The sequence below is a fragment of the Micropterus salmoides genome, unplaced genomic scaffold (assembly GCF_014851395.1).
Source record: "Micropterus salmoides isolate LMB-PRFRI ecotype aquatic unplaced genomic scaffold, ASM1485139v1 Ms_hic_scaffold_10, whole genome shotgun sequence".
Classification (NCBI taxonomy): Eukaryota; Metazoa; Chordata; class Actinopteri; order Centrarchiformes; family Centrarchidae; genus Micropterus; species Micropterus salmoides.
In genome coordinates, this window is record NW_024040041.1 from 1,956,381 (window position 1) to 2,223,436 (window position 267,056).

At 41.4% G+C, this 267,056-nt stretch overlaps 6 protein-coding genes and 1 long non-coding RNA gene across 17 annotated transcripts; 5 read left to right on the top strand and 2 right to left on the bottom strand.

Moving 5' to 3' along the window:
• Positions 1 to 11,577: 11,577 nt before the first annotated feature.
• Positions 11,578 to 49,649, top strand: pdxdc1 (pyridoxal-dependent decarboxylase domain containing 1). Its single transcript, XM_038739227.1, has 23 exons — positions 11,578 to 11,804; positions 17,036 to 17,149; positions 17,418 to 17,486; positions 19,311 to 19,394; positions 20,170 to 20,319; positions 21,445 to 21,634; positions 21,855 to 21,923; positions 22,014 to 22,092; positions 22,237 to 22,321; positions 22,764 to 22,812; positions 23,817 to 23,918; positions 24,142 to 24,267; positions 24,971 to 25,021; positions 33,300 to 33,360; positions 35,111 to 35,181; positions 38,478 to 38,583; positions 38,714 to 38,888; positions 40,475 to 40,593; positions 40,703 to 40,818; positions 41,512 to 41,604; positions 41,929 to 42,025; positions 42,410 to 42,508; positions 44,368 to 49,649. The coding sequence occupies exons 2-23, from the start codon at positions 17,073 to 17,075 to the stop codon at positions 44,652 to 44,654; spliced, it is 2,355 nt and encodes a 784-aa protein (XP_038595155.1). The 5' UTR covers positions 11,578 to 11,804; positions 17,036 to 17,072; the 3' UTR covers positions 44,655 to 49,649.
• Positions 49,650 to 50,286: 637 nt separating this feature from the next.
• Positions 50,287 to 63,967, top strand: gspt1l (G1 to S phase transition 1, like). Its single transcript, XM_038739239.1, has 14 exons — positions 50,287 to 50,715; positions 51,756 to 51,800; positions 54,778 to 55,020; positions 55,753 to 55,786; positions 55,900 to 55,977; positions 56,227 to 56,407; positions 57,407 to 57,561; positions 58,835 to 58,975; positions 59,096 to 59,189; positions 59,885 to 59,965; positions 61,252 to 61,425; positions 62,074 to 62,163; positions 62,371 to 62,539; positions 63,302 to 63,967. The coding sequence occupies exons 1-14, from the start codon at positions 50,523 to 50,525 to the stop codon at positions 63,352 to 63,354; spliced, it is 1,731 nt and encodes a 576-aa protein (XP_038595167.1). The 5' UTR covers positions 50,287 to 50,522; the 3' UTR covers positions 63,355 to 63,967.
• A 12,572-nt stretch (positions 63,968 to 76,539) lies between these two features.
• LOC119917781 (phosphoinositide-interacting protein-like) lies at positions 76,540 to 76,878 on the top strand. Its single transcript, XM_038738204.1, has one exon. It carries the CDS (start codon positions 76,550 to 76,552, stop codon positions 76,853 to 76,855), a length of 306 nt encoding a protein of 101 aa, XP_038594132.1. The 5' UTR covers positions 76,540 to 76,549; the 3' UTR covers positions 76,856 to 76,878.
• A 5,544-nt stretch (positions 76,879 to 82,422) lies between these two features.
• Positions 82,423 to 85,834, top strand: si:dkeyp-72e1.6 (transmembrane protein 238-like). Its single transcript, XM_038739250.1, has 2 exons — positions 82,423 to 83,618; positions 84,866 to 85,834. Exons 1-2 carry the CDS (start codon positions 83,072 to 83,074, stop codon positions 84,871 to 84,873), a joined length of 555 nt encoding a protein of 184 aa, XP_038595178.1. The 5' UTR covers positions 82,423 to 83,071; the 3' UTR covers positions 84,874 to 85,834.
• Positions 85,835 to 109,417: 23,583 nt separating this feature from the next.
• Positions 109,418 to 124,012, top strand: rrn3 (RRN3 homolog, RNA polymerase I transcription factor). Of its 2 annotated transcripts, XM_038739343.1 has the most exons (18): positions 109,418 to 109,554; positions 109,724 to 109,897; positions 110,072 to 110,128; positions 110,226 to 110,315; positions 111,104 to 111,233; positions 112,069 to 112,128; positions 112,332 to 112,395; positions 113,319 to 113,388; positions 113,844 to 113,942; positions 114,329 to 114,412; positions 115,711 to 115,834; positions 116,025 to 116,155; positions 116,656 to 116,786; positions 116,875 to 117,062; positions 117,433 to 117,541; positions 119,013 to 119,165; positions 119,660 to 119,744; positions 122,621 to 124,012. In XM_038739343.1, exons 2-18 carry the CDS (start codon positions 109,802 to 109,804, stop codon positions 122,768 to 122,770), a joined length of 1,821 nt encoding a protein of 606 aa, XP_038595271.1. In that variant the 5' UTR covers positions 109,418 to 109,554; positions 109,724 to 109,801; the 3' UTR covers positions 122,771 to 124,012. The 2 variants fall into 2 exon arrangements, with proteins under 2 accessions (XP_038595271.1, XP_038595264.1); XM_038739336.1 differs by lacking the exon at positions 109,418 to 109,554 and having other exon boundaries at positions 109,561 to 109,897.
• Positions 124,013 to 124,019: 7 nt separating this feature from the next.
• si:dkeyp-72e1.9 (syntaxin-binding protein 4) lies at positions 124,020 to 236,240 on the bottom strand. Of its 10 annotated transcripts, XR_005447455.1 has the most exons (23): positions 235,849 to 236,229; positions 193,014 to 193,087; positions 184,975 to 185,070; positions 181,484 to 181,553; positions 181,291 to 181,365; positions 173,839 to 173,918; positions 172,952 to 173,044; positions 170,247 to 170,370; positions 168,188 to 168,329; positions 150,827 to 150,933; positions 147,889 to 148,030; positions 145,610 to 145,682; positions 142,456 to 142,544; positions 139,478 to 139,574; positions 138,016 to 138,143; positions 137,823 to 137,915; positions 136,593 to 136,658; positions 136,294 to 136,500; positions 127,570 to 127,686; positions 126,505 to 126,554; positions 126,274 to 126,404; positions 124,971 to 125,607; positions 124,020 to 124,675 (listed from the first exon to the last, which is right to left on the bottom strand). XR_005447455.1 is itself a non-coding variant. In XM_038739301.1 (22 exons), exons 1-22 carry the CDS (start codon positions 235,911 to 235,913, stop codon positions 125,073 to 125,075), a joined length of 2,124 nt encoding a protein of 707 aa, XP_038595229.1. In that variant the 5' UTR covers positions 235,914 to 236,240; the 3' UTR covers positions 124,020 to 125,072. The 10 variants fall into 10 exon arrangements, 9 of the variants coding, with proteins under 9 accessions (XP_038595229.1, XP_038595211.1, XP_038595204.1 ...); XM_038739301.1 differs by having other exon boundaries at positions 124,020 to 125,077; positions 235,849 to 236,240; XM_038739283.1 differs by having other exon boundaries at positions 124,020 to 125,607; positions 136,593 to 136,646; positions 235,849 to 236,238.
• Positions 228,305 to 229,052, bottom strand: LOC119918554. The gene is made up of 2 exons (XR_005447467.1): positions 228,971 to 229,052; positions 228,305 to 228,833 (listed from the first exon to the last, which is right to left on the bottom strand). It is a non-coding gene; the product is annotated as an uncharacterized LOC119918554 (long non-coding RNA).
• Positions 236,241 to 267,056: the final 30,816 nt, after the last annotated feature.

The window sequence follows — 267,056 nt, forward strand, 5'->3', positions numbered from 1 at the left end:
TTTAACTTTAGATTGTTCATACAGATCAACAAGTGTAGCAGCCATTGATACGGTCTGTTTCTTGAAGTCACACTTGTAAAGTCATTGGCGGATCCCTTTGGTGACTGGCCTTCAGGAAAAAACAGATCCTTCGCAGTGTCCATGATCCGTGCAACTGTAGTGTTTTTGTCCAGTGTCAGATGCCTAGTTCCTCCTCCATTCTTGGACCTCACTTGATGAAAATCATTTTGGAAATGCAGCCATCCAACCTCTATCCTCCGTGTGCTTTTTAGCATTAGAATTTTTATGTCTTGCCATTACGCCAACATTCTGCACAGCGGAAGTTCGACTTGGTTCTCCAAGAGACCCTGCCTTTTTCATCCGTCTTGTGGCAATCTAAAACTGCTTCTTGGTCAGTTTTTCCTTCCCTCTGTCTACAAAATGAAAGAACAGCCAAGCGGTTGCCATATGAAGAGATATATTTTGCCCTTTCTTCATCTGTCATAATACAAAAGACAGCTTGGTCAATCTGCAATTAGAAATTAAAACCCAAAATTACTTACATTTCTTTTAACTGAGTAAAACTCAAATGGGTGCAGACAACATTAATCTGAAAAATGTTTAGGCTACAGTATATCGGAAATATATTCAATAGAGAGTGAATAAGTTATTAATTTGAAAGATCATTTTCAAGGGTAGTTATATCATTCATTACCTTGTCCATTTTCATTCGGTTTATATCTTCTTCTGCAACATTCCTTGACTTAAGGAAGTCCTCAAGGTCCTCCATGTCTACATACAACAGTTGATTAGTTCAGTCATTTTGACCTCTCTTTACATTCTTTACTTTATGCCAGACAAAGCTGACATCTCATATTACATATACTGTACACAAGACAAAACTTAAAAAAACAGACACAATCTTATTAAATAAAAATGTGTCACATGTAAGTGAATCTTTAAAGAACATCAGAGGAATTAGTGTCTCTGCAAGTCTTTCCCAGTTGGTGAGAAAAGGTTGGTGCCAGAAACTTTCAAAGCTAACCAAATCTGAGACAGGACATGTATGACGTTCAGAGCAGAGGTGTTTAAACTCTCATTATGGAAAGAAAATCCTTTGCATGGTAAACGTCACATAATTATCAGCATGTTAGCAAAAAGTGTCCACATTAGGCCCTCACTGTTACGGTGGGTGGGGTGGAGGCAGGTTGGAGGACCCAAACGCAGGACGCAAGGCAGAGGAGGTACAGTTGAATGGGGTTTAATACAAACTAAAGGCGAGCACACTTACAAGCAGAGTGGCTGATCAACAGAGTCCAAAAACAGGTTATCCAAACAGGTGAAAATCCAAAATCCGACATGAGCAGGGAAACGACGAGGAAGACAGGCAACAAGACTTAACACTGGGGAATCCACACACAGAAGGTAATACGAACAATGACCGGACAAGGGCTGAACAGAAAGACCACACATATATACCAGGGATAACGAGCAGGGCGGGAGCAACACAGGTGACAGACATGACACAGGTTACTGAACACATAACAGATCAGAGGAATAAATATAAATGAATCAAGACACAAGCAGACACATCCCCACTGAACTAACACCAACAAGGAACACAGACCGAAGCGAAGTAAAACACTGAACTGGAAACTAAGGCATCAAGAAGACAGACATGAGTGACAGACAGAGACGGACATGAGTGAACCCCAAAACACAACAGACTATATAACTGATACTGGATACAAGACATAAACGGAGACACAGAACGAGGAGCTAAGACACAGAATACAGAGCAGACTAAACTAAAATAATGCAGAAGAGGAACAAGAAGTAAATACTAACATAACCGAGGTACAGGACTGGGAACAAAGACAAAGAACTAAAACACAGGACCAAGAGCTAAGATAAAAGACGAGACATAAACTACTAAGGACAAGGAACGAGAGAAACAGGCAAATAGACATATGAAACAATGGCAAAAACTCAGACTCACAGGTAAAAACTACAACTTATAACATTCACGGATAAGAGCCACTTAACCACTGCTAACGTTACTGCTATAGCATTATGTTATTACTGTAAACTACAAAGTTATAATAAACAATGGCTAATTCCAAAGTCCATTAATTGACACTGCATGTTGTCGTTTATATGTTACAGATGCAGCAATAACGACATTAAAGTTAGCTTACTCACTCAAGTGAACATTGTAAAACTAACGTTCATTGGAGGACCTGAAGTTTATAAACGTATTAAAAGGCCTACTGCTGTAATGAAAGACAATCACGCAGCGCTGCAGAAACCGTAACGTTAAATGCACTGACAACACCACTGTTGTGCAAACATTACAGTCTAAAGGAGTTGGCTATCAATCACTGCGTTTTTCCCCTTTGCCCACAGCGAAATGCTGACATTCGATGTTACATTGTGTCATTTAAAACACACAACTTTACCTGAAATGGACCACCTGTCCATACACAGCTCATGTAACTTCACGTGAGGGCACCTAAAAGGAGCTGGGAGCAGCTGCCTGAGCCAAGATGAGCGGAAAGACAACTACGGCTCGGAAGTAACGGAAGAAGACAGGCATTGCGAGGTAACGCAAAAGTATTGCGAGGGAATGCAAAACATATTGCGAGGTAACGCAAAATAGTCCTCAAAAAAAAATTCATAGTCCTCAAAAAAATATTCCTCACTGAGCCCTGGGAGCCACCGTAATTGTCCATTATAATCTTCAACTTTATTTATTAATTACTTCTTTTTTAAATGTATTTATTTATGTGTGTTTTAATATTTTTGTCTGTTTTATTCTTCTGTTGCATTTTCTACCCTATTTATTTTCACCCATGGTATTTATTTCTGCCTGTCCTTTTTACATTTCTGTATGCATTTCTGCCTCATTATGCAAATGAGGAGGGGCTGTGTCTCAAGGGGTGAACTTCTCTCCTATTGGTGGACCAGTCAGACAGGAGAGCTCTAGGCCTTCTCTGCCTGCAGACATCAACAAGCTGCTCCTCACACAGTCAGATGGCTTCCTTCAGTGCGCTGAGGTGTTTAGCAAGTCTATCTGAAGACAATACTACCAGCCATGTCTTCCTTCTCTTTTCATGTGGACACTCTGACAGACAGTGTTTTCAGTTTGCTGCATGCATGGACACAGAACTGCGGTATAGGGAGAAGCACATGATCAGCTAGCTGCAGCTAAATCTGGAGTGCACTCGTATTCAACTCTGTATGGTAAATTCAGTTTTAACAGAGCAGGGCGAGCTGACAGGCAGAGTTAGAGACTTTTTTGTGAATTTGTCAGGATCAGTCCTCAGTGGGGTTTTCACTGAAAACAGCTGGGTAACAAGGCTGATGAAAGCAGGGTTTGTTGGTCTGAAAATTGAAACAAAGAGCTAAAAGAGGCTAAAAAGCCCCATAGAGCTGAGGGGAAGTGGCAGAATTGGGGATAATTCTCTGTTTGTCACTAAAAGTGATGCCTTTCACATTATGTTGAATAAATGTAAGTGTAAGTTCATTTTCTCCTAACAAAAATTATTTACAGTATGTACAGCCTGCAAATATAATTTGTATTTCTTAGTCCTTGCTGATTACAAAATGAATTGTAATGTTTTATTTCTCAGTTCACACTAGTGATCTTAAATCAATACTCTACTCAAAATGTCTTGATTTTTAATTAATTTTGTATGATTTGTACTGATATTAAGTTTCCCCATATATCCCGTCCTGGGGTGGTGGTAGTGCATAGATAAGATGCTTGCCTTTGGTATGGGAGACCTGGGTTCGATTCCCACTGTGAGACATCCACCATTGTGTCCCTGAGCAAGACGCTTAACCCCTCGTTGCTCCAGAGGCGTGCGAACTCTGACATGTATAGCAATTCTAAGTCGCTTTAGATAAAAGCGTCAGCTAAATGAATAAATGTAAATCCCGCAGGGACAAGTTTGTATTGCTTGTTCAATTCAATTTTATTTATATAGCGCCAAATCACAACAACAGTTATCTCACAGCGCTTTTCATAAAAGAGCAGGTCTAGATCGTACTCTATGATGCTATTTACAGAAGCCCAACAGTTCCCACCAAGAGCAGCACTAGGCGACAGAGGCAAGGAAAAACTTCCTTTTAAGAGGCAGAAACCTCGAGCAGAACCATGGCTCAGGGTGGGCGGCCATCTACCTCCACCGGTTGGGGTGAAGGAGAGAGAGAGAGAGAGAGAGAGAGAGAGAGAGGGCAGGAGAGGAACAGGGAGAAAAAGAGAGGGATGGAAGGAGAGAGAGAGAGAGAGGGATGGAAGGAGAGAGAGAGAGAGAGGGAGAGGGCAGGAGAGGAACAGGGAGAAAAAGAGAGGGATGGAAGGAGAGAGAGAGGGGAGGGAGGCAGCCTACACAATATACACACAGAGGTACAGACAGTAAAGGGGATGTTGCTATAGACGAAATGAAAAATGGTACAGATATTTATAGTAGTGTTAATGATAACAATCATAATGTTAATGATTATAATAACAATAATAACAATAGGACTAGTAACAATAATTGTAGTAGAGGGTGTCAAGCAGGAACACGGGGGCAGCAGGTGACCCGCAACCACAGATCCAGACTCCACAGCTCCAGAGCCAGAAAACCTGCAGGAAGTGATAGGAGAGAGGAGAGGGACGAGAAAGCACAAGACTACCAGAAAGGGGAGAAGTTGAGTTAGTAACATGCAATAATAGGATGAGGTTGCATACAGAGGGATAGAAAGTAGAGGAGAGAGGAGCTCAGTGCATCATGGGAAATCCCCCGGCAGTCTAGGCCTATAGCAGCATAACTAAGGGATGGTTCAGGACTCACCTGAGCCAGCCCTAACTATAAGCTTTATCAAAGAGGAAAGTCTTAAGCCTACTCTTAAATGTGGAGATGGTGTCTGCCTCCTGAACCCAAACTGGAACCTGGTTCCACAGGAGAGGAGCTTGTGAAGGTGTTAGCACCTTTTTCACATATAGTTCAATGCTCCAGACTTTCCTGGGGAATATTTGCCCTGCCAGTGGAAACACCAGTGGTGGTTGCTGTAGACAGTCATGATCCCCAGAGGATGAATCCTAATGCTTGCGGCGACTCCCTGACCTTTCCTCTAGCGCTACCATGAGTGCAGATTGCTACATATATCCTTTTCATTTTGAACACTTCATGACCTGTCCTCTAGTGCTACTCTCAGGTCAAAATGTCACCATCACTTCATAATGTCACATAGATGATAATTTGCACATTCCTTCATTCCTTGAAGGACTACTTAATTCATTTGAAGATTAAGAACTGTTTCCCACCAAAAAAAAAAAGAGATTATTCTGGAATATGTCATTTTTTAGCCCTCCGACCATCTGGACTAGTCAGGATTTTCATCACAGGAACATGAGCACTGTGATTCTGATTTAAAATGTTTTTCACCAAGATAAACATGGTCATAGCACCAGTCTGAACAGGAATTCCCTGATGCTGTTTGAAAACCCCCAGGACAGTTACATTAATTCAACAAAGTTTTCCCTGGACAAAACTTTTTCTTAGAAAGTCCTGACAACACTACCAAAGATTCTTTTGGTTATTTAATCATCAACCTAACCCCTACCTGCCCAGAACTGTACAGACTAAGATCGGGAGTAATATCCAATAAGTGGCCAGTTGTCTATCAACCTAAAATGAGATTAGGCAGCAGCAGCAGCAGCATGTATGTGATCTTTAAAAAGAGGTTTGTGTCACACCTGGGCTCGGAACATATAGAAACATATTCTCAATCATTGCTCTTTGGACTTGGTCTCTGTGTGAGCTTGCATTAAATCTTTTAAAAGGAAACACTCCTCTGATCACTACTCAGTATAAAAAATTCAAAAAGCAGAGGACTGGATCAAACAGGGAACAAGGTAATACAAATCCTATGTGCGCTACCGTAACATAGTACATCATGAAGATGCTAGCCAAGAGCCAGGGTGGCTGGACCCCAAATGGTGAATTTGTTTGTAATGGAGAGATTGTAAAAGGCTGGCACATTATTAACTTTAAAACTCTAACAATATATTACAAAAAACACCTGCTACCTAAATGTTGAATGCAACTCAACATTTCTTTTTCCTTGAGTATGACTAACTCTTGAGCTTGTCGACCCCAAAATGAAAGGATGACATGAAGGAGAACAAGAAGAAGGATACGAGGAGGGTTTGGTCCTCGGCTGTTACAACAGCCAGGAGTACTAATGAACAAAGCAGTAACCATCACCTTGATAACGACCACACAGAGGTTAAATACCCAGGACTCCCTGCCATTCAGTTAGAACTGAAGAAGCCTCTTGGATGAGAGGTAAATTGTCTTTGAGTATTTTTGTATGACAGACGTTGCCTTTTGGGTTTAACACTCTCCAACGCCCCACTGTGCATTCAAAGCTGTGGCTCAGGAGGAAGAACAGGGCCCCGTTTCAGAAAGCTTAACAAACTCTGAGTTAGCCCTGAGTTCTGACTTGATTGAGTTCCAGAACAACTGATGAAAATTAATCAAATCAACTCTCAGTATGTTGGAAGCACGTGCGTGGGGATGAACAAAAGCCATCATCAATGGAGCTCCGATTCTACGGTTCACCATGGCAACAGATAAATAAAGGCAAAGCCTCCATTTTAATCGAGTGGAGCTAGAAATATGAATGTGTGCCAACGCAGACCATGATAGGCTCTAGAAGTGGTGGAAGGATCAATACGTTAGCAATAGTAGCCTACTATACAGCGTTGCTCATTCATCATTTACCAGCATTTCCTTAATGAATGATAAAGTTCTGGAATTCTCCTACAGCCCATTACATTCATTTTAAATCGGAAGGCTATATTTAATAAGCTGTAACCAGACAGGACAAAATGCTGCTGGCGACGGGCTACCTGAAAATATAGATCAAATATAATACACAGTTTACTCATGAACCTGTGATTGTAAAGTCACAGTCACATCCAGTAGCCTATTAATAATTTTTTTACAGTGGAAAATGTGTCTATAGGTTCAAACTGACTGTAAAGTTTTAGACGTCTATTTTAAATTAATAATTGCTGTCAAAACACATTCAGACTGTCAGCAGCCTGTTATAATGAAAAACTCACTTTTAAACTACATTTAGGCCTGTTTGTTTCAGCGGCGCCACAGTCACATCTCCAACATGATAACTATGATAGGAATGTTCCAATCAGTGCGGCTACAATATGAAAGATTACTGTTCATTGATCAGTTTTGGTTTAAACAGTGATTACTGCAGTAATGTAGCCCACAGTAAGTGTTTTCAGTGCAACTGTTCACAGAGTCACAGCGTTATACCTAAAGACGGACATGTGCGGAGATAACTCTCTGTCCATACATCGATGACAGATTGATCATAAAGCGGTCATGTTCAAGATCATGTTTGGGTAACAAACTAATAGCCTAGCTAACCGGGATTTTAAAGTTTTTTAAGATGTAAATGCATCAGATATGTGCTTTGATATCGACAGCATGAATGAGGAAATGAACAGACAGCCGCCTCAGGCTCCGCAGGAGGGAACTTATCCTGTGATCCTAACCGAGGAGGTTAGGTTGGTGGTTCAGTCTCCGGCTCCTCCAGTCTCCATGTTCTCTGTTGTATTCGGTTACATTCGTCCTTGTGTCTTGTCGGTAGCTTTGCTTCTTATTAGGGGAACAAGCCCGAGTGGGCTGGAAACCCGTGAATGCAAGGCATCGGATTTCCCAGTACCAGCGAAGCGGCTGGGAACCCTATTGTAATCGTTCTCGTTTTTATTAGTTTTTTTTAATTCTTCCGCCGCTAATTCCACTACTGCAGCCTAGACAGTAACTGCTAGGGACGCGAAACTCATAGGGTAGGTACAAACCCCTGCAAGTAACTCAGGCGCAAAAATCTGAATACTTCTACCTCTAGGAGGCGCTATAATCAAGGTCAATGCGTTTGGGCTTGGAACTCTTGCCTACGAAGACGGATATCAAAAACCTTATATCCACGTGTTCGGGGGATCGAGCTGATTCTCGTCGTATAGGCCCCGCCCATTCCCGCCTAAACTTTTTTTCAGCAAAATCACGAAAACTGCTAAACCTATTTTAATTAACTCCTCCAAAGCCATAAGTCCCATCAGCACCAGACTTAGCACGGACCATCTCTGGTTTTGATCTGCCAAAAACGGACGAATTATAGGCTAACAAATGTTTGCGCAAACGGTAAAAACAGGATGTCATGTCAGATCTTATGTTTGCAATGGCCGATCTACACCAAACTCGGGGACCTTATCTGTCACGCCCTCCCGAGAGGCTGTGTGAAATTTGCCGTCAATCAGCCTCTAGGTAGCACTATCAATTGGAAATCGAATAACACTCCCTAGTTAACACTCTCTAGTTTTATTTTGTAATCATGGTGTCGCATTCAACTGTGGATTTTTAAATATTTTGCCTGTTTTGGATTGTTTGATTGTTTTGGACCTTGGTTTGGATATTACCTGAACCATTTTTGGTACACCCTGAGTTGTTCCATAGGTATGAAATAAATATCACAAACTGTACTCTCTGGTGTTTGGGTCATAAGCGTTTCTGTCACTTGGCCGAACCTGACATTTAGACATGACCACTGGCAGATGGTAGGCATATGTCCTCTGGGACATGTACTTTCCTACCTGTCCAACAGTGCCAAGAGTTTGATAAGGCACTGGCAGCTAATCTCCGGTCAACTAGCCTGCTGACTAGTACCCCAGTTAGCTACCAGTCTGCTAGCTGCCAACTAGCAAGCCCCCAGCCTAAAACCCAGCCTGCCAACATAATAATTAACCAGTCTGCACCTTGACCCGGACTTCCAGCGTGACTTTGAGGGGGCTAGCCTGGCCATCTTCACTGGAACCAGTGGAGACCATAAAAAGAGACGTGGTCGTCATGGCTCTCAACGTTCCTGGAACCCCTGAGCAGCTGCAAACCCTGGATGCTTGTGATGCAGTATCCTGACCCTAAAAAACTGTTGTTGCCACCTGCTCTTACTGAGCTACAGGCCACTAGCTCCCTCTGAAATACTGCAGCAACCCCAGACTACGTTCAACTGCATTCCCAGGACTTTGTGCAGCAGAGCCAACCTTGCAGCACCTCTTTTCCCCGAGCTGCAACAAATACAGTTCCCCAAACTTGATGAACAACTGCAGTCCCCTGCTTCTGTTGAGCAACAGTCACCTTTGGTTACCCATGAAGGGCATTAGTCCGTATGGCTGCTGCAACCCTCAGACTCTGTTATGCAGCACCAGCCCCTGGATCTAATGGCCCCTTCTGCTCACTTGGCTGGCTTCCAGTACACGCCAGCCTCCAGTCCAGCTGTTCCGTTGCGGTCTTTAGTCCTGTTGCCCTGTTGCCCTGTCACTGGCCTTCAGCCATGCTGTCCAGCCACCATTCATTGGCACTGTAAATGCAAATGTAAATGCTCCGTATTTGTATAGCGCAGCTGGCCACTTTATTAGGTACAGTGAACTCATTGTCATGTTCAAGAAACCAGTTTGAGATGATTTGAGCTTTGTGACATGGTGCATTATCCTACTGGAAGGAGCCATCAGAAGATGGTACACTGTGGTCATAAAGGGACGGACATGGTCAACAACAAAAACCCTACCCTCTGAATGTTGCAGCTTATATCGAGACTCATCAGACCAGGCAACATTTTTAAATCTTCTATTGTCTAGTTTTGGTGAGCCTGTGTGAATTGTAGCCTCAGCTTCCTGTTCTTAGCTGACAGGAGGGGCCCCCGGTGTGGTCCTCTGCTGCTGTAGCCTATCTGCTTCAAGGTTGGACGTGTTGTGCGTTCAGAGATGGTGTTCTGCATACCTTGGTTGTAACGAGTGGTTATTTGAGTTAATGTTGCCTTTTTGTCACCTGGAACCATTCTGCCCATTCTCCTCTGACCTCTGACATCAACAAGGTGTTTTCGTCCACACAACTGCCGCTCACTGGATATTTTCTCTTTTTCGGACATTTCTCTGTAAACCCTAGAGATGGCTGTGTGTGAAAATCCCAGTAGATCAGCAGTTTCTGAAATACTCAGAGCAGCCCGTCTGGCACCAACAACCATGCCATGCTCAAAGTCACTAAAATCCCCTTTCTTCCCCATTCTGATGCTCAGTTTGAACTTCAGCAAGTTGTCTTGACCACGTCTACATGCCTAAATGCATTGAGTTGCTGCCATGTGATTGGCTGATTAGCTATTTGTGTTAAAAAGCAGCTGAACAGGTGTACCTAATAAAGTCACCGGTGAGGTCTTAAGATCACCTTATGTTTTGTATGTAAAATCTAAATCTTTAAAGAGCTAGTAACTTTAATATGTCATGTAGTTGCATATGAAGTATAAATATTTCCCTCTAAATTGTAGTGAAGTGGTCACCTAAAGGTTAGAGACTTGTTGTCAATTTAATTCCCAGACCCGCAGGATAAAATCTGGGTGTGGAAAGTGAACAAGCAGTGCTTCCCCTCCCTCATTATCACCACTGAGACGCCCCATAATCCCAACCGCTCAGGTGGAGCTGCTCAGTGGCCAGCAGACCAGACTGGGGTTGTACTGGGCAGCTTCCAGGTGTGAATGTGTAACTGTGTGAATGTGATCAGGGCGTTGCTGAGACGCATCCTCTCAGTGAAACTTCCCAGAATAAATAAAGGGTAAAAAAAAAAGTACCTCAAAACTGTATGTATACAGTACTTCAGTAAATATATTCAGTACTTGAGTAAATTGTACTTAGTTACATTCCACCACAGTGAAATAGTCAAAAGGGGTGACCAGTTGTTACCTATATCTTGAAACCTATGGCCAATATCAAGCACCAGAGAACCCCAGTTCAGAACGGTTGTGCCTCAGTATGTCCAGCCAGCTTTCCAGTCTGCTAGCAACCAACCTGCACTCCAGTAGATTAGGTTTGGGTTGGTGAGCCTGCAGCCTGCAATCATACTCGGTAGGCCATTTTAATAGGAGGCCACTAAAGAAGGTGTGGTCGCCATGGCTTCCTACACACCGTCAGTGCTGCTCAGCGCCACAGAGACTCAGTTGCCCAGCACCTCGGCCTCTTCGCTGCCGAGCTACAGAGCTGCCACCGGCTCTGGGTTGCCCCTATTGGCAGCCAGGTCAACACCTGTTCCTGAGCTGCAGCAATCTGCTGAGCTTGAGCTTAAGCAGCCTCCTGTTTCCCTGGCTGCAAGTACTGAATTGCCCCTTGCAATCATTTTAATCCAAAAATTAAAATATAACCAGTTGTTTGTCAGTGTCAAGTCAGTGTTTGACTTGTTGATTTGGTACACAAACGGTTAACAGCTCTCTGCTCTGTGCTGTGTTGTACTGAGGCTGTAGGCTGAGTAAAGGTAACACAAATGCAAAATTAAATTTTGTTATTCTATTATTACCTATTCTATTCTACAAGCAAAGAAGCCATGCTACCTACATGAATCCAAATTTCCCAATGTCAGCCTCCATTTTTACATTAGGCTCTAATGATTTTTCACATGTCCATAATAAGTTAATAACTTTAATACGCTGTCGTCATCAGTTATCACCTGACTGGCCAGTGACAAGGCAGCGCGTGACGTCGGCGCTGCCAGCGTGGAACGGACGTCGCGCGTCAAGTCAGGAAGTAAAGTGTCCGGTTCAGCCTGCGGAAATCGGAAAGAAGTCAGAGCTGGAAATACGTGTCAGATTCAACATTTCAGCTCGCTTTCCCGAACAGTTGTGAAGGGACGCCGCGACGTTTCCCGGCCACAGATTGTCTGCGTCCCATTCCGCAGCAGACCCGCTCAGGCTGTCAGCGGTGGGCAGTGAAGGTAAGCAGAGCTCCGGCAGCGGCCAGTCCGCTGCTAGCTGGCCCCCTGTGTGAGCTCTGAGCTCTTCCTCCATGAACATGACAGCAGCAGTGCACCTGTCAGACGCGTGCCACGTACATGGAGATACGTAACCTATACAGTGAAAAAAGACCGTTACAGTGTGTAACTTCTCTGTAACTTAATGCACGCTGTTGTTGGTGTACCAGGTAGTTCATCTTAATGTGTGGAATAGCACTTTCTCAAAACAGTCAGATTAAAAGGAATGCTATTAGCTAGGTAGAAAGTAAAAACATTACAAAACTAATAGAACAATGATGGAATAAAAGTGCTATTATATAGCCTACACAGATATTATTATATATTATTTGTATTACATCTCTTAGCCTAATTACGTTCTAATTACAAAACAGATATTAATTTAACTGTAATAAGTGAATATTGTAATAATAGCTATAATAAAACAGAAACATACTAAAGTATAAATACAATGTCCACATTGTGATTTCTTAAAATTGCTAATTTTGGTGTCAGTTTTTAAATAACACACTGTGATCCATATATTGAGATATTGTGTCATATTTGATTTTAAAAGTAACTTTTGTTTATCAGTGTATAATGTGATAATTAATGTGTAATGTTAGTATTTTTTAAGGGTTATAATTGTAGTATATTATATAATTGCATAGTATTCACTTCAGATCAAAGTTGTATTTCCTTGTTTTAGAGACTTCATTACAATTAAATGTCACAAGTTTCTGAACTTAAAGATAAATAACATTTTTAACACTTAAATTGTATGACAGCAGCTTACTAACATACTTATCTCTAAAAGGACATCACTGTAATCATTACAGTTACACTGCCCCCAAATCCCCACATTTTCTCTCTTTGAGTTAAAAAATAGCAACAAGAACTGGAACGACATTTTGTAATTATTGGGTACTTACATAAAATATGATTAAGTTAAGTTAGTTAAACCATTTTCATGTCAAGGACTGTTAAGCTGCTCAACCAGTCACATTTTAAATAGTACTTAGGCAATGCTTTTATCAGACTTTGTGTCGTTGGTCTCTGTCCAAAGTAAACACTGATAAACACTGAATGTGCTAATGAAGTGTCCACACCCATTTGTATGCTCTTCTGTATGTTACAGTTGAAGCCTGAAATTACAGCCTATTGACTATATAGACTTGTTTACTTTTAATGTGGGCTAGATTGGAAGAGTTAAGGTAGAATTAAATAGCTTAAAACTGTGACTCTGGTGAAATAGAGAAAATTAAGACAGAGTCTACGGCCACACTACGAAGGCTGCTCTGTGATGGCGTATTTAGGCACAGCGGTGCTTTGAGCTAAATGCTAAGGTCAGCATGCTAACATGTTCACAGTGCCAAAACATGCTGATGCTAAGCAAGTGCAATGCTTTCTATGTTAGCATGCTAACATTTGCTAATCAGGACTAAACACAAACAAAGTGCAGGTATTTGGTCATAACGTAAAGTGTTGGACACATTAACATGTTGACCTGAAGATGGAGCAAGATGAAAAGTCAGAGGATCCCCAAAGTTATTAAAGTTTATCCTGAGGGGAATTGTCCTTGATTTTTGTGCTTATAGTATGGTTAAGTAGTTGTCTGTTTTAACTGTGTTTATTGTTGATATACAATCGGGAGTCTGCAAAGGGTGTTTTATTTTGAAAATCTACCAGATTCTCTATGCTGTTCTGTGTCTGACTTCCTGCCCGGTTAATCTGCTCTGTGCTGCTTGACGCGGCTTCCATCAAAAATAGACTGGCAGTGAATAAAACTAAACTTCAGTTGAAAATAAATCGCAAATCAAATTGTAATTGCAAAATCTGGCAGCAGATTAGATTTTTTCCCCCAAATCGCTCAGCCCTAGTGGCGCTAGAGGAAACGTTAGGGATGACCATCATTAGGATTCATCTTCAAATGTGCCAGTCAATTCAGTTGCTGTGGAGATATTTCAGGGGATAAATGAAAACTTGCCATGCTGAGAGTGCTAGTAAAGGGTTCAGTGAAATGCATTTTCATTTTTTACAGATTATGTTTTTATTTTTTCCCAAATTCCGTGTTTTCTGTTTTAACCCTGCAACCCTAACCCATCTGTTTGTAAAAGAAAGGAAATTGTATATTGCTGGTGAGGGATTAAGCAAATAATTGAGTTACAACAAACCATTGTCTTTGAAGAATGTATTTATAAAAGACAATAAACAGTAAAGTACTATACAGCTGCTCCAACACATACAGCTGCTCCAACACATACAGCTGGTCCAGAGACCTGCCGCCTAGGGCGGCTTCGGGCGTCTGGCCCCGAGCAAAGGGATGAATAATCATTTACACAGTCTAGGCTTCTATGCTTTGAGGAACAGAGATCCTCTCCTGGCCTTAAATGAACATTCAAGGCCAGGAGAGGAACAACAAGAGGGAGAAAACACTAAATAAACTCACAGTTCTGACCTAAACCCTACATATATGAGCAGACTAATAAAGAGTATAATAATAAGAAAAGGTAATTGGTATTAAAAGGTTATGGTATAAAAAACACAAACACATATATATATATATATATATATATATATATATATATCTTTAAAAAAAAGTAACAAGCTGTTGTTGCAATATGTACCAAAACGTATGGAACTGCTTGATGAGCTAGGACTGTCTGTCCACTTTAAGTCTTTCTTCTGTCACTGACCTCTCCGTTGAAGTACTTGATTGTCAGCCTCTTTGTGTTTAGCTCAGTGAGTGCCTCCCGCTCCACTGGAGCCTTGTATTGGCAGAATCTCCTCTCACAGTCAACTGGGCTGACTGGGAAGTACATGTAAGGCACTGCTATCCGTGCAACCCTCAGAAATCTCACGCTCAGACCCCTCCAAGATTCAGCAAGATCCAAACCAGGTGTGAAGGGATCCCTTGACACACAGTGCTGGCAATCCATTCTTCACTAAGCTCTCAGAGCAGTTGTGTGTAGGCATCAGTCTGCTTTTCCATGGCTGGAGCCTCCTGTGATCAAACACCCTAACCACCCTGTAGATCTCTGGATGTGTGTTCCAGTGCTTTGACAACTTTGTGAATGCCAGCTAGAGTTCATCATGGAGACGGCTGAGCACCTCTCTCCTCTCCTGAATCCCTGTCTTTGTCATTGGCTCATCTGCTTTGGCACCATTCCCATATGGATTTGGACATCTCCATAAAGAAACTGAAAATTGCGTGTTGCTCCCGGTACAGGGTACGGACATGGTACTTCCGTAAAGCAGTGTAAAACTGTTTTGCAAATTATAGTCTGTGCAAATTCTTGTGGGCCACATAAAATGAGGTGCTGGGCCAGATTGGCCCATGGGCCTTGAGTTTGACATCTGACCCAACAATGTGGTGCTCTGTAAGCTTTGTATCACAGCAGTAAAACTATCATGCATAAACACTGTGACAAGCGAAAAGTCCCTGAGCACTTTGTCAACAAGGCAGCGGCAGCAGGACAGCGCCGCAAATCCTGTTTAGCTTTTTGTCCCCACCCTAACATGATCTATTAGGATTATCAAAACGAGTAACATCTTGCTGTTCATATCACAAATGTGCTAACTAGGTAGCGGGAACACAAGGGACTGAACCTAAATGCAGATACTGGAGGCAGAGCAGGTGCCGTTCAGAGATTCAATTACAAAGTCAAAGTACAGAAAGCTTACAGGATGGTAAGGCGGGCACAGGTCTAACCCACTGAAGGCAGTCCAGGCAAACAAATCCATCAGGGAGCAGGAGAAATCCAAAATCCAAAAACAGGCAAGGTCCAAGAGAACAAAGCAAAGATCCAGAAAGGACACTTTACACAAAGGACAAAGACGAGCTGGCACTGAGACAAAGGAACACACAGTAAACACTCTAGGGAGTAAAGGAACACGACGCACAGGTGAAACAGGGGCCTTGCTGCTCTCATGGTAACATAATGTAACGTTGTTCTTAGGCAGTAACGGCGTGTTTGAGTGAGAAAATGAAATGACTGTTGTTACAGTCTGTAAATCATCTCAGTTAGTTCCTAAAAATCCATTAGCCAGTGCCTATCTTGCTTATCATGTTACTCAGTGATGAAATAAATCCATGTCAGAACCTGAAGCTTTAAGTCAAGTACTTCTGTAAAAATACTGATTCTCCAGTTCAGAGAAGGGTTGACATACAGCAGTGACTCATTTTAAAATACACTGCTACTACATTTTAATGTGCTTTATGTCTCTCTTTCAGGATGATGGTTGAATAAAATACTGAAATATTAATGGAATGGAATAAATTGTTAGATGAATCGACTAATCGAAAAGAAATAGTTCCACCACTAATGCAAATATGCATATAGAGATATACAATGGATAATGTGCAACTATTTATGGGGAGTCTTCACAATAAATGTTTTATAGTACTGTAATACTGTTTAGGGGACAATTCACAATAATGCATTTCAACAGTAGGTTATTATAATACTATTGCATTTATTGTAGTAAGTATTGTAGCAAGTAACGACTATTTTGATAATCGATTATTGAAACGAATAATCGGCTATTCGGATTATAAAATTGCAAAATTACACAATGGTTCTCATTTTTAAATTAAACTTGAGCAGTACAGTCAAGACAATAAAATTAATACTGCTTTCAAAAATACATCTGTTAATGAACGTTTCTGCTGCAGCAACATAAAATTCCACAGATATCAAGTCCTGTCATAGACCAAACAGGTACGCAGTAAGCAACAACAGTGTGTGTGCAGCGCTGTGCGAGCCCTCATCTGAGCAGCTGATCTGCTGTCTAGTGACGGAGCAGTTTACACGCCGGCACTGCAACACACTGGGACAAACTGACACTATATTTATATACAAAGAAAAGAATAACATCATGCATTACATTTGTTGAAAAGCGGGCAGAGCCTTTAATGGGTGTGTTTCACAGGTATAATATGTTTACTGTAAGTGAGGATCAGGCAGCCTGTTCAGACAGAGCAGATGCCGGGGCTGGGTACAGCTATATTTTGGTGTTTTCATGGCTTACTCTCCTCTCTCACTGCATATACACGCTAACATGGAACAAACAATGGAGACTGTATTGTTACTTGCTGTGAGCACAATATCAGTGTGTCTAAATGTGTGTAGACTTGTACACACTCGATTAAATGTGTTGCACTACATAATGATTTTGAAACGTTTGTCTTTATTTTCTCTTTAACTCTTTCCCAGCACACTCACACACCAAACACACCCAGAAACACCTTTGATGATGGTGGACTCCACGCTTACTCAAGTGGGCATGAATCTGAGTGAAGCCATGAGAATCTTGGGAGACAGACAGAGGTAAGATTAGAGACTTATTCCTTTCATTTAGAAAACAAGCATCTGATGATCCTGTGACGTCAGTGAAGATGAGAGGGAACCCTTCTGCCTCTTTTAGCCCAGCGTCGCACATTAACACTCTGCACAATCATAGCACATACAACTTTTTCACAAGTACCACCGGAACACTAGCAAAACATAAAGCATCTCTATGTCCATTTTACAGTACAGTGAATTTCCCAACAAGGAGCACATGAATGCAACCTTTTTGTGCTGTGCGTCTGTTTAGAGAACAGGAGGCTGGAGCAGAGAGGCGGCCCTTCAGCAGAACCAGCATCCCTGGACCCCTGCAGGCAGAGTAAGACACACATGCACGTTTGTTCCTCTATCCCTGTGGGAACATCTCATTGATATAATGCATTCCCTAGCCCCTCACACTAACCTTAACCATCACAACTACATGCCTAAGCCTTACCCTAACCCCATCGGTTAGTGTGCATTCAGGTTAAAGTCCCCACCGGGATAAAAAAACATGAAACACACACACAAAGCGCTAATATTTTCAGCCCAACTGAAGCCTGGTTTAATCAGTAAAGATAACTAGTTTAATTATTTATACAAAAGGTGGGTTGAATCAATGGCAACAGGACTTGATTGAAGAAAAGTCTTCAACTATCTTGAACCAAGTCCAGGGGCCCTTGATTTGAACCAGCCTTGGATAACATCTTTACAGATAGCTTAATTGTAACTTGTTTGCTTAAGACCTCCTTAATGACCTCTATATGGTGGAAATGGTGTACTGTTTAATTTCTCTGCTGATGTTATGTCTTTAGTGAAGTGTTAAATTTGGTATCTTCATCTTTCATTTTAGTTTTTTATGACATTTAAATACAATTTAGTATTGCACTTGCATGAATCTGGAGAACTTAAATAATGATTGGTCAAAATCAAAGCTTCAGGAAAACGCTGGATCCCTTAATTTCCAAATTCCAACAATATAGATTCCTTTATCATACTTTTCCTCTGTCAATCAGTGGGATAGCACAAACTTTTTTGCAGGTATGTGTATTAAATTGTACGTGTGTGTATCATAGACTGTATATAAAGATGGACGCCACATCTCCACTTCTTCCCTCTGTACAAAAATGACGCCTAAATATCCCAGACACGGGCGCTGCCATCTTGCGCTGGTGAAGTCTTTTGTCTGCACAGTAGTGATCAGGGTCAGAGCCGTGGTATCGAGGTCCAGTCCATACACCCAGCCTATCTAACCACAAGTAGGGTCAGCTGTCAATCATGATGTGGAAGCCCATTTTTGTAGGAAATTACTAATTTAAACCAGACTTATTGGACATATGAACACTTTAACAAATATCAGTGTGACAAGAATTAGCTAAAATGACAGAAACCATCTCTGGGAAAAATGTATTTGACGTGTATTTTGTTTTTATTGGCCCTTTTGCTAACATGAAGTGTGTGCACGTGTCCAAAGCAAACGGGGACCTGCTCATGAGAACATTGCTCCATAGTGCTACGAGAGGTCAAAAACACCTTTAAAGTCTTCTCTAGTCAGCCAATAAATGTATTTTTCTAGTGTATTTTAAGTAGAGTGCTTTAAGTAGGAACTAACCAAACTAAATCAAAATGTATAATCATTAATTAATTATACTCTGACTGCTGGCGCAAAGCAGTACATCATTTATTAATAATAAGGACACGTATATAGAAAACAATGAATTATTATTTGATAAAACACTATCGACTTTCAACTGTATTTCAACCACAAATTGTTGCCCATAGAGTGTGTGTGTGTGTGTGTGTGTGTGTGCGTGGCAGTTAACTGAGTCTCTTCTAGGTCAGTAATGTTAACAGAATAACAGTAATGTCAAAAGATTAACATTAGACACAACACTCTTATCACTGTTATGAAACATGTGTTTGCAGTAGTAAAATGTGGAAAATGCAGCAAATGTAAATTTACTTTGACTTTTGGAGCAGTTAACACTGGAGACGGTGGGCACTGGGTGGCTCTCTTGTCAGTTTGAAGCTCATTCAGCAATGTGTGTAAGCCTGGTTACGTGGATAGGTACATTTAGTACAGGTTTGTTACCGACTTGAGGCTTACAAGTGTGTATATATTGTGCTAAAGCTAATGATTTGTTTATTTGCGTCTCCTGTGCAGTGGTCAGGATGTTGCCTCTATACTGCACCTAGTTCACAACCTCATACATGAAGAGGAGGAGGAAGAGGACAAGCCCAGCCAACAGTAAGTAGAACTGTAGACTGTTACAAGTGAACCATTTCATTTCTGGACACTTTATTAAATCATGTTGAATCCAAATCCATTACTATGTATATGTATATGTATATGTGTGTGTGTGTATATATATATATATATATATATATATATATATATATATATATATATATATATATATATATATATATATATATATATATAGTAACTATGATTAAGATGATGTCAGATTTAGTGTAATTTTAGTAGTATTTAGTATGGGATGTAAAGTCTTGAGAGTTAAAAAGCTGAGTCATGGCAGGCATCACATTTACCCACATCAAAACACATTCTTTTACATGCATGGTTAGTGTCTGCCTTCTATGTGAAACACCCAAAATGGTCTGCTTGCTAGAAGGAAGGAAAGAAACACTGGGAGGAGAACTGTTGTATTTGTATAGCACCTTTCTAGTCTTTTCGACTATTTATACTACTTCTGCATTCACACACTGAGCCACTGAGCCTTCTCAAACAGAAACTAACATTCACACACTGGCAGAACAACCACCAGGGGTTCAATTCAGGGTTCAGTATGTTGCCCAAGAACACTTCGACATGTGGCCTCAGGGAGCCGGGGAGCTCAGGAGGTAGAGCGGGTTGCAAACACAGCCGTTCCAATGCAAGCCAATGTAGTTTTACTGAAATCAGAGAACAAAGACTTTTTCATGGAATTAAGTAAGGAATGAGGGGAACAGACAGCCCTCAGTTTAAAGCATATGATAACTCTGCTGTTTGATTTCTCCAGTAGGATGCAGAATGTGGGTGAACAGGGTCACATAGCCTTGTTGGGTCATAGCCTGGCAGCCTACATCTCGGTGTTGGACAGAGAGCGACTGCGGAAGCTGACCACTCGGATCCTGTCTGACACCACACTGTGGCTCTGCAGACTGTTCAGGTAGGCCTGTGGCTACAGCCCTGTAGTACAGCTTCAGATGGGAGAAGGACATGATGGTTACGCAGTAAAAACCAGCATCACCAGGAGCACTTATTATAGAGATTGCATTGTGGGACAGAATAACAGGTTACATCATAGCAGTTTCCCCTGCCATTATATACTGTAAATGTAATCATATGACAGTAAAAACAATGTGACAGGTATCAGATGGTCTATCTGAACTGTATCAAATATTCAGAATCCATATGTATACAAAAATCAATATTTTTGATAATACTACTCCCTGGTACTTGTAGTTTCCTAAACCTTTCTGATACATCCTACTATAGCAGAGTCATCAGAGAAGTTGAAGATAAAGTTTGTACCAGAATAGGTTTAAATGTTTTTTTCATGAAACACCTTATTTTTGTCCTACTGCACATTGCTGCAGCTCCTCTTTTCACCCCGTGTGTTGAACTTCTATCCGATCTTTGTTGGGAGTTGCGCGTGCACAGTACCTAATTAAGGGCTACTAGCCAATCAGAAGCAGAGTAGGGTGGGTCCTGACAAGTAATGTAGTTTGATCCAAAACAAAGGCAATTCAGCCGGTAACCACGGCTTCAGTTAAACTGTAGTCTGATCCAGAAACACAGACTGACCGACCCGAACCAGTTTCACAGCCTGAACAGGAGCTAGACGTTTGAGACTGTTTAGTTGTTAATTTGTAAAAATGTATGTTTCAAACGTAACGTTTTAACTGTGCACTGTCTCTACACAACAGTACCAGCTTGACTGCGTGGAGAGTATTTAACATTTTTTATTTTTTATATTCAATTAGCTTGGTTTGTGGGCGTGCCACACTAGCCGATAGGTGAGCATTATGACACGTGTTACAAAGTGACGCCGATAGGTTACAGAATCCAGCTGTTCAGGCAGTTCGGGAGCAGTGTTTTCTGTGGGAAATGGGAACGCCCTTTGCGGTGGACAGTAATATAAAATGCTGTGTGTGAGTGAAAGTATTTTGATTCTGTGTCGTTTGTTGTCTTTGTAATAACTTTGAGCCAAAATACACTGGTGGAGCCTGGTTAATGTTACTTTCTGCTTTCAGTACTCTGTCTTTATAAACCAATCTAATCCGTCCCTCAGATACGAGAGCGGTACAGCCTACTTCCATGAGGATGACAGGGATGGCCTTGTCAAAGTGTGTCGGCTGGTCATTAATGCCCGTTATGAAGAATATGCCTCTGACGGCTATGCAGTCCTCAGCTCCAAACAGCCAGTCATCTACCAGAGCGCCTCCGGCAGGCCTGGCCTGGGACAGCATCTGTGCAGCCAGGTAGGAAGGGCGGAGCACACAAACTCACGCACCACATAAATTATGAGGGTTTTTTTTTTGTAGAAACATATATAGATGTTGGTGGGCCAAATCTGTAACTTAGATACATGCATATGTATATGATATTAGCATTCAGTATTACAAAGTCAGATTTTACTGTATTTTATTTATTTGCAAACATGATAGAAAGTGATTTTAATGTCAGTCTCTGTGTCATTAGCTCGGACTGCCTCTTTCTAGTTTGTGCACAGTGCCATGCAATACCATCTTTGGATCCCAACACCAAATGGTAGGAGAATTCAAATGAACACTTTCAAACCACACTTTCAGATTGTTAAAAAGAATTAGTTTTGACTCTCATCCTGTTTGTCACTGGCAGGACGTTGCACTGTTGGACAAACTAATCAAAGAGGACATAGAAGCTAAGAAGCTTCCTTTGCTGTTGATCGCCAATGCAGGTGAAGGAAACTCACAGTTCAACACCATCCTTTCCACTATCTACACATGTGGAACATCACAGGAGTTGGAAATAGTAAATCAGTTGCATATGAGACTTTCTTCTGCTGTTGAAATGTTTGTCATTTGTATGTGTTTTTTCCCAGGTACCCCTGGGGCAGGACATACAGACAAGTTGGGTCGTCTGAAGGACCTGTGTGATCAGTACAACATGTGGCTCCATGTGGAGGGGTGAGTCAATTCTGTGTCTTAAATAGATGATCTTTGTGTTTGCACCTCATTATCAGCATTCAATCATCAAATGAATTTAAATCTCTCATAATGTTCATGCAACTGGAAATAAAATCACACCAGTGTCAGTGCAGCTTAAGCACATACAGTGTATGCCCACCTGCTACTTGATGCCATTAGGTGTTGCCTGAGTTTGTGGCTTAAAGCAGTCCAAAGGCATGGCACACAGTAGAACATTTAATAGAGACGTTGTAATTCATCATTCATTAAAGACACTAATGTCATACAAAGAATATAATACTTTCTAATTTGTTTAATGTTGTTAATTATGCAGCATAACCTTTAATAATAAGAATGTGGAATAAATAGAAATGATTTACCTCTGGCATGAAGTGCCTGTTCTCACTGCTGTAATGTGGCATTGTGTTTTCTTCTTCTTCAGGGTCAACCTGGCAACCCTAGCATTGGGTCAGGCCACCTCTACTATCACGGTAAACTAATGTTAAAACACACTCTTCTTGTTAATGAAAGTGCCATCAAACCTTTGCAGGAGGATTTTGTCCTCCATTGCTTGCTTGCTTTGAAATAGACCTGAATGATTAATAGTTTTCAAACTGCCATATTTAAAGAACGCGATTAGCTAATTGTGAAGACGACAATTCAAATGTAGGTTAATTATACAGTGCATCTGACCCGTTTTAAACAGTGAAGCAGTTACAAATTCCTTCGGTTCCTATCCTTGTGTCACAGACCTGCTCGCCAATCACAAGCGCCATGCTTCTCCTATGGGTCCTACTCACCAATCAGAGCGGTCACAGGGCGTGTACAATTTACAACAACAAACAAAACTAGAGGAAAACTTGGGATAATTGCATCAGCCAAACAGACTCTGTGCCGCAGTTTTGTCCGCCGTCAACTCACACTGAAGTGTGAAGTGTTTCAGCAGCGAAGCGTTTAGCCAGCCCTACGCTGTGGACGTGTTGTTAATTTATCCTTTCTTCTGCTTCAACTACGGATAACAGCTCTCTGTGAGCTGCGCCCGTGCTTCTCTCCGTGGGCTACATTTCCCACATGGAGCATTTCATAATAAGAGCGTTTTGCCTGCCTGATTTTGTCAATTTGTTCGGTTGTCCTTGATTTCTGTGTTTCTGCCATGGTTAAGTAGGCTATGTAGTTAAAATGTTTATTATGTTTTAACTGTGTTTATTGTTGATACACGATCGTGAGTCTGCACAGGGTGTTATTTTGAAAATCGACCGGGTTCTCTATGCCGTTCTGTGGCTAACTAACTGCCTGAACTGCCTTAGCTAAACATTAAAAAAACGCAAATCAAATCAAACGCTAATCTGGCAGAAAAATCGCAATTAGATTTTTCCCCCGAATCGTTCAGCTCTACTTTGAAATCCCTTCAGGAAAGGGATTTCCAGCTTCTGATGAAGCCACACACCCAGGAAATGCCAACACATGTTGACTTTCTGTGTTCTGTCCCCTCCAGGCAGCCACCAGAAGTGACAGTATGACACTGACACCAGGTCAGTGGCTGGGACTGCCGGCTGTAACTGCTGTCACTCTCTACAGACATGAAGACCCAGCACTGGTAGGCTCATTCACGTTCATAGAATTATTGATTCAACACAGCAGTACATGTTTTTGGTAGTTTTTGTGGCATTTTGTGGTTGTTTCCTTCAATAGCCATTAGTTGCTCTACCAATGTTGATATTTGTTAATTTCATTAAGGTTAGTTGTATTCTGTTCAGCACTCCAAGGCCAGTGTTTTTGTCGTTCTCTAAATGGCTCACTGCTCTGCGCTTGTGTCTCAGTCTCTGGCAGCAGGTTTGACCTCCAGCCAGCCGGTGGCGAAGCTGCGAGCGCTGCCTCTCTGGCTGTCCCTGCAGTACCTTGGTCACAATGGAATTGTTCAAAAGATCAGACACGCCACCGCTCTGGTGAGCATCACTTAAGTCCCCCTAAACCTCAAACATGTAGACATGAAGGCTGAAGCGTGTTCATTAGGAGGATCTATGTGTGGGAGGTGTTTCTCGGTACAGGGACTGTGTTCATCTTCCTAGAGTGTTGTTGTTACAGTAAGGTTGTTAGGTTTGGTACCACCCAACTTGTACAGAGACCAAAACCAAACCTGTGCTCATCGACCATAATCTGGTAATTTAGGCTGTTCCCAGAGACGCTGTACTGGCTGTGTACCATTTAAAGACATAGATAAAAGTGTTAATTAGTGAGCTTTAGATGTTTCGGTTTGTACAGAGCACTGTTACCTGTTCCCCCCCTGCTTCCAGTCTTTATTTTTAAGATAAATTTGTGGGCTTTTTAGCCTTTATTTGGATAGGACAGAGAGAAGTTTGAAATGATGGAGAGAGGGAAAGACATGCTGCAAAGGGCCCTAGGCTGGAATCAAACCTGAGTCCATGGCTATAAGGACTAATCCTTGCACCTAGGGCGGCCACTTCTAGTCTTTATGCTAAGCTAGGCTAACCACATGCAGTCACCAGTTTACACACACAATCGGCAATGATCTTCCATTCACTTAAAATGTTTAAATAATTCAACTATTTGTTAGGCAATAAAATCATATTCTTTGCTTTGTTAGATGTGGAATATCAGTCATCTCACCTGATTGTCTCTCCCCTCTAGAGCCAGCAGCTCCTGCAGAAGCTGAAAACTCTGGCCTCCATCAAAACATCGGTAGGTGTTCTCTTAATGCTCTGCTATAAATGATAACATAATGTCTACAATGCTAAAATATGAGCAGACTGTGTGGTGAGTCTTCAGATATTTTGGGAGTTTTTGGGAGAACATACACAAACAATGAGCCGGATAACAGCACCAAGTCAGAGATACTCACTGTGGGTGAAGTTGATGACAAATCAGAATCTGTGCAGTTCCTGTTTTATAACTCACAAAATGTCCAAAACTCTGTCATCATGCCTCCTACACAAGGGTACTGCGTACTTTAAACTTTGCATTGATCAGTAAAATAGAACCCTGTTGTTGATGTCATAGTGCTGGAGTCACGCGGGACTGGTTTTAATTACTGACAGACATACTTCATACCTCAGATTTGAAATTTGGTATGATGATCACAGTATATCCAGTTTGTGTTGGATATGTTTTAACAGCCATCATAACAAATCATTCTCAGATTTGTGCTGCGATCGGACTTTGGACTCCAGTTTCATTGTGGTAAACTGGTGGTAATGGTCTATAATGCTGGGTGTGTCGATCGAATATTGGCATATGATATAAAACTAAGGTTAAAGTTGGATTAATTCATGAAATACAATACTGGAAAGAGATTAACATACATTACTTAAGGGATATTTTTAAATATTATATTGATGTTATAGAATGCAAAAAGGTGTGTTAAGTATGTTCAGCTAGTGGAAGCTAGAGATATTAAACATACCCCAACAGGAGTATAATAGGAATATTAGGCCATGAAGTAATATAGTGAACTGGTGTTCCAGATGTGTTTAATGTTTTAGTATTTGTTGATAGAGGCCTCCCACCTGCATACTGTTTTCTCTTTTCATGCAGTATTGCTAAATATTACACATTTCCTGCTACCTTTATCAATTACTGTATAGTTGGCATATCAGTAACCCATTTCACATTTAGCCTTGTTGTCTTCATGCAAACAAAACTGGAATCATTTCAAGGATAAGTCTAGTGTCATGTTTTTGTTATTGAAACGAAAAGAACAAACATCAATATCTCAGTCGGTCTCTCAAGGCTTTCTGACATCCCTACCCTGTCTGGGGCTCCACGTCCATTGGTTCCCACTGAAGATTTAAAACTTTAAAAATGTCTCACAAAAGTGTAGTTTGGTTCTAAACAAAACCCTCAGTAATTTCCTAAAACATCTGCTCACTGTAGTTTTTTGCAAACATTCCTGAAACAGAAGGAAATGGTGCATTTGTTGGGGACTACTTTCATTGGTGGATTAATCAGTGTTTGGTGCGCTAGTGAGTATTTGAGACAGCAGGACGGTGTATGTGGGATTGAGTCAAAGTAAACTACAGCAGCATGTCACCCAGTGCAACAGTGTGGCTCAGTGGTGTGTTATTTTAATCCTGTCTGGGCAACAATGGAGCTCTTTGGCTCAGAGATAGAAGAGATGTCAAGCGTTACATACGCGAACAGTACCTGTTAGTCAGGCCAGGCAACTTTATTTGTATAGCACATTTCATCAACAAGGCTACAAAGTGCTTTACATATAAGGTCTGGATGGTTCATAACGTAGCGGAAGATCAGAAATGTATTTTGTCCCTAAACCATTCAGTGCTTTATAAACCAACAGCAGTACTTTGACAGACAGGAAGCCAGTGTGAAGACCTCAGAACTGGAGCGATATGATCCACTTTGTTGGTTTTAGTGAGGAATTGAGCAGCAGCGTTCTGAATCAGCTGCAACTGGAGACCTGTAAAGACTGTTTTGGTTGTCCAGGTCTTTCCAGGTCCTGCTGAAATACAAGTCCTTTAATCCTTGATATATTCTTCAGGTGATTGCAGGCGGACTTTGTAATCGTCGAAATGTGGCCATGACTACACCAAGATTTCTGGCTTGGTGTGTGGGTTTTAACATTCCTGATTGAAGTTGATCACTTTCTTCCTCAGTTCCAAAAAGCAATGACTTTGTTTAATTGAAGAAATTTCCTTCCTGGATGCCTATGGGGTCATGATTATATTATTTGATCCTATAGACACTCAACAACTGAGCCAAGATGCCATTACATAAACACTATACACTACATAACACATTACCTAAACACACTAGACACTACCTAAAAAAAGCTCTGTCTTTTAGCAAACCACCCACGTTTAGGCTCTTGTATGTGATCTTCTTTTGATAACGAATGTAATATTCTTTCGCTTTCATTCACTGAGCCTCCCTTGAAACTGTTTAAAGTCTCCTGTTTTTCACAATTCTCCCGATTTGTGGCAAATGTTTACATCTCTGTGTCCTTTTCTTTGCATTTATTACGGTTTCTGACACTTTACAGCGCATATAAGGATGCTTGTGACGCAGAGTCACATGAATTCCGATCTGACTGTCCAGACTGTCATAGCTAATAATGCACTTGAATGTGTCTCTCATGTCCCACATCCCACAGTTAGTTACAGGGAAAAGGGACAACAATTAGTGTCAAATTGTATTCAGACGTTGTTCAACTAAAGTATGTAGAAACACTTCAGACATGACATTCAGACATTTGCGATGGCATCACCCAAATGTGTTTTATTTCTTTTTTCTTATTGACAGTTATCCAGTATTTGGGTGCGTTAACTGTTATAGGAAGAATTACGGCCAATGAGCTACTCTCAAATCTTTACTTTTTTAAAAGTAAATGACATTTTGTTATTTTCAGCATTTTTTAAATTTTCACTGCTTTACCAAAAGCATACGGAACCGTGACGCATAACTGAGATAAATATCAAATCGTGAATTTTGAGTACCGTTACACCCCAAGCATCCTTACAGTCGCTGAGATGTAATGTAATGTACATTCATTCTAGCAGAGTGGCTTTACACATTAACACTAGTGTAATCCAGATGCAGTGAACGGTCACAGTCATCACACAGTGGTACTCAAACTCAACAGTAGCTTGGTAAAAGAAGGATGAATATCAGTCAGCCACACTGACTGTGAAGATGCTGCAGTATGAGTCTCACTGTGTTAGTAAGATGCGAAAGTGTATGAGCTTGCAGGTCCAGTCTTTCTGTATGTGTGTGTGTATAATTGTAGTTATAGTCAGTGTGGGTTGGCTTGGTTCCAGGGCGTGGTGTCTCCGATCCCACCCATCTCCGGGGCTTCACTGCGGGACGTTCTGGGCTCTCTCATGCTCTCTATTGTAGGTGGGACCAAACATCTGCCTGTCCCCAACCCCCCAACCCTCAGTCCCCCTTCCATTTTCTTTCTTTCTTTCTTTCTTTCACTCCTGACCATTTTCCTTCATGCACATCAGCTCAGTTGTATTTGGGTCTCCATTGGCTGATGGGCTGTTCATTTCTTCCTAATTGTTGAGGATGTGGACCACTCAGGCATGTTCTTTGAGGTACTTAAGGGAATGGCTCTCCACACTCATTATGTTTTGTTGTCTTTAAAAAAAAAACAAGGGTCATGAATAATTAATGAATGTGTCATGTTCTGTGCATCTCATTAGTTTCTTTTGTTTAAAATCCAAATACCATTTGGTTAAAATCCAAATACCATCAGGATGCTTTCCACAGCAGCAGAGCAGACGGACATGATGTGGTAAATACATTGCTCTGTCATGTCGGATTCTAACCGATTCTCATGGTGGTGTAGTTCCTCTGATGCGTCCTCCCAAAAATCCACAGCCAGCTCCTTTCAATAAATCAAGTACATCAACTTCACAGCAAGTGCTACATTTAGAAACAATGAGACATAGAGAGAGTGTTTTGTTTGTTTGTTTGTTTGTTTTCTTGATGGGTCAAGGTGCACTCTAAACATACAGGTTTTCAGTTGTCATGCTTGACTTCCTTTTTCAGCCTTTAATAACTTAAAATAAATAACCACTTTCCAGATTGTAGTATGGAAGCCTATAGAGGACAATACTAAAATGACAATGTAAACTGGAAAATAAAAATGTTATTTGAGCAAAAATATAAATAAAAAATGTCATTTTCGCACACATGTAAATGGGGGTTCTGACCATATTAAAATGAAAATACAAAGGCTGTTTGACACTGAAGTTTGAAAGTTGGACCCCTCTGTAAAGTGGACAATATTTAAATGTTAATTCAGATTTGAAAATTAAAATTCAATATAAACAATGTAATCTGTTTTTTTTTCAGGATTTCATGTGACTTCAAATGATTTTAATGCAGCTGTAATTCCCTCCATAATAACATTTTGTTTTTTATAGCTAGTCCTTAGCAGTGAATGTTGTGTGTATTTATTTGGTATCCAGTCGACCAGGTCCATTGACAATCTTCTATTGTATACTAGTTATTAATTGTTCACCAATATCTATTCTTAGACAAACGTTAATTGTGATGGAACTGTCTTGAATCTGGTGTGGTTAATAGTCTTTTAAAAATAGGTAGTGCATAATATTTGTTTAGCATGAGTGCTACATTTAGGCCCCCAAAACCGCCTGGAGGATTTTTATCAGAACTTCCTGAATTTTTATCTACTCTGGTTTTAAATTATGACAGAATTGTTCTTTGTGGCGATTTTAATATTCATGTTGATGACCCCAACAATGTTAATGCAACTGACTTTTTAAATATGGCCACTTCTTTTAACTTCAAACAACATGTCAAAGGGCAAACACATAACCGTGGTCATACACTGGACTTGGTTTTTACCCTGGGTGTCAGCGTCTCCTCTGTGGAATTAGTGGACATGACCATATCTGACCACAGATGTATTGTTTTTAGCTGTGATTCGCCTGTTACTCATGCCGCCTCACCAAGCTCCGTGTGCTTCTTTAATGAACAAAGTGTTTCAAAGTTTTGCGCATTTTTTCAGAGCCAAAGCCAACACCTGTCTGATTCCAACACCAACAATCTGGTCGATCACTTCAATCATATCTGCTTGTCGTCACTAAATATTACTGCTCCTCTAAAGGTTAGGCCTACGTCTAAAGCTAGTAAGCAACCCTGGATAAATGACAGCATTCGCAGCCTAAAAAGGGAATGCAGGAAAGCAGAGCGCAGATGGAAAAAATCCAGTCTCCAAGTCCATTACCTCAGTCTGAAGGATTTATCAATTAAATACAATAACATGGTTAAGGATGCGAGAACACACTATTTTTCTGAACTCATTACTACACATAAACACAATCCCAGGTTTCTGTTTAAGACTGTGGATCAGCTGGTAAACCCAACCCCTCCTTGTGCCTCAGCTGGTTCAGTAATGATGACTGAATTGTTTTTATCTTATTTTACCAATAAGGTGGTGTCAGTCAGAGCCTCTATTACCCCCGTGGCCTCTTACTCAGAGGTTCCTCACCAGCAACAAGAGAGTTTTAACCAGTTTTATCCCATCGACTTGTCTGAGCTTTTAAAAACAGTATCACAAATGAGAGTGTTCTCCAGCCCACTTGATGTAATACCTACAAAGTTTTTACTGAAAGTAATAGATTCTGTTGGGCCCCATTTGATCTCTATTTTCAACAGCTCCCTATCTACTGGTTGTGTCCCTGATTATTTTAAAACGGCTTGCGTGAACCCACTTTTAAAGAAACCTGGTTTAGATCCCTCCCTCCCACATAATTGTAGACTAATTTCAAAACTACCTTTTATTGCAAAGATTCTAGAAAGAATTGTGTCCAAACAGCTGCTCACTGTACTGGAAAATAACAAAATATTTGATCGGGTTTCAGGAAGTACCACAGCACTGAGACTGCCCTGCTTAAAGTCACCAATGACCTTTTAATGTCTGCTGATGAAGGCATGTGCTCAGTCCTGGTACTCCTGGACCTTAGTGCTGCTTTTGACACCACTGATCATAACATCATGTTAGACAGACTGAGGCACTGGGTGGAGATCTCTGGTACTGCCCTAGTATTGTTTTCATCCTACCTGTCAAATAGGAAGTTTTGCATGTCTGTAAACAACTATGTCTCCTCGTTCTGTCCAGTTAAATATGGTGTGCCTCAGGGGTCGGTCTTAGGACCAATTTTGTTTTCCTTGTATCTGCTTCCTCTTGGACATATCCATAAACATGGCATTTCTTTTCATATTTATGCTGATGACACACAAATGTACTTGCGCGTCAGATCCACAGACCCTGGAATGCTGAGTTCACTTAACAACTGCCTTTGTGAAGTTAGAAATTCCTCCAGCTGAACTCAGACAAAACAGAAATCCTGGTCATTGGGTCCCAGCAGATGACAAATACTGCCATCTGCTGGTTCCCTAGTAAATCACATTAAGCCTGTGGCAAAGAACCTTGGTGTCTGGTTTGATAGTAATTTAAATTTCGAGCAGCACACCACAAAGCTTGTTCAATCATGTTTTTATCAACTTAGAAATATAGCAAAAATTCGGTCAATGTTAACTTTAAGGACACCGAGACCATTTTACACGCCTTCATCTCATCACGCCTGGATTATTGCAACAGCCTTTTCACCTGTTTAACCCAAAAATATATTGATCGACTCCAGACTGTCCAGAACTCAGCTGCCAGGCTTTTAACCAGAACAAAGAAATATGACCACATTACTCCTATTTTAGCTTCATTACACTGGCTCCCAGTATGTTTTAGAATTGACTTTAAAATTCTATTGATCACTTTTAAAGCTCTTCATGGCCTCTCGCCTTGTTATATTTCTGATCTTTTAGTCCCATACACACTGGCACGTACCTTGAGATCCTCGGGCAGAGGTCTGTTGTCTGTTCCAGAGTCTCGACTGAAAACTAAAGGGGACAGAGCGTTTGCTGTCAGGGCCCCGAGGCTCTGGAACAGCCTGCCCGAGGAAATCAGGTCAGCTGAGTCAGTGAACTCTTTTAAGTCCCTTCATAAAACATACATAGGACAGCCTTTCCCGATCTTATTTGACTTTATTTTATTCTATTTTACTTATTTTATATTTATCTTAAACGTGTATTTTAGTCTTTTCAATGTTTTCTTGCTTTTATCTTGTATTGTTTTTGTATTATTGTCTCTTGGGTATTATTGTCTTTACACTTGTTAAAGCACTTTGTAACTTGTTTTTGAAAAGTGCTCCACAAATAAAGATTATTATTATTATTATTATTATTATTATTATTATTATTACATTTAGAGGCATCTCATCTGGTTACCTTTTGTTTGCTCTTTTCCTGCTTAGCACAGCTTTGTCTGATTTGCTTCTTCCTGCTTGTTTGAACACATTTTGCTGGTTGTGTGTTTTAGCATGGGTCCCGTCTGAGTCTGTTGCTTTATCTAATGCTCCACCTGTGGTTATATAATTCTGATTCCAGTCATGAACTTATTCTCCACCCCCTCCACTGGCCTCTGCCCTCTGGTCTGGAGAGGAGAGAACCCTGGAGCGGGTGCAATGGGCCCACCAACAGTCTGCCTAAAACAGATACATTTCAACCCTTAAGGTCTCAGTACGCTTCAAACAAACTAGGTAGCACAATGTGTTGTATGTCCATGTCTAGTTTTTTAACCTGGCCATACTAAAAGGTGGGGCAACAGTCATTTATCATAGAGAGGGGCAGTGCTGACCTTCACATAAAAAGTGACAGAAATAGTTCTGGGAAGAATGAAAAAGAGAGCCTGAGAGAGAACACACCTGGCAAATCGTTGATTGTGTGCGATTCTGCCATTGAAAAGGGGGTTTCAGACATTGACAAGCACTTAGCGTAAAGTATATTGAGGCCTTGGGACCTGTCCTGGGAGCAGTTACTATTTGTCTGTTCTTATGGATGAAACATATTTCAGTTATTTTTCTGGTTTTCTAACTTGAGAACACAACACATGCTTGTGAATTATTCATGACCTTCACATCAACAGCCACAGAAACACTAGCCTTCATCTCAGCCCCACCTAGGCATGATGCTTGCCTTAACCTTTCACCTGGATGTCATCACTAACGGGCTTCACCATGGGTATTATTTCCTGTGTTAATGGTTCAGTAAATGAAGAAATGTAACTTCATGGAGATCAGTTGTTTGCTGAATTTGATTCTGGTTAAATGGAATAGCACAATTTGACACAAAACTAAGAAAATGCCAGGAGACGGCAACCCTGGGTGATACTCAGGGTTTCAGTGATAAGGGAGTAACAGGAACTGTATGTGACATGCAGTTATAGCTAATGCAAACATATATCTTATCTTAAATAAGTATGGACTCGGAACAAAATCTTAAATCCATGTTTACATTGCACCCTTTCAACTGATGACAATTGTTTTGCATGTCAAACAGCACATCACTTGTTAAGTAGGATCAGCATAATCCCTGAGTCTCAGATGGCTGATCTGTGTCTTTGTGTGTCCAACAGGTGGAGGATGAACACAGCTCTCCTGTGGTGCTGTTCAAGTTTTCCCAGGAAATGAGTTCTGGTAAGGGTCGCACTTAGCCTGGGTACCAGACAAATCTGCCGAGCTCAGGTTTCATTTGCTCTGGCAGATACGCCTGGCCCCCCTCCCAATCAGATAGACTTCCACCCATCCTTAATCCGATTGGGCTGATTACAACCATTTATGATATGGGCGGGTTTTAAACAATGACTGATGGAGGTGCATCACCATTCCAGATTTGAAAAGTCACATGTCACATGTTTCTGCAGGTCCATTCAGCACAACACACCAGGCTCAAATATGAATCAAGATTCTGTTAACTGCATTGCCCATTTCCTGCCTCAAACTTTTTCGTCTTTTTCGTTCATCACGCTGGGGTCCACCCATCAAAAGAATCAAAACAGCTTTTCAGATAGATTTATCCAAGTTGTGAATCCTGTCATGTGAAGTCCATCGCTCTCTGTCTGCCACAGTTCTCTCATCCTGCATCATGTTGTTGTTGTCGTGAGGTTGCGGCCTTCAAAATAAAAGTGCATAAGACGTCTGTCGGAGCTAGATTAAATGAATGAATGTATTTGATATTATTTGATCATTTTTACATAAGTATTATTCTGTTTGAAATAAATAAACTGTTTCATAGTAGTTTTAGTTTTGTGCAAAAAGAATTAAAGGCCTGTCTCATATGAAGGCAGGGTCAATTCAGTGATTTAGTTTTACAGTATTATATATAGACTGCGCTGTTAAAGTCTAATACCATTAGTTTTTGAGGTGAAATAAGATCTGGACACTGAATTTTGGAATTCGGTCCCTGCGAACATGCAAATTTGATACAGTGGCGAGTGACGCAACTTCAGTTCCCCAGCTCCGGTTGAGGACTTAATTCGAAGGAATTCCTCACACAAAACGATGCATAGCCTGAGCCTGGGATCTCAGTTAGCTGAAGCACACAGGAACAGCAGGCAGCGGAGCTTTGGGTTTGTGTAGCAAAATAATATTTAACTGTAGGTGTAAATAGCATAATTTCAATTCAGTTTTATTTGTACAGTCAGTCTCTTAGACTTAGATTTCTTTCATCTATATCATTCCTCCATTAATTTATCAATTGAAAATATGTATATATTATGTATATGTATACATGTATATGTATAAATATGATAAAAATGTATCTTTGCTTATTTTTATCTTCTTGTGGTTCCCAGTACTGCATCCTCTCCCAATAGGTGTGCTGTCAATATTAGGGCTATAACCAATGTAATTTTTGTACATTCAAAGCTTCTATTGTATATTATATCATTGCATATTGTATGACATCATCACCCTTGAAAAACAGAAAAAATCCTCAAACAAAATTCTCAATTTGAATAAAGTGATTTATCGAGTTAAAGGAATGAGTCTTTTGTTAAGTACAGGCGTAAGAGAGAGCAATAAGCTGATTGGAGAAATTAACACGGCCCCGTCTCCAAACTCCTCCGCGCACCCCTGGGGGAAGGAGCCACATTGCCAGATTTTGTGTGAATGCTGCTAAAGCGCTTCATCCTGTCTTCTGTCGGTAGCTCAGCCCCGCCCAGTCAGACAGGCCTGCAGAGACTGAGACAGAAATGTTACCTGATTGCTATGACCTGCAGAATTGTCTATTCAGACATGCAAAATTTTTAAAAAAGCTGCGCATCATTCAAATGTTGATTTCGATGAAGCTTCAAACCATTCGGTAGAGCCATAGTCACTATACACAAAAAATAATAAATACAAGTTTATTGTTGAATTCTTATGTTTCCCTTTTTCCTGTTGTTAGCATCTAGTCGGGGTTCTGTGGAAGGATACTGTACCGGGGAGAAAGAGGGGCTCGATGCTTTCAACAGATGGGTGAGTGTTTTCCCTACTGTACTACTTTTTATGTGCCTGTGCTAGTTAAAGCTGCAACAATGAACATTTTTCACATGGATGAAATGACTAGGTTTAATGGGAAAGGAGTCGCTTGAAGTGATGAAGCCAGATTATTATCACCAACTCTGCAGTTCCTCTCAGCTCTACGGAGCTTTTTAGCCTCTTGTAGCTCATTGTTTTGGTCTTACAGCCTGTAAACTCTGATCTCATCTGTCTCATTTCCAACTTGTGAATGGATGATTATGTCCACACGTTCCAATGAGAGAGACAAGTCTTATGTTAGGCCTGGAACAGCTCACAGTGTTGTCCAACAATGGTAAACATTCTAACATTAGCTAGCATGCTACTGTTCACAAATATCAAAGGGGCTATATGTAATTTTTTTAATAAAGTGAATCACTTTTTTATTGGCTGTCTGTGAAGGGGTTGTATCATCACATTTCTGTTAACCAGTAACCAGCATGGATGAGTTCAAACACAAGCTGTCAAGTTTCTCTCTCCTGTAGTCTGAGCCTGGCTTAAGAGACCAACTGGTGAACATAATGGAGCATTTAGCAACTAAAGAGCCAGATAATTTTCTCAGGAGATGGTGGAGAGCAACAGGGGAGCTAAAAGAGAGGAAATATAGGACTGTATTCATCAGGAGAACACAAACACGACTCTGTTTGTGTAAATAGGCAACTGTTGTTTTTACAGCTCGTCCTACTGTCCCAACTTCAAGAAAGTTCACCAATGAGTTGATTTAGCTTCAAATATGTACTAACTGCTATAACACCCAGAGTCACAATCTGTGGGTCAAATACACTGATTTATATCAATTTATACAGTTATATTTATAACTGTCAGTCAAACAGTGTCAGCATCAACAGGATGAAATAACAATTTATGCCATATGTAATTCAGTTTATTTAATTTATATAGTGTAGTGTACTATATAGTGATTGCACTTCATAAAGAGCAGATCTAGACTTTACTTTTTGTAGTATTATTACAGAGACCCAAAAATAATGTTATGATCATTTCCATTTCTCTCTGGATATGTAATTGATTATGTGTTTATATACTGTATGTCTAGGGGGGCTCCAAACAGTTTCAGGGGAAGCTCAGTGAATGGAAGTGAAACAATATTACATTAGTTATCAACAGGAGATGTCATAGAATAGCCTACATGTGTGAGAGTTCAGAGATACAGTAGTTTTCCCAGTTTGTATGATCTCATAGGCATCCAGGAATTTAGCGAAACTTAGTAAGTAAACTAAAGATGTGGTGGGGAGGGGATGCCGATTCCCAAGCTTTGTCTGAGCGGAGGCCCACAGTCTCAGACTTTAAAACCCCTGCTGTATGTCAAAATGACTTGTAGTTATTTGTGTTATCTAAAGGCTGTCTGGCTTTAAAAATCTGTTAAATGTTTTATGTTGTCTAATACAAAACTGATGCACATAGGGTATTCATGTTCTAAAATATGTCTTTACAGTCCCCTCTAAGAGTATTGCAACAGTAAGGCAAATTCCTTTGTTTCTGTTGTTCACTGAAGACATTTGGGTTTAAGATCAAAAGATGAGACAGGAGTTCAGAATTTCAGCTTTCAGTTCTTGGTATTCACATCTAGGTGTGTTAAACAACTCAGGACATACCTCCCTTTGTTTGAACCCACCCATTTTTCAAGTGAGCAAAACTATTGGAACATGTGACTGCCAGATGTTTCTTGTTGCCCAGGTGTTGCCTTTTAGGTTGATTGTCCAAACATTAAATAGCTCTGCATGACTAGTCTAAGTTTTCATCCTTGGTTCAAACCTACAAAGACTGCATTTCCTGTTAAAGAGGATAAACCAACATGAAGACCAGAGAGCTGTCTGTGGGAGAAAAGCAAGCCACTGTCAAGCTGAGAAAAGAAGGAAAATCGAGCAGAGCCATTGGACAAACATTGGGCATAGCAAGCACAACAATTTGGAATGTCCTGAAAAAGAAAGAAACTACTGGTGTACTGAGCAACAGACGTCCAACAGGTCGGCCAAGGAAAACAACAGTAGTTGATGACAGAAATATGGTGAGAGCTGTGAAGAAAACCCCCAAAACATCAGTAAGTGACATCAGCAACGACCTCCACAGTGCAGGGTGAAGGTATCACAATCCACTGTTGGAAGAAGACTCAGAGAGCAGAAATATAGAGGCCACACCACAAGATGCAAACCACTCATCAGCAGCAAGAATCAGAAGGCCAGATTGAAATTTGCAAAGAAGTACAGAGATGAGCCGCAAAAGTTCTGGAACACAATCTGATGGACTGATGAGACCAAGATTAATCTCTAGCAAAGTGATGGAAAGGCCAAAGTGTGGAGAAAGAAAGGAATTGCTTATGATCCGAAGCATCCAAGCTCATCTGTGAAGCATGGTGGAGGTGATGTCATGGCTTGGGCGTGCATGGCTGCTTTTGGAACAGGCTCATTAATATTGATGGAACTGATGATGGTAGCAGCAGAATTCAGAAGTGGACAGAAACATTTGGTCTGCCAATTTACGGAGAAATGCATTGAAACTAATGGGGAGGAAGTTTATCATGCAGCAGGACAATGAGCCAAAGCACACTGCCAACAAAACAAAGGACTGTGGAAGGTTTTAGACTGGCCAAGTCAATCACCTGACCTTAACCCAATAGAGCAGCATTTCACCTCCTGAAGAGGAGACTGAAGGGAGAAACACCCCGAAACAAACAAGAACTGAAAGAAGCTGCAGTAAAATCCTGGAATAGCATCACAAATGAAGAATGCAACAGTTTGGTGATGTCGATGGGTCGCAGGCTTGAGGCAGTTATTGCAAGAGAGGGTTATGCCACCAAATATTAAATGTTATTTACTTTAAGATTATTTATTCCATTACTTTTGCTCACCTAAGAATTCTGTGATCTAATACAAACGGTGACATGTCCTGAGTTGTTTAACACATCTAGATGTGAATACCAGTAAATAAAAGCTGAAATTCTGAACTCTTGTCTCATACTCATCTTTTGATCTTAAACCCAAATATCTTCAGTGAACAACAAAAACAAAGGAATTCGTTACCGTTCCAATACCTTTGGAGGGGACTGTAAATTCCAGTCAGAAATAGCATGCATACTGTACATGAGCTGATTTAGAATACTACCATGGAAACTAAATACAGTACACCTTTAAGCTCTCACTCTTCTACTGTATTGTGTGCTATAAGCCTAAAGAGTGAGAACTGAATCTCTTTCCACAAAACAAAACATTTTTGTTTTAAATTTTTCCTGGGTGTAGCTGGGTGAACAGCTGGTCCAGCTGGTTCCCAACAGTGGGATAGATGTGGTGGAGCTTGAAGACGAGGGTATATGTGTTCGCTTCAGTCCCCTCCTGACTGCTGCAGGTAACATGAACACACACACAGAAACACAAACACCACATCCTGCTTGATACGTTTAATATACATTAAATACTGCCAGGAAACAGTCATGACTCTCTTCCTCCCTCCCTCCCTCTTCCTCCCTACCGTCAAGTTCTGGGGACCCAGCAGGAGCACGTTGAGGACCTGGTGGAAAAGCTGTCAGACCTGGTGCCTGTGATGAGCTCCACATTGTGCCTCAGACAGGGCTTCAGAGAGGAAACCCACCGACACTCACCCTCGCTCACTTACATAGAGGAGCCCAGCTGGCCCGGCCTGGGTGCTGTCCGGTGAGAATGGATAGGCTTTAAAGTAGCTGCTGTTGTATGGAGGGGCTGGACTGGACTACTATTAATTGTATTTGGTTACAGGTTCTTTAAAGAGATCATATTATGCTTTTTATTGAGTTATATTCCCACAGACAGAAAACATTGCTCCGAACCTCCAGAAAACAGCTGGTTTGTAGTCCATCCTTTTCCTTTTGTTCTCTGTGACGTCACAGCAAAATGCGCGTCATAATGCTCGCCTGGCGGCTAGTCTGAACGCCCTCAAAAACACAGGTTGAAAAACACACTGAGCTTCCAAACACTAGCTACCCTCCAGCAGTCAGTGGACATAAAGTTGCTCCTGTGATGTAGAGACAGAGCTCAGTTAAAACTTTAAGGATGAAAGATACTTTTGTTACAGATGAATAACTCACCACTCTGAAACTCTTGCTCCAGTCCATGTTAATAAGCTGGTCGGTACAGCTGTACAGCTGTGTGTGTACAGCTGTGTTTACCGGCTTCTCACAATTGGCTACTCCCAACAAAGATCCTATATAGGCAAGATGTATCACTCCATAGCTAAAACGAAGCGTTCAACACAGGGTGAAAAGAGGAGCTGCAGCAATGTGCAGTATGACAAAAATATGGTGGTTTTTTGAAAATGAAACCATGTAAACCTGTTCTGGTACCCCTAAATAGGATTTTGAACCTGAAAATGAGCATAATACCACCTCTTTAATATTCTCAGTGCAGCAACCACAATATGCTGCTTTACGTTGAACAAGTTGCCTCGCTTGAGAAAACTCTTAAGAGCCACAGAAAGAGTGACATGTCCACGTTACTTCTCTGTAAAAGCCATGACGGCAAATTAAAATGAGTAAATCTCAAATGGAATGTACTTGGATAGCACCTTTTTTTAGTCTTCCAACCACTCAAAGCTCACATGTCACATTCACCCTCTCACACACATTCATACACTGATGGCAGAGGCTGCCATGCAATGTGCCAGCTGCTCATCAGAAACCGAAAGTAATCATTCACACACCGATGGCACAGTTAATTGGAGGTATTTGGGATTCAGTATCTTGCCCAAAGATACTTCGACATGCAGACTGGAAAAGCCGGGGATCACAACGCTCTTAAGCCACGCCCCCTAAGTGGATTCACTGTGAGACTGTGAGTAAGCCCTCCTCGCTCTCTCAATGTTCATTAAGGCTTCAACAGCAGAATACATTCTGTCACTGATGCAGCCTGAGAGAGAACTGAGAACACTCTTCCAGTCTTCCTTCTTATCGTAACTCACCACTGTTCTCCAGCAGTGACACCTCTCCCTCTGTGCACCAGAAGCCAAATATCCTGCGTGCGTTATGGATCATTCTGTAGCAGTCCTGTTGTGTCTGCATGAAGACTTGATGAACATTTATGGAGCAGACATCTCTGTCTGAATGACAAAAAGTCATCACTTTAATAAACAGAGGAACCCAGAAGTGTTCCTAATTAAATTTATACTTGCCATCCTTTTTAACAATGTTGGGATTTGTCGTGAACATTTTTTCATGGTGCTCAGTAGGATTCAGACATGGGTCTGTGACAGATATGTTGATGTTCAGGTACGAGCCTCAGGCTGAAGGAGTGGATGAGAGCAGGAGGAAGCAGGAGCTGGAGAAAATCAACACCGAGCTGCTGAAAAAACTTCAAGACCTCGACACTGACATCATCTTCTCAACCGGTTAGTGCTTCTTCACATCTTAGAGGCCCGTGAAAATTGTAACACAGTATTCATCTTACGACATGTTTTTGTTGTTTCTCTCTCCTTTTCCATCTCCTCCGCTCCCCAGGCCGTGAGTTTGAGGGGGACTGTATCTTTGTCGGTATGGTCACTGACGACATTGATGTTTCAGAGCTGGTGGATACAATAGCTGCTCTCGGGAGGGACATAGAGGAGAGCGGAAGGGTAACTAGCTATATTCATTTTATAGGATCCTCAAAGGTTGTTACAGTCAGAAAAATCAAAGACTAAATGAACAGTTTCTCACCTCAGCTCCTAACATATTAGGACTCCTCTGGAGGGTTCCTATAGAGATAGCAGAGATAGATCGGAGTCATTTCCTGAGTTAAGGAAGTTGATGAAATGCTCTAATTGCAAATATGTGCCATTTTGAGAATGTGTGGCCAGTTAGGACCTATTTCCTACTCTGAGACTCCCACCAGTCTCTTCATACACACACCCTGATCGATCAGACTAAAAGGCTTATCTTAACATGACACCATGATAATTCCAGCAGAGTTACAAAGGAGTTTGAAAGCAGGAAATATCAAAGGCTTCTAATGTTAAATGTCAGATTTTCGTGTTAACTGTCTCAGAAATGAATGATGGAGGGTTGTGTTCAAGATAACCGCACAGGAAGAAATCCATCACAACGACCTAGAAAGTATTCATGATCATAGATATCGTAGAGAAAATACCTCTTTTAAGTTGTGTCCCAGGTTGTTTAAGTGGAATGAGCATTCAGCTTTGGTTGGTATGCAATTATTTTTGATATAGAAAATGTATATGAGGATCTCCTGTTCATTGTAACACACAGTATGCCTACTGTGTTGTCATGGATATTACATTTCTGAATTGTAGTGCTTCTCTCTTGTGTAGCTGTTGGAGAACATGACGGAGGTGGTGAGGAAAGGCATCCTGGAGGCAGAGCTGCAGCTGCAAAAGGCCAATGAGGAGAAACTCATGGAAGAGGTGTGCATGTGGATTTGCTGCTATTGTGTTTTATTATACATTTTGAATTTTATACTTTGAAAACGACGAAGCTCATCTTCACTACTTAAATGAGTCAGAGGTTGGGGTTAGGATTTGGGATTTAGAATTAGAGGAGGGGTCGAGTTAGGTTTAAGTAAGGGGTCAGAGAACAGATTATCCCCAGTATAGTTAGACTAACATGATTTTTGCTCCCTCGCTTCATTGGTTGTTAATGTTCTTGTGGGGTTGTGTAAAGGTCTACATGTGAGTATTCAAATCCAATCCATTAAAATGTTTGACCTCCTGTGTCTCTGTGTGGTATAGGGGATGATTAGGCAGATTCCTCTGGTTGGCTCTGTGTTAAACTGGTTCTCTCCAGTTCAAAGCTCCATAAAGGGCAGGACCTTCAACCTGGCTGCAGGTACTGTGTGTCACTGTGAGACTGTAGTCTCCCGGGACAGTTGTAGATAACACACAGCAACTTTAACATTTGAACAGTGTCACATGAATATGATTGTAGTTTTTTCAAACTTCATCCAACAGCTTTGTCATTGTCGTTTTTGGAAATGTTCCAAGAATGAGTGGACAGTTGTAAAGATCTCATGTTCAAATATGTCTAAAATATGCATATGAATTGAAAGACACCACTTTTAAAACATACTGAATGTACTGTCAGACAGGACTGGGACCAGAGCACTGTGTGTATTATGCTGATTAGCTGTTAGAAAAGTATCAGGGTATGTACCTGTATGTGTGTCAATATTTGTGTAACATACATATGCATGGTGATGGTGTGTGTCCATAGGTTCACTAGACTCCACTGAGGTGACATACTCCACCAAGGCCCAGACAGGCAGGCCGTCCCTGCAAGACACTCCAACCTCTGCATCAAAGAGACTGCCAGGTAGGATTGTCTCTGTCTGTCACAGACTCCTGACGACAATAATAATAATAATAATAATAATAATAATAATAGCAGACCATGGACTTACCTGTACTCTAATAGCTCACATGGTAAATTCCACAGCATTAATCCCATCAGTGCAACAACAGTTTTGCTTACCACTCTGATGCTCTCGCTTCCTGTCTTTTTTTAATTAACTCACAAGATACAAACAGAAAAATGAGATAGATACATCGTTCTGATAATGAATACACCATTCTAACCCATATGCTAATGCACCCCTCAAACAATATCAGTCATAAACATTATTACTATCCTTCAATTTTCACTGTACTTTGATAGAAATAAGTCAGAAATAAGAATTATAGATTTTAAGATTTTTTAAAAAATGGTGGTCTTTGTTTTTTTTTTTTCAGTGACAGTAAAAATGTTTTTCTTTTATTTTGCAGTCTGAAAGCTACCCTTTCCAACTTAATTTCTATTGCTTCAGTGATCCCGTTGGTATATTTAAAGCCACCCAGTTATTCATTCTTTGTGAGCATACATAAGGGGCAGCTGTGGCTCATGAGGTAGAGCGGGTTGCCCGTCAGCGGTTCAATCGGCTCCTCCAGGCTGCATGTGGAATTGTCCTTGGGCCAGATACTGAACCCCGAATTGCCCCTGGTGGCTGTTCCGCCAGTGTATGAATGTGTGTGACTGGTGAATGCAGATGTAGTGTAAAAGCGCTTTGAGTGGTCGAAAAGACTAGAAAGGTGCTATACAAATACAGAGCAAGAGAAAGATACTTTTACTGTTTGCAAAGTTGAAGCTAAGGTTTTACAGACTAAATCTGTTAGTGTTTCACAGTAGCTTAACAATGATAAAAAAGAACTGCAAAGCCTGCTCACACCAGACAGTGGCACAGAGGAACATGAGCGTTGTGACTACTCGCAGGACTATCTGGTAATCTGTAGCTGGTAAGCTAATGGCTAACATACTAGCCAGTCAGGACCATGCTGGTGCTAATGAGTTGTGATAGCTCTCTGAGCTTCTTTTTATCTTCTCTGTGCTGAGTTATTTACTCCCTTCTGACATTTACTGAAATGAATGAATTCATTCGGTAAAGAGTGATGAAAGTGGGAAGAAAGCTCTTTTTAACTGTCAAGAAGCAGGCAAGGTACGCGTCAGTTAATAAGCTCTTCAGTGCAGTCGCTAACAGGACAATAAATCCACACACTGTAATTGTACGTGGACTCCTATCTCAAAGCTGTCTGCAGACCATTCCTCCTCTGGTCTGGACAGTTATATCAGTGAATGGTCCAACACAGCTAATGAGCTACAGTATTTTTTTCCCAAGTCTATATTTATGTTTTCTATATTATGTCTTGTGTACTGTTAAGCACCAATATATACCAAGGCAAATTCCTTGTATGTGAAAATGTACCTGGCATTAAACCCGATTCTGATTCTATTGGTCAGTGAAAAGTGATCACAGATGTACTCTACTCCTCTGACTGAATGCAGCGATTGTTGCAATTCCATTGGAATTCAGTGTGTTTGCCCTGACATGTTGATATTGTCATGGCAAAATGTAAAGTGATGTGACCAGGCCTTTAGTGTCAAAGTCAGATTTTCATCATGTCATGCATTGATCGCATCTGAAGTTAGCACCTGCTTCCAGCTAATGTGTTCCGTGGTGTTTGTGGCAGGATAACATCACCTCCAACTTTGACACAGGTGCTGTGGACACCGCATGTTTTAATATGCACCTAAAGATTCTCAAAATGTAGAACCACTGGCCTTCCTGTTACCAGTGACACTCTGGGTATCTGTTTGAAATGACATCACACTCACCTTGGGAACTTTCTGCCTCCTGACAGGTCAGAGGTTATTCCGCCGCTCAGCTGCAGGCTCCGACTCCTTTAGTGAGTCCAGCTCCATTGGACAAGCTGAGGAGACAACCGGGGAAGGGAATACCAGTCTGAATAGTAGCATCCATCCACCCACCTTTCCACCTGACCCTGAGGAGGACTCACACACTGCAAGTGATGTCACACCAAAGAACATCCAGGAGGCTTCTGCACAAGGACACACACAAGTGGAGGCTGACGTGGCCTCAGAGGAGAGGCAGCCTGAAGGCCAGGAGGTGGAGCAGAGTGGAAGATAGGATGACTCCTTCTGCACGCGTCCTCCAACTGTACTCTAAAGGGTAACAGGCTAACAGATGGTAAAAAGAAGGGTGTTCTTACATTTTGAATCTAACTCTTCCTGTTTTGAAGGGAAAACAGATGGAGCTGTTCTGTTTCAGGACAGCAAGGATGTCACAGTTATTGGGAAAATCCGCCCCTGCTTAATCTTTTGCTGTGATGCTTAGTTTAGGGCATTCTGGTTATTTAGGGATATAGTGTTCTAATATGATATTTTTACTCTGCTTGTTGCTGCAGCATTCTGAGAAATGTGTTTTCACACAATTGTTCAAAGGCCTCCTAACCACTCCCAGAATTAGGCAAGAAAGTGTTGCTTTCATTCCAAAGTGTGTTGGCATACATAACACTGTATTATTATACATGTTAGTGAAATGAGCAGTTATGGGCAATGAAATATACGTGCCTCCTCTGTTGTCAGACTGCTTTGTAGCTGCACTATAAATTATCTTGACAGATCATGTCACCTCTGATTAGGCATGTATTCACAGGGAGAACAAGAATGCACTAAACAGCAGAGAGAAGTGTGGCGGATTTTTCCTTTATTGGTAGAAAGTTTTTTTTTTATCTGTTGATGACTTTGGGGTGTCATGTTGGATTCCAGAGCAGAGGAGCGCCATATTGCACACAGTCTCTTTAGCTTTAAAGAGAAATATGATTGGTTGTGGACCAGAGTCTCCATTTGATACTCCGTTCTCTTTAACACTCAACTGGAACTAAAGCAGCTCAATATTGAAACGGTGAGTGTCACTGCAATTAAAATGTTTAGATTCAACACTGTAAATAGTCTGCATAGATTATATATATCTGACCCACCCAATTATTCAATATAATTATTTATAATAAAATAAATCATAATCAAAATAAACAAAGCATCATAATAAAAAATGCCTGCTGATAATAGCAGTCACCTGCTGACGAGCTTTAAACACTCCATTCATGTGGGCACTGCCCAACAATCACTGCTGGAGAAAAATAAAGATTTTGAGAAAAAAAACACAATGTTATGAGAAAAAAAGAGTTGTGATTTCATTAGTAAAAGTCACAAAAATAGTTTAATTAATTTAAAGTTAGGTCATAAAAGAATGAAGTTGTAATTTTACATGATACAAAAGTGTAGAAAAAGTCATATTACAAGATGAAAAAAGTATATAAGGTGTTTAAGAGTCTGGGTTGTTATATTTAGAGACATGCACACATTCTTGATTATACACATAAACAAAAAAAACATTCTTCCAGTTGAATACAGCTCCGGCGTGTGTGTTCCACTGTGACACAGAGTCCTGTCAGACTGAGCTCAGCAAGATACCAGAGGATTCACTCATATGCGTAGCTGCTATCATTTAATGTCAGTGCAAGGTGCTTACTGATGAAACTTAAAAGCTTGAGATCCTTCACTCATAACTCATAAATATCCCATAATTTTACACATGTATTCTCCAAAAGTTACAAATCTCTCTCGTTAAATTAAGACTTTGTTCCCATAATATCATGACCTATTCTGTTTCATTGTTATCACTTTTTTTCTTGAAATTAGAAATTTTCTTGAAACAGTGGTTCCAAATATTGTGACTTCTTTCTCAAAATCTCAAAGTTCTGTTATATCAGTGGCCCTGCTACTCCATTGTACAGTATAAAGTGTAGCCACAGCTCCGGGAATCAGATTCCCTCTTTAATTGCACATGCCGCTGGGGTCAGAGCAGCAGAGTAGCCTGAGCAGAACGTGGCCTTCTGTCGCAGAGCAGCGTTGGTATAGCTTCAGGGGGATTTACTGTATTTGGAATTATTCTTTTCTTTGCCAAAAACATCCTGCCAGACCTGGGTCAAAGTACTTCCTAACCCTTTAAACACTATCCAGGTGCCATATTAGTGGGTCAAATGGATGCTTCTTTCTTTGTTTGTTTTGTTTTGGTTTTTGTTTGCTTATTTGTTCTTTTGTTTGTTTGTCTTTCTTGTTTGATGAACGTCCCATCTTCTGCTCTTTGGTAGGAACGATCACAGATTGCACAGACTGATGATCGTGAACGTGTGTGCATTTTATTTCTGTTTCTTTAAACAAATTGCTCAGAGCAGCTTTTAAGAACAGTTCATCATGGTTTGAGCTGTTCCAGTCTGGTTTAGATATCTGTAGATTATTTTCCAGTGTGTGTGCGCCACACCGGGACAATGTCACACAATTTGTTCCATGGGTGGCTTTGGCCGTCCTTAATGAAAGTCAGTGGATCGGGAGAGAAATGTGGTGAAATCTGTGGTCGTCAGTCCAAAGTGAGGTCTTAGATCCCACTAACAACTGATTTAGAACTTTGGAGACCAACTTCACAATTGTACAGAGTCAGAAATTGAGCATCGAATTCTCACAATGTGACTGCTGTCATGACCCACATGTACAAATCAGCCAATCAGAACACAACATAAAATGACATAAAACATTGTAGCTGCCCTCAACATGCCATCAAAAATGATATCCCACAGTCTGACACAGATTGTGACCAAGGACAACATGGGAACAGCAGGAAGTTGAAGTGTTTCATGATTTATGAATGCACACTTATTATGAATGTGAACCCGTCCCACCTGTGATGGGAACTTCTTTGAACATGCAAACATCTGTCAGCTGATATTTAGCATTTTGATGCAACTTTACACACTTTACAGTGAGGGATTATCATTGTTTTATAAGCCTTTTGCAGTTGAATGGGAATGAATGAGCCTCAGAGGGTTAGGCAGAATGGTTTAGAATTTGCTCACATGGAAGTGCCTGAATATAACAACGTAACACGAATTCAACAGAAGGTCTCTTAAGATTGAAAGCCCAAAACACACATTTGGCTGGAGTTGTCCTTTTGTACTCTGAGCCAGGTAATGGTGAAACATCTACTGTAAAGAGTTGTAAAATGTGGATTAAAAACGGTGGTCTGATAAGGGATTAACACAGTGAGAATGAAGATTCTAAAATAATCTCTTTCGGTTTTATTGCACTTGTTCTGTAGATAATGTCTTAACTACTGTTTATTTAATTTCTTAAATATATAAATGAAGCTAAATCTTCTTAATGATTATTTCTGTTATGTGATTATAATGCAAAGCTAAATGAGTAACTTTACATGTTTGATGAAGAACTTTTGATTTGATATAATGAGATATCCTGGGCCGTCCTGCCTCTGTCACTGTCTGAATGATTGATTGTATTTAATAGGCAGAATCTTTTCTCTGGAATGTTTTCTACCATTAGTTTACAGTACAGAAACACTTTGACATATTTTGTCTAAATTCTTTCTCAACAGATTAAATTCCAGGTTTTCTAGCCTTGATGTCAGGCCACAGCTTTCTGTGTTTAGTTATAATCCTAAATCCTATGATCTTTAGTCTTCCTCTGTACTGTTGGGAGTAGGCCATTCAATGCAACAGGCATGTTTGTGGTTCAGTTAGTCAGTATACATTATTAAAAACATGTGTAATTGTACCCCACATGTCTGAAAACAGAGCAATAAATGAAACCAACAAGAAAACAAAAACAGTGTCAGGCATTAATAACAAAAAGCACATTTACGGACAAAATGGAAAATCAAGTGTGTATAAATAAACAGAATTTTACAAGTGAAGGTAAAGTGGTTTTACTATAGTCATAAAACTAAAAGAGGCCGCAGTTGTAAAATAAAACCGCAATGCTGGACTTAAAGTAAATTTACATATGTCAGAAACCTGCTTTCAGAATTCCTGAACAAAAGAAGATTAAAAAAAAGGAGTCAAACTGATAAATTAAAATGACTGAAAAATAATACTGATGATAACCAGAGTTGTGGATTTGAGGCAGACTTCAGTGTTGTACCTCATGACTTTGTTTGGATTTCTTTCCGCTCCAGAGTTGCAACAGAGTTGGCTGTTTACTTTCCTGGCAACAGATATACTGCGAACTGCACCAGCAGGAGGGACAATCAGCTCAGAATTAACAAGTGATAGTACTTACAGTAGTTACAGGAATAACACACCAAGACACAAGTGATCAGTTTGCTTTGAAATATCTCCATGTTCATTTGACAGTAATTCATTCTTAGGAAGTTTTAGTTAATATGTAGGTAAATTTATCTTACTAACTGAAAATTTGAAATTGGCAATGACTTGTTGATGGACTTGAAGCCCAAGGGACTTGTGACTTGCAAAACTGTGACTTGCCCATTTAAATTCTGCACTGGTAGTAATAATTTAATTTTCAGATACGCTACCGACACCGCAGCCTAATTGAAAATCCTACTGTTGTGAAGCCCCGAGGTGTTACTTCAACTAATTTTTGGGTCTGGAGTTAGAGGTCTGTGTGTGTGTGTTTTTTTTAATGGACTAGATTACATTGTAAGGCGTTGCTGTTGTTTGTCCACATCTTTTCCGGGTAGTAAGTCTTGTATTGCATTACACTGTAATAGTGATGAGTAACTAACCATGATCATATAATAAATTGTTATAACAATTAATAATAACATCATTCTTCATATACTGCCAACAAGAGTTGGCTAGTTGTGTCTTTTGGATTTGAAGTTTATATCTCCCCCTGTGAATGGGCCACTTCCTCTGGTTGAACTGGTATTTAAAGGTTGGACTGCTTTAATGCCAGAAGGCATATTCAAAACCACAAAATATTCTGAGATTCTTGTTGTTATATATACAAGTATTAATTTCAACAGACATGATTATCCCAGAGGAGCATTATAGACAAATGTGTCTTATTTGTGTTGGACTGAGAGCAATAAACCAATAAACTGTGGATTTATTTAATTTCCTCAGTGGAAGTAGTTGACATTACTTGTTACAAAACTGTGATACACCTCTTGTGCCCAAAGCTGGTGGAAATGCATTAATGGCTAACATGAAAATGAATGGAAAGGGAATGACTTTTGATAATTAACAGTAATTGAGATTGATGTGTTGCAAAACCAAACGTTTTTATTAAATCATGGATTCAGGAAGCTGCTGTTGTTTTGCCATCATTTTCCTTATTAGTTTGAAACAGGGCAAATGTTTTCAATTATTGTTGTTACAGTTAGTGAAAAAAACTTTCTCAACAAATGCCCATGAGGAATTTTGCAAATCCCCAAATATGTAGGAAGCTTAATTTTGGGATAGGCAACGCTAGAGAACCAGCAAGTATCCAACTGCAAAATCCCACCTCCTCCCGTAAGGCATCCCCCCAAAACAGATGCGCATGCGGAGTGAGCGCACGGGCAGAGTCAGCATGATTGGCCTGCTTATTCTTATTACGGTCCTGACATCCACAGATACCGGATTATTTTCATTTTTGTGTCAGAGCATTTGATTTATTGATTTCTGTTAATGTCTGGAAAAAAAATCAGCAAATTTTTTTTTTAATGAGTGAATTAAGTTGTGTTGCTTATCATATAAAAGTAATTCTCTATCTGCTACATCAAAACCGAATTGAATCTGCGGTTCCGTAAAAGGTCAGAAACTACTGACGTATACTGTTAGTAGTAGGGGGATGTAGTATTCTTTCTCTCATGAATCATTCAAAGCAAATGTTTTCCGCTTTTGACCAAGACTTCATATCCCAGAGGTAACCGCGTGTTGCACGTCGGCTGACGGGACGCGTTAGCTCACGCGGACTGTCTGTAGGAGTGCTGAGTCGAATATCTTCTCTGGCGTCTCACCGAGAGAAACCGGCTGCTTTATTTCAACTGAATCGGAGACAAACCATTACACTTGAAGTTGGGACGTTCTCAATAACTCCAAGGGGTGACCTTAACATCGGGTTTTGGGCGGACACTTACTGTAGACCAAGAACTGCGTAGCTCAAATCTCACAGTAGTGAAAATCCAAGACCCACGATGGACCCGACAGACACTGCCCCTGATTCTTGGGAACAAGAGGACGATGTGGAGGCCACACTCGACGGACAACTTGAATCAGCATTCACAAGCCTAAATGTGAACGCTAAACCGTTTGTGCCCAATATAAACGCCGCTGAATTTGTTCCGACTTTTGCCGTGAAAGTACACTCGGAAAATGTCGGTTCTGTTGGTAAGTTCGCAGTCACGTTGGGGAGCTACATTAGCTAGCTAGTTGCTAACTGGAGCCTGGGCTGGGTAGGCTAGTTGCTAACTCACTAGCCACCTTACAGAAACATCCACGACAGACACGCGTTCCTTGAAGCGCGACAGACTAGCTAGCTGCTAGTTCTGTGTGGTGTAACAGTACTTAAAATCGTTTATCTGACGCCGTGTAACTACATTAACTTCAACATCTCTGTCATGTTGTTGTTACTTAGGCATTCGGTTATAGAGTGGTGTTAGTACAGCACTGCCATTAAGTCTCTCACCACTGTTACAACCCCAGCCGGCATTAGCTTGTTACAACTAACCGCTGGGAGCTAGCTAGCTAGCATTCTGGCTAGCTGGGGTGGTTTCACAATTGTAAAACGTTTCGTTCAACCAAGTATCTGCAGTAAATGGAACAAAACAAGAGGTGCTGCTGGCAAACATGCCTGTTGTCACTTTGTAAAGACCGACGTGATGATAAAGGCTACGTTCGTCATTATAAAGAAATTAGTGGGAACATGTGTGACGTGGATGCTCTGACGCCTGCTGGTCAACAGTAGAGCAAAATGTGTCATTAGAAACCGCGTGAATGCAGACCAGAGACCTGGACCATGCTGAATGTAAAAACACGGCAGTGTTGCATTTGCATGTCGATATATATCCAAATATATCCACACAACTCCAAATAATAGTTTGACAGGCGCGATGTTGCTAATAGTCAGCATGTTGTCTACATATACACTAACCATGGACAATATTACGAAACTGAGGTTTGTGCTCCAATGTATTAAGGTGCACGTGTCCTCCCTGTGTAACGGGTTCTTATGTCTTTCTTTGGCCTTTACTTAAGGTGGCCTTCAAAGCATAGTGACACCTCTTTATAGAACATAGAGGAAATGCGCTTGTTTTCCATGTTACCCCCACTCAGTTTTGAAAAGTCCCACCTTTAACTCAATTTTGCCTGTAGCTAGTGGAACAGGTCAGCCGTCTTTCACTTCGTCTTAACTTTTGTTTCTTTTTCAGTTGCTGATGAAAAGATATCCACCATGGAAGTGTCAGAAACTGCTGGTATGTAGTCTGTGTTTATGCGGGATTCCCTCTGTGCCTTGTGTCACATTAATCTTGTTATTGCTTGCCTCATTTTCCTGACATGTGCAAGCCCATCGTGAACAGATAGCAGTGAACAAAGCCTATAGTGACTCTTGCATCGTGAGTTACTGAGACCCAACAGAACCTCAGTTTGCCTGAAAGCTCCATTCACCCTGTTCCTCTGTGGTAAATGGGCGGCATCTATGTAGTGTTTTTGTAGTCTACTGACCACTTTACAGCACATGACAGCATTCACACATACACTGATGGCAGAGGTTGCCATGCAAGGTGCCAACCTGCTCATCAGGAGCGGTTTAGGGGTTAGGGTTACTAGATGGCTGCTCTACACAGAGCCATGTAGTCTTATAGCATTATAAGCTTTGTATTGGCCACAGGATGCCTTTTTGCAGAATAACATTTGAGTTGAGTGTTTGACCACAAACTGAATAGTGAGCCGGCTGTCTTGATCTTGTGTCCTTGCTTCAGTGGGAGATAACGCCACAAAAAGTACAGGAACATTTTAGAGAAGCTTGAAGTGAGCCCACCATTCAAAGCAGATTAAATGTAATTTTTATGAAATATGTGTGTGCTTCTTGCTCTAAGATATCTAATATGTAGTAGTGTGCAGTTACACATGGTGTTTTTCCCCTTTCATAATGTTTACTAGTTGGAAATGGTAAAATACTAAATTATAACATTGAATCGAAATTCGGCATCAGGACCAATGATCCACACTGCCTCTGCTACCATTGTTATCAGCTCATTAATTTCTGCAGTCGTTCAAATGAATGGACCAGGACGTTTTAAATGGCTGTAGTATTTGTTTAACACTGCAGTGGAAACAATGTCACACAAGAAAAGGAAGCTCAGAAATGTGGTTGGATGTTGACAGCTGACGACCCTGACAGTTGAGGCAGAGCCACCATGTCAGGGTCGTAAAGCACACATTGTGTAATAGACATCGTAGATTAATAGTTCAGATCAAATACATAACTATTTAAAGGTAGTAAAAACATTTTACATTCATGGCACAGCACCCCAACAGTTGTGGGCCTCACCACCTAAGCATTAAATGGCAATGGTACTCATGTTCACCTTTTGTCTTAATGGACTCAGTTTACAGCTTTTGACATATCTGTAGAAATATTATAAAAACAATATGAACCTGCGTAATAATTCACTCCCTTCTGCAGAATTACCAAGCATTTTCTTTGAACATTAAATCAAAAAGAAATCTCTTCATTAGCTTAAAGGTACTAGTGTTTGCATCCCTAATTTTCTTCACAAACCTCAGCTCCTCCACAGACACCATTGTGCTTTCGACATGTGCTGCTCCTGAATGAATAATACTCTACTAGACTTTTCAAAATTTATTAGACCAAATCAATTAAATTCAATAAAAAGCAAAGATTTTTACATTATACCACCCTGTGAAAGCAGGTTTCAACCCCCCCCCCGAACATTATCATTATTTTAATAAATCTGCTTTGCGCTTGCCTCAGACTTTTCTTCTCCCAACACTCACACCTACTCCTGTGGTCTCTCACTGCAAACATACTGGCTAGCCTCGCCTCGGTCTCTCTTACCCAGTCTGCTCCACAGAACTTGTCTTTTTTCCACTTTATTCCACCCGCGATCTGTTATCACGGCAGCAGGTGCACAGCATGCCGGCTTGTTAATGACGTATGCTATGAAACCACCGAAACCCACATCTGTGATGCACTGAAAACACTGTGTTTTCAGAGTTGTGTTCATAGGACACGTAGGTCAGTGCATGCACCTGATCCGTGACTTGTAATGTAATAGGGTACCAAGTTTTTTACCGAGTGAACTCTGTGCAAGTGAACATAAGACAACCGCGCGCCCACACCCCGCCCATTTCATTGTAGACATCGTCCGATGGAAATTTTGTAGATATCGCCTAACCCTAGTGAACTTTACTGGCCTCAGACGTTCAGAAGCCAGGACTATATTCAAATCAAACTGTTCAGTACAGAAGCACACCTAAAACCAAATCATCTTTGTAGAAAAGTCACATAGTGCTACATTTACTGTTGTGCGTGTAAACGCTTTAAATCAGATAAACTTGTTTTGTAAGCAACCAGAAGTGTTAAAACACATTGAACCAGCCTTATCTTCAGGGCTGCTGAACTGTGTAGGAGGCTTTATATTGGAGTACTGTCATTGTTTCCTATTTTGTGATCTTCTTTGGTGCTCACTTGGTGTTCCTTGCTGTGCTGTAGCATTGCACTTCATAGTGAGAATGTAAACCAAACCAAATAACCTGTTGATGTTCATGTTTAACTGGTATTTATTTTACGTTGACTGGGTTACTGTGTATCAAGCTGTTGTCAACCAGAAGTAAGGAGCCAAACATAATTCAGAAATCAAAACCTGATTGGATAAAGATTGCATAAAAGGACATTTGGACAGCCTCACTGGCAGCCTTTGCAGCTACAGTACAATGTGTGTTTTGCAGACAGTTGTGTGCAAATGAATGTTAATGTAAACTGTGAAATCGAGTCAAACATCACGTTTCACCAACAATAACAAACCGACAGACTAGCTTGAACATGGTGCAGGTTCTGCCAATGCTAGCTGACAGTGGTAGAAAATTACTGCTTTTTTAACGACGGGTGATGGTAAGATAGTTTTTTTTTTTTTGTTTAGTTTTTTTAAGAATGTCGGGTATTTCTTAAAAAGTAGTTGTTTTTTTAAGGGTGAACAGGCTGAGGCTTGGTGGGTACTGTCTTTTACACAAGGTCTTTGTGACAGTTGGCTCAGAAAATATTTTCAGTAACAAAGTAAAGATGCTGCTGATGATTGATACTAACCTGTATTTGTACACTCAGAATAAAAACCGATAACTGACTTCTTTGGCAAATGAAATGCTAAACTCTTGAGTTGTTTTATGCAGCTTGAGCCTGAATGATGTGGGCTGTTTGTGGCTGTTTAGCTCCAGTGGAGAACGGTGACACAGAGATGAGCATAGAGGAGCCGTGGGACCGGAAAGAGGCGGAGCCAAGTGAGGAGGAGCCAGGAGGTGGGGACCGGGGACCAGCGGTGGCAGCAACAACGGAGGAGGCGGCTCCAGAAATGATGGAGGAAGAAGAGGAAGTGCCAGTGCCCAAGGTCCCACCTACACAGCCAGATGCCCCGAAGAGGGAACATATCAATGTTGTGTTCATCGGACACGTAGGTCAGTGCATGTACCTGTCTATGTAGGTCATTTAGTGGCTGATACTTCTTTTTTACAGCTGGCATTGAAATAAATAAATACATGGCTCTGAAGTCAAATTTGACTTGATAGCATTGCAGTTAAGCAAACCGGAGCACAAACACCAATTTGAGCCTTTTGTGGCTCTCTGATTTGCTCACTCGTGCAAATCATAGCAAATAACAAGGTGTGTAAAAACAACCTAGTGATACATCAGTCAGGCCCAAGTCTGCTTCCAGCTCTCGCATTGTTCAATCTCCACTGTTTGCTGTTTACTTGGCTGTCCAGCTTGCGGTCACCTGTAGGAGCAGGCCTGGACTGCTGCGTTTGTCCAGTCATGTATACACAACGGCACAGCCCGTCACAGTACAGACAGAGTGGTGACGAGGAGACCACTTACTGAAATAAAAGCAAAGTTTATTCTGTTCTTCTTTTTTCTGGAGTCCCAGATATTGTTATGAAAGGAGCTCAGATCTCCCACTGAATTAGAGAAAAGTAAAGGATCTAAGAGCATACCAGAGGGAGATTGTTATAAAGCTTTAATATGACATATGTGTATATAGTATGACTGAAGTTTAGTAGTTGGGACTGTTTTTTTTTTTGTTTGTTTTTTTTTAAATTTTGGCTGGCAACCTGAAGTTTAGTAACTCAGAATAAAACGTGACATAGGGTCACTGTTTTCCTAATCTAAACCCACTCTTGTTTCTTCTTCAGATGCTGGCAAGTCCACTATTGGCGGACAGATCATGTGAGTAGCAGTCTCCCTTTTAGGTTCACCACCTTTCCTTATGAGTAAAATGACATTCAACACAACAGGAATTGATATGTTGGACATCTGTCTGTTGCCCTGCACTCGAACAGGTATCTAACAGGCATGGTAGACAAGAGAACCCTAGAGAAGTACGAGAGGGAAGCCAAGGAAAAGAACCGAGAAACCTGGTGAGTGGGCACGCTGCTCTGTTAGAAGTCACAGCTCTCTGGTTAAAAGTAGAACAAGGAAAGATGCTCTGTGCTGTTTCAATTAAAACAGTATTTAACATGATTAATATATTTTTATTTTGTTAGAACCAAGTGTGGCTGTGCATCCAGCTGGACAAATATTAACTTAGAACACGTGTAGATATTGTACATATATCCATATTGGTCAAGTGAATACATCAGCAATAGATTATAACTTCTGTCTCCCAGGTATCTGTCTTGGGCTTTAGACACCAACCAAGAGGAGAGGGACAAAGGCAAGACTGTGGAAGTGGGCCGAGCATACTTTGAGACAGAGAAAAAGCACTTTACCATCCTTGACGCTCCGGGCCACAAAAGCTTTGTGCCCAACATGATCGGCGGCGCATCACAAGCAGACTTGGCTGTTCTGGTGAGTCCAGAAATTGACCAGTATTAAACTGTTCTGACCTGATGTTCCAATGTAACTGAAATAGTGCTCAGTAGTCTTAGGAACCAACAACATCCAGGAAATCCCTTAAGACAACCATGTTTCCATCTACATAGCATTTCAAGAACCATGAAGACAAAGGCATTTATTTTCAATAATTAAAACGAATAATTTCAGTTTTATTGTCAGGAGGTCAGCTTACATCACTGTTTAAACATCATAACATAAAAATCAATCCCCTGCTTAAGTCCTGATATTGATACTAGCAACAAACAGTTGTTGCTTACAGTTGGAATGAATGATGTGCATCTTGAGGCTTGTGTTGACCAGTCAGCCACGTTCAGTACAGCAAATTCCGTCCGCTTTTTTCGGGGAAAGATACTACAGCCCAAGAACCACACAATCAAAATGCAGATAGAGGATCCGACTGCAGAACCTCACACCATGAGACCCCAGCTCTGTAAGCCAGTGAGAAGAGATTAGGGTCCACTGAAGTGAGATCACTTCCTTTTCTCCCACATAAGTATAAAGCAAATGGGTTACAACTTTTACGGGTAGTGTAACTCAGTTTGACTCCGAGTGAGAGGGTGACGGAACTCTGCTTCTCCAACAGTCACCTGCACTTCAGGCTCTTTAACCAGGTTGTCATTTTTTTCTAGTTTTGTGCCTGACAAAAACATTACGCTCACGCCACTTTAAAAGTCTTTAGCGAGGAAATGTGAGTGAACAGATGGGATGCACCTCATATATGGGGACCCTCCTCTTTGCCCAAGAGTACCTGCAATGAGAGAGGTTGAAAATCACTTGATTGATGGGCCTCTGTTAGTATTAAATCAAATGGCAAACAGCTTTCTTTCTTTAACCTGTAACATCTTTCTAGGTTAAGACAGTTTTATTCAGATATCACGGAGTCGCCTTTTTAAACTTTGTTTTTGTAGCACATGTAGTGCAAAACCACTGACTGAATGTGTTGACCCTCAGGTGATCTCTGCCAGGAAAGGCGAGTTTGAGACTGGTTTTGAGAAGGGTGGACAGACGCGGGAGCACGCAATGTTGGCCAAAACAGCGGGTGTCAAGCACCTGATAGTTTTGGTGAATAAAATGGATGATCCTACAGTCAGCTGGAGCCTGGAGAGGTGGGTGGATGGATAATGATTAGCAAACAGCAGTGGAACAGCACACATGTCACCTTTTTTTTGTTTAATATCAATGAGTAATAAAGTAATAAAAATAGGCAGAAATGCCACTATGCCCCAACTTAATTACAAAACCATTTGCTGTCGGCTTTCTGCAGTAATCGGATTTCTTAAACATGTATACAAGTAACACAGTTTCCATTATTTGGGAAGTTTATTAGAGAAAATAAAATTCCCCTGGCTAGATTTCTCCTGAAGATGCCATTTTAGTGTTTCCAGTGGGCTTTTTACACAACCCTAAAAGCTCTTGAGACAGGGAAAGTATCACTAGGACTGCGCTGCAGCTGGATGAAAGGAAAGGCCATTATGTGTAGTGATGCGTCTTTGTACTTAATAAGTCAAGGCATCAGTTTCCACAGCTGAATATTTGATGGTAATATTCAAACACATTTGGGCTGAAGGGGAAAATCTGCTCTCAGCACAGAGCCTGTCTTCTGTTTAGACAGAAAGCAAGGCAAAAACTGACTGCTGTTTATGCAAACTGTACGTAAGCTGTAGCAGCAGATGCACCGACCAGGTGTGTGTGAGAGAGCGAGAAACCAGAGGTTCTAAACTGAAGAAACCAGAAACTCAGTCTCTTTTGGGCATTTTTGCTCGTTTCCACCACATCCAAAGACCTGTGAAGATTAGATACATTAGTCCAGTTATGTATTGTAAAGTAGTCATTCTGTTCTGTGTATCTACCACTGTGTGGCTCTGATGTGCAGAGGTTGAAAAGGAGACTTAAAAAGCTGGCATGGGGTGCATGTATACACCCATTTTACAGTAAGGTCACTGCAGCGCAAGTAAACGTGTTGTCTTAGTTCCTTAGTAACCTGCTTTCAGTAAACAGTGTTGGTGGTTGCTTTGTCCCACCTTTAAAGCACCAAACTGAAAGTCAGGTCAAACGTGTTTTTTTTTTTTTTTCCTACGAGTAGGTCCCTATTTTGTTTCTCATAGGCATTCACACGAGGTACACATTCCTGCCAGTCCTCTCAGTACACCATAATGACTTCTTTGCAAATTTATCAAAAAAAATAAAACGGAAATCACATAAGTACCAGCCATTGGCAGGTCAACCAAAAGGTTAATTTTGGACATATCTTTACCTAGGCTCTGTTTATTCAGTTCCCTACCTAGTTTGCCCTGCATATACATAGGAAATGTCTGCTGCCATGTTTGTATTCATTCTTCTTTGAAGATGTTGATGTCGCTCTTGTTGTTGAACCATCAGGTATGAAGAGTGTAAGGAGAAACTAGTGCCATTTTTGAAGAAGGTGGGCTTCAACCCGAAGAAAGACATTCACTTCATGCCGTGCTCCGGTCTGACAGGAGCCAACCTGAAGGAGCCCACTGACATGTGCTCCTGGTATACGTAAGTGCTTTAGCTTCTTTCCATCAGCTCTCTAAGGTCCGTTTGTACAGATGCAAAACATTGATTCTTTCTTGTTCATCTGTCTCTACTAACTGCTGTCCATATTTGGTGTCCTTTCAGAGGTTTACCTTTCATTCCACACTTGGACAGTTTGCCAAATTTCAACAGATCAAGTGACGGCCCAGTTAGATTGCCCATCGTAGATAAATACAAGGTAAGAATCTGTTTTTTACCCCATGCTTGAGTCCTATATTAACAATAAAGCCCATACAGAGTGTTCGTTCAGCTGCCTGCCACCTAGCACTTCCAAACACATTTCAGCTTTCTTGAAGTGTGGTATTGTCCAAATGGAAGTCTGTTTTCTAAAAGTGCAGGTTAATGGTGAAAAGGGCTGAAAGCACCCACAGGGGCTCAGTCATTGTTGGAAACTGCAGAGAAACATATTACTTTTATTAGTACACAGATTTAGCTTCTAAAATGAGCACTGCCCTGTTTGTTAAAGAGTGGCTCCCTGAGCTGGCCCACTGCTGCTGTTTGGATACTAGACTGAACCGTGTCCAGAGTTGAGGGAGTGTATGCTTAATGTGCAGATGGACAGGGAAATGACTACTATCAAAATAACACCACATCTCAGTTTGTACAAAGTCTTTAAATGGTCTTCTCTCTCCAAACGGACACACTTAACTTCGTGTTTACACTGTGCACAGCTTGGTTTGTGTCACATGCTGAGGTCATCTCTTGCCATGTTGTACTTGTCAGACTCTTATATGAAGCTAAATCACTTTGTACACGCTCAACATCAGTTGGGTTTCCCTGCATGCTGTTCACAGGAAACAAGACATTATTCCTGTCATTGATTAATGCAAACACTTCTTCTCTCACCTGCTCTTCATCCATCTGTCTCATCAGGACATGGGCACTGTGATTCTGGGCAAACTGGAGTCAGGCTCCATCAGTAAAGCACAGCAGCTGGTGATGATGCCAAACAGGGTAAGAGATACCACAAGCCTTTTCTTCCATCAGCTGGAAAGAAGAGAGATGAGAAATGAAGGAGCGGGAATATAACTGAAACTTAACTATATAGCTTTTTTAGGGGTTGGTAAAATTGATACTGTAGCCTATGCCGTAGAAGTTATAGAAGTGAAATCAGCCACTAGGTGGCGCTGATGAATATGCTAAAAATATTTTTTATTTTATTGAACCTTCTGTTTTCAAATCTCTGTGCTGCAGACTAGTCCAAACAATTCAAAGCGCGACAGGTTAAGGCTCGTGCAGGCTACACGACTTTGGCCGATGGCCGTGCTATTCGCACTACACAACTTGCTGTCTTGTGACGAACTCCTCCTAGAGATTTACTCCGACTGACTTCAGATTTGTGCTTTGCAGTCTAAACCCATTGACGAATAGAAGTTGTGCAAACAGTGAGTTTTCGTGGAATGGTGTGCCTGTGGCGTCCAAAATCGATGATTCGCCATCAAACAGGAAGTTATTGTTACTTCAGTCTAAATGCTCACATCTGCACCAAAATTCGAATACATTGTAAGCTGCTCCAAACTTTACATGTTTGATAAGAGTCCTGCCCTGAACATACAGGCCAGTATTCACCCGTAGTCACAGCGCCACCTGCTGGCAACATGAAGTGACTACGTTTATGCTGTGATGAACCGCTTCTTGCTGGTTGGCTATATCTATTTCCAAACTATCACAGAAAACTCTTAACACACTGATGTCATGTTGATGATGTCAAGCGCGCCCTATCCTAGGCGGGGTGGCGAAGTTCCATGTTACTGTAACTGTACATGCTCAAATTCTGCACCAAACTTATTGTTCTTGATCATTGTTCCGCCCTGAACATATCAACACGCCAATATCCACTTGTAGTCGTAGCGCCACAAAGGGGACTCCTTCGTGCAGTGTCCGAAGTGCGTAGCAAATTCTCGGCCTCACCGGCAAAGCACCAGAATCTACAATGGGGCCAGTTCACACCTCGACCAGCTACAAGTGCGCGGGCCCCCAGAATGCTGCTTGCAGCTTTGATTGCAATTTAGAATAGGTTTCATGCATCATTTGCATCATTAAGTCAGTCTAAGAAATACTTCATGTTCCTCCTGGCTGAAGTATCGATGTAATATGCTATCTTGAGCTGGTCATTGCTAGGAATCATAGGAACTCTAATTTAACCACTGCTGTCTTCAGTGGCTTTGTTTCAATTTTACACCTTCACTTTGCAACTACACACATTTTATCATTCCCTCTCCTTGTCAATCCTCATGCAGCATGTGGTGGAGGTGTTGAGTCTCCTGTCAGATGATGTGGAGACAGACGATGCCGGGCCGGGTGAAAATCTCAAGTTGCGGCTGAAGGGCATAGAAGAGGAGGAGATCCTGCCTGGCTTTATCCTGTGTAATGCTGAGAACCTCTGTCACTCAGGGCGCACCTTCGATGCCCAGGTCAGTATCACGCAGCAGCTCAGTGCTACAATCCCCTCGCCACAGTTTACATGAATATTTATATGAACTGGATTTCCCTGTGGGTCCTAACCATTGTACACTGCTACACTGCCAGTAATCAGGATGCAGGTTAACTGCTCACACACAAATTCAGAGCGTAGAATTAAAGTTCACACATCTCAGCCTCTACATGGTGAACACATAATCCAGTTCCAGTGAGTGAATACGAAAACAAATGTGACAATAATATGAACTGATTTTAATAACCTGCATATATGGAAACAAAGTCAACTCACTCATTGCTGCTTGCCGCTTAAATTTTGAGCTGCATCCTTCAGTTGAGCGCAAAAAGGCTTGTGGCTATAGTTACATGAGTTTATTTTTCCAAAAAGAAAGTTTAATAAATTCAGATAGTGTAATTAATTATGTGTAATTTAAATGTGGCCCATATCAGACACCAGTGTGAACTGTCCTGTAGATCCAATATCCCCCCCATTACTGCTGTTTTTGAGTGAACTGTACCAGTGAAGCTCTCAGCGGCAGCGCAGCAGTCAGAGAAATCAGATGGTGCATTGAGACTGCGGAATAAAGTGAGAAAAGGTGTGTTTTTGGATGTGCATTCTCATAATCACTAACTTTTCCACACAGATTGTCATCATTGAACACAAATCCATCATCTGTCCAGGTTACAACGCAGTCCTTCACATTCACACCTGCATTGAAGAAGTGCAAATTACGGTAAGGCCTAAACCAGACTGTTAACATGAGGCCACCACCACAGCTTCATGTTGGAGATTGAAACTGAAGAGTGGTAATGGTGTTAGAAGACATTTGAACAAATGTAGTGTGAGGCTCTTTGTTGTAATGCTTTTGACCTAACAGATGTAGCAGTTGGACGTTTCGGGTGATTTATTACAACTCTGCTACTCTTTGCTCCATCTGCAGGCCTTAATCTGTCTGGTAGACAAGAAGACAGGAGAAAAGAGTAAGACGCGACCGCGATTCGTCAAACAGGACCAGGTCTGCATCGCCCGTCTGCGCACGGCAGGAACCATTTGCCTCGAGACCTTTAAAGACTTTCCTCAGATGGGAAGGTTTACCTTGCGGGATGAAGGTAGAGCTTCTACAGACTGCACACAAACAAAATACTTGTTCAACTTCTTTTTTTCAAATAACAAACATCACTGGTGTAGAGTAGCTTATTAACTTCACTGTAAGAGGCTCCGGCCGTTAACTGAATGCGTCAGATGCAATTCATTTATTGTACCTAATCAACAATTCATATATTAGAGTTTAAATCAACAATTCTTGTGTCATACTGCTCGTCTCATTTTCAGGTTGTGAACTGTCACTAAAACAGTCTCAGCCAGCAAAGGGTGGTTTTCTTCTTTTGAGTTGGAATTAGTGTAACTTTTAGGTAATGTTGAAAGGTAAACGTTAAAAATAAGAGTCAATAAAAGAATTCAAAAGGATTTGGATTTGATACTGGATGACGCTGGTGAGACACGGGAGGAAGAAGCGCAGCCCGCTTCCTTCAGCGGCCATGTTAACTTCTATATTCTGTTTTGTCCACGAGTGAATCTGGCAAGAAAACACAAAGATAATCTATTATAAACGTAAGAATTATGAATGATATAAATGATCTGATTCTTTAATAAAATATTCATCACATGCTTGCCAGCCCTGATTGTCCTGCCGCTCTTCCTGCTGTTCTCCTGGAGTTCAGAGAATCAACGTATCGTGACGAAGAGGCTTCTGTGTCTCCTCGGTTTAGAATTCAGTAAAAATGCTGTAGAACTGTGTCACCAGTTGAGCATCAGTTGTGATGAGAATGAGACATAAGTACGATGGTTGTTTCTGTTTGCTTGTGTCTCAGGTAAGACCATCGCCATCGGTAAGGTGCTGAAGCTGGTTGCTGAGCGGGACTGAAGAGGGCAGAACTGCTTGAGAGCCCTGGAGAGAAGGAACGGGCGGAGCTCTGTCATAACCCGCCCATGCTGTTGTCAGCGGCGACGGCACCTCCCTGTCACGCCCCCCTTCTGCGTGCAGAAGATCAGCTTCAGAAAAAAACTCATGTGAAAATGAACCTGTTTTTAAGCAAATGACAAACCAAGATGATGAAGTCCACACGAGTCAGCTTTCTCATATTGAGAGCTCAGCTATGCCGTTTCTGGGTTAGCCCTCCCTCCACCTCTCCCCACCTCCTACTCTGGTCTACACATCATTACATGATTTTCTTTTTTTTTTTTTCTCTTCCAGATTTTTTTTTTCCCTTTGCTTTCATAAATGACCAATGGCATCTGTAAACAGATGTGGACCAGTGTTTTGCTCGGAATATAGAAAATGATTTTCAGAATTGCAAAAGAAATTGTTTGAAAGAACCTAACCAGTTGAAACCAAAATGTTTATCTTGGGTGTACATGTCTCCCTTTGCTTTTACCCAGTTTTTGGTTTCTCATGTGGCGTTCGGGCTGTGTGCTTGAGCGTGTTCAAATGTTATTAAAGCAAACAACTATGACAATAAAATAATCAATTGGGAAAATAAAGCATTTTCATTTTCAGAGAACTAACAAGTTTAATTTTACACTGTTAAAATGTTCTTCCCACTACATATGGTTTAACCATATTTCAGGTTCCTTAACGGGGGATGGATGTTTGTTCTTAACTTTCAGTATAAAGTCCAGTATTTGGTGTGGCTATACTTTCAGCATGTGCTGTTACTTGCACATTAGGCTGACCAACATTTGAGCTAATTGCAGATGTTTAAATAAGTAACTGTACTGATGTTAGAAGTGCAGCCAGCAGCTTCAAAAGGAGGAACTTGTTAAGATTATATTTCTTACTATAATAATGACTCATTTAGGCCTGATGGATTACAATGACAAATACACCGGCATTTGGTATCTCTGCACTGGTTTGCTCATTCACTAAAATCATTATCGGATGCCCTTCCTCTATTTTTGAGTGCCTAAATTAACTCGTATTCCCAGATCACTGATGTTTTTAAACTCAGCCAAGTTTGACCTGACCCTGCAGTGCTCACATGTATCCTGTCACTGTGCAGAACTGTAGGGTTGTAAAGGCTTTTGTAGTCTGTCAGATAATTTCCCCACAAAAATAGAAACAGTTTGAATTGTGCATTAGGATTTTAAGATTTAACCCATTGAAACCTTTTTAAAATCTCATAAAATGTATAATGGGTAGAAAACAGCTGAATCGACAAATAATGTCCTCAGTGCTGAACATTTTGATTTTTAAAAAGTTTCTGTAGCTAAATGGCTGCAAAACTAGCACAACATCAAAATGGAGTTTGTTAAAGAGGGGAGAGACCGATAAAGAGCAACCGAGAGCAAGAACCCACAACAGCTCAGCCCCTGCCCACCAACCGTCTTTACAGCTTGAGCAGCAGAGATATGCAGCAGTAGCTGCCCCGTGTCCCCCTCCCCACCCACAGCAGCAGTAGCTGCCAACCCAACTCCTTCCACCTTTTTCACAGTAGATTCAAACATCAAAATATTCATTATTGTCATTGTTTCTATTCAGATTTGTTCATTTTCATACTTTCCAAAATGTTCCACGGGATGTTAAACATTTCCATATTTACCCGCTTTTCAACTCTTATCTAATCTTCAAAACGTCAACGTTCAACATCTTTGTTACATTCTTGGCATTATTAAACTTTCCAAACCCATTAAAACTTTTCAAAATATTCAACTTTGTTTGAAACTTTGTTATAATAGGAGTCAATTAGGAAAAACCTTCAAACTCCCTCACCTTCTACCTCTTCCCATCAATTCATATGTTCATGTAGAAATGTTCTTCATATCTCATACTTCAGCTAGCTCAAGCTTCATTCAATTTTCAGTGCTTTTCTGAGTTTATAATAAGTGTGTATTGGGCGGAATGTTGACCACAGTGAAAATGAACTTTCAAATCTATAAACTTTGTCCTCTTTCTCACAATTTTCACTCTTCATACTTTATTTTACACCAATTGTAGGACCATTTGTGCTGTGTAACTATGGAATGAAACTACTGAAATCCTGGACCTTTTAGCAGTCTCAGATTCGTTAGGAACCATCATAGAACTTGTAATGAGAGCTGAACAGTGGTCACGTCAGCAGGTTGGGAGGCTACATTCAATTTCCGATAGCTGACTTTTGCATCTAAGAATTGATTTTTCCCCCACCTCTGACAGATTGGTCATTTTGAAAAAACACACACCTTTTTAAGGTATTTTCCAGTAATATAACTGAAAATATGCTTTTAAATTTTTAAAAAGTGCCAAAAGGGGACTTCTTTGAGTGATGTCTACCTATTAAAGAGGGGACCTTCACAGTGGAGCAGTCTGTACCCATTCTTTCACCTACTGGGTGTTTGTTTACCGCAAAGACATTCTTTGTTTCTTTCAAAAATGGATAATTTAATTTAAATGTTATCAATTTTTAAACATTTATTTTTCATACAGATAATGTGCAAGTAATCATAGCCACTTTAACTGAAAATAAATAATGTTTTACTTGAAAATCAGGAGTAACTTGGCTGCATGCACTAATATCAAAGACTGCAGAATTAGCAACGACATTTACTTGATCTAGGCTTCAATTATATAAAATATATTCTTAAAGTTATATTTTAAAGAGTGATTACACCAGTGCACTAATTAATTTTCCATATATATTATATCTTATATTCGTCTGTGTCACCTCTGTGGAATGGTGTATGCATAAAAACGAGGGCTTCATTTGCTGTGCGTGATACAAGATCAGTTTTTGGACAGTGTTGTTGATGTGGTCGAGGAATGGACTCCAAGGTTTTCAGGAACAAGTCTTGGCATTCTGAGTGTCTTGATATGACTCTTTCATAACCTGCTATGTTGGACATAAGTTTGATCCAATGATGAGGTTGTTACTGCTTTCCATTGTCTCACAATTATTCTACATCCTGTTAACATAGCCAATTGGCACCATAGTTTAATGAGACCATACATCTGCAGTTTTTAGGGATAATAACGTACGTACACAGGTCTGGACTCTTGCTCAAAAAGATACTGAACAATTCATTTATAACATTATCATAGTTTTCCCCCATAGGTCTCTAACCATGTCAGAGTTCTATAGCATGTGTACCATTGTTCCAATTTCACGACAACGCCAACATAAATCATCACCTCTGAGTCTAGACATTCTGCCTGAGGTCCAGTAGCATCGATTGAATAAGTTATTCTTTGACAGTTATGGAAGTGAGAACAACTAGTGATGCTAATCTAACCTTGGAAGGGATAGCCATTGGGGTAAGTGTATCACTAAATGTTTTATAATAATCTGATGGGTAGAAGTCAGTGTCCGTTTTTCCCCGATAACAAGCTGAAATATGGAGTCATCTGACCACAGCACGTGGTTCCACTGTCTTTCGGTCCATCTGGGATGACCTCGGGCCAGGTTGCATTTCTGGATGCAGCAGCGAACTGTGTTAAGTGATTATGGTTTTTCCTTTCCCGAGCCTATTTGCCCACAGGCAGTGCCTGAGGGCTCAAAGGTCACACAAACAGTGGTTTCCGACCTTGCCATTTACGCACTGATACGTCTCCAAATTCCCTGAATCTTTTCACAGTATTATATACTGGTGATTTGAAAGATCTAAATTCCCTGCAATTTTATGTTGAGAAATGTTCCTTTTGAACTGACAAAATGTTTTCTCACGAATTTTGAAAACTGTTCAGCTTTAAGCGTGACACTAGGCCTGCACGATAGAAGGAAAAACAAATATTTAAGTGTGCATATTAGCTGCCTGGTTGCCTTTAAATTACAGTTTTTTTGGATCGCTTAAGCAAGTGTTGTAAGGGCCCATATGGGCATGGCGGTGGAGGACCCCATTCTGTGTAATGGCTGCACAGAGTGTTATATTAACCCCACGTTGCCCTGTGGCCAATGATGTTTCTTCCCCTCCTTCGTGTTCTCGTCAGGTTGAACCCAGCCTCATCTACGTAAATGAACTCATGCTGGATCTCCTCTCCATCCATTTGTAAAACTCTCTGAAGAACAGTGTCAGGCAAAATTGTGTAGTTCAGTGTAGATCTAGTATACATATACTATATATATATACAGTACTAAATATGGGCTGATGTTTTGCTTCTTGAGTGTAAGGTTTTGCCAATAGTGTACTACTTTAATTTTAGTGTGTAAGCAATCCAAAAAAACTGTAAGAACAGAATTAATATTTAACATCTCTAACTTCTAACATCTAACATGCACTTCCTGTGCTCTTCTTCTTCTATCCCCTTACAATTATCTTGTATTAATTGCACTTTTTGTTAACTCTTACTTCCTTCCCTCGGTATTTACCCCATTGATGTGATATATGTGCCATTAGCACTTACTAGTATTTATTGCTGCTCTTACTAGTATCTATTGTCAGTTGTAGATCTCGAGCTGTAGTTGATGCTCTGTTGATGCTTGTATGTTGTTCCTTGTAAGACGCTTTGGATAAAAGGGTCTGCCAAATGAGTAAATGTAAATGTAATATTTATCAGCTTGAGGCTACGACACCACTTATAACCTACTTACAATGCTGTCCTTTCATCTCTTCCCAGGAAACAACCACAACCGTTCCCATTTAGCCCCAGGTGAGAGTGGTCGCTCAGATTTGGCCTCTGGTGTCTCCAACGACCATAATGAATCAGACAAAACTACTATATATTGACTTTTAGTTTGAAGTTTGATGACTGAAACTGGACCGAGATGAAACCATTGTGTCCAATGATGTGACTTCCTTGTTCATGTATCCCCACCATGGAGGCAGTACAAACCGTAAGGCCAACAAAGAAAAGACAACACCCTTGTTACGACCCCTGGGCCATATGTTCTGTGTGTAATATCGGAGCTCCATTGATGATGGCTTTTTTCATCCGGTTCAACATACTCAGAGTTGACTGAACTTACTATGATCAGCTGTTCTGGAACCAGAAACGCAGAGTTTCACACCTCAGGCTCAGTCAACTCAGAGCTCAGGGTTAAGCTCAGAGTTTGTTAAAATTGCTTTTATGAAACAGGGCAAATATCTATAAATTACCTCTGCCAAAACACTAGCTATTGCCAGTACATCTGAGGTTTCTACAGACAGAAGCATGGCTGTGCTATGGGCTCACCGGTATTCCCTATTGTGGCCAACATTTACATGGAAGAAGTGGAGAGCAAAGCCCAGAACTCAGCCCAGAGGAACAGCACCGAGCCACTGGTCCAGGTATGTGGATCAAAATTAAAACCCAGAAAGTACAAGTCTTCACAGACCACATCAACTCCACTGACAGTAACATCAAGTTCACATGAGAAGATGTCAACAACAACTGTTTGACTTTGCTGGACTGTGCCGTTTGACGAGGACAGGAGCCTGCACATTTGAGTAGGAAAAGAAGAGTTAATGCAACAACATTGTGATCCCATATGTGTCTGGAGTATCAGAGAACTCAGGAGGTTTTCCAACAAACACCATATCTTGGTGTTTTATAAACCCAAGAACACGCTAAGACAGATACTGGTCCACCCTAAAGAACGCACACCCAAACACAAGAAAAGCAATCTAGTGTATCAGGGTTTTAATGCTTGATCATCTTTTATATGTTATGTTATAGATCTATTTCTTGGTAAAAGTTAATATCCAATAAATATATAGACCATACATACATAACTGTTCTAATATCATGCTAAATATAACAGTAAGGCAAGTACAGCAGTAGAGAAGAAGCTACCGGAAGATCTGCTGGGGCTTTAATTAAAACACATTTTGAGTTTGAAAGTTGAATGTCATTCAACATCTTAAAAAATCATTTGTTAGATTGTGGGCTTTCATGTTAAATTACTTTAACAAGGTTCCCCCCAAGTATCTAGTTAAAATCATTATTTTGGGCTTTCATCAGGATTAAGAGTATAGTCTAGTGTGCCGCCTGCTGGTCATAGCCCTAAATTATATTAAAATGTTTTTTAAAAATTCACGTCGTTTCCCAAAGACAGCTTACATTGGTCTCTATCCTAAACCCGCATTGAGGAGTACCACTTCCCATAACACAAGTGTAAATGTAATGATAAAAACTAAAGTTTAATGAATGCTGTCAAAGTTGAAGAATGTCCGTTAATGTGTTTCTTTATCAAAAAAGTTAGAAGTGGAGCAAATGTAAATGCTTCGTATAGTGCCTTTCTAGTCTTTTACCCTACATCCACACACTGAGCCTAAGTGCTCAAACAGAAACTAACATTCACACACTCTGGGAACAGCCACCAGGGGCAATTCAGGGTTCAGTATCTTGCCCAAAGACACTTCAACACGCAGCCTGGAGGAGCCAGGGATTGAACCAAAGTAGGAGCTTATATCTTGATGAAGCAGCCAATGGGAACTTATGACACTCTGACAAATCTGTTCAAACTGGACAAGTGGCCAAATCGCTCAGAATTATGATGTCTAGTTCAGCGAAATCACTCTGAGAATATGTACGTATGTTCATGAATTGTTCAGGTTTCAAGTTTATTGTCATGTACAATGTAAAATAAAATGAAATGTGTTATGCCTTAGCTCTCTCAGCCCATAATAACTCAGTTAAACCCTGAGCCCTGATGCTCTGTAAGCGCATCCCTGGACGGCCTTCATGATACAGAGTGCTTTCCTCCTGCAGTGGCTCGATTAAATGTCATGTGGTAACGGTGATCCCATAATTTTAGAAGCTGTTTTCAGTGTCCTCATAAGGGCTTTGTGATCATATGCTCTGATGTTGCCAAACCAAACCAGCATGCATCCGGTTTAAGCTGTTCTCTATTGTGGAATGGTAAATGATGTTGATGAGGGTTCTAGTGGACATACCAAACTTCTCCAAACATTTCAGAAAATACAGTTCCTGTTTTGCCTTTTTTGCGACTGAAACAGGAGGAGGAGTCAGAAATGATGAAGGTATTATTTATAATAATAATAAGAGATCAGTTGTGGACAGTAATTAAGTCAATTTACTCAAGTACTGTACTTAAGCACAAATTTGAGGTAATTACTTGAGTATTTTCTTTTCATGCCACTTTCTATCTAACAGCTTTATTAGTTATGAAAAAATCAAAAGATCAAAAACAAGCCTCCGCACACTGAAATGACTTTACTATTATTATTATTACTATTTGTTATGAACAACGCGTTTAGCCTATAGCTTCTGCAGGTTCACACAGTGAAATTGCGAAAACAGGTGTGTTAAATCTGCACTGTGTAGGTCACATGACCAGTAATCCCAATTTATATCTTTTTCTCTTATTTTTTGTGTTTTTTAATTTTAATAAAATGACCATCTTACAAAAATAATATAATACCAACATCATAAATATGATTGATAATAAATATATCAAAAAACATAAAACATCATCCATCTACAGGTTATCTATCCTAAGGAATGTAATAGTTCCTTGTCATTTAGCTTCATATTAGTCTGTTTATGGACTTATGTGAGAGGATATTTTTCTTGTGACTCATACATTATGTTACGACCCCTCCCTTTCTGCCTGCTGTAGCTTCATTAGTTGCTTCCTGCAGGAGCTGGCAGTTTCGGAGGGCTCGTTCAGTAATGGACTGACACCTGTGTAGGCCTCAGCCTAGGCTACAGTATATCACCCTGTCTCATTGTCTGTCTCTCTCTCCTAGGCTCCACATCTCCTGGTTTGGGTTTGTTTCCTGAGTTGCTGTCAACCTTTGTTCATACATTTTCACTCATCCATGCATTCCATTCACCCCTGATGCCACTGATAATCACATTTTCTCTGTTGTAAATAGTTATATTGTTTAGTTTATTTAATAAAACATTCTTTTTGGCACTTTAACCTGCTTGGTCTCCCCCTTATTGTCACATTCAATGAGCCGGGATGTGACATTTATGTTAGCACTTTATAAACACTGATTTTAAGGCTACAGGTCTAAAATCATTTAGACAAGACACAGGAGATTATATATATTTACATTACATTTACATTTACATTTACTCATTTGGCAGACGCTTTTATCCAAAGCGACTTACATTTGAGGAACAACATACAAGCATCAACAGAGCATCAACTACAGATCTACAACTGACAATACATACTAGTAGGAGCAGCAATAAATACTAGTAAGAGCTCACAGTACATATCACATCAATGGGGTAGATACCTAGGGAAGGAAGTAAGAGTTAACAAAAAGTGCAATCAAAACAAAAGAGTGCAATCAACACAAGATCATTGTAGGGGATAGAAGAAGAAGAGCACAGGAAGTGCATGTTAGATGTTAGGAGTTAGAGGTGTTATAAGAGGAAGTGTTCTCGGAAGAGATGAGTTTTCAAGAGCTTCTTGAAGTTAGAGAGGGACGCCCCTGCTCTGACGGCGTGTGGTAGCTCGTTCCACCATCGTGGTGTCACAGATGAGAATAGCCGGGACTGGGATTGCTTTGTGTGAAGGGATGGCAGAGCCAGGCGGCGTTCATTGGAGGAGCGTAGCGGCCGAGAAGGAACGTAAGTTTGTATTATGGAGTTTACGTAGATGGGTGCAGACCCAGTGGTCACTCTGTATGCAAGCATTAGTGACTTGAATTTGATTCTGGAGGCCACGGGGTACCAGTGGAGGTCACTGAGTAATGGAGTGACATGAGTCCTTTTGGGCTGATCAAAAACCAGACGCGCTGCTGCGCTGTCGATGCGAGAGATAACCATGGCCTGTACCAGAAGCTGGGTGGCGTACTGAGTGAGGTAGGGCCTGATTTTCCTTATGTTGTATAGAGAAAAGCGGCATGACCGAGAGACAGTAGCAACATGGTCTGAAAAGGACAGCTGGTCATCAATCACGACACCCAAGTTTCTCACCACCTTGGTTGGAGTGATGGTTGAGGAGTCAATTTGTAGTGTGATGTTATGGTGGACAGATTGCTTGGCTGGAATGACCAAGAGTTCAGTCTTAGAGAGGTTTAGTTGAAGGTGGCAAGCCTTCATCCATGCAGATATGTCCGCGCCGAGACAGTTGGATCGCCTGGCGGGAAGGATAGGTAGAGTTGCGTGTCGTCTGCGTAGCAGTGGTAAGAGAAGCCGTGCGAGCGAATGATCAGCCCCAGTGAGGTGGTGTAAACTGAGAAGAGAAGGGGCCCAAGCACTGAGCCTTGGGGCACCCCTGTGGAGAGGCAGTGGGAGGAGGATAATTGTCCTTGCCACAAAACATTGTAGGAACGCCCCGAGAGGTAGGATTCGAACCACAGGAGTGCTTTACTCGAGATGCCCATTGCTGAGAGAGCGGATAGCATGATCCTGTGGTTGACTGTGTCAAAGGCCGCTGATAGGTCAAGCAGGATAAGAACTGAGGATTGGGCTGCAGCTTTAGCTGACCTTAGGGCTTCTGTTACAGACAGAAGAGCCATTTCAGTAGAGTGGGCACTCTTAAAACCAGACTGATATGGATCTAGGAGGTCATTCCCTGAGAGGAATTCTGAGAATTCTGTTTGAATACTGCCCGTTCAATAGTTTTGGATAAAAAAGGTAGAAGAGACACTGGTCGATAGTTCTCAACTTGAGTTGGGTCAAGTGAGGGCTTTTTGAGCAAGGGTGTAAACCGAGCCCTTTTGAAAGTGGTCGGGAAGGTTCCTGAAGCCAGAGAAGTATTTATCACATGAGTGATTGTCGGGAGCACAGTAGGAGATATGGCTTGAAGGAGATTCGTAGGAATCGGGTCCAGTGGGCATGTAGTTGGACGGCTACAGGTCAAGAGTTCTGATACTTCGCTCTCTGTGAGAGGAGTAAACGAGGAGAGTGAACAACCACTGACCTGGAAGGGCAGAGGAAAAGATGTAGTAGGACTGCTACAATGGTTGAGTTTGAGTGTTTCAGAGAATTGGCTAGTTATAGCCTCCACTTTGCCTGTGAAGAAGGCAGCAAAGGTATCAGCAGACAAGTTTGTGGGTGGTGGAGGTGGAGGAGGATTTAGTAGTGCTTTAAAAGTGGAAAATAATTTCCTTGAGTCAGTGGCACTGCTTATTCTGTCATTATAGAACGCAGTTTTGGCAGCACTGATGCTTGTTGAGAAGGAGGATAGAGGCAATTGGTAGCCCTTAAGGTCGGCGAGGTCTTTGGTTTTTCGCCATTTTCTTTCAGCCGCTCTGAGATCAGTATGGAGCCCACAGACGGTATCAGTTAGCCACAGGTGGGGCTGGTTTGGGCGAGCAGGCTTGGTGGATAGAGGACACAGTCTATCCAGGCACGAGCTTAGTGTAGAGCACAGAGATTGTGTGGCATCATTGACCTCAAGTGAGGAAAATGTGTTGAGGGAGGGTAGAGCGGAAGCTACCACTGAGGCAAAGTGAGTGGGAGACAGGTTGCGGAGGTTGCGGCGGTGTGAAACCAATGGTGTTGGAAGAATGGGCTTTTCCTGTAGGCATACTGTGAACTGAATGAAATAGTGGTCAGACACATGTAGAGGTGTGACTGTTAGGCACTCTGTGGCACAGTTTCGGACAAGAACGAGGTCAAGCACCTTGCCAGCTTTGTGGGTCGGGGGGGTGAGAACCCGTGTTAGATCAAAGGACTGAATCAGAGACAGGAAGTCTGCTGAGTTTGAATTGTCTAAGTGAATGTTCATGTCACCGAGGATAAGTAGGGGACAGTCATGCTCTGGGATTGAAGACAGCAGTGTGTCTAGCTCCTCCACAAAGCTACCCATTTGTCCTGGTGGACGGTATATGACAATCACAGAGACCTTTACCGGAGCGGACACAAAGACAGCAGGGTATTCGAAGGAGGCATATTGATTCGGGGGTAGCAGCTGTGTGAATTTCCATTTGTTGGAAATTAAGAACCCAGTCTCACCCCCCCTCCCAGACGGCCGGGTGTCGGCTGTGTGGGTGAAAGAGTAATTAGTTTTCTGGTTTGATCCAGGTCTCAGTGAGCGCCAGAAGTCCAAGAGATAATGTGTTAGCATAAGCAGTGATGAAGTCAGCTTTGTTGACTGCCGACTGGCAGTTCCATGACCCAACAGACAAGTAAACAGATGTGGGTGGTGCCTGTTTTAAAGGCTTGAGGAGTGCCTGGTTTATGTGCCTGATGGCATGATACCTCTTGCGTGGACCGGAGACAATAGGAATAGTGTGGTAGCACATGGCCTGAGTGTTGTTGTAGCTGGCAGCTTTAGGTGAGTAGGTGTGCCTCAGAAAGGGAAAAAGCTTCTCATGTAGGCAGCCTTGCTCAGTGGACTCGCGCAGGTAGACTTGCAAGTCCTGTGTTTAAGAGTACAACAGGAGTACAAGTACTCTGTTAAATGCTTTGGATCGCCTTCCGGATTAACAAGACAAAAGCTTGGTTTCAGTGGGTGGGACACACACCCAGTTGTTTGATCTCGCTCAGCCGGCCTTCAGATTCTAGTGGATTGCTCAGTAAAAGTGCAAAGAAATAGCACATCAAGAGTAGGAAAGATAAAGTATTACCTCACTGCTGCAAACTCTTATTTGCCCCACGATTCTTGTCCTGTGTTTAATGAAAATGATAATGAAACAATATTACCTGTATTGCCAATGTATCATTAACTGCAACAGTATTGCTTCAGTATTAACAATCTAATAAAGACATGCTATAATGTATCAATCACAGGGGGTATTTTCTATCAGAATGAGTACTTTTATTTTTACTGTTCCGTAAGTATTTTAAGTAGGATTTTAATGCAGGAAATATGTATTGTTATTTTGGTACTTTGAGTAAGTAAAGGGTCTGTGATCTTCTTCCACCAATGGTTTAAATCTCTAACATTATGATTTTTGTTTCTTAAATTAGTTAAAATGTATCTTTATCTACTTTTTAGTCACATATATCATATGACTAATCCAGCTGTAGGATGGATAAGTGTGGTGCTGTGAGTCTGGATGGTGGGTGAGCTCGGTTGGGTGGGTATGGCTTTCATACTAGTCAGTCAGTGGTCAGCGTCGGTCCAACTGGAGGGTTTAGGAAAGATGGAAATTATTTAGCATTTAACACTTATGTTTATTTTATGTATCTGATAAAACAACACTGATTTAGACCATCCATACAAAAATCTGTTTTCTTGCTGCAGACTGAGGAGATGCTGTAGTACATAGTGAATTTGATGTTGTGCAAAGTGTTAGTTTATACGGTTGTGCTGAGGCTTCTTGCACATGCTCTGTTTTATTTTGCAGATTTGTTCTCTTTTGATTTGCAGAAATGTTAAGTAAATTAAATAGAAAACAAATCCCTTGAAAAGCCTGAAACCAACAATGAATATATCCTGCTATCAAGTATTGTGTGTGTCTTCAAAGCCTGATATGTTTGATATGTATGACATTTTTCACAGTAGACATTTTGACTTGTCATAGTAGGGAAAGTACAGGTGTTGCTAATATGATTAACAATGTCCCAGGAAGTCATGACACTGTGACAGTGAGCGAGCATGAACAATACCAGGACCTTGAAACGGATGCAGCTAAATGGAATTCAGACAGCATTCAGTTAATTATTTACACCTGAACTTTTTCTACTGGCACATGTCAAAGTGTCTGCAGTGAGCCTCGCTGCTGCACTGGGTGACACGTTACTTCATCACCATCAACACACACGCTGTAGTTTATTCTGACTCAGTCCCACATATACCGTCCTGCTGCCCCATATATTCACTATCACCACAAGTGGATTCATCCACTGCTGAAAATAGTCCCCAACAAATGCACTACTATTTCATCCTGCTTGATTTACTTACTGAGCTTTTTTAGCCTTTTTTAAACCAGACTGAGTTTCAGCCATAGACTGTGTGTAAAAAGGTTCTGTGTGGCTGTAGACACAGCAGTGCTTTGAGCTGAACAATGTTAACATGCTGATGTTTGACAGGTATATTTACTATGATAACCGCGTGTGTGTTAGCATGCTAACATTTAGCTAATAAGTAAACACAGCGTAGGCTGACAGCTGAGCCTGTCTGAGGTGGACTAACTGACCAACTTTTAGCATGAAACTACATAAGTGTTCAGATGTACATCTTCAGTAGGAACTAATGGGACTGTGAGTCACAAACAGGGTCGGTATGTCAGAAAATATTGAGAGATGCACTAACACATTGTTGGTTTTGGTCTCCACGACAGTCACCATATCAACCATGGATCCTCCCTTCCACAATGGTGTAGACACTGAAGCCTCCACACCACTTAACCCTCTCCAAGACTTGGAGTCACCTCACTGGCAGGGCGGTCTGGCTCTACCCTGCTGGCTCCTTTACTTTGAGCCCATCATGGCCATCAGTGTTGGCACACTGCTGTTTGGATCAGGCAAAGCCCTGTCCCCGCTCTACTTCACCCAGGTGGGTAATGTTCCCTACATGCTGGGGTCGTTGTTCGTCTCTGTGGGTCTGATTTTCCTGGTCATTGGCCTGGTCTGGATCCCTGTGCTCAAACAGAGCCTGTAGCACAAGGTCGTCCCCAAGGTCAACCATGGCAAGGAGTTCCAAGTGGAGTGCAAACATCCCTGATGGGGAACTCAGACTGAAACCACTGGGACAAATGAACCACCTGCTTTGAAAGCATAAAGCGCTACATACAAAAGTGTATGATAATCACACCTTGGGACTTATTTTTGATATAAATGGTCATACAGGTTAGACACGACAGTGAATTTTGGATCCTGTGTTTATGGAGCTTGACCAGCAACTAGAAGTCAGGACATCTTGGCCTGTGATGAGCATTTTTAATTTGTATCTGTATAGCTTGATCATCACACTGAATTAGCGTTTTGTTTCACCTCATTATGCAGTCTGTTATCGTGTTTATATTAGGCCGTTTTCTGTTGCTGGGATGGATTTTAGCAATGATGATGTCATCAAGTCCCCCCTCCCCTAGAGAAATGTGATCTGCCACCAAAAGTAAAGTATGAAAATGTTTTTTATAAATTGGATTTTTTGCTCTTTATGTTGCTGACAGTTCAGTGACAGTACATTGTGTGGGAATACACTAATCTCTGTGTAATCACAGAACATGAAGGTCTGTGTACTGTGTCTCCTAAATGTCAGTATGAGCAACCAGTTTTCTTGTGATTTATGGGGAGACCAGTGTGCCAAGACTTCCTTTTTTCTATTTAATATCATATCCCTGAATTACTGTTTCCTTCTCTATTCAAACTTGAATCAATAACTTCCTTACCAATTCATACAACTACTATTGTTCTTTTTATTATTATAGGGGTTAATTAGATCGGCAGGGAAGTATATTACCTACCACTTAAGTGCATAATGTTGAAGTACATACTGAATTGTACTAGCTGCAGATTCATCAGACATGGACAAATCACAGCAGGATGGCCAGCTGGGTAATAGTCATGTGTGGGGCCATCCATTAGAGTAGGCTGCAGTCTGGAGAGATACAGAAGCCATGTAAAAGGTCATATAGGCACAAATGATAACAGTCTAGGCATTTAAAGAGGGTGGGCCTCAAAGTGTCAACCAGTGATATGGAAGCATCAGACACCACGTCGGAATCCAAAGGCAAGATTCATAAATTTCACATGTCTTTTTTTTTTTTTTTAACATTTTAGGAGTACAACCCCACAAGAGTACAACCTGTTAAGATGTTAAAACTTGGCTGGTAATTGCAAAGATCTTACATGATAAATGAACCACATGTTTGTGGCCAGAATAACTAGGGGCAGTTAGTTAAATGTTTGCAATGCCGATTTAACAGTTTAAAAGTGAATACGTGTTGTGTGACCTTCTGGGGGAAATATCTCCAGTGTTCATTTTCTGGGTTGTATTTGATGAATATGTCAAATGTAGTAAAACATTTACTGGAATTTGTGTTTGTCTCTGACAGGCTGTCAAGCTGTCCATCTGTCTCATTGTGTCCTTGTTGGTTATTGCTCTCTATTATTTATGATTATTTATGATTACTGAGGCAGAGAAATGCTACTGGACATATCTACCTCTGATTGTTCCGAGGTCAACATGGCCGCTGGTTCCATGCACGCACACACACACACACACACACCAGCTTTTTAATCTGCAGCATGTCCATCTGTCTGTATGCACTATGCAAATATATTTGAAAGTGTTCAGTGAGATAACAGTAGCATACACTCACCGGCCACTTTATTAGGTACACCTGTTAACACACCTGCTTGTTAACACAAATAGCTAATCAGCCAATCACATGGCAGCAACTCAATGGTCAAGACAACTTGCTGAAGTTCAAACTGAGCATCAGAATGGGGAAGAAAGGGGATTTAAGTGACTTTGAACGTGACATGGTTGTTTGTGCCAGACGGGCTGCTCTGAGTATTTCAGGACCTGCTGATCTACTGGGATTTTCACGCACAGCCATCTGTAGGGTTTACAGAGAATGGTCTGAAGAAGAGGAAATATCCAGTGAGCGGCAGTTGTGTGGACAAAAATGCCTTGTTGATGTCAGAGGTCAGAGGAGAATGGGCAGAATGGTTCCAGGTGACAGAAAGGCAACACTAACTCAAATAATCACTCGTCACAACCAAGGTATGCAGAACACCATCTCTGAACGCACAACACGTCCAACCTTGAAGCAGATGGGCTATAGCAGCAGCTCCTGTCAGCTAAGAACAGGAAACTGAGGCTACCGTTCACACAGGCTCACCAAAACTAGACAATAGAAGATTTAAAAATGTTGGTCGCCTGGTCTGATGAGTCTGGATTTCAGCTGCGACATTCAGAGGGTAGGGTCAGAGTTTGGCGTAAACAACATGAAAGCATGGATCCATCCTGCCTTGTATCAACGGTTCAGGCTGCTGGTGGTGGTGTAATGGTGTGGGGGACTTTGGGACAATTGAGCAGCGCATTTAAAAACGACCTGATTATTGTTGCTGACCATGTCCATTCCTCTATGGCTACTTCCAGCAGGATAATGCACCATGTCACAAAGCACAAATCATTTCCTGGACTCCACAGTTACCAGATCTCAATCCAATAGAGCACCTTCACACACATCATGGATGTGCAGCTGACAAATCTGCAGCAACAGAGTGATGCTATCAAGTCAATATGGACCAAAGTCTCTGAGGAACGTTTCCAACACCTTGTTGAAAGTATGCCAGGAAGTATTAAGGCAGTTCTGAAGGCAAAAGTGGGTCCAACCTGGTACTAGCAAGGTGTATCTAATAGTGGACAGTGAGTGTACATATATATGTCTGTAAATGTAGCCTGTTTTTCTTAAGTTGATTCAACACATTTCCCTTTAAGTCTAGGCTTTGAATCACTTCAAACTTTAATACCAACATCCGTCAACCAGCAACATTAATGCTGAGACGGAGATTATGACACTGAACGCATAGAATAATCTCTTCCACAATAAAAGAGGATTTATAAGATCTTTATTTTCATCAGGCAGCCCACTGGTAACCAGACCGGCGGAGCAGGTGGCCATGGCAATGATGACCCTGCAGGACCAGCCGTAAAAAACAGCTGTATGGAAAAAGGTTTTATATGTTGTTTTGGTACACCTCCCGAAGGTCGTAGCTAAAGCAAGAAGCAAGCTAACGTTAGAAGGCCAACGCGGAGCTAAACATGTTTACTAACCTCAGGTTACTAACATTTTTTGGGATGAACACTCACAAACATCTTAACCTATTTTGCGTTCAGCGCTTCTTTGTTTGGGTCTTGTTGTATGAAGTTTTAAAGCCAAAGTTTATGATGAATGGCTCAGCAGCTGCCGAGGGAATAACAGTGAGCTCATCAAACATTTCCTGAAATAAACATTGTTCACGAGTCCTGCAACTCGAGTCTGAGTTGAGTCTGAAGTCTTTTGAGGGCGAGTCTCAAGTCGAATCTGAAGTCACTGTGTGTGCGACTTAAGTCGGACTCGAGTCCGAGTCTCAAACTTGAGTCCCCATCTCTTGGGGTGTGTAGTCAATAGGTGAGGCCTTACTCACAGAATAACACAAAATGAAAAATATAAAGTGGGAATTGTGGAAAGTGATTCTTATTTTTGCTTTATATTTAAAGCAAGTTTGTATGATTTGTTTTTTTTGTGTGATTTGGCCTCTACTGTTTCAGAGTGTAATTCACCGCTGTGGTAATTAAGGACAGCTGTACACATGCATTTGTTATGATTACATTGCGATCAAAAACTACAAAGTTGCCAACTTTGCTAACACAGCTAGTTCAACAGAAAGGATGCCAGCTTGGTGCGTGTCCTGCAGCCTTTTATTTCACAAAGTTCTCTCCTACGTCCAGCAGCCTCTTGCTTCATCTCCCTCTTTTTCTCTTTTTAGCTTCCTCTGTGTCCATAGAGGCTGCTGAGCCTGGTTATGTTGCCCACTCATTTGACTCTTGCATGACACCAGCGCCACTCTCCACTAGCAGCAGCATAATGTTGCTTGAACTTGGGTGGTAGGCTAGCCAACAAAGATAGGCAGCTACAGCACCTACTGTAACATTACCAGTGTCCAAGTGTGTTATCTAGTAAGTTTGCTAACATCAATTCCAGATTTATAGCTAGCAGCTAAACCTCTGTATGTGTAACAGATTTATTGATTTGGCCATTTATTGATTTATTTCTAGTTGACATCTTTCCTAACAAAGGCAAACATCAAGCAAATGCTTGATTTACTTTCCACACCCAATAAAGGAAAACAAATGAATGCACCAGAAACCTGTGAATGCACACTGATGTACAGACCGGTCCTACATGGTTTTCAATGAAAATGACACTAATGATGTAAAAACGATCATAGTATATAGTATTGCAAATCATAGCGCAATTGCATCAGTCAAAATAATTGCAATTAGATATGTTTTGAAAATCATTCAGCCCTAATACAACCTGATTGTCTACTGTTTCATTAGAATAACCACTTAGGTTAATCTAACACAGCAGCATAGTTAACTCCTGTCTGGGTTCTTTTCTAACTCACTCTTCTACATGTACTTGTCTCTGTTGGTGTCCCTAGGGAACATGGAGTGCCAGTTTGATAGTAAGAAGCTACTATGCCTCCTCTGATAGACGTGGATTCACCTTGTTTTCATCGCCCCCCCCGGTGGAGTTCTCCATTGCAGGCCTGATAACTTCATTGTACAACACACAAAAGCTGGTGGAGATAGCCTGAGAGAAAGGACATGGAGCATGGTGATGCGGAGGAATTTTGTTTGTGTGACACATTAAATGTAGTTTAAAAAGTAACTAAAAGTAAAATGTCGTGAACATCAGCAGCATCTCCTAGAATCTTGTATTTACAGTAGAAAATCAGAATGTAATCCTTAATGAGGACGTTTCAACAAAACTGATCACAGTTCCAAATTTATAGTTTAGTATATTTTTTTAGGCTAAATGAATTAACTGGCTATCAGTTTCCTTTTCTGCAGGGTGGTGCCCCAAGGTGAATTTAACACAAGTTAAATTATACTATTAATTATGAATAATTGTAATAATAATTATTATATTATTTAATATAAATATTGATATTTAAACCTTATTTCCCAACAGTGATGATCGAAAGCCTGTTTTATATTCCTCCGTCACACTGCCGCATAGCATTCTTATTCGGGTATAAAAGGACAAAACCATTTTAATGTTGTTTTTTTTCATTTTCATTTGATCCTAAACACGGTCAAATGTAAATATGATGCAGTCTACAGCTACCTGCTACCCTGCTGAAAGGGTCTGTGCTTCAGAATGGGTACTTTTACTGTGACACATGTAATACTGTTGAAACTACTTCCTGTTTCATGTTGGAACAGTCTGTTATTACAGAACACCAAGTACCTGCCTGACCAGCTGTTTGTGCTTGTTTCCTTTTTCATTCATGTGATAAGTGAATAACCAACAACACTTTAACACTTTAATGATCATGGAGTTTAATCAACAGCAACATTTGACATTATGATATTACATTATTTACTGCAGTGCATGGCACTGTGTGACCATGACTCTGCCAGGGCTTGTGAGTATTGTGTTGTTGCTGTTTGTGTGTGTGTGTGTGTGTGTGTTGCAGATTCATTCAAGAACCCTCCCCTGGCACCACCTTGTGTTATGCTGTAATTTAGATCGTATAGTTTACTTATTCATCATTATCTTTTTCTAGCAGTAGGTGTTCCCTGCTTGGTTTTACATTTGTCAAAACAAATGAATCTCAGTTAAAGAAAAGGTCTTTCTTTTAGTTAATCACTCAGTGTGCTTCCCTTGCATCAGATGCTCTTGTTAGGCTACTTTTATCCACCACTGTATATTAGACTCGGAAAGACCCAGTTCACACTTTTAACACATTTAATTATTTTACTGGCTTAATTTATATTTATTTATAGCATTACTGAAAGTGGAACGGAAGGTGACTCCAGGTTTGTTCTTCAGATAGGCAGTCAAGTGAATATCTCAGTGTCACATTGTGGCAGACACGCGGGGTCACACTGACTGCAGCTGAATCAAATAGGCTTGTCGATTTCCGGGCAGGTAGGCTGGTGCTTTCAGCCCCTCCTCAGGTGAGCACCACGCCCCTCCTCTGTGAGTCTAAAAGGCAGCCGACCTGAGCAGGACTGGGCGCCTCACCTGGCTCACCTTACAGCCGCTCAGAAACTCAATACACCGCACAGAGGCTCCGGGAAATAAGAAGCTGTTGTCAGAGACCTCAGCGTCTCTTCGGAGGCCTATAGCCTAGCCTACTGTATGCTGACATGGAACCAGCCTACCGGGGTCTGGGTCGCTGTGTGTGCTGTTTCTGGCTCGCGGTAGCCTTTGACATTGCGGGACTGGGTGTACTTCTGGTCGGGGTGTTTGTGAACGTGTTTTTCTATGACCTGCTCATCTACGCGGGCGCCATCGTCATCTTCCTCAGCCTCATCTGGTGGGTTTTCTGGTACTCTGGGAACATCGAGGTGCCACTGGCGGAGCTGGAGGACGATGTCGGGTTACTGAAGAAGGATAAGGGCGGTCTGAGCGGCATCAGCGGTGCGGTGAGGCGCCTCTCCAGTCGCCTGTCCAGCGGCATCAGGAACTCGTTCCGCAGGAACGGAGGACCGTCCAGCACCCGCACGGCCCGCGCGCCCAGGTCAGCCGGCGGGCAAACGGCGGCCCCGCAGGCTGAGCAGGTGGCCGTTGCCATGGGAACGATGACCCCGCAGGAGGATACCCCACACACTGCTATTGAATCCTCTGTGGCGCGTGAGGTAGAGATGCCACACACAACAACAGAGACGTCACCGAGGCAATATAATGTCACAGGTGAGGAAGAACACGCACTTTAAAGAAATGATAGAATATATGACTAAAACGAGGATTGTGGGAAGCTATGACGTTTCAACAAAGAATTCTCATTGTTTGGCCCACAGGCCTATAGCCTGTTTAAACATTTGGAAATTCAACTTCCAGTATCTACAGTGTAACAGTAGCTTTATACTAGTAACATCCCCCAATGTGACCCCATCCAACTGAGAAAACCTTTAGGCTACCAGCCGCCCAAAACAGGGAGGCATTTTCTCATATAGGCTATATATTTATATACATTTCTTTATTTAGAACAGTGCAATTAGTTTTTCTGTAAATCTGATGTCCTTTAGTGATGACCAAAAGGCGGTTATGAAGGCATCTTCACAGTGCCACTCTTACTGTAGTGAAAAAATACAAAACCTTTTTAATTTCATTCCATTTCTCTTGTTTTTCCTTGACCCTACTGTCAAATGTAGAAAAAAAGAGCTCAAACATGACCAATATGCTGTAAACACAACCAGGTGTCATTTGTGGGTAATTGTAGAATGTGAAATCCTCCTCAGGCCTTTAAACTCCAAATTCACAGAAATAACACAACATCCTCAGTAGCAGCTATGGCCTCCATACCTTCCGCTTTCAAAGGCAAAAGTTTGATTTTAAGGGAATAAAGCTAAATTTGATACAAATGATCTTTTTTAAGAGTGGAAGTGAATATCCAAATATCAACCAAGTGAACTGTATTGTATGGTATTTATATGTTGTGAGATTATATTAGATTAATATAAAACATGTAAACAAGTCTCAAATGTATTGGAGCTCTGTACACACAATAATTTTAGTCTGTTCTATGTTAAATGTATTCATTTTAAGAAGGTTTATATTGCATAGATGATCTTTATTTAATACTATATTCTACAACACTAGGACTATGAAAAATATCTGTTATTATGAGGGCATCCGCTTAGTAGTACAACTTTATTTTCTTTCAGTTTCATAGTTTAAATGTGGAAAAGTACCTGTGGCTATGCCAGTAAAATTCTTATCACTGGATAAATCATTAACCACAGTTGACCGTTCACTGAAAGACAAGCCTTTAATCTAAACAATAGCAGGCTTACCTGAACTTCCTGAAAACCTCGGCATCCACCGATTCATTTAAAGGTCTGTGAGAAAACCCAGAAAGGACTTTCTGATCACCACCTGTCAACTCAGACACTAAACTCACCTGCACGTGCTTTAATAACGATGTTTCTACTCCACAGTGACTTGATGAGAGCCTGCCCTACAGTGTCTTCACTTGACTCCAGTCGATGCTCAGCTTTTCTACTGTTTGTGTGTTTAATGAGATATCATCATTTGATGATGATATCTGTAAGAAGTGTTAGCAGTTGCTGAGTCGTTATTAAATCACTTAGTAAAATGTAAATTCCACAATGAATGTTATGTTTTTAATCAGTATGGCAGCATGGATGCAGTCTGTTTGAGATAAGTGGACTGAATGTTGTCCCCATTAATCACTCAGACCCAAAAATTGGGAAAATTGCTGGAAACCATATTTGCTTTCTGGTACCACGTGACTCACAAACGAACTGCAAAACAACTGCATTTGGAGACACCCATTTCTCTGACAGACTTTGTTCTACTCATATTTTAGATTTTTTTGTTTTTTATTTTATTTGTGACTGTTTAAATTGTGTATATGTGATGACTGCTTTGTGTGACTGTCTTGTTGTGATGATATATCTAATATATCTCTCTTGTAGAAGAGGTTTTGAGACTTCCTTATTTAAAAAAAAACATCACTACATCATGACTAAGAAAAGTTTGAGTAAAATAGGCTACCTTTATAACATAACATTATGTGAACAGCTATTACGGTATTTCAGTGTCCAAGAATGTCTTACATGAGTGGGGTTTCATTCTTTAAGTTGAAAGACAAGATATAGATTTACTGAGAGACAAATAAAAAAAAGAAAGATTACGTTTGAAATACATTTTGATACATTTTTGCAATGCACATACACATGGTTTGTGTTGTGCCTCTATCATTATTCTCCATCCAGTGTAGTGTGGGGTTCCTCAAGGGTCCATCCTCGGTCCGTAACTGTTTTCTAATTATATCTACCATTTTTATTTAGACGATATGCAGTGAATCCTATTGATCTGTATTGATTCTTCATGACCCCCGAATAAACCGTTTCAGTTTTGTAACCTCCTGGTTGCAATACTTAGCACACTTCTCCCTTGCTTGTGTTTAAAGCAAATTTTTAAAACTAACAAGGTATTTAATGACAATGTGAAAACAATGTGACAGTGTAAAATGGGTTGCTCGTAGTGATGAACCTAAAGAGAATTACCACCTGAATCTGGAGTTCCACTGAGTTTCAGCTCACTGTTGTACATGTATCAGGTGTTTTTTGTTACTTACCTACCTAATGTCATTTTTTTCTGAATGTATAAGTTGTTAAGAAGATTGTCCATCTATTGAGTTAATATGTTCGACATTATTTTATAGCAAATGAATGAGTTTCTGAATGACGGAAATGTCTGGGTTGTAGACGGTGGCCATCCAGGACTGGATCAGGTCTATGTATATTATAACATGAATTACATCACTTCTTACTGAAAAGCAACCCATTTACGGCAATACAGTCTAATGAATTGGGCCTGTCTATGGCTCACACGCAGATTTTCATTTAACTGAATTATTGCGGTAAATTTGTTAAATTGAGGAAATCATTGATGCACTGGAGGTTATGTAACATCACAGGTGTGAGCTCTCATTCTATATCAGTTCTAGATATAACAACTACACATGCTACAACGCAATGGATACCAAAAGTCTATGCCACTTTATAAACCATGTAGATTTATTTTTGTGGCGTTACTAGACACCCTTCAGGTAGTCATAAAGCAGGAGCAGCTTCTGCTGCGATAACAGCAGTACATTAATCATGGATCAGGCTACCAGCTCAAGTGGATTCAGGTTGTGCTGTGACTCTTACCTTACTAAAGACTTTGATCAGAAATTTCTGCTAAGATATTATGTCACTGTTACTCTAGTCTTACTGATCTTTTTGGACACTTAACATTGTTGCAGCCACCAACATGTTACAGCAGGGGAAACACAACATAAAAGTATGCAATCAATAAATTTGAGCTGATGACTTGCTGTGGAGAAAGAGTCGTAGCTGGCAGCAGGCTTCCTTGTTCCCACCCATGTTGATAACAAGCTTCAGTTTTTAACCTTTGGAACCAGTCAGCTTTATTATACTGTTGTTTCTGACTATAGTCGTGTGCTACTTCAATACTTTGTGCCTGCATAATCAATTCTACAGCCAGTTACACTGCAAAGAAGTCAATTCAGGCACTTTCAGTGTTGAAGGGGGGTTAACACATTTACAAAGGTGTAACAAAGGTATTTACTTTAGTGACATCATGCTACATGGGGAAATTTGAATTTTTCAGGATGAAGCATACTGAATTTCATAGGAATATAGTTTAATTATTTGTTGCTGAATCAATCACAAAACTCTGCGTTTTAGAACATTCAGTACTTCAGTAAATGTTTTCCCACAATGCCTGGTTCTCAGTAATTGTGTGGTAAGTGTTCACTGGTTTCTACTTTTTAAGATTAATGAACTGTTTTGGCTAAAGAAAGTCATATTAAGTCCAAGGTGATCAGGATCAGCCTTAAAACCCAGCATGAGTAATTCATATAGTCAGAGGATGCTAATTCCCCCCAGTGTCATCAAACCCCCCAAATTCCCAGAAAAATTACCAAGCCCATGACCATGCCATACTGCCATATAGATATGTCATCAGTAAATTTCCATCTCAGGTCAGGAGGGCTCACTGAATGACGTTTTTGATGATTATGGAAATTATGTAAATCATATGCTATGGCCTTAACAGTCACCAGATCTCAACCCAACACCTACATAGATAGCGCTCTCCAACATCGAAACACTAAATGTGGTGAAATCTTTTGGAAGAATGCTGTTCAGAAGAGTTCCATACACTTAGAGAGCAGTGAAGCTGTCCTGGAGGCTTGTGGTGGAACAGCACCTTACTGACAGCCAAGGTGCAAACAATGCAATGACGGGGAAGGGGTTCCAGGTCATAAAGGAAACCCAGAACAGCGCAGGTGTGTTCAGTGAACCAAAGTCTTACAATGCTTAAAATATCCTTGCTTGTTTAACTGTCTGTCTGGATGCAGTCTGTAGATGATGATAATTTACTCTTTCTTTCTCTTTCTGCAAATATCTCCTATCTCTTGCTCATACTGACTGTGAATGAATAGCATTCAATAAAGCAGTAGTCATACATTTGAAATAACACACCTGGATTTTAACATGTTTCAGTTACCTACCCAGGTAAAACTCCTGATTTCCAAAGTGAAAACAATTGGCATGCTTATTGTAGAAAAACTTACAAAAGACTTAAAATGAAATAATGAACTCTATATTGATGTCAAAATGTATCTCTATAAAAACTAATTCTCAATTTCACTGGTCATGCTTAAGCACCAGTGTTAGCTAACTGTTAGGTTAAATATAACATTTTATAAAGGTAATAAAATGTCAAGCCAACATCGGAAATGGTAAGGTCCATTTTAGGGCTGTCTGAAATCGTAGTTCAAGATTCTTGAGGGATGCATATGTGAAATATATTATTCCTCAAGTCTTCATTAAGGGCGTCAGACCCCCCAACCCCCCCTGTAATTTGAACTACTGTTAATGTTTACAGTTTTTCTTCATTGCTTAAACACTATAAGCAGGCTATTGAACTAAAATTCCAAAGCCATAAATAAATTTTTCAAAAAGCACACCCATTTCTCTAAACACACAAATCCCTTCATTTTTCATTGCCTACACCATGTGGTCATGAGAAAACACTCAACATTCAATATTGTTCACTCAAGTCAGCATAGGGTGGAAACACAAGGAGTCAGAATTCATAACACACCAATCAGAACCTTCAACAGATGGATAAAAGGGCCAGAGTCAGTTTATTCAGTTTTGGAACAATGGATCCATATAGATATGAATGAAGATGTAAAGGACACCAGAGAGGAGAAGGAGGAAGATGAGGGTGAGGAGGAAGAGCAGTATGTAGAGAGGAGTAGGAAGGAGCAGGAGGAGAATCTCTGGGGCAGAGTAATTAGTGGTTTGGTGTGTTGTACTGTACAGTACAATAAGAAATAAAAAATGTCTTTTGTTTTATTCATCACGTGAAAAGGTTTTTCAGGGGGAGAACCACAAGCAACATAACCAGTAACCAGGTTTTGTAGTGTTGTTTTGAATTTATCTCACCAGGGTGAGATGTGGTGCAGGGGTTCTTAACCTTTCTGGCAGTTCAACCCCTTTTTGAGGATGAAAATAATAGAAAAAAGAGCCTTAATTTCAAGAAATGTGTTTAAGTAATTGAGTAAAACTGTAATTTGTCACCCTTCTATAGCTAGAAAATTCACTACTTCCCAACAATGCACTCATTGGCTCATACTCTCTCTCTCTCTCTCTCTCTCTCTCTCTCTCTTTCTATATATATATATATATATATATTAAAATAAAGGCAGCTGCATGGCATGCATGGAGCATTGCACTTAAGCTTTAGAGGTGTACCCAAGCAAGATATATGATCAGCAGACGCAGGGGTCTCAAGTTGAGGGTGCCCATAAAACCTCCACAGGTGCCAAAGAGGCGTTCTGATCATATGGACCAACCACCTCTGTAGAAGAAAATAATTTTATCGACTTGCTGTTTTCTGTATCATTTACATGAACCCCTGATATATTGTTAATTTTCCTCTTTGTTTCCTTTTTTTTTGCAAAAGAAATCACAAAAAGCATAAAATAACACAAAAGAAACAAAAATACATAGCCTCCAACATAGTTCAGCTGCAGCCGCAGTATAAACATGAAGGTAGTTGAATGTCCAAATCTGGTTCACAGGCTGCTTGGGTTAGGCTACAGAAGAAGCTGCTCCCAAAACGTGATGTCATTTATCTTGGCTGGAGTTTGTGCAAAAAATTCAAAGATGGCACAGAAAGTGAGAATGCTAAACTTCAATAATGTGGTAAATGGACATCATATATAATAATAATAATCTTTATTTATAGAGCACAACATTACAAAGTGCTTTCACAAGAGCTAAGAAAATAAAACACAGCAAACAAAATAAGATACACAGTAAAAGCAGAAAGTTATGAAATTAAAATACAGTTAACAGAAAAATAGATAATTAAAATCAACTAAAATCAGGAACAGCCTGACCTGATTTCCTCGGGCAGGCTGTTCCAGAGCCTCGGGGCCCTGACTGCAAATGCTCTGTCCCCTTTAGTTTTCAGTCGAGACTCTGGAACATGTTGAGAATATTTCTTAAGCGGCTTTGTTGATGTAACAAGGAAAGGTAAGACAGTTCTAGCTTAGAGTTATTTAGCTGATCCCATAAGTGTTTTCTGACCTTCTAGCGCTAGGTATTTCCCACATGTAACAGTTAGACTGATTAGTTAGAGACAGTAGCTCAGACGTCATGCTAGCAGAGATCAGTGTTCTCTGTGAATCTTACAAGGTTGGGTCCCACAAGAATGTGGCTCCACAGATTAGAGTACTCATGTATAGTGATAGATTCCAATATGATGAAGCACTGGAGTCTAAACATCAGATAGATTAGTTGTTCTAGGTGAAAGATGACCTAATGGAGAAACCTACAGGCACTAGAACAACATAAAAGGGACCAAAAGATGTTCTCCTTCAGATTTGGTGTTGGCATTTGACGTGTTCACATGTTGTGCTGGCACTGTATCTCCTCGGCCGGGCTCAATAAACCACGCTATGTTAAGTCTTCATCAGTCTCTGAAACTTCTTCACACCTGAACATGGCTCACAATATTTCTTCAACAGATCAGACAAAAGACCTCTGCCCGAGGATCTAAAGGTACGTGCTGGTGCGTATGGGACTAAAAGGTCAACGATATAACAAGGAGAGAGGCCATGAAGAGCTTTAAAAGTAATCAATAAAATTTTAAAGAGGTAGTATTATGCTTTTTAGCTTTTTCCCCCTCCTTTATTAAGTTATATACCCAGAGTGTGAAGTATACCATGGCTTTCGGTGGGAGCTCACATTTTTTTTCACTCTCACAGACCGATTCTTACTGCTGAATCATTAATAGCTGCAAACATGTAGGCCTGGGCTGACTGTGAAAGTAGGCATGTTTGTCTTTATTATGACATCATTTATTATTATGATAATAAGAAAAATATAATTATTATTATTATTAGTAGCTATTTTGTTACAATTAGGCTTCACACAACAGCTGTTTGAGGCCTGTCCTTTCTTTTGTTCCGTGAGACCATCGACGTCGCCAGGTCGTTTTCCCTGGGCCCCGGATGTTTTGTCTGCACTTTATCAAAAGTGAACATTTGTGTGGAATTGTGGTGATATTTCTGTCTGATCACAAGTGTTTTCAATTTCGGTTTTCTTCCTCTGATGAAGATCAGTGCGCTCGTCTCATTGAGTAGGCTACAGTCCCAGACAGGCTCTGTGTCTGTCAGACGGTCTAAAGGGGGTAGGCCTCAGGGGTGAACTGGTAATCTGGCATAGGCTACCGGCCGACGAACCTTTAGGGCTGTTTTGTACCGGAGCTGCAGTAGCTTCAACATCAACCATAGCCTACCCTGCATAGAGCAGGCACTTGTAGGAGTAAAGCAGAGCCGGGCCACTGAAAAATAGCTTGTACCAAGAAATGTTAATTAACAAATAAAATGCTATGAGAAAAGTTTATTTGCACAATAAGAAAACCTGCTATGCAATATAAATATATTGATTATAAATATATTTTAATAAAGTAACTTAAGGTAAAAAAAACAAGAATAAGCTACTGATTACTGCATTACATTCTATTATATTTTTATATTCTATAATTGTCACCTGCCACCTAACTTTTGTCCTTCCCTTTATAAAAATAAAGACATTTCCACCATAAATCGGTGCAGAAAATGTCTTCAGAATGCAGGAAGTGTTTATTGCTCAAAATCTTCTGGGGGGAGATTGACCATTTTCATCAATATTTCTTTTTAAACTAAATTCAAATTAATTAAGCTAATTTATCATTAAGGTGAAAAGGTGCCACATGCAGACTTTAGGCTACTTCAGGCATGCCTGCATGTATGTAGACTCGGGATTAAACTAAATGAGAAAAGTTGATCTACAGGAGAAACATATCTGACATCAATACAGAATGCCTTCATTATATGGTATTACACTAAATTATTTTATTTTGAATTGTCACCTCAGACATTTCCTCAATAAATTGGTGCCAAAAAAATCCCCAGAATGCAGGAAATTAAGTGTTTGAAGCCCAAATTTTTCAGGGGGAGGACCCCCAGACCCCCCATAGTTAATTAATTAATAATTATTATCAGAAAATGAGACAGATGTTAGACTTACTGTGTAGAAGTCATTTACTGTTGCTTTACAGACATACTTTGGGTAGGCGGCAATGGGGTGGGGGGTGGAAACAGGTGAAAACAGGTGAAAACATGAAATATTTCTGGGCTGGGCTAAGCCCCCAACGTTTCAGGAGCCTGCAAACTCCCCTGCGTGAGATGGAAGAATTTTGAAGTTTGAAGCTGCGTGGCGCTGCGGAGAGCCCCCAGCTGCACTACTGCATGGGTCATGCGTAATATCCAGCCAGACGGAACGATCATTAAACGTACAGCGCGTGGCAGTACTAGCGACACAACCCGTACCGGAGAGGCAGTGGGGCGGTGGAGCGCAGTGGGCCAGGAGATCGCGGAGCGACCTGCCCTCTGCGGACGGTCAGTAATCGTTCCCTCTGGCTGGATGAAGTCTGACGCTCCCGAATTTACGCATGGATCCATGATGATAGAGAAATATGTAGAAATTAATGTCAATAAAGCATGCTGTCAATATTTTAGAGACCCCCCAAAAAATCACAAATCGTACTTTTAGGGGAGCTGATGTCTTATTTGGGGAGCTAAGCTCCCCCCACTTTTACACTACATCGCATTCAGCCTTCACACACATTCATACACTGGTGGAACAGCCACCAGAGGCAATTCAGGGTTCAGTAACAGTGAGCTGCAGCACAGCTCTCCTCTCCCTTCCAAACGCTATCCTCCAGGCAGTCAGTGGACAGAAAGTTGTTACTGTGATGTGTTATGGCAGAAAATTGTGTCCTCTTACATTTAATCTTTTATGTATGTTCTTTTACCATTATTACTATTATTATGTATTGTGTTTTATCCTTAACCTTTCCTTTCCTATACTCCTTATGTTAGTCTGTCCACATTTACTAGGGTTTAGGTCAGAGCTGTGAGATTGTTTTGGTGCTTTCCATCTCTTGTTGTTCCTCTCCTCTCCTGGAATGTTCATTCAAGGCTGAGAGAGGATCTCTGTTCCCCAGAACATAGAAACCTAGACTGTGTAAACGATTATTCATCCCTTTGCTTTGGGCCAGACGTTAGTGACTGTCTTAGGAGACAGAACCTCTGGTCCAGCTGATTTGTGTTGCAGTACTTCTCTGTTTATTCTCTTTTGTTAAATAAATTCTTCAAAGACAACGGTTGGTTGTAACTCAATTATTTGCTCAACCCCTCACCAGGAATATAATTTCCACGACATGATGTAGAGACAGAGCTCAGTTAAAACTTTATGGATGAAAGATACTTTCATAACAGATTAATTACTCACCACTCTGAAACTCTTGCTCTGGTCCATGTTGCTATGCTGGTCGGCAACATGTACAGCTGAACCGAAGCTGTTTACGGGCTTCTCGCTGACCCGCCCTTCTCTGCTTCTGATTGGCTAGTAGTCCTTAACTAGGAACTGCGTATGTGCAACTCCCAACAAAGATCATGTAGAGACAAGATGCATCACTCCATAGCTAAAACGAAGCCTTCAACACAGGGTGAAAAGAGGAGCTGCAGCAATGTGCAGTATGACAAACAATATGGTGTTTTTTGAAAATGAAACCATGTAAACCTGTTCTGGTACCCCTAAATAGGATTTTGAACCTGAAAATGAGCATAATACCACCTCTTTAATAGACTTATCAATTAACAAAATGCAAATTGAATGAACAGAAGAAAAATGTAAAATAAATAAATATTCTCCTTCAGAACAGCATCACTTCTTCTAGGTTCACTTGCATGAAGTCAGGGAAATTGTCAGGTGCATGATTTTAAACAATTACACCAAACAGGTGCTAATGATCACCAATTCAGTATGTAGGTTGAAACACAATCATTAAGGGAAACAGAAACAGCTGTGTAGGAGGAATACAACTGGGTGAGGAACAGCCAAACTCAGCTTACAAGGTGAGGCTGCTGAAGTTTACTGTCTGAAAGTCATACACCATGGCAAGACTGAGCACAGCAACAAGAAACAAGGTAGTTATACTGCATCAGCAAGGTCTCTCCCAAGCAGACATTTCATGGCAGACAGGGGTTTCCAGATGTGCTTTCCAAGCTCTTTTGAAGAAGCACAAAGAAACGGGCAACGCTGAGGACCGTAGACACAGTGGTTGGACATCATATTACTTCCCACAAGGCAGGATGGATCCATGCTTTCATGTTGTTTACGCCAAACTCTGACCCTACCCTCTGAATGCCGCAGCTGAAATCCACACTCATCAGACCAGGCAACGTTTTGCCATTCTTCTGTTGTCTAGTTTTGGTGAGCCTGTGTGAACTGTAGCCTCAGTTTCCTGTTCTTAGCTGACAGGAGGGGCCCCCGGTGTGGTCCTCTGCTGCTGTAGGCCATCTGCTTCAAGGTTTAAGGTGTTGTGCGTTCAGAGATGGTGTTCTGCATACCTTGGTTGTAACGAGTGATTATTTGAGTTAGTGTTGCCTTTCTGTCATCTGGAACCAGTCTGCCCATTCTCCTCTGACCTCTGACATCAACAAGGCGTTTTCGTCCACACAACTGCCGCTAACTGGATATTTCCTCTTCTTCGGACCATTCTCTGTAAACCCTAGAGATGGCTGTGCGTGAAAATCCCAGTAGATCAGCAGTTTCTGAAATACTCAGACCAGCCCGTCTGGCACCAACAACCATGCCATGTTCAAAGTCACTTAAATCCCCTTTCTTCCCCATTCTGATGCTCAGTTTGAACTTCAGCAAGTTGTCTTGACCACGTCTACGTGTCTAAATGCATTGAGTTGCTGCCATGTGATTGGTTGACAGCTATTTGTGTTAACAAGCAATTGAACAGATGTACCTAATAGAGTGTCTATTCATGTCCTAAGCTGTTCTTAAAGGTTCAGTGTGTAAGTTTTAGTGGCATCTAGTGGTGAGGGTTGCAAATTGCAACCAGCGGTTCACGGTGCATTCACATGCTCCTCGAATGGTCCCATTTCCCGAGTTGTGAAGTCGTTCTTCCGACTTCAATGTGTGTTCATGTGCTCTTAAGTCAGATATGGAATCAGCATGGACGCTACCACAAAGATGTGTTGTATTTGCATTATCAGAGAATATAAACAACACACAGACATCTAGTTCAATCTACATGGCCAGCAAACTAACCATTATAACCATATTACAAATCACAAAATATGTATATGCAATACGTGATTTTGCATGAATCAAAGTTCTGTATACTTCTTTATGTCCCATGTACACTTTATTTCTCTTTTTACAATAAAGATTTAAGGAGAAAAAAAAGATTATGATTATTCTGACACCACTTGAATGCACCATCAGTCACGCTCAACCCTCCCTTTCCAAGCGTGCAGGAGAAGCTACGGTGGCCGATGCTCTGTCGGCTCTTGTGCAGAATAATAGGTAGGTATGGAGGTAGGCCCTCCATTTGTCTAAATCTCTCTTCTTTTCTTACTTCTGATAAACCAGTCTACTACTACTACTACTAACGTTACTTGTTCTTCTTCTCCTTCGTAAGTATTAAACGTAGTGACAAAAACGCGCTCTGTGCAGCAGTTTGTCTGTTTGGGCTACTGTAGAATCATGGCGGCTTACCTCTGTGTAAGGGGACCTGCAGTGTATGTAGATAGAAATGGCTTATTCTAAGGTAATAAAACAATTTATCATTCATAACGGTTCATTATGTCTTTAAACACCACTGAAAACATAGTTATGAATATTATATTGCATTTCTATCAATAGATCCTCCTAAATATTACACACAGAACCTTTAATGCCGGAATAATAACCAAATATGGGTGTAGGAACTCAACTTATAATAGTACAATTTTTATGACATTCACAAGCAAATTTTCACGTTATAGGCATGGACTTCTGTTCGAGCAAAAAATCTAATTGTGAGTGATGTGATTATTTATTACTCTCACACAAACACCTTTATTCAAATTATGTCAATCAAATTAGAATGTATTATTTTTGTCAATGTACATTTACACAAAGTACACAAAGCAACAATAGCAACACAAATAATATGAAACTATAAAAAAAATACAAGAAAGAAAAAGTTTCCTAAATATTTACCAGTATTTATTATTATTTACATAATGCCCGTTATTCAGAGGGAAGAGGCACTGTCAGCCAACATAAGAAATAAAACGCTGGCAAACCACATCAAACATTGGTTGCCCCCAAGAATGGATCTTTTCGTCTCATGCGGGTCCTAGGCAAGTCTTAGCTCTGATAATGTTAGGAAATTACTATGGAAGCCCATTTCCGCCAATGTGATGAAAAACACAGATCCTGTACGTCAATATAATGAGAACCTTTTTCAAAATAATATATCGGTCGTTATCAAGGTGTATGTCACTTGGTTCATTAGTGCTCTTGGCAGCTGTAATGACATTTGTCGTTATGGTCGTTGGAGACACCCAAGGCCAAGTCTGAACGGCTATCGTTGGCATCGTGTGCGGTCCACACATGACTTACATGAATGACTAATCATTCATGCAGCACACCTGGACGCACCACCGGTCACTGAACAGAACTCTGCCTCACTGCCACAAACAACTGTCTCCACCTGCTGGCATGTAAAGCCGTCTGCTCCCAGCTCTGTTCCAAAGACTATTATTCCTGTCATCATCACGCCCATTTTGCCTGAGGAAAAGAAGCTGCCTAATAATTATGCACACCTGATATAGGGTGTTTTTTCTCCTTTTTTTTTTTCGCCACACCCTCCCTCATTACACAAAAACACATCACCTGAAATGCTTAAATCCAATAAGCATTCAAGTTTATACAGCTTGGAGTTGGAAAAAATGCATAAAAATGATGATATGGTCAAAATACTCACTTGCCTAATAATTCTGCACACAGTGTAGACCAGTAAACTGGTCTTGTATCTGCTTCCCCTTGGACATATTATCCATAAACATGGTATTTCTTTTCATATTTATGCTGATGACACACAAATATACTTGCCTGTCAGATCCACAGACCCTGGAATGCTGAGTTCACTTAACAACTGCCTTTGTGAAATAAAAAAATGGATGTCAAATCATTTCCTCCAGCTGAACTCAGACAAAACAGAAATCCTGGTCATTGGCAGTATTTGCCATCTGCTGGTTCCCAAGTAAATCACATTAAGCCTGTTGCAAAGAACCGAATTTCAATTTCGAGCAGCACACCACAAAGCTTGTTCAATCATGTTTTTATCAACTTAGAAATATAGCAAAAATTCAATCTATGTTAACTTTAAGGACACCAAGACCATTTTACACGCCTTCATCTCATCACACCTGGATTATTGCAACAGCCTTTTCATTTGTTTAACCCAAAAATCTACTGATGGACTCCAGACTGTCCAGAACTCAGCTGCCAGGCTTTTAACCAGAACAAAGAAATATGACCACATTACTCCTATTTTAGCTTCATTACACTGGCTCCCAGTATGTTTTAGAATTGACTTTAACATTTTATTGATCACTTTTAAAGCTCTTCATGGCTTCCCGCCTTGTTATATTTCTGACCTTTTAGTCCCATACACACCAGCACGTACCTTGAGATCCTCGGGCAGAGGTCTGTTGTCTGTTCCAGAGTCTTGACTGAAAACTAAAGGGGACAGAGCGTTTGCTGTCAGGGCCCCGAGGCTCTGGAACAGCCTGCCCGAGGAAATCAGGTCAGCTGAGTCAGTGAACTCTTTTAAGTCCCTTCTTAAAACATACTTTTATAGGAGAGCCTTTCCCGATCTTATTTGACTTTATTTTATCCCTTTTGTTTTATTCTATTTTACTTATTTTATATTTATCTTAAACGTGTATTTTAGTCTTTTCAATGTTTTCTTGCTTTTATCTTGTATTGTTTTTGTATTATTGTCTCTTGGGTATTATTGTCTTTACACTTGTTAAAGCACTTTGTAACTTGTTTTTGAAAAGTGCTCTTCAAATAAAGATTATTATTATTATTATTATTCACACAGGGGACGCTGGGGACATGTCCGGTCCGTGTACGCTTTGATAGTTTGTTTTTTTCCTTCGAACCATGAAACGAACAAATGAGAAAACCACCTTTTTTTCGTTTGCCGTTTCAAACCAAAAACGATGAAATGGGAAAAAGGAGCTGTTTTTGGTTTCTGAATCCAAAAACGACTAAACCAAATTCAAATAATGGTCCCATTTTGGTTTTTTGAAAGTCCTATTTTCCTTTCTCCGTTTGAGATAGACGTTAAGAAAAGAAAGACAGGTGGGCCAGGTGACCCGGAAGGAATAGTATGTGTGCAGAGTTGTTACTGTCAGCGCTATATGTTTAATATTAAATTCATATTTAATGTGGTTTCCCAGGTAAGGACTACTAGCCAATCACAAGCAGAGAAGGGCGGGTCATAAGAAACAAGGTAGTGTGATCCAAATCAAAGCCGCTTCAGACTGAGACCGTAACCTAGCAGATGGTATAAGTTACTATAAGTCCACAACATCATTGTTCCACATCTTACCATCAGGACTAAACGTTGAACTGTTGCCGGTGTTCTGACGATCTATGCTGCCTTAAAAAAAAATAAGCTTCCATAGCGCAAATCGATAGACTGGACTCTACTCGGCCCTGCTCCATTTCTCACCTCAAAAATTCTCAGAAGTGGATTTAGTGATGAAATTCCATACGGAAACTGTAAAATATAAAACTTTCTGTTGCTGGCCTCTGTCTGGTGCAGCAATGATGATGCAGTGAATAGTGAATATTCTCTCTGACCAATCAGCAGTCTGTCTGTTTTCACGTTACATTTTAATATCCCTCAGCTCGCTTGGAACCTCACGGAGGTGAGGTGATATGAAAAAAGTACCTGGAAGCAGGTACAGGTGCAACATTTCTACAATGGAAACCCAAACAAAGGCGAGTCGAGCCAAAGGGCCTCCGCTCAGACTAGCTTGGTTTGAGGGCGTGCCTGACCCCGCTAGCCGCTTGGCAAGCTTTATGATGCGTTTTCATTGTGACATCACAACTAAAGGAAGTGAAGGGCTGGACTACAAACGAGCTGTTTTCTTGCGGTTCAGAGCAGAGCTTTCTGTCAGGGATGGGAACTCCCTTTGAGCTGGACCATAACATTTCGATCATTTTAAGGTCAGGACTTTTGACTTGGCCTTTCTAAAACATTCACTTTATTCTTCTTTAAGGTAGGTGGGTAGATATTTTGTCACTATATTACAAGTTATAGAGTGAATTGAGTTTTGTAACTCCCTTATGATACATAGCAGACAATATACATTAATATAGAAGCAATTATAAAAATGGTAAACAGAAATAAACTATCCAATGGAGCAGTGCTGAGGATGAATTAGAGTTTAAGAGCCTGATAGTTTTGGGGGAAAAGCTGCTCTGCAGTCTGGTGGTGCAGCAGCAGAAACCTCTATATCTCTTCCCAGAAGGCAGCAGGGTGAACAGGCTGTGGCTGGGTGGGTACTGTCCTTTAGTATCCTCTGGCCTCTGCAGGCACCTCACCTCACCGATGAAACTGTTCATCTGCTCCACCTCAGCACCACTGATGTAGACAGGAGTGTGTGTCTTTATGCCCTTTTTCCTGAAATCAACAATCAGCTCCTTGGTTTTGCTGACGTTGAGCAGTAGGTTGTTCTCTTGCATCACTCTGCAAGATTATGAATTTCCTCCTGATATGAAGTCTCATCGTTGTTTGAAATCCAGCCGATGATGGTGTTGTCGTCCACAAACTTCACAACAGAGTTCTCTCCATGTCGGGGGATGCTGTCCTGGGTGCACAGAGTGAATAAGAGGGGGCTGAGCACACAGCCCTGGGGGCTCCCGTGTTGAGCACTAGAGTGGAAGAGGTGTGTCCGCCAATCCGAACTGACTGAGGTCTGTTTGTGAGGAAGTCCAGTCTCTAGCTGCACAGTGTTTCATCAGTGTTTCTGATCAGTTTCATGGGGAGATTGTGTGTCTGAAAGCAAACTGTTGAGGGTCCAGGCTGGCTGGGATGTTGTTCTTTATGTGCCAAAGAACCAGTTTCTCAAATAACTTCATCAGTATGGGGGTGAGAGCCTCAGGGCCGTAGTCATTCAGACTAGACACTGCAGACTTTTTAGGTCCAGGAACGATGGTGGCGGTCTTGAAGCAGTTGGGAACCCTCTCCTGAGACAGTGAGATGTTGAAAATGTCAGTAATAACATGAACTACCTGATTGGCTCAGGTTTTTAGTACATGGCGAAGGATGACCCAGCTGATTTACTCATATTCACTCTCAGCAGGACTCTCCTCACATCAGCTTTGATACTGACAGCGGCCGGTCCTCTGGAGATGGAGTAGACTTCTGACAGCTGACTCATTGTTGAGGAGATCAGAGTGAGCATAAAAGGCGTGAAGTTCATCTGGTAATGTGGCGCATATCTTTGGTGTTGTTGGTGTTGAGGTCTCTCTCCAGTCTCGCTCTGTCGGTGCTGTAAGCTTCTTTATCACCCAATCGAAATGCAGCTGTTTTGGCTCTGGACAGAGCCCTCACCTCTCCGTTCATCCAGGCCTTCTGATTGGGGAATGATTTTATTGGTTTAGTGATCATCACATCATCAACACATTTGATCACTGATCATGTATATTCCTCAAGCTTGATGTGGCTCTCTGAACACACTCTAGTCTGTGCTCCCAAAACAGTCCTGCAGAGCTGCTGTAGCCTCATCTGTCCATACTTTCACTGTTTTAATGGTTGGCTTGACCCTTTATATCAGCTGGGTGTAAGTGGGCTGAAGAAGCAGAGAAACATGGTCTGATTAACCAAAATGGGGACGGAGGAGGGCTTTGTAGCTGCCAGGAATATTGGTGTAGACGTGGTCCAGCGTGTTTGTTCCTCTGATGGGGATGTGGACTTGCTGGTGGAATTTAGGTAATACTGTTCTGAGATTTGTTTGATTAAAATCACCAGCAAGGGTAGGGAGGGGGGGCTTCATCATGGATGCACTGGTGGGTAAGGAGGGACACCTTGTACTCAATACTGAGTGAGACAGGAAGTCAGTCAATTCAGAAAATTCTAAAAGGTTAAGAAACTTCGAGCACCGTATAGCATATTTCCATGGCAATAATAAACGTCTAATATAATATTATGCATTAACATAAATGTACGAGCTATGGCTGCAGAACATTGACTGTGATACCATAAGGTTACATTTATGAGGTTCTCAAGAGCAACAGGCCTGTAGAAAGTCCAAAAACATAATTAAATTATAAAAGAAGAGGCTGCCACTATTTGAGAATGTCTCAGGACATCAGTCAGGTCTGTGAGGCCCAATGTTCTGGCTGATATTGTACAACAGTATGCTTAAATCTTTTCATTTCAAGCAAAAACCTATTAAAGAGCAACAAAAACTACCACAGCATGTGGCCTTCTTAAATTCTAATAGTGTCCCTCAAAGTATTGACCACATACTCCACACCTTTTATTGAGAGAAATGCTGACCACCCAGTGTTCACCTGATCAACAATCAGGGCCACTGTGCTCAGACCGTTATTTGAATTTGGTGTAGTCGTTTTTTCGTTTTTAGATTCAGAAACCAAAAACGGGAGAACGGCTCTTTTTTTCCCATTTCTTCGTTTTTTGGTTTGAAACTACAAACAAGGTGGTTTTCTCGTTTGTTCGTTCCAAAAACAAACTATCAGAACGTACACGGACCATGTCCCCAGCACTTTTCGAAAGCATAATTCGAAAGCATAATTTGTTAAATATGTTCTGAAAAGGAGCTTGCACCAAGAAATGTTAACAAATGAAAAGCCTTTGAGTAAGCTTTATTTGCACAATAAGAAAACATGCAATCTAATTTAAATATATAAGAAACACATGTGCATTGTCCATTATCACAAAACCTTGCTCAGCAGCCTCCCAGTGAACACAGCATGAACAGGACCGAACACATCCTCAAGGACCAACAGGGAATTCAGTATTGAGATGATTTACACAGAGCCCCTTGATGGATAGCTTTACTTTTTGATAAACCACCAATTGTAGCCAATCTGCCTGTATCTGTGGCTAGTTAGCTCGCTCGGTTAGCCGTGCTGCTAGCGGTTCTATTAACTTACTCAGCCATGGGGGGCCAGAAAACCACCTCAGTACTGTATTCCCAGGGGTCAAACTGGCCTCTGTCAGTCTCGGAGTCTGTGTTTGGTCCCAGTCCAGCTGCCCTGTTCACTCACTGAGAGCTGAAACCAGTCGCACAGAGTCTGCATGACGGGGAGGGGGTTTAAACACACATTCGGCGCTACTGGCACATGTCCCTTTCTAGCTTTGTGTTTTTACAAAAACACGTACATATACCATAGACTGTATATAAAAAACATATACGGAGGCAAATAGCACTGCGTTTTCTGTTTCATGGAAACTTTGTGCTTAAAGTAATCTCTAGGATTACGTAACGACATGTAAACCGTTACTCCCCAACCATGCCCCTGGACAATAAAGAGGTGTGAAAGCGCCTAATGATTTACCTAAGGTCCTTTGAATTACCACAACTGTATACTGAAGTGGGGGGGGCCTGTGTTAAATTGACTTTAACCAGAGCTCAATGTGTGCCTCAAACAAGAGGTGAAAGACGAAGACGCTGACGACACCTCAAGCTTGACCTTTTGTTACATAAGCACCTCCCACCGACACACCTGTTTCTACTTCCTTATCTACAATCCACTACTCCACTAGATCTCCTGGGTCCTAAAGTCCCTACATTATTGTGAAGTGTAGTCCTCAGCCACACCGCTAAGTTGATGTGAGTAGGCCTTATGCTCCACACAGACAGTCTTTGCATGCAAGCTAACTAACGCTTAATACACAGGACAAACACAACTACACATGGTGGAGAGGAACTTTAAGGCTTCTGCTTCACGTGCGTTCCTTTTTTTGACCACATGTGTTTATGTTCGTGCACACGAGACATACGGAGGCAGAACAAAGAAACATACACATTGTTTCTGGCACACATCCAAACATGCAGACTCACAAGCCTTCCTACACACACACACACACACACACACCCCTTTTGTTCTTTAGTTTAGTGCAATTTAGTTACATTACATATTGTGTGTTTTGCTTTTATTATCTGTTTAATAAGGCTTTTGCACAGCAGGCAGAAGGGACTCTTCCAGGTTCAGCTCTTGGGTTTTAAGAGCCTTGCCTTGGAGTCAGTCTTGGGGACTTGATCTGAGGTGCATCAGAAAGTTTAGAGCTCTTTTTTGGGGATCTATTATCAGTGGAAACTGCCCTAATTCTGCACTACATGCATCTGGAGGAGACTTTCTTTGACTGTATTGGATGTTTCTGCAGAATTCTGCATGAAGAATCTCATTGGGATTCTTTTTCTATCTGTTGTAGTTCTGATGACTGAGTGGACCCAAAGTTCACTTCCATAGAGCACAATCAGCTTAACAACACTGTCAAATATTTTAGACCAGATTTTAATTGGGATACTTAATTAATTCTTCAATTGAGATTGGACAATCAGGTGGGTTTTGGTTGTCTTTAATACTGGTTTCAAGTTTGTTCAAGAGTTTTTCTCTTACGTGATTAGAATTTGTTTTTTTTTGGTAGTATGTCTTTATAAAGATCTTCAAAACAATTTTTTCCAAATTTTCCAGTTTCTCTCTCTCAATTCAGTTAAATTCAAATTAGCTTTGTTGGCATGAATGTGTAACGACAATATTGCCAAAGCATCATACAAACTACATAAGAACAATCAACCCCATACTTTTCTCTCTCTCTCTCTCTCTCTCTCAGGAGTTCCGTGTTGAATCTGTCTCCAACATTATAAATATCTAGTTGAGATCTAGTGACCGCAAAAGCCATGTCATATGATTCCATCTTTATTTTAGCTGATAAGAACCTATTTATGCCAATAACACGAATTGCCACACATGCACCTCTCTGCAACAAAGTTGAATTGCGATACAGAAAGTAGTTTTTGCGTTAAATAAACCTTTAATACTTCGACAAGTATTTTTTGGTTGGAATGTACTTTTAAATGGGTTATATGTAGTTTTTGAACGAAATGAATCGCTTTTTAGTGAACAGGTTGTAACCTCACATAAAAATGAACCATTCACCAGCAGCCACTGTGTTGCTTCCTGTGTGAAGAAATCGGTTCAGATTTTCTGTGTAATCCATTGGTCCTTATAGGCTGTGACGTTCAGGCGTGCTCCACAGCCTCTTGCCTACTGATTCTGAACTGTACACAGAGACAACACTGCAGCTCACATAAAAATCCCCGGCTCCCAGCTCAACACAGACTCCAACACGAACAAGTATGAAAACCAAAATAAAGTTTAATGTGCTGAGACTCGTCAGGCCAAATGAAAATCAGATCGATGTCGGGGGAAAAGTAGTCAACATCAGAGAGGCATTTGAATCATAGAGAGACCTCCACTTTGTTTATAAAATGGCCCAGAGTTAGCTTTCATCCTACTGGACAGGTACACTAACATTACTGCAAAGCATGTGAAATATATTGGGATTTTGTGCTTTAATCCAATTCAATTAAATTTTATTTATATAGCACCAAATCACAACAACAGTTATCTCACAGCGCTTTTCATAAAAGAGCAGGTCTAGACCATATTCTATAGTTTGCTCAAAAACATTTTCAGACCATTGACCACAGTAACGTTACTTACTATGATCTAACTATTAAGTGTGACAACAATCTCATTAATAAGATTCAGTCTAGCTCACTAACTGTATTCGTCATCATCCGCATGCAGGCAAGCTAACGCAGACGTTTCATGTCGGCTAAATGCAGTCAGTGTAACGATATCATGCACTGAGCATGGATTAGTTCAACCTCAAGCTGATAAAAATAATGTGATGTTGTAGTCAGAGTTTTACTGAGTTTCCAGCATTTTGTGTGATCCTGTCTCCGCTGTGTCACGTAGGTTGCAATGTGAAACCTCACCGCTAGAGGCTGTCACGATCGGTGGTGTGGAGCAGGGTGGAGCAGGTTGGAGGACCCAAAAGCAGGACACAGAGCGGAGCAGGTATGGTTCAGTGGTTTAATAAACAACGGCTGTCCAACAGAAATCCAAAAGGCTGACGACACGAGACAAACTGCAACACTGGGTGACAACATACAATGACCCGACAAAGACAAGACAGAAACACCAGTTATATATACACACAGGGACTAACGAGCAGGGCGGGAGCAACACAGGTGAAAGACATGAGGCTAATGAGACACAGGCAGGGAGAGAGAGAGCGAGTGTAGGGGAAAAACAGAGACAGAAATGCAGAGTGTGACAGTACCCCTCCCTCAAAAGGACGGCACCTGACGTCCTAAAATGAAACATCACAAACAAAAAAAAAAAAACACAAACAGGTCAAGCCGGCCCAGGGTGGGCGGAGGGAGGCCAGGTGGAGGGCCAGAAAAACAAAACCAAAAGTCCCAAAGGGCCAACTACCGGCAGGGAAAGGCAGTTCAGAGGTGAACAAAAGTTCAGGGGGGCGTCCAGGAGGATAACCCAACGGACCAGGTGGGCAACAGAGTTCAGGGGGTCGTCCCGGAGGGTGACCCATGAGGCCGGGCAAATCAGGGGGAGAACAGAGTTCAGGAGGCCGTCCCGGAGGACGACCCAACAGGCCGGGCAGAACAGGGAGGCAACAACGTCCAGGAGGTCGTCTGGGAGGACGACCCAACTGGGCGGGAGGACCAGAGGGTCCACAGAGTTCAGGTGGCCGTCCCGGAGTACGGCCCTGGAGGCCGGACTGTTCCGGGGGACGGCAGGAAGGCCAACAAATAGGCTGGAAACCCACTGGAGGCCAAGCGGGAGGCCGACGGCAAGACCTCTCCAGAGGTCGGCACCCAAAGATCTGGTGCTCTGGAGCCGCAGCTGGGCTGAGGTCCGAGAACTGAGCAGCTGGGCTGAGGACCATGGACCGGACACGAGGAGCTGGAGTCGGTCTGAACACCGACTGAGCAGCTGGGCTGGGGACCATGGACCGGACACGAGGTGCTGGAGTCGGTCTGACCACCGACTGGACAGCTGGGCTGAGGACCATGGGCCGGACACGAGGAGCTGGAGTCGGTCTGACCACCGACTGGACAGCTGGGCTGAGGACCATGGACCGGACACGAGGAGCTGGAGTCGGTCTGAACACCGACTGAGCAGCTGGGCTGGGGACCATGGACCGGACACGAGGAGCTGGAGTCGGTCTGAACACCGACTGAGCAGCTGGGCTGGGGACCATGGACCGGACACGAGGAGCTGGAGTCGGTCTGACCACCGACTGGACAGCTGGGCTGAGGACCATGGGCCGGACACGAGGTGCTGGAGTCGGTCTGACCACCGACTGGACAGCTGGGCTGAGGACCATGGGCCGGACACGAGGAGCTGGAGTTGGTCGGATCACCGACGAGGGAACAGGAGTCGGCTGGGCCACCGGCGAAGCAGGTGCCGGTCGGACCACCGACGGGGGAACAGGAGTCGGCTGGGCCACCGGCGAAGCAGGTGCCGGTCGGACCACCGACGGGGGAACAGGAGTCGGCTGGGCCACCGGCGAAGCAGGTGCCGGTCGGACCACCGACGGGGGAACAGGAGTCGGCTGGGCCACCGGCGAAGCAGGTGCCGGTCGGACCACCGACGGAGCACGAGGAACAAGAGTCGGCTGGACCACCAACAAAGCTGGTGTTGGTCGGACCACCGACAAGGGAACAGGAGTCGGCTGGGCCACCAACGAAGCTGGCGTTGGTCGGACCACCGACGAAGGAACAGGAGTCAGCTGGTGATCAGGCTGGCTGCTAGCAGCGCTAGCAGGCCGGGGATCAGGCAGGTGGGCAGGCACAAAGCTAGTAGCACTAGCTGGCCTGGGATCACGCTGGTTGCAGACCGGTCGCTGCTGGTGACCTGGTCGCCTCCGATGACCACCACGGGAACCCGAAAAGATGGCCAGGCGACTTCCCTCGAAGGAGGACTCCGGGGGAGCCTAGCCTCCAGGCTATCAGGCCATAGGCTAGCTGGTCGACTCCGAGCTGGTTGGCTGACTGGTTGGGAACTAGCAATCCTAGGGCTCTCTGGTTCTAACGGCAAGTCCATCAAAAAGGAGACCAGAGAGCTAGATGTCCAGGAGTCCCCAACCAGTCCGGATGATGGAGCCAACACAGGAGGGAGATGACCAGGCGGGCGGCTAGCAGCGCTAGCTGGGAGGGAATTAGGCAGGCGACTAGCAGGCTGGGTGCTAGAAGGCCGGGAGAGGAAGAAGCCTCCCACCCTGCAGCTAGCAGGCCGGGAACAAGTCCTGGAGCTAGCAGCACCGGGGACAGGCTGAGGACTAGCAACGCTAGCCGAGCTGGAGACTGGCGGATCAGGCTGGCGACTGGCAGCGCCAGTTGGGCAGGACGAGTGGATGCTTCCCTGCGTGCAGCCGGCAGGCCGGGGCTCGGGGCTAGCAGGCTTAGCAGTCACACACTGGGGGGTTGCAGAGCAAAGTCTCGACACAGTCTCCAATTCAAAAGACCTTCTCCATCGGGAGGAGGCAACGAGCAGGGCCATTTCTGGGTCCGTTCTCCACATAATAGAGTGTAACTCAACAAACTGCGGCTCCTCGGCTGTTAGCTCCTCTTTAGGTACCCCCAGTTCCTCCCAGGTACTGGGCAATTTAACAATGTCCGCTGGGTCCATATTTGGTCGGGTCATTCTGTCACGATCGGTGGTGTGGAGCAGGGTGGAGCAGGTTGGAGGACCCAAAAGCAGGACACAGAGCGGAGCAGGTATGGTTCAGTGGTTTAATAAACAACGGCTGTCCAACAGAAATCCAAAAGGCTGACGACACGAGACAAACTGCAACACTGGGTGACAACATACAATGACCCGACAAAGACAAGACAGAAACACCAGTTATATATACACACAGGGACTAACGAGCAGGGCGGGAGCAACACAGGTGAAAGACATGAGGCTAATGAGACACAGGCAGGGAGAGAGAGAGCGAGTGTAGGGGAAAACAGAGACAGAAATGCAGAGTGTGACAGAGGCCCCTGAAAACTACCCATGGCCGCTTTAAAACTATAAGTACTTGGACAGAAAGTAGTATGTGGGTACCTTTAAAAATACAAGTATAATATCCACTCACTGCCCACTATTAGATACACCTTGGACCCACTTTTGCCTTCAGAACTGCCTTAATACTTCCTGGCATACTTTCAACAAGGTTTTGGAAACGTTCCTCAGAGACTTTGGTCCATACTTGCTGCAGATTTGTCGGCTGCACATCCAGAATCAGAATCAGAATCAGAAGGAGCTTTATTGCCAAGTAATGTTTTACACGACGAGGAATTTGCTTTGGTGATAAGGGGCTACACGAAGACTAACATACAGTTGACATAAATAAATGTAGAAATATATAAATATGGAATAGAAGAACAAGGTTGCAGATATATACATGTGCATTATTCTGGGTCTGTGCCGTGCAGAAGTAACACAACGGAAGAGAATATTGTGTACATATAAATATATAAACTGACAACATAAAAATATACAACAACAAAGATCAACAATCAACAACAAATATGTTCGACGTACCATGATGCAAATCTCCAGTTCCACCACATCCCAAAGGTGCTCTATTGGATTGAGATCTGGTGACTGTGGAGCCCACTGGAGTACAGGGAACTCATTGTCATGTTCAAGAAACCAGTTTGAGATGATTTGAGCTTTGTGACATGAAGCATTATCCTGCTGGAAGGAGCCATCAGAAGATGGTACACTGCGGTCAGAAAGGGATGGACATGGTCAGCAACAACACTCAGGGAGGCTGTCGTGTTTAAACGATGCTCTAGTGGCACTAAGGGGCCCAAAGTGAGCCATTCAGAGATGGTATTCTGCATACCTTGGTTGTAACGAGTGCTTATTTGAGTTAGTGTTGCCTTTCTGTCACCTGGAACCAGTCTGCCCATTCTCCTCTGACATCAACAAGGTGTTTTCATCCACACAACTGCTCACTCGATATTTCCTCTTCTTCGGACCATTCTCTGTAAACCCTAGAGATGGCTGTGTGTGAAAATCCCAGTAGATCAGCAGTTTCTGAAATACTCAGAGCAGCCCGTCTGGCACCAACAACCATGCCATGTTCAAAGTCACTTAAATCCCCTTTCTTCCCCATTCTGATGCTTGATTTGAATTTCAGCAAGTTGTCTTGACCACGTCTACGTGCCTAAAGGCATTGAGTTGCTGCCGTGTGATTGGCTGATTAGCTGCATTAACAATCAACTGAACAAGTGTACCTAATAAAGTGAGTGTAAATTCTTTGATTGCACTTTTGCGGTCATCCAAATCGCTAGGTGGCGCTGTCGCGAAAAACTACGGTCTTATAAATGCTGTCCTTGGACTGCTCTCCCGAAGCTGCAGCCTCGTCTCCTGCAGAAACAAAGTATTGGCAGGCAGTGTTCGTCGTGGATTTATAAAGATAACATTTAAAAATGAGTTCTGGGCGTGGTCAAGACAAAAGTTTCGTCGCCGTCCCACGTTAACCGGAACTGAAGTCTGTAGGAAGACTTTGAATGCGACACCGGGGTTCTGCAGTCACTTCCGTAAGTACTCTTGTGGAAATGCACCTCAGACATGCGCGTCGTTATTTACGGCAGTCGGGCATGCATTTTCATAACATAGTAATAACTTCAATCAAGTCATTGAACAGTAGCTTCAAACATTCGATTGTTATTGACGGAAAAAAGGAAACCGGTGTCTTCTCCTCTTCAGCTGGATATTTAGCATAAAGGCTAACAGCTAACTTGGAATCGCTAAAACAAGCGTTCCTTCTCATGAGAGCAGTGAAAGATGGAGGTGGACGGTCGGGACTTTCTGAACACTCCTCCGGTTAAGACTGTCAGGTTTGGAGGAAGTGTTGCAGAAACGTTAGCTAAACATAAACAGGTGAGTGGTTACGAGATGTCGGTCTGTTTCCCCTACCAACAAAGTCCCAAGTTTAATTAAAGTGTGTTAAAGATGAATAGTAATAGCTCTTCGTTGCTATAAGTACTGATAAGGAAAACCTGAAGTTGCAGCTTCGCGTGTAACGTTATGATCTGGTGTTTGTCTTGTTTAAAGGGGGACTCAGGGGACTATGAACTACTGAAACATCAGCTGGCTGATCCTGAGATAAAGGTACATGAAAGTGTCTGTGTGTTTGGGGTGACCTGAGATCTGTGGAATAACAGTAAGCATGTATTGGGTAACCTCAGTGAGCTCTGTGTCCTGACAGGATGCTCAGATCATCAACTGGCTACAAGAATTTCGGAGTTGTGTGACCCAGCTGACCAAGGACCATGAGCAGCTCATCTACACCATCTTGGTGAGACACGAGGTTGAAAGCTTGAAAAGTGCCTGTTTTACTCCTCATGTGGGGACCTGAACCATGTTAACAATGAAAATGATTAGTTGGTTAATCGATTAATTGGTTTGGAGACCAGCGTCGGGTGCCACAGTCGTTGTCAGCTCGTGTAGTGTGTGACCCCCTGTCACTGATCAGTCACGTAGTGTGAACGCCACGACAACTTCAAGACTCTCGTCACAAGACGGCAAGTTGTTTAGTGTGAACAGCACGGCCATCGGCTGAAGCTGAAAGTCGTGTAGTCTGCACGAGCCTTTAGTGCAAACACACTGGCTTGCCCTGGTCTTGTGTTGAAAAGACACAGAACTCTCAGAAGTCTTCTGGATTCTGGATACTGTGCCTCATGTGGAGGAGGCTTGTTAATGGCGTTGCCTATCGAAATAATCAAAACCAACGTGGTTCCGCATGACATCTGCACTGATGTGTTCACTGTTGCTTTATCTGGTTCACTGTTGCTTTATCTGGTTCACGCTTGTAAAATATTCACCGTGTCCGCTTCTTGTAACATAATGGATAACATCTCTCTCTGTGTTTCTCTGCAAAATGCTAAAATGGGTCATCAAATATACCTGGGCGACCGTTATCACACCTGGGTGGCCCGTCCAAGTGAACTCTATGTGTGGGAAACACTGAATAAATCAGCTACATGATTCATCATCACACATGCAATATATACCAAAAATAATGGTCAAACTGATAATCTATGTGTGTCAACCTGCTGAAGCGTCTCCCCGGTTGTGTTATTCTAGAAGCTTCCATGGGTGGGCCGGAGCCAGGCTGTGGTGGAGGAGTACATGGCCTTCCTCAGCAACCTGGTCTCAGCACAGACGGTCTACCTGTGTGCCTGCCTCAAGATGGTGGTGTCCCACTTCACTCCCAGTAGGTCCCCTGACCTGTGGTGAAATAATCCAGTTTCTAAAAGAAAATGTGGAATTCAAGCTCCCACAGTGGTGTCAAAGTAGTAAATTAATTATTTTTTTGTTTCTTATCATCACTAGTCTGTTGCTGTCATCATTTTTGTTTTCAGGTTGGTGTGAGTTTACATCCGAGGACAAAGGGTGAACTTTGTATAATCACTGTATCCCACCCAGAGACTGTGTTAGACTTTCTCACTGTCTGTCATTTTGACAGACAATGAGAAAGTCTAACACAGTGAACTTACAGCGTTTGGAAGAGCGTGGAGAGAAAAGATGAACAGACACTGTTCATGTCACCACATGACCAGATGAAGGATTGTTACCTCTTTGCTGCCTCTCGCTTCCTGTAACATCAGCTGCTGATGACTGTGATCAGTGTTACTTGCACGTCCTTCACCCTTCACCACATCGTCCCTCTTTTTTCACCTCATTCATCAAATACATCACAATTATTAAAGAAACTTAGGACGCTCAGCTGCAGGGGTGTTTAGCGATAGCTAGGCTAGCAATATAGCATACCAGTGTGTTGGCCAACGCCAGCTAGACAACGAGGTCATCTGTGAGATCAAAGATAAGACTGGACAACAGCTAATTAATATGCATACTGCCACCAACTGGACAGGTGGTCTACTACATGTCGTCTCCATGTGGTTACTGCATGGGAGTTACTTGACGTTATTGTAGATCGCCTTCAGTCTTAATCTGTCCAAATGACAGACAGCCTTCAGGTTTGTGATCACATAATGTGACCCCTGATCCCACCATCAGTGACTCATGTGTTTTGTTTTTTTCCCCAGAGAGAGTGACCATCAGTGAAGGAGGACTCGATATCTCTGATTCAGATGATGAAGATGAGAGTAGGTGTCACCTCTCCTGACTGTGAGGTTGTTTTATATCTGACCCTGGTGTGTAATTGGTGTTTTGTTGCTTGCTGATGTTTGGGGAGGTTCAGAGGGAAGGGCAGTGAGGGGTGTGAATGTGAAGCAGTGCAGTGTCAGAGAGCAGACTCATTCTCTGGGTAAATACAAACAAATTAACTACTGCCCCTTTAATTGTTCAGATTTCCCCCGAAACTTTGATCAGTGTCACCAGGCGCTGCAGCTCATCACCAGATACGTTCCATCGTAAGTCACTTACTATTCTGCCAGTTCTTTGTCTTCATGTCTTGGTTTTAGTGTTGTTGTTCACTAAAAGTGGCAAAAGTGGCTCTGTGTGTTAGGAGCAGAAATTGAAATGAACCAACTCTGAATTTCCAATAACAAATGTTTCTAAAAAACATATTTATTTGTTCAAATATAATAAATCTATACTGTATATGTAGACAGTGGCGACAGAGCCCGCTCTGCTGGACAAACAATGTGATGACACCATTTCTAAATCCCCAAGCACTGGTTTCTGCATTATATGTTCTGTAAAAAAGTTTTCATACTGGTGCACCTAGGAAAACATATATGCAATACTATATACCTGTGATTGGCCCATAGCAGACTGATTAATAGGTTGGGCTCTACAAAATATGTGAGGAGAGAATGTTTACAATTATTTGCCACTTTATTCAGTGGAATCATTTACCATTCTTAATCAGAAAATTCCATAAATATGTACATTCGTATTTATGTACTGCATGTATGCACATAAAATATGTATGTATTTTTTTGCCAGTGTAGTTATTTGTTCTTGTGGACTCAAGAAAGAGTAGCTGTGCTGGTGACGGAGAACGGCGATCCAAATAAAAACAAACGCTTCACCCCTTCACTCATCCATAAAGTGCAGACAGCTCTGGTGTCAATAAATGCATGTACAGTACACAAGAGAGAAGGACAGACTGCTTCTCATTAAATACACATGAATGAAAATGAATAATCATTTTCTGTATTTATTTGACTACTGTCAGTCAGTATTTTATAGATTATAGTTTTTGTAAACATTGTGCATATTTAAAATGCAATACACACGTGCATTATGGTGCATAGACCGCATGATCTTCATCAGATCTCCCTGCCCAGTGGTTTGTGTTGTACTGTAAAGCTTTGTTCTCTTCTTACAGCACCAGTCGCTTTCTGATGCCCATTCTGCAAGAGAACTTCCCCTTCGTACAGAAATCCTCCAGAACACTAGTAAGAGACAACTGAATGACGGTTCACATGGTGCCGGCCTGCCGAACCTGACGGGACAGTTCTGATTGGTGTAACACATCACACTTGTGACCTGGGGATATTTAGTCACACGCCTCAAACAACAGCAAGTAGTGAATGCATGTATACTGGTGAACCTGTCACCTAGAAAACGTGGTTACTCAATGACTTCAGGAAACGGACCTATTAGCCTGTGGGGAGGCAGTACAGAGGTTCAGCCATTATTAGACCATGCGAGTGGAATCTGATTACTTCTAGTTATTTACAATATTCAGTACAACACTGATCAGAATGCTCAAATATGCTGTGGAAGTGCAGAAAAATGACATGGTGGTCACTGTACCTGCCTCAAAAGTATCCCTTCAATTTGTGCTGAGCTGTAAATTCTCATTAATACAGTAGTGTTCTGTTGATTGATAGTTTCTTGCTTTCTACAGGAGTGTTACGTACACAACCTTCTGAGAGTGACCATCTACATACCGTCAATTCGACGAGACGTGCTGGAGGTGATCATCGGAAAGATGCTCAAACTGGATGTAAGTGGATAAAGTCTACTTAAAACGCAATAGAGCCGACCCACCGTGCTTCACAGGGTAGAAGCTGGATGTGGTCTTTCTGAAAACAAGAAGCCTGGTGGCACCAACACACAGTGAAATAAAACTCATGTCACAGAGCTTAATGTTATTTGCATTTGTGGCAGAAAGATGTGTACAAAAAAAAACATTTTCAGGATTAAAGTTGTTTCTGTGCATCTTATTTATTTCAGGTTCTGTTTCAGTAGCTACTGTACATTGTTGTTATTTCATCAAAGAAAGTGTGAGAAAGTAAAGTCTATACACATACAGTAACTGATGTCTTCCAGGGGATAATATGGCAGTGTGTGTGTCTCCTCCTGCTCGTAACTGTGTGTGGTGTGTTGCAGGTGAGTGCGTCCCGCTCAGACATTGAGGAGGCAGAAGAGAATGCAGCGCAGAACCAGCGGACTGAGGAGGGACTCTTTGACATGGTACCAACCGCCACTGTTTTAGTTTGAAATGCTCAGTGTTAGTCTGAAAGATAACATTTGTCATAAATAGAGCTGCAACTAACGACTATTTTGATGAAAGAATGATCGACACCGGGATAAACTGACACAATATTTTTAAACAAAGAAAGGAGTAACTTCATGTATTATATTGACTAGATTTATAAGAGGGGAAAATATAACACAACAACTCCCTTTTTTAAGGGAGTCTGGTATGGAGGGCCGAGTCAACCAAAATCTAAATGAATACAGACAAAATGACAAATCTATTTCCCCATAGGTATTTATTTCTGTCTTCCCTTCTTGCGTTTCTGGCATATTATGCAAATGAAGTGGGAGGTGTGTTCTGACCTATTGGTTGACCAGTCTGACGGCAGAGGTCAACAAGCCTCTGCCACTTACAGTCGCAGCTGGCTTCCTTCAGTGAACTAAGGCATTCAGCAACTCTATTTGAAGACAACACTACCAGTCACGTCATCGTCCTTCTTCGCGTGGACGCTCTGACTGACGGTGTTTTCAGTTTGCGACATACACAGACACAGAACTGCGGTGAAGTGGGCCATTGTTTGTGAGAACACAGTCAAGCTAGCCACAACCACATTTGGTATGTACGTAGCCTTTATGGTAAATGCAGTGAAACGGAGCAGAGCGAGCTGACAGGCAGGGTAAGAGACTTTCCTCTGTCAGTTTCTCTCTGTTGCAGTCTGAGAGTCTGACCTGAAGAGAGGCTGTGAAGTCTTCATTGTACGCAATACGAGTTCCACATGTAATATTACTTATCAAATTGCGTCGGACTTTGTGAACCTAGCGCGAGGATACACATGTGACAACATCCAGGTTTTCAAAAGAAGGTGTTAACACAACGTATATACAGTATGGAAATAAGATTAATTGGGTTACATTTACAGGAAGTATAAAAGATGTTACATGTGTCTATTAAACAAAAAACACTAACACTAATATGTTGGGAAAATACTTTATTCTTAATAAGTATTTTGGTTGACACCTTTTTTTTTTTTTCCCTTCTGAGTTTGCAGTCTGTCTGTTCTGGATAGATTGACTGGCTGATATCAAGCATATTTTATCTGGCAGTTACACCACTGGAAGGTGTATCAGTTGTGTTAAAATACATTGTATTTTTTTTGTTCAAACTGTTTAATGCTTAAAAAAAGAAATAAATGATTGCATGATTAGGCCTGCAAGAAATTAAAAAGTACATAATATCAGGATTTCACAATAGATACTGTGTGTGTGTGTGTGTGTGTGTGTGTGTGTGCCAGGATGAGGACATGTCAACAGATCACCCCTCCAAGACGGCTGTGATGGCCCACCCGGTGGCTGAGCGGCTGGACACTCTCATGTCTGTTCTGATGGCTTACATCAAGGATGTCTGCCATGTCAATGGTAGAGTTGAGCACACGTTTCTCATAATGAGACTGACCAATAACAAGAAAGCTTTAGGGAAGCATTAAATATATGTGAGGGATGGAGAGAATTGAAAAGATATAAATTGTATGTACTTATGTGTACTGAGCTTTGGGATCCTTGTGTACTGCATGGTTATAACTATTAAGTGTGTCTCTCTCTCTCTCAGGCTCGCTTCATGTGGACAAGACTAAGGAGCTGTACAGAGATTTGCTGAGTGTGTTCAACAAGCTCATTCTGCCAACACATGCGTCCTGTCATGTCCAGTACACACTCTTTTATCTCTGCAGCTTCAGACTGGTCAGTACTTCCCACACTGTGCAGGAGTGCATGTGTAACCATAGGAACCAGCAGTGTGTAGCTTTTAGCCTTTAGTCTGGTCTTCAGCAGTGAGACACCTGTTCCCTGGGGTCAGATGACTTGACTTGGACAGGCAGACGGACTAGCTGGTGAACATAGGCATTTAGCAAATGAGGCAGGGTGCCGTTGGTGTTCTGTCTAGTATGTTGATGGAGAACTTCACTTTTCATCCAGCCGGTCCCACGGTGTCATTTTAAACTCAGTCATCGTTCTGACAGTGACATTTCAAATCCAAATTGTTCTAGAGCCATACAGTACAAAATGTGTCACTGTCCAAATACTCTCACACTGAAGTGTGTATTACATTTCCCCACGACCAGTGTAAACTGCCTAAATCTGTATCCACTCTGCTGTACACTTCAGAAAATGACTTTTTTGTTTAATTATTTCATCTACTTTGATGAATATACTCCTGCATTGTTTTTTTTCCTGTGTCCCAGGCCTTGGCTGAGGCCTTCCTGGATCACCTGTGGAAGATCCTGCAGAGCCCCTCTCAGCCTGCAGTCCTCCGCCAGGCTGCTGCTGGGTACCTGGGGAGCTTCCTGGCCCGAGCCAAGTTCATCCCTGTGCTGTGAGTTTGAACTGCTAAAGAAAACACAATGGCAGCTTAAAACCAAACTGTAGCCTAATCTGGTGTCCCCCCCCCCCCCTTCCTGCAGCACTGTGCGGGCTTGTCTGGACCTGCTGCTCGCTTGGATCCATCGCTACATTGACAGCCAGGACAGCAGTGGCAGACAGGCCTGCTGTGACATCACCTTGCATGGGCCCTTCTACACCGCATGCCAGGCCGTCTTCTACACACTCATCTTCAGGCATACAGCCATGCTGGAGGGCAACATGAAGAAAGGTACACACCTGAACTGTACTAACATCCGCACGCAGCAAAGCATCACCTGCTGCTCATACAGAGCTCACCCACCCTGACAGGACCACATCTGAGTTTTTACTGTTGGTTCTTTAAATGTGCCTAAACGCAGGGCAGACAGCTTGGCAGAGAAAGACTAGATCCCTGTTCTCTAGTTCAGTTTAAAATTCAAAAGATGACATGTTACAGTCATGTGATGGTTTCAAATTACTGAAAGTATTTTTTTCCAACCAACTGCCCAGAACTGGAGAACATGGCAGCAAATGCACATCAGATGATGTCAAATCACCATATCTAGTTTTGTAACCAGTAATAACAGAAAGGACCACTCTGTCTCTGTGTGCTCTGTCAGGGCTGGAGTACCTGCAGAGTCTGAATCTGGAGCGCGTGGTGATGTGTCAGCTGAACCCCCTCAAAGTCTGCCTGCCTTCAGTCACCAGCATGTTTGCTGCCATCACCAGGTACACACCCTGCTCAGTCATCAATGCTGACGTCAGCCCCCTCCTCTCCTGCTCCCCTTGCCTCCTTTCTTCTTTCTCCTCATCTGTCCCTCCCTGATGTCTCCTGTCCTCTTCTATCCCTACGTTCCATTCCAATACTGATTATTAGTAATCAATTAGACTGATGACGATATTTGGAGTCGATATACATTTGCTGTAAAAATTTTAATCTTGGTGTCAAAATTTAGAAGAACACAAACTCCAACATAAAACTTTGTTGAAGTGGATCTTATCAAATAAGAAGATTGAAGTTAATTGTCATGTTTAATCTTTATAAATAGTAAATTAAATGAATTAGAACAAAGACACAGTGTGACATAGCTGCGAGAGACATTTGTTCATATCAAAAATAGTTTAACAATCCCTGCTCCCCAGAGACAGATTTGCTAATTATGATTATAATTATATTATTGGTTCTGTTCTTTATCTATACTCTTATTGGTTTTTCATTGCTAAACAATTGCCCTTAAAATATATTTATTTAAAAAGAAGAAGAGTAATAAAATGTTATATTTTATTATAACTAACTGTTTTCAGAGCAGCAGCAAAAGTAAAGTCTACAGCAGCAAAGTCACTTTATAAAATCAGTATCTCACTGGAAACAAATGGAACATGTAAAATAAACGATCTTCCTGCCATCAAAATACTGAGTGAAGTTTAGAAAGATGACATCAGTCAATGGCACGCCTCCTCCTGCCTCAGCTGCTTTCTATCAACAAGCAGCTGAATTTGCAAGGATTTGCTAAATGTTAAGGTACGTAGCATCTCAGCTGAACAGGCTACAGACAGAGGTTTCATTTTAGCTTGTTTATGACAAACTAGCCGAGCTAGCACATGTGCTTGTGTAAAACCAAAACGCAGCTGAGGTGGATGAGACAGAGCAGATTAAAATATCATTTGGTGCACGTTCCTGCCTGTTGTACTGATGCAGTATCAGCCTTTTACTAGTACTAGTATTGCTGTTTTTGCTGCACTTACAGTAATGGGGGTAGCTGGCTTCACTACGCGTGTGTGTGTTTGAAGAAGAATGTCCGCCATTATGTCGCAACAGTGTGTGCTTTCACATAGCAGTCTGGCTTTTCGGGTTAGACCGTGGGGAAGACCGTGGGGAAGAAAAAGGTGGTGACTTGTAACTCAACAACACCCCCAGGATCTTGTAGGTGTCTACAATCTCTACCCCCTCCCCTCTTACTACGACTTGGGTGGGGGGGCCTCTTGCTGCGTCCACCACCAGCTCCTTGGTTTTTCCTGTGTTGAGCTGGAGGGGGTTGCTGTCACAACCATGGAAATCCCACATGAACTCTCATGCAAACAAAGGCAGGCATAGTTAGCACTCTCTGAACTCTTGGACTAGTTACAGTAGCAGGCATCAAGTGTAGGGCTGCACCAGTTTGCTGTATGAGAGAGTTGATTGAATGTGTCTTTGTTGCAGGAAGTATCAGGTGGTGTTCTGCTACACTATCATAGAGAAGAACAACCGCCATGTGCTGCCAGTGGTCCGCAGTTCTGCAGGGGGAGACAGTGTGGCCACCAACACCAACCCTCTTGACAGCTTCTTCCCCTTCGACCCCTACCTGCTGAAGAGGTACACTGGCTGATTATTCTCTGTAATGGAATGTTTTTGAGAAAGACAGCAAATGGAACTCTTTTTTTTTTTTTATGTCTTGTGACCCCATCTTTACTTCCCTCAGCAATTACCGAGTTGAAATTTCAAACTATGTCTTCATGGTTTTAGTGGGGTGCTGAATAGGCAGGGATTCAGCTTTTATCTGAAGGAATTCAAAGGCATTGGAAGCTGTGTGATGACTGAAAAACCTTTAAATCTGTGTAAAGAAGTGACCGCTTCCATTCAGCATCTGTAGAGAGAGAAGTTAACAGTTCCATGACACCTGGACTTTGTGGTCAGATTGTTTTGTCAATAACTTGTGAAATGGTCATAAATGACGCCTAGTCCCCAGAAGACTCTATGTTTGGTGATTGTGCAAAAAATGTCTGGACCAGGATACTTAAACTGCATGAACAAAACTCAAGAAAAGTGTGTGTGTGTGTGTGTGTGTGTGTGTGTGTGTGTGTGTGCAGGTCTGGTCAGCTGATTGAGCCACTGTACCAGGTCTGGGAGGAACTAGCAGACACAGAGCTGCTTCCAACCAAAACAGGCCAACAGGTGAGATGACAGAAGGGTGAACAGCATTTTACTATTGCACTGCCATTAAGTTGGGGGGGATCTGCCAGAGACAAATGTTAAAGCATTATATTTATTAATGTTTATTTTCTTGATTAATCATTTTGTCTAAAATCGTCTAAATTCCCATTAGAGTTTCACAGAGCCCAATGTAATTGTAAAGTGTGTTTAGACCAACAGTCCAAACCCCCAAGATACTGACTCAGTTAACCATGTGGTACCTGCCACCTAACTGCCAAAATAAATCTGTAATATCTCCTCAACCATTAGGCCTAGATGCATAATTCTGGTCTCCTTTGAAAGGTCAGAAGCTAAGGAATATAAATCCAATGTATCCATCCATCAATCGTCAACCGCTTATCCTGCATATAGGGTCATGGAGGGCTGGAGCCAATCCCAGCTGACATCGGGCGAAAGGCAGGGTACACCCTGGACAGGTAGCCAGTCCATCGCAGGCCATTGTACATTAACATATTTAATTTACCATTCCAGACTACATGGAGACGCAATACAGAAAAAATATATTTTCATCCTTTCCTGGTTTAAAAAAAAAAAAAAAGCTATATTTTTATGCAATAATCCATCAAAACCATCAGAAGGTAGATTATAATGCACCTGAATATCTTCTAATACACCTGGAATACAACTGTAACTGTAAATTTGATGAAAAGAAACTGAGATACAGCAGTTATCACACAATCTTTCAAAAAAATTGCAGGCGAATGTCCATGTTTTTGGCATATTTAGTGTTTATATGTTCACTTTTATTGGTAGTTATCTTCAAAACATTATTTCTCTCCATACAACCACGTTCCAAATAACATAAAGCTTCCAAAACATTGAAATATTGATTAAAAACGGTCAATATTCCTGTGACCAAAAGCACTCCCATGCTTTACAGGCCAGTTTGAGAACAGAAAATCCTCTTTCTCTTCGTATTGAAGAGACTAATCGATTGATATCGTGCATGTCTGTGTAGCTCCTACGGGTCGTCAGCAGAGGCCGATAAAGACCTCTGCCAAAGCAAACTCTTATTCTGTACTTCAATCTGATGACAGAAACTAAACTTATCAGCTCAGCCGACCTCACCAAGGTGGCGGCCTGCCAGACGGTCTCACAAATGGCCTCTGTTTTTGGACGGAAAACAGCTAGAACAGTGAAAATTGATCAGGCAGGTCCGGTACCACATGCTTAACAATTACATAAAGCAGAGAACCAGCCACGTCCACACAGTGGTTACCCTGAAACCAAGAATGTTTTTTTGTGGGGGAAAATAACTTAAAGGGTTAATTTTAGTGGCCACTCCACTGAAACAGCTCTGCTGTCTGGGACAGAAGGCCTAAGGTCAGCTAGAGCTGCAGCCCAGTCCGGTTCTTATCCTGCTTGACCTATCAGCTAACACAGTCAATCACAGGATCTTGCTATCCGCACTCTCAGCAATGGGCATCTTGGGCAAAGACCTCCTGTAGTTCAAATCGTACTTCACTGGGCGTTCCTGCAATGTATGATCTCACTGCCTCTCCACAAGGCTCGGTGCTAAGGCCCCTTGTCAATTTACACCACCTCACTGGGGCCGATCATTCCCTATTTTCTCTTAGTGCTATGCCGATGATACGCAACTCTACCAGACGATCCCAACTTCTCGGCGCGGATCACAGACTCTCTCTCAGACATATTCACATTGATGAAAGCTTGCCACCTTCAACTAAACCTCTAAGACTGAACTTTATCCACCAATAACGTCAAACTACAAACTGGCTCCTCAACTATCACTATAACCAACTTCCCTGACCATGTTGCTGTTGTCTCTTGGTCATGCCTACCTCACTCAGTACGCCACCCAGCTTCTGGTACAGGCCCTGGTGATCTCTTGACTCAACTATTGCAATGCCCTCCTTGAAGGTCTTCAGCTTGTGCGGTGAAACTTCTATAAATGGTTCATACAATTCTCTTGTATTAATTGCACAAATTCTTAACTCTTACTACTTTCTCTAGGTATTTACCCTGTTGATACCATATAATGTGCTATTAGCTCTTACTAGTATCTATTGGATAAAAGCGTTGTTGGCCAAATGAGTAAATGTAAATGATTATCAAAATAGCTGTCAATATTAGTTTCTGTTGAGCAACTAATCAGTTAATTGACTAATCGTTTCAGCTCTAAGAAGATCATCAAAATTGAAGACTCAAGGTTCCTTTTATTCTCATTCAGCAAAATACAGAAATATGTAAAACATGAACTAAATTACGATGGCTAAAATGGTAATAAAATAGAGCTCCATGAAAAAATATTTTAAAAAATCCATCAGCGTTTGTATACACATAACTAAACGAGCAGAGGCTGAGCAGTCCCGGCTTTTAGTCTGCAAAATAGGTCATTTAAAAACCCTGGATCCTGTAATGCAACTTTTGTTAGACCTGCCTAGTTTCAAACTCTCCAACGTAGTATTTTTTTGTCTCCTAGCACAAACTGAGATAACCCTGCTGACATCATTAGGGTTATTTTCAAGACAAAGCTCCTCCAGAGCCTCAGAATACATTAAACCATGTGTTCACAGGCTGAGGCATACTCTGGAAAACTAGAGGAGTGTTCCTTAAAGTCCCTTTTCTGTGTGCTAAGATGAACTAAACATATACAATCATTTCGGGAAAAAACCCAGAACTGAATGAGTGACAGATGTAAATATAGTAAAGGTAGAGCATGAACTATAAAATACAAGAAAATATGAATGATGTGAGCGATGTGATTAAAAAAAAAAAATTGCAAAAGTGCATCATCCAGTTTCAGTGTCGTGTACTCCCTGAGAGTTGGCTCGTGTTCACGTAAACTGTGCTTGTGGTTGTTCATTCTGTCTCAGTGCTCGAGGGAGGACGAGGATGACTTCCTGTGTGGGGAGACGCCCCAGACCGAGGGCATCGTGGGAATGACACCCAGCTCCTACGACTCGAACCTCCGCAGCCCAAGCAGCGTGGGTTCACCCCCCATCACCTTCCAGAGACCGTTCTAGTTCCTCACCATGGTCTGTCCAGTTCTGATGGACCATTCTGGTTTTGATACAAACTCTGAGTCCAGAAGCTTGTGAGGAGCAGACGCCCCTGGAAACAGTCAGGTCGGACCTCTTCTTCCCTCAGAGCAGAGCACTGTGGCTCCCTACAGAGACTCCTCCCCTGATGATTCACTTTACTTTTAATTTACAGAAACTGAAGAACACATGAGACAGGCACACATGAAAAAGTCTGACTGATCTCAAGACTCTCATCTGAAATAAAGCTTCATTTTATGGCAATTATAGGATATATTTTATTAACAATAATCATAGTCAGAGAGAGAGAGAGAGAGAGAGAGAGAAAACTCCTGATGATCAACTACACAACTTTCAAAGAAACCCTCGAGTCTGCATTGAATGCTCACTTGGCCCGTCACGAGGAGTCCTCTAGTTGACTCCGTTTGAGACGAACTGTTCCAATGGTAACCAATGTACAGTGGGAAACTGGAGGTGGCAGGAAGGACGGCGGCAGCGCCGTGTTATTAATGCGATAATTAAACCAGCCTCATGGGCAACCAGCAAAGGGAGAGAAAGATGGCAGCAGCTCAGCACAGAGAATGTGTTGATGGTAAATGATCAAGAAGAAACATCTTTGCAGCCAGTATGGACAGTAAAGTGAAAAAACGGTACCTTCAGCATACAGATGGACATGTGGGTATTTTGACTTGATGTGAACTTATCCTTTAAGACTTCATTATTATTATTGTTAAATTTATTCTAATAACTGTTTTTTTCATTAGGCTATTTATTTTAGTTTATTTCTGTTTACTCATCTTTATGTCTGTATTTGTGTGCTGTGCTTCCTGTGGCTGAGGTAGATTAAAGTGAATTCATGTTTCTTTGCTCCACGGTGATCTTCCTTGTGGCTCCTGTAAATACCGCCTGCTCTTCTGTTTGAATGAAACCTAAAACACTCGGTCAGCCCTCGCTGTCTTCTTGTGTTCTCTTTTATATATCGCAGTTGTTCACCACAGTTGTAGATCTCTAAAAACTGGAATTACCTTGTCATCAGTACTCACTGTCTGAGCTCAGCTGTGTAGCAGTGTAACCCTGAGCGAAGCCTTGTACAAGGCACAAGTCTGTGGGAATCTGTAAGCTGCTCGTTTCTCATTTCATATCATTTCCTCACATTTCACACTGAAAACACTGCTGTAGTACTGTAAGTAATGGAAATAAAATGTTTGGAACCTCGAATGAACCCAACATCAAATTCAGTCATCAGTTATTCCTTTAATATAAAACAGTAACAGAAAGAAATGAGGCCACACCAACGATGCAATCTGGTTGAAGTACAGGACATCAGTATTTGCAGCTGTCTGTATAAATAAAATGAATGTTCCGCATGTTGCCTATGACTGATATCTGTCTAGACTCTGTGACTACCAAACACAAGTACAGACAGCAGGAGCTACAGCAACATTTTAGCCACTCCTGGATGCAGGAGACATCAACGTGAACCATGCAGTGATATGAAGTCGCAGGTAACAAACACTGCTCAAGTCCAGATTGTCTCAATACTTCATTCTTTGCCTTTAATTATTGAATAAGTGCACAAGGAGCATTAAGCAAGATGGAAAACAGGACACTGTTGCTTTTTTTCCCCCAGTTCATAACCTCTGGCAGAGCAAATAAGTGATGGTGAGTGATGGAGGCAGATGGAAGCAAGTTATTATGACACGAGGAAGACTCTTTGAACAGGCCAGCTCTGGCCGTTCCTTTCCAAGTAAACAAGTCCTCCTTTACATGCAATCCATGGAGTGAATCTATGTGGGGGTGTTTAGAAAAGAGTCCAGGAGGAGTATTAACACAGTTTGCAGCATCGTGTGTGTTGTGGACTCGATCATGCAGCTCCTCCAACACCACCTGCTGTCAGAGTAACACAAAAGAGGATTCCAGCAGACTTTATTTGGCAGAGCACTTCTCACAGAGACTTCTGTACTTATCATCAAATGATGAGTCCTCAGGTTGTGACTAAGTCCAACACATCATTGCTGAACCCTCCATAAAGACTGGAATATTTCAAAGGAAGACACTAATTGGATGTGTGCGAGCAAGATTTGGCATTAAAACATTGGCTGTGTTCAATCTGTCACCGTGAACTGAGGTTTTGAATTCATTGAAGCGATGTCGTTATTTTGAGAAGGTGTATTTTATGGCGTACTGTCTTGGTTTATGGTGTGGTTCATCACGGGTTCAGCGTCTCTTTCGGCCTCTTCACCCTGCCCAGGTACTCCCACAGTCCTCTCTGGCTCTTCGGCTTTGTTCAGACTGCAGGCAAATCAGATTTGTTTCTCAAATCAGATCTTTAAAACAGAAGGACTGTAGTTTGAAAGTGATCAGTGCGTGTCCAGACATCACCAGCCTATCTGCATGGGTTGCTGTGGTAACGACACAGTATCTACATACACTGGTGAGGCAGCTTTCCAGCATGGAAGTATGGGAAATGTTTCATGTTGCCCTGCGAACAATCACGCTGTCAAGTCGCTGTGCAGAGGTCGTCCTCTCTCACACAGCAACTTGACAGCACGCAGCAGGATTCTGCTGTCGCTTTGATGCACTTCGTCACTCTGGATATGACGCTGCCGCCAAAAGACACTTCCGAACCTCCTAATGTGGCGGGGATCAGATTTACAAAAATGGCATTTAATGTGATTTGTTGCGGTCCAGATTTAAGACCTAAAATCAATCTGGATATGAAACACAGATTTGGGCTGGCAGTCTGAACAAGGCCTTTGTTGCTCACATATGATGAGGACTGACATCTGGGACTGATGCTGCCTCCAGTGCACTCACGGATGCTGCAGGTCAATCACAGTTGGACAGAAAAAGACTTTCAGTACATACAGTAACAATCTTTCATCATCGTCATGTAAGTTTACATCCCATAGAACAAAGGAAAACTGATCTCATGGCCAGGAACAAATGAAAAGAGAAACAGCTGCTTAATTTAAATATCTCATACTTAAAAATGTATCCTGTATGTATAGCCTGATGGAGTGTGATAAGGAAAGTTTGATGTGCCATGAACTGATGGTGGCCTTCGATGAAGTATGTTCTTCTGTTGAACTAAAACTACGTGTGCTTTGTACACCATGCACCTTCTAATACAAAGCACATCACCCACCTGCCTGACTGTGACTTGGCTCTGCTATTTTGTCTGGAGATAATTAGATTGTGTGTCCATCAGTACACCACTTTGACCCAGATCAATCTGTCTTGACAACTGCACACCAGATTGCCATGAATATTAGCTGTGGATATTTTTGGTCTCGATGAAGTCTAATGTTTCTAGTATACACTAAAAGAGATTAACGTTTAAGCGGTCACTCAAAAACAGTAAAGATGCCCTTCATGATTTCCTGGTGTCCTTGAGAATTTCTTGGAAATTGTTTTTGGAAAAAATTGATAAAAGATTCAATTATCTAATCAATGCACAAGTGTGGTGTGCTATATTCCAGTCTGACCTGTATCATCAGCAGGGAGGGTACAGACTCCTGCCACCAGCTCTTTGGCCTCCACAGCTAGTTGGAAGGCGGGATCAGGAAGTGGTGATGGGGTGTCGGGGCTGTCGGTGGCTGGAGACGATCTGTTGCTGCTGATAAAGAACACACAGACAGTGGTTGCAGCAGGACTCTTACTGCAGAGCTGTGTTAACTAATAACATGATGTTGAGTAGCAGATGTTCAGTCTCTTACCCGCCGTCTCCTCCAAACAGGCTGGGTGTTGTCAGCACTTTGTGGACGTTCTGAGGACAGAGATGAGTTCTGTGAGGTTCTGGGACAACACTGAACAAGTACAGACATCAGTTCTTCATGTGACACCAAAACAAGGACCTCAAGGTCACAAAGAAGGTGATAAAGTGTATTCAGAGAGAGCTGAAGGGGGAGATCTGATTTCAAAGCCTGCATGAGAGGCAGACTTGGACCCATGTAAACCTGACCCGGAGACCTAACCAGGGTGTTAGGTCTCATGCAAGAACCACTTTCACAACAAGATTGATCCTCAAGTGGCACATATTACAGAAACGTGTGACATTACCTCATACTTTTCTTAATTTTCTTGTAGGCATAAACAAAATTTAATAGTGGTTAAGGCCTGTCAGATAGTCTTCTCACGTCTCCATGTAAAATGGATATTCTGATGTTGAACTGTTAGAAGCAAGAGAAGGCAAAACTATCTACAACAACTGGAAATCCTTCGTCGAGTGGATTTTCAGAGCTGGGGTCAGGGAGGAAAGACAAGTCCCTATATCTAGATCCAATCTAAACATCTATCCAATGTTGCAGAGAGCTGCAGTGTGTCTCTCAGCCACTGGGGGGCAGCCTGGCTCCATAACAGCAAAGGAGACTGGTAGCACGTGGGGATGTTTGGAACTATCATGGTATTTTTGATTGTCTCTGAGTGCTGTCTGTTGAATCCAGTGTATGAGACTGCATGAAGTGTCCCAGTCTGCATGGATTATGAGACGTGACAGACACAGTGTGTTTGGTCAAAGTAGTGAAGACGTGTCACCCAGTGCAGGAGTGTGGCTCACTCTGTGGCACAGAGGACTAACATAGACCAGACTTAGGATCCACACATAAGACTTGTGAATAGAACACATTCATTGTTCATTGCCTCTACATGGAATTTATCGACAGAAAGAAAAATATATAGACTCTCATCTCAACTTATTCTTTAATAACTAAATGAAAACTTTTTGAATATATATTTAACATGAAAAACAGTTTTTACATGAGGGTGTCCAGTTAAAGGTGTACCTGTGCAAAGCCCAGCAGCTTCTTGTTGGAGACCTCCAGGTGTTTCCTGCTCTGCTCAGACTTCCTCAACTGGCAGTCGATGGTTGTCAGCCTCCGGTTTAGCTCCAGCACCTCGTCCTGACACGCACACACATCACATACATTTAACCAACAGTCTGTCTCTATTTAGTCTTATCAAAGGTCTTTTCAAATATGAATGTGCAGAGACAAGGGAGGAGGAAAGGTAGAGACACAACAAAGCACAGAGGATTGAAAGATAGTTAGAAAAAAGAATGGGTAGAAGGAAGGTTCTGGTCAATCGGAGCATGTATTTAAACTCATCTGACCATGTGACCATGTACTCAGCAGCTGTCACTTTTTTTGATCCTCAGGGGAGAATGGTTTACAAACACTCACTGTCCTCATTTCTCTTATCTTTGTCACTGGATGCTGTAATGTCTCCCTGCCGGTGTACAGCCAGAGGATTTAACACCTGAGCAGCAAAGCCACAGGTAGTGAGGCGGTGAATATAAAGCCTTCTTTTCCTCAAAGCAGGCTGCTTGTGAAAACAGAGGCAGAGCTCTGTGGCTCAGTCAGCAGTGCTGTTGAAAATGCAGCTTGATGTGTTTCACAAAGCCGTGGCAAGAAAAGCAGGCGGCACGCTGATGGTGCTGCAGGGCCTCTGGCTCGTGACAGGATGGAGGGAGGACAGAGGAAAGGAAAGGCTTAGCTCAATGTTTTGAGTCCATACGATTGTCACATTCAGTTGTTTGATCTGTGCGCGAGTCCATACTAGCTAGAGAGGTTGTTTGCTTTTAAAAAAAACAAGCCTCAGACAGATGTGTCTGTGTTGCAGTAACATAGAAGGTAAAGGGGGATCAGTAGTTGTACAGTTAGGAGTTATGACCCAGAACCGGACACTAAACTATGAATCAAAACCTACATCTAGGCAGGGATGGGCAAAGATACATCAAAATTTATTTTACATAAGATACCAAATATCCTAATTTTAAGTCTATTAAAATAAACTCCAAAATACAGCAAGGTATCAAAATGAACTACTATACTTTTCCGAGGTACCCGTTTGATCTCTCCCTTCACCAGAACACTGACTCAGCTGATTAAGTGGGCAATGTTTGAGAGCAAAGAGTCATGTATAAATCTGGCAGGCAACCAGTTAGCAGATCATGTATTCACATGTCCATGTGATCACCCAGCTGAGGGTTAGTTTTAAAGTCACCAACAGTTTAATGTTTAACTAACACTTTGCCAATGACTCATAATTTTAGACTAATTTAGACAGGGTAGTATCTTGTTTTGAGTAGCTTTTGATGAATCAGCACCATTAAGGGAATTTACCTGCATGTAAGACAGGTAGGTAGCTGCAAGTCAGTTATTTTTTTCATTGTTGACAGCACCATGAAAACTGTGCTACCAACGGCTGTGAGTGTTTCAGGAGTGCAGCGTAGACTACAAGCTGACACCAGTGCGACTCCCTTACCTCTGCTCTTCTTTGTCTGCCTTTCTCTCACTCATGTCTCTCCTCATAGGCTACTGCCTCTCCATGCTCCCATCTCTGCCTCCAATCTCGTTCTGACTAGCAAAAGAGGGAGAACGACTTGGAGGTGTGCATTTTCAGATGTAGTGCCCACACAGCAGAGATGCTCACAAGTCTCTGAGCTACAGTCAAGTCTCAAGTCTCTGAGCTACAGTCAAGTCTCAAGTCTTTGAGCTACAGTCAAGTCTCAAGTCTCTGAGCTACAGTCAAGTCTCAAGTCTTTGAGCTACAGTCAAGTCTCAAGTCTCTGAGCTACAGTCAAGTCTCAAGTCTTTGAGCTACAGTCAAGTCTCAAGTCTCTGAGCTACAGTCAAGTCTCAAGTCTTTGAGCTACAGTCAAGTCTCAAGTCTTTGAGCTACAGTCAAGTCTCAAGTCTTTGAGCTACAGTCAAGTCTCAAGTCTCTGAGCTACAGTCAAGTCTCAAGTCTTTGAGCTACAGTCAAGTCTCAAGTCTTTGAGCTACAGTCAAGTCTCAAGTCTTTGAGCTACAGTCAAGTCTCAAGTCTTTGAGCTACAGTCAAGTCTCAAGTCTTTGAGCTACAGTCAAGTCTCAAGTCTCTGAGCTACAGTCAAGTCTCAAGTCTTTGAGCTACAGTCAAGTCTCAAGTCTCTGAGCTACAGTCAAGTCTCAAGTCTTTGAGCTACAGTCAAGTCTCAAGTCTCTGAGCTACAGTCAAGTCTCAAGTCTTTGAGCTACAGTCAAGTCTCAAGTCTCTGAGCTACAGTCAAGTCTCAAGTCTCTGAGCTACAGTCAAGTCTCAAGTCTCTGAGCTATAGTCAAGTCTCAAGTCTCTGAGCTACAGTCAAGTCTCAAGTCTTTGAGCTACAGTCAAGTCTCAAGTCTTTGAGCTACAGTCAAGTCTCAAGTCTTTGAGCTACAGTCAAGTCTCAAGTCTCTGAGCTAGAGTCCAAGTCAAGTCTCGAGTCTCTGAGCAAGAGTCCAAGTCAAGTCTCAAATCTCTCGTGGTATTTACGAATGTTGTATCACCAGGTTTCTTAGAACACTGCATAGCTATAACGAATTCTGTAACTGTAACCTGTTTTTCACTTACAGAGCACAACCATGTAATGTGCAATGCAATTATTGAAAGCTTATTAAATACTGTAAGTCAACACACTCCCCAGACTTAAACCCAGTGTAACATTAACTAAATAAAACTGTGACATTGCATAATCAACAATAAACCTGCAACCTGTTTTTAACTTACAGAGCACAACCTGCAATGCAATCAACGACAGCTTATAAACTACTGTAAGTCAACACATCCCCCACTCTCAAACCAGGTTACATAAACAATAACTAGTACCTCTTTCTAGCCATCGGTAATAATTAACGTGATGGCAGCCAGCGGGACGTAATGATTACGTTAATAGACCACCACAAGTTTGGCAAGTCAGCCTTCGCGTTGCCTTTGTGTCGCCGGCACCGCTCCTTTCGCGTTGCTTCGCGCCGCACGACAGGAAATCGCGGCTCTACGCGTCTTTGCATTGACTTTGTATGTAAATCACGCCCCGAGCACTCGCTTCGCTTTTGGTCTGAAAGCACTAGGTTGTAGATAAAGTAAGAAGCAAGCTAACATTAGATAGTGATGGCAAGTTCGACTCTTTTGACAGACTCGTTCATTCAAATCTCATTCATTAAAGTGAACTAATCTTTTTTAGAGTCATTTCGTTCATTTGAACTAGGCTGGTTATTGCGGCGCTGCAGCCTTCTAGTGGGTGATTAAAAAACAGTGCCGTGCCAGACCAGCCATATAAAGGCTTATGAATATAATTACTATCATATCTCTAAAGTGCTCATTCATATAGTAGCCTAACATCCCTATCCATGTGTAAAATCTAAATATTAACATCAGATTTGCGGGGAGCTTGATACACTATATGAATAAACACACTTTTATTAAAATTCAACCAATTTAATAATAATCTGGATCAAGCCACCAAGTTCTTAAAAGAACTCCAGCACAGAGAGAGTAACAAAGAAATATTAACACATATACCCTTGAACTTTTCGACCTTTTGCCACATTGCAGGCTTCAAACATAAAGATATAAAACTGTAATTTTTTGTGAAGAACCAACAACAAGTGGGACACAATCATGAAGTGGAACGAAATTTATTGGATATTTCAAACTTTTTTAACAAATAAAAAACTGAAAAATTGGGCGTGCAAAATTATTCAGCCCCTTTACTTTCAGTGCAGCAAACTCTCTCCAGAAGTTCAGTGAGGATCTCTGAATGATCCAATGTTGACCTAAATGACTAATGATGATAAATAGAATCCACCTGTGTGAAATCAAGTCTCCGTATAAATGCACCTGCTCTGTGATAGTCTCAGAGGTCCGTTTAAAGCGCAGAGAGCATCATGAAGAACAAGGAACACACCAGGCAGGTCCGAGATACTGTTGTGGAGAAGTTTAAAGCCGAATTTGGATACAAAAAGATTTCCCAAGCTTTAAACATCCCAAGGAGCACTGTGCAAGCGATAATATTGAAATGGAAGGAGTATCAGACCACTGCAAATCTACGAAGACCCTAAAAACCCTAAACTTTCAGCTCATACAAGGAGAAGACTGATCGGAGATGCAGCCAAGAGGCCCATGATCACTCTGGATGAACTGCAGAGATCTACAGCTGAGGTGGGAGACTCTGTCCATAGGACAACAATCAGTCGTATACTGCACAAATCTGGCCTTTATGGAAGAGTGGCAAGAAGAAAGCCATTTCTTAAAAGATATCCATAAAAAGTCTCATTTAAAGTTTGCCACAAGCCACCTGGGAGACACACCAAACATGTGGAAGAAGGTGCTCTGGTCAGATGAAACCAAAATCAAACTTTTTGGCAACAATGCAAAACGTTATGTTTGGCGTAAAGGCAACACAGCTCATCACCCTGAACACACCATCCCCACTGTCAAACATGGTGGTGGCAGCATCATGGTTTGGGCCTGCTTTTCTTCAGCAGGGACAGGGAAGATGGTTAAAATTGATGGGAAGATGGATGGAGCCAAATACAGGACCATTCTGGAAGAAAACCTGATGGAGTCTGCAAAAGACCTGACTGGGACGGAGATTTGTCTTCCAACAAGACAATGATCCAAAACATAAAGCAAAATCTACACTGGAATGGTTCACAAATAAACATCTACAGGTGTTAGAATGGCCAAGTCAAAGTCCAGACCTGAATCCAATCGAGAATCTGTGGAAAGAACTGAAAACTGCTGTTCACAAACGCTCTCCATCCAACCTCACTGAGCTCGAGCTGTTTTGCAAGGAGGAATGGGCAAAAATTTCAGTCTCTCGATGTGCAAAACTGATAGAGACGTACGCCAAGCGACTTACAGCTGTAATCGCAGCAAAAGGTGGCGCTACAAAGTATTAACTTAAGGGGGCTGAATAATTTTGCACGCCCAATTTTTCAGTTTTTTTATTTGTTAAAAAAGTTTGAAATATCCAATAAATTTCGTTCCACTTCATGATTGTGTCCCACTTGTTGTTGGTTCTTCACAAAAAATTACAGTTTTATATCTTTATGTTTGAAGCCTGAAATGTGACAAAAGGTCGAAAAGTTCAAGGGGGCCGAATACTTTTGCAAGGCACTGTAAACGCAGCAGTTTGGCAGGTCTGGACGCAGAATGGGCCACATCAGGTCCGGATTCTGTTGACAGAGAAAAGAACATGAGCACATCGCTCACAAACACAGCAGGTTGTTCACCAATCAGGAGCTGTGAAACAACAGCACGGCTCTGTTGGTAAATAAAAAGGAAAAGTTACGTTGCGTTCTCTGGCGGACTTGGATCAGCTGTTAGCTGTAAACACACCACAGTGCCAACGCTAACGTTGCTACGTGGCTGTGTTTTAATGTTTTAATGACCGGGTCTCTTTGTTTTGGAGAGGAGACGACCTCTGAGGTAATTCAGCCCCCGGTAGAATCCTGTCAGGGTACTGAAGTGGAGCGGACCCAGAACAACTCTCATCAGCTGTTGGCTGTAAACAATAGCAGGACTAAAGTTACTAGGCTGTGTTAAAACTATAACTTAGCACAACATCACTGCACTGTAATAATGTTATGCTTTATTAAATGTAACATAATTAACAAAATAGCTATATAATGTCAGTCCAGTGACTGTTACCTGACAGCCGACCTGCCTCTCATTCTCTGACGCTGGCAGTAACTCAGCCTGCAGAATGAACGAAAGACTGAGGAGGACCCATGTGAGCGGTGAACAAGTCAGGCAGCTGACCTGTGACGAGTGAACGTAAGAGTCCAAGATCCTTCACGCATGCGTGAAAATGAACGAATCACTCACTGAGACAACCCGTTCCTCCCGAGTCATACACACGATTAGGTCTTATGAACGAAACGTTCTTTGAACGACACAACACTAACATTAGATAGCCAATGCTGAGCTGGTGGTGTTTACTCACCACAGGTTACTAACCTATTTGCGTTCAGCGTTTCTTTGTTAGGGCCTTGTTGTATAAAGCTAAAGTTTATGATGAATGGCACAGCAGCTGTTGTCCTCTCTCACTTGCGACCGCGCACAGCAGATGCTAGGTGTTACGTAGGCAGGTTATAGGTAATGGAGGGAGGGAATAACAGCACCCTCATCAGAAGTTTCCTAAAAAATAAACATTGTACACGAGTCCCGCACCACGAGCGTGAGTCGAGTCTGAAGTTTTTTGAGGACGAGTCTCAAGTCACTGTGTGTGCGACTTAAGTCGTGCTCAGTCCGAGTCTCTAACTCCAGTCCCCATCTCTGCCACACAGTCTTGTTTATTAGCAGACTTACTTAGGAAAAATTCTCATGAAACACAAATCAGCACCCATTCCGCACTTAGACTTGAGGAGAAGTTGTGAACTACAACAAACCCGAGTGGTGGATGGGTTGACGGCATTATATTGTGTATATATCATGGGGTGGCGATGACGCAATGGATCAGATGCCTGCCTTTGGTGTGAGAGACCCGGGTTCAATCCCCACTGTGACCCATCCACCATTGTGTCCCTGAGCAAGACACTTAACCCCTAGTTGCTCCAGAGGCGTGGGACCTCTGACATGTATAGCAATTGTAAGTCGCTTTGGATAAAAGCGTCAGCTAAATGAATAAATGTAATATTGAAACACTTAATTGTTTTTCATGCACAACCAATGAAAGTTAAAGTAGGCTGAAAGTAGCAAGCTAACTTGAACTGTGAGGGCTGAACATTAGATAAAATGGTAAATGATTTAGCCATGGCTACTAAAATGAACACCGAAACTTAAGAGGGAGTGTTAAAGGATCAGTGTGTACGATTTAGTGGCATCTAGTGGCGAGGGTTGTGAATTGCAACAATCTGTCCAGTCTACCACTGCCCCCTAACCTTTCAAAGAGCGTAGGGACATCTACGGTGGCAGACACAGCACAAGAGCTGAGAATACATTAATTCTCTCTATGATTATGTGCAAATTCTCTCTATGATTATGGATCCATGTCAAAACTGCCCGCCAGCAATAATATCTGTCCTGCTGCCAGATTATGGTGCTTTGATAGCAGCAAAAATATAAATAAATAAATACATAAATACTTATAGATCTCAGTCATGGCAGCTACAGTTACTCACATAATAACTTCCTCTTTGGTGGTTTTGCCTACAAAATAAAAGTGCAAGAAGCTTGTTTACTGCAAGTCTGTATTTGAAGTTAAACTTCAAATACAAAAACTGAAAAAAAACTGAACTACACTAAAAAGAGTCTGTAGCCTGCTTGACACACCTCTGAAAGAGCCGTCAGAAAACGTGAATCCCCTGAATGTCCTCTGCCTGGAGATACTGGGGAAATGAAAAGGTGTCCGTAGGTTGGTGGATGTTGAACAAACACCGAAACAAAAACACTGCAGCACATGCCATGACCTGAGAAACATTCGCTGCAGAATCCATTTGTTGAAGACAGGAAAAAGTTATCTTGAGGTGGGACTGAACATTCAACCCTTGGGTTATGAGTCCTGCACCTTACCAACTGAACTAACATGTTGCAAGTTATGTAAATATAAATGGCTCATTCTAAGACAATAAAAACATAATTGTTTATTATGTAAGGTCTTTATACACCACTAAAAACATAGTTATGGATCTTATATTGCATTTCTGTCGATAGATCCTCAGAAATATTACACACTGAAGAATTGTAGCAATTTATGCTAAAAACGGATGGAAAGCTGGAAACCTGCACGTTTCTCACCTTGAAGTGAGTGAAGTTTAGCCAAATTACTGAGTAGGCACCAATCAGAGGCAGCATTCATCACGTAGACTTCTCACAACGTACTTTACAGTATTTTTAAACTACAAAATACAAAACACTGAAGTATTGTTTTACAACATATGAAGTCATTTCATCAACCCTATCAAATATTTTGTATTTGAGATAAATGTATTATAAATACTGCCCATCCCTGCGGCAGGTATCTACAGGACTATTGTAACCATGCATAAAGGGTACATCCAGCTTAACTTTGCACCTTCCTTTAGACCTCTGAGTAAAAGTCAATTTCCACCTGGTAATAATATGATATCTGCATCTGGATATCTGCTGTGGATGAAGAAAAACACACGATGGTGCAGGTGAAAAATGCACACAGAGAACACTGCAAGAGAGAGAACCCATGTGGAGATGGTCTGTGTCACACTGTGAACAGACCTCAGCCAAGTGGATCAAAGCACATGAGAATCTTATCACACGTGAAACAGCATTTCAAATGAGACTGGCGAACATGTGGATCACTTTTTCACAAGCTAAATGCCATCCTTACAGCGTGGAAGAATAAAAAGGTCACCTAACGTGGTCTCTTCCTGTTATCTCAAGCTGCCATGTCCAAAAGCTACAGACAAGCCCTAGCTATGGTAGAAGACAAGTCCACACAGCAGTGTCACTTCCTTTGACTAGGATGCACCCACCTACTTCATTTGCATATTGAGATTTACTGAAAATGCAAGCAGAATGAAGATAACGAGGATGTTTCCTGGTATGAGGTGTAAATGCAAAGGCCTGTAATCAGATGTCAAAATACAGATCGCAGAGTAACACCAGATGGAAATGGTTTTGAAATAACTTGTGTCCAGCAGAGGAGTACTCAGATCTGTATGGAGTAGTCTCTATGTAGTAAAGAAGAAATAGCAAAAGACATAAAAATAGAAATAGTTAAACACCTGCTTGAGACTCACCTTGGTGGCCTCCACTCCTCGTGCTTGCCTCTTGCTGGCCAGCTGGTTCTTCAAGTCTCTGATCTCAGCCTCCAGCAGCTGGATGACCTCCTCGTAGTCTTGCTCTGCACCGCTAGCCTGCCGCTGCCCTGACTCGGCCGCCTGCAGACGACTCTTCAGACGGGTGTTCTCCTCCACAGTCAAACATGCTTTCTGGGAAGGACAGCAGAATGTTCCAAGGTAAATATATTCAAGTGGTGGACTTTCACATTTGTCTCCATACACTGCTTCGACTCATCTCTCACCTCTGAGGTCTTCTGCAGCTCCTCCTCCAGGGTTTTCTTGCTGTGCTCCATGTCCTTCAGCATCACCTGCCAAGAGAGGCAGCAGATGAAGCCCAGGAGGTTTTTACAGCTGTGATCATCAGGTCAGTGGGTCTGAGTCTTCTGTGGCTGGGTGAAACCACATCTAACAGAGAAAACACTTCCTTCTGCCCTCACCCACTATACTTCATTTGGTTACTACAGACATGTGTCCGTTGTTTCCCAACTGAGCTTTGGTTTGTGGCTTAGTGCGGCTTTTCTCCCAGGGTCTGAAGTACGTGGCATCTTTGACTCTGACGGTTTGAAGATCTATTCCTTACTAATTTCATTTTATACAACCATGTATTTGCATTCTGTAAATATGCAAAAGTCTGCTATGTTCAGAAACCACTTCATTTATAAAAATAAAAAAATTGTTATTTAATAGGGTAAATTTTGTATCTACATTGTCACACTGATAAGATGATTTAGGTGCATTACAGTGTAGAATTAAAGCTGCAAGCAGCGTTGGGCGGGCCCTCGCACATGCAGCGAGTCAAGATGTAAGGGGGCTTCGTTACAGATTCTGGAGCTCTGCCGGTGTGGCTGTGAATTTGCCACGCGCTTTGGACGCTGCATGAAGGTGTTAATCAAGGTGTCCCCTTTGTGGCGCTACATAGCATGCCACGGCATGGGCATGCTCGTGGACGAAAACTCACAGTTTGTACAACTTTTAATTATCAGTAGGTTTAGACTGCACAGCGAAAATGTGAAGTCGATTGGATTAATTCCGTAGGAGGAGTTCGTTAAAGTACAAAGTGTGCTCTCCCACAGCTGTGTCATAGCTGTATGTGTGTTACACTGCTGCCGTTTCACAATTACAAGCATTCGACTGCTGATCCATGGAGCTGGCTTTTATTATGAAGCAGCCACAGGAAATGCAATGAATTTGTCACTGAGACTAGCGATGACTGCTACTGTTCCTCAAAAATTGGTCTGTGGTCAAGAAAGAAAGCTAAAAAGTTGGAAAAATAGGAGTGCGAGCAAAAGCAACATGCTGTAAAATAAGCAATTGCAAAAGGCACTGAAATAAAAATATTGTTCACACTTTTGTCAGTTTCTCAGTTAAATGCTAAGATGACTCAAGATAATATTTGACAATTGCTTGATATAATAGTGGTTGTTTTCACATAAGCTTTCTCCATCCACTAGCTCTTCTGTGTGAGTGTTCACCTTGAGCTGTTTCATCTGGGTTTGCAGCTGCTTCACCTCTGTCTGAAACTGCTCCATCTCCTCACTGCTGTAGCTGCATTCTGACTCATATGTCTACACACACACACACACACACACACACACACACTAGTTATTTTTTCTGTTTAATCTGTGAATGAGTGCTTGCATGTGAGAAGCTGTGAGGACCGCTTACAGGGGAGTGGAAGGCCGATGTGTCCATCAAACTCGCTGCTTCGTGATAGGAAAACATGAAGGGACCCGCCCCTAAACCCAACTCCTCCAGGTTCTCCTGGAAGGTGTTCCGGGTGGCCTCCACGAAGTCTGAGTGGACAGACATGCACAGATAGAAAACGTTTACTATTGATGACAGAAAGGCCAGGGTTACCATGGCCACCCGAACCCTAAATGATACATCTAAAAAGGATAAGGGCTTCATACTGTACAGACACAAATTAATAAAAGTATAAATGTTAATTTATGCGATAATTGATATTAAAATATCTAAGTTTGCTTCTCATCTACTTTAAGTTTCTGGGCACTTGTGTGAGTTTAATTATGAGGTTATCTGAAATCATTTCAAATGTTTTACATTTAAACATGAGAAAACAAAAACCTGTGAATTTGTTGTCACTGGCTCTTGCTCCTATATGTTTATTAACTTGAAACTTAAACTTCCTATAGACGATGAATGAGTGCGAATTTTGTAGCCAGTCAGTTTCCGTAACAGGCCTGCACGGTAAGAAAGGAGTTTGGTGCGTCTGCCTCGAGCAGACTACACGGTGGAGGAAACCAGAGTAAGAGAGCCATCAGAGGAATAAGAGGTCAGAGCTCCCTGACCTGGTAATGGGTGTATTCTAGGGGATATCAGGTTACCTTTACAGGAAGTGACTGGAGGAGAGGTGCGACTGTTTAAGTAATGGCTTACGTTCAGTAAAAGTTCAGTTTAAGTCACGCAATGAATAAATTCATCTGTGGAGTTCAAATTGTACCTACAGCTCTGAGACTGATTTACACCATGTGCCCTGTTTGTTGCCATAGAAACCTACACCACAGGACTTTGTTGTTCCCATTTTTTCTTTACATCTAATTGAAACAAACTAAAGTTCTGGTGTATGGAGTTCTTAGAGAAAAGTTAGAATAAACTTTTTTTTTGTCATTTGATGTTTTGTGCAACTTCAAATGTTTCACATAGTACACCTGTAAGTATGGAAGAAATTAGAGCTCAAACTAAATTACTGATTGCTGTCCTAGAAGTACCGCAATTCTAAATGAAGTTTCTTATATCTATAAGTCTTTATAATAATGTACCATTTATTAAACTACTTTATTATATATACATATAATAGAAATTAATTAGTAGATATAATTAGACCAGTAATTATTATAATTTATGATAAAATAAAATGTTTTAACATCAAAACATTTATTAACCTAGTCATAGAAATGCTGCGCTGTGACTGTCTGCCTGGCTATGAACGGACACAGAGCTGCCTCATGGTTATGCAACAAACATACAAGTGACACAACCAGAAACTGACGTGCAGCCATCAGCCCCAGCCTGTGATCTGACAGGATTTCAACACAGATATTTCACCTTGCTGTTGACACAACTGGAATTGTGTGTGTTTGTGTGTGTTTCTGTAGGTGTGCTTCACCTCCATAGGCCACAGTGCCTTGTGGGTCTGGGGTCAGACTCTGTCTTAACTTCTTCCTCTTCTCTTCTGTGACATCCAACCCAAGGAAGGACAAAGCCTGAGAGACAGAGAAGGAAAGAAAAACAGATGCATAGAAGACACAGGGAAGACTTTTTATTATGGTGCCATTGCAACATCAAACTATGTACTCATCAGTTCTATCTAACTGCAGCCCTCTGCAGAATATGCAGTCTGCAGAGGTTATCTTTTGAACAACGCCTCTCTAAAACAGCATACACAAAAATGGAACATTAGGGAGGAATTACTGCAGGACTGTTGTGTCAGATAGTTTTAGCTGGGTGTATCTAATTAACTGGCAACTGAGTGTATTTCTCTTTAATTCAGAAAAACGTCCTGTTGATTTCATTACACAACATCTTTGCATGTGGCTAAGTTTAAAGGATAAGTCTACCGATATTCTATATTTTCATACAGTCAACCACAATGAATGTCTCCTACTAACAAGTATTCTGTATGTATAGTATTCCTCTGTTCCATAGAGCTCCACCAAATGTACATGCGGTGAGACTATTTCAAAAACAAACTTTAACTTTAATACATACATGTTCATCTTCTATATATTTTTTATATTTATATAACTGTAAATGTATCTCTATACCCAGGGTCTCATGTGATTTAAAGCCATCTCTACACTGCCAGGAAGAGAACTGATGAATAAATACTCAATAGAGTCAAAAGAATATTGATTCTAAATACTAATAAGAGTAAATTAATCAGCCTTAAAAGTCTCATCATGAGTCATTTGTGTGTAATTGTAGAATGTAAATAATTTCTCATGAAACCTCCAATTTCCTTCCAGCAATCCTGAGGACATGTTCTCAGGACAGGGTCAGGAAGTAGGTGTGTCAGACTAACATTCATACTTTCATTCCAGAGGGGATGACATACACCAAAGGGACTCGAACCCAACCTTGATTCCTGGTATGTGCTACGGTGTGCATTTATATTTTCGATCCAGTGAGAACATTTTGTAGAAAGGCTGACCTTTATGCACTACGCTTGGCACAAGAGTCAATCCCTGTCATAGCCATCTGTTGTCTGAACCTTAAACAAGGTCATTATACAGTAATATGCAGAAACCACAACAGGTAGTGTACTCTGTTCAACCTTTAACATGGTTTGTTTCTCCTTCGATTCTTCTTTCATTGGCTTTCTGTCCTTTGTTACACTTACACTTACCTACTATAGTAGCTCTCAAATCTAAAAATATCCCTAATCCATCTCACTCTCTCTCTTGCAAAGGAGCCAACAGATCAAGAGAGAATTGTGCCTGTGTTCAACATTTAAACTCTCTCTGTCTCCCTCTAATCCCATTAATGAATTGGTAGATTAGGGTCAACCTACTGCTGAGCAGGATCTGGCCAAAATTAAAATCAAAACTGAATAAAGCTATACAGAGGACAGAGGCAGAAAGCCAGAGAACGAGGCAGAGGAAAACAGAGACCATCAGCAGAGAGATGGGAAGCTGGAGGGCAGGGGGGAGGGGGAGCAGTAAGAGAATGTGCTGATAGGGTAAAAATACTGTACAAATGAAGTGCAAGTGTGATAGAGCAAGCAGAGAGAGGCTGCTAGAGAAAGATCAATAATTAGATGAAGAGAGAGCTTGGGGGTGGTTATGAAAAAGTGCTACAACGGTGAAAAAGTTGCAAGTGAGTTAATCAGAATGAGAAGAATCATAAGCGTAAATTTGCTTCATTGAGATCATTTAAAAACCTGAGTGCAGAATCACATCATATGCTATGGCCTCCACAGTCAGACACCCCTCCACCTATTACTTTCATTTCTTTAACAGACTTTATTTTATCACCATGGAGATATAATTGTGACGGCCCCGAGAGGTCTTGGTGTTGGGCCTCAGTACTGTGTGCTGTCTGTGTGTTTCTCCCTGCAGGCAATTAAGGAGATTTGGAGCACATGGCCAGTGAGCCCAACCTATTTAGGCCTGCCTGCCCAGACACCTTCCACACCGCTCTGTCACACTGTTCTTTTGTTTTGCATTATTTTAAATAAATTTATGCTACTCTTTGTTTAACCTCGAGTTGCATCCTCCTTCTTTGTTGCGGCCTGAGAGCCAGAGTCGTAACAATAATCAATATGATTTATTAGATTACTGGATAAGTGTTGTATTTACATTTTTATCTATTTTGTATCGTAGCTCCTTGGCACTAAACACTAAACAAACAGGAAAAATCCACAATGGGCCAGTAGCAAGGCCTCATAACAGAGGTGTAGTACGGGGTATGTGCAAAGCCCGTGGTAAAGCAGCCATCATAAACCTCATGGACCACTGGGCTCCATCAGCCTCTAGACAAACTAATATTTACCTCAAGTGGCTGAGGTCCATCAGACAGTAAAATAAAATTTAGTTACTTAGTTTCTCATTTCAGTAAGTGGATTATTTATCCAGTGGTGTGGTGTAAGCCTTTTAAGCCCTTTTGGTTACTAGTATCATAATCTGTGTTTTTTATCACATGCATCTCATTTTTTCATTTATCATATTATGCTGTAACCACTAAACAGTACGTTTATAATAATTTTCTCATCAGTACAATACCTGCTGACTTGTCTCCGGATAAAAGGAAATACATTTGTCTGGGACAGCCAGTTATGCACTAGTTGAAGCTGATCAGAGCAGGTGGAATATTCTTTCACACACACACACACACACACACACACTTTGGTGAGTTGACCAGTATGACAGATGGGGCGCATCAATGGTAAGGTTGAGAGAAGCACAAGGAGAAACAGAAAGAGGTAGACAAGCAGAGAAGGATTCATGCTCTAAATTAACTAAAGCAAGGCGTAAATGCACCACAGCTTAAATAAACCACTCCAAACATGTATATGTTTGTAAATATTTCAATATGTTTAGTAGCATCGCTCTAAAATAACATCTCTGACCAGAAGACTGTACTCACCAAGTCTAACTTGTCTGATTTGAGGCGTATGTAGGGGTCCAGTGTAATCTTAGGTTTGGCCCCTGTTGGTAACATCTGGCTGGCTGAATCTAGAGAAAGGAGAAAAGGAAAATGAGGGCGGAGGAAAGAGGAGGAAGCTGACATCTGTCAAAGACAAAGGGCACTGACCATGAGTTGTATGAAAAACATTCCCATGTAGAAAAGATATATGTAGAAAACACCATATCTGTATGACATTGAACCAGGGGCCAATGCCCTTTAAACAGAATGAGAGAGTATGTGAGGCCACAGTACACATAGTAAACAACAGGAGAAGAATATCAGGGGATAATCTGTAATATCAGAGTGGATGGGCAGATATTCTCTGTGGATTTGTTGGAAGTGGGTGGTTGTGGTGGTACGAGAGGTGTGTGTGAGAATGTTTGGGTAGGGGATGAAAAGCAGATGATTAAAAAGAGAGGAGTGGAGGAAAGGTGGATGATTATATAAATAAGAGTGAGGAAAAACAGTGAGAGAGGGGAGGGCAGACAGCCAATGCCTAATATTAATTTGATGAGTTTGTCTGTCCCAGATTTGTGTCTGCTTGCTGTGGCAATGGGAACCATTCCTCTGAGTGTGTGTGACTACACACACCCTGTTGCTAGGGGTATGAACTGATTTCATGACTACCCTCTACCTCGTCTCACCCAAAGGATTTTCACCGCACCGCCCAGTGGTGATGATTGACAGACCTGCTGTTGTTACAACAGCCGTGCTTTAAACTCTGGTCACACTCAGATACCACTCCACGTCATAAAATACACTTTTCCACTCAAATAGGATGATCTGCATGATCAATCCAAGTTTATACATACATATATCATGTACATTAAAATTTGTGGCTGTAAAGAATGTCAAAATGAAAGTAGTGTACACATTATATCAACTGTGAGGTTACACAGAGACCGAAAAAAAGAAGTGGTTATGTAAACTAGGGGTGGGCAATAAAACAATAATGATAATTATTGGGATATAATTTTAATAATATAACAAATGTTCAATAAATGTTTGATTTAATTAATTTGAATTATGAATGAATCAGAACTTATTTTTTCTATTAAGATATTTATTTTGATGAGGAAAAGGGACTAAAAAAAGATTTTCCTCATGCATATTTGCTGAATAAGATTTTATCATAATTGTTTTGAATGTTTTACCTCAGATTTGTGAAGTGATCCACTGTTTGGCATCAAGTGTTTGTTCTGACCATAAAGAAAAGTTTAAAGTGACAATTAACCATCTGGTTTCTTCAACTTTCACTCAGGAGCAACAATCAGCCTTTAAACTTGAAATAAATAATGATTTGACATTTATCCTATTAACTATCAATATCAAATGGTATGACTTTTTTTTATGTGATCACAAAAGCAGTTATTTTTTTCTCAGTCTTAATGTTACATGATTGTTGATAGTAGATTACATAGATTTTGTGCAAACATTTTAGTTAGATATATTCATTTATGATCTTACCCCCCACAGTTGAGTTTCCTGCAGTGACTTTCCACAGGATAAATATGTTTGTCTGACTCAAAAATACCGTCTTGTAATGTCTGATTGGAGCTGCTTCTCGGTGTGGGTCTCCCTGCCTTCCATTAGTGTTCACCCACAAAAGAAACAACAACCACAGATAAAAACAAGACTTCCTTGTGAAACCTTGGTGTTTGCTGAAGTATGGTGGATTATTTGTGACAGAAGTTTTTTGTTTTACAAATAACATACATGCACAGACAAACTCTGAATTATTATAAAATATAGTAGGACTCCAGGTGATAATAGTAAATAGGGTTATACTGACATGTTTATATCATTAAACATCTTTGTAGACCGGGCCTCCTGCTGTAATTTTGGACAGGTCAGACACTGGAACTTTAGTTTAATTGACATTTAATTAACAAGGCTTCACACTTGCTTCCCATACTTCTGAAACCATATTGAAATTATTTATTGTCAAGAGTCAAAGTCCCGTCTTTGTAAAAAATATCCAACCAGTATTTGTACTTGCTCACCTCACCACAAACTACTGACATCTGTCATGGCTAGCAACTGGCTTAACCAATAAGAGCCTGGAGGGGAGCTAAGTGGTCACAGCACCTAGGACCTTGACTGGGGTAATCCAGGCCAATAGGATTGGGACAGACAGTCTGATGGCTTTGAGCTGGGACCAACAAATGACCCTTTACATTGAAGCTGCTGGTCTTTCAATTTTATCATCAAGCCCTTTTTCTTTTATATTGTTTTCAGTCTTTAGGCAAAATCTCTTGTTTTCATGTGTGTTCTTTTTAAGATGGAAAAGGGTTGACAAGGATGTTGAAGGTAATGAGATGGGGGTTAGGATCATAACCAAGAGCAGTGATCATCACAGGACAAACATCCAAAACATATATAAAGTAAGTATACAAAAATGTATCACTGTGTGTTTTCTAAGAGCATAAGGCTGGCATTCCGTTACTGTCATCAAATCTCATTAAAGATCAAAACCAACAATATATTTTCTGACTTATCCTACCCTGTGGATGCATCTCTCCGACCCAAGCCTATTGGTTCCTACTGATGATATGAACATTTAAAAACAGCTCACAAATATATTGTTTCAATTTTAAAAAATGCTCAGTAATTTCCTAAAACAGCTGGCCACTGTAACATTTATCAAATGTTACTCAAACAGGAGGAAATAGTACATTTGTTGGGGATTATTTTCAGTTGTGGATTAATCCACATTTGGTGCTCTAGTGAGTATTTCCAGCAGCAGGATGGTGTATGAGGGAGTGAGTAAAAAAAACTACAGTTGTTGTTCATGGTAATGTAGGAATATGTCAACTAGTCCAATACTTTGGCTCACTGTTTGTAATTGTTTTTGGACAACAATGGAGCGCCTCTGGCACAGAGGAATAAGATATACCAGGCTTTGATACACACACACACACACACAGTTTGTTAGTAGGATGTTGGTTTAGTCTTCTAATGGGATTCACAGTAAGAAAAACATTGTATGAAGCCAGCCCCTACATAGGTCTCAGCAGCAGAGGAGAGGAACAAATCTAATTATAGATAGACAGACAGAGGGAGATGAGGAAAAAATGCAAGAAAAATAAGAGTGTATAGTGAGGTATTTTACCTGAAATATGAATATCTGGCGGGCAGATGTCAGGAGAAGGTGAGGACACGGGGGCTGGCTCCTCTGTACACATCTGCACCGAAGAAAATTCAAGGTTTTAAACTGCTTTGGTAGGACAGATCTGATTTGTAGGATTGAACTTTGACATGCCAGTAACCTGCTATTCTACAGGAAATTACAAAGTCATTCATCAACAACTGCACATACATTGTGGAGTTTACTGTGGAGGCTGTTGTGTGCCACCAGTATAATTCAGACTTTTACATTGTAAATTCCAAATCAATTCATAACATAACAAACATATAGATAGATATAGATCAGTTCAATTTGCATTTAAATGATTTGTTAATAATCTTTCAGTAAAATAAAAGAAATTACCTCTAATATACAAATTATTAAATTTAATAACCTTTAAAATTTTAATTACTTTAAATTTCATCAGGAATTGCAAAATCAAAAGATGTTTCATAATGCATTTAATGCAAAATGCATTTATCAGTTTATTATACATTTACACACACAAGTTGATCAATTCTTAATATTAATCATTATAAAGTTAAACTGTAAGTGTCTTTAATTACTTCAATGACACTTTTCAGGTTCCATAAATACCAAGAACATAGCACATTAAAATCAAGTCCAAAGTACAGTGTATTAGCTTAAATATCTTTAAATTCCCCAAATATGGAAGTGTATTTGGGATATAGAAAAAAAAAAGTAATTTTACAATATCATCATTTTCCATTTGAGTAAAATTTTTATGAAAATGGAATAATCCAGTTTGTTTTCTGTTTTTTCTGTTTTAAAACCAAAACGGAAAAACAAACAGAAAACAAAAACAGACATCGTTTTTTGTTTTTCTGTTTTAAAAAAATATTTATTTTGATATTTAATGAGTCCGATTTGTGTAGATTTGTGTTACACTTGATAAACCTGCAGCAGATACACTTGAGCGATGATGGTGCCTGATTTAGTGTCATTAAGATGAGCTTCAACATCAACATATGTGGGTTTTTAGACAATAGCTGCAGTACCGGAGACTGCAGCTATGTAATATTGGACGTTCAGTTTGTAACTCACTAGCAACTGGAACAGGAACGCTTTCTGGAGAAACCTCCGTTTTTTAAGATTTCTCAAATTAATTCAGTGATAGCCTAGTTGTCAGTACATCCAATGGTACACAGCAAACATAAACTGTTAGCCTATTAGTTAATTTGGTGAGCTGTAAATTCATGAATCACGGACGGATTAAAATGTTGGGTAATTTTCGTTCAGCCTCTCTTGGCTACACTGTTTTGATCCGACCTTTATTTTCTTTGTGAGATGGAAGAATTTAGTAAGTTGCGCGGTGCTGCGAAGGGCCTCCAGCTGCAGTAATGCATGGATTATGCATAAAATTAGTGGGAACAGCCACTGACCGTCTAGTGCGCTGGTTACACTGGCAACACAACCCAAAGTAGGGTGAACGGAGGGGAGCGGGGGGCTGGAGCAAACAGCGCGAGGGAGAGGAGGTCGCACCCTGGCCGTAGCCTCGAGAAAACAACCCTTGATAAACATATTCGGGTATTTTCTTAGATCGCTCAGGTAACCAGCTGCTTCAGATCAGACCAAAACAAAATGCTTCCTTTATGCTGACGTAGAATTTTGAGTGTTCGAGGCTCTGTAATATAGTGCTCACTTCTACAATCATATTCGCCACAGCTGATAAGATGTGATGTGACCTGAAAAGAAATAGCCTTATGTAAAATTAAATATAAAAATATTTAGCTTAATATTGACTTTTTGTTTCACAAGATAGCTACACGAACACAAGTCTCCTGATTCAAAGGTTCTGGCCCTCCTTTCACCCCAACCATTTTCTATCACAGTCTTTTCTGTTAAATATCATATACCTGCCTTTACTGTGACAAACTGAGCTACAGGGCTTCCCCCACGGCGTTGACCTATGATGCTATAGGGATCCCCAGTGCGTTACAAGCGCTGTTAGGCATTGACCATATGTGACGAGTGGGGAGTGACAACAGGTTGTAGGGATACAACACCGGTCAAAGATAAAACAAAACGCAGCTCCTTTGTTTTCCATTATGGGTTTAAAACAGAAAAACAAAACAGATGTCTGTTATTTGGTTTTCCGTTTTTTCCATTTTTAAAACAGAAAAAACAAAAAACGACTTGTTCTTTTGTTTTTTTCCTATTTGGTTTTGAAACTAAATAATTATAGAACGAACCATACGTTGGCATATTGTGTTTTTGATCTCTGTAACAAAAGCATAGCTGACCTCAGGTGATCTGATGTGGACTTTTAAGCGTCCAGAGTTGGAGTTGATGCCAGTAGCTCGCTGTACCCCATTGTGGAGAGATGCGCTGCTTGGAAAAAGTCCTTTCCCTGGGATGAAGGCTATCTCCACCACACTGTCTTGGCTGGAGATACAATACATACAAATACATTGATATAAGCATTTACACAGTGACATACAGCACTGTGCAAAAGTTTTAGGTGTGGAAAAAAAATGCTGTAAACCAAGAATATTTTCAAAAATATCTAAAATATATCATATCTAAAATCAAATTAATATTTGTGGCCACCCTTTGCCTTCAAAACAGCATCAGTTCTTCAAGGTACATTTGCACATAGTTTTTGAAGGAACTCAACAGGTAGGTTGGCACAAACATCTTGGACAACTCCCTATAGTCCTTCTGTGGATTTAGACAGCCTCAGTTGCTTCTCTCTCTTCATGTAATCCCAAACAGGATAGGACAGGATAATGTTGGGATCATTACTGCTCCACAGCCCTTCAGCAAACAAACTACCTTCTGCTGCAGCCAAGTATTTCAAATTTTGACTCATCAGTCCAGAGCACCTGTTGCCATTTTTTTGCAGCCAGTTCCTGTGATTCGGTTCGGCTTTTTGGCTTAACCACATTGGAACGGACTGACCCGGTATGGAGGGCGTAATCAATTTTCGCTGTTCTAGCCGTTTTCCGTCCAAAAACAGCGGCGCTTTGTGTCAACAGAGACCGTCTGGCCGGCCGCCATCTTGTTTAGATCAGCTTTGGTGTTAAGTTTCGTTTCTGTCGTCAGATTGAAGTGGAGAAGAAGAGTTTGGCTGCGGTGCGAAAAGTCAAAAAAATCTCCTTTCCTAACCTCCTTTCCTTGACCTTGATGGAAAACGTCATGAGGTCAAGGAAAGATGCAAAAGAGAATCCATAAGGACTTAGGAAAGGAGGACCGCGGGGCTCAGAGAATCCGACTGCTCTTTTAAGCGATGTGGCAGGACACCACAAATAAATCAGTGTGTGGGAAACACCTACTGTAGAGGTTATCCAGCTTGATCTTAGCCTTTAGATTTACTATGAAGGCGAGGGTGTCAGCATCTGTGACTAAAGTAAAATTAATTTGCTGAAGGCTGCAGTACATAACGTGAGGCTACACGCTGCAACATTATCACATAACATAACATAAGACTAGTAACAGCTCGCATGGGTCTCAGTTATTGTTGACAGTTTAAGATATATGCATATTAGCAAGTTATGGCATAAGAGAGAAAAGGCTTAATAGCCAATGGTAACTTACGTTTGTGATCAACCTCCTTTATCCGTCATGGTCGGTGATTTATTATTTTTTTATTGTAGAAAACACTTAATGGCTTATTTCAACACGAAACATAAAACATTGTTGAAACAGTATCAGATTACAAAAAAGCCAAAAGAAAACAAACCAAAAGAAAGAAGGTAATTGTGAGTCTTATTAAAGTATCATAATGTGCGTGTGTATTGCAGGGATCTTGCTAAATATGGTTGATGGATTTTATCCTTTGAGTTTGAGAACGTGTGCCACTTTAAATGTTGCCGCAGCAAGGAATTGTGGGACGGCATTCTCTCCTTTCCTTTCGTAAAGGATGGTCTGGTGTACCCTATGCTAAAGGTATGATGAAAGGAAGCATTGAGGCACCTTTCTTTAGCTTTTAGAGAATTCGACCAGCTCTTATCATGGCTGCCACTGAAAAACTTCCGGTTCACTTCACTCAGTTAGGAACCTTCTTAAGCAAAAAAGACTTTTCGGACGCAGCCTTTGATATGGCGGAAGTGATCTATATCGGCCTCTGCTGGCGACCCGTAGGTCCAGGATATGTTCGGATTCGTAGGGCCTGTAGGATGTTCTGTTCTCAAACTGTGGCCTGTAAAGCATGGGAGTGCTTTTGGTCATATATATTGACTGTTTTTATCAATATTTCAATGTTTTGGAAGCTTTATGTTATTTGGAACATGGTTGTATGGAGAGAAATAATGTTTTGAAGATAACTACCAATAGAAGTGAACATTTAAACAGTAAATATGGCCAAAAACATGGACATTCGCCTGCTATTTTTTTGAAAGATTTGTGATAACTGTTGTATATCAGTTTCTTTTCATCAAATTTACAGTTGTATTCCAGGTGTATTAGAAGATATTCAGGTGCATTATAATCTACCTACTGATGGTTTTGATGGTTTATTGCATTAAAATATAGCTTTTTTTTTACCAGGCGAGGATGAAAATATATTTTTTCTGTATTCCATGTAGTCTGTAATGGTAAATTAAATATGTTAATATACAATGGATTTATATTCCTTAGCTTCTGACCTTTCAAAGGAGACCAGAATTATGCATCTAGGCCTAATGGTTGAGGAGGTATGATTTATTTTGGGTATGTTATTTTAGGCGTTTTTCCTAGAAATAGGTGCCAGGGTCCATGAAGGCCACATCTGACCAGACTTGACCAGACTCTGTCTTCAGCAGCCTCACCTTGTTAGCAGAGTTCGACTGTTCCTCACCCAGTTGTATTCCTCCTACATAGCTGTTTCTGTTTCCCTTAATGATTGTGTTTCAACCTACATATTGAATTGGTGACCATTAGCACCTGTCTGGTGTAATTGTTTAATCATACACCTGACAATATGCCTACAAAATCCCCAACTTTAAGCAAGTGCTCCTAGAACAACAGATGCTGTTTTGAAGGCAAAGGGTTTCTGTTCTTCACACCAAATATTGATTCGATTTAGATTTTACTTTTGTTCACTCTATATTGTGTTAATTGATAAATATAATCAATTAACATGTCTATTTTTGAAAGCATTCTTACTTTACAGCATTTTTTCCACACCTGCCTAAAACCTTTGCACAGGACTATGCATATAGTATATGCAGAAGTAAGCAGGACGATTATGGCATCACCCACCTGAATTTGACTTTGTTCAGCATGCTTTTGGCCTCCTCGTGGGTCACACCTATCAAGGACTCCTTGTTGATGGCAATGAGCTGATCTCCAGGCCTCAGACGTCCATCCTGCACCACAAGGAGACAGAGCCTTTTGTCAGGCTGAACCACACAGGTGCACTATTTCCTTTAATGGCTCATTCTGTTGTTCCTGATTTCTAAATCCACTTGATTTATGTCCACTGGGCTGTGTGTGCATGAGAGTATAGGCCAGTGTCAAGAATCTTAGAACTTGGCCAAGTCTTATATTATTACTATTAATAATAACAAACTTTATTTATAAAAAACTTTTCAAAACAAAGTTACAAAGTGCAATGAAATAAAATCAGGTAATTACAACAATATGAAATTAAATTAAATACCCCCCCCGACGCTTCAGATGATCAAACATGAATTCTGTGTTTATACAAAGGGCTAATCATATTCAGATTCAGATTCATTTTATTAGCCATTTGCAGTATAAAACCACATTGGAAAAGAATATGCAAGAAGCTCAAAGTGCAATGTCACCACATAAAAAACATAAGAGACATAACATAAAACAGACAAGCAATTGCCACAAAGTGCCTAATTTAAGGTGCTTTGTTTAAAGTGATCACAGCTTGGGGAACAAAACTGTTGAAATGGCGATCGGTAGAACATTTGACAGAGCGATACCTTCTCCCTGAGGGAAGCATCTCAAAGAAGGCCCCTGCAGGATGGCCTAATGCATCATTAGCAAGTTTTAAAGCTCGATTCAAAAGTGTAGCTTTATATGTAACCTCCAGGAGCGAGCAAAGTACAGCCAATGATCCTGCTGGCTGAGCGAACCACTTTGTTCAAAGCCTTCTTCTCTTTCAAGGTGAGATTACCAAACCACACAGTAATACATCTAGTTAGGACCCTCTCAATTACACAATAGTAAAAGTTCAAAAGAATCTTAGTGTTTTGAGTGAACTCTCGAAGCCTACGTAAAAAGAAGAGGCGCTGTCTCGCTTTCTTAGCAATTTTAGTCGTATTAGAGCTCCAGTTCAAATCATGTGAAAGAGTCACACCTAAAAATTCACATTTCTCAGTAATCTGCACATTGGAGTCATGGATAGTAAGAGGCACATGATTCCTATTGTGACAAAAATCAATAACAAGTTCACATGTTTTTGAAGTGTTCAAAAGCAAGTTATTTTCCTTGCTCCATTGAACAACATTCTCCACCTCCTCGCGATAATGAGATTCATCGTTTGAACTAATCAGCCCAATGATAGCTGTGTCATCGGCATATTTGATTATCACATTATTAGCATAGAGGCTTCAAGGTCATGAGTATACAATGTGAACAATAGGGGGCTCAAGATACACCCCTGCAGTGAACAAGTGCTAACATACAACTCATCTGAAATACAACCATTAATTTTGACTATTATTCTGACATGACTTATTTGCCATTCAGATAGTCCTGTTTTACTTAATGAGAGACTGCCAATTTGTTTTATTTACTAAAATCATCCATAATTGGCAGTGGATTTACTGTTCTTCTGGGAGCTAGTCACGCAGATCCGGGCTTGGAGGGACACCTGTGCTTCATTTGGAGAAACACTTTGTGGGCGGGTAGGTAATACTTATAGTTTTTCTGTGTGTTATGTTACACTTCTACAGTGTATGGTTTTTATGTGTTGTGTTTTAATCTGTTCTGTGTTATTTTGGGTAGACCCCAGATTGTCTTCATCTCAATATCTGACAACCTAATAACATATGTGATATGTTGCAAAATACTGTCCCATTATACAATTTCCAGTGATGTCTCTTTACACCATTTTGGGCACTTGCAGCCTGCCACAGTCACACTTAACAGGTGACATCGACAAAGTCTGTGAGGGTTCAGGTTTTAGGCTGGAGATTGGGATTGGGTCAGCCAGCAATACAAGTGCAAATGTACATCTGCACATTTCAAAAATCAAGTTTTAAGGACTTTTTCCCCAACATATGAGCACCAGTTTTAGGATCAACATTTACAAGGTTTTAAACTTGGTAAACAAATTAAGGCTACATTCAGACTGCAGGCCTTGATGCTCAATTCCTTTTTTTTTTTTTTTTTTACCAGATCTTTGATCAGAGTTGCACATGTGCAGTATCTAGTTAAGGACTACTGGCCAATCAGAAGCAGAGTAGGGTGGGTCATGAGAAGTCGGTACACACGGCTTTGGTTCAGCTGTAGGCTACATGTTGCCGACCAGCTAAGCAACATGGACTTGAGCAAGAGTTTTAGAGTGGAGAGTTATTAATCTGTAACAAAAGTCTCTTTCATCCATAAAGTTTGAACTGAGCTCTGTCTCTACATCGCAGTAACAACTTTATGTACATTGACTGCCTGGAGGGTAGATAGTGATTGGAAGGGAGAGGAAAGGCAGCAGGCAGACATCTTGTCACTGTGCGCTGCAGCTCAGTGTGTTTTTCCACTGGTGTTTTTGATGGTGTGACTGGCTAGCTGCTAGGCGAGCGTTATGATTACTATGAACTACTAAACATTTATTGCCATATGCCAATGTACACAGTTCATGCTTATGTTCACATGAAGGAGATAACTGTGTGTTCAAAATGACATTAGTCCCATGCAAATGCTTTATGAAACTTGCAAGCCCGCAATAATCCGAGCTCAAACTGAGGCAGGCTTTGTGAAGCTAACATGCTAATGCTCATTACTCTTCACCAAAAGGTGAGAAAAGATCATGTGGTGACCCAGACTTTAGACCTTTGATTATCTCGTCTGGTAACTGCCTTGGGGAATGGAGGGTCACTGGTTCGAGTCCAGCATGGACCAGTCATATGGAGCGTGGACTGTTAGCTAGAGAGGTGCTACTTCAACTACCTGGGCACTGCCCAATATGCCCTTCAGCAAAGCCTTGAACCCCTAACTGATCGGGAGTGTAAAAACCTTATTTCCCCTAGAGGGATTAATGAAGTTGTCTTCTTCTTAGCATGGAGTTTTGCCACCTTATAGCCACTACAGTTCTGAAACATGCATTGCTGCATAATTCCCCAGCTGACTCATCCCAAATTCACAGTGCATGAAAGGCTAGCTTGCTTCCTGTATGACACAGGGGATTAAGAGCTGGGATTTGGAGGAAATGGACAACCTGCTTCCATAAGCAGAAGACTGAGGAGCTGAAAAAGTCAGTAGCTGTAGTAATAGAGCCAGGCATTAATGTACAGTGTCGAGGGAGTTAAAGAGACTTTATGACAGTGTGGATACACAGCTCCGCTTTATTGTGCCTGTCTCTTAGACAGTTGCATGTAGTCTTACTAGCCTGTACCATTCACCATCTGTTACTGGGGATTTAGAGTCCGTAGGTCAGAGAAAAACAAATGGGCCACAGGAAATCTCATACATATATGCCTGATGCACTACAGCCTTATTGCTGAGAAAATTTTTAAGTAGTGATGCTGGATTAATGCAGTATGTGTGGAGAGATGGCTAACGTTTTTTTGTTGTTTTATTCAGGATAAATGCATGACTACAAGAGCTTCTGTGTACCTTTTTGTGCTAGTTTGTTTATTGACTTGAAGCTGCATTACCTGCTTTGCGGCTACTTGGGGGCAGTGGAACAAGTCAAGAACAAAACATCTGACATATTATTAGCTTTAATATTCATTATGGCAAATGTGATCAAACCGTCCAAACAGACAGACACAGACATTATCATTCATTGGAATCATGTTTAAATGTAAGGGGGAACTGCAGAGTTCATGAAATTATAGCATTTAGCCCAAACTATTACATGACATGACCTATTCGTTTCTCAAACTAGGTGAGAGAGAGCAAAAATATAACACAAGTCAAACGTTTTGTCAGGATGTTGTGAATACAGGAAACAAGCAAAGTGGCCCACACCCCAACATACAACACTATTGTAGCCGTTCCAGCTGTAACATGTGTGTAGGGCTGAAGGATTTTGGAAAATAATATAATAAACAGATTTTTTTTATACCAATATTGCGATTGCAATTTAATATGCAATTAATTTTTAAGTTCTTAACCCTCTGTATTATTCAAAACAGACAAGGCCCGAGGAAGAATAGCCGCGACTCTAAGTTTTCCTTTATCGCAGAGCAACGTACCTAGCCTATACTACGAGGTCTAGAGAACCTTAGGTAAATTTACCTTTTGTTTTGTTTGTTTAAAGTTCATCAGACCGTTTAATTCTCGCAACTCTTAATTCAGAAACAACCAAGTTTCTTTTAAAGCTTTATTTCGGTTCAAATTAACTTCCACTAAGTTGCTCCCAACGACAAACGGAGTTGGGGCCAATCACGTGAGTCAGTTAGGATCGCGTCAGAGGCAACATCGAGGACATCAACAAACACCAGCCAGGGCTAACGCCCCTATCACTGCAGAGTTTCAGCAACTAACAGCCAACTAGGATGGACCCCCGGGACAAACCTGCTAGCAGAAAGCCAGTCCTGGCGACCGGCTGTGTGGCGCGCCAAGCCACTGAGGGACCACGAACACCAAGGAACCGAGCAGCTAGTTGAGGAGCCGTCTGAGCACCATACCAGCTGAGAAAACCAACAAAGCACTAAGGTGGTGTCCTTAATCTTTTAGTCTTTAGCTTTAGTCCTGAAACACTAGCTCAATTGAACTTAGTTATCATCAGTGTTGGGGTAGTTACTCAAAAAAGGTAATGGATTTCACATTACTACTTTTTTTTTAGAGTAATGTCTTACTTTACTAGATTTCTCACTGCTGAAAGAAACTAGTTACACTACTAGTTACATTACTTTTGGATTACTGCGTAACATAACCTGTGATGCACAATAACAATAAAGTTACACCTCATATATGCCCAGATCAGTAATAAGGCTATTATTATTATCATATGCAGCCATTTTGCTACAATTATGCTTCACACAACAGCTGCGGCTGTGTTTGCGACTTGACCTTTCTTTTCTCCGTGAGAGAAGAATTTAGAAAGTTGTGTGGCGCTGCGGAGAGCCCCCAGCTGCAGTATTGCATGGATCATGTGTAATATTCATCCAGCCAGAGGGAGCGATCACGAACCGTTCAAAGCGGGTCGGTCGTACTAGCAACACAACCCGTACCGGAGAGGGAGTAGGGCGGTGGAGCGTACAGGGCCAGGAGATCGCGGAGCAACCAGCCCTCTGTGGACGGTCGGTGATCATTCCCTCTGGCTGGATGAAGTCTGACGCTCTGTATGATCCATGATGATAGACGATTATAGAGAGTAATGTCAATAAAGCATGCTGTCAATATTTTAGAGACCCCCCAAAATATCACAAATCATGCTTTTAGGGGAGCTGATGTCTTATTAAGGGGTGCTAAGCTCCCCCTAGCTCAGCCGTAGTTCACACCTTGGGTAGGAGTCTCTCAAATCGCACCACAGAGGGTGTCGCTGTCCTTTCGCGAATCAATATGAAGTAATAGCTCCACCCCTCAAAAGACAATGCAATTTCTGCGTCCTCATGAACTGGTGCTAAAGTCAAAAGTTAGGTCGGAAAAGTGTTACGCAAACACGCACGTAAAGCAACGTTTGATTTATTTTCCTCTCCTCCCCTTAAGCGGATACTTCAAGAACCAGTTTGCAAGTAACGCGGTTATTTCGTTATTAGTAACTGTAATGTGATTACTGAGGTTATCAACAGTAATGCGTGACATTGCTGTATTACAAAAGTAATCTGATTACAGTAATGCGTTACTTTGTAACATGTTACCCCCAACACTGGTTATCATCCAATAACTTCCATTCGTCTCTTATTCCTTTAGGTCATATATCCTTTCCACAATCGCCAAAACTAAATTCACATTGAACCCCATTACTTCTGCTATACATTATCTGTCACTGATGGCATTCTCAATTCAATTTTATTTATATAGCGCCAAATCACAACAACAGTTATCTCACAGCGCTTTTCATAAGAGAGCAGGTCCAGACCGTACTCTATGATGCTATTTACAGTAGCCCAACAGTTCCCACCACACCCAAAACTTCCTTTTAAGAGGCAGAACCATGGCTCAGGGTGGGCGGCCACCTGCCTCGAGCGGTTGGGGGTGAGAGAGAGGGGGGAGGGGGGGGCAACATTCTGGTTGTTTAGTCATTATTGTTTTATTTCTTTGATATATTTAACCTCACTTTAGTTGTAATAAATCTTCACTTAATCACAAGAATTTGTGTGTGTACTGTTTAGCTCCAGGTCACTGGACGGAAGATTCACCCTTTCATACGAGACTACTGATTGTTTAAACTAACTGGTCTAAAATAACTGAGCAATTATGCGGAGTTCATGCTTCCTCTACAGACTGGTTTACTCTGGCATGTCATGTGACCACAGTGTAATTGCAGCCTTTGCGATTAGAAAATCTCATTTTATCACATCACGATAATATCACAAATGCAATTAATCGTTCAGCCCTACTTGTGTGTGAGGTAGTTTAATGACTTGCCCACTGATATTCAGCTTACTTTCTAGTTGTAGTTAAAATGAGAATAAGAACAGAGGGTCTCTCGTGATTTAAGATGACATAAATGTGTTTTTAAAGACGGTTTAAAACAAAAGTTTAAATAATAAGTTTGCCTCCCTGATGTCTCCAGAGGTGTTCCAAAGTTTGGGGGCATGTTTGACAATGGCCGAATTAAAAATTTTACTTTGAGGAGGGTTTCATTTCAGGTTGAGAAGGGTCAAACTAAGGCTACATTTTTCCAACGAAAAAAAAAATTTGTTTGGGTGATGGTGCTGATGTAACAAGCAACAAGCAACACTGAACAGTCACAAAAAGGGCAGTCAATGTGAATTTATAAAGATCTGTCTTTTTAGAGATAAGACTGCACTGTAGAAGAGATGGGTGTTCATAATGGGACTGATAAATTTTCCGTCTGACTTAAAATATAGAGAGAGAGGAAATCTAAACATGTATGACAGCCACATCACGTTACTTGATAGAAATCCCATTTGTACATCTTTCAAATTGTACACACCAGTGCTCAATCAAACTTTCCACAGGGATCATGGGATATATTCTTAGCCCTGAGGCCCTCTCTGTGATTCACTGGCACTCACTGGCATCTTGAATCCAAATGATGTAAAACCTTGCAGGACATATGCAACAAAAACATCTGCCAAGGAACAGCTTTTTTCAAGCGTACATACACAATTCCTGCATTCTGTGTCTCCCTCCTTCTTTCATCTCCTTTCCTTTGTTGTCATTTTGCCCACAGTTGATTGTGAGTGGGTGGACAAAGAGGCAAGGGGGATGGGATTGGGGGGAAAAGTAGAAGAAGCTGGAGAAAAGGACGACAGGCAATGATATGTGCAAACAGGAGGGGTGTATAGTATTGTTTCAGTGCACCAGCCTAAAAGACCAGTCACTAATCATTAATTTAGCATATTCGCAAACTGACAGTAAGCACAGCTGAAATGTTGGTAAGAATGTTTTATTGCACAGAAAAACTACAGTAAGTGCAGCAGGCCAAAGCTGAAGCAGGAAGTGGGTGAAGACAGGTTGGGTAATAATTTGGCTAACCTGGGGGTTTGATTGCATCCTGTCCTGTCTGTGTTCCCAAGATCTCATCGATTAACTTCATAGTCAACTCTTTATTTTTGCAGTATCCAGCATTTGTTGCCTTGTTTCTGTCAATCACAAATGACTGTGTTCCTGGTATTCCCAGAGACACTGAGGCCAGGGGGCAGAGCTCATCCATCATGTTAACCAGCAACTTCCAGTCAGGATAAACTGAAAATTCACTTTTTCGCTCTCCCACCTCAACACCTGCTTTTTTCCACCAATGCAGGATCCCACAGCCCCAGGCCAGTAGCCAGTGCCAGGGCAAAAACAAACAATCAGCTGCTCTCAGGATACAAAAACTAGATGTGTAATGATCCAGAGATTAATGTAGAAGTCTGGCGATATTCTATATTCTTCCTTCTGTCAACAAATTCCAAAAAACAAAACAAAACCAACAATGAATAAATCTTCTTCCTCTATGCCATAGAGCTCCATTGTTGTCCAAAAACTATTAAAAACATATCAAAAGCCTCAGCTTTGCACTGAAAGCCATGTTCCTCCATCATCATGAAAACACAATGTAGTTTATTTTGAGCATCTACATTCTGTTAATGTTAAATAGTTCCTTTGTTAATAACACAACAAGTGCACTATTTCCCCCTGTTTGAGTAACATTTGTTAAAAACTACAGTGACCAGCTGTTTTTAGAAAATTAACATTGTTACACTATACATTGGTGAGCGTTGTATGTCTTCAGTGGGCCTAAGCAGGGACTGCAGGTGCTGCTACTTCTCCCGTAGAATGTGTGTATCTAAAACTCTCTGCATTGTAATTGTGTGTGTGTGTGTGTACGTGTGCTTGATAGGGAAGCAGCAGCTGGGTGATGCCCTAAGCAGAGCTCTCTAGCTTGATGGCTGGCCTTCACACTTGGTGTAGTGTATCTGTTCCGGGACTCAGGGGCCCCTCTAATAGAGCAGCGCTGACACCAAAACAACACAAATTCCAAGAAATATTCAAGCAGTGATTAACATTCTTTAATCCAGCATGAATGCCTAAATATTCAACAGTATTTAATAAGCTGACAGGACGGTATTTGTCACTTTATGGTAATTTCCTTCGGGGCAGTCAAGGTGACACTACTGATAACAGAGAAATACTGTATATATTCTGTGTTTTAGGAGAAACTTGGAAGGAGTTTTCGCATAGTGTTCTATAACTTTGCACTACTTAACAGTATTTTTAGAAGTTGCACCCCTGCTTGGGACACAATTTACAACACTATTTGTAGCGCCCTCATTAAAGAAAAATGCACTAAGAGCTCCCCTTTCCCCAGATAACACCTTTCTTCACCTAATCTTTTGAAGATCATTTTTACTCCCGTTTTTATCTATACAAAATTTTCATTCATTACCATAATTCATTGCAAAATGACAACAAAAATTCCAAACTGCTTTACAATTTCAGAGAGAGCTGCTGTCCATGTCCAACAATTTTGGCCAAGCATAATCTCTACAAAACTCTTCAATATCCATGTGGGACTGACTATTCCAATATTAGCATATACACTCACCGGCCACTTTATTAGGTACACCTGTTCAATTGCTTGTTGACACAAATAGCTAATCAGCCAATCACATGGCAGCAACTCAATGCATTTAGGCATGTAGACGTGGTCAAGACAACTTGCTGAAGTTCAAACATCAGCATGGGGAAGAAAGGGGATTTAAGTGACTTTGAACGTGGCATGGTTGTTGGTCTGAGTATTTCAATCCAATGGCCTCCACAGTCACCAGATCTCAATCCAATAGAGCACCTTTGGGATGTGGATTCTCATCACGAATGTGCAGCCGACAAATCTGCAGCAACTGCGTGATGCTATCATGTCAATATGCACCAAAGTCTCTGAATTAAGGCAGTTCTGAAGGCAAAGGGGATCTGACCCCGATACCAGCAAGGTGTACCTAATAAAGTGGCCACTGAGTGTACATAAACATATATAACATCTGAATATGTATACAAATCTGTAGGATCTCTGCACTGATTAGCTGGTTTATTGTTGAGAGGATTCATTATGAATGCATACAGTTTTAGATGATGATTGTGCATTTTACCTCCACCAGCTATTATAGGTATCACTGGGTACTGTACGTGTCTTGTGCTGTGTAAGATGAATGCAGACCAGCCTCTGAACCAGGCTACTCCTTGCTTGTTACTTTGAGAGTTGAGATATTACATTTTTCCAGATTGCTAGCTGTATTAATTTGTACATTTTTAATTTAGTATAGGTTGATGCCAAACACATTCGTCAATTTACTTTGGGGCAAAAATAGAAAAACTGAGACAATTAAAAAATTTAACTGCTCTCCTCAGTTAGCTAAAAGAGTAAAGGTCCCACTGACCTGTAATCCAACACTGCACTAAATTCAAAGCAACACAATCACATTTTTACAAAGGTTTACACATGTTACCAGTTAGTTTTAGAGTTGATTTATATATGTTACTGATTACTAATAACTTCATGGCCTGGATCATGTGTGATGCAAAGCTACAGTAGGTGATGCGCCCAGTGTGTGTTGGACTGAAACTTGACCAGGATATTAAGACTGAGGATCTCTGCCAAAGGGCTTGAGCCTTAGGGTGTAAAGTAACGAAGTACAAATACTCCGTTACTGTACTTAAATTGTTTTTTTTCTACATTTCTAAGCCAAATTACTCATCAAAAAGAGAGAGAAAAGCATTCAGTGCACCTGAGTGCAGCAGCAGTGAAAAACAAATGAAAACAGCAGTCAGGTAAAATTGTGTTCTCTCCTCTCAAAGTCTGATGTCAGTAGTAGACTAATGTTAGGTTAATGTGCAGCTGCAGTGCATCTCTCCCTAGTCTGTCTGTCCTGCTAACCCAGCTGGGCAGTAGATGTAATGACACTCCTCATAGGCGCAATTTATAAATGTATTAACGGAAGCCTGAGGGAGCCAGTCTGAATAGGCCTGGTGGAGCTGATAACATGGATATATAGAAAGTATTGTTATTTATAGTCTAATTTACAGGTGCTATGCTTAAGTTTGTCAGTAGAGTAGATGCTTGATTGGCCCCCACACTTCTTTATGACTGAGTTAGGGCACAGAAGTCTATTCAAACCAGCACCATTTTTCTATTAGAGGTTTCCATTCAGGCTTATTACAGACCCAAACTGTTACTGTTGAAGGATGCTTGTAGTTAGAGCACTGTGGTGTCAGGTGTGACTGTGTAGCAATGGCAGATTGTTTACATGGCTCATGAGTCAGGTAGGAGGGCCCCATAGCAGAATTTTGCTTAGGGCCCTAGGGAAGTCAGGACCGTCTCTGCTCTCGCGCTGTTAGTCGCAGCCAGTTCGTGACCGAGTGATAACGTAACTGGTAGAATTTGGCAATATAAACATCTAAAAACTGAAGCGCAAATATGCTCTGTTTGGGGCTGTGAGCTGCACTTTATCAGTGGTGTTGAAGTTAACATCTGGGTGGATTTGTGGAGACATTTCTGCCTGATCAAGTGTCTTTAATGCCTGTAATGTTTAAAATCCTGAATTTAACCATGTAAAACACTGTAACTTTGTTTTGAAAGGGGCTGCATAAATTAGAAACCATTCTTTTTATTATTACAACAGTGCCTGTTGTTTGCACTTATCACTTTCAGTTAGCGATACTTTATTTTCAGATAATGTTACTTTCAGTTCATGTCAATTCAGATAACTTTCTAACTTTCAGATGCTCTTACTTTATGAAATCAGTTGCCAAAATAAACACTGTCAGGCCCTCTAATCATCTCACGTAAAAGTCTGTGGCATGTCTGAATTCAATAAATGCGTGTCTGCGTGGTCATACATATTTGTGACCACTATGAGGGTTACTGTATGTCTGTTTTTGACAGCTAGTCACAGAAACAGGATCTGCCAGCTGTGACCTTAGCTTCGCTCAGCAGTATTTTACACTAATCTAAGGCTAAAAATGCAGAGGTCTGCACAAGCACATTTTACTTCCCTTCCTCGTCCCTCTGTCTCTCCTCTACTATCCTCCATCGTGTTCACTTAATTTCCCTTCAAGTAGTCCCTCACTGCTGCACTGCATACATCTCAGTCATGTATTATCCAGGTATCCTTGTACACATGGTAGCTCCGCTTTAATCTTGAGAAGCTGCAGAGCTGCAGTCTGTATTCATTCAACTTACACTGTAATTTTCCAGCTAAACTGAGGCTTTTTGATGACCCTTTTCTCTCTCTCTCTCTCTCTCTCTCTCTCTCTCTCTCTCGCCTGCCATTCTTGTGCAGAGTTTTGCGTGCATGCCATGCTGCCGACCACTGCACGCTGCGGTTCCCCGCGGGTCTATTTCAAGTAGCTGTCTATTTAAAAAACGATATAATATTCTTTGTGTGGTTCATCAGTGGTGATAAATTATCCGAAAGGACAACTCGGCACAACACCAGTGAAGCTGGAGCTCCGTCTCTTCAGCAAGTATTCCTCTGCTGCCACTACACACACACACTCACTACGCCTACACATGCACACTGACGCCCCAGGGTTAGGGTTACAATTTTGGATTTATTCACGCACTTTCAAAACATTTGTTAAAAGTTTTATTCTTTTTACATGTTTATTTACAGCATTAAATATTGAAATGTGTATTGTAATAGGCTGTATATTAACTTATTCTATGTAAAATCAGACGTTGAGCACCCTCATATCACCAAAATGGCATGATTATTAGTACTATTATTAATTTTTATTGATAGTTCTGACCTGCTCTATGAAAAGTGCAATGAGATAACTTCTGTTATGAATTGGCGCGGCATAAATAAGTAAATTCCTGAATTACTGCCAAAGAGCTACAATCCTAATGCATTTCATCCAATCAGAACCATGGCTGCCACCATGGAAATGTTACTAAAACAAAAACCGTAGACCAGGAGTGTCCATCTGTCTGCTGGTTGTCTAAAGGCTCGTGCAGACTACACGAATTTAGTGTCGGACTACACAACTTGCCGTCTTGTGACAGGAGTCTTGAAGTCGTTGTGGCGTTTACACTACAGGAGCTGACAACGACTCTGTCACCCAATGCTGGTCTCCAAACCACGTTTAGTCAAGAAAACACATGTGAAACGGGAAATGACGCGAACCTACACACCAAACAGCTGTTGTTTGTTATTATAAAGATACCAATTATAAAGACAAAGAATCTGGGTGAAAGAAAGGATTAGCACAGGCAGGTAGCAGGGATTGTCTGAGCTACAGAGAGAGCTGGAGGTCAGTAAAAAGTGTTTTGCAGTGAAAAGTAGCTGCCTGCTCTCATTGGCTGGATGTGGATGTCGAGTCGGCCGACTCCTCCAGATATTTGACATGCTAGATATCTGGCTGCCATAGGCGATGTGTCTGAAATGTGTCGGGGAGCCATTTTGATGGGTCGGTGAGTAGTTCACACATAACGACTGGTGACTGCCGATCGATCGCTGATTTAATAGGGGTGGGAATCGCAGGGTACCTCACGATACGATACGATACATGATACATCGCTCATGATAACGCTAATATCACGATACAACAATTCTGTGATAATTGATATCCTAAAGTGATACATCACGATATCTGTCTATTAATACAAAATGCCTGTGAAAAAGTTTACTATTTATTTGCTGCAAATCTGAACTGTTAGAAAACAGCACAATTCTGCTCAGTCTGTAAATAAAACTACAGAGCAACTATGAAAAATTATCAAAACATTTGTTTATAAAAAAGGCACATAAAATGCAAATTCGCTTAATTTTTTACTGCAAATACAAATTGCTATGTAGCACCTAAGTCTAATCTGTACATCACATTATATTAATAACTGGTCAGTGACACAGCGTTGTGCTGCCCTTTCTCTTCCTACTGATAGGAATACATCAATGTAAACCCTGCTACTGCTAATTGACTGAAGCTAAGTAGGTTTGGGCTTGGCCAGTACCTGGATGGGAGACCTCCTGCGAAAACTAAGTTGCAGCTGGAAGTGATGTTGGTGTGCCAGTAGGAGGCAGTCTTCCCTCTAGTCCTATTAATAGTGGTGAGCATTCTGCCGCTAAATGGCTGCCGTGCATCACCCAGGTGGGTGCCACACATTGGTGGTGGTCCCCCCCCGCTTCACTGTGTAGCACTTTGAGTATCTATGATAAATCGCCATACAGGTGAAACTTGAAAAATTTGCATATCGTGCAAAAGTTAATTTATTTCAGTAATTCAACTTAAAAGGTGAAACTAATATATTATATAGACTCATTACATGCAAAGTGAGATATTTCAAGCCTTTATTTGATATAATTTTGATGAGAAAATTAGAATATTGTGAAAAGGTTCAGTATTGTAGGCTCAAAGTGTCACACTCTAATCAGCTAATTAATCTAAAACACCTGCAAAGGGTTCCGGAGCCTTTAATTGGTCTCTCAGTCTGGTTCAGTGGAATTCACAATCATGGGGAAGACTGCTGACCTGACAGTTGTGCAGAAAACCATCATTGACACCCTCCACAAGGAGGGAAAGCCTCAAAAGGTAATTGCAAAAGAAGTTGGATGTTCTCAAAGTGCTGTATCAAGGCACATTAACAGAAAGTTGGAAGGGAAAAGTGTGGAAGAAAAAGGTGCACAAGCAGCAGGGATGACCGTAGCCTGGAGAGGATTGTCAGGAAAAGGCCATTCAAATGTGTGGGGGAGCTTCACAAGGAGTGGACTGAGGCTGGAGTTACTGCATCAAGAGCCCCCACACACAGACGGGTCCAGGACATGGGCTTCAAATGTCGTATTCCTCTTGTCAAGCCGCTCCTGAACAACAAACAACGTCAGAAGCGTCTTACCTGGGCTAAAGAAAACAAGAACTGGTCTGTTTCTCAGTGGTCCAAAGTCCTCTTTTCTGATGAGAGCAAAATCTCATTTGGAAACCAAGGTCCCAGAGTCTGGAGGAAGAGAGGAGAGACACACAATCCAAGATGCTTGAAGTCCAGTGTGAAGTTTCCACAGTCTGTGTTGGTTTGGGGGGCCATGTCATCTGCTGGTGTTGGTCCACTGTGCTTTATTAAGTCCAGAGTCAGCGCAGCCGTCTACCAGGACATTTTAGAGCACTTTATGTTTCCTTCAGCAGACGAGCTTTATGGAGATGCTGGCTTCATTTTCCAGCAGGACTTGGCACCTGCCCACACTGCCAAAAGTACCTAAACCTGGTTAAGTGACCATGGGATTACTGTGCTTAATTGGCCAGCAAACTCGCCTGACCTGAACCAAGAGAAAGATGAAAGACATGAGACTGAACAATGCAGAAGAGCTGAAGGCCGCTAAGCATCCTGGTCTTCCAGAACACCTCAGCAGTGCCACAGGCTGATAGCATCCATGCCACGCCGCATTGAGGCAGTAATTCATGCAAAAGGGGCCCAAACCAAGTACTGAGTACATATGCATGATTATACTTTTCAGAGGGCTGACATTTCTGTATTTAAAATCCTTTTTTTTTTTTTTTTTTTTGTTATTGATTTCATGTAATATTCTAATTTTCAGAGATTTTGAATTTGGGGTTTTCATAAGCTGCACGCAATCATCGAAATTATATCAAATAAAGGCTTGAAATATCTCACTTTGCATGTAATGAGTCTATATAATATATTATTTTCACCTTTTCAGTTGAATTACTGAAATAAATGAACTTTTGCACGATATTCTAATTGTTCGAGTTTCACCTGTATAAATGTAATTCATTATTATTATTATAGCTGTATTTGGGTCCAACTGCAGACCTCCACTGTCAGGCCAGTCAGGACAGGAAATAATGCAAAAACTACAAAATAAAAGCATGCAATTTGACAGGAACGCATAAAAAAATTATACAGTTTAATCATGTAGACATAGGGGAAGGATTTTTTGTCGTTGATTTATATTATTTAGTCAACATTGTAATGGGAAACTAGCACGCTAATTCCTTATAGCATATTGATTTGAGCCAATTCTACTTAGCACTTAACATGCCAATGTAGCAACAAAGCCCACTGTATATCGCTTTAATCATTCAACTAGTAACAGTATCTTTTTTTTTTTTTTAAACAGGCACTATTTATTCTGTCAAAATACGATGTTAATTCCGTCCATACAGCCACATCCATTCACAGAAAAACATCTTGTTTTTAACTTGTAACTTCCAGTCATCCTTTACTGCAATCAGCTGAATTTAAAAGGAAAAATGGACAACTGTGGAAACTGGACTACAATTTCAGCTTTATGGGAGCCTGTGGTATAACGAACGTTACCGGCGGGGTTTAATAAATCAATAATAGAAGGCTGGACAGAGACTTCATTGCTCATTACGTGGTCAACACTTTCTCTCCCACACAGCAGCCCAGATGTGTGTGATACTGCAACAAAGTTTAAGTTTTAAAAGCATGAAATAAACCAACAAAGACTACTGCTCAAGGTGTGTTTATTTTAGTGTGTGTATCTTATTAATATAATGTTCATTTGTGATTAAAAATAATGGTTGTTGGTAAATTAATTACTGACCCCCACAGATGCATGATTAAGAGCTCAGACCCTCCTTATGGACCATAAGTAGAACCCTGCTGGACTATGTGGACTATCAAATTGTACAATCCATAAAAATGAACACACATGCAATACAACATGTATACCTGTATCGATAATTTTGTAAATATCCACTTTTTAAAAATGAATGGAGTCAATAGCCTACTGTACTATAATATACTATAATACTTTTACTTTATTCACTGTACACACACAGATTACACAGTTAGAAAAGGAGTTGGCAGCAGTGACTGATTTGCATTATCCAAAACATTACAAAAAGAGTCTGAATGCATGGGTCTTGGCATGTTCCATCAAAATATCTACCACTATCAATATTTGTACATCTAAATCACACAAATTAGGATATGCCAACACTGGCTGTGGTGAGGAGTAGTATCTTTATGTGGATAACTATTTAAATAACCATGTGTGTCAAATATCTCACTGCTCCAAAACAGCTGATTCAAACTATCAACTCGTTATGAATCCTGAAGCTGCTTCAATCAGCTGTGTTGAAGCAGGGACAGATTAAATCATGCAGGACAGGGGGTGACTTTCTTCAGGAAAGGGTTGGGAAACACTGTCGTAGTACCTAAACTTCAATTCAACTAAGATCAATTCATACAGCCAGCAAAGTCTTTGCACACTGTTTAACGTCAAGTGTGAAAAGCTACACCGAATGGTCTAAACGATACAGATTTTTATTTTATCTTCTTTTGGACCAATAACTAAGCAGAGTAGCAGATCAAGACAGTGAAGTTAGCAGCTCTTGTTTATTTCACACAGAGCTCAGGAAACATGTACATATTTGTACAGTCCGCCACTCAGGATGTTCAGCACGTGAACCAAACGTGTAGTTTATGTTAATATTGTATTTTCACGATCGCGATGCTAATGTCCGTTAGCACGTTAATAGAGATTCCCATTATATGTTAGTATTGAGCTAACTGTTGAAGCGCTTTTTTGTATTAATATTATGTATCGATATGATGGGCTCGAATATTGATACAGTATTATGGAAAAATGTACAACGATATTGCCGTATTGATTTATTGTCACACCCCTATGATTTACCCTGATCACAGCCCGATGGTCACCGAGCTCGGCAACTGTAGGGTAACATATATAATGTATATAAGCCACAGATGGTTGTGTGTCAGTCATATTATTTGGATGAACATTACTCCATTCACTATACCCTTCATCCTTCCCTCTCCTTCAACAGCTGCAGTTTTTGGGTTTAATTTGACTCTGCTTCGTTTCTTACCCGATGACAGTCTCCTCCAGATAGCACCTCCTGGATGAAGACCGCGGGGCCGTCTGGCCTGTTGGAGCCTCCTCCCAGGATGATGCCCAAACTGCTAGACCGCGCCACTGAAATGAGCTGAATCACTCCTTCCCCTGGATGACTGAGAATACAAAGACACATGCTTTGAAGTTAAGAAAATTGGCTCTATTTTTGTTAATGAATGCATGAATGAAAACTATTTATGTAAAAAATTACAACTGTGGACCCTATTATTGTAAAATGTAACTAGATCATGGATCAGAGGTGCACCATTTGTGCTGCACTGTCAATCTTTTCTGAGCGCCACGTGATGTACGGTGTGTCATGATTTGGAGTTTTTATTTTGAATGTCCTGTCCTTCCTTTTGTGCCTTTGTTTACTTCAGTTTGTGTACCCTGCTAGCACCGTCTATGATGGTATGAACTATCCAGTCTTGGACCCAGTGGACCCAATATCTGATAGATGTGATTATTACTCTCAGGCACATGAATATTTGGAGGAATGGGCCTGAGAACAGACAGGCTGCTCTGAATATAGTACAGGAAGAGCAGATGCCCACCTCCTTGTCACCTCTCTCCGGTGCTGCAGAGCTGCCTAGTGACCCAGAGACTTTGCCGTCCAGTGTCACAAAGACTCAGCTGTCAAGCATCAAGAAACTCATATGTTCAGCATCACAGAGACTTAGCTGCCCAGCGCCACAGAGCTGCCATCAACCCAGCCAGCAGCCTCCTGTTCCCGCTGAGCTGCAGCAATCTTCCGTGCCCATGCTCAGCAGGGTCCGGAGACTGTTGCTGCAGCTGAGTAGGAACAGGAGACAGCCGCAGCAACAGTCTCCGGACCCTGCTGAGTTGCTGCTGTAGCACCCCTCTGTTCCCTCTGAGCTGCAGCAATGTCCTGCTGCTGGGTTGTGGCCACCCCCTGTTGCTGTTGGGCTGCAGTAATCTCCACTTCCTGAGCTGTAGCAACTCCCTCCTGCCGAGCTGCAGCAACCCCCTGCTCCTGAGATGTATCTGTTTCTAGGTTCCAGTGCTGCTCTGTCATCTGTCTCCTGGTCTGCTCTACAGCCGCCGGACTCCTATGCGTTCCAGCCGCCTGACTACTGCGCTGCACTCCAGTCGCCCGACTCCCGCTCTGCACTCCTGCTGCATTATCCTCTGGGGCCAGCTGCCTTTTCTGACCTTCAGCCTCGTTGCCAGTCTCTAGAGTGATCTCCTCTTTGCCGGCAGCCTTCAGAGTTTTTTCCCCCCATTTGTTGCCTGCCTTCTGATGGGTACCGCCTTTGTCGTCAGCCTCCTGAGGGGTATCGCCTTCGCCACCGACCTCCAAAGGGGTACCGCCTATACAGCCGGCCCAGCCTCAGCCTCTCTACCCTGCCTCCTGATTACCCACTGGGCTGACTCTATCCTTGGGTCCTGCGTCCTGGTCATACTCGACCTGCTCTGAGGTTTCCAGCTCTACTTCTGCTCCGCCCCTGTCCATCTGTCTGGCCATTTGCCTGGGAGCACCAGCTCCTTTCTGCAGCTTCCCGGACACTTTGGATTTAATTTCTTGCCTGTGGGATTAGTTTGCCTGTGTTGGATTCCTTAACCTGGTTATGATCCTTGTCTACCTCACTACACTGTGAGCCTTTTGTCCCTGTTTAATTCTTCATTAAATCTTTGAACTGCACCTGCTTTGCCTTCTGGTGTTTGCTTTAAGGCCCAATCCTTTGTGTAGTCACCAAAATACCAAACTGCCACGTGACCAGTGCAGCGCCATGCTTTGTACTCCGGTTCCTTTATTATTACATATTATTAAGTTAGTTCATTTCTGCAATAGTTTAGACAGGCTTAAGTTTTTGCTTCTGCTGATTTTAGCTTTCATTGCTGCTGTACTGAAATTTTCCATTATACCACTCTCAATAGTTCTACATGCTTATTGAACCACTATTTTTTATGACTACATGTCCTTCTTTAAGTGGGTAGACAGTCTAGCCTATTCAGTCTCGCAACAATGGGAGAACAAAATGTGATGTGAATCCTGTATAGACAAATCTTACCTGAGAGAGCGAAGCATGGGCCCACTGTTGTTGTACATGTTCTGTGAGCCTGCTGGGCTCAACAACAAAGGACTCTGGGAGCGAGACGAGGAACCAGATGATGTACTATCCAGGTAGCGGCCTCCTTTGGAATAGCAAGAAAGAACAAAGGACAAAACACAAAAAAGATAGACAATTCCAGATTAAGAAATTATTGAGATGAGGGGTAGTAAGCAAATATGATGGTCTCTTGATATGTGTTTTATAAAGAGAGTAGTGCAGGCAATAAACTATTCACACATTTCAGGCATAAAGGTATGAAACAGAAGCCTTAAACAAATTTCTGCTGCTACAGATGGCTCCAGTGGCCACTGACATCCTGTATCGTCCTGTTAAAAATTAAACCTAAGCAATTCTCAGCATTGGATAATACCCAGTATTGCTGACCAATCTAACTGCCCAAATATCCTCCAGACTTGTTTTTTTTATATCTACTGCCTGGGGTAAACACCTTCTTATTTCCTTTCCACAGGTTCAAAAGGTAAATCTCATAGTAGGGAGGTGATTCATGCTAAAATTAAGTAGTATACAAATGTCATGGAGTCGTTGATACAATGAGTTGAAAAGACTTTGTTGTATTACACACATAGCTCTTGCTTTTTAGTAAGAAAATGGTGGGAAAGTACAACAACATGGAAGAACTTTCTCAAACATTCTGTCATTATGTGTTATATTATGAATAAAGAGTTTTATATTCCAAATGGATTAAAATTTTAGCATTTTGTAGTGCTTTTTTTGTTGGAGGAAATGGTAATGTCTTCATGTGTCCTATCAGCCAATTACATGGGTCATTCAGTTCATAACATGCCAGCTGACAAAGAGCACAATTCTCTACACTTTCTAACATTTTCATTTACTTCACCTTGGCAGGAGCTGAGTAGAGACTGTAGTACGTAAACTCCATCAACAACATGTGATGTGATTTTCCAGTGACATGAGAGTATATTTTTAGAGGTGGTACCAAGTTTGTTTTGCAAGTCTTAAGTGTTAAGACTAACAAGTCCTAAGTCTAGTACGTGGTAAATGGTCTGTACTTGTATTGCGCCTTTCTAGTCTTTTCAACCATGCAAAGCGCTTTACACTACATAAGGGGTTCTTAACCTTTCTGGCAGTCCGACCCCTTTTTGAGGTTGAAAATATTCCGCCAAAATTCAACCAAAAAAAGGCATTGCTGTGCGCCTCGTGTTTTCGAACCTGCAAAGCGCTTTCTGTCTGATCGGGTCCACCCAAGCTGATTCCATTCACAACTATAATCCATCTATCATTTTTGTGTGTCGATAGTAGCATTTTCGTGACCCTCATGGGAGAGTCCCGACCCCCAGGTTAAGAACCACTGCACTACAACATTCACACACATTGATACATTTACTCAATCATACACATCCACATACCAATGTCACAGCCATTGGGAGCTATTTAGGGTACACTTTGACATGCAGGCTGGGGGAGCCAGGGATCAAACCACCGACCTTCTGATAAGTGGATGGCCGCTCTACCCCCTGAGCCCCTGTAGTACAAGTTCCTACGTCTAGTCCTAAGTATAGACCAACAAGTCTGGACTCAAGTCAAGGCTAAGTCCTTAGTCAGTAGTCATTGGTGTTAACGGTCTCTGATGATCCTGTTGGTCTTCTTCCTGCACCGTTGGGAAAAGAGTTCCTTCATGGATGGAAGCTCCATCTTGGTGATGTGCTGTGTATAAGTTGTGTCCTGGAGTCCATGTTGAGCCTTCTCAACTTGCAGAGGAAAAAGAGCCACTTTGCTGTGATGGTGTCAATGTTCTAAGACCAGGTCAGGTCCTTGGTGATGTGAACCCCAAGGAACCTGAAGCTGTTGACTCTCTTCACCATAGTCCTGTTGATGGTGATGGGTGTGTCCTTCACTCTGTCACGTCCTATAGTCCACAATCAGCTACTTTGTTTTTACTGATGTTGAGATAGAGGTTGTTATCCTGGCACCAAGATCTCAAGCTAATAACAGTCTTCTTACATTGACAGTTGTCAAGCTGTGGTTGGCCGCACAGTCATGCGTGAAGAAGGAGTACTGGAAAGGGCTAAGCATACAGTTATGGAGGGGCACCAGTTTTGACAGTCAGGGTGGAGGATGTGGTGCTGCCTATTCTCACAGCCTGGGGTCTGCCCGTCAGGAAGTTTAGGATCCAGTCACAGAGGGTGGTGTTGAGTCCCAGATCTCTGTTCTTTAGTTCTTTTTTAAATGCACAACAATTACAGTGAAGCAGTTATTGGCAACAAAATTTGGCAACAACTCCCTTCAACATGTTCAAACAATATGTATAAAAGGAAAATCAGTCAAGTAAAAAGAAAGACAAACAAAACAAGACATGAACAGCATTTTCACATGTGTTCCTCTGGTCCAGAGGGTCGTGTGGAAGGCTAGGGTGAAGGCATCATCCATTGATCTGTCTGGTCTGAATGCAAATTGCAGTGGGTCCAGTGAGTCAGGGAGGGAGGAGGTGATGAAGGTTTTGACCTACCGCTCAAAGCACTTTATGATGGTGGGGGTGAGTGCTGCTGGGCGGTAGTCATTCAGGCATTGGGCACTGATCTTATTGGGGAAAGGGACAATGGTAGATTTTCTTAAAAGACACCCGCCAGTTGATCTGCACACATCTTGAGAGCTCAACCAGAGATGCCATCAGATTCAGGTACCTTGTGTGAATTGATTCTTTTTGAAGGATGTTGCGTGGATTAGTTCTTCTGAAGGATCAGCAGAATCGGCTGGTTTTCCTTTAGTGGACCCAGCTGTACGGAGGTGAGAAAGGAGCCAGGGTTTGAACTTCTCTCTTAAGCTCTTTTTACAGAACTATTTCTGTCACTTTGCATGTGCACAATGAATGCCCCCCAGGAGAGACTGAAATGTCAGAAATTGTGTGCCCCACAACAATTATTGTATTGGTCAGACAACTCGTCATACTAATGAATTATTTTTTAAGCATAAACCAATGTATTTTATTACCTTGAGATGTTCAAGTGTATGGACAGCCAAGCACAGTAACAGTGTTTTTACCATACTGTAAATGTGACAGATTTTCACTATAGGCTATATCAACAGGATGGCCTTAAATCCATGTATCCTCATTCTGGTGCTAACGTACCTTCATGTATCAACATCCTCTAAACAGAGCACACAAGACTGCTCACGTGCTGAAGCCATGTTTTAACAAATCTGTACCAGCTGGCTGCCTCCTTCCCAACTGAGACAGATGTTGGCAATTGTGTAATGTGCACTTGTCATAAGCCATTTTTAAGGGCAGACTTACTCCATCTACCCTTCAGGCTTAGTAGCCTACTTTGTCAAATATATATTTTTTTCCCCCCAATTGTTTTAAACATAGAACTGTACACAGACATCATGCCGTTTAGGCATTTTGTGACATAGAATTGGTAAAGTACTGTTTGTACAGGAGCGAGAACATGGAAAATAAGTGTCACATATATTTACATGAGCAGGAGCAGGAGATATTTACAGTTACTGCTTGTGGAAAAAACTGAAGGTGTAAGGCATCATACAAAAGACTAAAAAGGGATGTGCCTACCTTGCTGGATGGGAGAGTTGCGTGTTGATCCTGTACTACCATTAGACCCATACTTCTCCAGCAACTCAGCAAATTCTCTCCTATTAAGGGAAAACAAAAGAGAGACATTATTGGGATAAGAGTTTGTCATGATGGAAAGATGTACTCAAGGCGTTTTATTGACCGAGACACTGTCTGAACCAGAACTAAAATTGAGTTGATACCTACCAATAAATCTATTGATTTACTGAATTGTATTTGGGTTTAGTGAACAAAGGGAAAAGTTAAATGACTAATTACAATATACAACATTTTAAATAATTACAGTGGTTATATTTCGAATCTTCAGAATTCAGCCAAAGTTCATAGACATGGTTCTTTTGGATCTAAAACCTTTCAGTGTTTTAGGAACAAACATCTGGAACAACTGACCATACCATGTCAGATACCCTGAATATGTTGTAACTCATGGTTTTGGGCAGGCCATGAAAGCTATTAAATAAGTTATGGTAACTTTTAGTGTTATCCCATGTTGTGCTTCGTGTGTATGCTTAACATCGTGTTTGTTTTACATGCTATTTATTAGGGGTGTAATGATCCACCAAATCTACGGTTCCGTTCATACCTCGTTTTTTCCCCAGTTAGTTTTTTTCGGGGGGAGGGGGCATCATTATTATTAGTATAGTTTTGGGTGGGTTAAAGTAGTCTTATAGGCATGATCAGTCATTCATAACTTGACCAAAATAGTGACGTGACCGACACAGTTGGAAGACAATAAAATAGGTTTATGGTAATTATAGGCCTACAGTTTGTGCTAACTTTAAATACAGTGTTTTCGACATATACTTTACTTGGGTGGCCTGCACAGTTATATTAACAGCTGCCCAAGTATATTTGCCGACCCGTTATTATGTTACAAGACGTGAACACTGGATATTTTACAAGCATGGCGCGAAAGTGAACACACCAGTGCAGATGTCATTCAGTTGCGCACTGGTTTCTAACCACATGCGGCACAGCTGAAAATGGAATCGCAGGTGAGAGGGCAAGTACCACGTTGCTCTGGTGAGAGGGCAAGTACCACGTTGCTCTGGTGAGCAGCGGAGCTGTGTGTCGAAGGGAAGGGAGCAGATATTAATGAAGCTGCAGTAAACATCACAATCTGATGATCTGTTTCTATGATGACAAGCAGCCAAGTGTCCCAGTTACACCATTGAAAATGCCCAAAGCCACAGCCTACATGGCTTCACTCAGTAGAGGCGAAAGTGGCTGCTTTTAAATGAGTCACTCTCCCTAATCAATCACTGTGCTTCAGAGTTCAGAGATCAGTTGAGCACAACCAATACAAAATAGCTTGGATGTTTGCTGCCCAATATACTGCAAATTGGGTAAGGGCATCCCCCCAGAGGGTTCTGCAATATTTGTTAGGTAGCTTGGTAGCCTTTTAGTTCTAGATAAATTCTAGCACTAGGGTGAAATTCGGGTAATATATTAATTTTGATAAAGTTAATCCAGCCAGCTAGAGACTGAGGGAGGATAGACCAATGAGCACAAAACTTCACAGGTTCATAGGGAAACAATACATACAGACTGGAAATGATGTATCTGCTTCCTGTTTTTGCCATCATATTGTGTTGTAGATGATCTACAACACAATATGCCCTGTGGATGATGATTTCAATGTGGCGTTTCTAAGCAGATTATGGTAAGCGGTCATATTGGCTCCACAGTAAATAAGGACACAAATTGTTCTTGAACAGCACAAAAAATGACCACAACCTGCACCTCTGTCATAAACAGCAGCAACAGATGATTGGTTTAAAAGGTGCCACCAACAGGGCCAGTTCACTCATTTCACACTGGGCATAATCAAAACAATAAAGCAATCTTTAAAATCTGACAACTGTCACACTTATTCTTTTGATCATGATGCTGTTTGCTGCTGGTCCTGATCCTACCTGTTAATATAAATGTGTGTATAAATGAGCTGTTCTGTAAGTGTGTGTTGTCTGTATTTGCTCTTAACCAATTGACCTCTGTGGGACTAATAAAGATGTTGAACATGAACACCACCACCCCCAGCATTTTTGTGCATGTTGAGTGTTCCATGACTCAATTATATGCCTGTGACACATGTATTAGCGCATTAGACATTAACCTGCATTAAAAGCATTTTAGAGTACTTATATCTTTCTAAATCCCTCTTGTTTTTCCTCTTGTAATACGTTAAAATATTTTCTGAAGTCATCTTTCACTCGGTGTGTTTACATGATTCTATTCAATCAAATGTAATTTAGGGCAACGAGCTAACCCCGCCAATCATATACAACTGCTACTGACCTTGTCTGCTAGTGTATTGTTGCAGCTACTTTAGAGATGAGTGTTAGAAAATCAGTTGGTAAAAAATTATTTTTATATTTTACAAAGACAACATGGCTGACATCTAATTTATAAGGTTCTCACTCATTCTGAATCTCTTGATTACAAGGCAGATGACAGACGTGTGCGTGAAGGATGTAGAAAAGGTGGTGTCCCACTGCTATGGCTTTTCAGAGAATCATACTCACTAACTAACACCCACATTTGAGTAATCAAATGAAATCCCTGAACAATTTGCCAGTGGTAATTACTGTATACCCATACCACATATTCATTTCACTCAGAAATACATCACATTATAGAAGCTAAAGATGCTCTAACTGTAGTTTTACTGGGCCTAACCAATTTGTTAAATGCATTTTTTTTTTTTTTTACCGTATCTCATTAAACAGGGCAAATGTCAGCACAAATACCAGATTAAATGATTCCACCAAGGGGACTGGTATTGCCACCCTCTGCAGTCAGCACAAACTGCACAAATTGCATCACATGCATGTCTTCATGCATGTGCTGACAGAACTCGTAATCATATAATCATGAACACATTGCTCTATAGATACACTATTGTTCGAAACACCTGGAATGTTGTGATCGCTGGAAATGAAAAGAAACATGATTTAACATTGTCTATGGTTAAAGCCGACATACAGCACATAGACATACTGTAAAATTGCAAGACAGTGACTTTGCCAAGCTACCATCAGCGTTTCCAGGTGCGTACAACTGATAATAGACAGTTGTATTTCTGTAAAAACTATTATGCATTCAATTCCACAATGCAGAACAGAGTTTGCAATATACTTTATATGAATCTGTGACAAAGAACTGTGCTGTGGTTCACAGTACATGGGATTACCAAGCTGGCATTCATTTTATAGGCAACAGGGTACACTATGCATCCTAGAATGGAAGCAAATAGGTTAGAGGTGAAAGATATTTGTACTATCAACCATACCAAACAAAACAGTTGATATACCACATGTGTATGGCATTATATTGGTGTCTCAATACTGAGAGAACGATGGGACATTTTGAGAACTAAAAAAGATTTTTTGCATGCCTGTACATCTCTGCTGACAGCTCATGAGACAGCCACGTTCACTACCGTAAAACGTTTGACTCTGCCTTTATTTGGGACAGGCGTCCATATGGGACAGGCCTTTAATTCCTCTTGCACAAAACTGAAATAGGCTACTATGAAACTATTTATTTATTTCAAACAGAATATTACTTGTATAAAAATCATCCAATAATATCAAATACACGTCATTCATTTGATCCAGCTCTGACAGACGGGGTCTGTCTGGACGGCTTATGTGCTTTTATTTTTAAGGCAGCAACATAACGAAAACAACAACATAGTGCAGGATGATAAAAGTGTGGCAGAAGTTAGCAGACAGAGAGCACTTTTTATGAAAAGCTGTCTGGACTCTTTTGATGGGTGGACCCTTACAGACTGAAGGAATATAAATAATCAAGGAACGGACACATTCGGCACTTTTGTTTTTCTTTTCATCTTTTGTACCATGCAGGTTACACTGTTCGTTGTTTCCGTTAAATGAACTGAACGATTGAATTGTAGAGAATCTAACCGATCTAACGATGTGCAGCATGTCCATACTGACATATTGATCATACGTTTAAACATTAATATGTAGCATATTGACATTATTGCACATTTTCAGTTTTTTATTATTATTGTACAATACATATGTATTACACCTGGCAACACTGACACAATTTGTCAAATATCTGTGTAACGCCTGTCACCAATATGGGTAGAATTTGAAAATGTTGGATAAAAGATACAGACTGGCAGACATCTAAACATTCGGCTAGTTTCTAGAACTTATTTATTGCTGATCTTACTAGTATGTATTGTCAGTTGTAGATCTCTTGCTGTATTTGATGCTTTGTCGATGCTTGTATGTTGTTCCTCAAATGTAAGTTGCTTTGGATAAAAGCCCTTTTGTTAAAAGTAGGCTTTCCTGAAGTAACGTGATTTGATTTTCAATAAAATTATATATTTTTCACAGCAGGTAAGCATGAAGCTATTGCTAAGCTAGTTTGACTTGTTTTTAAAGGAAGGGAATCTGTTGTGGGGCAGACAGAAAGGCATAATCCCCCTCCTCTCATCCCCTCCAGCTCCTCTGGGCTGCAGGGTAGTTAAAGCACAGAGCACAGATTAACACACGAGGCTCATCTCGTCAGAAGCACTGCCCTAGGTTAAGCTCTTTTCCCTCTCTTAGTCTGCTGTCATTCTACCTTAGCACTGGCACCCCTTGAGAATCCATCACTACATAAGAGTAATAATCACCTCATAACTACACTTCACATGGCATTCATGTTTTAACCTATATAAATCTAAAGATGTCACTTTGCCTCACATTCATGAAGTTCTACATATTCATCCTATGATCTGCCCAATAATCCAGTCTGCTACTCATAGCTGAGTCACAGGGATATTACCACTAATAACTTCTAATTTCTGACACGTATCCTCTCTAACAGCTGAGGTATGTCAGAGTCTCTTTACTGAGGATTACACTTTGAGGCAAATATGCAAATACACCATTACCTTTGTCAATTTACAATTAAGGATCATGTTGTCTGAAGATGATTTGAGGGAAAGATAGAGTATATGAAGGTATAATTGGATTTTTTACTAACATAAACACAAGTCAATAAGCACAACTGCTTGAATTTGAAGTTCTGTGCGCTCTAACGTGGAGCAAAAGTAATTTGTTTCTCTGTACAGCCATGTCAGATATCAGAGAGCCTTTTTGACCAGTCAAAAGAGTTCGTCTGGACCCTGTCCGGGTCCATCATTTTCCCCAAAGTCCCAGCTGAGATGAATCCATGCCCACTCCCGTATGACAAAAGCCTGAAACGTAGGCTATATGACAGCTACAGAAGCTTTGAGAGTACCGACACGGGGCACTGAATTTGAGGAATTTACTGTTTTTCAGAGTGTTCATTAAAGAAAAACATTAATCCTCTGGAGTAAAGCTATGGAACAGTCTCAGTGTGGAACTAAAGCAATGTCCAAACATAAATCAGTTTAAAATTAGGTATAAGGATATGGTTTTCTCAGGTTACAGGGATGAAGAAGGGGGTAAAGCATTTATTTTCAGTTTCGTTGTTGTTTTTTTTATTATTTCATTTTACGAGTTGCTGAAATTCATTCTTTCCTTTTATGTTCATTTTTTCCCCTTTCTTTTTTAAAATAATTGATGTACATTTTGAATTGCTTTTGGGTATGACAAAGTAGATGTGTAAATATTAATTTAATATTAATTAATATTTATTGATAATTAAGTTGATTATTTATAAGCATTTGATTTGTGGACACGCGGTGGGATTAAATTAAGTTTTTTCCCCCCCTTCTTCCCACTCCTTTTTGAATATGTAAAGAAATGTACAAGAATTTCAACAATTTCTTTGGCTGTAACTATTGTTATTGTTATGTATTTATTTATTATTGTGCTATTTTATAATTTGGATTTGTTTATTTGATTGCATTTCCTTGTCGGATGTTTCTGTTTATATATTTGAAATAAACCTGTGAAAAAATTATAAAAAAATAAATCCTGAAAGACTACGAGTTAAAAGTTAAGGGTTCTCTGATCTCAGAACAGTGCCCATCCCAGGCTCTACAGATCACAGACAAATCATTTTTGCTCCACTTTTCATTGAAATATGTGGTGCATAAGTGAGAGTTTGTGAACCAAAACATTTTGTGAGAAAATATTCTACAGGTCTGCAACTCTCATTGTATGAATTCACATACGGATTTGCAGATGTGAAGTTTACAAATTTTATAGCATTTTTTTCAAATTTACCGATACCCATGTGTGACTATTTTCTACAACCACAAATTCCACCGTCACAGGTGCTCAGTTGTTTTGCTTCAATAATACCTTTATAAATGAGGCCTGTGACGTTGACAGCTGGCACTGACCTTGTTTTCACCCATACTGGTTACAGTCAGATTAGAAAGCTGGCTGGACACTAATACTACCGGCATGTGCCATCAGTAACGCCAGTGTTGCCAATACTACTGTGCATGTGTTATATGTATTGTGTACACCACAAACAAACAAGATGCAGAGACTGCAGGAGTTTGCCTTGCCTATATAAAGGAGTTGCCAAATTTGAGGCTTATCAACATGGGCTCAGAATTCTAGCTTGTAAAAACATGCTGCTGCTACACGTCTAGACTGCTGGGAGACTTCCCATGATGCACTGAGGTCCTGTATGCATTCTTCTCCCATTAATGTTTATTACTAACTTCCCTCTCCCGTAGTTCAGTGCTTTCCGTGTTGTGCATTGTGCTACTGTGTTCGCTTTCCTCCCAGTCACAAAATTATGGATCCCCTGCAAACACTGTGACAACCAGTGTGCCACAAGCGCTGGCAACTGGCAGCAGCCGATAGCTCCTGCAAACTTGTTGTTGTTGTTGTTTTTTATCTGTTTTTTCCGGCTTTATAGCAAAAACGTGATACCTCTGAAATAAATACAGTCATTGGAAGATGAAGACGGGGTTTTTGGAATAAAGAGCAGCAGACCACGATCCACCCGGCCCAAACAACCGGACCAGGCCCCACAGCGGGTGCGGTGATCGCTCAGAGGAGAGGAAAGAGAGCCAGGAGAGGAGCCATGCTGGCCCAGCTTGGACTGTTCTTAAAGAGCTGGTCTGGACAAAATGGGACTCATGTTAACCAAGCACTGGAATTCAGAGACTTTTGTGCCCACATCGTTACAGAGTCCTGTCCCATTAACATCCGGGATCACGCAGGTGGTCCATGTTCTGAGCTGTCAGTGCAAGACTTCAGCAAGTTGAGAGGAAGTGGACGGGGTGTATACGTGCATGTATATATGTATATAAATAACTGTATTGTTTTATTTTATTTTATTTTATTTTATATGTTACCATATTTTAATATAGGCCTACACTTAATTACATGTTGTGTGTGTAGCACGAAGGAACTACAAATTTCGTTTAGTTATGCAGCCTTGTGCTGTATTATGACTTACAAACAACGTTGTACCTTGTATGAATGTGCTGTATGGTATACAGAGACATTTACTTACTTTGCTTCTTCATCTCTGGCTATGAGAAGGCGCATGTGATTGGTTGCCGAAGCTGCTCTCAAGACGTCCACAGCTCTGTTAATATATATATAATACAGAGACAGAACACACATTTCCATTAGTGTTACAGGATCACCTCTGTCAACCATGTGGTTAAAACAATGACAAAAGCAATGAATCCTGACTGGACTACCTTTCACTTGTGACTCCTACTAGACTGTCCCCGTTAACCTCCAAGATCTGGTCCCCTGGCATCAGGTTTCCTGTAAGAGGTCAGAGAAAGGTCAGGTGATCTTTAGTCCACAATGGAGGTATCAGCTACAAGAAGAACATGAAATACAATATATAGTTAGTACACAATGGTGGGAAAATATTTCTATTTTTCAAGGATGAGGACGGACCAAGATAACAGAACCAGAGGATTCTTTCTGTGGGGCTTAAAGCTCCGCAACATCAGAGAGAAAGTAATCGTCATCATTGTCAAGATTCCTTCCAGAAAAAGTCAGCATTGGAAGATATTTCACACCACAGTTGGTAAATTTTTCCACACCTGCATGGCTTCCAATGGATCCGGCCATGACTACAATACTGAGAGGAATCCATATCATAGTGGCTTAAAGCCATCCAGTGGAACTGTGGAGTGATATACTGTAGATGGAGGTATGTCTGGTGATCATAGCATCATGAGCATTCAATACTGTGGACATGCAAGCAAGTGTGCTGCAAGAATTACTAGTATACTTGTTACATTTTTGTTTAATTTTGTATTTTGTCCACCCTTATTACTAAAACATGTGTGATTACGATTACTTATGACAGAAATACACTTATCAAAATCAGAAAAGTAAGTGGAGGGATTGGACTGAGTGCGGCGGCCTTTGAGACAATCATTGCTCACAGCATCTTCCATCCAGACAAACAGACCAAACGTCACAGGAGGTTGTGTGATCAGACCAGGAACAGAGGAAAGCTAGCAGGGATAAAAGCTAAGCTAACCCAGGTCAGACCTAAGGCTATTCCACTACCCGGTATAAGCAAAACCATTTGGGTCCATCAGACCATATTTCTCTGCTCCTCCAATTTGGGTTCAGGAGGCAGACACCATCTCCACAGCTTAGGACTGCTGGGAGACTTCCCAGGATTCTTCTTAATACATGTTACTAACTCCACTTCTTCCCTCTCCCGTAGTTTTGTCCTTTCTCGTCTCTCTCGTCTCTCCTTCTGTCCCTTTCTGCAGGTGATTCTGGCTCCGGACCCAGCGAGTCTGGATCTGTGGTTGAATGCCTGACACCCACTGCTACAATTATTATTATTAATCCTCTTATTACTATCATTAGGGGTCCAAGCCCGAAGTGGGCTGGGAACCTGCGAATGCAAGGCATCGCGGTTCCCAGTACCGCAAAGCGGCTGGGAACCCTATTGGAATCGCTCTCGTTTTGATTATTATTCTTCCATGAAGAAAACTGATACTGCGGCCTACACGGTAAGTGCTACAGACGCGAAACTCACAGGGTAGGTCCAGGTCACCGCAGCGACCGCAGGCGCAAATATTTGCACGCCTCTACCTCTAGGGGGTGCTATAACAATTTTTTTGTGTTTGGGCTTGGAACTCCCGCCTACGAAGGCGCATTTCAAAAACCTTATATCGCGTTCGGTGGATCCTGCTGAATCTCGTGGTATAGGCCACGCCCATTTCCGCCTAGACTTTTTTTTTGCGAAAACTGCAAAACCTATTTTAATTAACTTCTCCGAAGCAGCAAGTCCGATCGACACAAAATTTGACACAGACCATCTCTGGACTAAGGTAATACAGGCTTGTGCTCCCCAGATTAATATGTGAAAAACCTTTCCAGTTATAGGCTAACAATTGTTTACGCAAAACATTAGTAACAGGAACTGATGTCATATCTTCGGTTTGGAATGGCCAATCAACACCAAACTCATCGACTCATTCAATCTCTTCCAAGGTTCATCTCTCCTGAACATTCAAGAACAATTCACCTGACAAATCCTCTGCCTCAAAACAAGCAGCCGATTACAAAGCTCCAGCAATCAAGGAGAAGGTAAAGGACTTACTTTTTACAATACAGACAATCCAGCAAAACTATTCAACACTCAGAGTTCCGTCAACACCAGCTCTCTTCTCCTCCTTCACTCCTTCAGGATTGGAGTTGCCACCTCAGTCTCTTAATACAGTTAATATAGATCATGAGCCGCTGGTCCTCCCAAGCGTACCACCGCTACACTTGTTCAGATCTCAAAGTTCTCAGATCCACTCAACTTTCTCTCAAATAACTGGAAGGTTTTGGGGGGTCTGTCAACCCCGTGTGCTACGTTGGATTCCCAAAAACCAAAGCTGTACAGCAAGTCCAAGCCTCACACACAATCATTTCGTTTCTTCAATACATCATTTAAACAAATCTTTTGTTGGTGTGATCCTTGCAAGTGAATTTGAGCATTTTAGCAGAGTTTCAGGAGCAGGGTCACACCTCAATCATGCCACTCCCGGCATTTCCATAAATACCCACCTAACCCATCTCCTCTGCTTTGCTTTCATTTTCCGCACCTCACCCCCTTCTCTATCTTGTTTTCTCATCTCCTTTTTCCTCTCCGTAGGATTATGTGGGGCTCCGTCATGCCTGAGTGGTACGCTGGATTTCCCACAGTAGCAAACCAAAGCTGTACAGCGAGTCCAAGTCAATCCTTAGGAACAAAACAGACACTGCTAACTCAATGGGGACCACCAGAAGCATTCCAGTGGGACTCTTGTACATCATCTTCAAGTGGTACGCACTTGTCATAAACCATCACCTTAAGATTTCTGCTGGTACACTATAAAGACCCCATCCTATCAGGCGTTTGATGTCAGATTCAGCAACCCTTCACAGAATCCCAAAGCTGTTACCTAAAAAATTCCATTTATTAATCACACTTCATCTGATTTGCAAATGAGCACAAGTACAGACCTCAGTGAGTTCATACAGGGACATCAGACCCTTCGCTGGGTGCTATTAGGACAATCACAAGTAGAGCGCAGATGTTCTTTTCGTAGTTGAATGTGGAACAGTGATCCATAATAAAACACAATATTCAATTGTCACTTGTAACTGGTTCCAGTAATTCAAACCTAGGCTTCAAAAAACTCCCAGCTGAAATCACACACACTTTAAGTTTTATGTGATAAGCTATAAATTAGCACAGGAGCACTGCAAAGCTGCATCTTATGTTTTATACAGTTTGTACACAAATGAATGCTAGTCCTCTAGCCTACTGGAGAAGAGTTGTAAGATGTAAAGAAACTACATTCACATTATGAAGACCAGATCATCAGAATCAGTTGGACACAGCATTATAATGACCTCATTTTAAATAGATCCATGCCATCTTAAATGACCAAACTCACCCCTTTAACCAGAGTTGGATTGAAGGGGGTATTTTTATTCATGGAGGATGGGTAGTTAGGGTCAGGCTAGCCATTAGGAAGGAGATAACAGGTCACTGAGCCAATAATGTATAGTTTATTCGGTACTGTTCCTTTTATGTATTGTTTTACTTTGTCCATTTCTTACTGCCTCTGTGTTCTTTTTGGACCGCTGACTTCTTTAAATTTGAACTGAAGTAATAAAAGAAGGTCCGGGACATTACACAAAAAAAAAAAGTATCATAAGAGGGTACAATACTTACCATCACTTGAAGCAAGGCCACCTGGTAAAATCCGTTTGACGTAGACTCCAAACTCCTCTCCAGTTTGCTCCTTCACTCCACCAATCACTTTAATTCCTGTTGGGAGAAAAATCACTTTTTCTTTACATTTTTCAATTTTCTTTCTGTTCAGTAATTTTGCAATCAATTAAAGAGATCAATGACAGTGACCAGAGAGAGTAATTAATTTCTTCTTGCCTAACTGTGTTCAGGAGAACATTTGATCAAGACTTAATTTCATCTCAAATTTCTCCCTACTCTTGACCACACAGCAGGAAAAATCAACTACTATCCAGGTGCCTTTTCACTAATATCCCTCTATTGAATTTTCCTGCTTCTGACAGCATATACCGTATCACTGAAACCACCAAGTACATTATAAAGTCCTCAGGACAAGTAAGTGGTTTCTTCAGATTAAGCTTACAATGGTGTAACTTTAACTAAGAGCTCAGTTAGATTGAGTCAACCTCTAAGTCACCACTACATTACTACACTATTTCAGGTTCCACAGTAAAAAAACAACTGTAAACTCCAAATGGAACAAATGCTAATTACAGTACATAAATGAATAATAATAACTTGGTACAGATGGGATTTTAAATATTGTGACCTAGGGGGAGTGAAGGGAAGGTCATTATTCAGCAGCTGCTAATTTATTAGCATATAGCTGAGAATAGGAATGAGAGGGTCGTATAAGTCAGCTCTCCAATCATTCTTGGATTTCAAGGGGCACAAATGTGTTACTTCACGGCAGATATTTAGAAATGATTCAATATTCTGCCATTTATATACTTAGTAGCTTCTTATTTGTACAGTTGTTGTCATTTGAAATGGATGTGTATGACAAAGAAGTCTTTGTGGGTCCCACCTGCAACTGTGTACACTATTTCAGTGAGATGTAGGGGGCTGCAACACAGACCGTTGGCTCAGACAGACTACATTTGTAACGTTACAAGACTTTTTTTGTGTACCGTTACCCTCCCACCTCTCCCAGGCCTCGTTACTCACAAAATGACGATGAGCATTCTGACCGTTTCAGGTTTATTTGCATCAAGGTGAAGAACTTTTAACTTAAAGGACTTTTATTCACAAATAACTTGACAACATTAATCAGGTTTCTGAATTTTGTTATGCTTTACTCCTCCCAAGGCGCCTGTCATTCTTTACCTATCAGACTTTTACTTACACATGTCCTGACCATGTTCTGTTCCCATGATCCAATATTTATGTTTAGTTTTTTTATTCGCCATTTTCTACATAATAAATTATACAGTACACATTTAAGAGAGGTTTATAGTGGTGATTTAAGGGGTTACAGTGCAGCTACAGTGGCTTGTTTGATAGTGAAGACAACATTAGGAAGTTAACAAAAGACTTGGTATCTGCTACCTGCAGTAAGACAATTGACAAAGACATCTCCGCTGCAAACCTTCTGCTCACAACGATCATAGCTCTCTGCCACAGTGAATGACAGAACATGGACACAGTGTTTGTACAGCAGAAGCCTCATAACTAGCAAAGAGGGGGCTGTTGAGCTACTAACCTCATAATTTAGCATTTGTACAGGCTGGGTTTTGTGCAGAACTCAACAGCTTAAGCCAACAACAGACTACTACAGAACTGGGGACAGCCCAAATCAGTGCTGAACAAAACATACATTCATTTTCTGATTTATGCATTGAAGTGCAGTTGAACAGTGATGCAATGACTTAACTTAGAAAGAAAGCGGACAAACTAAAATATTAGTGACAAAAAACGAAATGATTCAAATAAGCAAAATGATTCGTGATATTCATTTCTAGTAAGTAGGGTGACCAGACGTCCCGAAAAATCCGGGAAAGTCCTGAATTACGAGCAGTTGTCCCGACCCCTTTCCGGTTTGTCCCGAAAATTACACCTAACATGAGTTTTGATCATAGCCTAATTAAACATTAAATACTGATCAGTGGATAGTTCTCTTGCTCCAGCAGGGGTTGCAGGTCATCTGTACATTGTGTCAACAGCGTTGTTACAGCCACAAAGTAACACTCGTCGTGCTTCTTGTGGTTAGTGGAAGTTACAGTCACGAGGACAGGGAAAGTGTAGCTTCAGGCAGCCACAGCACAGTAGAGAGATTTGACGTTGCGCAGACAGATGTGAGGTGTGATGTGATATGATGACATGAATAAAATAAATATAAAAATTAGGTAAAAGATCATCCAATTGATTACCAGTAGTAGCCCCCCCTCACAGTCTGTATTCAGACTGAAAGATCAAGCGAGCTTTTGCCCTTCTGCTCCACAGGAGGTTTCTGTCCTCCCTGAGCTCGCCTTAAGACACCTGCGTTACCATTTGACAGGTGTACCGCCCCAGTCAAACTCCCCACCTGCCACTGAGCGGGTCATGAAATGCATCCATCTCGTGGTAATGTGGTGCTATCTGACGCTGAACTATAAATCTGAATCTACATCAAAGGTGTCTGTGGTGGGACTTCTGTTAACCCAATTATAAACGCAGCTGAACAGAACACACTAACCGTTTCTGTTAGTTCTTCAGATTCCCTGCGTTCCATAATGCTAATACTTGTAGTGAATACATTGTAGTGACTGAAGCCTAGCAGGTAAAATGTCCCATATTTAACCATTAGATAAGGGCCTCAGTTGGCCTCTTACCACAGAGACAAAATGGTAACACTAACTGGGTCTGCAGCAAAGTCGCGCATGTTAATTACCGCCTGTTGGAAGAATGTGGTTATAAAGTTCTCTGTCTCTGTCTCCCACCCCTTCTTTTTCTTCTCTGAGGAAAACACTATCTTGTTCTTATGCTCAGCTTCAAAGTATTCTCCTCACCCCGACTATCATCTGATAAGAATAAGATCATTCTAAAGCAAAAGCAGCTGGAGCAAATATAAAAGACTTGCCTCTGTCCCTGATGTTCAGCTTCACATTTTGTTTTCCAAATGATTATTTCCCACTGAATTAAGGATATCCTTGCCTCACAAGGATTAAATATTCAAATACTTGTAAAGATCGTAACAAGAAATGTAATGAAAAAGGCACTTAAAATGGTTTATAATACCTCAGATGATACATGAACATAAAAAATGACATGTCATAGCCAAACAGAGGACTGAAAACGGCTTCTTTAAAGCCCACTCTGTAGACAAAATTTACTGTGTTGGAGATGATGTTCACTATGAACACTGTACCCTGTACACAAGCACACAAGCTGAGGTGTTCCAGTTTTCAGCTTCATTAACACAGAGATTTGCATGTGCTGTTCAGACAGCAGGAGTAGGACAACATATACTCCCTCGGCCGCTGTGGAGGTTTCTGATGCGGGTGGGTTGCCTGTTAATCAAAAGATCGATGGCTGTTCCGCCAGTGTATGAATGTGTGCGAATGTCAGTTTCTGTTTGAGCACTTAGACTCAGTGAATAAATGTGTGTGAATCGTGAACGCTTTGAGTGGTCGAAAAGACTAGAAAGGCGTTATAAAAATACAGAGCATTTACAGTAAGGGGGTCTTTAGGATTTGTGTCTTGGAACAGTGTGTGCACATGCTCACGTTGGACGACTATAAGCTGCTTTGCTTCTCACCTGGTGCTGCTTTAAGTGCGCACACACACACACACACACACACACACACACGCACACAGACACATGCCTGTATATGTCTTTTATTCTTCTTCTTCTCTGTATGTGTCTTTGTTGCTCACCTGTAACTCAAAAACCATTTGAGCTACATATAGTAATAACAATTTTGGTGTGTAATTTTTTTATGTTGTGCCCTGTGTTTTCATTAAAAATACATGTGCATATTTAATGAGATAAAAACATCGTGAGTTAACGAGTTTTATATTGAATTAAAGTACTATACATGGAGTCTTCTGCATCTGTGTACAGTCCAACTCCATATAGTATATTAATTCCATAATGAATTAATGTTTAGGAAGTCAGTAGTTATGAATAGTAGTCTATTATGGCCCATTGGATCACATTGGATTTATAATTCAGCATTGGTATAACGTACAAACCTTCTACATTCTTTAATGTCTAAAGCCCCATTTACTCATTTTGGATTTATTACTCAGCCAATACATTAAGGTCAGTGAGTTGTCATGCGATTATAAAGTCATCCAAAAATCATGCTAACCTGCATAACTGTGCACAGCTATCACACACATTTTCTTCAGGAAATGTTTTTTTACTTCTTTTAGAGATGTATCCATGTTTGTATGGCAGGAATAATTCACAAAAATTAAAGGGGCACTCAACAAATTGTAAACAGGAGTATAGTCTCCTTGTCACGTGCAATGTTCTCATCATACGGGATGGGTGGTAGAAATTGGGATGATTACCTTGTTTACAACATAACAATCATTCTAGGTGGATGTATAATTGCAGAGTTGGTCATGTGAGATTTAAAAAATACTGATGATATAAAACTATATTTAACTTATGTAATGTGGGCTATATTTCTAACTGCAGAGCTGTTTTTTAAGTCTTTTGTTAACTTCCTAATGTTGTCTTCACTATCAAACAAGCCACTGTAGCTGCACCGTAACCCCTTAAATCACTACTATAAACCTCTCTTAAATGTGTACTGTACAACTATATTTAAACTATATAATGCAGGAATTCATAAAATATATATTATAAAATAAAAACTCAATTAAAACATTCTTGTACATCCATTTCCAATGAGCTACAGTTCAGTTTTAAGTTGATTTGAATGCCTTTAATGTACTTACACTTATGTAAAGCACCTCTGCTTGAACAGGATATTTTACAGCTTGACTGTAATTGTATTCATGCAAACAGGCTGTTCGTCCTTGCGTAGGCATAAGCTCCAGCATGGTGGTATACAAGTGAAGTAAGGAGAAAAACAACAGCAGCTCCCCACATTCTTAACCCAGCTGAGTTAAGTGGGTTAGGGCTTTGCTACATGACCTACTTCCACTCCCAGGCAAACACACAAGGATACCTACTCTGCAGAGAAAAGCCCTTTAAAAGTAGGATTTAAATTATTGCAGCTATGCAAAATCAGGCTCCATTGTCAGATAGTGGAGGATGATTGAATAGGGCAATACATTATGTTGTGAATGTGTATAGCTCTATGAATGTGATTTGTACTGTTTTCCTTATGATGGGTAATTTAAAATGGTAGACTTTTACCCCAAAGAAGTGCGATAAACTCGCAAGCTAAAATGTGCTGCTACAAATAGCTACAGCTGCAATACCGGGAGCACAAAAGACTAAATAACAGGCCACCAGACTCAACAACAAGGTGTCTCTCTCAGTGGGGACACCACAAATGTTTTAGCTTCTTTCAGCCCATTGTTTTGATTTAACCACTTTAACCAACAACTTTATAGTTTGGTTCGATTTCAACCTGCTTTCCAGCGGCAGCAGGAAGCGGTTTCCAGTAGAAAAAGCTACAGGACTAGTGAACAAGATAAATGCTTCTGTCCCTGTTTGTATTTTATGGGCCAGAGGTATTCAAACCCAGCAAGACTTCCTAGTAGGCTAACGACATGTTAAGGCTCGAATATACTCTGGAGCGGATGCATACACGGACAGCTGCGGCCACGGACTACGTCTGCTTGGTGGACTCGTTCCACTCTTGCGCGGTAGATCGGTTGGTGCCCTGGTAGTGTAGTCTCCCCTTTTTTTATGGCCATGCAAAACGGGTGGCACGTGGATGTCCGCACAGAGCCTACGTCACGCAGACCCTTGCGGATTCGGAAAGTATTGCTTTAGACACACAGCACTGAAGGCCAGATGATGTCATACAGCTCAGCTTTACGTTTGCTTTTTTATTACACAAATAATGTCATATACTGTATATACCCCAGTGAAATGTCAGGAGGGTATAAAGGTATGAAAAATCCTATAAATATACCTCCAAAGCAACAATAAGAATATAGGCATACTCAAATATTGAATATATTTGAAGGGGCAGTATGTAGTTTTCAGCGGCCACTAGCAGTGCGGTTTTAAGATTGCAACCAGGCGTGTGCTTGAACTCATGAGTGAGCATAATCCGAAACACAACCGCTTTCATACAGCGATAAACGGAACCCCTGAAATGCCGACTATGGCTTTTCTCCAGACATTTTCAGGCTCCATTTCTTCAACGTTCCCGGCTCAGAGGCAGATCAAAACCGGCTATGTACATTTTATACAACGCAGCGAGCCGACATATTGGCACCACATTCCTGGAAAAAAAGGCAGTGTGAAAGTGGCTGTAGACAGACAGGGAGACTGCTTCACACAACATGCTGGAAACTCCGGTAAACTCCTACTGCAACATACCAGTAATATTTTTATCAGCTAGACGTTGAACTAATCCATGCTCGTTACTCGATTTACTGTATTTAGCCATAGTCATACATCGTTAGCTTGCCTCTCTGCTTTTCAGTAGCTAACATTACTATCTGTGTGTCTTTCATCGGAGGCTCAGCAATGTGAGCACAGCTCAATGTATTAGATGACTCTTGATGCTCTCTGTGATGCTCTTGCCGTTTTGTTGCATTATTGTATATAATGTGCGTCATGTTAGTTACAGCGACTAAGAGGTGGAGAAGTTGTGTACCTGAGTATCGGTAAAACCACAATAAATCTAAATTGAACGTTACGAAGCAAACAGCAGCAGGTCCAAGCTAAGTTAGCGGGCTGCCCTGCCTGCATCACTATAGGCTAGTAAACAAATCGCTCCAAATTGCTTTTTACTAAATCAACACTTTGACATAATACCGGTGTTACACAGGATAGTAATGTGGGTCGTGTTAGCTGATGAAGTAATGTGGAAAGCTACACAACTTCAACTGGATAACGTTAGCAAATACTTGGCGTTAGCTGGCAAACTTTACTATATCCATGACTCCGACCTTTCTGATGTTCACTGTGTTTTCACTTAAAATCATCTGAATCTTGTTTAGTCTGACGGGCTTTATCATATAAAACTTTCTTGTTGTTTTGTATCCTTGCGTGGAGTTTGTGTTGGAGTCTGTGTTGTGCAGGGAGCCAGTTGTTTTGTTTTATGGTGTTGGTGGACTGCATGTTGTTAGCTGTGGTGTTAGCTGTAGTCGGAAAGAGGCTCGGGAGTGCACAGGCCTACATCCAGACCCAGTGTCCTCACATTAAAAACAGCAGAGTGGCTGATGCAAGTAACAGAGAAAACAGGTGTGTTTCATTTCTAAGTGAGGTACGAGCCCACTGACAAATGGTAGTAGAAATTTGATTTATTAATAAGTGATTTCACTGAAAAACTATATCTAGCCCCTTTAATAGACAAAGGATTATGATCACTAACAGTGTTGCCAACATGGTCAGAGAAGGGAGAAGGTGGTTTAGGACCACTCCACAGACCACTATATAACTGGTCTGGAACACTTGTTTCAGCAACCCTAGTGGCAGTAACCAGTGATCCATGTTCGTGACTATGGTCAGTGGACAGACAACTGACAGACCAAACCCCCTCTCCAGATTTGTCTAATAAGCAACTCCTGTTGTCTGAAAGCACTACAGATTATTTTTAGTGTGAGGATAAAGTACCGACAGGAGTATTTTGTCATAGCATCTGTTCAGTTTTTGTGCCAAATTCAAGATGTTTTAGTTGACCATGGAGGATTTGTGGATTTGTATGGCTAATGATGTGGTTAGGTGTTCATTTACTGTGTGCCATTTACATGTTGTCCTTGTATCAGAGTTGGTTTCCTCTGAGTGCTCCAGTTTTCTCCCCCTGTACAAAGACATGCAGCGAAGGTGAATTGGAGTAAGTTTTGTCTGTGTGTGTTGGCTGTGAGATAGACTGGCAACCAGGAAGTACTCTGTCTCTCACCCTGTGAATGCTGGCATACGCCCCAGCCCCTGACAAACACAAACTGTATTAACAGCTACAGAACACAAACAGTGGAGAGGACATAGTACCGGCAGGAGACAAAGTTTCTACATATTTGTGTTGAGAAATCTTTGCCGGGACAGAAATATTTCCTTCTATCAATGGTTACTGAAGATAAAAAAAAAAAAAACTACTTACCCAGGCCATTCTCACAGTCTGTAAATTCCATGGAATGAACAGCTCGATCTACTCCGTATGGACCCATTAGTGTCCTGTTAGAGATAGAGGGATGAGGAGGATGGCGAATAGAGGGATAGAGAGACGGACAAGAGCAGATAATAAGTACATCACAAACTTAACTTTAAGCTAAAACTACTTTTCTACTCATTTTACTTCCATAGATTAGACTCTGTCCTTCAGTTGCAAAGCTACACAGACTATGGCTACATGAAAAGAAGCTCCTGAGTGGAATTTGTCTTTGTGAAGAATACAGAACTGTCTGTCTCAGAGAGTTTCTCCAACAGCTCACAGGTAGGAGACCGGAGACACTTGAGATACCTTGTTCATAGCTGCCATCAAAGACAAACGCAGCAGACATTTACTTTAAAAATAGTGTCCTTCATACACCATGTGACTAGAGTTGCAAAGGGGCGGTAAATGTTTTCCAAGGGAAATGTTCCACAATTTCAATATAAAACTTTTCCACTGCATTCAGCAGCACATGTACAGATAATTTGCCAGCATCCCATTAAATAGAAATTCAGTCAAACTACAACCCTGTGCATGCACAGTGCATTTTCTTATCACAAGAGCCCATAATATTGCCAACACTACTGCACTGAGTGAGCCAAAGGATTACATTATTTCAGGTAAGTTTGATTATATTGTTTTTAACTGTTTAAGGTGTTAAGAGACCTGAAATCACATGTTACGTGGCCAGAAAGACTGGACAGCAGAACATACAGGTGTCGAGCCGAAAAGTGATCGTCTGCTGAAAACTGATTGCCGTGCGCGGTAGCGCGCGCAGCATGTTAAAAGTTGTATCGCCAAGTCTCTTTACATCTACAGCTGCTTTTATCTGGATCAAACAGACATAACGTGCAAATAAACATCACTTTATGTCCGTGGTAATACTTTTACGTTTCTTTTAACGCAATAATCACAATTGTGGCATAATAGGCCAAGTGTTTAGCATAGGCAGTTTATAGCATAGGCACGACATTTACGTGATTTTAGGCAATAACAGAAGCCTTTTGTTGCCGATGGAATATGTGTTCGGTAGGCTTATGTCTAATATCCTTGTTTATATTTGGAAAATCGAATGTAGTCTATAATTGACATGACTTACTGCTGAATTATATATAAAATAAAGACATGATCTCTTTTGCAATTATCCTTATGACTATTGCTATATACCAACCAATCCAGTAGCCTACTTTCTACCTGTTGAAATACCTTTAAATGGCCAACCTGTGTAATGCAGTGTTAGCATTAGTATTTGCGAAAAACACTATAAACAGGAAATTATTTCATATCTTCGCTTTGGAATGGCCGATTGACACCAAATTTGGACCAATAATGTAGGACACCCCCCTGAGGGCCTGTGCAAAATTTGGTGCAACTAGCCCCTAGGTGGTACTATTTAACACAAAAAATTGTGTATAACCAAAAGTGACATTAACCTGAAACCTCAGCCGAAGTATTCAGCATGGTCCCTTCACTACAGGCACCAAAGTTGACCCAAATATGCCCATAGGTGGCGCTGTTATTTCACATTAAATACATACAAAAAAATCCCATTGACTTACATGCATTTTATATCTCCATAACCACAAGTCCGATTGATACCACATTTGTTCTCCATGGGCCCCTGAGGACACCTGAAAAATGTGGTGCAATTCGCACTATAGGTGGCGCTATAATTTAAGCTCAAATACCATCGGAAGATCCCATTCATTTCAATGGGATTTTGAACCAAAGGACATTTGCTAGCTACCACCATTAATTAATCTATATCTTGTATATATTTATTGTAAAACTTATTTTATAAATTAGGTGTTCACTATAAATCCATATATAAAACTATTTTTGTATTTATGTTTTTTATTTTTCAATGAAATGTATTTTTATAGCACCTTTCAAAACCAGAGTTACAAGGTGTGTCATAAATAATACCATACAAGAGAATTATAGAGAAATAAAGTAAACAATTTAAAATAACATCATACACAAGAAGTGGTCAAACACAGAGATAAAATAACAATATCAAAACATTTAAATAGACATTTTAAAAACTTTCTCTGTCTGTACAGGTGGGATTTGAAAAACCTTTTTAAACTGAGTCACTGATTCAGCTGATCTGAAATTGAGGGAGAGTTTGTTCCACAGCACTGGAGCTAAAACAGTAAAGCATGTCCCCCGGGACAACATTTGATTGCTTGCTCTCTGAGGGGTCTCGGAGGCAAGTGTTTCATGTTAGTGGTTTAAGGTGGGGGGTGACACTGTTCAGTCTCATCTGTGTTCAGGAAGTTGGAAGCCATCCAGTTCTTAATGGCAGCAAAGCAGTGCAGATTGTTACGATTTTCAAGGCTAAATGAAACGTACAACTGGGAGTCATGGGTGAACAGATACAAACTGTACAAAATAGGGCCAAGGACTGCGCCCTCTGGGAGCCCATATGGCATGAGAACAGCTGAAGAACTAAAGTTCTCAACAGTGACTTTGAATACTGATAAGTAAGATGAAAACCAGTTTCACATAGGCCAACCCAGTCAGTACCTGAGACTGTTGAGTTGAACTGTATGCTCAATCCTATTGAAAGCTGCAACCAGGTCCAGCAAAATGAGAATATCTAGATAACTTAAATACGCTCAGCTCTTCAACACTCTCTTTTTGTTATCTAATATTTTCATTCATCTGAGGCCTTGGTTTGGAGTGGCGACATAACCTAGCTTTCATAGGCAGGGTTCAACATAAGCAATGGCCTGATGACCCGGGCCCAGTAAAAATGTATGTTGGGCCAGCAAGTCGCTGGCCAGTTCGGGCCAGTTGGCAGTTGCTCTGTCAATATTGCAAGTCAGCTGCCTCGCTGCCTGCGTCCTACGTTGTCTCCAAAGGCAACACTGTAACTGTTGGGTGTCTAAGTTAAAGTTCCCCATGTCCCCCGTCTGCTCTGCCTCGACTCTCTGTGATTTACGGACTTTGACGATGATAACGTACATTCAGTGCTATTCATAGTTTTCACGTGACGCCATACTCCAATGAAAACACTCCCTTGGAGGGCATAAAGACGTTAATTTCCGTTGCCTGCCAACCAATATGCAAGTAATACACTTTTACTTTCAGTTTGTTACTTTTTGCGTTGCCAAAATGCTGGATGGTTGTTGTGCTTTCGGATTTACTAATCCAGGAGACAAGCCCGAGCTGTGTTAGGTTAGGGATTCCCCAGAAGGTAAAAATAAACATTACCGCAGTCGAGCTGCGGCAGGGAGCTGGCAGTAGAAATGCTGCAGCAGATGCTGTAACGTTATATGGATCAGATATGCATGACACTTGCAGTTTGTGTTCATATCTTTTTCTTAAGTTGAAAGGTGATCCAAATAAAATTTTAATGGTAATGGTCTCCACGGGGGAGTCGCGGTGTGAGCCGCTATGTTGGTCGTTGTTTTGCCCTCCAGGTCAATCAATCAATATCTGCAACAAGTCCCTCCCTGTCTTTGTGTTTAAATGTGCATAAGTAAATAGCACATTAATGGGAAAATCAAATCAAAAAATGTAAAATCTTTAAAATGTTTACCATCTTCATGTTTACAGTCTTTACCAGCAATCTCTTAATTCTAACCAAAGCTACGAGAAACCATTTCTGAATCCCCACCTAGTCTCAAACATGTCGTCTATGATACAGTGACACAGAGGAGCTGCAGCGCGCCCTCTGGTGGGCAAACTATGCAACTTATGACCTGAGGGAAGGATCCAACTCTCGGTTTCTTTTTTAATAGTAATATATCGGTGCAGATATATCTGCAAGTAACTTATATCAGCCAATAATATCTGCAAAATGATAAATCGGTCGGGCTCTAGTTTTTAGGATACAGTATCTAAACTAACGGGGAATCAGTAAGAGTTGAGTTTGCTAGAATAAAACAACAAAGTTAAGTCACTAAAAAGCATCTTGGTCAGTGCTCACACACTGTACAGTGGGTAATCTCTAGTAGATGAGTTTGGCAGAAATGACTGTAGTCTTACGCAACGTTGCTGCACAAGAACTGCCCCCTCTGGCTTTGCCCAATTTTCCTTATTCCTAATCCCTCTAACATTGGCTCAAGCAGACATTAAAGAACATCCAGTTGCTCAGACTTTAAACTACAAAAGATGGTGTAAAATACTGGAGATGAATAAGACAAACCAGTGCACACTTATATATCGGTTATATCTCTTATATCTGTTATCTGAAAATGAAACGTTATCTTCTCAGAAATGGAATTTCCAGTTTCCTTGTGTGGTTGCTACAAGGAGTATTTTTTCAGCTGCAGCAGGTTCATCAGTAGCAACCTGACACTCCCACTGCTATCAGTGAAACATTGAGGCAAATTGTGGACACACTGAACTTTGTCAGACCAATGAGGAGGCCTTCAGAAGCCGTGACAGAGTCCTGTACAACCAGGCCAGGAACACACTGACTAAAGAGTTCAAAGCAGCAAAGAGAAGCTACGCTGAATAGTTAGCAAACCTGTGTCAGTGTGGAGAGGCCTGCAGACACTCAATAACTACAGGAGAGCATCCCCCAACACTGCTGGTACTCAACAACTGACTGACAAGCTGAATGGTTTCTACTGTAGGTGTGAGAAGCCCAGTCACACCTCTCCCCCGCTCCAACACCATCTTCAAGCAATCACCTTCCCCTACTGCCACGCTGTCAGCCCCCTTCTCTGACCCCTCACCTGCACTCACAATCTGTGAAGAGGACGTGAGCCACCTCTTCCAAAGGCAGAAGATCAGGAAGGCTCCTGGCCCAGACGGTGTGTCACCATCCTGCCTGAAAATCTGTGCAGACCAGCTGGCCCCCATCTTAACACAGATCTTCAACAGATCACTGGAGCTGTGTGAAGTTCCCTCCTGCTTTAAACGCTCCACAATCATCCCGGCCCCCAAAAAACCCTCCATCTTTGGATCAAATGACTACAGGCCGGTCGCCCTGACATCTGTAGTCATGAAGTCCTTTGAAAGACTGGTGTTGGCCCACCTGAAGGACATTACAGGCCCCTTGCTGGACCCCCTGCAGTTTGCCTACAGGGCTAACAGGTCAGTGGATGATGCTGTCAACTTGGGACTGCATCACATCCTGCAACACCTCGACTCTCCAGGGACATATGCAAGGATCCTGTTGGTGGACTTCAGCTCGGCGTTATCTCAGAAATCCTCAGCACCACACTCACCCAGCTCACTGTGCCAGCCTCCACCTGTCAGTGGATCACAGACTTCCTGACTGACAGAGTCAGCAGGTGAGACTGGGGAACATCACATCCAGCACCCAGACTATTAGCACTGGCGCCCCCCAGGGGTGTGTGCTCTCCCCACTGCTCTTCTCCCTCTACACCGACGGCTGGACCTGAGGAGACCCATCAGTCAAATTTCTGAAGTTTGCTGATGACAGCGGTCATCGGTGATGAGTCGGCCTACAGACGGGAAGTTGATCAGCTGGCTCTCTGGTGCGGTCAGAACAACCTGAAGCTTAACACGCTCAAAACTGTGGAGATGACCGTCACCATACTCAACAGCCCTGTGTCTGCTGTGGAATCCTTCAGGTTTCTGGGATCCTGACATCCCAGGACCTGAAGTGGGAGCCCAACACGGACACCATCATCAAGAAGGCCCAGGAGAGGATGTACTCAACCTGCCTAAGGAGCTGCTGATCCAGTTCTACACAGCCATTATCCAGTCTATCCTCTGCACGTCCATCACTGTCTGGTTTGGATCTGCCACCAAAAAGGACAGGAGCAGACTACAACAGACAGTCAGGACTGCAGAAAAGATCATCGGTGCCAACCTACCCTCCATTCAAGACTTATACATTCCCAGGTTTCCCAGGAAACATCACTGCCATTCCATCTCAACCTGTTCCAACTTCTCCCCTCTGGTAGGCACTGTACGCCAAAACTAACAGACACAGAAACAGTTTATTCCCACAAGCCATCACTCTGATGTACTGATTTCTGACTGACAATAACCCAGTAACTCTGTCTATAATCAGCCACCTGTTTACTGGTTACCACTTATCATTTATTCATCATTTGCTATTTCAGAGCTATTCATACTGTTCATATTGTTATATTTTCATATTGTATATACTGTATACCAAATCCACCAACCTCAAGTAAATAACACCTGCACCTTGTTTTTGTTTATAGTGTGGATGTGTTCTCTATACTGTAGCCTGTGATTGACTGTCATTTTATTATTATTGTGTTATTGTATAAGTAAGCACATCGTGAGCAATGTACAATCCAGAGTCAAATTCCTCATTTGTGTACACATACAGTACCTGGCAATAAAGCTGATTCTGATTTTAAAGCTCAGTCAGCAGCAGAACGTTGGCCTTGACTGACGATCAGGTGTCCACTGAACGGGTTTCATTATTTTGTTTCAAAATATTTAGTTTTTCTGTTTTATACCCATAACTGAAAACAAAGGAGCTTTGACCGGTGTTGTATCCTGGTTTTCAAACTAACTGGCTGCTGTAGGGGAGAGCGGGCCACAACCTACACGTGCGCCTGTTGTTGCCGTCCGCAGCGCAGCAGGTCACTCCCGCGACCTCTCTCCCTCGCCCTGTACAGTCCAGGGCCCCACTCCCTAACTGGTAGACCTGATATGCGTTATGTTGCCAGTGAACCGACGCACTGGACAGTCAGTGGTTGTTCCCCCTGGCTGGATGAAGTTCGATGCTCCTATTTTAGGCATAGCCTAATCCATGTGTTACTGCAGCTGGAGGCTCTCCGCAGCGCGGAATTTGAGACTGAAGAAATCTTAAAAACTGGAGCCTAATGTTTTTCTAACTAAAAACCCACCTATGTTGATGTTCAAGCTCATTTTAATTACATTTAATCAGGCACCACCCTTGCCCAAGTGTATCTGCTGCAGGTTTATTAAGTGTAACACACAAAGCTACACTAACCGGACACATTAAATATCAAAATCAATATTTTTCCGTTTTGTTTTTAGAACAGAAAAACAAAAAACAATTGTCTGTTTTGTTTTCTGTTCAAAACAGAAAATTTCTTGGGTTTTCTGATTTGGTTTTGAAACAAAATAATGAAAGAACGTACACGGACCTTGGGCCATTATTTGAATTTGTTTTTTGATTCAAACGGAAATTCAGTTCAGTTTTTCCATTTTATTGATTCTTTTTTTCTTTCAACGAAAAAACAAACAAAATGTACACAGACCATTGTTAACATTGTCTTGCAGACATCTTGTATTTTTGTATTGGCACATTATTGCCATTTATACACCACATCTAAGGCCAATCAGCAGAAGTATGTTACATCACTCCTGTGCTGGTAACATGAATGTGCATCCTCGTGTGGTAGAGCATAAGATTAAAACAGTCCTCCTCCAATCCTCCTCACCCAAACACTGCTCTTTATCAATATGCACTGAGCCATTGCCAGTAAAACTGAGTACATCTCTTTTACAAGGGCTGTACCGAAATATATACTTTTTTTACATTCTAAGCTTCTGAAGCTGAGGTGCTTTGAATGTCTGTTGTCATATTTTATGTCATGACCTGAAAATAATTTCAATCCTCAGTTTCAATAAAGTGGTATGATCTGGTTTTGTAAATACTTGAGTGAGTACTATTTGTAGATTGCTGTTTGTGGACACGCTACTCAAAGGTTGCCTGAGGGCAGCAGTGGTCAAGCGAGCTTGAAGTGAAATGGGAAGAGAGAGTGGTTAATCAGAAAAACAAAGTGTTGTTTTCTGTTTGTTTCATGGCAGTTATGAAGCAAATGAACCACGGCCACATCTCGGCACAACCCTGCTGCAGGGATTTTGTGTGCGCTGCCCGCTGTGCTGTGTGGCTCAGCCCCACTCTCATTCAAACAGACACAGTGACCTGCAGCTGTGGATCCATGGCACCAAGGGAAAGTAGAGGAGAGGGACAGAAGTAGACATGAGTGTCACTGTTTGATTCTCAACTTTTTCAAATCTAAAATATGTACTACACTATTACTTCATGGCGACAGAGGTCAGGGCAAAAACTCTGCAGTCGTTTAATCCTTTGGTCCTTGGTTTTTCGGCACGAGTATGATGGTGGAGGATTTAAAGTAGGCTGGCTGGCTGAAGAGACAGCTGATTGGCACAGTGCTTCAGGTTGGATGGAGAGACAGTCGTGTACCTCAAAATGCCTGTCATCTCCCCCTACAATGTAGAGTGTTGTCACTGTGGAAGGGCAGGAGGGGGACTCTGAGGTGGGAAGTTGTGGAGGGGCCCAGTCTGAGTTTAGCCGTCAACTCGGGTTTGTCGTTGTTATAGCTCACCCTGGTGCGTGATAGAACACAGCTGTCCTCACAGAAGCTGATGTACGATGTCACAGCCACTGTAATCTAATCTAGACTGTTGGTAGCAGTCCTGAAAACATCCCAGTCAGTGCAGTCCAAACATGCCAGAAGGCCCTCTGTAGCTTTGTTAGTCCACTGCTTTCTCCCTAACAGGTTTAGAGAGTGTCTCATGATAGGCATAGCTTACAATAGTACAGTGTCTCTCAACATAGGCGGTACCACCCCCAGGGGTGTTCAGAGGACGACAGGGGTGCTAGAAGCAAACTTTTGGGGGGCGTTGAGGTGCTCTTGGGGGCATTTGTTGAGTTTTAAGGCGAGTTTACACTAAAGATTCACAACTACTTGCAAAAAAACTATGGTCTGCAACATTAAAACCTCCACGGCCTGCAACTGGACTAGATGGTGTATCGCTCTTCTTCTCTTCAGTGTTTGTGTCAGCTAATGGTGGCTCAGCTCCGTGCTGCCTTCATGGAAATATGAAAACAGAGTATCATGTGTAAAACTGAACCCACATAGCGCTTACTGTGTAAACTCTGGAAAATGGACCCTCTCTTTCTCGGTATTACCTCAGCAAAATTTTCCCTCTTTTTGTTTCCCTTTATATAAATAAAATACATTTCCACCGTAAATTGGTGCAGAAAAGGTAGAAATTTCCACCAGAATGTAGGAAAATAAGTCAAAATCTTTGTCCACCCCCAGACCCCACACTTAGTTCTCTCTGGGTTCACACACAGTTTCTGGCTTTTTTGTTCCCTGTAAAGTAAGTAAAGTAATAAAATTGTTGTTCGTCATTCAATTATGTACTTTTTTCATGTTTTTTTATATCAATAGTAACAACAATAATAATAATAAACAATATCCAGGGCAAATTGCCAACATCTTTTTGACCTGGATAATGGATAGGGGGGCGCTGGTCCAAAAAAGGTTGAGACCAGTGCTGTAGTGCAACAGTGATCCAGAATGTTCTCCTCTCTGGGCAGACATTGACTAAAATGTCTGTATTTGGGGAGCTCCTGTCTGAGATTCCCTTCGTTAAAGTCAAAGAGGACAATATACTAAGGATATGTCCGCTCCACAAACAGAATGTGGTCAGCCAGCATGTGCTGTGCGTCCTGCATGTTGGCCTGCGGTGGAATGTAAACACCGACCAGAATGGGTTAGGGTTAGAACAGAAGATGAATAAAAGTCTCCACTGTGTGTGAAATCCATGCTGGCGGACAGGATCCAGCTTATTTCCCTCTCCTCCTGTATTTTACTGCATTGACGAGAGCACCTTTGATTGGTTATTAATATGGTTGTTTTTAGTTTCTTATTCATCATCATGTAAATGACAAAAGCTAATTCATACTTGAAAATGAATTTACAAAGCTGCCAAAATGAAGAAACCACTGTTCTGTGGAGGCTCATACATTCGTCAGCAGTGGATGGGCACAGGCTAATCTACATTTTCTGCAACTGCCCATTTTCTCTTGTTAGGTTTTTGAAAGCACGATTCTTTTCCACCAAAGGGGGCGAGGTCCTGGTGCTTGATAACGTGATGCCAGTCTGGGTTATCCAAGGGTGTAGAATTAGAAATGTCCAGCAACTACTGAATTGAAAGCAATACATTTGATGAAAGCATAAACAGTCAGAATTTTGTCAAAATACTTGGTACAGAAATGGTTAACAGCTAGCCGCAAATTAGCGACAGAATAACATGAACCAAAAGGCTGAATTGTAGTCTGTCAACTGTCTGAGTATTATAAAGTTCAACCTTAATTTAAAGTATTTTGTGCCGATATTGCTTTACACATTTGGTGGTTCTTGCATTAAATAATGCAATTAAAGGCACTATCAATGATCTGAAATCCACAAAACTTTATAGACATGGGAGTACTACGTAAAACGCCATGGGGATAGAAAACCAAAGATTCATTGTCAATGCTATTTGACATGCATTTCATTTACAGTATGTATGCATTAATTTCTTGTTAACCAAAACTTATAAACGAATAAGAGGGAGAACTGTAAGAAAGAAATAATAGTGATCTGAGATTTGCAGAATAAACTCATAACAGAACAGGTTACTTTGAGTCATATGTGCATGTGTTAGTATTTATGGGGATGACTAAATCATGGCTACATGTGTGGGGTGATATTAAACGAGAAAAATTAATCTACAGGTGAATACATATCTGAAAGCAATACAGAATGTCTGAGAGCCTTACTGCATTATATTCCATCATAGTTTTAGATATGGAGTTGTCACATGTGTCCTTTTACATACATCTCTGCCATAAATTAATGCAGAAAAGGCAGAAACTGGTGCAGAAAAAAAAAAATCACCAGAATGCAGAAAATGAAGGGGAGGACCCACCAGAAAAATGTACCCCCTCCAATGTTTTAAAGGTAACAATGGAACCTACTAATAGATGACTGACACAATAGGCGGCAAGAGAAGTCCTAAAAGGATCATTAGACCATATCTGCATCTGGTCAACAGGAGATGCTCAAAGGAAGCTTGCCGTCAACCTGAGTTCATCCATCTTTACAACCTTCCTCTGTAGGCTACAAGTAGCCTAGTGTATCACAGTAGGCTATATCGTTACACTAACTTTTATGAAATAACGTTATAGTACATTAAAAGTAGCATAGCTTACATTTTAGGCCACAGAATGCCCATTATTGCAAAGGCAAACCAAATACAACGTGACGCGCGCGAGCGGCATAGGACAGATGGAGATCTCCTGTTCTGTAAATGGTTACCAAACAACAGGGGAAAAACACGCTGCCGAGAATAAGCGGGTGCTTCTACCTAAACCTACGTGTTGAACAGAACGTGTTCCTCTTCACACCCACGGGGAACACATTTCGACACTAACCTCCGTTTCACACAGCATTAAACGCAGCCCCGCACGTTTACAGGTTTCCCGAATGACGGAGATACAATAACTGTTACAAGCGCGAGCGCCGCACGAGCGCCTCTCCAATTGAATTCGTTGTTAGGTTATTTGTTTCCACATAACCTATAGTTACTGCTGTATTTCACGTGGTCTTCTAGAAAAAGAAGCCGGAAACATTAGTACAACAGCCACCCAACACTTGACAAAGTAGACATTCCACAGAGCGCACCCCAAACACACCCTCACCGGCGCCCCCCGTTCGCTTTTTACCTGCTAATGATGACTGCTCCTTTATACATGACTGAAAAGGTTGGCATTTTGACTTGAAGCCCGCTTCTCTGGTAGGACGGACGGTCGGTCGGAGCTTCCCCAGCCCTTCAGCCGTCAGCCGTCAACCACATGATGGACCGTCTACACGGGCAGCCTCTAATTCCAGTTAACCAGCCTGTCCGCTCCAAACATCTCCACCTTCACCACAGATTTAATCTCTTACATAACTAAAGTCGCCAAAAAATAAAAAAAACCCACAAGGGCACAGAACGCACTGTGGCTGGAAATGATTTTGGCGAGTCTCACCGCTCACACATTTTCAGAGCCTACCTGTCTATCTTCCTCTGATGGACTACAGCGAGAATGTATGTGATGCATAGAACGAGAGCTTAAGTTGCATGAGGAGGAAAGGGTATCCTCAGCAAAGCCTGTCCATTTTAAAAGATAACTGCTGCATTTCCCATAGTTACAGTAAGTTTGTGGAATACTTCACCAGCTTGCAAAACTATAACTAGGTGGGGTTACTGGACACTGTGGTGAGCATCTTTGTAAATATTTAATATCCAGACTTTATTTAGCATCCAGTAGAGATAACATTATACATCTTTCCCACACATGTGTAAAATATTTCCTCTGCCATGCCACTACACTGACTGTCAAAGTCAGAGAGAATTCAAACACAGCAGGAGGGGCTTTAATGCCTTTAAACACATTAATGCACAAGTGCCCTGCTCTCCATTTAGAAACAGCAATTTAATCCTCAGTTGACATCCATTACTTAGCATTAGTCATTTGTCATTCAAGCCTCTGAGCATCTGTGTTCTATTGCTGCCCATCCAGGCTACAACTAAAAATTAGTTTTCATTGTCAGTCAATCCATAGATTATTTTTGATAAATACATTAAAAGTTTATTTGATTTATTTTCTCAAATCACCATGGTTGTAAGTGGTGGTCTTGCAATCCTATGATTCATAGTGGTTTCTTCAAGTTGCTGGAGTTATAATCTCACAAAATAATTACTACCAGTGGTTTCTTGGGATTGGGACCCCCGGGGGGGTCATGAGGTTATTAACAGTATATGAAAGCAGAAAGAAAAAAAAATGGATCCGTCACCTTGAGCAAGACGCTGAACCCCGATGGGCAGGCCAGCACGTTGCACGGCAGCTCCATCACCGTAGGTGTGTGAGTGTGCGTCTCAATGAGTGAGTGGCAAAAAGTGCTATAAAAGTACAGTCTATTTACCATTACCATAGGCATGGTAAAGCAAGCTCTGGGCAAATGGCGGGGAAAACCCAACACATGCCAACACAGACACCCCCTTACAAAACTGTTAAATCCAGTTTTATGTCAATATCAGGTTTGTTTCCTTCCCACTATATTTTTAGGTAGCGTTGCTCTTCTGCCTGTAAGAAGTGCCTAAATGTTAAGAATTTAATCAGTCTGGGTTTCTGTAGAGTAAGTGTTTTATGATGGTCTGAATGCTGTTTCAGAAGCTTTTCCAAAAAGAGGAACAAATGCTTATTCATCAGTCTAATACAATAACTTCTGCACACAAGTGTGAACACACTGAAAAATAAAGAATTTCAAAGTTTCTCAATATTGAAATATCAGCCACTGGCAACTTTAATGCAAATACAATATCAGACTGAGCCTACCTACACCACCTCTGGATGCATGTGTAGGTCCATGCAGACTAAACATTAACGCTGTACAAACACGAGTAACCAATATTTCTACTACCAAGCTAAATACACTTGAAAATTTCCAAGACTACCACACCAGCTCAGCATAGCCTCATAATCCCTGGCATGCAGGCATAAGAAATATGCCAGTAAATATGGTTTAATTTACTATGAAACTGTTGAAAACATACCTGGCAAAACCTAGAGGCACTTTCAACCTTTGGAACATGTCTGGTTTTGTGGAAAAGCCTGGATATCTGAGTCTTGTTGTTAACATTGGCTCTGCATATTCCCTGTCATGATGCACTGCAGCTGCCAAGCAGAGACAGTATGAAGAATGCTGTTTGATGAGGAGATGATAAGCTTATGGCAACAGGATAATACACACAAATCCATATGTCACAAAGCTGTGCTAAATATAGGCCTTTATAAGAGGGCTACTCAATTACTCCAGTCAGCATAGACTATACTACATTTCTCCAAATTACACACACACACACACACACACACACACACACACACTATAGCCTACAATTTCATATTTTACACTTATTTTTAGAAATACAACACTTTTAAATCATATTTAATTCATGCCTTTACAACTCCATTAACTGACTGAATTGGTGTCTTTTGGCCACTTGGGTGCAGTAGAACAACCTTTAAAGTCAACATTTTGGAGTTTTGGAAAACACACATCCAGTAGACATGGAGCAACATTAGCATTCATCGGCTGCTGGAAACCAAAACAATGAGCTAAAAGAAGCAAAAAAAACTCCGTAGACAGTCTGAGTTTCAGAGCAGAGCTGCGTGACAACGCTGCCACAAATCACGTGAGTCGCAAGCTCGCAACTGTGTAGGCATATCTCCGCGAAGTGGGTGTTGTAAACTCAGCTCTGAAAAAAATAGTCTGCAATAGGAGTGCAAATGTAATGTAATTTAATAAAGTTTCGCCCTTTTGAACCTCAATTTTCAGAGTTTCAAACCTTTTTTTCACACATTCACACACCAGTTTTCTGATCACCATTTACAAGGTTTCAAACCTGGAAAACAAACTAATACACTGGGAGAACACTGACAAATTTGAAACTCTGAAATCGTAATAGTTTTCGATCTTGCAAAACTTATTTTTGTAAGATTTTGAGTTTTCAAACACTTAGTTTCAACCTTTCAGAACTTTATTTTCAGTTTTGAATCAAGGCAGGATAATCCTATAGAGCTGAGGGGAACTGCAGAGTTGTTTACAGTTCTCTGTGGGTTCACTGATTGTCACTTCTCAAGTGAAATTAAATGACAAACTGTATTTACAGTAACAGTAACGCTGATGAATTTGTTTTAGCACTCTTTCCACCTACACACCAAGGATTCCTCTAGAGCCTCGGCAAGGTTTCTGATGTTTACCCAGCTGTTGAGATTAGAAGAAGCTGGAGGCTGTCCAGCCTCTTACCAAACACAGCAGTCTTTTACTGACTCCAGACGCAGGCTTAGGGAGCACAGATGCAAGCTTGGCTTCCATTGAACTGCTATGGTAGCCAACGCATCGTCACAGCTGTGATCTCATATGGTAATGATGTCCTGTTGGACCCCATACTGTACATGACAAAAATGTCCCTGCATGTACCCCAACAGTCATCTAATGTTCGGCTTTTTCATATTTCATATTTCTATTGAGCCTATTTAAAGAGGTGGTATTCTGCTTTTTGGCTTTTCCCCTCTCCTTTGTTGAGTTATATTTGTGCATGTAACAGGTTTGCTGGGTGAAAAAGCCCAAAGTCCAGCCCAAAGGGAGTTCCCATCTCCCACAGAAAGCCCTGCTCTGAACTGCTAGAAAACAGCTCGTTTGTAGTCCAGCCCTTCACTTCCTTTAGTTGTGATGTCACAATGAAAACGCGTCATAAAGCTTGCCAAGCGGCTAGCGGGGTCAGGCACGCCCTCAAACCAAGCTAGTCTGAGCGGAGGCCCTTTGGCTCGACTCGCCTTTGTTTGGTTTTCCATTGTAGAAATGTTGCACCTGTACCTGCTTCCAGGTACTTTTTTTCGTATCACCTCACCCCCGTCCAGGTTCCAAGCGAGCTGAGGGAAACTAAAATGTAACGTGAAAACATGACAGACTGCTGATTGGTCAGAGAGAATATTCACTATTCACTGCATCATCATTGCTGCACCAGACAGAGGCCAGCAACAGAAAATTTTATATTTTACAGTTTTTGTCTAGAATTTCATCACTAAATCCACTTCTGAGAAGTTTTGAGGTGAGAAATCAGCTGTGTAGATTTCCAATATTGACAGTTTTACGAGAAGTGACGGCGGAACAAAAATGTGCTTGAATATTTTCGGAGTTGAGGAGCTCCGCAAGAGGCTGCGGGGGAAGCCTGCGCCAACCCGCGGGAGGAGCGTTTGAGGCCGGCCAGCCGCCCGCTCACAGAGCCCTCTGCTCACACAGACCGCTGCAGCAACAACGGCAGAGGAAAACACAGCTGGAAGGTTTTCATACCGCTTATCTGTCTTTACATTCTGAGGAAGGTTGAAACGTTTTAACCGTAGATATATTTTAAGAGCTGTTGTGTGTGTCGCATTGAACATTATGTCGCGGCAGTTGGGTGTGCCGTCGCTATGACGACAAGCTACGTAGATTTTGTACAAGTAAGATGCATCACTCTGTAGCTCAAGCGCAGAGCGTACAACACACAGGGTGAAAAGAGGAGCTGCAGCAATGTGCAGTATGAGAAAAATATGGTGATTTTTGAACATTAAACCATGTAAACCTGTTCTGGTACAACCCCTAATTAAGATTTTGAACCTGAAAATTAGCATAATACCACCTCTTTTGTTATTATCACATCAGTGACATGGAAATTTGATTCATTTTAAGATTTGCTACTATTGTCATTCTAATGAGCTTCATCAGGATGATTGAATAAAATATAGATTTATTGATTAGACATGTTTTTGATATTTATTTTGGATAAATTGGTATGTTAATTGAGTAATAGGCTTTTTTTCCCTTTAGAATAAACAAAGTTAGTCGTTAGATTAATCGACTAATCAACAAAATAATCGTTAGATTAAATGACTTGAAAAATAATCGATATGTACAGCTGTACAGCCCTAGTATACAGTATACCTTGTTCTTCCAGATCCTGGTGGGTAAATCTTGGAGACGGCCATGCCTATCTACTCCAGTTAGTTCGGCTTCATTAATTACAGTAATTAGTTCCTTTGTCTGTGGCCAGTTCAGTTCGTGAATTGTTTTGTATTGGACACAAAGTATAATTTAAGCTTTACCTCTAAAGTACACAGTATACTATGATGTACTATGAGTCATAATCAAAGTGTAAGTCCTAAATTTTATGTTTCGAGTCTTAATCAAGTTAGTTAGTCAGAGTTAGCCAAAAGGCTGTTTTTCATCAGAAGTCCCTGGTCACCATGTTTCATAACGGCATTTTTAATCTTTAGGCTTGGGGAGGATACCAAATCCCAGAGAAAAGCAAAATCCAAGAAGAGATCTCATAGTTGTTTCTTTCATTTCTCCAAGACACAAATGAGCTACTTTTAATACTAAGGCTTTTTCTCCTACTTCTTAAATTCAACTCAGGAGAAACAACCACATATCATTATTAAATGTCTTACTCTGATCATAACAAGAGATCTCTAGATGATTTTAAATATGTGTAAGTCTCCTGAATGTGGATCATAGAAAAAGCTCCAAGATATGTCTCAGATTAGTCTTAGTGACCCCACTTAGGGATGGAAAATTCTTTACTTGTGTAAATGCTGAGGTACTTGCACTTTTAGGGGGCTATATCTTATTACTGTTTATCTGATCCCTGTAGTTTAGTTACTGAGAAGAAGAAAAAGAAATTTTTGTCACTGAAAATAATGCATATTTAGAGATTTACTTACGTACATTCACTATGGAATACTTAAATACCTGTACTTGAGGAGAATTTTGAGGAATTTTATGGTAAATATGGTATGTCTTCTTTTCTCAAGTAAAGGAACATTGTATTATACATAAAGACAATAAATACTTCTATGTGCAGTTGGATGGTTCAGTGGTAGAGTTGTTGACCTTAGAACAGAAGGTTGTGTGCTCAAATTCAGCTTAGGGTATCTCTTTTTCTTCTCCTAATGACAAAAAATGAGCCAGAGCAAGGTATCTCCCTCAAGTCTCAATTATGACTCCTGATGCAAAATGCTCTGTCTCACCTAATTCTCCTAGTGAATTTTAGGAGCAACATATGAGAAACAGGTCCGACAACATTGAAACTAAAATGTGGCTGAAATGAGAATCACAGTTTTGTCTCCTGAGCTGTAGAAAAGCAACCATTGAGTAGTGATGTGCGGATCATATAAGTATCAATATTTCTGATACGTTTCCTGCTCTAGGATCGATACTCATATAAAATGATCGATATCTAAACTGAGTGTGTAAGTATCTTACTGTCACCAGGATGGTCTAATTATACTCTGTTGATAGGAACTACTTTTCCTTCCGCCTGTCAAAGTCACGCTTGCGGCTCTGTGACGGAGCTTCTTTGAAGTGAGCGGCTGCAGTCCTTTACATTTCCCGCAATTGAATACTGACTCTGGCTGACTGTAAAATCACTTCTGGCTGTATTTTAGCTGTGAAGGTAATAATGTTGCTCTGTGTGATGTGTGTGCAAAGACAGCAAAATACTTCGGCAACACCGCAAACTTCACTAAACATCTGAGATTAAGTCTGTCACAACAATAGGATGATGTTATGGCAGTTCTGCAGCTATTATTTTGACTTGGTAATGCTACAGCCTACTCCTTATTTCTCTCATAAATACAGAAACAGGAGGGAGAGGTCACATTAAACTAGAGGTTAAACATGTTAAAAGTATCTGTATCGGCAAATTCAAGCCTGGGTATTACTTGGTATTGGATCGTATAGGAATTAAGTGGTATCGCACATCACTACCATTGAGCAATAAAAATTTCCCCTGGGATCATCCCAAGTCAAAAGGCTTAAAGGCCAAGTGAAGTCGTGAGTCATTGTTGTTAAAGTCGGTAAAGTTGAGTTGTGTTTTTTCATTTTGTCAAGTCAAGCCTAAAGTCCTCAGATTCATGACTCCGAAAACAACTACAACAGAAATATGCAGACACATTCTTTTCATTACATTTATAATCATGCATACAACTGGGTCTGTTTCACAAATCATCATTGTAAACGTGTGTGCAGGAGCATATTGTTATGCCATCAATCACCCGGTTGTCTATCAATGTCTGCCACCTAACCACTCATTAGACCTGTCACTTAAAAAACAGCAAAGCACCAGTGCAGGTTTTCCAACAGCGGCAGAAAAGTGGTAATATGGGTGAGCATTACACATGGCAGCTGTAATATCAAAATTATCACTACTAAAAGTGCAGTGGGCCATTCTAATCCAATCCTTTTTGCCAAATTAGTGAATATCTCCTCACGGTCCACTGGCTGTCTGAAATAAACCTGGTGTTTGTACTCAGCCCTGGCTCTGTACGTGGGAAACAATCAAAGTGGCCACACAACACTTTTCCAGCAGTGCCAGCCATGATTTGTGTGTCAGTAATGTTAAATGCCTTGTCCACGGACCATCAGCTTATTTTCTAGTTCACCAAGACGTGCTGTTGTTGTGATGTTAGCTGTAGCAGCAGAAGAGCTGTGAGTACCAATGTCTGGAGCTGCTGTGCTGCTCTGGACCATCTCATCCTCTCTGCATGTTAGCTTCATGTTAGCTTCATGTTAGCTTCACAGCAGCAACTATAGCGATAGTGCTAACCCACAACTTAGCTAACGTTGCCTTGTTGTTGAACACTCTATGTCATAGTATTTATATTTGATTTCTCCAGAATTAGATACTTCTCATTTAAACGTCAGAAAGTTGATCAATGATTAATGAAAATTAAATGATAACACAAAGAAAATCCTGGAAGTCATTTAAAGATAGTTTTCCCGCAGCGGTAATCTGGGGAACACTTAATAGATAAATACATTTATTGCATATAGTCTAAACCTGCACTTACTGCTCTCTCAATGGAACAAAAACATTCATGGTTTAATGTCAAGATTATTCACAAGTTGTATTTCTGAGAAAATCAGGGAAGATTTGCACTTGTAAACATGGCAGTTTGTGGTTCCTTTCATCATCCTGACAGCCTTTCAGAGGGACGTGACTCTCTCACTCAGGACCTTAAGCCTTTCATTTATCAGCAGCTTCTTTTCTCTGCTATCCATATTTAAATAGTTTGCTTTGTTTACATGTTTTCAAATGGCAATCCGCTGTTTGGGTTAAGCTACCTAAATTCAAATGAAGTCAATGAGCATTTGATTTGGGTTACTTGTGTTTACTTTGATCAACCACTGGATACATAACCTGTGAAATCCTGCATTTTTTAAAAATCTAATACCTACAGAAGCTTAGCAGTCCTTCAAAGCATCTTTGTGAGTTGCTATAAACCTGAACCAAAACAGCTGAAGGCTGCAGGGTGTTGCCATCTATTCATAGACTTCACTGTCAAGGTTGAGCATTTACCTTTCTGGTAATGTTATTTGCGGTGCAAGAGTCTTAAACTATTTTTATTCCAGATGTACACAATAAGGGATTATTCTTAATTTATTTCTTGTTTATTAAGCATCACCTTTGTTTTGTGTCACAATCTAATAACTGGTTATTTAACGGTGCATTCACTTACTTTTCGCAATACAGCAAGATAAAAACACATATTTATCACCTCAGGTTTTCCACCAGTGCATTGCAACCAGCCTGGCCAAAGCATCTGAAAATTTAAAAAATAAATATTTTTAGGACAATAGTTTTAAACCACAGGCTACTTACATTGGAGGGGCTCCGTTGGAAACATAAACATAATGGTAGGAAAGCACACCAGTGACATCTGTTGGTTGAAATGTGAACACACTATAGGAAACCAGCAGGTCTGAGATCAGTGTTCTTGCATCACTGTGTGTAGTAGAGTTACGTTCAACACTTGACGTTATACAACTATCACAAGCTAACATTACTAGCAACCTAAGCTAGATAGCCAGTCAGTAGCACTGACACTTCATTTGTGACTTTTCGGGATGACGTCAAGGAGGAAAGGTAAAAGCCAAAAAGGTTTTCAGATGGACAAATACTGGAGGTGACTGTGATGAGGAAGAGACTGGCTCCACTGAGTCAACAACATTAGCCCAGCCTTAGGTGGACAAAAGGCAGCCGGCAAGCACCTCAACCTAGGTAGCGCCATGAAAACAGCAGAGTATTGATAACGTTAACATTACTTTTGTGTGGAATCCCAAATGGATGGTTGACCCAAAATAAAGCAGATGATTTCATTAGCTTATGTCCTCTCCTTCATGAGCACTGATCTGAAAAGAGACTGCATAGTTTAATGCAACATGGTAGCAATACTACTTTGCTTGCTTTCCCCTACCCAGACTGTTTTTTGACTCCAGTGCTCACAGAGAGGACACAATTATTAGAAAATGGAATGCACCAAGTACAAGGCCTTAAAGGGATCAGTTTGGATCTCTTGGCTAATCTAGCACAGTAGCCTATCAGGGACGGAAGTTTAGTGTTGAGCGCAAAACCTTTTATTGCACTTGTTTTGGATATTATTTATCTTAATGTAATTTCTTTTGTTGAAAACACAGCATTCCAAGACTGTACACTGTGAGATTATTAGCAAGATTGTGCTATAGTTAATTTTTCTAAATGTGGGTTGAATAAATAACTGACTTAAGGGCCTGTGTCCAACACCATCTGCTCTTCTGAAAACACCTAGCTGGGAGTGTTAGGGTGCGCTTTGGAGGCAAAGCATTTTTTTTTGCCCAATAAAATCTGTTTAATAGTTTTTTTAAATTTTCAAATCTGCAATTCAGTCTGTGATTTTGTTGTCATATAATATACAGGGCCCTACCTTAATATTGCCATCAGTCTGTCACTGGCCCACACCAGGCCCCTGTCAAAAAAGACACTTGGCAGCCGACCCCCGTCAAAAGATACTCGCCCCTGGGCATACCACTTTCCCAGGGGAAGGCCTACACCTTATGTTGTTATGGAAAATATGTTAGCAAGCAGTTGCTTAGTTACACCCAGCAGACACAGTGGAATTAGCATTCATTTGAAGTTCTCACTCTCCTTTTACCTCCTGTTTGGTCTCCACCAAAAATATCTGTCTGCTAAATTCTCCATTCACTATGTATGCAGAATGAAAAGTACAGAGCCTGAGAGGGGGGTCCAATTTGATCCGCCTCTGAGCCGGGAACAGATATTTACCGATATCTCTTTAATACTTTAAGAACATTTTGCAGTTCATACTTTTGTACTAAATATAAGTATTTAGTGTTAAGTAAAAATCTTTAATGTGAGACTTTTACTTCTTACTGAATATTTCAAGCATTTTAACTTAAGTAAAATATATTAGTGCTTCTACCACCACTGGGAAACTCACATGATGGGCTGGCAAATATTAAGCCACTTTAACATCTCTGCTATATGATTTTCATCATGAGCTGAATTTAATGCTGTCATCCTGGCTCTGCTGCAGTACAAGCTCTCCCAGCTGAGCATGCCTGCCTCCACCTGCAGGTAGATCACAGACTTACTACACCAACAGCTGCACCTCTGGTCACCAGTCTGTCAAGCTCCTGAAGTTTGCAGATGACACCACCCTTTTTGGGCTCATCTCTGGTGGGGATGAGTCCACAGATGGGAGATTGACCATTTGGTGACCTGGTGCAGCCAGAACCACCTGGAGCTCAAAGCTCTTAAGACAGTGGAGATGGTTGTGGATTTCAGAAAAAGCCCAGCTCCAACCTCCCCCTTCACCCTGTGTGACTCCGCAGTTGACACTGGAGCCCTTCCGCTTCATGGGCACCATCATCACCCCAGACCTCAAGCATACAATGCATAACATAAAATGGCAAACACTGCTAAAAAGACGAAAGTCTACACTATGCAGTAGTATGCGAGATTAGCTGCAGACAGATACACACACACATACTGTACACAACCAAACACATGATCAACCTCCTAACACAGCATCATAGCCTAGAGGGGATCGTTAACAGCTACATGAAAGAAAGGCAATCCCTGTATAGTCCTTTAATGATTACTAGCATTAACATGCACATATGCCCACTCTGCGTCTTTCTCATAAAAGGACTTTTTTCCATATTTTACCACAGTTGTGTGTGTACTGTATGTATGATTTTTATATACAGTCTATGGTATGATTGCATGCACATTACAACTCTGTGCATTAACCCCCCCCCCACCACCACCACCCACACACATTCTCGTCACACAGGGATGAATGCTCTTCTTCTTCTATTTGGCAACCATGGCAACAACCATTTGCCTCAGAATTTTAATCACTAAATCTGCACAGTGGGTCGTTATCAAATTATGGGATTATCCAATCCACACTGACAAAATCAGTCACAGAGAGACCCATGCACGTGCTCACACACACTTCTGTGTGTGTGTGTGTGTGTGTGTGTGTGTGTGTGTGTGTGTGTGTGTGTGTAATAGAGCAATACAAAGAAAAGACTAAAACTAAAGAGATGGGTGATCACTGTCAACGGTTTCCAGTTACAAGGCTGCCCTCTACAGATGAGGAATAGAAGCTGCAGGTTTTGAGAACAGCAGACATTCTAACAGATCAATCTTAGTTCCTGGGAGTACCCCCAGCAGTATAATGATATTAAGGTACCCTATGGAGTTGTCTACTAAACAAACACAGCTGTGTTTCTCATTAAAATGCACTGTATCTGTGTTTGGTGATAGAGGTGGGTATATTGGTGCAAACGGTTGCTCACGGCTCACCCAAGCTGGCACAGTGCAAGTCTATCTCACAGCACAGCAAAGGAAAAAGTGTATTACTTTTACTGTAATTATTTTCTTTATAAAAACAAGATTTGATCTTCTCAAATCTCAATCTCAAAAACAAAGCTCTGTCCAGAGAAATGATTCCCACAGGAACCTTTGCAGTCTCATGACTCAATGCCACTAATGTAAAATTGAATGATAATTTCTCGATTTACAAATGGTCTGTAACAACCAACAGAGCATGGACAATGAAAAAATCACAGAGAAGTCTGACAACCGAAGCTGTCTTAGAAATTTACCACACATACATACATATTATTTATATATATATATATATATATATATATATATATATATACATACACATACACACACACACATATATATGAGCTCATTATATATGAGGTCATTAACTTTATATATATATATATATATATATATATATATATATATATATATATATAATATATGTGTGTGTGTATACATATACACATACACATACTACACATAGCTGACATGGAGTAAATTTAATGACCAGCAGACATGTTAATCCAATGCAAGGGGATCTCACAATCAATGTGCAAGGGGCAACTTTCTCCCACACATGCAGGATGAGCACTAAGCCAGACCATCAGAACAGAACAGGGAAAAGAAAACCACTAAGAACTAATTTCTGAACTCATTACGACACATAAACACAATCCCAGGTTTCTGTTTAAGACTGTGGATCAGCTGGTAAACCCAACCCCTCCTTGTGCCTCAGCTGGAAGTAACGATGACTGTGAATTGTTTTTCTTATTTTACCAATAAGGTGGTGTCAATCAGAGCCTCTATTACCCCCGTGGCCTCTTACTCAGAGGTTCCTCACCAGCAACAAGAGAGTTTTAACCAGTTTTATCCCATCGACTTGTCTGAGCTTTTAAAAACAGTATCACAAATGAGAGTGTCCTCCAGCCCACTTGATGTAATACCTACAAAGTTTTTACTGAAAGTAATAGATTCTTTTGGGCCCCATTTGATCTCTGTTTTCAACAGCTCCCTATCTACTGGTTGTGTCCCTGATTATTTTAAAACGGCTTTCATATTTTCATATTTATGCTGATGACACACAAATATACTTGCCCGTCAGATCCACAGACCCTGGAATGCTGAGTTCACTTAACAACTGCCTTTGTGAAGTTAAAAAATGGATGTCAAATAATTTCCTCCAGCTGAACTCAGACAAAACAGAAATCCTGGTCATTGGGTCCCAGCAGATGACAAATACTGCCATCTGCTGGTTCCCTAGTAAATCACATTAAGCCTGTGGCAAAGAACCTTGGTGTTTGGTTTTATAGTAATTTAAATTTCGAGCAGCACACCACAAAGCTTGTTCAATTATGTTTTTATCAACTTAGAAATATAGCAAAAATTCTATCTATGTTAACTTTTAAGGACACCGAGACGATTTTACACGCCTTCATCTCATCACTACTGGATTATTAACAGCCTTTTCACTTGTTTAACCCAAAAATCTACTGATCGACTCCAGACTGTCCAGAACTCAGCTGCCAGGCTTTTAACCAGAACAAAGAAATATGACCACATTACTCCTATTTTAGCTTCATTACACTGGCCCAGTATGTTTTAGAATTGACTTTAAAATTCTATTGATCACTTTTAAAGCTCTTCATGGCCTCTCGCCTTGTTATATTTCTGAACTTTTAGTCCCATACGCACCAGCACGTACCTTGAGCTCCTCGGGCAGAGGTCTGTTGTCTGTTCCAGAGTCTCGACTGAAAACTAAAGGGGACAGAGCGTTTGCTGTCAGGGCCCCGAGGCTCTGGAACAGCCTGCCTGAGGAAATCAGGTCAGCTGAGTCAGTGAACTCTTTTAAGTCCCTTCTTAAAACATACTTTTATAGGAGAGCCTTTCCCGATCTTATTTGACTTTATTTTATCCCTTTTATTTTATTCTATTTATATTTATCTTAAACGTGTATTTTAGTCTTTTCAATCTTTTCTTATTGTCAGACGCCGCCCTGACCCCGGATAAAGCAATCATGGAAGGCCAGCCACACTGCATGCAGCGTGCCAGCTCTTCACGCGGAGGAGAAATGCATAACACACCCGCGGCTCACCAACAGGTGCCCATCGGACTTTGCTATTTGCTAATCACCGTGCGCACCTCGAAACTGCCGGTTCGGCAAGACGAACTGCCCGCAACATCAGTTCCCCCGGCTTCATATCCACTCGAAATGTAGGCTTCGGTTGTATGAAATAAATAAATAAATAAACAAAAAATAAGGACTTTTCCTCTTTCATTTTAGTTACTTTTAGTTAGTTTTGCAAATCTACAATACAGTTTTAGTTAGTTATCGTTCTTTTGTAAAGCCTCGTTTTTATTTTTATTTCAGTTAACACAATGTTTTTTCACATGTAGTTTTCCTTATTTCGTTCTATTAATTTCAACCAAGTAAAACATCATCAGCCCACTTATGAAAGGACAGCTGACTTGAGCTGAAGTCACCAGCAACACCCACATGGAGTCCAAAAATGCCTGAGGCCTGAGAGCTCCACAAAAAAACGCAAGATGCTCCATCGATGCAACACCTCTGAACAACCCGTTCTCACTCCAAAGTCCTCACATATGGACACTTGGTCAAGACCCCTTGGTGTCACACAACATTGACAGCAAAACCATATATGCAACATTCGGTAAGACAAAATAAAACATTGGTTAATGTTGTGAAACTAATTTATATTTAGACTGCTTTTCTCCCATTGATATTGATCAACTATCTTCAATAATTTCTTCATCTAAACCATTAACCTGCCTTGTAGAGCCATCCCAACTAGGCTGCTTAAAGAAGTTTTCTGATCTCAGTTTGTACATGTAAACGATAATCCTCCATGCACGCCAAAATTAGTTCTACAAGGTTCTGTGCTGGGACCAATCCTGTTCACCTTATATGTATGCTTCCTTTAGGCAATATTATCAGGAAACATGCCATGGCCTTTCATTGTTATGCAGATGATACCCAATTATATCTATCTTCTATCTACGTATTGTATTGTACTGTATGTATGTCCTTTAATATCCACATAAAACTAACTTCAAAGGCCACCTTTTTTCACCTATGTAACATTGCAAAAATCTGCACATCTTGTCTCAAAATGATGCAGAATAACTAGTCCACACATTCTTACTTCTAGGCTGGAAGTAAGGGTTAGCAGTGCGAGGCTATCTCACATTTCCTTATTATTAGACTGTCCAAATAAGTCCCTTAAGACTCTCCAGCTGATCCAGAATGTGGCAGCACATGTACTGACAGGAACCAGGAAAACAGATCGTATTTCTCCTGTTTTAGCTTCTCTGCACTGGCTTCCTGTAAAATCCAGAATAGAATTTAAAATCCCTCTCACCTACAAAGCCTTTATTGGTCAGGTACCAGCTTATCTTAAAGAGCTCATAGCTTACTATCTCACCAGAGCACTGCCCTCCCAGAATGCAGGGTTACTTGTGGTTCCTAGAGTCTTCAAATGGAAAACAGAATGGGAACCTGAGCGTTCAGCTATCAAGCTCCTTCATAAGGCTTATAGTTAGGCTGGCTCAGGTGAGTCCTGAACCATCCCTTAGGCTGCTACAGGCCTAGACTGCCGGGATACTTTTCACAACGCACTCATGCTCCTCTCTCCTCGCCTCCCTCTCCATCTGTATGGATTCTTATACCATTGTCAGGATCCTGGTCTGTGTGTATGTCTGTTCAAACGGTTTCCCTGTTTTATTTTGAAATAGTCTGTGTTTTCTGTGGCATGCTTGGTTTTGGGTTTTGGTCTGCCTGTTGGTCTGTTTTGTCCATGTACATGTCTGTATTTTGGTACAGTCTGTTTTCGGGGGCTCGTCTCTTGTTTGTTCCTGTCCGTTTACTGTTCCATCTGTGAGTGCTCCGATTTGTCTCACTTGTGTGTTCCTTCCTTGCTCGTTAAGCTTTTTTATATATTGCCTGTGTTTCTGTTGAGCCACTGCTGGATCATTGTAGCTTGTTCGTGCTCTGTCTCTTGCCACTTCAGTAAGTGTGTTCGCCAGTTTACTGTGTCTTGCATTTGGGCCCTAATCCCGTTAGCCTCTCGACAATCCTGACAATTAATGCTTGTTACTACGATAATAATGATCCTGGACTAATATCATTCTACAGATGTCTGTTTGAACTTTTGTATTTGATAAAGTTACTTTATTTCCTTCCGTTTCAGTGGTGTAAATGCATGCACACTGGTGCACAGAGCAGTTTTCACAAATGCTGCTTGCTGCCGATATAAAACTATATTAAAACATGCAACAGCAGGGAGAAGCAGTTTTTGGTTTCTTTAGTGATTATTTTTGCTGTGTTGAAAAGACATTACCAGCGGAAACACTGTGCTGCGGTCCAGCCAATCAGACGGCCCTTTTTTCCCCCCTTTCTCGGAGTATGCAGCGTCTTCCCCAGTGCACTGCGTGATTATAGTACAGTGTCAGCACATCATCATCAGGCATGCAAACTGGTCAGGGGTAAAAAAGGTGAGAAGGATACGCAAGCAGAGAAACACACAGAGATGGTGTAAGAGGGGTCTGTTTTTAAGCTTACAGGTTTCTGCCACTGCTCTGAAGAATTAGCTTAGCTAACATTAGCGGTTAATAAAAGTGGGCAAAGTTATAAAATTGGCAACTTATAGTCAGATTATGAAGTCAGAGGCCTCTGGGCACAATGTCTTTTAGGGCCCCCACCCGCCAATCCACACACACACACACACACACGTACACACAATCAAGATTTTGAATTATAGGGTATTACTTGTTGGAAAAACCTCAAGTTAATACAGGACTGATTTATCTGCTGGGCGATATTATCGGCCAATATGAGCTAATTGCATTTAAACTGGTATCTGCGGTTATAGCAGCCGATTAATTGCTATTAAAAATAAAACGTTTAAATTGGTATCTGCGTTTATAGCAGCCGATTAATCATTAACAAAGAAATGGAGAGACAGATCTTTCAATCATGTCATGAGTGTTGCATAGTGTCACGATGAGTTAGTCATTTGTCACGTAAAATACATTACTTATACCGCCTTGGTTAGCGCCCAAGGCTGCTGCAGACGCAGCTCCCTACGCTTTCTCCCCCGGCCTTCTGCCTTGCCAGCTTAGCGTTGCGCTCTCAAGGCGCTGGGGGAGACCTGCTCATGGTCTAACTTCCCCTGTGAAGCCACGGCGGTCTGGGAAGCGCCAGAGACATTTTGGAGGGAATTGTGTGTTCACTGTTCATGTTCTGCCTGCACTTTCTCTATTGAGACAAATGTGTGCCCTAAGAGCATGTTCCCCGGCCCGCTGCTGCCTCAGCTGAGTCAGCAGCCGCCGTTAAACACATTTCCCCCACACTATACGGACCGGCTGAGGCTGGCTTGACATCCTTCATGCAGCCTGACTCCGATGTAACAAGCAGTTCATTTTCCATGTCGCCAACCCCTTAGGGGCTTCATGTGGATCCCCTGGCGACTGGGTGTGCGGACCCACGAGAGCTCCCACACAGCCTCGTGCAGGCCCTCCCACCACACACAGGAGGGCCCTCGAACCTTCCTTAACTGTGTGTGGAAGTCTGTCAGGGGGCGGCCCGCCCCACAAGGCGGTACACGACCGGCCCCACTGTGGCGAGCATCAGCTGGTTCCCTTCGGTAGCTGTGCCTCACCGTCAGATTAATTCATGCATGCTCGCCACGCAGGGAGGTGCTCCTTCTTGCCTGGCGACGCATGAAAGTGCCCATGATCCTTCTTCCACCCACCGGGAGCTGGACCCTCCTGACTGGCGGCTCGACCCCGCCTTTTGGACCTCCCTGCAGTTTTCAACCTTGGCGGTCATCCTGGCTGGCTCCAGAGTGCATGAGCGCATCCTGGTTTCCCTGCCTCCAGTGACTGCTGTTGGGTCAGACGTAGAAACTCCCCTGGAGGGGGAATACCCTCTCTCAGGCAGGAGGCGCGGTCAGGAGTTATCCGCTTCTCGGCCAGCCCCAGTACATCTTGCCGCTGAGCGGCAGCGTCTAGAGCGTTTCGGTCGTCATCATTGCAACTTTCAGGAGTACAGACTGACAGTCACAGGAAACAAAATGAGAACAAGCCATTATGAAAACCTTAACTGGCTTATATGATGACATGTCAAGCTTGGGACTGTTTGCATTGTAATTTCCAGAGTCTAACATACATAAGCTAGCATACTTGTAATTCCAAATTCCACTTGTAGAATGTAACTGATGTTAGTGCTCTGGGACTACTTGTTAAACTTTACAAATGCTACCATTTTCCAGACGATTACAACATAAAATGAGCTCATGGACCAGTGAAGCTGTAGAGGATCTTCAGGCATGCTTGGACTGCACTGACAGGGATGTTTTCAGGACTGCTACCAACAATCTGGATGAGTATACAGAGGCTGTGACATCCTACATCAGCTTCTGTGAGGACAGCCGCATTCACGCACCATGGTGTGTTATAACAATGACAAACCCTGGTTCACAGCTAAGCTCAGACAGCTGAGGTTGGAAAAGGAAGAGGCATTTAGGAGTGGGGACCGAGCCAGGTTTAAGAAGTCAAAGTACAGGTTTAGCAAGGCAGTGCAAGATGCTAAACAGCTGTATGCAGAGAGACTACACCACCAGTTCTCAAGGAATGACTGCTTCTGTCTGGAGAGGACTCAGACAGATCAACAACTACAAAACTAAATCCCCCCACTCCATGAACGACTCACGCCTTGCCAACGGGCCAAACCAGTTTTACTGTTGCTTTGAAAGACAATGGGACAGATCTGACACCATCCCCCGTCACACGACTGATCGGCCCTCTGTCTCCCCATCCACCCTGAAGCACTGTGCTGATCAGCTGTCTCCAGACATTTTTAACATGTCATGCCATGTGCCTGCTTCAAAGCCTCCACTACCCGCACCTGGAGGGAACCCACGCAGACACGGGGAGAACATGCACACAGAAAGGCCGGGGCAACCTTCTTGCTGTGAGGCGACAGTGCTAACCACCGCACCACTGTGCCACCCGCCTTGTGTTGTCCCACCTTAAATCCATCATAGACCCAGTCCTGGACCCCCTGCAGTTTGCCTACAGAGCCAGCAGGTCTGTAGTTGATGCAGTAAACATGGCCCTTCACTACATCCACCTGGACTCCCCAGGAATCTACGCCAGGATTCTGTTTGTGGACTTCAGCTCTGCTTTCAACACCATCATCCCGGCCCTGCTGCAGGACAAGCTCTCCCAGCTGAACATGCCTGACTCCACCGGCAGGTGGATAACAGACTTCCTGACAGACAGGAAACAGCACATGAAGATGGGAAAACATGTCTCTGACTCCAGGATCATTAGCACCGATTCCCCTCAAGGCTGCGTTCTTTCCCCTCTGCTCTTCTCCCTGTATACCAACACCTGCTCCTCCAGTCTGTCAAGCTTCTGAAGTTTGCGGATGACACCACGCTTTATTGGGCTCATCTCTGGTGGGGATGAGTCCGCCTACAGGTGGGAGATTGGCCATCTGGTGACCTGGTGCGGCCATAACAGTCTGGAGCTCAACACTGTGAAGACAGTGGAGATGGTCGTGGACTTCAGGAAGAGCTGCACCCTCCCCCATCATCCTGAGTGACTCCCCCATCGCTTGAGCATTGATCATTGAGTCCATCCTCACCTCCTCCGTCACCATCTGGTACGCTGCTGCCACTGCCAGGGACAAGGGCAGGCTGCAGCGTATCATTCGCTCTGCACAGAAGGTGATTGGCTGCAATCTTCCTTCTCTTCTGGACCTGTACGCCTCGAGGACTCTGAGGCGAGCAGGAAAGATTTCAGCTGATGCCTCCCATCCCGGCCACAAACTATTATTATTTTTCTTTATTATATATTAATACACTGCTCAAAAAAATAAAGGGAACACTTAAACAACACAATGTAACTCCAAGTCAATCACACTCCTGTGAAATCAAACTGTCCACTTAGGAAGCTGTTGTGCAAAAGGAATATACAACAGGTGGAAATTATAGGCATTTAGCAAGACACCCCCAATAAAGGAGTGGTTCTGCAGGTGGTGACCACAGACCACTTCTCAGTTCCTGTGCTTCCTGGCTGATGTTTTGGTCACTTTTGATTGCTGGCGGTGCTTTCACTCTTTTCACCACACAAGTGGCTCGGGTAGTGCAGCTCATCCAGGATGGCACATCAGCGTAGTGTCCAGAGCATGGAGGCGCTACCAGGAGACAGGCCAGTAAATCAGGAGACGTGGAGGAGGCCGTAGGAGGGCAACAACCCAGCAGCAGGACCGCTACCTCCGCCTTTGTGCAAGGAGGAGCAGGAGGTGCACTGCTAGAGCCCTGCAAAATGACCTCCAGCAGGCCACAAATGTGCATGTGTCTGCTCAAACGGTCAGAAACAGACTCCATGAGGGGGGTATGAGGGCCCAACGTCCACAGGGAGGGGTTGACAGAGTCTGGAGACGCCGTGGAGAACGTTCTGCTGCCTGCAACATCCTCCAGCATGACCGGTTTGGCGGTGGGTCAGTAATTGTGTGGGGTGGCATTTCTTTGGGGGGCCTCACAGCCCTCCATGTGCCTGAAGAGGTAGCCTGACTGCCATTAGGTACCGAGATGAGATCCTCAGACCCCTTGTGAGACCATATGCTGGTGCGGTTGGCCCTGGGTTCCTCCTAATGCAAGACAATGCTAGACCTCATGTGGCTGGAGTGTGTGAGCAGTTCCTGCAAGAGGAAGGCATTGATGCTATGGACTGACCCGCCCGTTCCCCAGACCTGAATCCAATTGAGCACATCTGGGACATCATGTCTCGCTCCATCCACCAACGCCACGTTGCACCACAGACTGTCCAGGAGTTGGCGGATGCTTCAGTCCAAGTCTGGGAGGAGATCCCTCAGGAGACCATCCGCCACCTCATCAGGAGCATGCCCAGGCGTTGTAGGGAGGTCATACAGGCACATGGAGGCCACACACACTACTGAGCCTCAGTTTGACTTGTTTTAAGGACATTACATCAAAGTTGGATCGGCCTGTAGTGTGGTTTTCCACTTTTGATTTTGAGTGTGACTCCAAATCCAGACCTCCATGGGTTGATAAATTAGTTTTCCATTGATAACTTTTGTGTGATTTTGTTGTCAGCACATTCAACTATGTAAAGAAAGGAGTATTTAATGAGATTATTTCATTCATTTAGATCTAGGAGGTGTTATTTTAGTGTTTTTTTGTGTCTTTATTTTTTTGAGCAGTGTATATTTCTACATCTATTTATGTCAGCTGTATGTCTGTCTGTAGCACCTTAACACCACAGCAAATTCCTTGTATGTGTAAAACACTACTTGGCAATAAAGCTCCTTCTGATTCTGTTTCTCCTCTGCCAAAGTGCCAACTTAACGTTAGCTCCTGATGGTTCCTATTTTCTTTATGCTAAAATAAAATTAGCAAGGCTAATACTTTTGTATTTGTTTTGGAACACAAGACTAATTCATGGCTAACGGTGTAGCCATTTAACCTAGCTAAAATGTACCTACAATATGATGTAGTTAAACAGAACGCTTGTTACAGTAGCCTAATTAAGTGTCTTGAGAAGTGGGCAAAGTAGAGCTCGCTGTAAACAACAGAAGCTGAGATGAATTGACCTTGTGACTGTTGTGAAATCAATTTATGAAAGTCACAGCCACGCCCTGTATTTTAATTGACCAAACAGCCGTTGCAATTGCTGTAAAGAGCAAAAACCACATCCAGTTTTACTAGCTAACCACCCCTCCACACACAAGTCATAAGGGTGAGTTTTTCCATATATCCTCATGTCAACTCTAAATCCACATTTTAAAGCTCATAAATAAACATTTCTTCCTGGGGAGGCTTGCCCCTCTAGGGGATTTGCATCTTTTCACCTTTTCACCCCTGATGAGTCTGCCTCCCTGAACTTGGTGCCTGTAATCTCCACAGTCTAAAAAAAGGCTATGCTGTTCAGATATCTCTGTCCTGCCGTTGTTATAGCCAATATTTGGTCTCTGTAGGCTATACTGTAAACTGTTTTTAACAATTACACACCCACTATAAGTTCCTCTAGGAATATTATAAGATGTTACAAAACTTGGGTTGTAGCTTGTGTTGGGTGTAATAATGATGTAGACATCATTCAGTAAATATTCTGTGATCTTGAAAATCAAACACTATTATACCTTCTGTCGGAAAGTGTGGAAGATAAAAAAAGATTTAAAGAATATCAAAGACTTCTCCCTCTTCTGAAATGTTAATTACAACAAGTTTATTTTTGTGTTTGCATTTTTCAAGGGTAAAAATGCACCGCTGCTGTGTGGCTAAACAGCTGATTATTGGATTATTTTACCCATGTTTTTCCTGCCTCCCTTCATTTTCCAAGTAGATGTATTTTCTTTTTAAGTTGTGAACATGCTGGCTTTTGAAGTACAAACTTCTAAAGTCAGGAGGGATAAGAGCATTGTGTTAACATTAATTAAAACTTTCATGTACTGTTGATCTTTCTAGCATTAATTAAAGACCAACCCACCTCTCTTACGGATTAATAATGGATTATTATGTATGTTATGTCTTGTGATTGCATGATTCAGTGGACAACAGAATCAGGATGTTGAGAAAAAAAAAAAGGGAGTGCTGCAATGGGTCAAAAATAATGGCGTTGGTAATACTGAAATAAAAAAGTCAGGAAACAGGAAGTTGTTGACTGTTGAAAGAGACAACAACCAGTCATATCATGGTTCCTTTGTAGTTGAAAGCTTTGTGTCTAGTCCTGGAGGGGATTAAGAATGATCCAAATACTTAAACATTGAGAATTAAAGAAGTGATGTTTAGAGGAATAGAGTTTAATGATGAAAATGTAAAAATAAGCTGGACAGATACAGGTTGATAAGAGATGACATGCATTACAGACTGTGTCTGCTCTATTTAATTTCCTGTGAGCACCTGCACATTTTTTAAACTGCCACATAAGCGGATCAGAGGGAGGGTAAATGTGATAAACAGGGGCACTACACTCTGAAGAGTTGTGCTGAGATTTTTTCTGGTCGACACATACAGATAGACATACTGTCCATCACATGTATGTTTGCACAAGGTGGACACAAACCCCACAGCAACCACAATCATTAGATATTGCTTACTATGATCCATTCATTTGGCCACAGCAGCAGCTGTTTTCAGTGAAAAGGCTCTGATAACGCCACCGTACAGTACCTACTCAGCAGCAGACAGACACAGTTAGAGGCCAGCTGGTGAACACAGTGAAGCATTTACCAGCTAAAGAGCCAGATATTTCCCTCAGGAGATGGTGAATAGCTTATAGCAGAGTCAACACTGACATTTGAGACTAAAGTTGCTTTATTAAGTTTGCCATATCAACTTTTTTCCGCTGCTCCCAAGTGTAGCAAATATACAGTTATTGCAAGATTACAGCCCAACAAGTCATAAAGTCAAACTGAAACTGTGAGCTACACCATGTTTATTAGGCCTGCACAATATGTACAATGTGCGATAACCATGTTCAGTATTGCAATGATGATGTGGCTTGTGATAAACAAATACTTAAGTGTACATCTTAGTTTTAGAGTTCAAATGTCAGACAGGCTGTCAGAACAGGATTAGAATATATTTTAAATATAACTAAATGTTGTTTCTAAAGCAGCAACAGTAACATTTACAACAGCAAAGAGGATGCTTCACGAGTCCGGAGAAGCTCACAGTCTGAGGAGAAGCAGAGCAAATGCAAGCAGGAGTTGTTTGAGTGCGAGGGCAGGGTTTAGAGGGACAGCGTTTCAAAATACGAACATGAAATCAGTAAGTCATGATCTCAAATTGAAAGATGATGCTCTTGAATAAAGATAGGGAAATAATCCCAGATAATGTAGGAAATACAGTACTCCCTGATTGAAGGGTATTTTGCACACTGCTTGTGAGCAGTTGGTGCAGAACTGTAGGTCTGATTATGAAGGTCTGACAACAAACCAGTTGCCATTTATGTTTTAATCACTGAAACATTTTTTTTATAGGTAAGTGACATTGTCTCACACCAGCTCATCTTATTTTCCCAAAGAACACTAAACATGAACTGGCCATGAAATAAAACTTACATCAGCAACAGCTGTATTTAACATTTGCTTTATATTGGATATGATTTATACTTACGAAGGGTCAAAATCATCACAGGTTTTTATACAATATTTTACCCTGAGTGCGCTGTATCATTACAAAATTGTCTTTGTTCAGGACTTTTATTTTGAGTAATCCTTCCAAGCTTTTAAAAAAGGGTAAATACAAAAGAAGTGACTCCTAAGCTAAAACATCCTAGGAACAAAATGAACATTGAAAAGCATGAGTGAGTGCTTCCTTAATTACTTAATTAGCCTTCAGTTGAATGGAAGGCATCTGGGCTTGTCTCAGCTAATTACAGCTGTTAAGGCACACACTAGCAGCCCACTTACATCCTCTCACTTGAAATGAAGACAGAACAGGACAACTGTCTGATACCTTTGACACAGAACAGACCACTCAGCTAAGCAAGGAAACATCAATACGTTGAAGGGGAGAGAGAAAAATCAGCAGCAAAAAGCAAACCTCCCTGGAGGCAAATCCAGTCAGCATTCTGCTTCAGGATCCACATCTCTTTGGAGAGAAAATCAAACCCAAAGAAGTCATTCCCAGCAAATCAGTCATCACCAGAGGGAATGGGGATGGGAGTGGTCGATAAGGTGTGAATTGAAATCCCATTACTGGGCATTGATTTTACCTGACAAGGAAGAATGGAGTTGAGTTTCACAGGGTCTGTTAAAGTCTGTAAAATGTTAGAGACTAAGTATTTAAGGTGGCCCCACAAATGAACATTTGTCCTATAAGCTCCCTTGTTAGATAAAAACACCAACATACCTGATATACTCCAAACAGAACTGGATGTAGACATTGGGTGACAGTGGAGGCACATGTCCATTCATGTGCAGTCTGGGTGTACAGAATGTAAGTACGGTGGTCAGGTTCTTAAAATTGAAATATTAAAGAGTAATGTTTTTCCAAACAAGATCCCAGTTACCCTGGACTCTCTGCAGACCTTCTTGGGAGTTTTTTTTAATCAGAGCTATATTCTGCATTCTGAATAGAGCACAGAATAAACCTGTTGACAGAAAAGTCTTTGGATTATCCAGATAGAGGTGATTGCCTCTAACATTTTGAGCACCATCAGACATGTTGTGCAACAGTAAAGACGTTTGAGATAAGACACACTGCTGTGGTTTTTAACATGGCATTTTCAGTTCTTTGAGTAGCACGAAGTGCCGGCTGTGGCTCAGAAGGTTTAGTGGGCTGCCAGCTGCCATTAGTGTGTAAATGTTCATTTTTGTTCTGATGAGCAGTTGGCACGTTAGCCTCTGCCTTCAGTATGAATGGGTGAATGTGATGTAATGTAAAGGCGCTTTGAGTGATCAGAATACCAGAAAGACCATTTACAAATTTAACTCCATTCAATTAAGTTGTCTTGGAGTGGAGGGAATTTCACCAGTGTTGGTAAGTGAGAACACAACAAGTTCCAGAGACACCCTTAAGATGTCATACAAGTCTGGTGTTGTGCTCACTGACAGCTATTTTCCCCAGATCAACTAGTCAAGAGTATTGTAGGTAGAATTAAGGAGCATCATTTCCCCACATAGCTAGATGGCTACCTTGCTATATCCAATAAAAATAATTAATAAAAATTATCTTAAAATTGTACACGTCTACAAGTGTAGCTGAGCTGAGCTATACAGATTGTTTTATGTCAACTTAAATTTACAACACTTAGATCAGCATATTTATTTGACCACATTTGTATGTGGACTGTAAATGACAATGGCAGGAAGCATACATTTCTCAGTACTGATTGGTTAGAGAGTAACCCTCTCCACCAACCAGAGATCTGATGACATGAATGCGGTGTCAAGCTGAGTGAATTAAGTGAAACAAAAAGGAAAGCTAAAACCAAGCTCCTAAATCCCAGGGATTATTGCCCTCTAAGGCACACCTGTACTGAAGTATACATCTGGGGAAGAATTTAAAAAATGATAAAGCATTGGCAGGCTCCAAAGGTTGGATTCCATCATTGTGAAAGACAAGAAGAATTGTAGACAAAAAGACTCTTCCTGGAGCTCATTATCCAGCCACACTACACTGTCTCCACGTTCACACCTGGCATTAGTGTCTACACATGCGTCTGGGGTGACTTTTGATTGGATCTCACTTACCTCTATATGCTCTATATGCAAATAAACATGTAAATCATTTCCGTATGCAAAGACCAAATGCGTTGTTGTTATAACCTGAATGTGATCAATTTATTGTTTATCAGAACACAAATTAGACCAGAATTAGGCTGGAAAAATGATAGACGCCGCCAGAGCTGAGTGTTTCTGGGGGCCTACTGTGCAAAGCACAACTTTCTTTACAGATTTTGGTGAAGGATCTTATTTTATGGAGAAAATATTTTCCTAATGTCCTCCGACTGCTCTGCCTCTACTCTCTGTGATTTAATGAGTATGCTGATGGACAGACAGTTATGCTTGTTGCTAAAGTAACCGCTAACTGCTGCTAACTATAGCTGCTGTTAGCTAGTTAGCTCATTTAGCCATGCAGCTAGCGGTTCTATTAGCTTTAAAGTTTAAATTAAACTTTATTAAATTAAACCTACTCTCTCTCCCAGTTGTCCAAAGCTTCTGTGCTAACGGTGTAAACATGCAGAGGACAACAGTTGAGAATTTGGAAAGAGAAGTTCACCTATTACCTTAATCTAGTCTGACAGAGGATCTGAATTGGAGGGACTGCATGTCTCCAGGTGTTCACAGCTGGTAGAGGCATAATCGTGAAAACTAGAATGCCTTTCAACATAGAGTGACATAGGGTTTGGTGGCATGTCTCCGTCTGGAGCTGTGTTAACAGATACGAAATTGGATTCTACGAGGCCAGAAAGTGATTGTCGTCCGCGGGAGCACACGCAGCATGTAACATTATCGGTTTACCCAGTTTCTTTACGTCTACGGCTGCTTTTATCTGGATCAAATAGACATAACGTGCAAATAAACATCACTTTATGTCGTAAGTGTAACCAGGTCTGTCCTTTACGTGATTATAGGCAATAATAGAAGCCTGTTGCTGCTGATGGATTATGTGTTTGGTCGGTGTATGTCTAATATCCTATTTAGAAAATGGAATGTAGCCTATAATTAACATGACTTACAGCTGAGTTATATAAAAAATAAAGACATTATCTCTTTTGCAATCATCCTTATTACTCTACATTATTTAACTTGCTGTGTACCAACCAATTCAGTCCTTTTTACCTGTTGAAACCTTTAAATGGCCAAAAAAAATACATAAAATGCAGTATTCCACTTGCGATAAAGTGACTGCAGCCTCTACTTATTGACTGAAAGCTAGTTTCTGCCTCAAAATGACTTTAAGAAGAGTTATATTTGACAGATTATGAAACAGAAATTGTCCCCAATTTTTATTTCATATAAAATAATATATATTATTTTATTTTTTAATGACATACTGACCACCAAACCAAAAATGTCCCCGGTTTTCATTTCAGAAATCTGGTCACCTTATTTCAACAGCCTCTTAAAAGCAATATTGATACAAGTAAATAAAATAGGAGATTGTATACTGTCCTGCCAGGATGTATTCTACACATAAATCTATGCAATATTGTCCCTGAATTAACAGGAAAGGAACTGTGGACAAATGCACATCATAACAATGTGTTCCCGATAAGGAGGTGAAAGATGCTAAGGCCAGGTGACTTAATGAGAGCATGTTGTTTTCCTCTGTCACAGCAGAACTAAAGTGATGTTTCTTGCCACCAGAGGCCTGAATTCCACAGGACAGGAGTCGGGTAAATAACCTGTCAAAGTGCATCCAGTCTCACCTGCCACCTCTGTCACAGCCTGCGGTCAGTTTCACAATGAAATTCAAGTCAAGGACACCAAGCCAAATAAGCAAAGTGCTATCTGTGAGGTTTTGACCCGTGTTTCAGAGAAAAGCTGTCAGTGTTCTAGATCTACAGTAAAAGGTGGAATATTTTCATACCAAAAACAATTGATACTAACTAACGATACAATGCTCTCTGACCTCAGCATACCAATGGAAACCTTTTAGGTGATTTGCAAGCTCATTTTGGAGTAAATGCCCTTCAACTCTATTATAACTGCCAGACAATAGATGGCATAACATAATGTTACGATTTATTCAGCCCTGTCACAATGGGTGACAGGGCTGCAGTCATTTAAAACCAGTTGAGCCTTTTCAATCCAAGTTAAAAAGAAAGGCACTTTGACATCCGATCGCATATCTATGCTTCTACCCACTCCACCACTCATTAGACCTATCAATGAGAAGAACGGCAAAGAAGAAAAAGCGCAATTTAACCAACTGTGTTGCAATCTGTCAATAATCAATAAAGCTATCACCTTAAACCTTACCCAGCCTCTGGGTCTGTTCCAGACAACCGTTTATGAGCTAAATATCAAGTTTGACAGACTGCCGAGTAAAATCCTGCCACAACACACATTTAACTTTAAATGAGTCACCTGAAAAATAATACAGACCACTACAGTCACAGCAGGAACCTCTTCCATTATAATCAGAAGTGACAATTTTTGAAATTGAAGACAAAAAGCCAATAACGGCCTGATGGTGCCGTCTAGCCCGAGCATCGAGTGCCAAAAGCAAAATGTGAAACTGAAATGGAAGAGTCAGACAGAAACAGAAAAGAACAGTGTTTGCACTCAGCGGTGCACCATCTGTCTCAGTGTCTTAACATCCTGTTTGATCTGTGCTGGCAGCAGCAGTGTGTGATTCATGCTCCATGGATCTCTGTTTCAGGGAATGATTTTATTGTCTTTGTGAACTCCATATCATCAACATGTATGCTGATTTATGTCACTGATATATATTCCTCAGGTTGATGTGGTTCTCCTGGGGGGTGGCTTCTCTGAACATGGGCCAGTCTGTGCATTCAGAACAGTCCCGAGGAGCTGCTGTAGCCTCATCTGTTCACACTTTAACTGTTGTTACTGGTGGTTTGACCCATTTAGCATGAATTCAAAACCTAACTGCTATTTAATTCATCTGCTGATCATCAGCTTTCACAGATGTGATCTCCTAAGTGATCATAAATCAATGATCTATATAATCATGCACGATCATTTGTTTACCATTGTAACATACAGTATATGCACATCAGAGATTTTGCCTGATCCTTGGAAAAGGTGTATTGTGCTTGTGTCCTACTCAATATTTTAACAGTTCATCAATAAAAAGTGAGAAAAACAATTCAAATGTTACCTCTATCCTCCCGGTAATACCACAGTGCTGTGCCTCTTTTTCACCCTGTGTCTACCTCTTCATCATTATGGCAGATGTGTTCCAGCCTCAACAAATAATGCTTGTAATCTATTACTTCTTCATGAGCTTTTTGTGACGCCACAGACGATGATCGCTTCAGGCTGAGTGTCTCCAGCGTGACCTGCTGTCAGCCACAGGAACTTGCTGCATGCATGCATGCATGTAGTGCTGATGATGCAGAATGACATCAACAAAACTCTCCAACGGATGAGTTACCTGTCAGTGCTTATGACTGTTTACTCCTCTTGGTTCATTCGTTATAAGTCAGTGTGAAGAAGAAACGCAGCAAAACTACAAGGTAAGAATGGGCCAAACTACTTTTATCATGATTATTGCCATCCAATAAGACCACGAACACCAGACCACACACTCACAAAAACAGTCACTCTTACACATTCTGTATGGCGTCTGTACCAGAAATGATTCTTCTCTTTGCAGGGAACTACCTGACAGATCACCCACATGGAACCGTTGCTGTAATAAAAATTTATGAAAGCTCCCATTGTTCTGTACTTAACAGTCTATTTAACAGACACAGTGCTCTCTTCATTTACATTTGTCTTTTTGTTGTTTTTAACAAAACAGTCTTTACTCTGACTCATTAATGCTTCATATTCTGCATAGCCACTACTGCAGCTAACAACTATGGCTGTCATTTTATTGACAGATATGAGACTACAGGGAAACTGTGTAATTTTAACTCATTGCATCAATACAAATTTCAGAAATAAGCCAAGATGACTATGAATGATTTCCATTCCACTCATCACTTTATTCCTTACCCACCTTCTGCCAACCTCTGAGTTACCTTTTTCATTTTGAGTTTACCACACTTTAACACTAAGAATACATCAGTTTTAATATTTATCAAGTAATGTGCAGTGAGGAGGTGAAGGACTGTGTTCAAGGTTAATTGTAAATCAAGCCATTTCAGAAAGTACTTTTCTATCTACGGCACACACTTATCCTGTTCTCTCGATGTCGCTGAGGTTTTCCACCGAGATACATCAACTTCATGTAAAATAGCAGGTTTGACTATATTTCTAGACTCCTCACAGCATCCCAGCTAAACTGACCTCTCTCTGGCAGCGATATAAAGCAGCAGTTTCTCAGGAGGTAGGTAAGCATCCCTGTACACCGCTGCTCCTGACTCTCCCTGTGTCACACGTACCTGGTCTTAATGGTGGGGTTCATCCTGAGAGGAAATAGTCCCAGGTCTACGTCTTCGCTGTCAGGATTAAACTCTAAGGCTCCTGAGACGTAAATCAGAAAGTAGTCCCAGAGCTCGGGTAATTTCTGGGAGGACAGAATCATGAGGAAACTTTAGGAGTGGTTCTGTTTGTGGGAGAGAGGGCTGGCAAACGTCAGGTGGCATCCAGAGAACGGGGCACCCAGCAGTGTTATATCACCTCCCTTCAGCTTGCCTTTTTCTAAAGCGCTCCTGGCTGAACCAGCCCCAACAGTCCACTCAGCACCTACATTTAGCTGACTGACTCCTCCCCTCGGGACAATATACAAGAACAAAATGAACTGGCCTGCTCCAAACTGCCCTACTTTCCCATGGGATCATTCATGTTACATCTTTATTTTTATTTTGAAAACTCTTGTTTTCCTAAGTTATTGTTCTAGCTGTTGCTTTATGGATGCTAAATGTATTTTCTATTTACCCTGACCAATGTGTCATGTGGTCCCATATGACATTTCAGTGGTTTGACATTATGTTGCTTAACTTTGTCGATTTGTGCTTTAAAAAATCCAAGTTAAAACAGTTCCATCTTACTATGTAAATACTTAAATCTAACTGCACATTTGAGGTAGTGTTAATTATGAGTTTTCTTAAGCTGCATGTTTTTGCATTGAGTCGTTGAAACGGGTCAAAAGGAAGGACCTCCTTTCATTTTGAAATAGATGAAGCTGTTCATCTTGTGTCATTTTGTAGTGACAATTTAAAAGAATTAGGCAAAGACACAAAACCAGTTCACTAATGAGATGTGTGCAACGTGTCAAAAAGCCAGTGAACATCACCTCAGCTCAACAGTATGTCACCAATGAAGGATACTGCAGGTGATGAATCATAAATGTCATCTGGCCAATTCGACAGATAGGCTAACTGCAACGACACTTTAATTCTATATAATACAACCAGCTTTGTGCCTGCGCGCACACTGGCTGTGAGGAGCGCGAGTGTAAAGAATCTGATTAAAAGAGCAGTAGCCTTTGTTAAGTGTGGCGACTCTGTCAGATGTGGCAGGTCTTCCTTCAGTCACGGTTAGGGAAACAGAAGTTTCCAGATTCCTAACGTTTTGGAATGCATGCTCTCTCTCTCGGAGCGAACGCCACGCGCAGGGGTTCAACCCAAACTTCACTTCACGTACCAGTAAATGAGCGACAGTCCGTCGAAGCGCTCAAGCTCTCTCCCACGCTGTTTCAGCAGAGACATATTATCCACCAATGTGGTCCCGGTGTCCAGCCGTGAACTTTCAGAGCAGAAACCAAGTGCCCCCGTCCCAGAGCCGCATCACCCTGCCGCTCCTCAGCTGGCCTCCTTCGCTGACTGCGTGGATGTGTCAGCACTCATCCCCCTTCAAATCACTGAGACGGACGCTGCTCGCCGGGAACGGGACGCTCTGTCGGCCCGATTCTAATCTGACCGACACGTGGACGTTTTCCTGCCGACTGACCTTAACCCATCTGTTTGACGAAATATCAATGTCTCTTCAGCCGCACCGCAGCTCTGAGCGTCCAGCAGGTGGTGGCTGGATCTCCTGTGGATCAGTGCTGCTGCGTTCAATGGCCAATTAAGAAAAACGGCCCGAACGCAATCCACACGGGGGAAGTAGTTTACCTGCTTGGAAGAAATCACGGCAATCATCTTATTTAACTACGACTGAGTAGACTATTAGGGCCACAGGGGGTCTTAACGTCGTATGATTAGGAGAATAATGTTTTACGAGGGTCTGAGTACCTAAATAGTTATATTCCACCACTGCAGAATAAACATTTGAAATCTTTAATATTTAGCTTTTATCACTAAGAAATTACTTAAACACAAGCAGCGATAGTGTTTTACTAACTTGTTAATACAAAGAGTAGCCATAATGATAAAACCCCTCTTTACACAAGTTATTTGTAAATGACACCCCCTAAAAATCCATTACAAAAATTCCGGAAAATTAGGTCCAATTGACCTTCTTGCAAAATTGGTCTGAGCTGTAAAGTGAGACACCAATAAATCAGAGACAGTACAGAAGCTTTTCCTCATTATGTTTCCTGATGGATTTTGTCAGGTGCTGAGCCCCTTCTGCATCTTCTTCCTGTAAAGTTTAACATCCCACTTTGTTGCCCTCGGCTTGATGTCACTGTGCATTTTGCTCAGTTCCCCGGTGCTGAGATCCAACATCCAGCAGTGAATAGCAAGCATTGGTTTTTGCACCAATTCCTTGTAAGACAGCCTATTTTATCGAAGATTTCTGGCAGAGTAACAGCAGTGGCCCTCTTTCTATACTCATTTTGGAGTAACAAGTAATAAACAAAGTGCATCTCCCATTCCCTTTAAAAGCCAGGTGTAGGCCTACGTGTTGCACCTTGGCTCATTACTATTTACATGGGACATTATATTCTTATAAAAGAAAATCCTATAGGTCTGCCCATATACATATATATATACTCACCTAAAGGATTATTAGGAACACCATACTAATACTGTGTTTGACCCCCTTTCGCCTTCAGAAATGCCTTGATTCTACGTGGCATTGATTCAACAAGGTGCTGAAAGCATTCTTTAGAAATGTTGGCCCATATTGATGGATAGCATCTTGCAGTTGATGGAGATTTGTGGGATGCACATCCAGGGCACGAAGCTCCCGTTCCACCACATCCCAAAGATGCTCTATTGGGTTGAGATCTGGTGACTGTGGGGGCCATTTTAGTACAGTGAACTCATTGTCATGTTCAAGAAACCAATTTGAAATGATTGGAGCTTTGTGACATGGTGCATTATCCTGCTGGAAGTAGCCATCAGAGGATGGGTACATGGTGGCCATAAAGGGATGGACATGGTCAGAAACAATGCTCAGGTAGGCCGTGGCATTTAAACAATGCCCAATTGGCACTAAGGGGCCTAAAGTGTGCCAAGAAAACATCCCCCACACCATTACACCACCACCACCAGCCTGCACAGTGGTAACAAGGCATGATGGATCCATGTTCTCATTCTGTTTACGCCAAATTCTGACTCTACCATCTGAATGTCTCAACAGAAATCGAGACTCATCAGACCAGGCAACATTTTTCCAGTCTTCAACTGTCTTTTTTGGTGAGCTCTTGCAAATTGTAGCCTCTTTTTCCTATTTGTAATGGAGATGAGTGGTACCCGGTGGGGTCTTCTGCTGTTGTAGCCCATCCGCCTCAGGTTGTGCGTGTTGTGGCTTCACAAATGCTTTGCTGCATACCTCGGTTGTAACGAGTGGTTATTTCAGTCAAAGTTGCTTCTATCAGCTTGAATCAGTCGGCCCATTCTCCTCTGACCTCTAGCATCAACAAGGCATTTTCGCCCTCAGGACTGCCGCATACTGGATGTTTTTCCCTTTTCACATCATTCTTTGTAAACCCTAGAAATGGTTGTGTGTGAAAATCTCAGTAACTGAGCAGATTGTGAAATACTCAGACCGGCCCGTCTGGCACCAACAACCATAAATGCATTGAAGCAACTGCCATGTGATTGGTTGATTAGATAATTGCATTAATGAGAAATTGAACAGGTGTTCCTAATAATCCTTTAGGTGAGTGTATATATATATGCACACACACACACACACACATATATATATATATATATATATATATACACTGTTATATGCACTGTTTATTCATGAAACAACAGGGAGAGGACACCAAAATGATTTTTTACCTTTTTTTCTCTTCCTGGGATCACTCCTTTGCTGCGAGCTTGGAAGAGAAAACAATGATACATTACATATACATTGTGTTACAGTCATGCTTACAGTGTGCTTTGCAATGATCACTTTGTTTTGTTGTTGCTGGATTTCCAGTTTCCTCAGTAGGCCTACCACTTTTTATCTTCAGATCTAAGTTCAAGTCCTGCCAGGGTTTTTATTCATATTTTATTTGGTTAAATTTTTCAAGTGTGTGCAGTTAAAGACATCAGGCAGGTTATAAAACACTTATCAATTAGCACAGCAGGAACTGTGCACCTGTGGATGTCCTTCAGGTAATACTTACTACATTGGCAGACTGGCTGTCAGACTGTAGGACTACAGCCTCAGGGTCAAGTTACAAATATGATAAAGAATTTTCTATCAACACCATATCACTGACTTCTTATTATCCATATTGACTAAACAAGTACACCATTTTCACACAAAACTGACAGATCTCCAGCCTGTCTGCCTAGACCTACTATATTGTTATATATTATATAATTTATTGTATATATTGTTAAAAATGTTGCTTGCAATAAACATGCAATGCAATGTTGGCCGCCCCTATACGTAGAGCGGGTTGGCCGTTAATCGGAAGGAACTACTAAGTTCAACAAACCCAGGATATGTTTTCATTATCTGGCTTAACTAACCCTAACAATCGCGATCAGGATAAGCGGTACCACGAAACTGGTTATCAACTTGGTAAGTTAACCCGGGTTTCCCACTTCAGCCGTGAGCGCGTTCAGATAAAAGAGGCGGTGTTAGCAGCAGATGACCAATCGCAGACATGAACAAGTCCACTGTCAGCAGAGCGTCATATTTAATGAAGGACAATTAAACTGTAACACTAGGCCTACAGAAATACGACAGTAGCACGGCTGCAGCTGACACATGCAGAAAATCACAGACAGTGTAAATGCCTAAATAAACAGGCGTAGTCTATAACAATGTATTGATTTAAAGTGTTCTTATGAGCTGTATGAAAATATCAACCTTATTGTTTCAGCTCGGCTGTGTCAGCGTTTCCACATTAAAAGACACGGGCCGTTCCCCCTCACTTTAAAACACTTGTCGTCACTTAAAAAATAAGATTAATTTATTTAACACACTCAAAAGTGTTCCAAACATTGATCTAAATTAACTTCATGAAGCACTGAAACGAAAACTCCATTCATACCATAAAATGTTCTCAAATAGTGGTTGAAAGACTGAATCTCAACATTTAGGCTACTGAAAACTCACCGTCCCACCTTTTGCGCCCACATCACAAAAGGTGGGGAGGAACATGACTACAGAAAGTAGTAGTAGTAACATAGACAGTATATTACTGGATGAAGCCACTCTGATGTGAATGGAGAGCAGTGAAGCCAGTTTTGGACCAATAAAATACTACTACAGGGCCACTTCCTGTTGGCACCAGCGTGTACTGCGCGTGATTGCGCAGCATAACCGTGGTTTAATGACGCAGAACAACGGCAGAAACACTGTAATTCTGGTAGCTGCGTAGCTGCACCAACAAAAAGTTTCATGACTCAGTGTGTTTGACTGACTCGGATCGTCACTGATTAATCAGCCCACCTACGAGGCTCACCTGCCAAACACCAACGCAGCGTCACTGATAGTGACATAGTGATAGTAAATAGTTTTTTTAGATTGTTGAGAGTTTATAATCTAAGCAATACGGTTACATCTCTCATGTGCGACGGGGTGTCACAGGGTTTGGCGTCATTTTTGGGCCTACATGGATCCCTCCATGCAGGCTTTGGTCGGCTTCACTGTCCGATCTCTGGCTTACCCCCTTGGGCTAAAGAAGTCTGTGGGATTTCCTACAGATGGTGATGTAATTTTCCAAGAGAGCTGATTGGTCAGTAGGCAGCATTTTCACAGAGTTGAGCTCTAATCTGGAACATAACCTGCTCCGTTCAGCATAAGTTACCATAGAGATCTACCCCGGTAAGAAGTGAACCACCTATGTGGTATTGAAAACCCAGGATTAACCCCGAACCTGGATAAACTGCTTCGTGGTAGGGGCCTCTGGCTTGACATAGTCGCACCTTCTGAGCCTGGTTTGGCCTTTGTGAAACTGATAAAGCCAGGATGCATTGATCACACTAGGTCAAGCCTAGCTTTATCTGTTATCCTGGATTTCTAAACTCTGCTTTTGTGAAACAGCCCTCAGGACAAATTATCAAACAGGATCCTTTATAGCCACTCGAGCCCCGCCTGCTCAGGGGCGAGTTCAATCTCAAAACGTTTTGCGTATGCAACATTTTCGGATTGAACGGCATGTTTCCGTGCAATGTTGTGCAACATTACGCAGCGGGCTTCGAGGTATGTTTTATTCTCTTTGGTGGGCGTGTCATAGGTGTACCCAATCAGTTGCGATAAGTTTGTAAACACAACTGTGAAAAAAGGCAGGAAAATGCAGTGCGCTTGTGTACACAGCAGGGTGTTCAAGGCACCACCTTCCCGTTTTTCTACGTTTTGTCTGCACTGAACTCGCCCCAGGTATCAGCTCCACCCACCAACTACCTGGATTAAAGAGACAGAACACAGCAAGATACAAAGAACAAGAGAAGGCCCAAACCTGGAGTCAGGTGTACAGACTCAGTGAACATAACCTGACCATCGAGACAGGCCGCCGTAGACAAACATGGCTTCCTGGAAAGGAAAGGATATGCTCACCTTGTACTTCACACGAAATACAAAATAAACAACACTTACTCACAACATGTGAAAAATACAAAGATCTCAGAGAAAACTACTTCCTCCAGATTGCTGAAACCTATCCCGAATTTGAGACCAAAAATAAAACAAGAAAACTTCCATACCTACTAGGTGAAACACAACCATGTATAGCCTACACTTGCATGCCATAACCTGATGACCACCAGTGGAAAATGAAAGCAGCATGGACTAAAACAACGTTATTATTGTTATATTGTTTGTTTCTTTTCTTTTAATGTATTGTTATGCTGTTGCTTTTGCAATATGAACAATAATCTTTAGTGCCAATAAAGCCATTTTGAAATTTAATTGAGAGAGAGAGAGAGAGAGAGAGAGAGAACTTGCTCATGTGGACGAATGAGAGATTGAGTGTGTGAGTATGGACGTAAGTGTAGACATGATGAACTTTCTTTGACCACGAAGCCTTCTGTTACTCTACAGTTCTGCTGTTTACTGTGTATGTCAAGTGTCTGAACTCCATACAGTCTGTTAACTGACTCTGTCTCCTGAAACATCTGGATCCTCACTGCGCTGCACCATGATGAACTGGTCATGGGTCACATCTCTGGCTTCCAGGTGATTTCTTTATTGCGTGATGTATTGATGTATGAGTGTTTTCTTTAACGATATACTTTAATCTTAGAGAGGCTGCTGGCTAGATATTTAAACAACCGATGAAGTTACATTGCTGTGCCTCGTGCGTAAATGCGCAAAGCGTCTTTCTTAATGGGGAGACGATTCCCCCTATTTCACCCACCTGCTATTAATTAGAACGTATTTTTTTGACCAGACCCACCTAATCCGCCGATATAACTGCGATCACAAGAACCCGCCTATGCAGGGTCATCTTATCTTACTATCTGAATAATGCGTCCTTTAAATAGCAGGAGAAAACTGCGCCATTGACTTCAGAGCAGGTTTTTGTTGTTTTCTGTTTACCTCAAGATAGCACTGCACCAACAATGAGCCTGACCAGACCTCATTTTAAGACCAGCACTCCCAGGGACGCACAGATGAGCACAAGTATGCTACATACACAACGTGTGGCAACTAGAAATGACACTTGCACTGCGCCGCGTTACGCTGTAAATATTTTGTTCATAATCTCAGGGTCAAATAATGCCTCTATCGTTTCAGTGAAGCTGTTTCAGTGTTGTAAGACCCGTCTTACTTCAATCAACTTGGGGTACGTTCACTCTGAGTAAACCGGGTGTCCAATGACTATAAAAAGCAATCACCACAGGAGCTCCAAAACTACAAGTCACAGCATGGCAACTAGCGAGAAGGTCCTACTTCACATCACTGGAGTTAGAAGTAGAAGGCTATTCGGAGTTTTAACTTGACCTGCTTTCTAGAATAGGCCTACCCCACTGATCTGCATTTTTTTAATGTCCTCTGTTTGCTTGGGCTTATAATGAAAAAACAAATCTACTTCAGAGTGGCCTAAAGGAGACAGAGACCAACTAAACATCTGTGCATTATCAGCCTGCATAAATGGGTGATGACATAAGACTCCAGTCTTTAAACAAACTAACTCATGGATGAAGACGTTTATCCATGTATTTACTCAAATGTGTAGAATCATGGCTTGGATAATTTTGAGCAAGTTACCTGTTGACTGATGTGTGGTGCACATGCCTGAGACAGACATGGGGCCTGCAGCATCCGCCAGAATCAGGCTGTCCTCTTGCCAGTTTTATTGGTTGCTGAAAATATATTTTCCTAAAAATACGATTCTGTTCTCGCAATTATGACTTTTATTTCTTGGAATGTTGTGACTTTATTCTTGTAGTTTGATTTAGAGAATTAGCTAGTTATAGCCGCCATTTTGCCTGTGAATAAGGAGGCAAAGGTAGCTAGCGTCGTTTTAATGTAGACAGGGATCAACTCTAAAACGCAGCGGAAATGCTGGTATGGACGGAGATCGTATTCATTTTAATTCTAACCAATAGATATGGATTATTAAAGAGAGAAGTCAAAGTGACTGGGGGTGCCACATAGTCAGGCGCCCCATGCAATTCCTTCCTGTTCTCCAACTGGCACCCTGCAGGGCAGCCGCCTGCTGTCCTGCAGGGTGCCTGCTGGGTGTCATCTGAGGACTCTGTCAGGTACCTTGCTGATCCCTGCTGTGGACCGTTTACCATGTCACTGTCTTTAGAAAGAGCATCAGAGCATTAGGAGTCAGAGCTGCAGCTCAGAAACAGTTGTTACTCACACGTCATCAGACGATTAAACTGAGAAAGGGGTCATGGAGAGAAGTCCCACTACTGTTCATGTTAGAACAAAATCTCTGTGTACATATATACATGTTAAATTTAGGGGGTAGGTGGCTCAGGGTGAACCAGAAAAAAGGTCCTGAGCCAAAGCTCTGGTGGGCTCTTAAGACTTTTGGTCTTGTTATACTTGGAGGGCAGAGGATACAAAATGTTACCACATACCTTTTATATGCAGTTCAAATGACTAAAAACTAGAACTTCAACTTTGTGATCTACAGAGTAATGTAGACCTGGAAACACTCCACACAGACCTGGAAAAGCCTTTGTACCTTAGCACTTACTTTGAAGTTAAGTACCAGGGAAACCTTGAAGACCTACAAGTTGATTAAAGGTAAAGATGTTATTTGAAAAAATATTTCAAAATGAAAAGCATTTCATACTAGTTGTATGCAGCTTGACCTTGAAATTCATTCATATACATTTGTAAAAGATTCAAATGTCATGCTGGACAACATGACAACAAGGAACCATGAGCAAAACCTTAAAACTGCATTAATCTGCATTATCAATATTGACCTACAGTAATTAGAATGTCTCTGTAATACTTTATGAATTAATGAGTCATTGATGTTCAAATAATAAAGGCTAATAATGGCTCAAACACAGTTATTTCCATCATTTTAGTGTCCAGTAAACCTAGTGTTGGAAGCTTGTCAGGTTATCATCATAACCTGACTAGATGGAGTTAGTAAAACATCATCAGGGTGTCTGCACTCCAATCCTCGTTTATCTTAATCCCACAGTGGAGCTCTGAGGTTAAGGCATCAGTGCTCTGACTCCCTGAGTTGTAATGGCTGCAGATAGGATTGGGGACAGGGAGCCGTGATCTTACATCTGCTATTATAGGAACTCAAGACTATCTAATCCAGCCATGTCCAAGAAGTCACTCCCTCAAACCTCACCTCCTCAGCAACTGACTATAACTTTTTCTACACTGAGCTCATGCTGAGCTCTGGCTGACTGATAAATCCGTTGTCAAGTTAGTATATGTTACCTTATTTTCATGAAAACACCACCAGGAAAAGAAAAACCCTGTAGAATGGATGGAATAAAAATAAAGATAAAATGAAATCAAAATGATTAAGTTTTTTACTTGAAAAGTATAACCTTTACTTAAAGAAGCTACAATTAATATTTATTAAGTGGGCAGTTATGGCATAGGTGCCACGCTGGTGCAGTGTTCACTAGCACTCACAGCAAGAAGGACTTGGGTTCGAACTTGGTCTTCCCAGGCCTTTATGTATGGAGCTTGCATGTTGTCCCTGTGTCTGCGTGGATTCTCTCCGGGTGCTCTGGCTTCCTCCCACCCTCCAATGACCTGCAGGCTAGCTTAACTGGTGACTAAATTGCCCTTGAGTGTGAGTGGTTGTTTGTATCTCTATGGCCCTGCGATGGACTGGCGACCTGTCCAGGCTGTACCCTGCCCTTCGCACGATGTCAGCTGGGATTGGCTCCAGCCCCCCATGACCCTGTACTCAGGATAAGCGGTTGGCGATGAGTGAGTGAGTGGGTCAAGTATTGCATGTTTGATATAATTGCATAAGACATAATATTCATCTGTTTTCTCTTCCTGGTAGAAATGTGCGTATTGTAGGTTTGGGGCAAATCACTTTTTTTGAGGGCTTCTTTGGCTGCTTGAAAGCAGCAGAATAAGCTGAAAACTCAAAATGTAACATTTGTTTTATAAAGTTGTTGGTTCTTCATTACAAGCAAATCCTTTCACATTACTAATTTGGTTGATTGTTGATATAGAAATATTGATAATGCAGATTAATGCAGTTCTAAGGTTTTGCTCATGGTTCAAAATCAAAATCCAGCATGACATTTAAATCTTTTACAAATATGTATATGAATGAATTTCATCTAAGGCCAAGCTGCATACAGCTAGTTTCAAATGCTTTTCATTTTTGTATCAAGTCTTTAAGGTTTCCCTGGTACTTATAACTTCAAAATAACTGCTAAGGTACGAAGGCTTTTCTATGGCATCTTATGTGTAGGGTGTTTCCATGAACAAGCATAAAAAATGATTAAGAATTCTCGGTTAATAAATAGTAATATTGAAATAAAAATTAATCTAGAAACATATAGATTTCCTCAAAGACATGTCTTTAACTGGTATTATCCATCTGCTCATTTAAAAAATGTTTACAAATTGTCCACAAAGAAAATTTACATTCGTAAAAGAATATATAGAAAAGATGCCTCAGCAGCACACTCATAAAAAATGTCTCAGGATTTGACGATCTGCCACCATCTACACCTGACTTGTGCTACATGCTGGCTCTCGCCCCATGTTAGATACATCTCCATTAGGTCAGCTGTTAAAATTGTTTTGGGCCGGCCTTGCTTCCTTTTCCATCCTAGTACAACCTTTGGGATTTGATCCTGGGCCATTCTGAAGACATGCCTCAGCCATACTGTTGCACTTAGTCATCTTGTATAGCTATTTGTTTGAGATTTTCTCTGGCCAGAAGACATGGCAAAATTTCCTGAGGCATCCATTGTGGAAGGCATCGATCTTCTTCAAGTCAAGTGTTGTCTCTCGCTGCATTTTGAGCCATACAACAGCACAGGCTTTACATTGTCCGGTCGGTTCTTTGTTTTTGGGCTGTACTCCTTTGACTTCCCTTCCCTCAGAGATAACAGAAAAGTATAAAACACATTTCTGACATCAGAATTGGGATGCAGGTTGGTTGATGTGTTTGCAGTTAGATCTGGGACCAACACTGTGACCGGCCGACCACAGATGTCCCAACGCTTCCCTTACAATTGTCAACTTTCATCTGGGACTGAGAAAGAGTCTGTTTTCTTATAGTCTTCAGTAATCCCCAACCCATGCCCTTTCATAACTTTGACACCAATAAACGGTGCACATTTTTGTACTGTCATAGTCTGAAATAAAAAGTCCTGGTACCCATTTTGCCAAATATGTAGTAAACTTTATACAGATCTTATATTTGTTCAGTTGTGGTTGGGACCACGGTGTTGCACTGTTAGAGGTTATTCAGGCGTGGAGTGGGAGGAATTTGGATGAGTTCACTGCTCTGTTGAGTTTAGATTTCTTTCTTTAGATATTCTAGTGCTGACTGAATGTCAACACATCAGAAATCCTTTATGAGTTCATCATGTCAACCTAGTCTCCTGCAGATAAGACACTGTGGCTCAGCTGCAAAACTCTAAATAGGCTTACAAGTGAACTGGCATGGTACTGAGTCTAACTGTAATCAGAACAGGCAGATTGGCAGCTGAACATGTAGCACCCTCTTCTGGACAAGTTGTATTACTTCCCATCTGTCAGTCTTCTCAGCAGGCACCTGCCTTACAACACACAGCATATCAAATGGAACTCCTACAGCACGTTGTCAGAATAAGCAAATGAAATAGCACACATAATTAAAACCTGCCCAAGAGAGCATTGTGTTCCCAGACACTGTCAGCTTATTTAAAATGCAACATCTGCCTGTTCAAAACTGTGCATAATGAATTACTACACATTTTATCATCTTTTTGAATAGAATAGAATACATTTTGCCTAGAAGCATGGTCAGGGATTTTGTTCTGTTTGCAAGATAGCTTGTAATTGCCAATTCAATAAAGGCAATACTTAACTACAGGAAAGGTCAGGAGGTCAGCAAACATACTAGAAATCATTCTTTGGTGAACATGGATGTTCTGACCATATTTAATGGCAATCTGGCCTGTAATTGTGGCGTAGTGGGACAAAAAAATAGCATTAGACTATCTGTCGAAAAAGAGTTACTGCTGAAGTTAACAGAAACAATAGTAGTCTGAAAGAACAGGAGAGCAGTGTGAGCCATGATTAAATGCACCTGCATTACCATTTCCAATTTCTTGAACTAATTTTCACTTCTTAATCTGATCAGGATAGAAGGCTCTTATCTTCTTTCTCCTTCTCCACCTCCTTTTCCTACTCTACTCCTCACTTGGCCCAGAATGGCCTTTTAAACCCACTAATAACCTTTAGTGCACTAACCTAGTGCATTCTGGAGGTGCCATTGCAGTGTTGTTATGTTCAGTGAAGAGCAGCACTGCAGTGTTTCTCTCCTGTGGTTTGGGGCTTGAAGGGGGGCCTCGGTGTCCTCCCCTCTCTGCTTCGCACTGAGTGACACAGGAAATCTAAATATCACTAACAAAATAGTCTTGATCTGGCAAAGCAGGTTCACAAAAGCACACAAGGTGTAAGTATGCACGCACACGCACACACACACACACACACACGCACATCCACACACACACTGACATGACTGTCACTGACATGACATACCAGCTGGAGGTGTGGTTCTTTCAGCTCAGACACTGTCAAGTTTCAGGTGTTCAGAGACAGGGATGGGAAGTGTAGCAATATGATGGGACATCTCTCACTTTATACAGCACAGTCATCTGAAATTGAGTGGAGGGTGGCTGCTTTGAACCCCAACATCCAAAGGGAAATGTGGTGAAGTGACTATTGTCCTTAAGCAAGGCACTAAACGCTCATGTGCTCCAGAGGAGTCAGTAACCAAGAGTTTGTTGTACCAACTGGCCTAGCAAATGGAGCAAATACACTAATCATCAAATCATTCAAAATGATAGCAACTTATTGTTGTCATCATGTCTATGGATTGAGATAACACTGTTCAGACCAAAGTAATTTCTGAGATAGCTACAATGAAGTCCAACATGACAAGACAGCAGTCAGTTGATCAGGCAGGTTGTAGATAATACAACAGTTAACAGATTCTCAAAACCATTTTTTAGGTAAAGTTGAAAGCAGAAACAATCAAAATATGACAATCCTTCATTGAACTGAAAAACTACACGCACACCTTCTGGTGTGGTGACAGTTTGGAGGATACTTCTACTGTTCACCTTTGTTTTCTCTTTTTGCCCACTTGGGAACATCAGAACACACTGAAAACACTATCTGACATTCAGATATTATCACTCTATCTAGTTATAAGGCTAATGTAGTAGCAAACAGTTGCTTATTTACACACCCAAAAGACACAGAGCAGCCTCTCTTGATAGTTTTAAGAAGCAGCTCAAGACCTACTTTTATGCCTTTGCTTTTAACTGATTATAGTTGTTCTTTTGCTTTTATCTATTTTATACTTTTGTATTGTATTTCTTTCACACTGTAGCCCTGGCTACTACCCTTTCCCAGTTTTATGTGTTTTTGTGCTTGTGGATTATTCACATGTTGCTGTTTTGTATGTTTTATTTATTTATTTATTTACTTATTTACTTTTTCCTTGGTTTTCTCTGTTCCCTGCCTGCCTCCCTGTGTGTGCTCTCTCTCTCCCTCCGCTCATGAGCCCAGCCTACAACCTGCACCTGCACCTCATCAGCCACCTCGTCAGCCTGCCACACCCGCCAGTAGTCAACCTCATCCCTGCCTGTATTTCAACCCCGGTTCTCCACACTGTCCTTGCTTGATCGTTGTTGCTCCATACCCAGTGCTACCTCTACATTCAAGCTCGCATGTATTCTGTTTTTTTCCAATTTCCCCGTGCTTCGTCTTTGCTGTCACTAACCTTGTCTCTTTGTCTGTTTCCCTCCCAGGTTCACTCACCCCCGTCCTCCGTTCAGTCGGCTGGGCTCATCCTCTGGTCCTCTCCTCCCCGGACTTCCCCCCACGGCGTCCTCGCTTCCTCGGCCCCAGTGTTCCCCGTCTCCCTGGTTCCAGTCTCGTCGGTTTCCCTGTGCCAGTGTTTCCCCGGCATCCACCTCTCCCTCCACTCCAGTCCCTCAACCCCTTTTCCCTCAATAAACCTCCTTCGCTCTGAGCGCTGCATTTGGATCCTCTCTGTCCCCACACCACACCACACCACCCATAACCGGTGCTATACAAATAAAGATTATATCATTATTATTCAGAGTTGAGTTTGTGTCCAAGGTCCAAGTACAATATTCTCTCTGTTTTTGGTCTCCACCAACTACTGAGGGAAATATCTGTCTCTTTAGCGGCCTTTTAATTTTGATGATCATAACTGACAACTAATGAAAACCCCCAAATCAGTATCTCAGAAAATTTGAATATTGTGAAAAGGTTCAATATTGAAGACACCTGGTGCCACACTCTAATCAGCTAAATAACTCAAAACACCTGCAAAGGCCTTTAAATGGTCTCTCAGTCTAGTTCTGTAGGCTACACAATCATGGGGAAGACCGCTGACTTGACAGCTGTCCAAAAGACGACCATTGACACCTTGCACAAGGAGGGCAAGACACAAAAGGTCATTGCTAAAGAGGCTGGCTGTTCACAGAGCTCTGTGTCCAAGCACATTAATAGAGAGGTGAAGGGAAGGAAAAGATGTGGTAGAAAAAAGTGTACAAGCAATAGGGATAACCGCACCCTGGAGAGGATTGTGAAACAAACCCCATTCAAAAATGTGGGGGAGATTCACAAAGAGTGGACTGCAGCTGGAGTCAGTGCTTCAAGAACCACCACGCACTGACGTATGCAAGACATGGGTTTCAGCTGTCGCATTCCTTGTGTCAAGCCACTCTTGAACAAGACACAGCGTCAGAAGCGTCTGGCCTGGGCTAAAGACAAAAAGGACTGGACTGCTGCTGAGTGGTCCAAAGTTATGTTCTCTGTTGAAAGTAAATTTTGCATTTCCTTTGGAAATCAAGGTCCCAGAGTCTGGAGGAAGAGAGGAGAGGCACAGAATCCACGTTGCTTGAAGTCCAGTGTAAAGTTTCCACAGTCAGTGATGGTTTGGGGTGCCATGTCATCTGCTGGTGTTGATCCACTGTGTTTTCTGAGGTCAAAGGTCAACTCAGCCGTCTACCAGGAAGTTTTAGAGCACTTCATGCTTCCTGCTGCTGACCAACTTTATGGAGATGCAGATTTCATTTTCCAACAGGACTGGGCACCTGCACACAGTGCCAAAGCTACCAGTACCTGGTTTAAGGACCGTGGTATCCCTGTTCTTAATTGGCCAGCAAACTCGCCTGACCTTAACCCTATAGAAAATCTATGGGCTATTGTGAAGAGGAAGATGCGATACGCCAGACCCAACAATGCAGAAGAGCTGAAGGCCACTATCAGAGCAACCAGGGCTCTCATAACACCTGAGCAGTGCTACAGACTGATGGACTCCACGCCACGCCGCATTGCTGCAGTAATTCAGGCAAAAGGGGCCCCAACTAAGTATTGAGTGCTGTACATGCTCAAACTTTTCATGTTCATACTTTTCAGTTGGCCAGCATTTCTAAAAATCCTTTTTTTCTATTGGTCTTAAGTAATATTCTAATTTTCGAAGATACTGAATTTGGGATTTTCATTAGTCAGTTTTAATCATCACAATTAAATGAAATAAACATTTGAAATATATCAGTCTGTGTTATGAACGAATATAATATCCAAGTTTCACTTTCTGAATGGAATTACTGAAATAAATCAACCTCTTGATGATATTCTAATTATATGACCAGCACCTGTACAATAGCCATTTGTGTCAGAGGTCACACACCTAGGGGTTAAGTGTCTTGCTCAGGAACACATTGGTGGATGGGTCACAGTGGGGAATAGAACCTAGGTCTCTCACACTAAAGGTATGTGTCTTATCCATTGCGCCATCACCACTACCCCTCTTAGTACAGAAACTGCACTTCTAAACGTTTTAAATGACATTAGGATGAATTCAGATGCCAGCTATTGTACTGTTGGGGTGCTGCTAGACCTGCTTTTCATAAAGTTATAGCATATTAATTGATAGACATGAAAACGTGGTGAGCGTGACTGCTGAATGGGACTGATCCAGACTTTTTTGAGTCTTACCTGAGTGACAGAACCTTTTCAACTGGGAATGTCTCCTCTAGCCATGCAAATATCACCTGCAGCGCTCCTCAAGGGCCTATTCTTGGACGTTTACTGTTTTGCATCTACATAGTAACGCTAAGTTATTCGCAACTCAGAATTTTGATACGCAAATCTATTTGTCCATAAATCCATCACATTCATCAAAGCTAAGGTCCTGGATGTCAAGAAATGTAGAGCTGAGGGGAACTGCAGGGTTGGTGGTAAATCTCAGTGGGTTTGTCACGACAACATTTTTCACATAGCACATTTGATTCATTGTTAATATAATGAATATTGATCAATATACGCCGACTGTTATTCTTGGTGAGATCTTCTGTTCCAAGATCTGATCAGTTCAACTGGTGTGGAACCAGGTTCCAGTTTGGGTTCAGTAGTAGGCTAAAGACTTTCCTCTTTGATAAAGCTTATAGTTAGGGCTGGCTCAGGTGAGTCCTGAACCATCCCTTAGTTATGCTGCTATAGGCCTAGACTGCTGGGAGACATCCCGTGATGCACTGAGCTCCTCTCTCCTCCTCTCCCTCTCCATCTGCATGCATTCTTACTCCATTAATATTCAATTCAATTCAATTCAATTTTATTTATATAGCACCAAATCACAACAACAGTTATCTCACAGCGCTTTTCATAAAAGAGCAGGTCTAGACCGTACTCTGTGATGTTATTTACAGAAGCCCAACAGTTCCCACCAAGAGCAAGCACTAGGCGACAGAGGCAAGGAAAAACTTCCTTTTAAGAGGCAGAAACCTCGAGCAGAACCATGGCTCAGGGTGGGCGGCCATCTGCCTCCACCGGTTGGGGATGAAGGAGAGAGAGAGAGAGAGAGAGAGAGAGAGAGAGATGTAAGGAGAGAGAGAGGGGAGGGAGGCAGCCTACACAATATACACACAGAGGTACAGACAGTGAAGGTAATGTTGCTATAGACTAAATGAAAAATGGTACAGATATTTATAGTAGTGTTAATGGTAACCATCGTAATGTTAATGATTATAATAACAATAATAACAATAAGACTAGCAACAATAGTCGTTGCAGTAGAGGTTGTCGAGCAGGAACATGGGGGCAGCAGGTGACCCGCAACCACAGATCCAGACTCCACAGCTCCAGAGCCAGAAACACCTGCAGGAAGTGATAGGAGAGAGGAGAGAGATGAGAAAGCACAAGACTACCAGAAAGGGGAGAAGTTGTGTTAGTAACATGCAATAATGGGATAAGATTGCATACAGAGGGAGAGAAAGTAGAGGAGAGAGGAGCTCAGTGCATCATGGGAAATCCCCCAGCAGTCTAGGCCTATAGCAGCATAACTAAGGGATGGTTCAGGACTACCTGAGCCAGCCCTAACTATAAGCTTTATCAAAGAGGAAAGTCTTAAGCCTACTCTTAAATGTGGAGATGGTGTCTGCCTCCTGAACCCAAACTGGAACCTGGTTTCACAGGAGAGGAGCTTGATAGCTGAACGCTCTGGCTCCTAGTCTACTTTTGGAGACTCTAGGAACCACAAGTAACCCTGCATTCTGGGAGCGCAGTGCTCTGGTGGGGTAGTAAGGTACTATGAGCTCTTTAAGATAAGATGGTGCCTGACCATTAAGAGCTTTGTAGGTAAGAAGAATGATTTTAAATTCTATTCTAAATTTTACTGGAAGCCAATGCAAAGAAGCTAAAACAGGAGAAATGTAATCTCTTTTCCTGGTTCCTGTCAGAACACGTGCTGCAGCATTCTGGATCAGCTGAAGAGTCTTAATGGACTTTTTCGAGCAGCCTGATAATAAGGAATTGCAGTAATGCAGCCTAGAAGTAACAAATGCATGGACTAGTTTTTCTGCATCATTTTTAGACAGGATGTTCCTGATTTATATTACGTAGGTGAAAAAAGGCGGTCCTTGAAATTTGCTTAATGTGAGACTTAAACGACATGTCCTGATCAAAGATAACTCCAAGATTCCTCACAGTGGTGCTGGAGGCCAAGGCGATGCCATCCAGGGAAACTATATCTTTAGATAATGCGTCACGGAGGTGCTTAGGCCCCAGAGCAATAACTTTTATCTGAGTTTAACATTAGAAAATTACAGGTCATCCAGGTTTTAACATCCTGAAGGCACATTTGAAGTTTAGCTAACTGATGAGTTTCATCTGGCTTGATCGATATAACTGAGTATCATCTGCATAACAATGAAAGCTTATGGAATGTTTCCTGATAATATTGCCTAAAGGAAGCATATATAAAGTGAAGAGGATTGGTCCAAGGACAGATCCTTGAGGAACTCCATGAGTAACTTTGGCGTGCATGGAGGACTCATCATTAACATGTACAAACTGAAATCGATCTGATAAATAGGACTTAAACCAGCTTAGAGCGGTTCCTTTAATGCCAATGAAATATTCCAGTCTCTGCAATAGGATCTGATGGTCAATGGTATCAAATGCAGCACTAAGATCTAATAAAACCAGTACAGAGACAAGTCCTTTGTCTGATGCAATAAGGAGGTCATTAGTAATTTTCACCAGTGCTGTCTCTGTGCAATGATGAACTCTAAATCCTGACTGAAAATCCTCAAATAAACTATTGCTCTGTAGAAAGTCACACAGCTGTTTAGCAACTGCTTTCTCCAGAACCTTAGAGAGAAATGGAAGGTTAGATATAGGTCTATAGTTTGATAAAACATCTGGATCAAGTTTGGGCTTTTTCAGAAGAGGTTTAATTACAGCTACTTTAAAGTACTGTGGTACATAGCCTGTTGATAAAGATAGATTGATCATATCTAGTATAGAGGTGCTGACTAAGGGTAGAACATCTTTAAGCAGCCTAGTTGGGATGGGGTCTAATAGGCAGGTTAATAGTTTAGATGAAGAAATTATTGAAGTTAGTTGGTAAAGATTGAGGGAAGCAAAACAACCTCCTTAATACATGTTACTAACTCCACTTCTTCCCTCTCCCGTAGTTTTGTGCTTTCTCTTCCCTCTCCTCTGTCCTTCTGTCACACTCCGTAGGTGTTTCTGTCAAAATAAGACCCAAAGTATAATAAACTGGAATTAACCATTAAGCAGTGGATTAGTTGAGGGGTAAAACATATTAAATCAAGTACTTTACAGTAGACCTAATTATTGCAGTTGCTTCTACTCTCTCCCTGCTACTAGCAAGGCAGAAGACCCTGAAATTAAAATAAATAGCTGGTAATATTCATCATTGCCATAGACCATCCCTCAACACCACACATGATGAAAGTACAACTGAAAATACAACTGTATGCTGTCAGGGGTTTGGCCATAGACTGTAACCAGTGTGCCCTGTAAGGCTTACAGTCCGGACAGACAGAGCAGCAGTTTCCTGTCAGAGGGGCTTTGCCAGGGTTTTGGGGGCTTTAGCTTCTGCTGTTCCCAGGGCTGCCTCAGACAAACACGCATCATCACACACAAATCACGCATATCATGTTGCTGCAAATCCTCACAACCCCAGATTGCTATTTTGGACCATTAACTCTCTTATCCACCACCCTCCTGATTCAAGTGAAGTCTGTTTGATTGAGAGGTGTGATCTTTGTGGATAAAGTTTCCAGAATTAGAGCCCAGATCATGCAATCTCCAGTTATTCTATCATGCAGACAGGTGTGTCTAATTTTTAATTCATTTTACCCAGTCTGACTTACCGAGGAAGATCTCCTTCAGATGTTTTACCCACATTATTTTTTTGAAAGGGGTGTTTTGCCCTTTTCTCTTCAGGAGTGTATCCTCCAATTTTTAAATTGGCTGTTGATCAACCCCTGTCATTCATTTTACACTGATATCTAAATGACCCTTTCTTGCCAAAGTGCTGGAGAAAGTAGTTTTTCTCAGCTCAGTGTTTGAAAAGTTTCTGTCCGGTTTTCAAAGTCATCATAGTACAGAAACTGCACTTCTAAACGTTTTAAATGACATTAGGATGTATTCAAATGCCAGCTATTGTACTGTTGGGGTGCTGCTAGACCTGCGTTTCATACAGTTTATAGCATATTAATTGATAGACATGAAAACGTGGTGAGCGTGACTGCTGAATGGGACTGATCCAGACTGGTCTTACCTGAGTGACAGAACCTTCTCAACTGAGAATGTCTCCTCTAGCCATGCAAATATCACCTGCAGCGCTCCTCAAGGACCTATTCTTGGACGTTTACTGTTTTGCATCTACATAGTAACGCTAAGTTATTCGCAACTCCAGAATTATGCAAATTTATCTATTTTTTCATAAATCCATCACATCCATCAGACATAAGATCCTGGATGTCGAGAAATGTTCTAATGCTGACCAATGATAAAAGTAAAGTGATGGTGTTTGAACCCAAAGCACACAGGGGCTGTGTAAATCAGACGTTAGATTCAGAGGGTTTGCAGTGCTCCCACGAGGACAGACATCTGGGATAAATCTTTGACTCAGACCTTAACTTCAGTAAACAACAAGCATTATAACCAAAAACAGCTATCAGTCAAATCAAGAGCATTTCCAAGATTAGATCATCTATGTTATTCCGCTAGGCACAAACTCTCATTCATGCTTTTGTGTTTAGTCATCTGAATTACTGTAACTCACAATTCACCGGACGGCCCCAGAGATCAATGAACCACCTCCAATTTGTGCAAAATACATCAGCCAGGGTTCTTACAAGAACTCAGAAATACAAGCACATAGATTTTCTTTATTTTTTTCTTATTGTTCTTTTGGTAGAGTTATGTTTTGATCAAAGATCGATCCAGTGCCCTGTGTCAGAAACATGTGTTATTCTCTGCTGAGTAAAGGTTAATTGATGTCCTGAATTACTCTATACATTTTGTATTTAGCACAAAACTACTCCTCCTAATCAGCTTGTTCAGCTTCATAGTGTCACTAGCTCTGATGCTGCTGACCCAGCAGATCATCAGCAAAGATAATTGTGCTTGCAAAGTACTGTAAGCCTGAGGTGCTGCTAACCACCTGATCATACACACAGCATGTGCTATGTCCATCAGGTAGTCAATAACCCAGGAGGCATCTACCTGCATCTTTTAGTGCTTGTCCCGCATGCAGGCTGGATTGTGTTAAAGGCACTGGAGAAATCAAAGAACATGATCCTCACAGCCTTGTCCAAGGGAGAGTGGGCTCGCTGGAGCAGGTAGATGATGGCACCATTGACAACCACCTCAGGGCAGTGGGTAAACTACAGTAGGTCTGGTGAGGTGGTCACCTGAGGTCTGAGATGAGCCAAAGCCAGTCTCTCCAGGACTTTCATTATGTGGGTAAGCTACACTGTGTGTGTTTTAATCCTTTCTGGACCAAAATGGAGCTCTGTGGCACAGAGGAAGGAGAGACATCAGGCTGGTGATACACAATACAAAAAGAAAGCTATAGAATACCATCAGACCCAACCAGCTATCTGCATATATGACACTACACAGCACCTGCAAAATGATATTGTTTATTGTGTTGGATTTTGTATCACAGAGCCATAAATGCGTCCTCACCTGAGCACAGATAATAAGGGTAATCAAGCAGGTGCAGGAGTGTTTATTGAGCGGATCACATATTTGACGGTTGAGTCGCCTTGTTGCCAACAGACCAATTTAATAATGCTATGCAGCAAAGGGTTTGGCCTCATTTTGATGTGTGTGTCAGTGTGAGTGAGTTTTGTCTCTGAATGCCTGCATGGATCCGTGTGTGAATGCAGTGTAGTCCATGGTAGAAACATGTTTGTTTTAAACCTGAAGAGTGGGACACTCCTGTCATTGAGAGGCTGTTGCTGCACACGCCCTGCTGCTATAGTGGTGAAACCATTCAGGTGCAAATAGCTCAGACAACCTGCTCCTTCAGAGGCTTAGCTCACCCACATTTCTAACATATTTATCTGGAAATTAGGAAAAGATAATTTTATGTGTTGATAATGTTTCCAGTCTGGAAAGTGCACAGCAGGAGGTTAGGGCTACAAAAACACTTTGAGGTTAGGGAAAGATTGTGTTTTGGAAAAAGCACACATCCAATCCCATCTTGTGTCACAGTAGACTTTTTTAGTATTCAACAAAGATGACAACCTTTGTCTAACTCTTAACCAAGTGATTAAAGTAGCTTAAGCATGACTATAAAACCATTAATCATACTTAGTTGCCACAAGCAGATATTCTAGATTATTGAAGTACATTCTCTGTGAATGTCTCACAGACACATTTAGCATGAACATTTAGCAACTTTGCAGATACATTCATTTCTTTTATAAAAAATTATGTTGGCATTACGTTTATTTGCTCTTGTGATGGGAGTACTAACAATTTCTGTGAGGAAACAAGAATTCACTTTACTACCATCTGCTACTGATTACCAAATAACCCAAACTGCAGGACTGCATCAACATGTTTTTTTCTGCTGCTTTCTCAGCTGAGTCTGTCATGCAGAGTAAACTTAGTTTGGATCTGCCACACCTGAGCTGCAAATTGAGTCTGGAATGACATCCACACCCTATAGCAACTGTGTGTGCTTCCGCACACGTGTTGTATTGAACCAGCAAAATAACTGGTTTGACAAAGTAGAGTTTGGACAATAATTCACTTTGGTCACTTGGTAGTCTCAGTGGGATTAAGCTCTTCAACCCTGCCACATCACCATCATTACAAGTCTGAAATGTTGTGCAGACGAGTATACAAAACAACAGAACTCCAGTCAAGCTCTCACAGTTTCCAACGACAACAACCATGTCAAGGTGAAGTACAGGAAAATATAATATAAGATTTTGTAGCCTGCGCAGGTTCCAAATCTATTTTCTCTAACTGTAAAAGGATTTTCAGGAGTAGCCCTTTGAGGTGACTTCTTATTCACCTCAATGACTACATCACTGCATGGCACCACCCTGAGTAACAATGTATCTAAAGCTGCTGTCTGTCATACCTGTCATACCAGTAGGGAACCCACATCCTCCACATAATAAAACTGGTGACAGCCAGACACACCTCATAGTTACCAAGGTCACACCTCCGTGGGGAATGTGGACTACGGACCTAACAAAGGCATGAATGCACTGTTTTCTTCATGTCATACCTGCAGATATTCATGCGCATAGTACATTTCCAGCGTGTCTCTCACCTGGCTGGGTTGCTATGGACAGTGAAAAGTAATGTCATACTCTGCACAAAGCCTGGAGAGGGGAAGGCTATGCCAGGGAGCTGTACAGAAGGATCAGATTCAGGGAACAATGTCTTTTTTGTACTGTATGTGGACGTGATCCAGCTTTTAACCCTGTCAGAAACAACTACAAGTCAGGGGAGTCTGCATATTCTGTCCACACAGCATCCAGCATTGCAGGCCATTCACCTCTCACACCCTCAAAGTGAAAGCACAGTTTGCATTGTTGGCCCGTAGTCAAGCTTGTACAAAGCTGATGTCAGTCCTGAAGTGTTTGCTGCAGGATGTCAAAGAGCTTCAAGAGGGTGGTCAGCCTTCTACCTTAATCTCCAAGCCCAAACATTGCCATTTCTGTCAGGATGAGTTGTCATTGTGAGTCCAGTAGAGTATCTAAGAAAATGGCTTCAGGAATGTATGCCACTGTTACTTCAACTTCTAGTACTATTTCTACTTTTTCTTCTACTGCAACTTTTACTGCACTTCTGTATCTGCTTTCACAGTGCTTCATTTCAGTTCTTGGAAAAGAAAGTGTGCAGGGGGGACAATCGTGCTCAGGCATGGTACAAGGCAACCGGACCTGGTATGAGTAGGCCTATGCCCTTATTTCACTGATCTATGCTCTGTTGTAGAGATTTTGTTGTTATTCATTCATGTCAATAAAGCTGATTTGAATTGAATTGAGATTTTGTGTTGTATGTTTTGTTCATTAAAGACCAATTTTGAAAAAAGACTACAATTTTAGTTGGCAGAAGAAAGTTACAGTGGAAGAGTGTCTGGACTGCTCTGAATATGTGTAAAGAAGTTGTCTTTTTTGTGGCTTCCCTCCTCACAGAGGTTGCAGGTCAGGGTTAAGAGCAGAGCAGCACCTCAGAGCCGGTGGTGATCCAGGAAAACCTGCTGTCATTGGAATGTTGTCTAAAGTATATCACTCAGGCCTCACTATTCTCTCCTTCCCTGTAGCAACAAATTAAACAGAGGCTGGGTGAACTGAAGTGTTGTACTCCATCACTGTCTTCATGAAACCAGGCAGTGTCTCCTGATGGCTGATGCTCACGATCAGAATGCCGTTGTACCAGTTCAACAGTCCAGTCAGAGATTCAAGTCATGGTGTAGTATCTGGATCAGCCACGAATGGACGTGGCAATGGCTGCGTTCCTATGAAAACGCTGCCTTTTATGAATTTACTGTTTATCATAAGGTTTCTTTATGACGATAATAACTTTAGCCTGTTTAGCTAGCTGTTAAAGTGACAGGAAGTTGCCTCCTTTCTCAGCTTCTTGGAATGCGAACAGTTTAAACGTCTTTAGTAATGTTAACTTATTGGCACAAGAGCAACTGAAGGGACATAATTCAGTGTGTCAACTCATGAAGTGGAGGTTTTCCAGCACTGTCAGATTGTCATTGATTTTGATAGACTCGGGGGGGTTAAACTATTCACATGAACTATGCACCCACCTTGGATCTTTTATAGGAATAGATTACTGTCTCTACCACATGCCTGGGCACAGTTACCACGGGAATGCAGCACTCGAGGCTTACTTTATACAGAGGGGTTTCATCTAATGTTGGCTGGAAAAACGATACCTGTCATCGCAAAGAGTGACCACCTCTGCTACATTAGGATTACCTGAAAAACTACAGGGCAACTTTAAAGAAAAAGTTAAACCTCATAATCAAACTCCATTTAACACAGTCTTAACTTAGTCTACGACAAGGCCACGGCAAAAAATGTATACATGAAGATCAATTTACTCTCTCCTCTCTCCTTCTATCGCTCTCTGCAGGTGTTTCTGCCTCTGGAGCTGTGGGGTCTGGATCTGTGGTTGCAGCCTTCCTGCTGCCCCTATATTCCTGCTCTACACCCACTGCTATAATTATTATTATTAGTCCTATTATTAGCCATTAATATTGCTTTCATTATTAGTACTTTTTTTATTTACTGTTCCTCTTGTTGGCCTGGACATGAGTGACAAAAGAGATTTTTAATCACACTGATGTTTCCTTTATATAAAAGCTAAATTAAAGATGAACAATTTCTGTTGTTGTATTTCTCTTGTGAAAGCTGATACTGATACTTTCAGTCCATGGGCCCAGGTCAGAATTTTCATTAACCGGTGGCAAATTCTAGTTCGATTTTTTTAAAAGTCTATATCTCTAGATGATATTTCAACATGATAAGCTTCTGTAAGTGGTAGCTTTGTCACATAAATCATCCTTCAATTACACTTACTATTGAGCCAAAGACTGAACTAAATCTTGTCACTTTATTTGAACAGAATATGTCATACAAAGAAAAACAAATAACTTCATAACTGAATAAGTGTTTGTAGCCTCCAACACATGTCAAAATAAACAGCAGGACTCACATTTTCAGATGAATGCTTGTGGCTTGTCTCTGTAACATGTAAGTGTGGGGGATTAATCTGTTTTTTAAACTACAGCAACAGTCATTGTTGTTGCGTTATATATACACAGTGTTACATTGCTCAAAAACATGAAACACTTGAATCACACATCAGATTTCAATGAACTAAATAGTTCAAAGTTCAAAATCTTTGCTGGACATTGTATAATTTAAAAATAAAATGATGTAACAATTGTCAATGGAAACCAAAATTACCAACCGCCGGAGAGCTAGATTCAAAATCCCACCAAAAATCAAAGTAAAAAAAGTTAAATCACAGGCTGTTCCAACTTTATAACCAGCACTGTTAAGCAGTAACCACAACTCAGAGACTGAGTGAAAATCTAGGAACAATGTCACTTTGCATTGTTTAATATTGGAATTTGTTTTTATCTGTTTTAAAGTCTCCAGGATAAGCATGCCATTTTGGTTATTTGTTTTATAGTTGTAAAAATATAGTTCTTTTTAATTTTTGTATTATATAATTTAATTTTTATTTTAGATGTTGTTAGTATTATGTTTAATGTCACTTATCACTTTAATTTATGCCATGCTATCCACTTGCTGCTGTGATGTTGAAATTTCTCACCTGTGAGACAAATAAAGGCTGATCTTATCTTATCTCTTAACTTGTGTTTTTGTTGTGTTTCTTCCAACTTGTGTGCCAATGGCAAACCTGCTAATTCTGCTGTGCTGCAAGCACAGATCCCACTAGAGGACGTCGGGCCCTCATGCCACCCTCATAGAGTCTGTTTCCCTGTGGGAACAGTTTGGTCAGAAACATGCACACCAGTTGCCCGCTGAAGCTCTGCTCTGGCAGTGCTCCTGTTCCTTCTCGCACAAAGGAACATCCTAGAGGAGCTGGACTACCTGTGTAACCTTAATAGGCTGCAGGTACCACCTCATGCTGCCAGTGGTGACAAGGACACTAGCAAAACACAAAACTAAAGAACAATCAGTAAGGAAGGATGAGGGGAGAGCAACTGTCTGTGGCCACCCCCTGCAAAACCCTTCCCTCTTTGGGGGTTGCCCTGCTGTTAATATTATTATTATTATTATTATTACTTTCATTTGCACCAAACAAGTGACACTGATTCACAATGGCTTATGCTTCCTGACTGAACTGGTCTCATTGAAGTATAACTGACAATGTTAAACTGTGATTAGGTAAATGCCCTGTATTTGTCTAGCGCCTTTCTAGTTTTTGGGACCATTCACTACATTACTACATTCACTAGTGCTTTTACACTAAGTCCCTAAGTGTTCCCTTAATTTTTTTGAGCGGTGTATTTCATACACAGTATATACAGGTATATATATATATATATATATATATATATATATACCTGTATGTAGCAATTTAAACACACACATATATATATATGTTTAAATTTCTAGTTCATGTGAGTGAGTGTCCCACCATCATGCTTCTGATGTCACCAGATTACAGACAGTCTATCCATATGTGAAAAGATACCCTCCCTAACATTAATATCTTTTGAGCTAGATGTACAAATAAAACAATTTATAGATCCCAAAAAATATATTCCTAGATATGAATGCTAATATCATGTCAAATGATGGCAGATTTGGATAGTCCTAACTCTCCTGAAAAAATCAACAAATAGCATGTATGGCTATGACTTCACACAAACCTACTGTGAACACTGTAGGACAATAATGGCAAAAAATATGATTGTCCAAAAATATTAGTAAAGCTACTCATTTGAAATGGTTATCATGTTTTACCAAAGAGATTTTGCCACCCTTTGGTGGTACCAAATTCTGGATTTGCCCATGGACTATTTGTAAAGTAAGTTTATTGCAGATTGCAGTCTTCTTCTTGTTCGTATCAGTGTTCAAGGGTTAAACCACTTTGTCATAAATGCAAGGGTAGCCTGAGGACAATGAGCTACATTTATATGTGAGTTCACCATTAGCGTATTATTGATCAAATTCAGAGTAGCCTCTACCATGTGCATTTCACCTCAAAAGTCAGTTTTAGAGTTTGTTACACCGACACCGACAAATGTAGTTTTAGGTTGCATTTTGAGCTGCAGGTATGTTTGCAGGGAGGGTCTGGCATGATGTTAATGTTTAAGCAGAGAACGGACTGTACCTTTCTTTGCTACATCACATTCATTGACTCTCACACTCCTATCAGTAGAGGAATGCAGTGGGGATGAGCTTAGTGTCAACCCTGCACAACATCACTGTTCACCTCTGATGACATGACATGAGATAAGTTCTGCTTGGTCAGATATAGGCCTCAACACAACACAGCTCCTTTTAATTCACTCATTTCTGTTTAAGCCTGTGGACTGTGGACTGCCTGTTTCTCTCCTACCAGATTACAAACAGATCCGTGCATGAGACGATGGATTTATAGCTGTAATTCACATGGACCATCCCATCACTGAGACATGTTTTCTGCAAAATCTTTTCTCAACCTGAGAGAAATCAGCGCATGCATTACATTACCCTGGCTAACAAATGGTCACTAATATTATGGAAATAAAGCAAAGATATAGCTTTGGATGTTATGCCAGGACAGAGACACAATTTTCACCTGGCATTAACATATAATCTGTATCTGAATATGTCATCCGGATCAGGAACATTGCACAGTAATGCAGTATATCCTAAATATACACAGAATGTATCACAGCCACATTCTTTAAAAAAAATCCATCCATCCAATAAGCTGAAAGGACATCTAACTCCTAACCCAGGTAGGATGTAACGTTCCCTAAAAGTTCTGCAAAGGTGACCAACGTCCCACCCTTTACTGAATATTAGAGACATTTCTGAAACATCCTCTTCTGTTTATGAAAGTGCTGCAGTTCGACGTTCCATACATGACTTTAGGGGGACGTTCCATATTGTTTTTCTTATGGTCAAATAGCAAAGAGGACATAAGCAGAACGTTCCATATGGTCCTCTGTTGGCCATATGAGAACGTTTTGTTTCAAATTTTATCAGAACATTCTCATATGGGTCTCAGTTGTCACAATGTCACGATTCTGTCTGTCTGCTTTGTGTTTTTACCTTTTAGTTCCTTGGTTTTTGGGGGTTTTGTTTAATATCTCTGCCCATTTTGTTTTTTATTACATTGTGGTCTGTTTGTTCGGTTGTTTTTAACCTGTTTTCTGTCTGTTCGCCTGTCAGGTTTTGTATTGGTCTGTTTTGGGTCTAGTTCCAGCTAGAAATGTAACGTTCTCAGACAGTGACGATGTAGAGTTCGGTTGGGGGACGTTATTTGGCAGACCTTCAGGGGAAGTTGTCTGTCTACCTGATTGGTGGAACCTGCTTGTGTGTGTCTGTCTGATTGCCCCATTGTTTCACCTGTAACTTCTGTCCTTGCTGGTCCATTGTTTGTCACTCTGCTTTGAACATCTGCTTGTCTCCCTTTTCGGTTTTGTTCTGCCCTTTTATTATTATTTCGATTATTTTCACTTTATGAACTTTGTATTTATGCTGCTCTCTGGATTACCTTCATTAAGTGGATTTTCTTGGTCACGGTATTTTTGGACTGCCTCTCGTTTAGTGCCTGGATTGTTTTCTGTAAGTGACTCTAAAGCTGATGATACACGGAGCAACTTTTAGAGCAATCGTGCAGGGCAACGTTGCCATCAATGATAATGAGTAAAGATTACTACCGTAATCCCCCTCCCCCACCGTTGCGCCACCCGCCCCGCACCGCCCCTATCCGTTCAAAACATAGTCGGACTTGCCACTACCAAGATTGCCCAGCAACATTGCTCAAAAAGTTGCCCCATGTATCATCAGCTTAAGTTTGATTAAAAATCTCTTGTTAAATGTCATGCATGGATACTTAAACCTGTTACCTGCCTGAGCACACAGCACAATCCTGACACATGGTGACATTTCATTCAGGAACTGTTCCCTACATAACTTGGCATCATAAAGAGGACTTTTGGGATGTAAAGTTAACGTTCCCATACTATAACAATAATTATGGATGGTAATCTTAGTGTAAAAACAACCCTTCTGGGGTTTTTTTTCAGAAAGGATGCAATTCGTAAGATGTATCATCTTTTTCTACTGTATTTCAAAACATGTATTGCACCCTGCCTGTTAAGTGAACATTTACATGAACAGTCTATTTAGTAGATGTTTGGTTGCCAATGTATAAACAGAAATGCTATATTTTAATAAGTTGTTATTAAAGTCAGCTGGGCTACCACAGCAACATTTGGCATAGTGCTCAATAAAATAATTTCTAAGTAGTGAAATGCTGAGAATGCTTTGCGCTATACCTGAATGTTTTATGGCACAAACATGTTTTGATAATAGTTCAAGATACCAATTTTAGGTCCCTACAGGTACTGCAAAAGTTCCTGTAATGGTTCAGATATTCTGGGAAGGTGATGCAAGAACCAAAAAATAACATTGTAGTTGGGTCCCCTAAAGCTTCCTATAATGTCACTAAAGGTTCTGAAAACATTCAGTAAACATGATGGAAGGACCTAAATAGGACCAAAAAACAACCCATTCGCGGTCGGTCACTCAAAGGTTATGCAAACGTTATGGGAATGTTGTGTAGAGATCTACAGGGAAATTCCTCTGGGTCTCTACACAACGGGCGGCTGTGGCTCTGGAGGTAGAGCAGGCTGCATGGAGGAGCCAGGGATTGAAGTGGGACTGAAGTGCATGAAGTGCCCTTGGGTAAGATGTTGTTGCTGTTCCATCAATGAATGCATGCGCTGTAGTGTAAAAGCACTTTCAGTGGTCACAAAGACTAGAAAGGCACTATACAAACACAGAGCATTTACAGCTTATGGTAATGGTCCCCTAAACATTTCCAGAAGATATGCCAAATTACATCCCCCACCCCTTTAAGGAACTCTACATCGTGACCGTTTGGGAACGTTTTCCTCTGCAAAGACAAAGTAGAGCCCATAAAGCAGCTTTGCTTCAAGAACTGCCAATCTTCTGATTAGTGGGCAACCCGCTCTATGTAAAGGCTTATCTTATGCCAAAACACTCCGGAAAAGTTATTACTGCAGCAACAATTTTATCACGACAATTGCAAGTTAACCAGCAGAAATACAGTGTTCATGTTGCAAAGTACAACAGGAATGTGCAATTTGATGTATTTCACTGACCAATGCAGTGCAATTGCAGCAACAGTCGAGGCAGGTTCAACCTTTTTGCCAGACGACCCTGCATTGGATTGCCAGAGCTATCAGGGTTGGCTGAGTGCTGAGGCAGGAATACCGAGTGTGGACCCAGAGGCAGGACACCAGAGCAAAGCAGGTTCAGTTGAAGATATTTAATATACCAGAAATACTCAGGCTTACACTTGATGAAGCAGAAGTCCAAACTTAACAGAACAGAAATCCAAAAGGCAGAAATAATCCACATCACAGAGAACAAGACATGGGCTGAACTCTCAACATGCGATGATGACACCACAAGGACTAAACACAACTGAAAGCAATATATACAGGGGTTACACCACATACACACAAGCAGGCAGAACAATTAATCACAGGTGAGACACATTAGGAATCAAGGCAGACAGAAAACAAAGCTAGACAAAAACATCGAGCGGTGGGATAACGCTCATGAATGGTGAACAAGAGAAATGACTCTGCCCTGTTTGGGAGTATTTTGGGTTTAGTCCCAATGATAAAGGTGAGCCTGCCAACAGTTGGTGCACATCCTCTCCTATCAGCCCACTGATGTGTCGTATCCATGGCAACAAGTGTCATCCGGTCCTTAAGCATATTCCATGAGCCAGGGGTATTTAAACCCAGCAAGACTTGTCTTAGTACGCTAACGACATGTTAGACACACAGCACTGAAGGCCAGATGATGTCATACACGCTACAGTGACTATCAGCAGCGCAGCTTTAACTGTGTTGTTTTTGTTGTTGTTGTTTACCCCGTTGAAATGTCAGGAAGGTAAGAAAAAATAAATACCTCCTAAGCGAGATGCCTTTGGCTGTCTCTCATAACCCTCACCTTGCAAGATGAAGCGATCCCTCAAGAGTAATCCAAATAATTCTGTCGACTTGAGACTTCTTATCTGCAACAGCCAGATTATCCAAATTTGTCCAAGTTAGGCAGCAAACTTGGGTGGCAGTGATGTGGAATGACCAAAAAAGGCTGAGACACCTGTTAGTCAAGCAAATGGGCTCAAAAACATGCCTTAAGATCGCTTACCAGAGCAACGAGTCAGGTGGCAGTGGAGTTGGCAGCTTGGTTTGAACTCTTCTCTTGTCAGAAGGTCACACTAATTCCAGGGTCAGTTACTATACTTAGTAG

Coding starts and splice junctions, on each gene's coding strand:
- pdxdc1 (XM_038739227.1), top strand. CDS start 17,073: ATGATGGTGGACTCCACGCTTACTCAAGTGGGCATGAATCTGAGTGAA. Junction 20,320..21,444: donor TGGCTCTGCAGACTGTTCAG/GTAGGCCTGTGG, acceptor TCCGTCCCTCAG/ATACGAGAGCGGTACAGCCT. Junction 21,924..22,013: donor TTGGATCCCAACACCAAATG/GTAGGAGAATTC, acceptor TGTCACTGGCAG/GACGTTGCACTGTTGGACAA.
- gspt1l (XM_038739239.1), top strand. CDS start 50,523: ATGGACCCGACAGACACTGCCCCTGATTCTTGGGAACAAGAGGACGAT. Junction 57,562..58,834: donor GTCAGCTGGAGCCTGGAGAG/GTGGGTGGATGG, acceptor TTGAACCATCAG/GTATGAAGAGTGTAAGGAGA. Junction 62,540..63,301: donor GTTTACCTTGCGGGATGAAG/GTAGAGCTTCTA, acceptor CTTGTGTCTCAG/GTAAGACCATCGCCATCGGT.
- LOC119917781 (XM_038738204.1), top strand. CDS start 76,550: ATGGATCCTCCCTTCCACAATGGTGTAGACACTGAAGCCTCCACACCA.
- si:dkeyp-72e1.6 (XM_038739250.1), top strand. CDS start 83,072: ATGGAACCAGCCTACCGGGGTCTGGGTCGCTGTGTGTGCTGTTTCTGG.
- rrn3 (XM_038739343.1), top strand. CDS start 109,802: ATGGAGGTGGACGGTCGGGACTTTCTGAACACTCCTCCGGTTAAGACT. Junction 114,413..115,710: donor AGGAGGGACTCTTTGACATG/GTACCAACCGCC, acceptor TGTGTGTGCCAG/GATGAGGACATGTCAACAGA. Junction 117,542..119,012: donor ATGTTTGCTGCCATCACCAG/GTACACACCCTG, acceptor TCTTTGTTGCAG/GAAGTATCAGGTGGTGTTCT.
- si:dkeyp-72e1.9 (XM_038739264.1), bottom strand. CDS start 235,913: ATGTCTCTGCTGAAACAGCGTGGGAGAGAGCTTGAGCGCTTCGACGGA. Junction 193,088..235,848: donor GGACTGTCGCTCATTTACTG/GTACGTGAAGTG, acceptor TATCTCTAACAG/GACACTAATGGGTCCATACG. Junction 139,575..142,455: donor AATCAGACAAGTTAGACTTG/GTGAGTACAGTC, acceptor TCTGTCTCTCAG/GCTTTGTCCTTCCTTGGGTT.